Below are 256251 nucleotides of genomic sequence, written 5' to 3' on the forward strand. Positions count from 1 at the left end.
AGGCATGGCACAGACAACCTGGAAACAAGGATTTAGAAATTTAGAAACAAAATTAAAGATTGAGATTTTTCTCTTTTAACTTGTTTCGACTCACTTCCCAGCTATCACCATTGATGATGCAATATATAATTTAATTTGTGTGATAACAATCTATTTTCTTCACAAGGAAAATTTAGAATTTGGTTTAATATAGACAAAGATCTTCCCACATTCCCTTATTAAACGGTCGGTGGGGGCAGGGGAAGAGGTATTTTGTAATGACTTCTAGATTTTGGAGGTTAAGAAGTATATCTATTTGCTGGCGGGCTTGAATTCTGCTGGAGGTGCAAAATCCTAGCCACTTCTGGGGTAATGAAAGAAGCCAGCCTAGGTATTGTATACCATCTCGCATTAAGAAAAACGCCGAGGTTTAAGGCTATCTGTATTTAAATCCAAGGAGAGATAAGACATTTAAAATTTAGTAGCACTCAGTTATATACCTGACATAGAAAAATGGCTGCAATCCTTTTTATCAGGTTGGAAGATAGGCATTAAGTGACAAAATATTAGTCAGGCCATAGTTCCACGAAACCTATAAGTTCTGAAGTAGCTTCATTAAATCTATTTTTTTCTGGTGGGAGAGAAGCCAGTATTTGAGGCATAGGGCTTTTTTAGAGGACCATTGCCAGATACTTCATCTATCTGTCTATTTTCATATTTATTGTTTTACCAATCACTTTATTCATCCATCTGTTCATCTGTGTAAACCCATTTTTTTATTTTAATTTTTATTTATAGACTGACCTTAATAAACTCTCTTCAAGTAGTGTGTGTTTATCACTGTCATGGATGAAAACGTTATTAATGACAGAAGGGTTTAACACTAAAGATGACTGCCCTTTAAATTCCTTTTCAGCTGACTGGGCCGCAGCAACTCAGCTGGGTGGAGGTGGCTCCGATCAATAAGGTCAGAGTTCAGTCACTGTTCCCATCACTTCTATCATTCCCATCATTGCCAGCTAACGATGCCTGCAGGTGGAGTGTTGTAGTTTTCTACATTCATGAATTGCCTTGCTCCATATCAAAGGTTCTTCAGCCCTGTAGGAAAATCTGTGGACAGCTATGGATATTTATTTTGAAATGTATACAAGAGAAGCCATGGTGGTCAATAAAAGAAATCAAATGTGTTGTTGTAAATATTTTTCACTTGTAATGTAGCACTAACAATTTTGGACAAATATGTTAACTTAGTTTACAGCTGTTGCACTGAAATTCTCATTAAACATAAACAAAAGATACTCAAGTGCTTGACAAACTGAATACATTTTCATTCCATTTATGACAAAGAAAAAAGAACCAAAATAGCTTTCAGTACATGATCACTCATATTGTACTTTCAAGCCGATCATTTAAAGTAAAAGAGCTCTTTTTTAACTGCCAGGAACCCAGAATCTTAATGTCCAGAAGACTTGCTCATACACACAGTAGGCAACAACCAATTATTAGTCTCCTATGTCAGTTTTGGAGTACAATGGATTTTTCCCCCCACAGATGGGTAATTCATAATTCAAGTCTGAAAGTGACATTTATTACCTTTATTCCTGGTAATGATACTCCTGTTTAATCACCAACAAAAATATATATGATTGTTATGCTGAAAAAAATATCGGGGGAGGCAATGTGGTAAGAGTCATTTATATTAACCTCAAAATCATACATTTATAGATTAAATCTGTTTCAAATTTATGATACATAATAGTCACAAGGTGGCTATAAATGCTTTATGAGTTCACTCAGTTGACATAAGGTCTAACCTTCCTTGAAAAATACATTTTTATTCTGCTGACTTAAACCAGCTTTGACAAATACTTAGTGAGATAACTCAACCCTCACTTTTTATCTTTGGCTGGCCTAGATGCCTTTTGTGACAGAGTTTTGTCATTAAAGATGTAGCTGTGAGTATGGGAACATTCCATTCATGACTTCATTTAATCTCCTGGATCATTAGAGACCTTGGATTCCTGCCTTGGATTTTATCTGGCCATTGATGGCGTAAATCAAGTCATAAACATATGTAATCCAATGTTGTTGAAAATCTGTAATCCTGACAGTGAAATAAGCAACAAAAGTGCATATAATATTGTGTGACATGTAATTTTAACTTCATTCAGTCTTTTTGTTTTTGAGACATTGTTACCTGCAGGATAGGGCAATAAAATAAGGATGTACAAGAATGTGTCAAACGTAGGGCTTCCCTAAATTACACTCTGAGGCACAGATTAATACATTTAATACATTCCAGTCATGAGTGAAGTACTTACAGCAGAACAACTGCTCCTTCAGTGATATCACTCATTGGAATGAACTACAGCTAACAGTGACAAGCTGGAAAAATGCCCTCACTTTTCAAACTGTACAAATGGCATTTGGACACAGTAACTCAAAACTGGACACTTCATTTCAAGTTTAAAGCTAGTGGTCCAGTCAAAAGCTATTACTCCATCTTCTTTATTTGTAGTCCATGCTTTTGTGCTCTTTAAGAATCAAATAAATACTGGTGTAATGGTTAGCAACTGCCAGTTCAACGAAAAATACTGCTAAATTCACCAATAAGTCTTTTTTCTACACACACAAATTTATGGTATAAGAACTGAACCCATTCCTGTTAGCGATGTCTGGATAGTTTTTTAATGTAGAGGGAGACTCACTTTAGTGATAAGAATTTAAACCTGAACTACTTTTTCCTCATTGCTATATCATACATCTACTTTTTGGAAGAGTGTGAAGTAAATGATCAATTAATGTAAGTCCATGAAGGTGCACTGAGCTGGCCCATTCTCAACTTCACACTTCAGACAGGACCGTCTATGCTACAGCTGGTCAACCTCTTGTAGAAACTATTTATTTTCTTCTGTATTTGCACTAAGCTAAAATGACTCAATACTGAACACAAGATTTGATCCCTCCTCTTCTTTTCCAGGCTTAAGAATTTAATTCATGAAGAGGGAATGGGGCTTGAGTCTACCAAAACTGCATAGACACTTCCTTCTAACCCTTTCCCTACCCAGTCTGGATGAACTGATCTTTCCTGGAGAAATTCCTTGAACTTCCCCTCCCAGCCTATCACCTGCTATATAAATACTTGGTCTCACATTCTGGGTTCTAGGTGGTCAGACCTAGTGGCTCCAGCAGTGGTTGAAGCTAGATATAGGGTCAGGACCAGGCCAGGGCAACGCTGGACCCAGGCTGTGGGGACAGGGCATGTGTCAGAAGTGGGGTCAGAGTCCTTGGACATGCCAAATCAGGATCATAGTCAAAGTCAGGGAGCAGCCTGAAGATCAAAGCCAGGTTGGAGTCAGTACAAGGGTCTGAGGGTCAGAAGGCGGAGTCAGGGCTGGAGTGGGACAGAGCAGGGACAAGGCTAAAGCAGGCTGGAACACAGCTCAGACAAGGCTGGGGGCAGGAGCAAGAATCAGATCAAGAGCAGGCTGGTAGCCCAGGTAGTCTGTAACACTGCAAGGCAGCAGGAGGGTTCGTGGTCAGGTAGTGCTATTGCACAAACTGACAGCTCTGGCAGAGAGTCAGTCAAATACCTGTGCTGGGAGAGAAGGGTGGAGGAGGTTGTTTGATCAGGGTCCTGCTCAGGGATAGGCTGCTGAAGCAGGCCTGAGTCACTGCAGGCTCTGTTGGAAGAGTGAGTCATGGCACTATTGAATTGCCGGGGATGGGTGGGCACAAGCCTGCCCACATCTTAAGGTCCCCCCAGCCTAAGGGGAGAAGCCACTGGACCCAGGCATCAAAAGAGTTCAGGGGGGCAACAAATGACAAAACTGGGATGGGCGTGAAGTCACAGGGTCAAAATCAGGGAACCAGAGCGGGATACCATGCAGAGAACAATGAACAGTACCCACTGGGGAGCCAGAGGTGAGGGGCAGGCGGGTACCCTCCTGCAGGAGTTGCTCAAGGAAAGAGGCAGGTAGTAAGGCTGCCTTCACCTCCTGGACTATACGCTGGGGGATACGAGGTGTGGAGAGCCCCATGCAGTGGCCAAGCACCAGGAGGTCTACCCAGTCCCTCCAGTCATAGTCCAGGAGGTCTCTGATCCTGGTGCTACCTGCCAGCACTAACCTCTGGAACATTGAGGGGTACTCCGCCACCTACACACCAAGACGTGTAGCATGGTCTCTGCGAGGAGGTTCTCCCCCTCGGCAGCCACTATGGACCTGGTTGCCGAGACCAGCTTCCCGGTCCTGAAGAGATCCTGGTAGAGGACCGGCAGCTCAGAGTGGTCTCGCGGAAGACCCCTCAGATGGAGACGAAAGAGCTGCCAGTCATACTGGAGCCCTTGGAGGTGGCAGAGGAAGGCATGCGCCAGTGCACTCCAAGCTGGACTACCTGCACCATAAAGGAGTCTCTGCAGGGCCTGGAGGCAGAAGACATGGACCTGACTGCAGAGGCAGAACAGGACCTGTTCACCTGCCTCCAGAGGGAGACTCAGGACCCCTGCAGAGACCCAGTGCAGCCCCGGCCAAAAGAACGCAAGAATTTTCTTCTGGAGGTAGGCCAGGGTACCCAGGGGTGGGCTCAGGTTGTTGAGTGGTGCTAGATCATGGACAGGACCAACTGATTAAGGACCAGCACCTTTCCCTACAGGGAAAGGCACTGGAACAGTCCCATTCACTTCCCCAGCCGCTCAGACATCCTGCCCTCCAAATCATGACAGTTCTTGGGCAGGGAAGGACAGGTGGTGGAAAGGCAGACCTTCTCTCCAATCCACCTTCCTTCTGAGAGCTTTATTAAATGTTACAGGAGAAGAGAAATCTATTACTTGATAAATGGAACAACAAATTCATTTAAAAAAAGAAAAGGAACAAACCACCAGTTTTTCCCCTTTTTGTGAAAGAGTCCACATAGGTAGAACAAAAATGCACAAGAATCTCTCTACTGTAAATTCACAGGGTTGGTTTTTTTCATTTTGATGCTGGTTTTGGGGAAGATAGGAAACACCATACTGTAAACCAATTTATATCTACTAAGAATTCTGTTTGCTCCCAGCTTTTCTGCTGGTTGTTATAGCCCTTTTCCTTTTTGGCATTGAAAGTATTAGTCAAGCAACAGATACCACCAATTTGATCGACTTAATGAACCCCTCTACCCACATGCACATAATTTCTAGTTAACATCATTATTGTCATCTTGTTCACCATTATGATCTCAGTCAAGAGTGAGTCAGTTACCAGAGTCTTCACTGCTCTGGCATGAACACAGTTCTGTGCAGGTAACATCGTTCTGAATACAGACACAGTTGATTGTGCAGCAACCCATAAAGGCACAAATAAGATCTTGTAGAAGATCAGATGCCATTGGGCCCTTGTAGAATACAAGAAGGAGTTCATAGTCCACATTCTTCCATCCATGTTGCTATGAAGATCGAATATCTGGATTACCTATGTACAAAGACATCCAAATCTTTGTTTGCCAATATGCTCTTTTGACATGTTCTTCAAAACTGTACTCATATGGTGGGAGTTTAGCCAGTGACTTGTCTTTTCTGATGGCTAGATTGAGGCTCAAGCAGTTCAGGTCTCTGTAGGTCTCCTTTTTACTTCCTTGCTCTGGTCATACAGCACTGCTACCAACCTTCTAGCTGCAGAAATAGTGACTTGTCTGTCACCTCTCCCAGTTTGGCAAGATCTCTGAAGCGGTAAGCTCCCTTTGTTTTGACAACATTAAACACAGACTTTTCCCCAGTATCAAATAGAGATGACACACAGTCACATTCTGTCAGTGGGTGTACAGCAGGAAGTATGTTGCAGAAGTCAGGAGTGAATGTATCGCCAATTGCAAGCACAGGTATGAAATGATGCTTGTCAGATGTCCTGTTGTAATGGTGCCTGTTTAATCCACATTATCTATGTGTAATGAACGGCAAGGACCAAAACATCTGTATTAGGTGACCTACTTACTATACTCCCTTTGACACCAAAAGACCCAAATTCCATATTGACATATACAGCATGAAGAAACATCCTGGCATCCTCTTGAATACTGTACCTTGCTACTTCACCACTGGAAAAGCTTCCAGCAAGAAGGAGAGTTTGTGTTGGGTGTGCTCCTACACTCTCAGGTGCATTTTGAACCACATACTCACAGAGGAATTTTACAAGTGACTGCTTGTTGGATGCCATGTTTAGAAACATGGACGCACAGGGCAATCACCTGGTATTTCTTGCATCCAACCTTCGATCCTGTCCAGTGCAGTCTTTCTGCAGTTTTCACAGGATTACTGTTGTCATAGCTGTCAACAGCTCCGATTACAGAATTAGCGTTGTCAAATCCTTAGGATCTGCCTCAAGTGCTCAGCAGCCAATTCCTAGAATGGGTTGAATTTGTTTCCAACAATCATCTGTATGACAGCCATGGCACCTCTGACGTACACGGTGGTTCCTTTGTTTCATGCTCTTAACTCATGGATTCTTTCAGCTTGAGCTTCCAGCTGATGGCCTAATTCAGCGTTATCGTTCTTCTCATTGTTCCACATGCATAGAAGAGAGACATAGGGAAAGGTCCTATTGGGTGACTAAGAATCAGTTGCCACTGAAACATCAATTACACATTTTGTTAAGGACAGGGTTCTGCGGAAAACAATTTCGGACTGATAGCTGCTGTGATTGTCACTCCCTTGCCAGACTTAAATTTGGTCTTTTGGGCCATTTCAATTTGGGCCAAGTGTTTTGATGCCAGATTTCTGGGCTGAAGAAGCTACCTGCCCCATCAGTATCAAGTGCACCTCTCACAAATATCTCTAAGTATTCTTCAGTACATCTGCTGTTTTAAGTGCAGACTCTTATACATCTGATGTTATATGCAGTCCAGTGGATATGTTGATAAGCACTTCTGGATGTGATGTAATACATTCATGGTCAGATGCGTTTGTCATATAGTTGATGACATTGCTGGTAAGAGCTGTAACATGCTCTTCATTCCTCTTCAGTGCAGAGGCAAGGACTTGTTTGTGGACTTGGTCTTCACTACTTCTTGTTAGGCCACTTCTTTCTCTCATAGCTTTTCATATTTACTTAGGTCATGTCTTGTGAGGGTCCATCTGACAACAGCTGGCTTCTTTCTTGTCAGTCCTACAATCTTACTGCTGCCCTTTGAGTATTTGATGACAGTTTTCTCTATTCCCATGTCACTCCAAATTCCATTGAAAGAACACACATCAATTTTTTCAAATTCCAAGGTACGGTGTACTACTGAGAGATTTAACATGTCAAGAATGTAGATTGGTATCCACCTGGCCTAGTTGGGCCTGTCCACAGTAAAGAAGTACGGAAGCATGGCACACTGTGTGTGGGGGGTGACATTTAGATGTAGTATCTGCATAATCTGGAGAAAATTATCCCAGAATTGTAAGGTAGGAGACTGGGTATACCCCCATGTCTGAATTCCTCCAATAGTGGTAGAATGTGCTAAGTTGCAGAATCATCAAGATCTTTAATGACTCAATGTCTTCAGACTCAAACACCTTTTTAAGTGTCAGCCAACATTTGCTAGGCAAATGCTGGAACTACATGAGTACTTCCTCCCTGCTCACACCGTTTAAAAAAGTTTTAGAATACTTGGGGCCTCAAATGCTAGTGTCATGCTAAGAAGGGCATGGCTGAACTGCTTGCAAGCAAACATGTGATCTGCAGTAGAAGCTGAATATACATCAGAATCAACAAGGAGGTCTAGCAATCTTGCATATCCTCCAAATTTCTCAGTACATGCAAGCAAACAGCACAGGGTCTGAAAGCCACCCAGGTAACTCATATTGGTACCATGTTCATTTGGGAGAGTCTGTTTCATTTGCTAAGCAATAGTATACAGCTGCTGATCCATGGTCTGAAATGAAAGCTGCTGTCCTACAGATGCTGACATTTCCTCACTTCCAGCATTGTATTACAGACTGTGGCCACGTCAGCTGGTTAGGCATCCACAATAGGTGCATATGTAACTGCTGTATAGGTACTCTTCTTTGTTGCAAGCTTGCGTTGAAACCAGTCCAAAATGGAATCACCTGAGTATAAACAATATCAATATCATTTGGTATTGGTAGGACATGACGTAATAGTCTTAAAAGACACCAGGAGAGATCTTGGACAGCCTTCATTTATAGGTAACAAGAATTTTTTTTCTCAAGTATTTTTTCATGACCAGTGGTTTTTGGACATGTTCTAAGTTTTTCAAATGCTGCACGCTACATAAGAGACTCTGATTGCCTGGGGAGAGTAAGTGACTTTTCTTTCCCACGCTTCAGTGATATTTCTTGTGATGCTGGACTATCTGCAGACTGTTCTTGAAATACCACTCTAGCCACTGAATGGAAGGTATTCTATCAATGGCCTCTACGGTGATGTCTATATTATCATCTCCTTCACTGATGAGATTTCCACCAGCATGAAGTGGTACAATTCCATTTGGAATGGGCACATCTCCCTGGAATCTGCGCATAAGAGTTACTGAATTAAAAAACTAGTTTCTAGAAAATTTCAAAGGCTAGTACTGCATGCACAGAGAATTATGAATTAAAACCTTCTACCAGACTAGATCTACATTGTATGTACAAAAGCTTACAAGTGGAGAAGCATTACATTAGGAATTCATGCACATTTATATCTACCCACTGTGCAGTACAAACTCTGGGAGTACAATCTACTGCTACTGCTGTACAACCTTCAGTGTGAGACTGTTCTGGTCAGCAAATTTCAGCTGGAAATAAAGAAAGCTATTTTAACTTGTGAGATACTTTGACAATTAAGAATATGCAATGCAAAAACATTTCATTTTAGTATATGGCCAAATGTTGATATTCATCATTTTGGCCACATGCTAATCAGCTTCATCATTTCTGAAAACAAATACTTGTCCATGCAAAACCAATACAAATCTTTTAATAGGTTGTTGTTTGGTAGCTTTGACCAATAAACGCCACATTAAGGTGTTGAAATTAACGTAAACAATAAAAATTATAGTCGTAGTCATGTTGCAGTGTTTCTGGAACGGTGTAAAAAATGACACTCATTTTGGGTACCGTTATTTCACCTCGCCTACAGGCTTAGGGCATTACTTGCATTGGAGGTAACTCATGGCTCGTGGAACCAGTACAACTGGAATCTACAGACAAGGAAAATGCTGGATATTAAGAAAAAGAAAAAGAAAGAAGATTCGCTGCATCTCACTTGTCCCTCTCCAGCCTACCCAAAACTCTGTGTCTCCATTACCCCCTCTCATGTCACCTTATATGCTTAGAAGTTTTCTATTAGTATTTGTCACTCTCTATCTGTAAATCCAGCTATTCCATTAAATGTTCTGCTTCATAGGCTGCTCAGCAATTTGTGACTGCCTTTACAATTGTTAACCTGGAGCCAAACCTTAACCACATGAATTATCCAATTAACTGAAATACAGAAATACTCCTGAATAAGAAAGATGAGTAGGATTTGCCCTTTATTTGTGTTGTATGGACTCATGCCTTTAGCCTGCAAGCTCTTTGGCATGAAGATCCTGTTCTTTGTTTGGCACACGACACTATTGTAAATCACAGGATGCACCTGGAGCCTCCTCTGTAAGTGGTTCACAAATGGGACACTAGAATATTTTATGTTTTTCTAAAAGAGTATTCAGTTAGTTTGGTCCTTTCTACACTGGCCAGTCAAACCATTGTTTGATGTTTAGATGGCACAGTATTTAAACCCAATCCAAATTTGGGTTTCAAACATGGAGCCTAAACCTCAAGCCTGTATTCACACAAGTTGCTCCATTGACTATACTTAGCAGAGTAAGGGCTTGGAGGAACTAGTCCTTTGTAAAAAGCCTAGTGTAGATAGGGTCCAACAGTCTGTCTTAGGGTTTGAACACAAATGGCTTCTGGAGCTCTGGGAGACATGTCACTGATTAGATCAGCAAATACATGCTTAATCTGTGTTTCTACTCTTACTATCGTTCTTTCTGTTCAAATGCATACATAAATAAAACTAGGATAAAATATCCCTCTACTCATTCTCTCTCCAAACAAAGAAATAGACCATAATGGAGTTAAAATCTTCCTAAATGCAAGGAAGCCAGGATATATTTTATATTATGCGGTCCATGTTACCTGGGTTTCCAGTATACAGATGTGAATATTCTGGGCCAAATTCAAACCTGATGTTTTCCATTAATTTCCAGTACCTCAAACCTTAAGATATTAAATAACTTCTGAGTAGTGTAATTCAGAACAAGATGTTCTAAGGGATCTTGTTCCTACATCCAGTTTACTATATGGTGATTGATTTCAGCCCATCAGACTCTTTCGCAACAGGTAAAGGGCTGAAGAGAAAGTCGTGTTATAATGATTTTGAAGTATTTGTTGATCATAAAAATGAAGGTCCTTCAGTGGCTTTCTTGTACTCTGAATTAATTAAAGAGATGGTTGTGAAGAAGCAGGTCAATATTCAACTATAAAAAGCTTAAATTGAGGAGAATGGTTTGGAATAAGCTGGACAATTAGCTTGAAATCCATTGGTGTGATGGAATTGCTTATGTAAGCAGCAACAGAAAGGGCAGAGGAACATCACAAAACTTGTTGACTAGATAAACGCTATGTGGCTCATCATCTTTTTTTTTTTTCTTGCTTTGCTCATTTAGTTATCTGTCCTATCAAAAATAGTGCATCTCTGCACAGCAATTTCACACTACTAATATACTTACTCTCTCAGAATTCACTCTGCCAATTTACAGCACAGTGAAGCTGCTGGCTGTTCATTGCTCCCCTGCTCCCCCCAGATGACTCTGAGGGATATGACAAGGTTATTCAGAGAGGAGAGTCAGATCAGACATCTGGCCAATGTAAGGCCAGATGGGTGGATGCCCTGAGACTTTATTAAAGAGTTGGTTCCAGGAGACACTCTCTTTCTCTATTTCTCTTCCTCAAGGTGCCAAGTGAAAGAAAGACTGCATGGCTTTCTTATGGTTTACATCTGGAAGGAACCTATGAGATGGCCAAGGATAGATTAGGAGAGACTACGAACCTAGTTAAGTGGGGCAATCAGGGAGGGAGGAGAGAGTAAAGAGGATGAATAATGGAAACAGATAAAGGAGCTGAAGAAAACAATGGGAGACCTAAAGGAAGCTACTGTAAAGTACAGCTGAGAAGAAGCAAAATGGTGCAAGGGATTCTAGGGACCTGAAGTGACAGGAATCAGCAGCAGGATCCGCTAAAGGAAGTTGACCGGCAAACTGAATACCATAGGAGGAGCTGGAGGTTTGAAAGCACTGACTTGAAATTATGAGGGATACACATGAGACTTCCTGACAAAAGGTGCTTATGCAGGAGTGTTCTAGTGATCGGGAGCCATGTAAGGCACAGGTAGGTTAGAATGGTGGGCAACACAATAAACTCAGAGGAAAGGTCTCCTCCACCTCTTAAAGAAGCAGCAGAAAAAAAGAAAGATTACTTTGCTCTTAAAGAGTCAGAGCTTCACCTTAATACATTGACAATTTAATTGTTGCTCAAATCGCCCACCAAGCTTTGCCAATATTTACAATCTTCATGTAGTCACAATGCAATTTTAAAGCAGTAGTAAATTACAATGGTGCGAGCCACAGGTTGTAGTGTTTTTTGCCTGTCCACATTAGGGGTGTGCTCTCGGGCAACTATACCAGTGGCTGAAATCCCCAGAGTAGATAAGGCTTTAGAAGCCTACCTGCACATACACTGAACCTGATCCTGGAAGGTACTAAGTGCCCTGTAACTCCCAGTGACTTGAATAGGAGTTGAAAAGCTGAATACCTTGCGGGATCAGTCCCATAGAGGGAGAATAGCTGTGCATGTCCTTCATTTGGATGCATACAGAAAGTGCTGTAATGCAGATTGTGAAAAATAAAATTTTTGCTGCAGCCACCTACTGTTGTCATTGTAACTCTTGTGAAAAACCTAGATTTATGAATGGAAAATCTATTACTGTTCATTGTCTGTGATAAAGTTCAGAATCTTTTCTCTTGTTCTCCATCTTATACATAATATTTTGCTAATTTACATTGTATAACATGATCTTCTAGTGTAAGAGACCGATCAGATTTTTCTCAGGTACAGGGTTACAGATAAGCTAGACTAGGTATTACAGGACAGAGTATTGTTGACATACACCAACAGTGCACTAAAACATACTATAGATCAGAAGGGCAGGATACTTATGTGCAATGAGTGGAAACAGAGAAAAATTAATTTTTGTGGTGGTTTCTCTGCCGTGTCTTAGTGCATTAAAAAAACCTCCTGAATGTCATTATGTATAAAACAATCCCATAAAATTGCATTTTGCTATCTGAGGCCTCTGTATACTTTTTAAATGTCTTTAATATCTTTAAAAAAAGAAAAGGAGGACTTGTGGCACCTTAGAGACTAACAAATTTATTTGAGCATAAGCTTTCATGAGCTACAGCTCACTTCATGCATCCAGTGAAGTGAGCTGTAGCTCACGAAAGCTTATGCTCAAATAAATTTGTTAGTCTCTAATATACCACAAGTCCTCCTTTTCTTTTTGTGGATACAGACTAACACGGCTGCTACTCTGAAACCTTTAATATCTTTAATAACCTTATTATAAAGCACAGGTTTGACACTTCTTGTTCCAGTGCTGGGTGAGGCTCAGCTCCCGAACCACATAAGAGAAGCTCACAGCCTTGTTTTTTTTTTTTTTTTTTTTTATCCTTTAGCCTTGTAACAAATCTATGGCTTTTTGAGAACTTCACAGATGTTACGATGCTGTGTGCCGTGGCCACTTAGGACTGTATAGTGACAGCGGGGACATAATTCAAATTGTCATCTTCCAAAAGCACAAGCCTTTACCACTTGAACCAAACAAAAATCTCTTTCAGCTGCTAGCAGTAAGAGGGGGCCCCGTCAGCACACAGCTGAAGAGTTCTGATTCTATACCATAGAGGGCAGTGGTAAACATATACAGCCCATCAATCCACTGACTACAACATATGGGGCTGAGCTGGCAAACCAATTCTCAGAAGACTAGGTTTTACTCAGGTCAGTAGTCCTATTGACTGAGGGATCATCCCTGGGACTGTCCACAGGAGTAAGGATGCACAGGGTTGGGTTAGTTATGGAACTTGCTTCTTGACACTATGCAATGTCTGCCTAATGATTTTACCTGAAAAATACTGGAAAATAAGATCAGTCTATCTGTCTGTTGTCATATTCACATTGTAAGATCTTTTGGGGAAGGAACAGTCTTTTTGTTCTGTTTTTGTACAGCACCTAGTACAATAGGGTCATGGCCCATGACTGCCGGCAGGGCCGCCGACCGTGTGGATGGGGGGTGACAAAAGGGGCAGCTGACATGGGGCCCAGTGATTTAAAAGGGCCCGGGTCTCCCAGCCACTGCCACTACCGCAGCAGCAGCTGGAGCCCCAGGCACTTTTAAATCACCACCGGAGCCCCACGAGGTGCGGGCCAGGCAGCGCGGATGGGCTGGCTGGAGGAGGCTGACTCCCAGCCCCACCCCTTGTGCCCAAGGCCCTGCCCCTTCTGGGGGCCCGGAGCCAAGCCCCCATATCGGTAAGTCTTCTATGTTACTTTCACCCTGGTCCAGGAGTAGGGCTCCTAGGTGGCACAGTTATACAAATGTCATGTTTTAAAGCATGACATTTAATAGTTTAATGAAATAATTCAGTTAATACACTCAATATTCTATTGATGAATATATGCTGGTTCCAAAACTTGACTTTACTGGCTTTCAATGTCTGGTTCATGGAATAAATTCTGATTTTGACTGGTTAGTATCTATTAATGGAATTGTTTTTGTCTGAAATAGTTTAATTAATTAATTTTGGAAATGGTCTTCTTTAGAAAAAATAAGAGCATACTAGAAGTAGTCATGAAAACATATCAGTCCTGAGAAGTCAGAACAACGTTAGATTAGGAAGCATGATCATCATACTCAGATGTTTATGTGGAGAATATATATTTTAGAATAAACTGACAAAATAATTGAATTATGCATGCACAATTCAGACTTTCAGATAGCAAGGTGCTTTCTGGCTCCTGATTTCTACAGAAAAGTCAGATTTTTTTGTTCATTATTCCTTAAGAGCATGTACTACTTATTTACATATGAAAAGATAAGTTTATAAAAGAGCTTTCCTATTTTACTACATCTAATAGTTAATAATTTAAATCTGTAGCCATTATCATATAGATTGACACAAATGGCATATGGATCATTCAGGAGATGAGGGTTAGTGTCTTTTAAGAGAGAATTGTTTTAGTTTTTGCAGGAAATTAATCAGGGGAATGGGTTTTGTGGAGCATGTAGCAAATCTAATCTGTCCTTTGTTCAAATTTGCCTTGCTCCAATTCCTAGCAATTGTAGACAACATGCTCTTTTGTTCAGGAGCCACTTGTTACATGCATAATTAGAGACTGCAGTAGTGTGTTTAAAGAAAAACTGTTTTCCAATGTAATGTGTGATCTTGATAATAGTATTTTCATCAAAGGTAGCAATTACATTCATTAAGCTGAGACTGGCATGGCAGCAAGGAAATTAAGTGGAAGGTGAATAAAAAGCTCCCCATTTCTTTTAAAAATCTCTCTCTCTAAGTTGAAATGCACCATGTTGAGCTGTAACTGGAAAATACATACTGCATATAAAAAAATTAAGTCCTTCTTAACCTTTCTGAATAATGATCCAGAAGATGTCCTAGGGACAGCTACTATAGATGCACTTTTCAAATTAAAAGGCTTTATTCTACATTAATTTCTTATGCAAGTTTTAAACGAGCCTAACATATGATTCAGGGCTTTAAAGGCTCCAGGGCTCTCTAGGATTAATTCATTGTTCTTTTCACACATTAATTAAATTGTTTTGTATTCTCAAAAACGGCAAACAGCCATAAATCAACCTGTTTAGAAGAGAGACAAGACCAATACCTTCTTTAAAAAAGTTACTCCTTAAGTTATCTACTTATACTTTATTATAATGTAATTTATTGTAAGGAACAGGTATAAAAGTAGGCCACATAATTTATTAATTATAAACAGATTTCTTGAGTATATAAGTAGACATGAGAAATTTAGTTCTGTGAAAGGTAAATTCTGGAGCTCTGAAAAATCTCTCTCCCAGTACTCTGCATTAGATTATACCCAGTTAATAGTTAGATTAAATGACAAACATTTTCAAACAAGTTGGTTTGTAAACCATGAAAAATAGCTTTAAAAAAAAAAAAAAAAAAGAAATTATTGAAAGAATGTGAATGGCAGATGGAAAAATTACAAAAATATGTAGATTTTGTACACTGTTGAATGTGCAGTTAAGTATAGGTGGATTGTCATTAATGTCCATAATACTTCAGTATCTGGATCCAGAGTTTAGGAGCCTGATTCTTAGGTGTTACACTTTCAGTAATGCTCTTGAGGGTTTTCTGTTAGGTGGTAAATTGTGTAGGCTTATCATAATCTGACAAAATAATGCTGGAAATAGGATTGAAATTGAAAATTAACTTTTAAAAATTGTAAAAATGTAAAAATGCAGTTTTGGGAACATACTTAGCTGTCTACAGCAAATCCCTTCCTCTACCCCACCCATCACCTTACTCCCAAAGGGAAAAAAAAAAAAAAAAGGAAAAGATCTGTGACCGCAGATCCACAGTAAAGTAGAAAACACATGCTGAATGAACCTTGCAAGGTTGAAAAGTTACTCTAATCATCTAAACTAATCTAAGCCAAAGAAAAATTATTGTGAAACTTAAAATGCCAACTCAGACATGAAATTCATTTGTGTGTATATTGGTAAAAGAAAGGTTTCCTGAAATTTTTAAAATTAGTATTTGTGTGATTTCTTGTGAGCATGATTTACGTTGTAGGCTTGTATGAATGTGTACCTCTGCCCTCTACTGTACAGAATCAGATGTGCTCAGTTTGGGAATGGCTTGCCCTCTAGTGGCTGGCTTGAAATGGGAATAAAAATCTTATTGGAAAGTAGAACTGTGTGAACTGTAACTAATTAACTAACTAGATCTGAATTGCTTGACTTTTCAAATTAATTTGCTTTGGCCATGTTTATGCCTCTTTTGTATTTGCTTTCCACAAATATTCAAGCAAGTTTTACCAGCAAAAATGTTTAGCCACGCATGTCTTCCCATATTTGCAGAAAGTGAATTTCAAAAGGTGGAAAGTGAGTATTCATGCCAGAAGTGCTTAGGTTCATCACATTGAAGAGAGAGAGAAAAAAATAACATACCTGAGTAACATAGTTTGAATTCAGGATATTGAGGATTGAATATATGCAGCAAATTATTAAAGGTTCCAGAGGAGAAGGAGGAGAGAAGTATCACAAAAGTCGTCTAAATTCACCTGCAAATAAATTTAAGGAAATTGTGAAATTGCCATGGATATTCCATGAAAAGAAAGGATACATTCATCCAGTAAATTGTTCATTACAAATCATTCGCTCAACTCCGACAACTAACAGAGATTCTGTTAGTTTATTTAGTAGAGGCTTATGATTTTTAAATCAAAGATTGTGAATTGTTTTCTCAGGATGCATGAATTATATTTCCATCCCATATGTTTATCTGGGAAGAATGTCATCTGTATGCACGTGACTGTATAGTCTGATGGCATCCCAGTTACTGGGCTGAACTCCTTTAAGTCCAAGAGCTCAGCCTTAATTTCCGGATGAGGACAGAGAACATCTAAAGCTAGCCTGTTGTATGTGTATTACGGCACTTTGGTCTTCAGCTATGAAAGAAAGAGCAGTCTTCAACCCATATACAATGTATACTGTAATAATAATCTGATCTATGAGTGATGAAAGTAAGATCAAGGAATGGTCACCCACTCTAAACCTCTGGGTTACCTCAGAGAGAACAGAATGGAGCCAATCAAGAGAAATTCCTGCCCAAGTCCGCACATGTTCACATCTCTCCATCTCACATCTCTCTCGAAAGCAGTTGACACTTGTTTGGGCAGGTTTTATTTTTAATGGTTTTATAACAGAGAATGTTCCCTCCACTCCATTAATAAATAGGGATGGAAGGGCCTAGGATTCTGATTTGCAAGAGTGAAAAAAATACTGATATAAGATGCCACATTGACTTGGCATCAGTGGCCAGTATGACATTCCAAAGCAATTAATGTTAACAGACCCTCAATTTTGTTGGGTAGAGAAGCACGGCATTCACTTTTCTGCCCATAAATACCAATTTCCTGGGCAGATGGCCCCGCTTATTTGCCAACATGGATAAGGATTTTTTTTGTCATATTGCAGGTTTTCCTGTTGATGAGTTTTATCTTTATCTTGTCTCATAGCACTAAGGAAAACCAATAATTGTTCTTTCTTCAGTGTGATCCAAGCCCCTTTTAGATGTTCTTGGCCTGTTGTTCAAGTGCTCAGCAGGCAGCAACTCCCCTTCTTTCAATGGGAGAGTGAACCTTCATGGTTTTCACTGGAAGCTGCTGGTGCTAAGAACTTGATAATTGGATCCCTATTTAGTTACTGTAACAGGGTGGCTTTTCCTTCAGGGCTGAAGAGCCTAGAGCTAGCCAACACTGATTATAAAAAAGCCACACCTAGGTAGGATCAGGTGGTTCCACTCTAAGAAGAGGAAGCTGCAGCGAAGAGGGCTGGGCTGTGTTGGGTTGGGTCAGGTGAAGTGAAGTGTGGTGCTGAAACCATCAGAGGCAGGAGGCCTTGTAGTAGGCTGTGGAAGAGTTACCTTGAGGACAGAGCTCAGGACCACCATAATAATTGCTCTGTTTTCACTTTTGGCTTGCTGTACTGAGAAAATGAAAAAGGAATAAAAGCCTGTCCCGAAGAGCCTGTGAGACTGTTAGTTTGGTGTGCATGTAGTAAGGGAGCCCTGAAGAGGGAACGAATTGTCAGCAGGGCACTGAAGAGGCAACCCTTGCCATGAAGGGGCACAGATGATCCCACTGGGGGTACTTACACTTTTTGAAAAAAATGATTCATTGGCTATTGAGGGTTTATTTATTGGGCACACCTAGCTCAATATTTTCTGAAGTCACTTTGAGATTAGATACCTGTTTAGCTTGTAGAGCACTCACATGAGGGCCAGTTTCAGAGACCCAACAAGTCTACAACTAATCCATGTACAGATTTTAAATTCAAAACCTTTAAGAGTTTTATATTTATTTTTTTAAATCTTCATGTAATAATGGAATGTTAGACGTATGATGTTCTATTAAACTCTTATATTTTAACAAAAAAAGTTGAGTCATTAGATTGGTTGGACGTTCGTAATATTTTTTTTATATCATCTGCTATATATTAAGTAGAGTAGATCAAGTAACATGACAGGTTCCCCTACCCCTGAATCTTTTATTTGCCACTGGGTTGCACTGACTCAGTGGCAATTTGGCTGGTATTCGTGACATACTTGTTACTACAGAGTTAATGTATGTGGTCAGAATAGTGTTTAGCTTAGAGAATTGCTGCTTCTCATTGCTAAGGCTAATATAATGCCAAGATTTTAAAGCAGCCTAATATTACATCTATTATCAAATAGCGAAGTCCTGAGTCAGACATATAGTCACATTAAGCATTTTTATACTGGATAATTTTAGAATTGGCACATTTCTATTGAAATAGATATTCCAATTCCTTTTTGCTATCTATGTTAGAATGAGACTTCATGTTAGCTTGGCACTGAGCTTCAAAATGTTGTGTGCAGTGTTGTTTTAGCCACGTTGGTCCGTGGATATTAGTGAGACAGGGTGGATGAGGTAATGTCTTCTATTGAGCCAACTTCTGCTGGGGAAAGAGACAAGCTTTCAAGCTACACAGAGGTCTGCTTCAGGTCTGGGAAAGGTACTCAGGGTTTGTCTAGTGCCGCTGCGACGCTGTAGTGCTTAGGGCATGTCTACACATACAGCAGAGCAGCCCAGGCCAGCCTGAGGGAAAATGCTGCCCTGGGTGAACTTGTATCCCTCTGGGTGCCCCCTATTGTCCCTGGTCCACACAGGCTTCCCATCCCCACTTCGCCCGAACCCCTGCATTCCCCCCTTTCACACGTAACCGCTGCACCCCCATCCCGTGCCATGTGGGGAAACTGACCTGGATGCATGGAGCAGCTAGCACTGCTGCTCACTCCCTACAGAACGCTGCTCCTCCCTACACCGCTAGGGGGCTGAGAGAGGCAGGGCGAGGAGCAACGCCAGGGCTCCCTGCAATCAGGTCACTTTCCCCACTCGGGCTGTGTAAGGGGAGGATAGGAGAGCAGCAGCTCTTGATGTTCACCTGACAGCACATACATAGCACAACATAGCACTGCGCACATGAGCATAAAGCACTTATGTTGGTGTAACTTATGTCACTCAGGAGGGTGGCTTATTCACACCCCCAAGCGACAGAAGCTATGCCAACATCAGCTGTAGTGTAGACATAGCCTTAATGAACACACTACCTGCGCCGACAGGAGGACTTCTCCCATTAGCATAGGTATTCCACCTCCGCGAGAGGACGTTGTCAACGGAAGACACAGTGCTGTCAACACCAGAGATTAGGTCAGTATAACTAGTTGGGGATTTTCCACATTCCTGAGCAACTTAGTTATACCGACATAAGTTGGGTAGACCAAGCCTCAGTCTCACAACTACATACAAGATGCAACAGATTGTTTAGCATAAATAGTTAACACATATTCTAAGAGGCCATTCCAGGTAAAGTGGCCAATTAGTACCTCTGTAGTCCTCGGACAAAAAAAGGGGGCTAATGGGTTACAGATTGTTGTAATAAGCCATAAATCTAGTGTCTCTATTCAGTCCATGATTTTTAGAGTCTGGCAAAGTTATGAATTTAAGCTCCCAGGCTTGTCTTTTGAACTCATTGTGCAGGCTTCCTTTCAGGATGAGGACTGAAAAGTCAGATATGGAATGACAATTTTGTAAAAATGGTTCACCCAGGGGTGATATGGTGTTTATGTCCTATTTTTGTGTGTGAATTCATCTGAGAGTGTACTGATTGTCTGGTTTCCCTCACATAGTTGTTACTGGAGCATTTAGTGCACTGGATGAGGAATGACACATATTGGGATGTGTACGACCCGTGGATCTTGAAAGGCGTGTTGGGCGGGGGGAGAGGGGGAAGAGAAGAATGATTATCATAGCAGCGGAGATATCATAGCAGCGGAGCAGTTTTTGCATCTGCTGTTGTGGCAGGGTCTGGTGCTGCTTCAAGTTGGTGTCCTGGTCTGGGAGGAGCTTGCTTCTGATAAGCTTCGTGAGATTGCCGTGTTTTTGACAGGCAGAAGAGAGGGTTTGGGAAAGATTTCTTTCAGGATGTGGTCCCCATCAAATATGGGTTGTAATTGCTTAGTTATACCCCATATGGGTTCTAGTGTGGGGTGGTAGGTGACAAATAGGTGGGTGCGGTCAGAAGGGTGTGGTATTGAAACAGGTTCTCTCAGGGTATTTGGGTGGCCCTTTTCATGTGATCTACTTCTGTGCTGGAGTGTCTTTGTTTTAAGTATGTTAAGGTGTGTATCCCTGACACTCTCCTCAGAGCATATTCTATGGTATTTGAGGGCCTGGCTGTAGTTAGTGTGTTTGGAGTGATTACTGGATCTTGGAGGGTAACTGTGGTGATCGGGGGTTCTTGTATATAGTTGTCTATGGGTTTTCATTGTTGAAGCTGATCATGATGTCCCAGGAAGTTGATGCTGGTTTGGGAGTGTTCTAGAGAAAGTTTAATGGATGGGTAGTGGTTGTTGAAGTTTTGGTGGAAATCTGAGGGAGTTTAGGTAGTCTGTCCAAAGGATGAAAATATCATTGATGTATCTCAGGTATATCATTGGGGGTTTTGAAGTGCATTTGTCCAGAAATTCTTCCTCAAGGTGGCCCATCAAGAGGCTTGCATATTGGGGAGCCATCCTGAGGGATGCTGGTGTATAGGGAGGAGACATCCATTGAGGCAAACATGGTGTTCTGAGGGAGGCTGTTAATGCTGTGGAGTTTCTGGAGAAAGTCGACTTTGTCCTGGAAGAAGCTGGCCCCTTGTGCGGTGAGTGCTTTTAGGATGATTTCTGTGTCCAGATATTCCTTCAGTAAGAATGCCATGGCCAGATGTCTGACTGGTTTCCCTTGTTTGTGTATCTTGGGAAGCATACAAAAGTGTCCCTGGGGTGGGTTCATGGGAGATAAGGTTGTAGAGTTTCTCTTGGAATTGTTTGGGGAAGGATTTGATATTCTTAAATTCCTCAGCGTATTGTGGTGTGGGGTCATCTTTGAGTTCTTTATAAAAGGTGGTGTCAGAGAGTAGTCAGTTGGTCTCATTGACATAGTCGTCATGGTTGAGAACAATGATGGCACTCCCTTTGTATGCTGGTTTGATCACTATCTGGTGGTTGGATTACAGTGTCCTCTCGCAGTGGAGAGATTGTGATGTTTGTTTTGCTTTTTTTTCGAAAAGCAATCAATGTAATGATCAAGTGTGTGGTTTCGTCCACTGTGCGGTGGCCATTCAGATAATTCTTTTTTCTTATGACTGTTGATAGTGAGATGATAATTGTGTGTGGTTCAATGACAGAATTCTCCTAGTTCTCCACATTAATATATCAGGTTCTGTAATGAGGCAGAAGTTCAGGCCCCTGGAGGCACATGGAGCCTACACATGAATATCCCAACATGTGGTGTACATCATCTAGTGCAATAAATGCCCCAATAACAAATACGTAGGTGAAACCGGATAATCGCTACACTCTCATATAAACTTATACAGAAAAATAAGACAAAAACACCATATTATCCCTGGGTGAACGATTTTCACAAAACAATCACTCCATATATGACCTCTGAGGCCTCGTCCTCAAAGGAAACCTTCACAACACGTTCAAAAAATGAACCTGGGAGCTTTGCTAAAAATCATGGTCTAAATAAAGCCACCGTTGTAAATCTAATCTGTAACTCACTAACCACCCTTTGTAACTTGCCACTTCACTTTGAATGGTTTGTTCCTCTCTGCAACAAAAGTAAACAGGACTTAGTTATTTAAATAGGATTAAGGCATAAACTTGTGAAAAACTAACTAAAATGAACAAAACTAACATTCATGAATTTGTATATAATGTTTGAACCAACTAGTAGAGTTAGCACTATGTTTATCTCAATATAATCTGGATAGTTCATGAATAGGCTTTACAGTATTGAAAACAAGGTCTGTGGTTAGTCACTTACCTTTTGTAAATCCCTCACCCCGGCATGCAGACACTTGCAAACTAGTCACACAACATTAATATTTCATGAAATCTTAGACAAACTCAATGTAGTCATGGACCTCTGCCATGCCACATCACCTTACTAAATCCAATATAAGGAATTAATCCTACGAGGGAACTGCCTAACTCCATCTCTGTAAAATATTCTGCAGCTACTGTACTTAACCTGATACCTGGGGGAAATGTTACATAATATTTAAGTTATAGAACACTTGAGACTTCTCATAAGCATCTTAAAAAAATACACACTTGTCCCCTTCAATTCTTACTCTTACTGACACTTGATGTGCATCTACTTCAGTTATTCATATCTGACAATTGAAGAAAAGGGATCAAAGTGGAGAACTTTTAGGTATTTGTGCTGGTTGTTAAATTCAACTTTTTTTCGTGAAAAGAATACCAGATTAATATTGCAAATATGCCCTGGATTTGAGTAAATACGTACAAACTGAAGAAACATTTTAACAGATAAAGTCAAAAAGCTATAGTTAGCTGCTGTAAAACCAGATATTCCATATCTGGAACATTATCATGAGGTGACAGGTTTAATAGCTTTGATGTCAGTTGAAACAGGACTTTTACCAAAGGACTGTAATATGGAAATTTCATGTGTATTTTACCTTGTAACTATAAAAACTATAACAGTCAATATCCTACCACTGAACAATGAGCTCTTCTGTACGAACAATTTTCTAGAAAATACATACATCAGAAAATTAAACTTCAGCTTTGCACTTCCATTGTATCTTCCAACTGAGGATATCAATAAATCCACACCTTCTCAATGCACAGTTGATTACTACAGTACATTCTCAAGCCCTTTATTCATTTAAATGTAATATTATTCAAATAATGGGGCTTCTACTTTAACTAGGAGATTATTCCACAATCTAATAGAACTTACTGGTGAAAATTTCCATCATATCAAACCAATTTTTCCTTTTCTTAATTTCATTCCAATACTCTCTTGCTGCACCTCTTGGACAGAATTAAAAACTATCTAGGTATTTCAAACACATCCAAATCAGATAGCTGAATGCCAGTTCCTCTCTCTATTTGGTGATCAAACTCTACAAATACTTGTAAATTGTTCAGTAATTATTTGGTCAAGTTAAAGATTCCATCTATTTTCAAGAGCAAGTTTCTTTTCAAAATTAATTACTTTGTATTTCACACCAGATTCCTTTAAGACAGTGGATCAAATATTTATTTTTGTTCCTTTTTGTGAAGTTCAAGAGGTCATTTTGCAGAAGCAGTACAGAGTCTTGACATTTGAAGAAAAATATGATTGAGAACAAGAGCATAGATCACATCATATAAAATAGCATATTTTAATATTTTTCCATGCAGAAACCATGCCCTAAATTGATATCTGCCTCAGAGCTTTAACAAGAATGAGTAATTAGTGCACAAAAATCTGACCAAAATTTTTCTACTCGGTCTCAATAAATTACAAAATTCATAGTTCCGATGCCTTATTAAAAATGAGATTGTTAGAGACTCTACAACAGATACAAAATATAGGTGTTATATTTAAAGAAATACAGGCACTTTTTAAAAGACAACCCCAATATTTGTTTTTAATCTAGGAAAGCACAGGTGCAACATTCCTGTTACTGAAGATGTGATTTCAGTGCAGTTGTTCAGCTGGGTTGACTGAAGACACAAGGGGGCATTCATAGGAGCACTGAAGCCACTTTACAACAGCATAACAAAGCTAAAAAGCAGCTGTAAGTCCCATCCTCAGCATGGCAGACTTTCTTGAAGAGGTACAAAGGCAGCTCTGCAACCCATCAAAAGAGCCCTGTTGCGGGAGACAGGAGGGCCAATCCTATGCCCAGGTTATTTTGCAGTGCTAACAGCAGAGGTGCAACTTAGGGAAGTCCTGATGGGTTGCCCTAACCCTGCACCGGGAGCCAACTCAGTTCCCTGAAGACTCAGGCAAGAAGGCACAACCCACTCAGTTGCCAAACCAGAGTCTGCACTGGTGCAGCAATGGAATCTAACTCAAGGAGATTAAATAATTTGGCCCAACGTGACACTGTCCGTTTCTTGGGAGACTAGTGTTTAGGACAGTGGTAAGTAATTTTTTGCCGCAGCAAAGGCTGTAATGGCGTCTTGCCAGAAACTCAATAACTGCAATTAATTTGCACACAAATTTGTTTAGGTCTTTATAGATAAATACACATTTATTTAGTGTTTCTCTTGGAAAGTGCTCTGTACTTACTTATATAACTGCACACAGCACTTTAGACAAACATGTTCTGTATCTCAGTGTTAATGGAAAGACTGGCACTAATTCTCTAAAATCAACTATCTGATGGCTAGCTGAATTTTCAAGATGACCACATGGATAATAGAATGCAGATTTGAGGCTGTTAGGCACATTGCAATATTTTGATTTTTCCAAATCACTTGAAGCGGATCTTTACCAATATGACATACTTCCAGAGAGGTCATACAAAGAGTAGCCCTCTTACACAACCCTTGATATCTGTCCCACAGCAGGTCTTAATAGAAATTCAATATTTTTCCTCACAAAATTTGGATCAAGGCACTTAGGGGCTTGCCCTCACCGCAGTGTTAGCTTCAGGTACTCCTGTCAACATACAAATCTCTAGCTCAAGTTCAGTGGTGCTTTAAACTTCAACTAGCTGGCCCATCAGGGAATGCAGGTTGAAGCTCGAACACTGCTGATGCTCAAGCTAGTAATACAGTGGGGATGCAGCTATAGGCTACAGTTCACCATGTTAGCACAACTCATCAGTTGCTAAGCCAATCAATCTGTGTAGCTCAAGTGTTTCACAGTGTGGCTGCTCTCACTCAAGCTAGGCTAGCTGGAGTGGGGTAACTTGAGCTAACTGTTGCTGTGAAGACAAGCCCTAAAATAATCAATTCTAGTTGAACTGTACCCTCAGCTTCTTTTAGTTTAGCTGGAAGTATGTCTGCAAACAATTTGAAATTTTTTCTCTTGAAAGTCACCAAGGCATTGATCAAATGAATCTTGAAACTTGTTCTCTTCAGCAAAGGGACAACTGTCACCCTAATCTAAGCATTTGTTGGAAGAGTCACTCTACTAAAGCAGTCACATTAAAGCTGAAGCTTCAACCAAGGGAGGAATGGTGCAGGGTTGAAGCACAAGAGTTGCAATGATGAAGCCCCAAATTCTAATCCCTACAGTGATTCCCTTGGTAGCCTTGGGCAAGTCACAATAGTGACCTACAAATAACTTTTATAAAAATGGCACTATGCTTTTTGCTTCTTTCTGATCATGCAGGAGTCTGCTTGTTTTACCTCATAAATATCAAGAATGTTAAGTCTGGTCTTCTGTAGTACTGGTGAAGTATCTCTTAGGACTCTCAAAAAGAAAAGGAGTACTTGTGGCACCTTAGAGACTAACAAATTTATTTGAGAATAAGCTTTCGTGAGCTACAGCTCACTTCATCGGATGCATTCAGTGGAAAATACAGTGGGGAGATTTATATACATAGAGAACATGAAACAATGGGTGTTACCATACACACTGTAACGTGATCACTTAAGGTGAGCTATTAGCAGCAGGAGAGCGGGGGGAAGGAGGGGAACCTTTTGTAGTGGGAATCAAGGTGGGCCATTTCCAGCAGTTGACAAGAACGTCTGAGGAACAGTGGGAGGTGGGGGAGGGTAATAAACATGGGGAAATAGTTTTACTTTGTGTAATGACCCATACACTCCCAGTCTCTATTCAAGCCTCAGTTAATTGTATCCAGTTTGCAAATTAATTCCAATTCAGCAGTCTCTCGTTGGAGTCTGTTTTTGAAGTTTTTTTGTTGAAGAATTGCCACTTTTAGGTCTGTAATCGAGTGACCAAAGAGACTGAAATGTTCTCCAACTGGTTTTGAATGTTATCATTCTTGACATCTGATTTGTGTCCATTTATTCTTTTACATAGAGACTGTCCAGTTTGACCAATGCACCTTTCAAGATCCCCAATCCAGGGAATGCCAAGGGCCAAACTGCCAGATATAATTTAGAATAGGCTAAGACTGCTCTAAGTAACCTCAACTATAGCGGCCCCAAAGGAATCGCTCACCAGAGAAAGGTAGCAAGGATGGCTGAACTATCCAAGTCTATCCATTCTCACCACACCAGACGGCATATAGCTGGCTTTACACCAGCCAATGATACCTCTGCCCTGGGGGAAATCAGCTGCTTCTTCAGATGTCTTTGTGCCCTTTTGTGCCAGTAGAGCAGGTTGAGGATTTATCTCCTGTTTCTTTGTTTACTTCTGTCGAAGTGTAACCCTTGATTTCACCAATGAGGCATGCTGATTCTAAATTTCAGTGTGAACAGTCACAACGTCCTTGCGGTTTTCAGTATTCTTGAGCTATGCATTTTGCAATTGTACTCAGCTGGATATTTGAAGTTCCTTCATATATTGTACCTGAAACAAATCAAAGGAAATAAAACTAAACTAAGCATATTAACAGTAATTTAAATCCTTGTTCTAAAGATCCAATTAGAGCTCTAAGACAATAAAGCAAAGATTCATATTAACAACCAGAAGCAGAGCTGATATTCACATAAAATATTACAGTATTTTACTGTTGACTATAGTGAAGCAAACTTTCTTGTTGGTATATAATATCAATAGTTGACTTATTTTGGGGGGTAAGAAATTTCCATGAACAGCAATTCCCACATTTCAAGTCAAATTTTAAAGTATTTACAGCTGACATCAGCCATTAAAGCCAGAAGTCAGACTAAAACTGTCAAAACTATCAAAGTGACTTAGTACAGGACTTAGAAGCGTAAAGAGCCAAGTAACTTTTGAAAGTGAGACTTGTACTCCTAAGTCACTTTGACACTTTTTAACCCAAACTCTCTCCTCCCTCTTGTGGTTTCAATTTAATTTTTAAGTACCTTTGATAGTAATTTGAACTGAAATTTGGATTGAACAGTAACATTCACACTAAAGCAACACACACACACTTTTTTTTTAACACTGAATTAAATATGATAGACAGACTGACTCATATATCTAGATATTTATGACCCTTATCAGTTTCATATCGCAGTGTTTATTTGTTGAAAGGAAAATATCTCTGACAAATTGGTATCCAGGTAATTGAAACACAAGGGAGGATATGATAGAGATATATAAAATCAGGAGTGGTGTGGAGAAAGTAAATAAGGAAAAGTTATTTACTTGTTCCCATAATATAAGAACTAGGGGCCACCAAATGAAATTAATGGGTAGCAGGTTTAAAACAAATAAAAGGAAGTTCTTCTTCACTCAGCGCACAGTCACCCTGTGGAACTCCTTGCCTGAGGAGATTGTGAAGGCTACGACTATAACAGCGTTTAAAAGAGAACTGATAAATTCATGGAGGTTAAGTCCATTAATGGCTATTAGCCAGGATCGGTAAGGAATGGTGTCCCTAGCCTCTGTTTATCAGAGGGTGGAGATGGATGGCAGGAGAGAGATCACTTGATCATTACCTGTTAGGTTCACTCCCTCTGGGGCACCTGGCATTGGCCACTGTCAGTAGACAGGATACTGGGCTGGATGGACCTTTGGTCTGACCAAGTAAGGCCGTTCTTATGTTAACCTTGAAACAATACCAAACCCATGTCTATATTATATATTCGTAAGTAATTGCTGCTTACCAATTTTGCAGTCTCGATAGTATTTTTCAATTGGATAATCTTTTGTGAATCCAACTCCACCCATCCATTCAATACATTTACTAGTTGTCAGTGTTGCAACCTAAGGAAAATTAGATTCACAATTACCCATCCCAGGACACATCTTTGCCAAGAAGTCAGTCAATGTCATTTGTTCCATCTAATTTCAGAAAAGCAAAGCAATAATTAAAGCAGCAATTGGAGGGAAAGGGAAAGAACGGAGATTTGAGTCACCTATTCTATGCAAACTTTATAAGAATGTTGTTTGTGCACGAATTTAAGGTTCATTCCCACTTCACCCACCTGATGACATGAAGAAGTCAGAATAGTTATTTGCAATAGTCCCTTCCCTACCAAGAAAGAAACTTTAATTGCTGTTTTGGCTACCATTGCAAGTGAAAAGGAAGTGATTCTATGCCCACAGACATTTCTGGATTTTATATCCGGAATTATCATTATGACTGGGAGAGGTGTTCTTGACCACAGATTAATTCCCCCCTACCTTACCATAGCAGTGAATCCTGAGGTGATGGAATCTTTCAGAGCATCTCCTTGAGGGTGAATGCTAGTATTTGAGGTTTTATTGAGTGAATAAATAATACTACACTTCTTTTCTTTAATTCTGCTGTTTGAGGGTTTTTTGTCCTCTATTTAAGAGGGTTATTCTGTTTATCCCTCAGTTGTCCTACTTTCATCCTGTCTGAAAACTGCATGTTGGAAACAAGAGAAAACTATGCTCAATTTACAAAGAAAACAAGTTATTAAGAAACATATTTAGCAAAAATGAGGCTTTAAAACGAAAAGCAAGTGAACTAAGAGTACCAAATAAGGCAAATATTGGTTACCTCGGCAGCATAATACTTGGCCATGCTTGCTTCTTTTCTGAATGGTCTTCCTGCTTCTACGAGTCTGGCTGCATTATAGGTCAGCAACCGTGCAGCTTCCAGCTGGGTGGCCACTTGAGCTATCTGATGTTGCATTCCCTGTAATAAGCAGGCCTGATGTTAGACAGAACTTACAACACATCTAATATTCTTTAAAGTATTATCCAGCTGCCTAACTTCAATATGCAGCAAAATGTGTATTGTTTTTCAAAGATTTAAACCTGCATTCTGAAATAAAATATGATCGTGGATTAATAAAATGTTTTCCCCCCCTCCTTTCTGCACTTTCAGAGGTGGTAAGACTTTATCTGGGCCAGCAGGAGAAAGAAAATCTGAGCCACCTGAAAAATTGCACCTGTCTTTTTTCTTCCCTTCCTCCTGGATACTCAGCTTCATGTGATTGAGGAGGGAGAGCTCCCTGGCTGACTGGTTAGACAGAAGGTTGCACTATAAGGCTGTTGGCTTCTGAGTATTCAAGAGTGGGCTGATAAGCTTTTTTCCTCATTCTGCATCCTGATCAAAACTTCCCTCCCCTCACAATTGGAGTAGAACTGGATTTTGGGGCCCTGCTGTGGTATCACACTAACAGACTTCTGGGAGCAAGGAATGAATATTTCCCTCACTGCCTGATTGATCTGAACATTCGCTTCCTCCCCTCCCCGCCCCCAGCCAATCTTCCGCACAGCAACACAGGGACCCAATGGGCACATTAGGTTGTAAAATTTGTTACAACTTGGTAAGTTGAAGTCTAAATATTAAGATGAATGAACTTGAGTGCCTAGTATTAAATGAGGATATTGATACAATAAGCATCACAGAAACTTGGTGTACCAACGATAATCATTGTGACACAGTAATATCAGGATACAAACTAAAGAGGAATAAGAGTAGGTTACGCTGGCGGGAAAGTGGCACTATATATACAAGAAAGCATAAAGTCAAATATAATCAAACTGTACTACAGAATCTGTATGGATAAAAATTCCATGCTTGAATAGTGAGAGTATAGCAGTAAGAATATACTACTGACCATCTGATCCAGATAGTGATGGTGATTGTGAAATGCTCAGGGAGATTAGAGGGGTTACAAAAATAGAAAACCCAACAACAATAGGAGATTTCAACTATTGCCCTATTGACTGGGTACTTACCGCCTCAGGACAGGATGCAAACATAAAATTTCTAGGTACCATTAATGACTGCTTGTTGGAGCAGCTAGTCCTGGAACCCACAAGGGGAGGCAATTCTTGATTTACTCCTATGTAGAGCAAAGGATCTAGTCCAGGAGGTGAATATGGCTGAACCATTCAGTAATAGTGACTCCAACTCCATTCCCCACCTTAAGGAGATGACGTCTTCTAATGTACTTCCAATTCGGGAATAGCAGTGAATCATGCCCCCGCCGAATGAGTACTTGCACTAGGCACTTAAGAACAGAAGAATGACCACACTGGGTCAGACCAATGGTCCATCTAGTCCAGTGTCCTGTCAGGTTTTAATTAATGTATGAAATAGATGCACAAACAGATGCACAAACACCATTAGATCTGCAGATCATATATGCCAAATTCAGGTTTATCTGAATTTCTTTTCAATTTGCCATTCACAGACATTGAGAAGGGGAGACATTAAATAACACAACAGCACTATAGTTATTCAATCAAATGACTCATTCCTGACATTTTCTATTATGATTACGACTCTTTGAAGTAGACAGCTTTTAATATATACACTGATGAATACCTGAAAATCAAATATGCTTTTCCCAAACTGGACTCTCTCCTTTACATATGGAATTGTGTGGTCAAAACATCCCTGTGCCAATCCCAACATCTGTGAATGAACAGAGAAACAAAGATTACACTGAGTAAACAATTTGTACATTTAATGTACCCAACGGAGGTAATAATTACAGTAATTCTTTTTCTGGGCAGATGGTGTGCCTTTTTAATTTTTCAGCATTCAAGGAGATGAGCTTAGTTTTTCTCTGTAAAAAGAAATATGCTGTGTGTAGTATCAGGAATAATAAAACCAAAGATGATGTAAATACAAAATATAATAAAACAATTCTAACCAGAACCTTAGCTGAGGTTTTACTACTGTTAGAATTCTTGTCCAGGTGAGTCATGATAAAGAGTCTGCATGAAGAACAAGCCTATTCCATAACCATCTGGATACACAGTGAAGCCCTGTAAATCAAGGCAAGACATTAGCGAAAATGATGTGGTGAACTTTTCTGTAAAATTCAGAGGCATCAAAAGATGGCCCAAGTAGTCTTTTCTAATCTCAGTGTATGATCCTGTGAAAAGCCCTAATTGGTATACAGTGATTTTCCTGTCTAAAGCAAACAGTGAATAAATATAAATATATATAGTACCTATAGAAACTCAATTATAATCAAATTATTTTGCTGTTATGAAGGTGCCAGATTGACAGCATAAAAAATTAGAGTAATTTATCTACAGAACTGGTACAAAGGAGGTGGCACAGGAGGTAGCACAGTTCCCCCATAATGTTCTGGAGAGACCACCTTTAGAGGACAGTTTTAAGGGACTGATGCCTATTCAACCTTTAGCAGCTCTACTGAAGCTACCAAAAGGGCAGCCAGTTGTGATGTGGACACCTGCTTATTAACAACTGGAGTAATAGCAACAATTAACTTCATATAGGCCGCCAAAGAGACATCAGACAGCAAAACTTTGAATCATCACCAATCTAGCTGGGATGGATGAAAATTAGTGACCTAGAAACTGAAAGTATTGCAATACAAATCCCCTGAGCCTTTGATTCCCTGAACATGCTGTCTCAAATATCTAACATGTTAGATGAACCCATTTAAACTCTTACTCCTACCTAATGACTCAAAACTGACGTCATAGGAAACAAGTACAAGTTTTTCTTTAACACCAGCTCGGACCACAAATTGAATATAAGCTAACAATGTGACAAAGCTGCAAAAAAGGAGAAGGAAAAAAAAGCTAATATTCTGGGGTGTATTAACAGGAGTGTTTTCCATAAGATGTGGAAGGTAATTTTTCTGCTCTACTCAGCACTGGTGAGGCCTTAGCTGAAGTATTGTGTCCAGTTTTGGGCACCACATTTCAAGAAGGATGTGGATAAAGTCCAAAGGAGAGACATAAAAATGATAAAAGATTTAGAAAACCTGACCTATGAGGAAAGGTAAAAAAATTACCTTTAGTCTTGAGAAAAAAAGACAACTGGGGGGGGGAGGGACGGAGGGAGGGCGGGGTGACCTGAGAAGTCTTCAAATATGTCAATGGCTTTTACAAACATGATGGTGATCAATTGTTCTCCATGTCCACTGAAAGCCGGACAAGTAGTAATCAGCTTAATCTACAGCAAGGGAGATTTATGTTAGACATTAGGAAAAAAGATAGTTAAGTATTGGAATAGGTTACCAAGAGAGGTTGTGGAATCAGTCATTGGACGTTTTTAAGAACTGGTTAGACAAACACCTGTCAAGGATGGTCTAGGTATAGCTTTGTCATGCCTCAGCATGGAGGGAATTGATCTCTTGAGGTTCCTTCCAGCCCTACATTACTGTCATTCCACAGCCTTCTATTAATGCTAATGGGAGTTAAACAAGCATCAGAAATAGAATATACTTGTAATTGGCGAATGTGACGTATCGAGCTCTGGGGCCAGTTGTGTCTGACATACCACAAGGCTGCCACATATCATGACCCCTATTTACTATTTGGGGGGGAAATTAAAATCTCCTATAAAAACCACACTTTTAAAAACAGCATTTATGCCAGCTTCTGACAGACTGGTCTGAGCAAGGATGATCAAGCAAAGATTTTCAGGTCTGGATAGAAGATTAATACTCATGAAGAATATTTTATTGCAAAGAAAATCATGAAGAAAAGATCCCACAAGCTTTCATAACTCTTCTTACAAGAGAGGGACTATTAGAGAATCCATTAATAATAGTGAGACAATATGGGTGAAATAATATCTTTCACTGGACCAACTTCTGTTGGTGGGAGAAACAAGCTTTTGAGCTACACAGAGCTCTTCTTCTGCTTGTGAAAGGTACTCAGAGCATCACAGTTAAATACAAGGTCAAACAGTTAGTTTAGCATAAGTAGTTAGCACATATTCTAAGGGGACATTCAAGGTGAAGTGGCCCATTAACATCACTGTAGTCATAGGACAAAAATGGAAGTTAGTGAGTTACAGATTGTTGTAAAAGCCATAAATTCATTGTCTTTATTAAGGCCATGATTTTTAATGTCTAGCAAAGTTATGAATTTACTAGTAAGAGTCAGATGCACAATTAAACCAATTAGGATCCTAGCTGGTTTCATTCTGTATTCAGCTACACGTATAGAACTTTCCTAACAGGAGCAAAGAAAAAGACAGAAAATGAAACAAACAAGAGGCACGTGCAACAAAAAATAGAGATGGAAAGGGAGACAGACAAGGGACATGAACAGATGGTAAGAAAGCAGAATTAACAGTGATGATCCTGAAACTGGAATCTCACAAAAATAAAACAACGCCCCCCAAAAAACCAAACAAACAAAAAACAATACCTTTTCCACTGAGAATGATCTGGGCCACTAGAGTATAAAGGTGGGCTGCTAAAATTTGGTAACCAACTATTTGATCAGATGAACTACGTTACTTTATTTTTATACGGTGCCCCAACGGTGTTATTTTACAGAGCCTTAGGAAGACAGGTCTTTGACTGAAAGCCAAGTGTCCCAATCAGAGAAGACAAGCGCCTTTCCAGTAATTAAAGTGGGGGGGGGGGGGGCGCAGAGTTTTTATTTTTCAAACATGAATTCAAGGGGGCAGGGAAAGATTGTACACATAGGCCAGAGCTATATAGGAGAAATTACAAGGGTTATGTTATCCCAGATTCCATAGATGCTTCCTCCAGAGCCACTGGAACTCAAACAGTATTTATCCTCTACTCGCTCTTAAAATTCTGGAGGAACACAGTACAAAATAAAATAAAAATAGATAAAGGGAAGAAGAAAATATAGTTGTAGTACATTCTTAATTAGCTACACTATATGCTACCCTTTTCCACTGCACTGAAGACAAACAAATGAGCACATGTAACTTCACATATAACTCTTTTACATTAAAATTATTTGAAACTGTTTTCATAGAAACAATCACATTTATAAGAAATTCATTTCCTTCTAAACTATTACTACTGCAAAACTGAACTCAATTCTACAGGGTTTTTAGAATAGCTGTTCTTCATTCAGGCACATTTCTCTTCATTTGAAGGTGCCAAAAACAAGTATTAGCTAAGATATAACAAATACCTACCTTAACTTTTAATTAGGTTACAAGGGTAACTCGCAGTAATTAGATTAAGACCTTGACAGTGTACTTTACTGCCAGAAGAGCTATGTTATTTATATCTCTGAGAACAATCGGAGCCAGTGATCTAGATTTTTTTAAGGCCATACCTGACAAAGTCTAATCACAGATAATCTTCAGAAATGATGGAAAAGCCAACCCTATTTAGTGTCATGCTACATTACCATGTGGAAAGCATGCATTTAGGCACGACCTATTACTCCTGGTCTGTCTGCCAGCAGCTGGAAAAGGAATAAGGAAGAATAACAGCCTTCAAAATGATAGGGACAGACACATCACCTCTACTGCATAACAAAAATAATATTTTTGCATTAATTATATTTCCCTTTAAAAGCAAAGGTTGAATGATAAAAACAGCCACAAAACCAAATCAACTTTTATAGGGCTGGACTCTGTTCTCAGTTAAAACAATTAGAATTTCAGGATCTGAATCTGACTCATAACTAAATAGCACATATTTTAAATAATCCAGAAACTCAATTGATATTTTGGTCTAAGGTGCCCTAATGTACATTTTTTAAAGTACAACACCACAAACTTAGCAGACTTCCATTATAACATATCAATTTTGTTCTGGGACCTTTTCATGATTAAGATAAAAAGCTAATATCAAATGTCATTTGCTAAGTATGCAACCAATTTTGTAAGCACTAAATATTATATTTTATTCTTACACCATTAATATCATCTGCAGTATCAGTCAAATAGCTGAATTTGTTTTTTGAAAAATTAACACACATGATGGAAGATATGCACTGTTGTTGTAGCCATGTCGGTCCCAGGATATTAGAGAAACAAGGCAGGTGAGGTAATATCTTTTATTGGACCAACTTCTGTTGGTGAGAGAGAGGCCTGGTCTACACTAAGAGTTAGGTCAACGCCAGGCAGCTTATGTCAATCTATGTAAGTACTTACACTAAAAGGCCTAATCAACGCGGAGTGCAGCAAAAGAATTACCTCTTGTGTCTTGTTTACAACACTCCTGCTAATATACCCCAGAATGATGTCTGCTTTTTTTGCAACAGTGTTACATTGTTGACTCATATTTAGCTTGTGGTCCACAATAACCCCCAGATCCCTTTCCGCAGTACTCCTTCCTTCACAGTCATTTCACATTTTGTGTGTGTGCAACTGCTTGTTCCTTCCTAAATGGAGTACTTTGCATTTTTCCTTGTTGAATTTCATCCTATTTACTTCAGACCATTTCTCCAGATCATTTTGAATTATAATCCTATCCTCCAAAGCACTTGCAACCCCTCCCTGCTTGATATCGTCCTCAAACTTTATAAGTGTACTCTCTATGCCATTACCTAAACCAGACCCAGAACTGATCCCTGCAGTACCCCATTCATTATGCCCTTCCAGCATGACTGTGAACCACTGAAACTGCTCTCTGGGAAGGTTTTCCAACCAGTTTTGCACCCAGCTTATAGTAGCTCCATCTAGCTTGCATTTCTTTGTTTAAGAGAAGGTCATGCGAGACAGTATCAAAAGCTTTACTAAAGTCAAGATATACCAGGTCTACAGCTTCTCCCCTATCCACAAGTCTTGTTACCCTGTCAAAGAAAGCTATCAGGTTGGTTTGACACAATTTGTTCTTTAAAAATCCATGCTGTTACTTATCACCTTATTATCTTCTAGATGTTTGAAACTGATTGCTTAATTATTTGCTCCATTATCTTTCCAGGTACAGAAGTTAAGCTGACTGGTCTGTAATTCCCCAGGTTGTCCTTATTTCCCTTGTTAGAGATGGGCAAATATAGTGCCATTTTCCAGTCTTCTGGAATCTCTCCCGTCTTCCATGACTTTTCAAAGATAATTGCTAATGGCTCAGATATCTCCTCAGTCAGCTCCTGGAGTATTCTAGGATGCACTTCATCAGGCCCTGATGACTTGAAGACATCTAATTTGTCTAAGTAATTTTTAACTTGTTCTTTTCCTATTTTAGCCTCTGATCCTACCTCATTTTCACTGACAGTCACTGTGTTAGACGTCCAATCACCACCAACCTTCTTGATGAAAATGAAACAAAGAAGTCATTAATCACCTCTGCCATTTCTGTTATTATTTCCCCCCCTCATTGAGTAACGGGCCTACCCTGTCCTTGGCCTTCCACTTGCTTCTAATGTATTTGTAGAATGTTTTCTTTTTATCCTTTATGTCTCTAGCTAGTTTGATCTCGTTTTGTGCCTTGGCCTTTCAAATTTTGTACCTACCTACTTATTTGTTTAGATTCATCCTTTGCAATTTGACCTAATTTCCACTTTTTCTAGGACTCTTTTTTGATTTTTAGATCATTGAAGATCTCCTGGTTAAGCCTGGGTGGTCTCTTGTCATACTTCCTATCTTTCCTACGCAGTGGGGTAGTTTGCTCTTGTGCCCCTTAATAATGTCTCTCTGAAAAACGGCCAACTGTCTTCAGTTGTTTTTCACCTTAGATTTGCTTCCCATGGGATCTTACCTACCAACTCCCTAAGTTTGCTAAATTCTGCCTTCTTGAAATCTATTGTCTTTATTTTGCTGTTCTCCCTCCTACCATTCCTTAGAATCATGAACTCTACCATTTCATGATCACTTTCACCCAAGCTACCTTCCACTTTCAAATTCTCAACCAGTTCCTCCCTATTTGTGAAAATCAAATCTAGAGCAGCCTTTCCCTTAGTAGCTGTCTCCACCTTCTGAAACAAAAGATTGTCTCCAATACATTCCAAGAACTTGTTGGATAATCTGTGCCCTGCTGTATTATTTTCCCCAACAGATGTCTGAGTAGTTGAAGTCCCCGATCACCACCAAGTCCTGTACTTTGGATGATTTTGTTAGTTATTTAAAAAAAAAAAAAAGCCTTATCTACCTCTCCTTCCCGGTTAGGTGGTCTGTAGTAGACCCCCTACCATGACATCACCCTTGTTTTTTACCCCTTTTATCCTTATCCACAGACTTTCAACAAGTCAGTCTCCTATTTCCGTCTCAACCTCAGTCCAAGTGCATACATTTTTAATATACAAGGCAACACCTTGATTTTTTTTCCCTGCCTGTCTTTCCTAAGCAAGCTGTACCCTTCTATACAAATATTGCAGTCATGTGTATTATCCAACCAAGTCTCTGTGATGCCAACTATGTCATAGTTGTGTTTATTTACTAGCATTTTGAGTTCTTCCTGCTTATTCCCCATACTTCTCGTATTAGTATACAGACATCTAAGATACTGATCTGATTTCCCCCCCAGGTTCTGTCTTCTCTCTCCTTTACTCCTGCTGTAACAGACCATACTCTCCCCAAATTCTGACCCTTCTTCCAGGTGTCCATGTTTTTAACTTACCTGTGGGTTCCCCCTTCGAACTAGTTTAAAGCCCTCCTCACTAGATTAGCCAGTCTGTATCCAAATATGCTTTTCCCCTTCCTCGATAGGTGGGCCCCATCTCTGTTTAGCAGTCTTTCTTCCTGGAACAGCATCCCGTGGTCAAGGAAGCTGAGGCCCTCCTGGCGACACCATCTTCGCAGCCAGGTGTGCACCTCCAGGATGCATCTGTCTCTGCCCGGGCCCCTACCCTTGACCAGAAGGATCTAAGAGACCACCACATGTGCTCCCAACTCCTTCACCCTTACTCCCAGAGCCCTGTAGTCACTTCTGATCTGCTGAGGGTCATACCTCACAGTATCATTAGCGCCCACATGGATGAGTAGCATAGGGTAGCAGTCAGAGGGCCGGATGATCCTCGACAATCCCTCCATAACATCTCAGATATGGGCCCCTGGCACGTAGCATACCTCCCAGGATGCCATGTCAGAGCGACAGATGGGTGCCTCCATCCCCCTCAGAAGAGAGTCATCAACCACCACTACCTTACGTTTCCTCCTGGGAATGGTGACTGCAATCCTCCCAGCCTTGGGGGTACATGGTTTCTCCTCCTCCCCCTTTGGGGGTGATTCCTCATCACTTATTGCCCGGGGAGCATATCGGTTTTCCATCACCAAGGTGGATGGGTTCAGAGCAGGGTTGAAGCACTGCCTGCTGCCAGAAGCAACCAGCAGCCAGTGTCGTCCCTGTGACAGAACCATATCCTCCTCCCCTGGTGTGACAGCAGTCCTCTCTAGCTGGATAGCTTCCTCGGCCTTGCATGTCTCCATATGAATACTTTCGAGGAATTCCTCATGGGCATGGATGTGCCTCAGTCTAGCCACCTCCTCCTGTAGCTCTCCCACCTGCTTCCTGAGAGTTTCCACCAGCAGGCATCTTTCACACTGGATGTGCTAACTACTTATGCTAAACTATCTGTTTGATCTTGTATTTAGCTGTAACACTCTGAGTACCTTTCCCAGACCTGAAGAAGAGCTCCGTGTAGCTTGAAAGCTTGTCTCACTCAGCAACAGAAGTTGGTCCTATAAAAGATATTATCTCACCCACCTTGTCTCTCTAATGATGATGACATTTTAGATATATTTGAAAATTAATAAATTAAGCATTGGAGATTAACTGCTGTTTGTTCTCAAAATAGACTATTACAATGGAAACAGAATTTTGCATTATTAAAAGCAATACTATGTACAATAATCAGTATAATGTATAGTCCTATACCAAACATTATTTCATCTTACAAAAAAGAAGAGTGACATCTAGTGGCAACACGGATTCTTTTCATAAGGTATTTTCTTAATTTTCCCTTACCAACCTCTTTCTTATAATATTTTAAATGTTTCACTCCAAATTCAAACTACAGAATTATCACATTAAATATTAAACAATGTTACCCACCTGTGCAGCAATACCTATTCTGCCCACATTTAGCATTCCAATTGCATACTTATAACCTTGTCCAAGCTGTCCCAGGATATTGGTTTTAGGAACCTAAAGAATAAAACCACTCAATTATTCCTTCTTTTCTGTTCTGTAACTGCTAGTACGCTCACAGCTGAATCAGTGTGAATGTTTTATTTAACATGTCTCATAACTGAAGGCAGCAATATAAAATGGGCACCTGACTCCCATAATACTTTTGTTGAACCCTCCCCAACACACACAGGATTATAAGAAGGATGACAGAGAAAATTACTCAGAATTGGACCACTAATGAAAACCTGTATCACTGAGGTGCCAAGTGAGTAATCTAAGTCCCTTAAGTCCTGATTTTCAGGGATGCCGGGCAGCCACAGCTACCCCCAAAAATTTAGCATCTGTGAAAATCAAGTGCTTACCAAGTCTTCTTTCCTAATCCTGTATCATACTCAAAATGTATGCAAGTTACACTTAACAAGGTTACTAAATTTCCGCTTAAACCTCTAGAACACTTACTGTACCTTTACATTTTCAAACGTTACGGGGCATGTAGAACTTGCTCTGATTCCCAGTTTATCTTCCTTTTTCTCTACATGTAGGCCCTCTGTGCCACGATCTACTATGAAGCATGTAATTCCCTTGTATCCCTAAGCAATGAATAAAAAACAAAGAACTGACTTTTAAGATAAAACCAAATGGGATTTGAATATTTGATTTCTATATTGCAGTATAAACCTGTTAAATACTATATTAATGTACAAAATGTGGAACCATCATCTATTTTATTTTCCCCAGCTATATCTTTTGCAATTGCAATAATTTAACAAAGGTCAAGTCATCTCTTTCTGTAGAAAAAATAACAGAGAAAAAAGCACATTTAGAACAGTCTGAGTGGCTCTCTTGGCCATATAAACCATATGGTGAGAGGGAGAGCTTCAAATAAAGGGGGAAGGATAGGGTCTGTAATACCTATATAGAATGCAAAGCAGTTGGAAATTCTGGCCCAATCCTGCAGGCCTCATGCAACTGAAGTTCCTGCTCTGCGCTCCTTTGAGCTCACTTTACCCGACAGCAAATCCCGTTTTTGCGCTGTGCTCCCATTGACTCTCCTACTGAAACCGCCCACTTCTACTCGGAGGTGGAAGAATTAGCATTGCTCTCTGAAGCATCACACCATCTTATCAGAGAAATCCTGAGGCCTTTCCCATGAAATCAGGATTTTCAGAGTGGCTGTGTCCTGCGCTTCACCCCATTTCCAGCAATCAGAACCCAATTTCAGCAGAGCCCCAAAGGCCTGATCCTTTGAAGTACCATCAATTTCCATTGATATTAGAGGGACCAGGGGAGTTTAGCACCTTCACAAGCCTTAATAGGAGGCATTCATGTGGTGAGGCTGCAGACAGCTATTATGTATATGACAGCTGGGGATGTACATGGCGTTAGGCACCATTCTTTTGCCCATTTCCACGTACAATCTTCTCCTTCTATGCTGTAAAATAGAGTCTTACTCCTGGGAGAATTCTGTGCCACTGCGCACATGAAGAATTCATGTCCAGCGCAGAAATTTTTTTTCTGCCCAAGAAGTGCTGCAGTTCTGCTTTTTGCCCACCAGAGACTGCTGTGATGCCAGAACATACAGCAGCGGCTGGCCAGCAGTAACACCCTGCAGCCTGCTGCGTTAGAATCATATAGAATCATAGAATACCAGGGTTGGAAGGGACCTCAGGAGGTCATCTAGTCCAACCCCCTGCTCAAAGCAGGACCAACCCCCAATTTTCGCCCCAGATCCCAAATGGCCCCCTCAAGGATTGAACTCACAACCCTGGGTTTAGCAGGCCAATGCTCAAATCACTGAGCTATCCCTCCCCCCCGTTCATCACAGCATCCTGCCTGTAGAGCCAGGTTAGGAGGCATGGGATCTGGGCAGAGGACAGACAGAGTGGGGCACACAGGAAGCTTGCTGGGGGGTCATGGACTGGGGTTCAGAAGGGCTAGTTGAGGGGGGCAGACTAGGGCAGGACTCAGGAACTAGTGGGGTGACAGCATTGAGCCAGGCTCTGAATGGGAAGGGGTGCAGGGCCACACGGGCATGGGAGCAAATGTGCCTGACTGAATGGCTAGGGGTCAGTCAAGGCCTGCATGGTGGAGGCTCCCCAACTCCCTATCCCTCCTCCCAAAAACTGTTCCATACTTCTGCCACCCACATGCAACAATCCTCCAGGTTCACTCCCAGGCTCCTTCCCTCTCCCTCAGCTTCTCCATTAGCCCTGACTCCCCCAAGCCTTTGCATTGCTTCTGAGGGATGCGGGAAATACGTTTCTGTATTGTAGTTTAAATGAATTACTCAAAGTTCTGTATTAATTTGCCTAGTAAGGAATCAATTTGTCAAAAAAAAAAAAAAATTCTGAACTTTTGTCGTCTATATTATTACAGACATACTTGCTGACAGGTATTTTGAAATAAATTACCAAAATAATTGAAACTGATGTGATTATATTGTGTTATTTTGACATAAAATATGCAGAATTTTAAAATATTATGCACAGAATTTTTAATTTTTTTGTGCAGAATTCCCCTAAGACTAAATAGAGGGGAGCATCTAGTTGAATATTAACATGAAGTCTAAGTTAATAACTATATCCTTCCATAATGGTTTAATTTTTACTTCTGTATGTTAATTTTAAAATGTAAATAATTTAAAGGTTTCTTTCACAGAAACAGGATTAAAAAATAGATGTCTATTGTCATATAATGCTTATTTAATATTAATCACAATGATCAAAAATTAATATTCATCAAGACTGTAAAAGAGAAAAAAATATGTAACTAGGTTCTTGAGTCTTTTCAGTGTTCATTTGTAAATAGCGTTCCTGCAACATCATTGAAAGATATTTCCCAGTTTCTGTACTGTTATTTTCTATTTCATATTATGTAACACTGTTTAATTTATGTCATTCTCCAATCCCCGGGTCCACTGATTTGTTTACATCTTCTTCATACTGATAAAATCCACTACAAAAAGTCTGAAGTATTGAATTTGATAATTTATCAATTTATTATTACTGATAGCTCTTACTAGTATGTCTGGTATTTTATGCCATTTCTAAATCTGGTTAAACATGTATTTCATAACACAGAAGTTACCTTAAATACTTGAACCCAACATAATCAGAGCTTTCTAGAAAACAAAAAAAAGTTAGTATGCCTTTTTTAGTATTACATCTAAAGCATCTAGGTGAGTCACGAGACTTATTATATGTGGAGATGGTAGTGGTGCTAATAATTAAGGTTTTCGGACACATCCCTTTAGAAGACCCTCTTTTCAATTGTTTATAACAGCTTTGCCAAACTTTAACTGTTCAGGCTAAAATTTTCCATGCTGGCTGTTAACCTCATGGGGGTAGAGGGGAGCAGCGGAATTTCAGCAAACATGTTCCAGCCATTTTCAAGATTAGAGAAAATACATTTCCCCCCGGTAAAATACTTCTTAGCACCACTTCATTGAGACCCTCCAAAGCCTCCAGGCTTTGGTGCAGGGATTTCAAATTTGGCATGGCAGTAGCTTTTCTTGTTCCCATGAAAAACTGCCAAATTATAAGCCTTTGAAAGATCTCAGTTCACACATGTTCAGTACAGATTTGTTAGTTTGGCACCTAAATTCTCTAAAGATTCCACCCCCACTGAGGATGCTTCATTCCCAGATTGCACTTGCTCCTCCCATCTGCCAGGTGCTGCTGTGACAGTGGACACAGGGAAGGAGAGCAGGAAAAACATCTCTTTTGTGCTCTCAGTGCTTCTCCTGCTGCAGCCCAGGCAGTGTGGAGATGGAGGAATCAGCCTGGCTGGAATGCAGTAGAATGAGGAATCAGGCCCGAAGGGCAGGGCGGGAGTGACAGAGAGGAAGACTGGGACTGAAAAATAATGGGACTGTCCAGCAAAGAGAGTGGGATCGGTGGGATACAGACTGAGATTGCATTAAGAGCCTGGGGAGACTGGAGCAGAGAGGCATTGTGGGGACTGAGATGGTAAGGAGCCTGGGAGAGAGTGATGGGAGAGATTGGATGGTGAAGGAAAGACTTGGACTTAGACAAGGAGACCAGAGGGAAAGATTTAGATTTCTTTTCTCTTTATCCCTCACACATCCTCAGGTGCGTAGGGCATCCACCCAATTTCCACCATTTACTTAGGTCTTGTGCTCTGTTCAGGCTGCTGAGTCCTGTTGATGGATTTAGCTTCTTTCTTTATTGCTCTGCATCATGTTTCCTTAGGTCACCCTTTTTTTTCCTCTTCCCAGGTGGTGTCCATGTTATCTCTTGACGTGGAAGTCAAGTTGGTGGCATCATTAATAGTGTGTCCTAAATATGTCCATCATTGTCTTCTTATCATGTTTGATGCTTTAGGTTGGTTTGCTCTACACAGAATTTCTGATGTTGCAAGAAACTTTTTCCAATGGACTTTGAAGACCTTCCACAGGCATTTTACAATTACAATTTCTGTTGTAGATTTCCATGACTCTGCTCCATAAAGGAGGACAGACATGATGCTGGTGTTAAAAATCCATATTTTCATATGAGCGCCAATCATACTACTATTTCAAATCTTTTCAAGCTTATGAAAGCTGTTTGCTGTTTTTTATATTTATTGCTTGACATGTAGCATGGTGTCACTATCACTGCACGTCTGACTCCCCAAACAAGTAAAATTATTTCTTCCTAATGTTTCTGAGTATACGTTAATGGTTGCTTTTGGGACACCAATAGCCATATATTGTCCTCCCCTTGTTTATCAACAAACCAACGTGTTTTGCTGTGTCTGCCAAAAGCTGGATTTTTTTTCTATTAAATAATGTGTCAAACTAAGCAGCAAAAATGCCATCAGCAAAAACAAGGTCACCCAATTGTGCTTTATTCACTTAGACTTGCTAGGCAAAAAGACGAATTGGATTAGAAGCCTGGGTAAGGGAGTGGAGACTGTGATTGATTAGGCAAGGAAACAGACTGGGACAAGGAGCCAGAGAAAAGGCAGAGACTGGTATATGGAGTTGGAAGTGGGGAGAAGCAGGGCTATCACAGAGACAGTCTGTCTGAGGGGACAATGGCAGAATGGGTCAGGTCTTGTGGATGCAGAAAGAGGGACAGAAGAGTATGACCACTTAGAGCACACCCCCAGGAGAACCTAGAAACGAACCTAAGATTCCTCTGCTGTCAGCAACTATTTGTGAAACCCAATGACAAAGTGTTTCTCTCATCCACCTCTAATGGCTAGTCCCCATAAAGGATGACAAACTACGACCGCTATCAGTTACCAAGTTAGCTCAAGCAGGTCTATGAAGAGGATCTAAAGGTTCCAACACTGTGGATGATGCACACAGAGGTCAGTATAATTCCATATGAGGGAATTCCTATTTTTCAGTTTGCAACCTTGACATGTATAATTTCCTAGTTTTTTTTAAAAAAAGCAATCAAAAGTTAGGATAAACTCAAATTAGGATTGCCCGTTAATACTATTTTTTCAACAGCACACACCTAACTTTTTCAGTATTCAGAATGGACTTGGAATGGGATAAATCAGGACTGTACAGTGAAAGAGAGTGGTCTGTAGGATACCTGCTTCGTTTGTTGCAGAAGCTGGAAGGTGTGTACTGAATGCGGGGGTTGGAAGAAGAGAAAGTGTGGTCTCATGGTTAAGGCAGCTGAGCACTATCCTGGAGAATTGGTTTCTAACCCTGCCTCTATCACAGAGTTTCTATGTGATGCAAGGCAAATCACAAACTAAACTTTGCACAGATGTCCACTCAATTGTGTATTCCTCATTTTATGAATGTCAAAATAAGACCCCCGGAGCTGAGCACTCACATCTGCAACTGAAGTTACTAGAAACTGTGTTTTGAACATTTAAAGGGCTATATAAAATACCAAGTATTCTGAAAAAATCAGGTCCTAGGTGACTCAAATTGGGGCACCCAAAATTAGTGGACACTTTTGACCTTAGTCACTCTGTGCTTCAGTTCCCCATCTATAAAATGGGGGTAATACTACTACCTCACAGCACAGTGGAATTGGGAAAATAAATTAGTTAACATTAGTGAAGCACTCAATTGCTACAGTATCATAGAAAAGTCCAAGAGGAAATTAATTTTGTATTCAGATCACAGTTTTAATAGTGTGCAGTAAATAAGGCATGGGACAATATATATGGATTGCATAAGCAACCTTAATTCTGGAATTTGCTAATTTTTGGCTACTTCACTTTACAACCTTAATATTCTCTTAGCATAATTACTGGCTGCAATATTTATAAGCTTTGTGTAAAATACAGGTTACATGATATTTCGGTATATAATCCTATATTGATCTATTCTCACATAGCACATATGTAATTCCCATTTACACTAATGGCAGCTGCACACAAATGGCATTTAACTGAAATTATATTTTGTGTTCATGTGAGACTTATCCCATTCATTAACTACTGCACTTCAATTTATAGTTTGAAACTGTCTGTTTGTTGACACAGAAACACATTGCTTCCTTGAATTAATAACTTGCCTCTAAATTTCAGTGTTCATGGAAGAGATTAAAAATAGACTTAGTTGAATTTCAGTGTATCTAATATTATGGAACTTTTTCTTAATTTAAGTTGTCTACCTATTTATGAATGAAGAAATTAAATAAATAAATAAACAGAATCAAATCAATAAATAAATATAGACCTGGATTGGAAATGACATGATTTTCAACTAAAAAGTCAGCTCTTCACTGATGGAACTAAAAAACCCTTTTGATCAGTTGAAACATAAACTTAAATAACTACGTTTTATAAATATTTTCAAGTTAGGCTTTTTTTTTTTTTTTTTTTTAAATGGGTCACTCCAAAACAATGCTAATAAATAAACAAAACACCTTTTCTTATAATTTAGTTTTGCAGCTGCTCAGTTTTCACCTTTCAATTGCACCATCTTTTTCAGTTAACTGGTGGAAATGTTTTTACATTTTAAACTATACAGTTTAGGATTTTTTATCTTTACCTTACTTATACCTAAACTGATAAATGAAAAAACATGGCATGTCTCTTTTCAAATGTGCTTTGTCACATGGGCATGTTTTAATATTGTACTAACTTTTCCTTTCCATTGCATATAGGCCTAGTTCTATTGCACTTTTAATCACAGTATCCTGCCAATACCAAATCATTAAAAGATAAGACAATAGAAGTGCCATTAAGATTCAGAATGTCTTTGATGACACATGATATGTCAATATTTGCTGGGTCCCTCATTTGGGCAGTTACTGTTTTGACATTTTTATTTTCCCAGGTGTGTGAAGAAATTTGTTAAAATACTCACCAGGTTCTCCATTTTTGTCATATAGATGATTCAGGGAAAATATGACTAATTTTTAAAAATCAGTATTTAGTGGGAGCAAGATGCAAAGAATTTACACCACATTACATCAGTATCATATTATCAACAGCCACAGGAAATAGTCACAACTGTTCCTTAGCAACTTACCAAAGAAGCATTTGCATTTGCCAACACGAAAAACACTCCTGCCTGTTCTGCAAAGCTTATCCACATCTTTGAGCCATTGATAATATAGTAGTCTCCCTTCTTATCAGCATGAGTCTTCAAAGAAAATGCATCACTGCCAGATCCAACCTCGGAAAGGCAGAAACTGCCTGTCTATCAATTGAAGGGAAAACTACATTATAGGTTTTATTTAAAATATATGCATAGCATGCAACATTAATATAAGACTTGAAAGGAAAATAAGTATAAAGTTGTTAAATATTTCAACCATCTTAACCTACATATTGCGGGTTGTATCAGTTAGGTTTATAAGTGTGAACACAGGGTTGTCTAGAGGTTAGAGCTAGGGAGAACGAAGTCATGACTTTTGCAACATCTTCCCTGCTCTCCCAAACTTACTTACTACCTTATAAGGTTTTTTGAGGATTAATATTGGTATAGTACTGATCCTTGGATAAAAGCATGTCCTCTGGAATGGTGGCTGAAGCATGAAGGGGCATATGAATGTCTAGCATATCTGGCATGTAAATACCTTGCAACACTGTCTACAAAAGTGCCATGCGAACGCCCGTTCTCACTTTCAGGTGACATTGTAAATAAGAAGCAGTCAGCAGTATCTCCCATAAATGTAAACAAACTTGTCTGTCTTAGCAATTGGCTGAACAAGGAATAGGACTGAGTAGACTTGTAGGCTCTAAAGTTTTACACGGTTGTGTTTTTGAGCGCAGTTATATAACAAAAAAAAAAGTTTACACTTTCACGATAAAGAGAGATTGCTCTACAGCACTTGTATGAGGTGAATTGAAAAATACTATTTTTAAAATCATTCTTACAGTGCAAATATTTGTAATAAAAATAATAATATAAAGTGAGCACTGTTTAATAAATTTCAATTGGTATTCTACTGTTTACCAAAGCTATTAATCACAATTAATTTTTTTTAATCGCAGTTAATTTTTTTGAGCTAATCACGTGAGTTAACTGCAATTAATCAACAGCCCTAGTACTAACTAGCTAACTGTATTTCAGGGTTTGACCTACCAAGTAAGCTGTCTTAGTGGTTCTGCCGGAATGCTGTGTTCTGCCAAAAAGAAAAAAAACCCAGAGTATGGCAACTGTTCTGGGACCTCAATTAAGGAGACAGGGCAGATTACAGACTGATATCAGTTTCTGTAACTCATGCTGAGTAGTTCCTTACAATTTATCCCATTGAAATCTATGGGTAACAGAGTAAGATACTAAATACAAGTACAGGTTATAGAATCTAGGTCTTAAGCACTAGAACATTTATGAAATACTGTAAATAACATGATTTACATACTTGAAAAAGTCTAATATTCTAAATACCTTTTTCTAACAAACAAGTGGAAAAATCTCACATTTCTGCCTGACGTCTTGATGTTAGAATACTGTCAAACTGACCTCGATGTGTTGTCACAACCCAATCTTACATGAGCTGCATTCAGATTTAATTTTGGTACTCCCGAGTTGCAAGAACAGCATGAGTATGCACCACAACTCACTACATTCACAGAGACACTTATCTGGGCTCCTACTATTCTACAGGACCACAGTATTGCTTTCTGCATATTACAGTGTATTACTGAGTGATTACGTGGATACATATCCCTCAAGTCCACTGCTTTTAAGTTCTTCTCCACAGCAAGTCAAGATTCTTATCAAACTCTATTTAGGATTCCTAATAAAAAATATATATATTTAGGAGTATTCATGATGATTCCATAGAACAACCTTTTTTGCTCTGCTGATGTTAATGTATACATAATAATCATTCCTTTCCCCCAGCCAATTCACCAGTGATAAACACTGTGCCTCTTTTTTTTAAAAAAAAATCTTGTTTATTGTTAAATTCACATCAAGGAACAGTACAAATTGCTGTAAGACAGACAGACTATGGTAAAAAGCTCCTGGAAAAGTTTGTTTCAGGAGAAACTACTAAACATGCAATCCTCTATTTTTTACATATATGTAACTCCAATTGAAGCCCATGGGAGTTGTGTGCAAAAGGACTGCAGAATCAGCCCCAAATTTCTGAAAAACGTGCAACAGACTTTTCGTTTTTCCCCTTCACCCCCCAGATGGAGGGGATATATCTGTGTACATGAAATGACAGATTTCAGGTCTCAAACAGAATTCCAGTGTTTGCATATGACGATATTGCCTTAGAATGTAATGCATCATTCAATTCCCTAAATGGACACTAACATTATGAAATCATATAAAATTTTATGTTATTTCATAAAGGACATACTTAACTCACCAAATCTTTAGCCAATCTGGGCAAATAAGTTCTCTTTTGTTCTTCTGTTCCATATTCAATAAACAATTTATTCGTAACTGTGTTCTGGAGTTCACACAGAAGAGCTACAGCTGGGTCAACCTTGGCCAATTCCTCTACCACCAGTATGGTAGAAAAAAATGAAGATCCAGTTCCTCCATACTCTGGTCCAAGCTCAATACTCATTAGCTAAAAGGGAGAGAATGTAAATACAACTGTTCTGGGGAGATCATCACAGACAGTAATTTAGGCTGACAAGATTTTTAAATATTTTCACTACTGGAAAAAAATTACTTTAGAGGTAATAAGCAATTAAAATACTTTTGTGCAAGTCAGAGAATGTAAAGTCTCTTCAGATCCCTCTACAATGCCTGCAATAAATTAACCAGCTGATAGCCACTGCAGAGGGGTCAAGATAGGGTTATTTACTCATACAAAAAACAAAATACAGAGCTATCAACACATATGCGATTCATCACCGTGACTACTCTGATATAGTTTTGTCAGAATTTAAATGTCAGAATGAAACACAACATTTTAACTTTTCTAACTGTAATTTCTCACTAAACATCGATTTAGGGTTGAAAACAGAAAAGGTAACATTCATTCAAACTACTTAATCTAAAACAAAAAAAAGTTGCACAACTGGCAGTAACATTTAATAACAATGTAACCCTTGAATTAAAATAATAAAATATGCAGACCCCTTGTTCAAATAGTCCTTGCAGTACAGATTCATCCATTTCTGCATTTGCATCCATTGCTTTTACCAAAGGTGCAATTTGGTCTTGAGCAAATTTTTTCACTATAATGAAGAAAAAGAAAGGATGTAAGTATTCTAGCCAATTCTTTAAATAATATCTGAGTCAGCGATTTAGTATTTGTAGCAAGGCATATGTACCATTCAGTGCCTAATGCAGGGAGATCCCACAGATATGCAACACCCTAACCCAGTGGTGTCCCAGGAAGGAAGATCAAGTGCTCCAGAGAGCAATATGGGTGTTCTGGGTTAATTCCCACAAGAGGTTTAACAGTTTCAGCTAGATGCAAGTCCCTGTGCTGACATAAGTGGGCACTACCTATTTACAGCTCAGACCCTTTTTAAATTTCTGAGAGTTCTCATACGAGAGCACTTTGCTGACCAAAAGTCAGGTCAGAAACCCTGGAGACATAAGAGCTCTCCTGTTTAGTGTGTTTGATATTTATATTAGGGGTTTTTTTTGTTTTTTTGTTTTTTAAGAGGTTACAGATTTAAAAATGCTTTCAGCGAATGTGGCCAGACACCTTGCTGGTGTGTATTATTTTGGTCGAACAAGAACCCTGTAAATGATAAACTGGAAAAAGGTTTTTTGCTTAATCTAGTTCTTCTATTTACTCTCTCTAGCTGATCAGGCCATGGCCCAGTTACAACTATTTTGATCCAATTCCTAGTGGATAGGTATCCATATCACAACTTGGGGGAGGCTTTCGCTCTGCCCTCAAGCCCCCATCAACCATTGCCCCCATTTCTGTCCCTCTTTGAAAACAAGCCCCAATGACTCCATAGTGATCCCTGCACTCTTCCTGCACGCTCTGCCTAGTCCTCAATGTGTGGCGCCACTGCTTAGCCCTGCCATTCCACAGGAAGGAGGGCTGTCAAGGTAGAATCAGGCTGTTCTGGACAGAGAGATGGGGGATGAGCTTATCACGGACAGTTAAGGGACTAACATGCATCCAGTGGCTCCATGTTAAGAGTTTGAACAGCAAGTTACCCATTTCTTTCATCATTATCTCTTCTTCTGTAAGTGTGTCAAGGGGAGCACACACTACCCGCTCATTGGCTAGGTTTGCCATAGCTTCTGATTTGGATGATTTACAGACACTAGGAGGAGCCTTCCAAGAAGCCAAGTAGATTGGCATGTTTCTTCTTAGCTGTTGACAGATAATAATAAAGAAAGTTATAAAAACTAATTTTGATGCACAGAAAACATTGTTCAAGTATTTATAAACAGGAATATAAATTTTCACCCAATGTTTTTATTCTCTATTCAGTAACTGAAAAGGAAATACAATTACACATAATTAATTATTTTCAATGCTACTAATTTCAAGTTTTTGAGCACTTGCAACAAAGGGGCTCGACCAATTTAATTTCCTTTCAACCTGTGTCTATCAATCCTACAAACCACTTTCTTCCTGTCAGTTTTCTATACCTTGGTAAACATATTGTTATTTTGACAAGGATTCAAAAATATTAGTGTTTTTAAAATGTGAATAGTTTTGAGAATTGCAGCTACCAGCTAGAATCTGTTTTCAGTACTGCTAATATTAGAAGCTTTCTGGAATGTTCACGTTAATAGCTGTACATTTTAATAAATTTTATCTCCAATCAAAACATAATTGTATTAAATTCTAAAAGTTTCTTTATAATAATAGTCCTATTCACTGTTTTCAGTGTGTCTGCCTTGAGACCAATCAACTAGTAATGCTAACAACTACATGGACTGTTGTACAAATACTCTATTTATATTAAAGCTTGAATGCGTTTTTATTTTTGTTCTTGTTCCTAAGTGTTATGCAGCCCCAGCATCCAAATCATTCAGCTACAATGCATATTATTAAACATGTGGCTAAAATAATTTTACAACTTACGGCACAACTGTGATATCATAGAGGAACTTGTCAAAATAAACTGTAATCTAACATTTTATAACTTTAAGAGTGAGTACGCACTTCAGAAAAGATGCAATTATATAAAAACGTGTTTCTATTTACTGACTTTAAATCCCAGAGTTGGTGTAATGAAAATGACGATAAGCAGCAGACTGCCAACTGGTAATAAGCCTTAACGGACTGATTATTTTTAAATGTCAAAAAGCGATACAGCACAAAGAGTTGAAATTAGGAAATTCACAGTAAAGGTTCTGCAAATATTCTTATCTCTGACTCCACACTCACTTGCCAACCACCTACACTGCACTCAAGTCACATCAGGGGCCAGTGGTGATCTAGCTGAAGCAAAGAATGGGTCGTGCATACAGCCTATATCATGGTTGTGAGGTAGTTTGTAGGCTTACATTTACAGTATGGTAGTTAAAGGATTGTAGTCCATATAGAAAGTGTGCATAAGATATGGTATTCTGACAGCATCGTAGATGGATGCAAAATTGTTGGCGGGTAAGTAGAGGATGGGAGATAATTACAGCATAAATTAGTTAAGGCTATATGGAGAAATATGAATTCTTTAGCATTCAAAGATTTTTTTTTTAAATAGCTGCAACATTCTAACAACATTTCTTTTGGATAACAACAGATTTCAGTTTCAAATTTTGATGGAGTTATTAAAATCTGAAGAATGTTTGAGGATGCCCATAACATATAAATATTTATTTACTTATTAATATTGCTATGGAACACTAGATTAATGATAGCATGCTACGTGTGTTTCAGGCTCACTTTATTAGGAGGACTGAAAGTTAAACGCTTTAACCATTAATAAAGCTGCATGAAAAAATGAAGCAAAAAAAATAATTTAAATGTCTTCGTCAAAATATTTGTTCCAAATTGAGAAACTTAAGTTCAACACATATCAAAAAGTCCAATAATTTTATTTTATAACATTAACTAGAGAAGGGGCAGACACTAGAAGGACGGAAAGAATGGGGCGCAAGATAAGAAAATGATCTTTGCAGTAACGTTCTGAATGGATATGAGCGAGGCAAGACTGCAATTGTCAAAGCCAGTGAGAAGATTATTGAAGTAATTGAGATACAAGATGATAATAGCTTGGATGAGAGTTTTAGGTCTGTGGATGGGTAGAAAAAGCCAAATTATAGTAATATTATGCAGAAAGAATCAGCAAGATTTAGATGCAGCCTGGAGGTGAGGACCCACAGAGGTCTGAGTGGAAGATATTTGGTTTAACAAGTTCACAGAACAATCGGTGCTCCAAAGGTTTGCTTTTGCCTTCGAAAATGGCAATTTTTGAAATCTTTATCTTTTGAAAATGGCCTGGGTCTGGAGGAGGGAGGCAGACAGGCTCAGAACCGGGGGGAGGGGCGGGGGGGGGTGTCCGGGTGTGACAGGCTCGGGGCAGGGGATGGGTAAGGGGGGCCGGGAGCAGACGTGTTTGGGCAGGGGGGCATGAGGGGCTCCAGGCTAGGGTGACCAGTTGTCTGATTTTTGACTGGAACACCCGGTGGAAAAGTGACCCTGGTGGCTCCGGTCAGCACCGCCAACCGGCCGCTAAAAGTCTAGTCGGCAGTGCTGCGGAGCCAAGGCAGGCTAGTCCCTACCTGTCCTGGGGCATCGCGCTGTGCCCCGGAAGTGGTCAGCAGGTCCGGCTCCTAGGCGGAAGGGCCACTAGGCTCCACGCACTGCCCCCGCCCCAAGCACCGGCTCTGCACTCCTAGGACTAGGAGCTGGACCTTCTGGCCACTTCTGGGGCACAGCATGGTGCCCCAGGATAGGCAGGCAACCTGCCTTAGCCCCACTGATTGGGAGCCTCCCAAAGTAAGCCCACGCCCCAACCCCGCCTCAACCCTGAGGCCCCCGCAAAACCTGGAGGCCCCTCTTACAGCCCAAACACCTCATCCCCAGCCCCACCCCAGAGCCTGCACCTCCTCCTGCATCCCAATCTCCAACCCTGAGCACCCCCAAACCCAGACCCCCCTCCTGCACCCCCAGCCCAGAGTCCTCACCTCCTGCCCCAGCCCAGAGCCACCTCCCGCACCCTGAACCCCTCATCCCCAGCCCCACCCCAGAGCCCTGACCCCCTCCTGCACCCCAACCCCCTCTTGCACTCTGAATCCCTTGGTCCCATCCCCCAGCCTGGAGCCCCCTCTGACATCCCAAACCCCTCATCCCTGGCCCCACCCCAGAGCCCACACCCCACCCCAGAGACAATACCACCTCCCACACCCCAACCCCCTCCCTCAACCCGCAGGCCCCTCCCGCACTCCAAATCCCTCGGCCCCACCCCCCAGTTTAGAGCCCCCTCCCACGCCTCAACCCCTCACCCCCTCCCACGCCTCAACCCCCCGTGCCTCAAGCCACAGCCCCCTCCCGCACTGCGAATCCCTCAGCCCCACCCCCCCAGTTTGGAGTCCCCTCCAGCGCCCCAAACCCCTCATCCCCAGTCCCAGCCCAGTGCCCGCACCCCCAGCCGGAGCCCTCACTCCCCTCCCCCCCTCGCCCCAGCCCAGAGTCCCCTCTCACCCCCCGAATCCCTCATTTCTGGCCCCACCCCAGAGCCCGCACCCCCACTTAGAGCCCTCGGCCTCTCCTGCACCCCAGCCCCCGACCCAGTGAAAGTGAGGGGGGGCCCCCCACAGGAAGGGGCGTGGTCTCAGGGAAGGGGCGGGGCTAGAGCGTTCGGGTTTTGTGCCTGTAGAAAGTTGACAACCCGGCTCCGGCCGCGGCCAGGCTCTGGGCAGAGCCTCCGCTCTCCAGGCGGACCCGCCACCCCGCAGCGCCTCCTTGGAGAAGGGGGCTCCCGGCCCGCGAGTAGAGCGGGGCAGAGGCAGCCCGACCCCTTCAGGTTCACGAGTCACCTTCGCGCAGCTCCGCCACAGCGCCGCTGCCGCCATGTTCGCTGCTGCTGCTGCTGCTGCTGCCGCCGCCCCGGCTGCCGACTCCCCTTCGCCGGCGGCGAACCCAGCGAGCCCCTCCGCCGCTCGGGCTCGCAGCAGCGACCGCCCAGCGCCACGGCTACCGCGCGCGCGGACTGCGCCTGCGCGGGGCTCGCCAGTCTCGCGAGGTGGGAGGAACGGGGCGGGCGGGGCGACTACTACGGGAGACACTCACAACAAACATGGCGGCTGCGGTGGGTGTTGGGAGCGGTGGGGTGCAGGGGAGGTGAGTGATGCTCTCGCCCCGTAGCTCAGGAGCCGGGCTATGGGGGCGGGTGAGAGCCGCCCAGTGCCCTCATCCCCCAGGGGCCGCCGCCGTCGCCGCCTGTGACTAGCCCCCTTGTCTTCTCCACCCGGGGCCGCGGCCCTGTCCTCGGGGAGCAGGAGGCTGCAGTGGGGCTGGGGCCGAGGGCGGAAGCGGTGACAGCTCCCCGCCCTGCAGAGGCGGACCCCTGGGGGGCAGTGGGTCTTCTCTTCTCCCTCCAGGTGAGTGGGGGGGGGGGCTTTCCTTGCTCTCTGTCTGGCTCCCAGGTGAGTGGGTGGGATGTGTGCGTGGCCCCCGGCGGGATAGGGTGCCCCTGCTCTTTGCCACTCGCTCCCGGAGTTAAGGGAGGATGCCCACGAGGGTTTTTCCCTTCTCCAGAAATGGGGTGGCCGTTTCTTTCTCTTGCACCGCTCCGCCGGGGAGACAGATGGCGAGGGCGGATGGCCGACAGATGCACCTGGCGCGGTTCCAAAGGTGGTCTAATTTTTAACAAAACTTAAACCGACACAAACGAGGGGTATTGAATGTGGGATGGGTGTGAGAGAACCGTCTTCGGGAAGTGTTTTCTCTGGCATGGAGTTCATAGGACCCCCTTGGGAATGGATATGAATCAGCTATAAACCCTCTTTTCTTTAAATCGAGTTTGCTTAACAGAATTCTGCAGTGGTAGTGTTGTTTTCTTCCCATGTTTGGCTCCTACCAGGCAACTGGTGTGGGAAGCAGTGCTCTGAATGGGGTGTGGAGAATCTGGTTCTTGGCCTTTGTATGAAGACTCATTTGTGTCATAGACTTTGAAGAGTGCCAGGTGGGAGCTCTTTGAAAAGTTGTTAGTAACTCTTTGTGAGGAATTAATTCTCAGGTCATGAAACTGTGTTTAAAACCTTGAGCATTATGTGGGACTGCTTTAGATCCTGATTTTCCCCTCCTCCTCCCGGTACTTCTTGGGAAGAAAGTAATAGAATAAGTCACATGACAGTTACTGGGGTTCAGAGGTGTTTTGATTCTTTGCTTTATGAAAGAATCCCTTCATTCTGAGATACCCAGCTAGTGGTTTCACAGCAGGCTGAGATGGTATCAGAGAGACTTCCTTGAAGGAGAATGTGACACTTCATATGTATGTTTGCTTGCTGTCAAAGGTTTTCAGACTGCTTGTTTGTGTCACAGCTATTTCAGAGCCATGGTATCTGAAGTGTAGGAGCAAACCAGAAGGCTCCACAGTGCATGTGTGTGAATTTTTACTTTAAGAGAACTGTAGAAGACTTCAGTAATATTTTACGTAAGGCTTTCATATTAAAGCATTCTATAGCATTTTCTAGAATATATGCATACAGCACTGCTGAAATACAGCTAGCTTTAGGGTGAATGGGGGTATCCAGGCAGAGAACCAGTGCCCACCCAGTACTCTATACAACAGTGAAGTATAGGATGGAAAATGTTGCTCAAGAACAATTAATTAAACAAACCCCCTATTCTTAAAGAATGTGCTATAGAAAACTCTGTGACGCTTGTAGTAGGTAGAATCTCGGATTACTATATACGGCCTGTCAAAATTATCATGAAAACTTACCAGTTAAGGTACAAAATCTATTACCCTTCCATTTTCCACGATGCTTGGTGGTGCATTAAAAAAAATTATATTCTCCACATGAGTAGAATTTCATAAGAGTAGTTTGAGATGTCATCTAAAAATTACACACTAAAATATATAGCTTAATTTATTCTGTTCAGGTACCCATAGCCATGTCATGAGCAACTTTAGTATGTAATATGACTAGTATCTGTCAGTTGTGGTTTTTTTCTCTCTCTCCTCTCTCTCGGGGAAAAATTGTGTGCATTTTTTTTTAAAATGCATGATATGCTATTTGTTCATTTAAGCAAGGTCACAGAAGTGTTCCTTGCATGTGAAACAGAAAATGGTGAGGTTTGAGTTAGTTCTTAAATCCTGTTGGGAATTTACGAACATCAGAAGGATGAGGGGCGTCTGAGGTTCAGTGGAGATGAATGGAGGGAATGGAGTTAATTTAACCATGATGGTCAGACCACTAAATCATGTCTTCTGTCTTTCCTCAGTTGCACTTTTCAGTATTCATTCATCTGTTAGAGTTTTTCAGACTGAAATTTTACTGTGTAAATTACCACATGAATCAATTTTCCCCTTGAAGCAAAGAGTATCACAATAGACTCTTTGGTGAAAATACAGTTCTTTTAAATGTTGATTCCTGTTGAGCCATCCCAAAACTCAATTTTCTAATATTCATTGTTGAATGGTTTAGTCCAGTGGTGCGCAAACTTTTCCAGTCGCAGCCCCCCCCCTTACCATTAATAGAATTTGTCATACCCCTCCTCCATTACTTGTGAGCTGAAACTATTTTTCATGCCAGAAGGTGGAGGGGGAAAAACAGAGATGACTGTTCATTCATTTGGTTTAGTGTTATAGTGTCTAACTCGCTTGAAAGGTCCCAGGCTCTCAACTATTATTTTATATGTTTCCAGTTTGTCTTTTAATATCAATTATTAATCATTAAATGAGTTTTAAAATTAGAGAATCAAAATTAATTTTAAAGGCATAGTAGGCCTACTGTAGTTATGAAACTTAAATTGTTGAAAATAAGCCAGCCTGTGCTTTTATTAGTATGTTGTTGTTGTTTTTTTTTTTAAAGGGTGAAATGCTAAAGTTTCTTCACACCCCCACCCCGGCCCCCAACTCTTCCCCTCCCGAACCTCTGGCACCCCCCTGTTTGTGCACCGCTGGTTTAATCCCTATATTTGACATGCCTTAAAGTTATAACTTGGTGAGACATGGCCTCTGGAATCTAAACTGCTTTCTCCCATCCCCCTCCCCCGCCCCCTTTTTAATGCATGAGCTGGTATCTTTGTTCTACTATAGGAGCCACCAACAAATGAAACACAAGTTAACTTAAACCTAGAGGAAGCTGATATCTGAAAGAGGGTAGGCAAAATTGATGTGTAAAGGTGTGCCCAGAGTTAACTTACAGTGATCAGAAGAGAGAATAGTGGACCATATTCAGTCCTGCCATAAAAGGGCACCACTCCTTGGAAGCCAATAGAGTGGCATGCTTGTATTAATTTAGATGGAATAAATGAGCTAAAGGTGGTGACAAAACCCAGTCAGTGTCTAATGTTAAACAGAGTTATACAAGGCCTGTAGCTTGGTATACAGAGATCTCAGCCTGCTTAGCATCATGGCAAACACACCATTAAAAATCTTTTTAACCTTGTATTAAAGGTACAGAAAAGAATGAAATTATTAAAACCTTTGAAATGCAAGGTATTAAATAAGGCTTTCATTGTAACAGTATTTGTTGTTCCCTTTCCCTTTAGGAGAGTGTTTTTAAAAGGAGAAACCCCCTGTTGTTAGTGTCTTAGATGGAGTCAAAAGATGGTAATAACTGTCCTTTTGGGGAAAAGAGAAGAAGTTAGTTGAGATGGGCTGGAGATGCTGCTGCTGCTGTTGTTTTTCAGTTCATCTTAGAAGGAAAAGCCCCCTTGTTTGACAGTCTCTTACATGGCATTAAAGATGGTAATAACTATCATCCTAGGTGATGTTTGGGATTCAGCTGGAGATGGTAGGGGGGGCAATGTCATCTGGGCTCCTCTCTCTGGCCTGTTCTGGTTAGGACACCTCTCAGGATCAGGATGATGAAGACCTAGGGACCAAGGAAGCTGGGGGTTGGCAACTGTGATACTGACACTCACTCCAGTAGCCTCTCTCTGTTCTCTCCATATGTCCTTTTTGTTTTCATACTTTCCCCACAAAATTTTCTTTTAAGAACCCCCAAAAGGGAGTGAGGGTGGAATAGCCTATCCCCTCATTATTTTGTCCACCAGTTGGGCCTAATATTTGACATACCAATCTTAGCTTATTAACTTCTGGCTCCACATCTCCTGTTTTTAGCAAGTGTAATTTTAACAGTCCTTGAGTCATATCAACTAGGCCTTTTTATTTAGACTAATTCAGTTATTCTGTCTTCCATTTGGACTTCTATCCATCAACCTTTGTTGTTACAGAGTACTGTAACATTTTATGAATTTATACATACTTATTACCATTGAGCTCACATTTTGGGTAAATTTGTAGGCCCAGTTGTCACAACAGCACCCACTTACTCCAGGGCTGAATTTCAGCCGCTGTATCAGATTCCAAAAATAGCAGATAAAGCCTATCTTAGGAAACCTCCACTGGTTAACCCCATTCCAATAATTTTTTAGACACAATTGATACCAGTAATCAATGTTGATAAACAAGGACATAAATAAACCATTGGAATGTTGGCTAGTGTTGAACAAGAAAGAAAGGAAAATGGAAAAATCATGTTTAACAAATGAAAAAAGATGTCAAGTAGGGAAACCCCTTTGACTTATTTTCAAACCAAGGGTACCTGGGGATCTTTCTCGCCTATCAATTTAGTTTTGTTGTGGTTTTACCTTCAGGTGGTTTTAGTGTGACAGTTGTTAGAAAGTATAATTGTTATACAGTTTTGAGTACTAGGAATATCTTGATTTTGTTTCTCACTGTAGACTTGTGGGACTTTACATATTTTATTAAAATTATCTCTGTATGTATGGGATATATACTTCCAGAGTGGTTTTCTGCCTCTGTATTTCATCAATATTGGAGTGAAAAGGACAAAGTGGAACTGATTTGAATCGATAAGGTAGAACTCCTATTTCACTCCTTTGATATTTCCAAGGTCCTCTCCTTTATTCTCTCAAACCACCAAAAGTACATCTTGTTGACTATCCTTCCAAATAAGAACCGAATACAGCTGCTTCTGAAGCTCATTAGTGCTGTTCCTGAATCAGGCAATTGGAACAGCAGTGGTATCCAACACTTTTAGCCTGAACATGTTATTTCAAAAAAGTCAAGACATCACACTCACTTTTTTGAGACAGATTTTCTCAGGAGGGCACCATCCACATATACCTAGCTAGCTTTTATGCTTCCATCCTGATGCCCCCTGCTGGGGTCAAGTTGTGTAGGGGAAGCAGCTGAAGCATGTTGCATTCTGGCAATCCTCAGCTGGTTTATGGTTTAGTGGTCCCTTAGGGACCACTCACAACTGGTGCAAGGTAGAACAACCCCAAGGCTCTAAACTGACCTCTGGCAAAGAATCAGGGAGCCATAACTGGTGGTTCGTTTTCAGCTTCTCTTTTTTCTCCTCTGGCTGACTGCCCTGTGTGAGGGTGAGGAGACATCCTTCACTAGGCATTTCTGTAGGTTAAGGCAGAGCTGATTGAGCTCCCATCCTGCTCTCCCAGAGACTCCAGCAACTTGGCAGGTAAGCAGAGAATAGTGTAACCTGATCTGCTTCTCTTATGTCATTCCTGAAATGCAGCAGATGAGTAGTGGGGAAGCTGTGAACAGCTGCAGCAGGAAAAGGACAGCAACTTATCAGTGCTCTCACCTCACATCAGAAGTTTCAGGAGAAGCAGTTGGGGGTTGAGCCTAATACTGTATTCCTGAAGTGGTGGGTTTTGTTCAAACACTTATGTTCTCTAGGAAACACTTCCAGAACAGATTTTCAATTTGTATTTTAATAGAAATTTTCTTAGTACAGTTGCCCTCAAGGACTACAGGTTGCATACCACTGTAGTAAATTGGTATAGGAGACACTCCCTAGTCTAGCGGCTTAGCATGTTGACACTGAAAAGTTTCCAGCTATTACTAGACAAGTAACTTAACTGGTGTATCAAACTGGGATCAACAGTACAGTAGAATGTTGCACTAATACTATATTGTTTAATACAAAGCATTATTGTGAAAGAAAGGTTCATATAGACATCTCTCTAAAGAGTCTGCAGAAAACCAGTATTCTAGTGGTATGTGCTGAATTAGGCCTCATAAGTGACTTTTACAAGTTATTTAACTCGGTGTTAGTGAAGAACTTTGAAAATGCAAAGCACTGTGTAAGTGACTAGTAGTGATCTGGAGTTTGGTACTGGACATTTGCAGATCATCTAATGAAACTCTGGTCATTACTGTAAAATGAAAGGATTTGCCAATTGAAATGTAGATAATGTTTTCTGTGATGATTTGCAGCGATTGAAACTGTCCCTTTTCAGACTGAAACTTATCTTCCATCTTAAACTCATTGCAAGTCAAAGTCCTACGAAAGTCTGGTCATTTACAATGGTGATATTGGAAAAGAGTGACAAATGGTGAATTTTTTTTTATTATTGAAAGATAATGCAGTCTAACGAAACCCCACGTCCTATACAAAATATTAAACTCAAATTCTTTGGCTGGGAACACAGAATTATGCAGCACTGCCACTGTAAGCCCTCTTCCATCACTAAAATCAACACTATTACAGAGTGTGTTTTCCAGTTGCCTGTCCTACAGAAAAGTGGTTCCCCCAAAATTTGTTTTGTGGATCACTACTAGTTGTCTGCAGAATGAAGTATTTGAGAGCTCCATACAGCTTGATGGTTTCAAGATGGCAGGCAGTTTAGAGGCAGAGGTGATAGGCACGACTGGCAAGGTGGTAATAGCTCTAATCAGTGGCCAGGAAGAAGCTGGGGTAACAGCTACCAATAGCACAGACAAGGACAGTCTTACTACCCCCAGTATGAATATGGCTACAACTCCTACAATCCTAGGCCTCATTACGGCCGCTGTTAATATGGTATTTTGCTGTTAAGTATCCACTAAAACCAATTAACTTGAATGCCAGATTTTGGGGTTTGTTTTGCTCAATTTTCTCGTATTTTCTATGTATGAGGAGTGGCTGGGGTCCATGAAAGGATCTCCTTCTGGAAATGTAGTTCATGTAATGAAATAATTGAACTACTGCTATGAATTTTATTTGTTGCAGGGGAATTCTCTTTTGAAAATTAAGCAAGAAGCTAAAAAAGATTTGATTAAGAAATCAGAAAACATAAGTTTGACAGACTAATTTTTTTATTTATTTTTTGTTCTAGGGAAAGTGGGGCAGCTGTGCTCCCTTGCTTTCTGTCTGACCTACTGGGAGTACAGGTTGGAGTATGTTTGCTACCTAGGAGGAAACTGAAATTCAGGTACAATTCATGTAGACCTTTAAAAAACAAACACAGGGAAAAACTAAAGAACTTAGCTAAAAATAGCTGGAGAAATCTCCTGCTGTGTTCTTGTCTCTGGCTGCAGCTCTGATTTTCCTGTCATGATATGCGTCATTCAGCTCTGTTTCCTACTGGAATAATCAATAAAATGGTAGCCTCAGGCATTGCCGAGCTGCTCAGTTCATGTCAGTGAAGATTTTTCAAGTCTCCAAGTATTTTTACGTATAGACTTTTAATTTCTTTAATATACATTAAATGAATTTTTTTAGTCATCTAATGCAGTAAAATAATCAGTTCTCTTTAGTCTCACAAAACCACTAATGTAGGTAGGGTTTTTATGTCCAATTTACAGATGAGTAGAGTGGTAGACTCACTACTTCAATTCATATTGTTGGTAAGAGGCGTAAGCTTTACTATTGGATGTGAAATGGGTTTCTTTACAAAAAAAAGTAAAATGTATCCAAGTTACTTGAAACTTTGAAAAAGTGATGGTACTGTAATAATATCAGTACTACTTTGAAATCTCAGTGACTTTAAGATTAAACGTTGTTTTGTAATTTAGCTCTTCTTAATGAATGAGTTCCCTCTAATTTATACGATTTTTATAACACTAACAGAAAATATGCGTTGAACACCAAATTTGACGCTTGAAAACTTGGAATTTCTCATCCTCTGAAATCTGTTCCCCTCAGTTGCTGATTTGAAACTTGAATAAATCAAAATATAATTTTCATTGCCAGATGATGATTAACATTCTTGACAGTCTTGAATGTACTGTGATGCATAGTTATGGTTCATTATTTCATGAACCATAACTGTGCATGTGCCTAACGTTAAGTCCGTGAGAAATATTATTTCTGAACATAAAATTCTAAGTTATAGAACAATTACAGTATAAAATTGTCAATGCAAGAAGTTTCTTCTTTACAGTAAATTTCCTTCCATGCTAAGATGTCAAATCTCGGCATTTAAGAAAAAAATCGTCTGGAATGTCAAAAAATGTTCTCTTTGAATCTAAACCTTTGTAAAGATTATTTAATATTTCCGAACTGAATGGTAAGGTTAGATTGAAATTTGTTCTCGTGTCCACATAGTCAACTAAACTTTGACTTTTATTACATCATTTTATTAAATTTAAAGTATTTATAATACTGTTGCTGAGAACCAGATGAGAACCATCCCAACTGTGACTATCTGAGATCTTTAAATAGCATTGAGCTGCTGTAAAGATTTCAACAATACTCTTATGATTGTCTGTTCATGTGTATTTTACTTTTGACCATATGCATTTTATTTAACAAGACTATAGAGATGTCATCCTTGATTTACAGTGGTTTCGGTAAATGTGAATTCTTTTGTTTCAAATTCAGTAAAATGTTCTCTGATTCTGATTGATTTTTTTCTAGGCACAAGTTATTGTAAACTCAAAGTGTGAATATGGGTGAAAAGAAACCGGAGCCTCTGGACTTTGTAAAAGATTTTCAGGAATATCTTACTCAACAGACACACCATGTAAATATGATTTCTGGATCTGTTAGTGGGGACAATGAAGCAGATGCCCTTCAGGGAGGTAGGCTCTCTTCAGTGCTGTCAAGTATTCTAGTTTTTTGGGGGGCTGATTGTGCTGATGTTTGCATTTGAACATGCTTATTATGAAGGCTACTATACTAGTCTGTAAAGCTGTAGAACCTTTGGGGGAAGTCTTTTGTAAAAAAAACATTTTTCATCAAAACTTATTTCTCATTAGTTTATTTTTGTGTGGGGGTTAGGGGAATAAGGAGCTAAGAAGTTTGGACTAGTGTCACTGTAACAAAAAGCAACAACCCAGTGATTCTCAGTCAGAATTTCTGCTGCATTTACTGTTTATAGCTGGGGCAGATGGTGATCAGAATGGACTAGATCATCCTTCTGTTGAAGTTTCACTGGATGAAAACTCAGGAATGTTAGTGGATGGGTTTGAAAGGACATTTGATGGAAAACTGAAGTGTCGATATTGCAACTATGCCAGCAAAGGAACAGCACGACTTATAGAGCATATCAGAATTCACACAGGTATGAAGGATTCTACAGTACTTTGCTGTGGGGCAGTGTTTCAGTGCCTCTGTATTCTATGCTCAGTGTATATGGAACTAACTCACTCATAGGCTTTGCAGATGTGTGTATGTATCTTCAAACAGTGTCATAGTGATGACAACTTTCCTCAATTGTAAGCAAAGTCTGTGGGATTTTTTAAAGATTTTTCCTTTTTAAAAGATTAGGTGCTGTATTTTCATAATGCTTGTTTAGGCCCCAATCCTGTAAGCATTTATGTGTGTGGCTAGCTTTACTATCATGAATTGTTGCATTGATTTCAATGGGACTAGTGGTAAAGTTTTAGCACATGCGTAAATGTTGGCAGGATTTTGGGTCTTAGAGAATAGCTCTTGTTGTTGTGATGGTTTATAATTAGTTTTTGATTGAGACCAAGAAACTGAGTAACTTGCTTACACTAGTACATGAAATTATATTTTATTACTAGAAGATAATGTTGAAATATCTGCCTGTAGGCCAATTTTACAAGAAAAGCACGGTGTCTAAAATTGATGAAGGCATTTTTTAGTACTAAAGATCAGTTAGTAAACTGAAAATTTCCATTCTCCAGAAAGTATAAGTTACAATAGAGCCCTACTCCCTTCCACCATGCTTCCATTTCATAGTGGAACCTCCCATAACTCTTATTTTAAAGCTGTTAAATTACCTTTCAGGGGTGGCATTCCAGTGCTCAGTGTCCCCTCCTGTCTTTATGTGATTGTTTGCTTAATCTTGGTATAAATTGTATGTTTATTACAGAGATATCCGGTCCCAGTTGGCGAACACGTGCCAACCTCTGAAAAGATAGTACAAAAGTACCTTACACCAAGGGCTGCCACTGCTTTTTCTTGCACTTCTCTTATGAAGCTGGTGGTAAAGCAGGTCTGGCTAGAAGAAAGAATCACAGTTGAGTGTCCCAAGCTGTGATAATAAGCAATAAGATGCCTGTCACTGGAAAGTTTCCCAATTTTTCTATATCAGGATTACCAGTCCTGCTTGAGAAAATACTGGTTTGAATTCTGGCAGAAAACCAACTAAATATCCCCTGGGAGAAATATGAACATAAAAATTCTCATCTCGGAGCAGCAGATGCACGCATCCTACAATCTTGTATGAATGCGAGATCAACGGTAGATGCCTGCAGACACATAACTCCTTTTTGGAAGTCAGTTTGGGAACCTGCTGTGTGATGGTGGAAACTTCTTTAGAGAGAAAGTTAAGGCTATTCTCCCTAGTGCCAAGGAGAGACAGCAGGTCACACCTGTTATACCCTGGAGTCTGTTATACCCCTTTGTAGAAGAATTAATGGAACAGCACCTTCCTGGAAGTTGGTCTATAATTCTAGTTATGAAGTTAACGATATCAGTACCATCAGCAGGGCATTAAGCCTCTTTACTAGCATAAATCTGGAGTTTTAATTCCTAGAACACAAAGCACTAAAACCTTTGGGCTTTTGAAACATTCTGGATCAAATGAATAGGTTTCATCTAAACAACTCTGAAGGATCTCTCTATCTTAAAGGAAGATCATAGGCGCCGACTGTACTGTTACAAATGTGTTTCCTGTAATCATGTTTGAAAATGGTTTTTCAAACACTTTAAATGCATTAGTGAGGATAGAGCCTACATGATATCTGGTATTCTACCAGAGCTCAGCTGGCATCATTAAAAAGCCAAAATCTAGCTCCAGCCTCCTGAATACAGAACCTCCCCAGACAGTGTAACCAGTGCAGTTCTACTCCATGATGGTGGGGGCTGGATGTTAGGGGTGTCTCGAGAATTGCATCTCCGTGACACAGCACTTAGCTCTACAGGGGCATAGTTTACTTTTTTTTTATTTAACCACAGGGTCCTAAAAACTTGTCCTTATATTTTTCTTAAATTTGAAAGCCATGTGGGTGTTTGTAAAAAGGCAGACTGGTAACACCGCAAACCTCAATTTGAAGTGTAGTTATTCATAAAACAAATAAAGCTATGGCAGGTAACTGAACAAGCTTTGCCATGCTGTCTTGCCTACATGCCTCAAACCCATTTTGGACGAAGCACTTCTAGAGGTGTGAGAGTATTATTCAGACTACATACCATTCATATTTTCTCACCATTCCAACAAGGGTCTCAATTAGTGTCAATTGTAGTAATAGTGGTGGCTTTTCTAAAGTTTAAACTTGCCTACTGAAAACAGGAGGAGACCTCCAAATTCATTTCACTTATGACGCCCTGCAACGTTCCATTAGCAGTGAGTTGGACTGGATTTGAACTGTTGATTAAAAAATGAAATGCTCTATTCAATTAGTAGCCCCCACATACATTCACTCTCTTCCATGTTCTGTTAGGCTGCTTTGTACAAGTATACATAAATTGTTACACTGTAATTTTCTCTCTTTCAGGTGAAAAGCCACACAGATGCCATCTATGTCCATTTGCATCAGCCTATGAACGTCATCTGGAAGCGCACATGCGATCACATACTGGTGAAAAACCATATAAATGTGAATTGTGTTCCTTCCGCTGCAGTGACAGAAGTAACCTGTCTCATCATCGTAGACGCAAGCATAAAATGGTACCTATAAAAGGTACTAGGTCTTCCCTGAGCAGCAAGAAAATGTGGGGGGTTTTGCAGAAGAAGACCAGCAATCTGGGATACAGCAGAAGATCATTAATTAATTTGAGCCCACCTTCCATGGTGGTTCAGAAGCCAGACTACCTTAATGATTTCACCCATGAAATCCCAAATATTCAGACTGAAGCATATGAAAGCATGACAAAAACAACACAGACTGGTGGCGTGGCGAGAGATCCACAAGACCTTAAGATAGACAATCCATTAAATCAGCTATCAACATTAGCAGGACAGTTGTCTAGCTTGCCACCTGAAAACCAAAACCCAGCGTCTCCTGATGTTGTACCATGCCAAGATGAAAAGCCTTTTATAATACAGCAACCTACTGCACCAGCAGTAGTTTCATCTGTGTCAACAAATATTCCTCAAAGTTCATCTCCTACTAGCCCAGATCCTCGGCCCCCACACAGTCAAAGAAACTACAGTCCAGTGGCAGGTCCAAGTAGTGATCGCAGCGTCCATACTAGTACTCCTAGCATAAGTAACAGTCAGCCAAGTACTCCAGCTCCAACCCTTCCAGTTCAGGATCCTCAGCTTCTGCATCACTGCCAGCACTGTGACATGTATTTTGCAGACAATATCCTTTATACTATTCACATGGGATGTCATGGGTTTGAAAATCCTTTTCAGTGCAACATATGTGGGTGCAAATGTAAAAATAAATATGACTTTGCTTGCCATTTTGCAAGAGGTCAACATAACCAACATTGACTGAAAACATGCTTTCATTTAGTTTTTTTTAACATATGTTTCATACTTGCTGAAGGAGACCTTGCTCATCCCCAACAAGAAATCTAATAAACAACTTGACAATGGAGGCAAAATTCTTTTCATGTTGTCATAAAATATGCCAGGGATATTTGAGTCATGGAGGTGGTAGTTTTATGTCATTGTTTAAAATAAAGTTATGAGGATTGGCGTGCAGTAACATGTTTTATGTTTGTTACATTTAAGTTATGTGCACTTAAGATCCAGAAAAACATTCTACAAATGCCAATTCAGATTGCATCCTTAAACATAAATTGCAACCTATCAGACTAGATATTAAACAAGATAAGAAGTCTTGGTACCTAAAATATAGTAAAAGTTGTTAATGCAGTGAAATGTATGGTTAATATGAAAACCATATTTCTGCTTATAAACTAACTGTTTACCAAACTGGATAAAATCTTTAACTCACAGCAAAGAATACACTTTCATGGACACATACAATTTAAAATTTGTCAGTTTCATCTGTCAAGATACCAAATTTTTAGTGAATTCTAAAGTTTTTTTTATGCTAGGCCTTTTACCTTTTTCTTAAAAAAAAAAAAGAGCAGTTTTATAGATATGAAGAAAACTTGAAGGTACCTTTAAAATATACACACACTATGAATGAGGCTTTGGTAGAAGAGGTTAAATGAGAAATAGACAATAGACAGCTTTGCATGAGGACAGTTTTCATTTTAAAAACTGTCAAGACGTTCCCACTTAAAGGTTATTAAATACATAAATAGAGGCCATATTTTAATTTTTTTTAAAAGAAAAACAATGTATTTTAACTGTCTTGCTAGGTTGCCTATATGTTTGAAAGCTACACACTCTAGTCTATATAAACTGCAGCTAACATGGAATTTGTCTGCGGTCTACCAGAGCCCCTACCAGAGGTTTTTTAACCTTCTGGACCTGCTCAAATGGCCATCTTTTTTTCCTCCACTGTTTGTGGGGGAAGGTAGGCAGAGGAATATTGGTGGCTACAGTGTGGAGCTGTGATTAATACTGTGACTGGCAAATACTGTCTGAAGATGTACATGCCGTCCACTGTATGGGGTAACTATTTTTTATATTGTAAATCTTGATCATTGTAAAAGCACTAGGTATTACAACACCTGAATTTGTCATGTTTCAGAAAAGTGAATAACATAACTTTCTCTGTATTTTGCAATTCACTTTGACTTTATTTCATTTTGTACTACTTGTTGCAAGACACGTGTGGGTTTTTTTGGTTTGTTTTTTACTACACAAGTGAACATAGACATACAAGGTAAGAGTAAATGTTTTGTGGGCAGTAGGTACAAGATTTACTTCCTTAACATTTTGGGGGATTTTTTCCCCACGGGACAGCTGAATGTCAGATGTAGGGGGTCTATCCAAAAACTTCTGTTGTCCTGGAGCAAGATCCAAAATCTAATGAAGTCAACTGAAAGACTCTTGTTTACTTCAGTGGGCTTTGGATCAGGCCCTTGGAGAAAGAAGAGTTGTGGTATTGGGAGCTTTTCTTTCACTTCATTATTTAATTATAAATTTGGGTCTTGAGTGCACGGCTCTACAGATTTGTCTAGCATGAGACTATTTTTCATCCTTACAATAGCCAGTGAGTTGTGTAGGTATGTAACTTGTGGTGGCTGATTGAGTGTAGAAAATGTCTATTAGGCCATATAATTCACCCCATGCCACTAGTTAATATCAGAGATGAAACTTCCTGGCTATGGGCTTGATCCAAATCCATTGACTTCAGTGGGATTTTAATAAATGGAAGGCTCTTAATAAATTTCTGCATAAATAAACTCAAGAATATTTGGAGAATGCATTTGTTTAGCGACTATAAATTTTAATGTAATAAAAATTAACTAACCTTTTATTAGAATTGCTTTTTTTAAACTTTGCAAACAGAACAATTCTACAGTTACACCATACTTGTGAATAAACTGAGACCTAGACATCTGAAATCATACACTTGAATATCTATTGTCATTTTTGAGGGTTGCACTACAATTCATTCAACATTTAATCTAGTTGACTGTTGCTCTTGTACAGGTTCTGTAAACTGAGCTTTTTATACAAACAATAGTGTGTGGGGAAAAAATACATTCTGAATAGATCATTTTATTGGTCAGCTATCTGCATACTTCATGGTTCGATCTAACATCAGCTGAAGCATGGGTATTGTATTTAAACCAAAATGCAACTGTTACTGTTAAAGACGTTTAGAAAAGCTAGTAGTTGTTTGACTAGCCACAAAGGAAAACATTTGATACTATGCTATACCAAATAACCTAAACTACTTGTTTTTCTTGAGGCTTTTGGAACTTTGGGGAAGCCATTAAATCTGTTTAGTTTTTAACCAGATATTCTCAGTTGGAATTGTAGTAGCACTTGTCATACATTAGTCTGAATATTGGGTAGTAGAAGTTGCACATCACAACCGCTTGCTGATTGAAAATATACAAACAATTGAGCCCACGCCCTTTGAAGACAGTGGCAAAACTATCACTCCATATCCTACAGAATTTTTAGAGGCTATTATCCTTCCCTTCATTATTCTTGTTCTGATGCTTAGGCCTAGAGTTTTCATTGGTAGTCCCTGTAACCATTCAGTACTTGAATCAACACATATCTAGAAAACATGCCTTGGAACTCTAACAAAATGGTTCCCAACCTGGTCCATGGGCCACAATGAAGAGCCAGGACACCCACAGAAGTAGCGAGAAATAAGAGGAAGCCTGCCTAGCCCAATTCCAAAGGGGGCCTTCACTGGAAGATGGCCCACATGACAATAAATAGTATGGGCTAACAAAAAGTAGTATGAAATTTTGAAAAATTGTGGACCCTGCATAGCATATTTTGATGCTATTGGATAATGGTAAATTGTTTACTCTTCAGCAAAGTACCCAAGGCAACTAAAAAAAGAGAATTCAAGCTTTAACTCTTAAAAATGTATAACAGTTATAGCCAGATACTGCTGGTCTCATGCAAGTACCCCATTGACTGCAATGGAAATACTCAGCAGGATTTGGCATTCAAGCCCTGCTCCTACAACAGGGTCTGTGGGGTGGACTTCATTAACTTCACTGGTGCTCCAGGCAGACTCAATTTCAGGATTGGGACCTTAGGTTGCTTAAAAATAAAAAGCATATTACTGTGTTTTCTGTTGTGCCAAACAGTGATTTGATTATACTTATTTCCTTCTGACTACTAAGTATGTTTGGAAGGTGCATTTTCAGTTTTATTATTAAAATTGTAGTTTTTCATAATTTTGTACTAAAATTGTATATATTCTAATATTTACTAGAATTTAAAATAAAGAGCACAATTAGTATTGCAAAGCTGTTTATGGTTGTGACTCTGCAAACCTTTATTCTCACAAGTAGGCCTTATTCTTACAAAGTCAATAGGAAATACTTGTCGGTAAGGATTTGTGGGATCAGGTCCTAGATTAGTAAAATTGTTTCATAGTGAGTTCTAAATGTGTTAATCTGCACTAACTTTAGAAACAAATCCTTATAACATTTTATAAGGAGCTGTTTAGCTTTTAACTTGTATGAACAAGGACAGTTCAGGATATGAGTTGAAACTTTTCCACAGTTTAAGTTCTATATTTGGAAAACATTAGCTTTGTGTTACTTTGTTTTTATTGTTATGGAATATTTTATAGATCTGTTGGACAATTTTTAACATGCACTATTTATCGTACTCTTAATACAGACGTCTGATTCTGAGGATTTTCTGTTCAGCGATCAGTCAAATATTGGATTGAAGATGTTGGCAGGAGATTAATGATCTCAGTTAATATTTAAAATAAACTGTGAAGCAACTAACGGAATAATTTGATTTTTGCAAATGCAGTGTTTTGCTTCAGATGACTTTTGCATAAAATTTTATTTGTATTTTAACATACAGCCCTCCGTTCTGGAAAAGACATGTTCTGACATCGTTTCATAGCAGAATTTGAGCTACGTTGGACATGCTTTTGTTATGGATTTTTTTTCCTTGACAAAGGGAATGTCACTGGCAAGTTTCCCATCAGTTTAAGTTTCTGTGAAAATACATAGCCAACAGATGTTCTGTTGCAGAAAAAACAAGTCCCTGCTGAGGCATTTTTCACTGAGCAATCTTAGCGTATGTGCTTCTAGTTCCTGCTTTGTTAATAATGTGTATTTCAATGTAAAGAGCATATTTTGTACGCAAAAGATGAGACTTGAGTTAGTTGTAAAACAAGTTTTATTGTGTAGTGATGCTGGTTTTAGAAAACAAAGGTTAATTCTGAAATAACTTGACTATATCTAGTGTAGTTCATGTTGTGGAACTTTGTTTTGTAAGATATGAATAAAACACTTTCTAATGATGTTCAATTTATTAATCCTTTTTGAAAACTATGTAGGTCTTAACTGCTACTCATATGAGCAGTCTTTACTCATGCAAGCAATTCCATCAACTGCAGCCAGGGCTAGTTGCCTGAGTGTGCAGGATTAGGCCCTACAAAGCTCATTGAACTTAATAGAAAGACTCCAATGGGCTTTGGATCCCATCCAAACTGGAAGCTTTGTGTTCACCATAGCTATTATCAAATAACTACTAAATTCATTAATGTAATACCAAAATCTGCCCTAAGAACATACATTAATACACCTAACTAAACATTGTTTTAGGAGTGGAAATGATTAATGAAGCTGAGTGATTCTTGCAACTGGAGTTGCAAGAGAGTGTAAGGCAGAGCAGGACTATCATAGCCAATCTCTGTTTCCAGCTGCAGTATTCAGCAGAACTAATTCAAGGCACCTCAATACCAGAAAAATGTTTGCAAACTAGTGTAAATCGAAGTAAAACACAAATGATTAAAGGGATGGAAGAAGTGACAGACTGACAAAAAATATAAAAGAAGAGAGGTATAGCTTAGCTATATTACTAAATGGAACGAGGGGAGAAACATACCTATATACAAGTATCTGAAGATGGCAAAGACATACTTTGGCATAATAAGGAACAGTACTGGGTGAACACACATGGCGCAGCCCCAGCAAAGGAAGTGGAGGAGTCCTTGTTGCTTAGAGCATTAAAAAAAACTGCATAAAACAGAGAAAAATGTAATCTATCATCAGGGTCAAGGTAGTTCTTTCCATTTGTGTAACTCATTAACATTAGAGATGGATTCATTTCTTGAACAAAAACTATTATAGCATGACGAGTGAATTAGACCAGGATGGACAACAGGAAAGGAGGGAACCTTTCTTTCCGACTCCCATAATATTAAGTTCCAGAGGGAGCAGTGTTCAGTCTCTAAGTCGGAAGTCCTGAGGTGCTCTGGGAGTAAAGAACAAAAAGAGGAAGCTTCAAGGTGGGGCACAATTTGATTTCCTAACCACCCATCCACTCTAAAAGTGCATTGCCTTTCTGACCTGCATGGTAAATGACTTTTCAAGGAGTTCACACACACTGAACTTGTTTCTGTTATTCTTTAAATCAAAAGATCACCTGCTCCAGTATCAGAAGGGTAGCCGTGTTAGTCTGGATCTGTAAAAGCGGCAAAGAATCCTGTGGCATCTTATAGACTAACAGACGTATTGGAGCATAAGTATGTGGCAACTGGGTGGGGAAAAATTAGTTTGATAGGATAGGCCAGTGTTTGGATGACTTGTGTACAGTGAGATGATGCTATCCAATTTAAGGGTCCAAATATTTGAGTCCTGACCAGTTCACTTAAATTTTTAATTATAAAGCTTATTAAAAGCATAATAAATGCAATGTTAATGTCAATATAAACATGTCAGGAAATGCAAAAGTTAATGCCACTGAGAATATTAACTCAGGCCAGGTCTACGCTATAAATTTACATTGATATAACTACATCACTCCGGGGTGTGAAAAATCCATATCCCTGAGAGATGCAGTTATACCGATCTAACCCCCGGTGTAGACAACACTATATGGGCCCCCACTGGCCAAGGTGGATTAACCACACCGTCAGGAGAAGCTTTTAGTAAAGCACTGCAGTGGTCCAGGTTTTTAAGTGTAGACCTTCTCCTCAGAGAGAGGTCTCAACAGACTTGCTGGTTTTATGACTCATTCCAACAACTTGTAACCTACTAACCCTCCTTTGTCCTATGATGCAGAGATGTTAATTGCCCCTTCATTTTAAGTGGTTTCTATGCTTAATCTGTCCCACCTTGACACACTAGTTACCTTTTCCAGACCTGAAGAAGAGCTCTGAAAAGCGCAAATGCTTGTCTCTTCTACCAACAGAAGTTGGTCCAATAAAAAATATTAACTCCCCCACCTTCTCTCTATCATATCCTGGGCCCAATACAGCTAAACCAACACTGTAAACAATCAACTCTCTCACACAGCATATTCAGGTTAATGTTTAACAGTCTGATTAGTAAGCAAAAATGTTACTACACATTGCCTTAACATTTGCATTACATGGCTTCCTTAAAATTGTATGCCATAGTTTAATTTGTTGTGCATTTTGCTTTTTATTTTAGAGAACTTAGTTTTTGATAGATGTGGGCAATCGTTTGCCCAAATCTATTTTAAATGCAGTCACTCACTAGTTACACATTTATTTGGCAGTAACTGTGGCTCTGTAGAGTTGTGTAACTTTAATAGGAAATTTATGGTGTCTTCACTTAAACTGTTGCTGCAGCTATATCGCTGTAGTGCTTCAGTGTAGACATTACCTATGCTGACAGGCAGGGTTTCCCCCATGGGCATAGGTGATCTACCTCCCCGAAAGATGGTAGCTAGTTTGGCGGAGGGTTCTTCCATTGACCTAGCACTGACTTCACTGGGGGTTAGGCTGGCATAGCTATGTCTTGTGGAGATGTGAATTTCTCATACCTCTGGGAGACATAGCTACGCCGATGTGAGTTCTCAGTGTAGACCAGCGATTATCTGTCCAAATCCCTTTTATAATGGCTCATAAGTAGGGCTACAATTTTGTCACGGACATTTTTAATAGCCATTTTCCCTGTTGTGAAATCTTTGTCAGGGAAAGCGGAGGAGTGGGGGGTGGGGCATAGAATCATAGGACTGGAAGGGACCTTGAGAGGTCATCTAGTCCAGTCCCCTGCACTCAAGGCAGGACTAAGTATTATCTAAACCATCCCTGACAGGTGTTTGTCCAACCTGCTCTTAAAAATTTCCAGTGATGGAGATGGCACAACGTCCCTAGGCAATTTATTCCTGTGTTTAACCACCCTACAGTTAGGAAGTTTTTCTTAATGTCCAACCTAAACCTCCTTTGCTGCAATTTAAGCCCATTGCTTCTTGTCCTATCCTCAGAGGTTAAGAAGAACAATTTTTCTCCCTCCTCCTTGTAACAACCTTTTATGTACTTGAAAACTTATCATATCCCCTCTGTCTTCTCTTCTCCAGACTAAACAAACCCAATTTTTTCAATCTTCCCTCATAGGTCATGTTTTCTACACCTTTAATCATTTTTGTTGCTCTTCTCTGGACTTTCTCCAATTTGTCCACATCTTTCCTGAAATGTGGTGCCCAGAACTGAACACAATACTCCAGTTGAGGCCTAATCAGCACGGAGTAGAGTAGAAGAATTACTTCTCATATCTTGCTTATAACACTCCTGCTAATACATCCCAGAATGATGTTAGCTTTTTTTGCAACAGTGTTAAACTGTTGAATCATATTTAGCTTGTGGTCCCACTATGACCCTCAGATCCTTTTCTTCAGTACTCCTTCTTAGGCAATGATTTCCCATTTTGTATGTGTGCAACTGATTGTTCCTTCCTAAGTGGGGTACTTTGCATTTGTCCTTATTGAATTTCATTCTATTTACATCAGACCATTTCTCCAGTTTGTCCAGATCATTTTGAATTTTAATTCTATCCTCCAAAACACTTGCAACCCCTTCCAGCTTGGTATTGTCTGCAAACTTTATAAGTGTACTCTATGCCATTATCTACATCTTTGATGAAGATATTGAACAGAACCAGACCAAGAACTGATCCCTATGGGACCCCACTCGTTATGCCCTTTCAGCATGACTATGAACCACTGATAATCATAGGGATGTACAGTGTTAGAGAATGAGCTCACCCTGCAGTACTGGCTCCTGTCCCCTGGGGTTGGACCTGGCTCCCTGCTCTGGGCATTATGACCCAGCACATGGGGTCACAGCACCACTCAGGTTGGCCTGTACGCTCTTCCGGTGATGGAAATGGAGGGGGCTGAGGACCAAATTGGATTTGCATTGCAACATAGCACACGGGGCTGCAACACTGCACAAATTTGTCTCCTGCTCCTCCATCTCCATCTCCGGAGGGGTGGACGTAGCAAACCTGAATGGTGGTATGGCATTAGGTCATAATGCTACTGGGTCTGTGGGTATTTTACTGTCTATTAAAATTCACAATTTTTGTGACCACCTTGATGTCTGTGACAAAATTGTAGCCTTACTCATATCTTCATATTTAAGAGATTTACTTGATTATTCCTATTATCTAGATTATTCCTAAAACCTAGCCATAGTTAATGATTTAGCATTTGGGCATTGGACTAATGCATGTGCAAAAACCTCAATTTTTTAAAAAAGCATAAGTAGTATATAATTACTCACTTAGGTAACTAAAAAGCTGCTGAATGAATTTACTTCATCCTTTCTGAGGAGCTTTTGCACTCAAACAAAGCATAGAATGTTTCAACTCCAAAGCAAACTAAATGAGAACATTGCAGGCAAATGGAAGCAGGGCATTATAATGGAAGTCTGTATAAAGCCTTAATTATGGCATTTACAACGGTGCCTATCTTAGACAATACCTGCCTAGAACCCTGCCCTAGTTCTGTTTGAGTGATTTTTATATAGGAAAATGGTTGCCCAGAAATGAATCCTTTCAAAGCTTTTAAGCTCTTAATATTCAACCAATTTATATACTCTCGTTAGAATTGGCAATGTACTTTTACTGGAGAAAAAGCCACTTCTTTCGTATCACTTAACACCAGCAATGTTATATGTTCAAGTCTATGATGGCAATCCAATTGATTGCTTCAGGACTTGCAGAATGGATGGCAGAGATATGACCAGGACATGATTACCTGGAACACTGTATGGTTGACAAGATGTTCCATAGTTTCAAATCTGTTTCCGCAGTCACAAATTGGATTGTGTCTCAGTACCCTTTAACAACAAGGAGTCCGGTGGCACCTTAAAGACTAACAGATATATGTGGGCATAATCTTTCATGGGTAAAAAACCCATTTCTTCAGATGCAAACTGAAAACCCCCTGACACTCAGTACCCTTTATGGGGGAGGTATGTTCATCTACCCCTGTGATGTGCAGCTGTGGTTCAAAGTGGACCATAGTTTCCATGGAAGGGAAAAGCCACTAGGTTCTTTGGTTGGGTCCTTGAGGAGTTGTTTGTTCAGGATGTTGCCTCCCCTCCACCTTGTTCACCACTGAAAACCCCAAGTCTTCAAGCTCTTGCACTGCAAGCCAAAAAGGTTTAATAGGGTTGACTGGCAATTTAGGTCTTCATGTCTTGGGTGATCCTTGTTCCTTTGAATATGATGGGACTCTTGAAAAATTCTCATGCTGCAATGAATTTAGGGTGGCTGGATGTGCACCTGTATGGGAAGCCACAGTCACGTATTGATTTTACTGTGCCCATAACTAGCCACATAGAAGTGTTAAGTTGAGAATCAGTGAGTGATGTGTGGGAGAGGTGTGTCCAGACAGGTGAGCAGTATTTTGTGGTAGAGTAAACAAGGGCCAGTGAAGAGGTCCATAAAGTTTTTGCATCTGCTGTCCAGGTCATTCCTGCCAGGTTCTGGATGAGGTTTACACACATCTTTATTTTGTTGTGGATATTTTTCACGTGCCAGTGGTATGTGAGGCTTCAGTCTAATGTTACCCCAAGATATTTCAGGGTGGGATTGTGTCTTACAGAAGTCCACATACAGTTCCAGCCTAGCTTCTTGATTGTTTAAATTAAATGCTGACAACTGTCTTGGTGGGGTTTGGTTTTAGCTGCTAGTGTAAGAAATATGGTTTTAAAGTCCTTGTTAGGATTTGTTCTATGGTAAGTAAATCCTGTGCTAGGCAAATTTCCATTAAGATGGTCAAGGAAAGTCATTGGTATAGATATTAAACAGGATCAGTGCTAGGTCACTTTGTAATTATATGGAACTCATACTTAAATACTGGCACCGTGCTTTTATTGTGGGCTGAAAAGAATTTAGGATACAGCACATGCCTCAGCACATGTGTTTTCCTCAGCACATGCCAGTAAGAATCAACATTGCATACTGTACATGCTAACCACTATTAAAGGATCCAGAAAAGCACTTGTAGCATGACCTTGAGAAAAAGCTGAGAGCTTCTGAGTAGAGTGCTGGCTGGAAAGTGGCTTGGCACTGTAAGCAAAAAAATGTCTCCGGTTGTTTGATTCCTACTGTGTTCAGGGAAACAGGATTTTATGTATATTTGTAAATAAACGGGATTGCATCAAACAAACAGCTGACCCCATTGTCAATTTCTCCTCCTAACAGAAACAACCCACAAGACCCCAAATACTGGCTAACTACTCAGATCATTAGGGGTACACGGGTGTCCCGTGGGATATGTTTATCATGTACCAATGGAAGGTGATTCAGAAAGTAAGTAATAATATGGCAGAGTGTGTGTAAAACTAGTGGCAAACTACCTTGAGCAGGATGAGAGTTAAATATTCAAAAGCACCTATATCTCCTAGGATCCTAAGTCCCATTGACTTTCATTGGTATTTAGGCTTCTAAATAATTTAGGTGCTTTTGAAATTTTTACCCAATATCAAAGCTAGTGCTTCCCACGCTCAAACACAAATCAATTGTTGCCTTCATTGAATGTTTCTAAGAAGAAAAGCTAATGAAGTATCTTCCTGAATAAGAAAATAGAATTATACACTATTAGGGACATCTAGTCACGGCTACTGAAAGATTGTAGAATATTCTACAAATAACAATGTTTTCTAATGTCTAGTTCAGTTCTGAATGTCTCAAGAGATGGTATTTCCAGCATTTCCATGATCAATCAATTTCACCATTAGTGAATGTTCTCTGTTGTTCTAAGTTTTTCTTTCTTTAATTTCATCCCCCTTCTCCTAAACATTGTTTTTCTTCCCTGATGTTTACACTTTTTCAATAGACTAGCTGTTGATGAGCAAGTCATACCTGCCCACTGGTTAGCCTTTCCTCTAGCTCCCTCTTCTGTACCTCTAGCTCTCTCTTTGTGCCTTCTTCCATGCTGCGCCTTCTGCATAGACCAGCCACCCGGCTACTGTGCAACAAACCAGACCTTTCCTTAAAGCTCACTACTTCCAAAGTTTATCAACACTCATCCTCCACCAAAAGATATTTCATTCATTTATAAAGATGTTTAGGGAAATTTAACACCAAAATAATCTTTTAGCTATTGCTTCCTATAGGGAAACTGCCCCAATCACTTTTTTTAAGGCTTTCTAACTCAATGAACCTTCAAGCATTCATTACAAGTCACTAAGAGCATCTACATTGTTTTTTAACCCTACATGAAGACTTTTCTGACCTGTGCTTGAACCTGGGGTTCTGTCGTCCACACAGCAGCACACAGACTCAAGTCAGACTAACCATATACCAGAATCCTTAGCCACCCCCCAAAATGTGGCCATTCTAGCCCTAGGACCATGGTGCACTGTGGGAAAACTTTACTGCCCACCTTGCATTTGACAGGAAGTTTAAACAGCCCACCAAAGCAGCCTGCCGAGCAGTCATTTTGGTTTGTGCGCTCCCAGCTACTGGGAAGAAGCATCTTTTGATGAACTACTCTTGCTTGTGCTTCCACTCCTGTGACAGGAAACTGGCAAAGCATCCACGAGGCGCTGGTGGACATTTTGGCAGCGATTTCTGTCCCACGAAAAGTACCTGCTGGATTTCCTAATGGAGCTGCAGGAGGAGGAGGAAGCAGAAGAGGAGGAGTACCCTGCTATTGCAGACTCGCAATGGCAGATGCTGCTCAATATAATTGGTAAAGCCACTGATGCCCCCTACGTACACTGCCACTTCTGGCTCAGGGCCACAAGCCGACTGGTGGGACCACAGTGTCATGCAGACCCGGGATGTCCAGCAGTGGGTCCAGAACTTTTGCATAAAGCAAGCCACATTTCTGGAGCTTTGTGAGCAGCTTGCCCCACCCTCTAGCATAAAGCAACACCCTTGCAGGTCCAGAAGAGGGGCTCAAACTGTCTGGAAGCTGGTTTCCCCCAGGCTGCTACAGGACTGTTGCCAACCACTTTGGGATTAGACAGTTGACTGTGCGTAAATTGGTGGTGGAAATCAGGCATGTGGTTAACCCCAAGGTGGCAGACATTAGCGATATTCCGGAGGTAAATGCTGGCTTTGAGAGAATCGGGTTTCCTAACTGTGCCGGGCCCACTGATGGGACTCATGTAGTTTGCCCTCCTCAAGAGCACGAGTACATAAACCATCAAGGTACTACTTCACTGTTATGCAGGAGCTTGTGGACCACAATATGTATGTCTATGTGGGCTGTACAGGAAAAGTTCATGATGCCTGAGTTTTTTGCTGCTCCGGAATCTACATTCAGCATCGATGAATGTGTTTTTTCTTGAAAACACAGCATGCCTTATTTGTAAACGTCTTAAAATAGTACAACACTCACACCCTGGTGCCCAGGCCAGCTGCCATTACAAAACAGTGAATACCAGATACAATCCCCTGACCGCTACATATCCCCTGGCTCCACATTCTCTTTTCCCTTCTTTCCACGTTTCCCCCTCACTTGGGGGCAGAGGAGGTTTTACCAGAGAGGAGTTGAAGAAGGAAGGCTGAATGGGCTTTAGTTGCCCTGCCCAGCTGCTTATGAGTCCTGAATGCATGGGCAACCCTGACATGGAGTTGTCAAAACTACTGTTGGACTGAGGGTACATGGCAAGTGATCATGATATGGTGTTGGGGAGGTGGCAGGAGATGGTACTCCTGCAACCATTATGGACAGGAGTTGCTGAAACACTTCTCTCTACTGAGCGCTGTCCTCTTCCCTTAACCATCATTCCTGTTCCAGGAACTGCTTTGCAAGTGCCTGCTCCCTCGCTGACACCTTGTCCTCTACCTGCAGGAGGCCGTCATTCCAGTCTTTTGTCCCTCTTCTTTTCGTAAAGGACCTTCCGGTCTGCCCGCTCAAGAACATCGACCATAACTTCACCATGGAAACGCTTCATTTTGGAACAGTCCTTGGAGGTACGTTGGGCCAGGGATTAAGTTCCTGCAGAACAGCAGGCAGTACAGGTTGAGGAGGTTGAAATAGGAGGAGCAGTGGGGGTTATTGTCTAAACTAGCTCAGTGGAGGAGCACAGAATTAATTATTGTGGAATCTCAAGGACAAAAAAGTAACATTTCTAAAGTGAACCAACACATAGTGTGAAGGAAATGCTTCAGGCCTCTGGACACAACCTTGTTAATCGCAGGTACAGAAGTGCAGAGACAATGGTAAGTTTAAAATTATAACCCTTTTTCTGTTTCATAATAATCTCATAAGTAATTGCCATTCGGGGGGGAGGTGGGGAACTGGTGTGTTTAGTGCCCTTGCTGCAAAAGGCTTTTTCTGTCATTTCAGGCCTTTCACATTTTGGAGGACATCACTGTTCTTGTGGTGCCCTATTGGCGGAGGAAGATTTTATTCCAGGCTGCTGGAGGGAAGTCTGCGGTGTATACATCTGAAGTATTCAAATGTATAGTAACCGAACAGCACATTTGTGAGTGGAATGGACTAGTCAGATACACAGAGGGGCTTGGAAAGTATGCCCTTCCCTGCAAGGTGACTATCTGGAGTTCCTGCTTCAGGAAAAGTTTGCAGCTGTCAGCTAGCAGGATTGGGTCAGAATCCGAGGGAATTAACGTGGTGCTGCATTGGCTTACCTTGCTGCATGCAAACACACTAACGTCTATGGCTTTCCTCCACCCCATAGTCAGCATAGTTCCGGGGAAAAACTGACACCCCACTCGTATGTGGGAGACATAATTTTGTGACATGCAGACTGCATGGAGTACCTCTAACTGAAATGGACTAGATTTGGAGATAGAATACTGTTTCCCAAACACACACACACACACACTCAGCTCATTGTTTACAAGCAGCTCCATAGACCCAGGAGGAGTGATTACAGAGTGGCAAATTTCTTATTATTGAAAGGAAAACAAGAATGACCCAAGCAAACATCTGTGACTTTACAGTTAAAATAATCTTTACAGCTGTTTATGAATGTCTGAAATTCCAAATCACCATTTTGAACTCAGTGTTGTGGGGGACAGGGGGAAGGGGGAATGCCAAGGCACTGTGATACAATCTGCCATTAGAGGTCACATGCTGGTAGCTGGGGCTCATAATTTTTGCACTGCTACTCAGAGCAGAAATCCCTCGCATTACTTTAATAATAAACTGTAAATTTGAGTCAGACACATGCTGGGCTTTGGGACAGCTTCTGCCTACACGGGGTTTGCTAAAGATTCGGCAGCAGGCTGTTCCACAGGGCGGAGAAATCAAACAGCTCTTCTGAATAGGGACCAAGAATTTGCTAATCATTGTGATCCACAGCCTGCTCTGATTGGTTTCAATAGAAGTCACTTCATGCTTTTCACTGGGATCCTGCTGCTGGTTCCCATCAGTCCCCATGTCAACAGGGCACCATGCCAGCTGACCAAGCGGTCATGAAGCACAATTGGCTCCGTGCTGGGCGCAGTGCCCAGAATCCAGTCAAAGTCGTCATAAAACGAGCATGCCATTGGGCCACTGGCGAGTTGCCCAAGGTGCGGTTCTTATCGCTGGTCTTCCGGTACTTTCTCTTCAGCCTCTTAATATGTTCCCTGCACTGATCACCTGTCTGGAAAATCTGTAAAGCTGCCAGCTTTTTAGCTATTTGCCAGTATGGGGGTCATTCCTGGTGCTTTTGCTGAAGTCTAGTTTTACTGACCTCGCACCAGAGATTCACCCTGTCACAGGATAGGCGTGCAGAACACCGTCTGTCCTGATAATGCCCCAGAGCTAACAAACTGCTCAGAGCCCTTGCTCATGCCTAAACCCAGCAGGATTCTCAAAACTAGGCATTGCCCCACCCATCTCCCCAGAGCACGTCTACCAAGTTGGACAAAAAAACAGCTGAGGATGAGCACGCTTGTCTTCCCCAGCATACCTCCGAACAACGCACTGCCCGTTGATTAATGCACTAACCTGGGATGTAAGAGACCTAGAGTCAACTCCCTGCTCTGCTACACTTGGAGCAGAGACTTGAATCCACATGTTGCACCTCCCAGGAGAGTTGCTCTAACCACAAGATCATATTCTGGGGTGGGTCAATCTCCCCTGTTGAAGCTCTTCCACTTCGTATAAATAATAATTTGGGGAGCCAGGAAAAGACACTGAGTCTGTAGCCTGGTAGTTCGGGCATTCACCTGGGATGTGGGAAAGTCAGGTTCAAGTCCTTGCTCCAAATCAGCAGAGCATAAGGATTAGAACCAAAAGTCTCCCTGCTGCCAGCTGCGTGCACTAACTGCGGCATAAGGTTTTTTTCTATTACTGTTCCGATTCAAGGGGATAAGCAGCATAGTGCTAGAGAAAGCTATACTAGCATAAGCAGCAGGAAAACTTTTAGTTACAGGGCCTGAATCTTGCCTGGCTTAATATTAAACACTTTATTACCTCTACTATTAATTACCTAAAGTAGCCAGACACTGTCTGTTTTTCAGGGAGCGACAGAATACCATTTTTCTCTCCACACAGTGCAAGTGTCAAGTCTAGAAGATGCATTGCTGCAGGTTTGATTTGATCTCTGTTGCCAAATATTGCAGAGTAGAGAGCATGCAAATGTGATACACATTGACCGTGTGTTACTTAGACAGAAAGGCCCAGCAGGTGCAATCAGTTATCCACATTACTATAACAAACAACAGCCGTGGAAGACAAAAGTCAAAGGGTACAACAAAGATATCCTAATACAATCTCTTTATTAATATTACCTAGCATCATGCAAACATTAACCAGTTAATGTAATACTGTGTGTACTGACTATTAAATAAGACAATTTATAATTTCCTATAATTTCTTACAGATGCTATGATTCACGCTATTGTTATGCAGGATGATGACTGTCCCAATAGGAATGATGACTTTAATAATATAGGACGATGTTAATTACTGAGCCCAAACAACATTTGAGACCAGATCTTTTCTACCTATGTACATCATTGTTGCCTAGCTATAAACACTTTGGAAGAACAAAGGATTGGGAGGAAGATTTGAGCTTCTATTATTTGTTCTATGGAAAAAGGGTAAGTGACATTGAAAAAAAGAAAAACTGGGCTAATATGAGATGGGAAAGGAACAGAGAGATGGATACATGGAAAATCTAGGAAATACAGAAGCAAGGACGAAGAACATTAAGGATGGAGGAGCAGGGAAGGAGTTCAAAGATTTGCACCAAAGATGTTTTAAGAGACACAGATTAGAATTCAGGGGACTACAGCTCCAAAATCTCTTTCATCTTCAAAACGCATTTCTTCCTATTGTTGGCCTGGTCTTAAAAATGAAACACCTGAGTTGTTAATGTTTTTTTGGTTTCATAACATTGTGACAGAAATGAATTTATAAATTAACATCAACCTCCACACATGGCAGCAGTGGCTTCCTCAGATAACTTATTCAGCAGACGGCGAACACTATCACGTTTCCGGCATTCCTTACATTGAAAACACAGTGTGCTCATTTAAAAAAAACCTTCATCGCTACATTGTCAGTCGCTTGTTGGAATGAAGTAATGACATTTGTTACAAATTCACCGCTTGGCAGACAAAATTGATTTTTTTGATGATTCCCTTGTCGTAAATCTTCCAAAAACTCTGCTTTAAGCTTATTAAGTTCTTCTGCCAGAATCTTCATCTCACTTGGAAGTATATTTTTATCTAAAAGAAAAATAAAACTATAGTTTTATCTTCACATGCCTGCTAAGTTTCAAAGAACTAGGCCCGGGTCCTGTAAACCCTTAACTTTAGTGGGACTTCTCATGAGAATAAAGTTTCACACGAGTTTTACTTGCAGGACCCTAGGGTCTAATCTTATACTATTTCATTGTATGGGTATTTCACAGTTTCAGCCTTATGTTAGTTACCAGTTGAGCTATATACCCGTGGAGAATGACAGTTAGAATATGCCATGCATACCTTTCACATCCTTCATTGTTTGAGAGACAATTCGTCTGAAAGCCTGATCAGCTTGGTGGAGAATACTAGCTGCACAAATGGCTCTGTCTGTTTCCTATCCAAGATCAAGAGAAAGAGTAGAAATGCATCCAAAAATGTTCAGTTTCTTTAGAATTTCACCCGCTTCTGTGTGTCCCTCTCCTACTGTATGTAAGTAAGTATTCATGATTCAGGGGCAGATTATAGCATTTAGCCACAGCTTTGTGTTGGGAGTAGCATGGAAAATGCACCATGGCATTACCTCATGGAATGTGTCTGCTTTTCCCCAGTACAACTATCTGTATCACCCCTTTAAGGGGGGCAGCATACGATTTCCCTCCCAATGCGGTCAGTCAGTTGTGGGAGGCATTATCTTAACTACTGTAGAACATATTCAAAGCTTGTTAAAATGCAGTCCAGATGACTTAATTAAGAATTTGTGGCACAGTCACTATTTTTCATAGTGAAAACTCATTCTGTACACAGTCTTTTTCCTCTGTGCTTTTGCAAGCAAGAACTGTGGAAGGAATTTCTCATTTTTAGACACCAAGGTGAACAGCACAACTAAAAATGCACAATTAAGTCTTTCAATATAATCTGCAGGAGGGTATTTGTTTAAAGACAATTAGTACTACCTTTTGCTCAGTATTTTCCTCAATTTGTTTCACTGGATTTTCCAAAGCAGTAATCAACAAATTAATCACCTGCAAACTAAAAAACAATGTTATTGACACCTTTTCTCTCATTTTGTAAAATCAACATACAATGGCACAAAAAACCCCAAACAGCTGATTCTCAGTAAAGGTTGCAAAGTAAATAACGTAAATCTTAGACAAGACAAGGGGACAAGAAGAACATCACAACAACAAAAAATACACATTACAAATTATGGAAACTATCACAACTATCACTTAAAGTAAATTACATAAATATGTTATTACTATTACAGTTCCAAAATTCAGTTAATGACAGTACTGACATTTGAAAACTCACCATACTTATTCCTAATAACAGTCTTAACTCTAGCCCAAAATACTGACTTACAAACTTTTTCAAAATACACACAATGAATTGTATAATTTGCCAGGGTAAAGAGATTTTGACATATTAAATTGTATAAATCAGGTTTTGATACTTAAAGTAGTACGTCAGTTTTTGACATTTTATTTTATAAATTTTATGGAATAAATAATTTATGATTAGTTGAGATAATATCTTTGTTCTTTATATCTATGTAAATGATCTTATACAAGAGATATTGTTTAAACCTATATCTATCTAAAGTTTCAAGTGTTTAACTTTATTTGACTTCAGTGAAACTTCTCACATGGATACATTTATTCACATGCATAAGTGTTGGCAAGGTCAGCCACAAATCTGTACCATAATTAGGGCCCTACCAAATTCACGGCCATGAAAAACGTGTCATGGACCATGAAATCTGGTCTCCCGCCGTGAAATCTGGTCTTTTTTGTGCTTTTATCCTACACTACACAGATTTCACAGGGGAGACCAGCGTTTTTCAAATTGGGGGTCCTGACCCAACAGGGAGTTGCAGGGAGGCCACAGGGTCATTTTAGGAGAGTCGTGGTACTGCCACCCTTCCGTCTGCGCTGCCTTCAGAGCTGGGGAGCTGGAGAGCAGCGGCTGTTGGCCAGGTGCCCAGCTCTGAAGGCAGCGCCCCGCCAGCAGCAGCACAGAAGTAAGGGAGGCCATGGGCAGCAGACGACCCAGCCACTGGGGCAGGCTAGCCCTCGGCCCCTCGCCTTGTGCCTGAGCCCCCTCTTCTCCTCCTCCCTGTCTGCCCCCTCCCCCGCAGGAGCCCAGAGCACCTCCACCATGGACCCGGGCCCCCGTGTTGCAGCCACAGTGCCCTCAGCCCTGGTGCCCCAGGTGGCCGCTCCCAGCCCCAAGTGGCCACCCCCAGTCCTGAGTGGCCAGGCAGCGCAGCCAAAGCGCCCCCAGCCCTGGGCCAGGTAGGTAGTGTGGCCCCAGCGCCAGCTGCCCTGAGTCCCTGCGGGAAATAGGCCGGCCAGCCCCAGCCAGCCAGGGTCAGGGCAGAGTGTGGGGAGGGGATCTGGGGGCGGAGCATGGGCTGTTTTGGGAGGCACAGCCTCCCCCTGCGTACGATACCCGACGCCCACATGGGTGGCAATACCATACCATGCCACCCTTACTTCTGTGCTGGCAGTGGCTCTGCCTTCAGAGCTGGGCTGCCAGCCAGCAGCTGTCGCTCTCCAGCTGCCCTTCTCTGAAGGCAGCACCTCCAGCAGCAGCAGTGCAGAAGTAAGGGTAGCAGTACCGCAATCCCCTCCTACTTAACATTGCAACCTCATCAAAACTCCCTTTTGGGTCAGGATCCCTACAAGTACAACACTGTGAAATTTCAGATTTAAATAGCTGCAATCGTGAAATTTACGATTTTTAAAATCCCATGACGATGAAATTGACCAAAATGGACTGTGAAGTTGGTAGGGCCCTAACCGTAATAAGAAGTTATGTAATTTTGGTTATGATGATCATTGCTTTTCATCCCCAAAAAGGAAATTGAAACTCTGTTTCAACTGAAAATCTCAACATGACCTCAACTATGGCGCCATCAGTGTCTGTCCAGATCTTTGTGGAGAAAAAATATCTTAAAGGATTGTGATTTGGGAAAATTAATAAGAATCAATTAACATGAATAATTTTGTAAGGAAAAGGACACCATCTTATTCCTTTCACTTTTGTTTGTTTTCACTATCCCCACTGTAGAAATCTGCAGAGAATTACAATTGTTTTAAAAATATTAAAATCTAGCTGTGCTCTTAATAAAGGCATTTTAGCATCTTCATTAGAAAGCTGTTTTCCCAAGAATATAAACAAAAACAAAGCTTAAGAAGACTGTGCAGAAGCATTTTTTGCATGCATGTGTAGAACCTTGTTAAAAATAGGCACAAGCATCCTTTTAAGCCTGCTGTAGAACCACTATCGGCTCAGGCTCTCAAGTTTTAAAATATTTTCTATGTGCAATATGCATTTATATCAATTCCCTGGCTTCCAGAAATAGCTCTACAGAGTGTGTACAACATACTGCACATACGTAGTGCATGAAAATTGCTATTTGCCTCTCTATGAAAGCAAAGTATATAAAGGAGAACTTTAATATCACAACATACTTATCTTCTGAAGTGCATTCGACACTTTTCAGAATTAGGCTATTTTGTTCCCACGTGTTTTTCTCAGGATTTGGTACTTCTATTTTTCTTGCCATTAGACATATGGTCTCATCAGGTAACGGCTGACTTCTCAGACAATTCCTCTGTAAACAGGTCTCAAGTGGACAGTCTAAAAATAACTGGCAGAAGCCCAGTGAATCTAAAAGAATTTCACAAAATGTTTGCTTTGAAGAAAATAGTAATTTTAAACTGCTAAACTAATGCTTTCTGAAAACTATGTGTGTGAGAAATAGAAAAATTTTACATAAACTAGAAGTTGCCTATAAGGCAGAGAAACTAGTCTGAGCTTGTACTTTATTTTTAAATATTTTAGCCATTTAAAATGTATTTTACCATTAAATAACTTCCAAAATGGACTAAATAGTTAAAGTTCACTGAATCTGCAGAATAATTATTTTGCTATAAAACCTGGAACTAATGCATGTAAAGGACAAAAAAAATTACATTTGCGAGCTAGCTGGTATACTTCATATCTCATGCTTTGATAATAAAAGTTGTCATCCAAAACAAAATACAATGGTCTGGAAGTGGTCGTATTTATTAAGTAATGACAAGATTTGGCATCATGTATTTCTGAAGATATTAATCCTTGTTCTTTGAAACAGGAAACAAAACTTTTCCATGTTGCTTCAGTTCTGTTTGTTGGAGCACACAAATGATCTCCATTAATAAGAGCATGTAAGAAGTGTTCAAGGTACTTTAACAGTTCATGTCGGTACAATTTCCAGCAAGACAGCTATGAAAAAAACAAAATATTTCACATTTAATATTAACGTTTAATTTAACAAATACTAACTCCCGCCCCCTACGCTTCTCATGTTCCTTCCAGTTCTCCCTTATGACCGTTCTTGTGACTCCTTTCTTCTTCAGCCTTCCACTTTCTTTCATGCTGCCTACTACTCACACCATAGCCTTCCAATTCCATATAAGTCTATCACTTTTCCTCCCCCATGGCCACCTTTGTGGCAAAAGCCCTTATTTAGCACATGTTTAACATCAGGCACATTCAACATGTTAAGCACATGTTTAACATCAGGCATATGCTAACATGCGTTTGCTTAATAATGATTTAAGCATGTGCTTAACTGCGTTGCTGAATCAATGCCCAAAGGTTGATCGCCTCACACATTTTTATGTCTTTGTGCTTGAACGGTGTGCAGTTGTCAGGTGTTATATCTATTTCAGTTTGGATACAAGCTCTTCAGCCACAGAACTTGGGACCATATCTACATGGCAACATTTTCATGTACTTCAAAGGAAGGAGGCCTCTTGTTGCTGTCTTTAATTCACTCATACTTAACATATGGCAGCAGATTTAACACTGGCTCATACCTCAATATTTAGACTCCGGAGTGAGGTTTGGGTAGAATTTTGACATTACCGCTGAATTTCTTTGCTCTTGTGTTTAGGAAATAAACACTTAGCTAAAATGAGAGCTGCTGGGCAGGGACAATTGTGGTCCCTCTGTGTCTAAAGTAATTGATTATCGTCCCCTCCCATAGCAGTTGGGCTCTGGGTGTACTCTGTAGGGAAAGGCAGAAAGAGAGGCAAAACAGTGGAAATGCAAGAAATGGGTCAGAAGTGAAGAGCTGAAGGAAGAGATGGTAATGGGCTGCAGGGCCTGTGCCAAGTGCTCACAATGTCCTTTGAGTTCAATATAAATTGCATATGCTCAGCCTCTCTCAGGATTTGGCCTTGGCTGGGGGAGGGTAGGACCACTTTTAAAGCTCTGCCCTTGGGTCACCTTCCCCACTAGCTTTCCCCCAGAAGAAACGCCCCCCCCCCCCAGTCGGGGCAGAAATTCCCAGGCTCAGCTGTGAGCCTGCTCTGCGGTCAGCACACGATGGGGACACAATAGCCTGGTGCGTGTGTCACCCCGTTGAGCTCAGAGGTATCAGGAAGAGCAAGCGGCCCTCTGAGGAAGAAGAGGGGGAGTGCCCACACAGTGGCACTCGTGGGTTGAAAATAACCCTGCCTTAGACAGTACAGAAGGAGCAGTGCCTGGGATACAGTCTGCATCTGGGGGAAGACGAGGAGGGACGATACAGCGGAGGGGCAGTGCCCGGGACACAGCCCGCCCTGAGTGGAGCAAGGCCAGCGCACATGCCGCCAGTCGCTCAGGCCCGAGGAGGGGCGTGGCGGACACCCACCCGCTGCCAGCGCAGCTAGCAATGGAAAGGTTCCACGGCTGCGCAGAGCAGCGCTGGCGAATAAAGGGGAGGTCAATCTACGTTAACCAATAGGAAGGGCAAAATCTGTACTGACCAATGGGTGTTGTTCTACGAGCCCCACTTCTGTCTCTGGTTGGCTGAAGGCCTCCTGCGGAATGAGGTCATCGTAGGTCAGGAGGGCGCAGGCGCAGTCTGGGGTCCCGCGCCGCCGCAGGCTGTGTTTCAGCGCCCGCGCCAGAGTGGACTTGCCCGCTGCCGGCAGCCCGCACAAGACGCACACGCCCAGCCGCCGGGCCCCGGCAGCCTGCATCGGGGCGGGGCAACTGACAGCGAGCGGCTCCGTGTCGGGAGGCGAAGACTCGGAGGAGCGCGCGGCCCCTTGCGCGTGCAGTTGTCAGCGCCTGGCACGCCGCCCTTTCAAAAACACGCATGCGCGCTTGCAAGTGTGTTGCCTAGATGCGCACGCGCAGTGTCGCTAGTTTCCCATCCCATGGAGCGGGGCTGGGCCCATGGTCATGCCCGTGCAGACACTCGGGAGGCCGCTGCGCCTGTGCGGGGTTCGCGTCCCTCTGCTCCCCGTTCAAGGCCGTGGGGAAGAACGGCGGTGAAACGCCCCCGCCTAGGGCGGCGCTTGGGGGGAGCCTCGGGGCTGCAGGGGCCCAGCGGGGGAGCGGCCCCCCTGCCGGCAGGTGGCCCAGCCTCGCCTCGCGGGCTGCCCCATCTCCCGGCCCCGGCCAGTGTTGGATTTTTCGGCTGTATGAAGTTCTCCTTTCCATCGATCGGTCTCCTTGGTTTGTGCAGCTGGAGGCGAAAATAGCCCTTGCCGTGCAATGGGAGCTTCCTGGCAAATCTTTCAGTGCTTCCCCAGCACTGTACATCTCACACTGCTTTAGAAATACTAATTCTCACAACACCCTGGTGAAACCGCTATGGTAAGCCAGAGGGGGTGGAAACCAAGTACAGAGAGATCCACATTGTAGTCTTTGTAGTCTTCCTGAAGTGAATGAGGCTACTTATCAGATTGAGAGCAGGTTTTGCCTTACCTGACATGGATCCCGAGCCCGCAAACTTAGCTGTATTGATGGAGCCCTGCACAGACATGGTGCTCCACTCGTGTGGATGAAACTGTGGGGATAGGGGACTGCGTTAGGTCAGCTTGCAGGATCTGGGCCCTTGGTTAAGATCCCAAAATGTCTGCAGAGCCAAAATTAGAACTGACCAGACCTAACTGCCCTCCTCTGCTTAGTAGGATTGACTCGCTATGTGGCCTCTACAATGAATAGATGCATATAATGTTACTATGTCTACAAAATACCAAGTACAGTATTTTCATGGATGGTATTTTTGTAAGTGGTGAAATTATTGTCCACATGTTTTTAAAACCTGAGATCTAGTCAGTCTCCAAAAAAATGAGTTAAATGTTCTTAGGTGTATTCTAGTTTACATTAGAACTTGACTGAAGTTAACAAAAGAATGGCCGTATTGGGTCATCCCAAAGGTCCATCTAGCCCAGTATCCTGTCTTCTGACAGTGGCCAGTGCCAGGTGCCCCAGAGGGAATGAACAGAACAGGTAATCATAAAGTGATCCATCCTCTGTTGCTGATTCCAAGCTTCTGACAAAGAGAGCGTAGGAGCGCCATCCCTGGCCATCCTGGGTAATAGCCATTGATGGACCTATCCTCCATGAATTTATCTAGTTCTTTTTTTAGCCCTGTCATAGTCTTGGCCTTCACAAGATCCTCTCACAAAGAGTTCCACAGGTTGACTGTGTGTTGTGTGAAAAAATACTTCCTTTTGTTTGTTTTAAACCTGCTGCCTATTAATTTCATTTGGTGACCTTTAGTTCTTGTGTTATGAGAAGGAGTAAATAACACTTCCTTATTTACTTTCTCAGCACCAGTCATGATTTTATAGACCTCAATCATATCCCACCTTAGTTGCCTCTTTTCCAAGCTGAAAAGTCCCAGTATTATTCAGCTTTCCTCACATGGAAGCCATTCCATACCCCTAATCATTTTTGACAGGTTTCAGAGTAGCAGCCGTGTTAGTCTGTATCCACAAAAAGAAAATGAGGACTTGTGGCACCTTAGAGACTAGCAAATTTATTTGAGCATAAGGTTTCGTGAGCTACATCCGATGAAGTGAGCTGTAGCTCACGAAAGCTTATGCTCAGATAAATTTGTTAGTCTCTAAGGTGCCACAGGTTTTCCTTTTCTTTTTGCTAATAATTTTTGTTGCCCTTTTCTAAACCTTTTCCAATTCCAATACATCTTTTTCAAAATGGGGCTACCACATCTGCACGCAGTATTCAAGATTTGGGCATAGCATGGATTTATATAGAAGCAATATATTTTCTATCTTATTGCCTATCCCTTTCTTAACGATTCCCAACATTCTGTTTGCCTTTTTGACCGCTGCAGCACATTGAGTGGATGGTTTCAGAGAACTATCCAAAATGACTCCAAGATCTCTTTCTTGAGTGGTAACAGCTAATTTAGACACCATAATTTTATGTTTTCCAATGTGCATTACTTTGCATTTATCAGCACTGAATTTCATCTGCCATTTTGTTGCTCAGTCACCCAGTTTTGAGAGATCCTTTTGTAGCTCTTCGCAGTCTGCTTGGGATTTAACTATTTTGAGTAGTTTCCATCCTCTCCTTATTAGGACATAGAAAATCTCCTAAATTAAGTGGGTTAATACCAAAGTCATTTATTTCATTTGTGAATTACCACAGGTAGATGGCAGTAGTGGTCCCCCTACTGTACCTTTTTCTTAACCACTTCAGTTAAAAAAAAAAAATTCTGTGAAACATTATTATATATCTTGGAGACATATTTTCAAACAAATGCTGTTAAATAAATTATCTTACCATTAATTCATTTTCCAGAAGTTGTTGCAATTAGAATATATTTGCCCATTGTAAAAAAAAATGTACCTACATTATACTCAGAAAATGATAGATATGTAAATATTTTTATTTTTTAATGTTACATGTTTCACAAGTATTGATTTACAATACTCAAGCACTTAAAATAAGATGCTGTAGAGAAAAATTCTTCTGTCAGTACGACAGAGTATCTTGAACAATACATTTGTAGTCTTTGGGTGAAGGATTTTGGTTGGAGCCCATATATAGTGATTTTATCCATGCAAAATGTGCATCCCTAGGTATTTTGACAGAAAAAACACACTTTCACAGAACTTTAATACTTTTAAAACAAAACCAAGAACAAACATTTCCTTCTGTGATTTTAAAAGTATACTTCTATTTAACTTCATACACTATTTTATTAATGTACATGGATAATAGGATACATTTTTATTTATGTTTAATATGGAGGTTACTGAAATTCTAAGAGATACACTCTGACTCTATTGCTTGAGTCAATTCACTTAACAAGGTGGGAATAACAAAATGCTCCTTGAAACACTGGATAGTATTTCCATAATAAATTAGATGTGTGAATGCTATTATAACCAATATAGGTATAAACCATCAATTTTTATCCAGACTTAGTTTGAAATAAATTACAATGCTAGTTTTCAGTAAACATTTTTTTCCGTATCAGAAGTACCAGTACAAATGATTTACTGATTCCTGATGTATATACACTACTAGAGTACAAAATTGACAACTTTTATATTTCTTATATTCAGAAAATAAAGGTACTATTAAATATGCTAACATTAACAACTTGTACTAAGATACTGCCAGCATGTCATACTATTATTATTAAAACAATAAGCAATAGGTTAACAATCGGCACACATTTAATATAACTAAGAATAATGGTTGCCTTCCACAGACTGAGAAATTACAAATGGAAGAGACTTAGGTCATCTAATCCATCTCCTTGTCAGTGCTGAGTTTTGTTTTTCTACAGTATATTTTCTGTTTCATTGTCTGGTTCAATTGTAAAATGACAATAAAGGGGTTTCCACTGTTCCTTTGGGAGATAAATCCATAAGTTAATAGATTTTAGGATGTTAGTTTATGCCCCCAAGATTCACACATGAAGCTGGCCCAACAATCATAGATCTCACCATTCTATGTGAAAGAGTGTCTTTGCTATAGTGCTCCCTTCCCTAGGGAGGGGTGAGTGAGCACAGAAAGCAGCTCAGGTAACAGTGAGACCCATGTTGGGAGGGGAAAGGGATCAGAGAAATGTACATTGTTTCCCCATCAGCCTTATTGGAAATTCCTCTGAGAAGAACAGAACAAACTCAGTTCTTACGGAGCTTTCCTTCACCTTAGGTGTCTCACACAGACTCAGGCGGGAGGGATATGGCCCACAACTGGGAAATCTTCCTGATATTCAGCCTGAAGTGTCCTTTGGTTAATTTTATTTTATCATTCCTGTCACTTTGAATCACCTTTAACATTTTCTCTTTTTCCACTGTATTTTCACCCTGGATATATGTAATAGATTCGCCATGCCCTCATTCCATTAGTTGTCCATTTTGCCAAACTCTGTGCAATTTTAGTTATTTTCTTTTAAAACTCCTTGCTGATAGTGTCACATTTAGAACTACAAGACTATAATGTGTTCATTTCAGAGCTGATGTATTCCTAGAAATCTCAGATTGTAATTACCAGTAAACATTTAATATGTAGTTAAGCAGCTAGTCTTTTTCCTGACATGTATTGTAAATAAGGTAGTACACAAGGATATGTATAATAAAGTAAAAATTATTGCTGAGGCTACATTCATTATTTATACCCATATTCTCTTCACCAGAATTCTTTTGTTTATTTGTAATAGTTGAGTTTAAATGTAATATTGCTAATAAGTATCACCACTGCTCCAGCCCCAAGACATTGTGTAAAAGGGCTGAAGTGGCATAAAAGAGCCCTAAAAGTCTTGGTTCTGAGGCACTCAGAAGACAGCCGTAATGCTGCCTCCCAAGGATCTCTTCACAGACCCTAGCGTAAGAGAGCGGTGAGGTAGGGCTCCAGCACAGTGGTCCTGCAGAGATGCCAGGCAGTGCCGCTTCCCACCAGACAGCCCAATGAGGTTGTCATAACTTAGGCCTCCAGAGCTGTCTGAGTTACACAAGAGCCTCAGAGAGGCCTAGGATTAGGAAGGTGAGTTAAATCCATCTTAAACTCCCCCTCTCCCTGGCTGCTAGTTTTGTGCTGTGCCTCAAAGTCTAGGTTGTGGAAGAGATGATTATTTGTACATATTGTAGGTAAGAGTTGGGCTCTTATGCCTTCTGATAAAAAAGGCCTGGGAGGAGCTGGGCACCTGTAACTTCCACTGAAGTTGAATGGTAGGTGTTCATCTCCCCTCAGCATCATGCCTTTTCTGATGAAACAGTCTATTTTGTTTCAAAGGTAGTTCTGACTCCTAGGACTGCAAGATTGAGACTTTCATATAACAAAGAAAAAAAGAACAATTCTAAAATACTTCATTAATTTACCTTTGCAACATTTTTTTTCAGTTTACTCAAGGCATTTGTCTGAATTTGTGAGGACTCCTAAAAATGGCTTTCAGACAACAGGTCTGGGCGGGACAGGTGGTCGCTGATGAGATCTTGAAGGAGCTGCAGGAAACTGATTTTGTATTGGCTGCCTAAAGAGTGAAAAATACTTTTAGTGCATGTTTGATACCATATTTCAGGAGCTGAGAAAGATCATTAGTATCAGGAAATCTACCTATCCACGTTATTTCTCAAGGTCCTGTTACAAAGGTGTTGAATCTCCCATTTTAAAATATTTTTAATGTTAGTAATTATTTACTATTAATATTATGGTAGCACTTAACAGGCTTTGTGAGATTGCAGCCCCATTGTGCTAGACACTGCACATACACATAATAAGAGACAGTCTCTTCCCTGAAAAGCTTACCATCTAAATAGAAAAGACAAACAAAAGATAAGAGTTGTAACATAGGCACAGAGAAATACTTCAGACCTAAGGTCTTTGATTGCATCTTGGCTTCTGAAGTACTAAGTACACTTTGTCTGCTATAAGTGATAATAATCCAAAAAGCTGGAGTATCTTGAGCTTAGATATGGAACCAATTCTTTTATTAACTTCAGTGGAAGCAGGCCCCACATTGTAGTTATTAACGTTTTCTTTTCTGGAATTGTGTGTTATTTCAGGACCAACTTTCTACTGGAAATTTCAGAAAATTTGATGGTACATTTTTCTCTACAATGATGCAGCCATGTACATTCTCATTCCGAAGAGGTTGTCAATGGCAACATTTGTGACTGATATAAGGCTGAAAATACAACAATATTTCATAATTCTCTACTGTAGAAACCAGTAAAAAGCATTTAGCACCAATGAAGATATTAATATACTGATACGTAAAGATGGAAGAGGAACTGTTTTGAGAGGTTTTTAAACAGTACTGCTTCAGCATTCCCGCCCCCTACAATATTACCTCAAATGCTTTTTAAAAACAGTTGCTCATTTTTTTTTTTCCTCAAGAACTCTGTTTATTTTTGCACTTCTTTTGAATGCTGAGGTGGCTGTATATGATTTCATCTTTCATAAGGCTAATATCAGACACCTACCACAATAATCAGTCTACAGCCTCTAGTTTGGTTTGTAAGACATTTAAACAAATTACAACTTGCAAGGGAATTTGTACATCCACACGCATTTAGTGTTGAGCAAACCATTCCCACAATTACAGAAAACTCTGGATGACAGTTCTTTGATGACGTATCCTCGAGGATGGCTATAACACAGTAAGGTATTAAGGAATAAGAGTCAGTAACACAAGTGTTTTGTAGCTACCCAAACTGCGAAAGCATGCATTGATGTGATGAGTCAGTCATTTAAGACCACTCAGAGAATTAGGCTGATGGAAATACGAGTAGGATGGCCTAGGTAGCTGGGCTGGGCACATACCAGATGCACAGTGGGCAGGAATCCTTCCCACTTTCCCTCCAGGCCACAGAAAAGTTCAGCAGCCACTCCAATGGCCTGAGTAACCTCTCCAGCGTGTTCTCTTTCCCCTGTGAGGATCCTTGGGTCAGGTTATCTTTTGAACATTCCAGTCTCTATTTTGCTATGCAGAAAGTGTCATGTTCCTGTACTAGATATGGACTGACTACAGAGCTTGCTAATACATACCAGATACGTTCATCACAAGATCCTTTAATGCTCTGACAATGCTCTGAGGTTTATTTAAATAAGATATTTTACAAACAATGCCACCTAGCATTGGAACACTATAATACAGTTTAGTGTTCTATTACAGGAAGTTCACAGGGAGCTACACATGGCACAGTCCAGGAGATGCACATTCCCTACATGGGCCCATGTCATCAGCTCCCCACCTTGCATAACAGAAACATTGGTGCTGTTATCTATGCATCCTTGGTAGCCGGCTGGATTTGCTTCTTAATGAAGAAAAATATGTCTCTAGTATAAGACCATCTTGATAGCATTGTGTGACTTCAGAATGACGACAAGAAAAGATTTTTGAAAACTTCTCTGCAAATATATAAACACTAAATATTGCCTATTTTACAATGTACAAAACACTGTACAAAAGCCACTAGAGAAGAGAGCTAGGAGTGTGCCGGATTTACTAGCCGCTTTACGCCCTTTGTTTGCGATGATAATGCAATGAACACATTTTTAAAAAATACAGTAAAAAAATTTAAAATTACAAACCTTGGAGCAGGAAAATGCGATATTGTAAAAATCCCAGAATTGGTTGTTGCAGGCTGAAAAAGAGAGCAACAAGTATGAAATAAAAAGAAGTTACAAAAAACCCATTAACACTAGACATATCTTTGAAAAAACACATGTGGCTAATTATTAATTATTAATAAATAAAATTATAAATATACTATTGTAAATCTTTAACTGAGAACACTATATACATTTGTCAAAAATAGCAGAATACTTAATACCATTTTTTGACAAAATACCTCAAAAATTATGACAAATCCTTTTCAGTTTTAAGAGTTTAGCATTTAATAATACTTTGAATTTCTATAGAAGTATCTAAGGATCGCAAAGCACTTTGCAAATAATTTATCAAACCTCTCAATTTCCTGTGAGGTAGGAAAGCATTATCATCGCTATTATACAGATGAGAAAACTGAGGCCCAGGGTCTCACACAAAGATTGTGGCACTGCTGGGAATAGGAGCCAGATCTACTGTGCTTCAGCTCCAGAACTTTCTTTCTCCTCTACAAACTATTACTTTATGACTGAGTGTGTAGCAATTGCCATTAGAAAGTGGCAGTCTGCCATTTTCATGCTGATCTACAGGGAAAATAGGTATGTATGTCGGGGTCAGATTATCTGCTCATCCCCAAGGCACTTTGAAAAAATTATAATATCAAAAGGGGCAGCGGAAGGATGTCTGGGAAATGAAAAGCATGGTATGGAAGAGATTAAAAGCCTTTGTGTGAGAAGTATGAAGAGTAGGGGCCTGTGGCGTGACCACAGGATTGGGAGCCAGGAAATCTGGGTTCTATTCTGACATCTACCCCAGATTTCCTGAATGATGCTGGGCAACTTACTTAACCTTCTCCATGGCTCAGTTTCTCTATTTGTAAAATGGGATTACACTCACTTAAATAAAAAGGAGGACTTGTGGCACCTTAGAAAATAACCAATTTATTTGAGCATGAGCTTTCGTGAGCTACAGCTCACTTCATCGGATGCATACTGTGAGCTGTAGCTCATGAAAGCTCATGCTCAAATAAATTGGTTAGTCTCTAAGGTGCCACAAGTCCTCCTTTTCATTTTGCGAATACAGACTAACACGGCTGTTACTCTGAAACCACTCGCTTAAATACTGCACTGGAGTGTTATGAGAAGTAAAAAGTTAATATTTGCAAAGCTCTATAAACAATTTACTATTAAATGACGAGAGAACTGAACACAGAAAAAGGAAAGAGAAATTAGAATGAGAGAAAAGACAAAAAACAGGAATAAAGAAAAGAACAGAGAGGGATTTGGGGAAAACACTGAAGACAGCAGACACAAAACTTAAAGGCATTGGGGCAAGTCCTCAACATCATGACTATAAAACAAACACAAACATTTCAAAATGACACCAGCTTTTTTTTTTTTTTAATGGATAGTGTGCCAGGGAGATGGGAAGGAGAAAACAAAACTGTGTGTTCCAAACATACTTTCCTATTAATTTAGTTTATTTTTAAAGAGGTTTCTTTAGCAAGGTCACACTTCTACTATTTTGCTTTATTCCCTAATTTTAAAATCCATGAAAGTTTCAGAGCTTTTTTTCATTTTCTCTGCAAATTCTTCATATTTGCTTAGCATTTCTTATTTATTTTTGCCAGAAATGGACCTATGGGCTGGCTTGGCAATTGCTCTACGTGGATCACGGTTTAGGTCCAGCATTATTTGGGCTAGCAAAGAGCTCTGCAGACTGATGTTCAGTTCCTGTGGGAAGGAAGCACCTCTGGTCAGTACTAAGAGCACTACTGAGTGCTGCCCAGCTTCCCTTTGCTGAATGAAGGATCATGAGGCCAGTGGGTGGCAGAATCTCTCATCCTAACCCAAGCAATAATAAAATAGGCCTAAATCCTGAGTAAAATGGTGTAAATCCCTTCAAATGCCCTGTGATGTTCGTATGGCTCTAATCTATTGTATCACAAAGTCAGACCACACAGAAGTCCAAAAATGCACCATGATTTCTAAAGTATTGTAACTTAGTCGTCAGTGAAATTTATTCAACAGGAGAGAGTACGATCATACATTGTCTTACCGGATTATTTATAGCGTTATTCTGGTTAGGTCCATTATTTTGCTTTGGTTGCTGTGTATTGTTATCCCTAGAATAAAATTCACATAATCAGAAAAATTAATATAAATCTAGATTAATTACATTTAAGGAACAGTATGGCCCAGTAGCTAGGGCACTGATCAGGGGTTTGGAGATCAGGGTTCTTTGTCTGGTTCTGTCACTGTATGACCTTGGACAAGTCATTTACTTCTCTGTGTCTCTATTTCCCTTACCACCCTTTATCTGAATTGTCTATTTTGACTGTAAGATCTTCAGGGCAGGGACTATCTCCTACTGTATGTTTATATAAAGCTTAGTACCACGGGTGCCTCCAGGTGCTACTTAATACAAATATGACAATAAATGAATACAACATATATTAGAAAAGAATACTTGAGAAGTGAGTAGAGGAGAGGAACTGAACAGTTTAATTAAAACAAAAAGGTTCCTAAATAGCCACAAACTTTGCTGCCTGAGAAAAACACAAATGCATCGGGAGGCCAAATGTGTAGAACTACATGAACATAATTTAGGGCAACTTCTGGCCCAGTGTTTCTTTTCTTTTTAATCTTTATTTGGAGATACAGAATTTACAAGTGTGGATTTCATATATATATATATATATATATATTTCACAGTTTTAGGGTTTTCTGCATAATTTGTTTCTCACAGAAAAGGATTAATTAAAAAAAAAGAAAGTTCCAATACTGCACCTGATAATGTGTCTGCCTGCACACTGATTTAAATGGTGCCTTGCACATGCACAGTCCACTCACACACTATCAATTACAGGATCAGAGCTTAAATTTCTAGCTTTTTCCATTGTACAGATCATCTTCCGAAACTAACATTGGCTTTCTGAACCACTGCACTGTAACCCAGCCTTACAGAAAATTGCCTCCAGCCAAACAGCAGTTTCAGAGGATGTAAATATGGCAAATCTGAAGCAATGCCTATGATCTAATCAATAACACAATGGAATACAGTATTAACTTTTAAGTTCCCCTAAAGACCAGAGGATGAAATGTCACCTTACAATAACACTGAATCCACTCCCCCTTTTTCAAACTTTAACAGACCCTCAAATTAGACCTTCAAATGTTGATATAATCTCCCTTTACTTCTTCACTGCAACTAATTTAGTGCATCCTACCACCAGTCCTATACTTACTTTTTTCAAAATGTAGTAATTTTTCCAACCTATTCCAGAAAAGAAATGGACTGTATCTGTACTTTTTATCTGTCAAAACCCAGAATTAGTTTATTAATATTCTAAAGAAGTAAGAAGCAATGGGGGATCGAGTTTCCCCAGCTGGAAGATTTTATAACACAGACAGCTATAGTGAGGTACATTTGTGACTAGCTGCACTTAAAGAAAGACATGATACCATCCTTACATGACAAAACATAGAAGCTACAGATCTCTCTTTCTAATTTAATTTACGGAGATGACATTTCATTACCCTATGAATCTTGCATCGTCCAATCATGAGCATCAAATCTAGAGAAAATCAATAAATACTTAGGCAGATTCTCCCTTTAGGCTGTGGTTAGACTGGGTATTTTGACAACTACTTCCTACTGTTGATAACACCAGGACAATTCCACTGGTGGCAGAAGTGGTGGGAGCCCTAGTACAGACAAAGTCATCACAGGGGTCTGGCTTTATAATACTTGGTGACATTAAGACCTGCTCTGAGTAGCATTAGAACATGATATATCAAGTGATGAAATACTCTATTGTGACAAGAATGACATTGGTTGTGATGAAAATAAATTTTTGACACCTGTATCGTCTTCTACTTTTCCGGCAAAACCTTCTCTTTATTGCATCTCTCTTGATAAATGCTATTACGACTGCAATCAACACTGGAAGCACAAGCAGGAAAAATACAAGCAAGCCATCTCTAAGTGATGTATCTAGAAAAAAGCAATGCAAACAGCATGAGCTAATCATCTTGTTTAACTTCATTATGCAAACATTTTGCTGCTATATGAACCTTCTTGTTGAGAATGCTAAAACCTTTAAGTAATCATAGATAAAATTCTGACCAGCATACACACGTTAGTAGCTCCAATTAAGTCAATGTAACTAATAGTATAAATCAGACAAGCAGGATCTGGCCCCAAGATCAGAGGTTGCTTGCTTTTTTTTTTTTTTTTTTTTTTTAAGAGATGAAAGTAATGTGCTAACTTTTCTATCTTTTTCCACAATATTTATTTTTTCAAGATCCCTGAAACGGAAAAACACAATTTCACCTTTAAAAAAAATTATTTGCCTGCACATCCCAATTTTCAGTATTTCTGTGATTCAACATATTTTCTTCAGCACACTGACAAATCAAAAGTAGATTGTTTTTCTTTTCAAAATAAGAATTCAGTAACAGATAAAAGGTTTTTTATAAAGTTATGGATCAATTAGATTTTTATATAAAAAATAAAAAAGTGTGTAACATGCTCTATGGTATATATAAAAAGCAAGCAGGATTTGGCCCATTCTGCTTATCAGGATTTCCTAAATTTACTTAGATGGGTGGATCAAATCCTGAACACTTTATTCACATGCATGATCCTACCAATTCTTTAAGTGAATAAGGAGCACAGGGTTTAGCCCACAGCTGTAATCAACTTGAACTTTTGTGATGTAAACAGACTTGTATCTGTTTTTGTAATAATATATTTATTTTTGTGTTTTTATAAAAATAATGATTTCTAAACAATTAGAATATTTTTTTAAGAAAAAAATATCAGATTTGTTTTGTAGTACAACCTTACACAATATAAATATTGGGGCCAGATTGTGAGCAGGACTAAATCCCACCTTATCTCTCTAATATCCTGGCACTGGCACAGCTATAAGTACACTGCAGATAACTCCCTTTAAGTCAGTGGTGTTAAGCCAGCAGAGGATTTTGTCCATCCTCTGGGGTCCTGGTCCATGGCTGGGGCTCCTATGTGCTACCATAATATAAATAAAAAGGAGACGAAAGTAAGTAGTAGTTTATTTTATCAGACATTACAGTCAAACTGAAAGAACTTCAGCATCCTACCTATATGAGTTGGACCACTGTCAATACTGCCACCATAACCTGATTTATCACAGAAAGGAGGAGCCCATCCAGGATTGCAGTGACAATTCCCATTGTTGTTACACACCTGTGACCACACAAGATACCACAATTAAATAAATGTTTCGTAGCACTGAAATGTCATTTTTGCATTTATATTATTTAATTCTCCATATTCCATCTGAGAGATGGGAAAAAAGAAGGGTTCCATTCAGGATTGTTAACCAAGAGCCTGACCCAAAGTGCACTGCAGTCAGTAAAAGGACTCTCATTGACTTCAACTGGTTTTGGAACAGGGCCCAAATTCCATGCTTGAAGGGGCATTAGGTTCCAAGTCAAAATGAATTTCTTTACAATTGTCACTCATAACACCATAGATTATTTAGATGAAAGATTTATAAAATTGAATAACATCTTATGTCTATGGTAGCTGTACTCTTTTCTAAAGACTCCTTTTTTATCAGCCATATGAAGTGTTTTATTTGGAAGCCACCTCAGGCTACAGCCTTCAGACCTTTCTGAGCTAGTGGTATGTAAGTAGTACTAGCATGTACCTAGAAAAGTTTGGAACATTACAACATTTATGGTCAACCCCAGAGTGAGGGTTGGTTGTAGTATAAGAAGCTGAACCTCCTCAGGGTTACTCCCCTGAGAGTACAGTGACTCTCACAGATAATCCAGTTGAAGTTAATGAGACTCCATGTGGTCGCAAAGGGCTGCGCTAATGGATCCCTTTGTAGAATTGCAGCCTAAACGTGTACATTCATTTAGAACAAATCAGAACTGCCAAATGAACAAATCATATTTAGAGTTGTACATGAAGAACTGTGTGTGAAAACAGAGAGTGGTGGATAGCTGAAGGAGGGATCTTGGCACAACCATTTTTTCTCCTCCATTGGCATTCCCATACATTGTGAGTGATATTGCTGGCTCCTGTGACAGCAAAGCCTCTACAGCAATTAGCCCCTTTTCTCATTTGTCTTGCATAGAACATTGTTTCAAAGGAAAGCTTCTGGGTTTTACTATATCTGGATCCTGTTCTGATTTTTCACACAGGAATATTACATAATTCATTATATTTTCTCTGCAGAGAATTACATTGCTTTCAAAATTGGACAGCTCATCTAGTAATGTAATTGGATCTACTTTGCCTATTTCATATTAAATGTGCTATCCACTTTAGTGATGAATGTTTACAGTGCATTGGTAACAGGAACTATAGATACAAATAATGAATTTGACTTTTAGTACAGATTAGAAAAAACTAAGCATATGTTTCATTATTTATTTTATTTATTTAGATCTATTGCACCTATCAATAATCTCTAGAAGCCTAATGTAACAAAAACAATATACTTACAGCACGATTATTACACTTCTGCATTACATCGCAGTTGTAACCAAGCTCACTTGCATTAACACATTTAAAGTCTACACAGGCCTGAAAAATATTAAATATCTATTTTAAAAGAGCACTTCAACTACCCTAATATTTTTATACACATAAAATAATATATATAAAAACAGTAATACTGCAAAATGTAAGTGGTGAGAAACAAGGCTGTCTAAAAACACTTGATTCTTTAGAACTCTGGTTTAATTTATCACACATTTTCATGCACTAGGACATACTTTGATGGAAGTGAAATCAGAATATGAATCACTATTTATTTTAAAGCTTTGTTAAACCAAACAGCAGGCTTTATGGTACAGAGCTAATAAATACTACTTCTCTGTGTGTATGTATATATAAATGAACATTAAGTATGATTTATTATACCAATATATAGACACGCCCATGCACATACATACATATAAAACACAAAAAATCTATGAAGAACATTACTTCAGCTGCAAAGTTAAGCACTCAAAAATTAGGAAATGCCAGATTTACAGTTGCTCACACAGCCCTATTTCTGCTCCTTGTGTCCCTCCAGTGCACTGACTGAGGCCATGGTGCTGTGAAAAAATAGTATATGATCACATCATTAAAGCTTGTATCATAATGCATATATGCACAAGGGGACTGAATTAAGGTCGTGTGGAGAACCATAGATCTGGAGTCTCCTAACTTTTGAGTGTTTGACTTGGCAATCTTACCAATGTTCTTTTAATGCAGATTTTGTATATAATTTTGTATGTAATTTTCATTTTTTTTAGAACAAGATCAAATAAATTCTACATTGTTCAACGGTAACAAACTCCCATCAGCACAGTGAATCTTGAATGTTCAGCATTGCAGCAGAGTGCTACAACTTGTACCAACAACATATGCTGGCCATAGCAGACAGCTGTTTGACTGGGGAGGACATGGGTTGCTGCATCTAGGGGTGATGGGGAAGTGAGCTGGCTCTCTAATAGGAAGTGGAAAAAGCTGCTCTAACTGTAACCCTGTGTTCCCAATGCAATGTGTGCTGCCGGTGCTGCTGCTTCGGTGGTGGCCTGAGCCCTGCCTCTTTATTGATTTTGTCATGCTGCCAAAATTTTCCTGTGGAGTGCAAGGCAGAGAAGGGAAACAGCAATTTTTAACAATTCATATGTCAATTAAATCTGAATGGAATTTCATGGGACAAATAAAAGCCATTCCTGTAAGTCTGAGGGGATTCTCCCTGCTGAACATCAAAGGTTATAGTACACACAGACACTCTTTATGAGACAAGTATTTTGAGAGTCATGAGCCAATGTGGTTATGAGGAAAATTAAAATGTGGCTTAATGCTTTTGAAAGCTAAGGGTCTTATAGTAAGATGTATTAAAAAGAGAACTTTTCAGTAAGTGTCATGCATTCTGCAATAACTGCTGTGATCTTCCTTACCTTTCCTTTTCCACAAGCAGTTCCCTTTTGAACTTGAGCAGGATCAGGGATATCTGACCCTAGGTCAAAGTCAGAAGTCACACATGAAACACCATCTTGATTGCTGACAACACTAGAAGCAGGAAGATTTTCAAGACTGACAGATGTACACTGAAGTTTGCCACATAGACTATGTCTGTAATAAATGAATAAAATACAAATAGAAGGTAACAGGGAGAAAACAGACTCAATACAAAAATATTATTTATTAATAAATTCACACAATTTACACTATGAGCCAATAATTTTCTCTTGCTGGAAATCTCATATTCTAAGAAAGTTTTCCCTTCTCTTTTTCTCTGTATGTGTGTGTGTGTGTATCATATTTTATATATATTGAAGACTGCCTATTCTGAGCCTTTGGCACAATGTAATTTTGTGTGCCTGTGTGTATACAAGGTATTTCCACATTTGAGGGAAAAGAGGAAACATTTCTCTTGCAGGTTATTTAAAAAGAAATGGCATCTGACAGAAGCTGCTCAAATGCCTGGGATACGAGAAGTAATCCCTGTGGAGATGCATTAGTGGAGAGAGTCCTGTTGATGAAGAGGATTAATGGTGCCTGATAAATGTATTTTAGCATATGGCTCTGCAAATTATCAGATGGATATCACCATAATATATGTGTTTGTCTATGGGTATATAAACACACACATGCCCCTGCTATAGGCAAGGCCGGTAGCACGGCCTATTAAGGTTGCCCGACACTTCTCATTATAAGAACCTGTTTTCAGGTGCTTATAACTTTGCCAGACTTTAACATTTGGGCTGAAATTTTGCATGCTGGGTGTTGCCTCAGGTTGACATTTTTGGAAAAATTCTTACAAAAGGATTAAGCCATTTCCAAGAATGAGGCTAGGGGAAAATATATTGTTTTGTCCGCGTTAAAAAATTTCTGCAAGCTTTTATTTGAACAGTTTTAGCAGCCCCATGCTTTGTAGCAGGAACTTGAAATTTGGCAGGGGAGTGGCTTTTCTGACAGGGTTGTGCCTTTTGCCTTCCCTGTGAAAATTTGCCCAAATTTAGCCAAGTTATAAGCCTTGAAAAACAAATTACAATTCCATATGCTCAGTTCTATAGTGATGAGAACCACAGAAAAGTCCTTGGGGTCACACCCCAGGTTATAAAATTATATAATGCAGTGTAGTGCATAACTCTGGCCTTCCTATGTGGTTTTTTATTTTTTACAAGGAAAGGTCTGATGTAGGTCATCTATTTTAAAAATACATGTGATGATGGGCCAGACTCTCTCCTGTGCCAAGATCGGCTGTTTATGGCTACCTGATTCTATGCCTGATCTGCCCCATCTTCCATCTAAGTTAGGGGACCACAGGCTGATCTAGGGACTATATGCCATCTGAGAATTAGTGAAGCACAGCCTGATACATCCCCTCCCTCCCTCTGTGCTGTGCTGGGAGCGTGGTTGATGCAGGAATTAGGTGGGTCAGCTTTCTGAGAGTTCCTATCCATCAAGGGACCTGTCAGCTGGCCAAGTACTGACAGATTATAGCTCCTTTCCACGGCCTAAGCAGCACAAAAGGGCTGCTTCAGAGGCGAGAATCTGGTTCAATTCCTTCAAAAGAACATTTAAGTAAAGTTGAGTTTTATACATATTGTTTAAATTGGTTTAAGAAATTATTTTCATCAATTTAAAACAGACTAATAAAAAATTAAGATGAATGTAGGTAAATTTGATAACTCAGGTAGGCCAAAGTATTGGAGCATGTAAGCATTATCTGTATAAATATATACTCTATATTATGGTACTGTTTATATGAATAAATGACAGGAGGAAAGATTAGATTCAATTTATACCTGCTAGTCACTTACTCAATGGGACATTTATTGTACGTTCCACTTGACATTCCACAGTTTCCAAATCTATCTCCCTTCAAGTTGGCTACTTCAAAACAAATATCGGGTGCTTTTCTTGCCCCTAAAAGAACAATATCAAATTTTTAACAACTAATATATTCAATAAAAACAAATAATCCACAATGGCTATTTAAATCCTAAGTACAAGACAGAGCATATGAGTGAATTTTTCCTATTAATATGAATTCTGTTACACAGACAAATAGTTTAAAAATACCTTGTCCGTAGATAGATTCACACTGTGAATCAAAATTCTGGCAAACCCCACTATAGCAATATTCTTTCATGTTGTTACATGGGTAGCCATTCATGATATATACATCATCTGGGCAGTATGGGTATGTCCCATTGCAGTATTCAGGTAGATCACAGAAATTCATTTTTGGTCTACATTCCACTCCTGCCACTTTAAACTATAAATGGAACAGAAAGTTACTCTGATTTATTTTGCAATAGGAGAAATTCTAACACACAGGTATACAATGATTATGTGGTAGGTTCGGAAAGAAAATATGCTTGTAAATTTGAGAAAGATGAACATAGTTCTTCATATCAATATACAGAGCACATATGCCACTCCTGTGAGTTTTTTGTGGCATGTTGATACAGCTGATGAGCTTGATCCTGCATAGCACTGGTTCAGAGTGTGGCATTTACAAACACCAGATAAAAAGTGATGAGTAGACAGGGGATGCATGGAAACTTGGTCCTGCAGTAACGAGGGCACTGCTACATGACATCTAATTACTTCTGCCTAATAGCAGAAGTCAGGCCAGAGACAACACTTCATTTGTAAGCTGAAGATCACACATAAAGCCATGAATCCTCAGACCAAGATTCTCTGTTCACTCACTGTCCCTACTTTTATCTACATTCCTGAATACGGTTTTGATAATGTATATACAGGTGTCTAAAGACACTGTGATAGACCCATTTCTAAAAATTAAAAAAAATATTCACTACTAATAAGTACCAATTATTTAAGTTAAGAACATAAATTAACAAAAAAGGGTTCCTCCAGCCTACCTTGCAATTTTCACAGCACAGCCCTTCAGCACACTGTGATCCAGACTTAAATTTGCAGGTTACAGCATCACAGCAAGGATTAGTACACTCCTATAGCAAAGGCATGAATCAGGCACACAGTGTTTTTACTTTTCTCTGTAGTCAGGGGTTTCTGAAGTACACAGTCGGACTAAGTTCTGACCAGAAGCCAAATGTACTGAGTCTCTTTCAGTGTCTGAAGTTTAGAGTTCTCTGTCCTATTGGAAGGCAACATGCAGTTTGGCTATATATCAGAAACTAGAGAGAAACTTTCTTTTTGATTGGCTATTTGCATAGGGATAAGAGCAACAACAGGTAAAGCAATAACTGCTTTTCTAAATAGAACAGGGTCCTAGAGAAGCAGAACTCCATAGGTTTCTATTAACAGTTTGTAGCACTCAATATATTTTATTTTCCAAGTTAAGAGTACAATATAGAAATTATTTGTTTTTAGGGGGTTTTTTTTGGTGCCAGAAAAAACCTTCAGCTGAACATGGGTTTTTCCTCACCACTGGTATTTGCTAGCATATATTCTAAGTAGTACCAATCACAGGCGCCGGCCTCCTCATTTCCCTGGGGGTGCTCGACCCCTGCTCCGCCTTGGGCCCTGCCCCCACTACACCCCTTCCCCCAAAGAACGTCTTGTACAAAACAGGTTGAGATTGAAGCCTGGGTGCCCAAATGAACTGAAGTACTGTACCTGGGGTTTGCCACAATCGCATTCTTCATTCTTATCCACCATGTTATTGCCACAGAAAGGTTCTGTGAAAATATCACTTGGTTTTGGAGCATTTTTAAGACAGTTTCCTCCACCATTCAGAATGAGTTTCTCAAAATCATTGGCACTACAAGTGCTGAAATTCTTGGATCCACTAGAAAGCATAATATTGCATTTGTTTGGCATACACATTTTTCGAGTAAAGATCTATTTATTTCAAGCCATTTAATAACAAGGTTCTATACATTGCTTGTGTAATAGTAGATCATTGGGATCACTCATTTTTTAGATCTACATATTGCAATTAAGGAAAGATATTTCTAGGAGTTAAAAGATACTGCCAGAATTTTAGTCTTTCATATATTCATGGATTTTAAGACCAGAAGGGACTATTAGATCATGTAATCTGACCTTCTGTATAACACAGGCCATTGAATTTCACCCAGTTACCCCTGTATTTAACCCAAAGTGTTTGACTACAGCAGGGGTGAGCAAACCTTTAGGCCTGAGGTATGGAAATGGTATGGTGGGCCATGAACGCTCATGAAATTGGGGTTGGGGTGCAGGAGGGAGTGAGGGCTCTGGCTGGGGGTGCGGGCATTGAGATGGGGCCAGAAATGAGTTCAGGGTGTGGGAGGGGGCTTTGGGGTGCGGGGGGGTAGGGGGCTCCAGCTGGGGATGCAGGCTCTGGTCTGGGGCTGGGGATGAGGGATTTGGGGTGCAAGAAGGTGCTCCGGGCTGGGATTGAGGGGTTCAGAGGGCAGGAGGGGAATCAGTGCTGGGGCAGGGGGTTGGGGCATGGTAGGGGCTCAGGGGTGCAGGCTCTGGGCGGCACTTACCCCAAGCAGCTCCCGGAGGCAATGGCATGTCCCTCCTACGGCTCCTATGCAGAGGCGCGGCCAGGTGGCTGTGTTTGACACCCCATCCGCAGGCGCTGCCCCTGCAGCTCTCATTGGCCACAGTTCCTGGCCAAAGGGAGCAGGAGTGGGGCGGGGGCAGAGCGCGGAGCCCCCTGGCTACCCCTAAACGTAGGAGCTAGAGGGAGGACATGACACTGCTTCTGGGAGCTGCGCAGAGCGGCCCCGGACCCCACTCCTCAGCTGGAGCGTGGCAGTGGGGTAAGCCCCAGACCCCGCTCCCCAGCGGAAGCTCAAGGGCCGGATCAAATTGGCTGATGGGCCAGATGTGGCCCGCAGGCTATAGTCTGTCCACCCCTGGACTACAGCATGTCTTCCAGAAAGGCATACAGTCTTAATTTGAAGCCATCAAGGATGGAGAATCCACCACTTCCCTTTGTAGTTTGTTTCAGTGGTTAATCATCCTCACTGTTAATTTTCTTTGCTTTATTTCTAACCTGAATGTTTAAGCTTTAACTTTCAACTACTGGTTCCCATTATGCCTCTCTTTGCTAGATTAAGGATTGTGATCTTCTTTTTGATAAGCTAAACAAATGAGTTCTTTAAGTCTCTCACTTTAAGACATTTTTTCCAGCTCTTGAATAATTTTTGTGGATTTTGCACAACACCCCTTATGAGAGAAGGCAACTGTGCCACGGTAAAAATTATTACTTACCTAAAAAATTTAACCAAAGTCTTGAATTTACAAAGTATAGTGACATCTACTAGCCATACTATAGTTTGAAGTCTTATTTGTTTAAACCCGATATTTTTGAGGATGGATAACCGAAATTAGACTATAAATAGGGCTGTCGATTAATCATAGTTAACTCACAAAAGTAACTCAAAATAATTAATCGTGATTAATCGCACGGTTAAACAAGAGAATACCGGTTGAAATTTATTAAATATTTTTGGAGGTTTTCTACATTTTCAAATATATCCATTTCAATTACAACATAGAATATGAAGTGTACATTGCCACTTTATATTATTTTTGATTACAAATATTTTCACTGTAAAAATGGTAAAGAAAAGAAAGTATTTTTCAATTTACCTCATACAAGTACTGTACTGCAATCCCTTGACCATGAAAGTGCAACTTACAAATGTAGATTTTTTTTGTTACATAACTGCACTCAAAAACAAAAGAATGTAAAACTTTGGAGCCTACAAGTCCACTCAGTCCTATTTCTTGTTCAGCCAATGGCTAAGAGAAACAAGTTTGTTTACATTTAAGGGACATAATGCTGCCCACTTCTTGATTACAATGTCACTTGAAAGTGAGAACAGGCATTCACATGGCACTATTGCAGCTGGTGTCGCAAGATATTTACATGCCAGATGTGCCAAAGATTCATATGCCTCTTCATGCTTTGGCCATCGTTCCAGAGGACATGCTTCCATGTTGATGACACTCGTTTAAAAAAAATGTGTTAATTACATTTGTGACTGAACTCCTTGGGGGGAGAATTTTATGTCTCATGCTCTGTTTTACCTGCATTCTGCCATATATTCCATATTATAGCAGTCTTGGATGATGACCCAGTACATCGTTCATTTTAAGAACACTTTCACTGCAAATTTGACAAAATGCAAAGAAGGTACCAATGTGAGATATCTAAAGATAGCTACAGCACTCGACCCAAGATTCAAGAATCTGAAGTGCGTTCCAAAATCTGAGAGGGATGAGGTGTGCAGCATGCTTTCAGAAGTCTTAAAAGAGCAAAACTCTGATACGGAAACTACAGAACCCAAACCACCAAAAAAGAAAATCAACCTTCTGCTGGTGGCAGATGATGAAAATGAACATTAGTCTGCAGTGCTTTAGATAGTTATCGAGCAGAACCCATCATCAGCATAGATGCCTGTCCTCTAGAATCGTGGTTGAAGCATCAAGGGACATATGAATGTTTAGTGCATCTGGCATGTAAATATCTTGCAACGCGGGCTACAACAGTGCTATGCAAACGCCCGTTCTCATTTTCAGGTGACATTATAAACAAGAAACAGGCAGCATTATCTTCTGCAAATGTAGACAAACTTGTTTGTCTGAGCGATTGGTTGAACAAGAAGTAGGACTGATAGGACTTGTAGGCTCTAAAGTTTTACATTGTTTTATTTTTGAATGCAGGGTTTTTTTGCACATAATTCTACATTTGTAAGTTCAACTTCCATGATAAAGAGATTGCACTACAGTACTTGTATTAGGTGAATTGAAAAATACTATTTATTTTGTTTTTTTACAGTGCAAACATTTGTAATAAAAAATAAATATAAAGTAAGCACTGTATACTTTGTATTCTGTGTTGTAACTGAAATCAATATATTTGAAAATGTAGAAAACATCCAAAAATATTTAAATAAATGCTATTCTATTATTGTTTAACAGTGCGATTAATTGCATGATTTAATCGTGATTAATTTTTGTAACTGCGCAATTAATTGCGATTAATTTTTGAATCGCGTGACAGTCCTAAATATAAATGATGTTTAGTTTAGAGGAAGTTCTTTTCCACGTAAAGTCTATTATTTCCATCTTTAATTTCTAATTCTGGTGGGGGGTTTTTGAGGGTTTATTGCTGAGCCACAACATTTATTCCAGGCTGAAACTCTGCATTCAAAGTTTAACTGTGGAACTATATATAAATAATGTCTACTATAACAGTGATGGGTTCCTTGATCCTACATAGAGGTTTTCTGCAGAGATGCTATGATGTCACAGATTGAACCCTCATAAACATGCACTTATTTTTGCTGAGTCACTCTGATGTCAGGTCAGGTGAGTCCTATTAGCCCCAAACCTAATCCTCAGAACTGCCAACTTGATAATACAATGTAGGTAGAGATGTACATTTTATTTAAATAACTGTAAATGTAAGCCTTAGGAAAGGGAAGTTTGGACCAGATCCAGTGTGTGAATACTATGTTAGGAGCTGGGTGGAAACAGCACACTAACCTCAATCAACTAAGTCCCATTAACTTTTTAACCCTCTAGGCTTAAGTTCTCCATACAAAGCCCATTTACTAAGGTTCTCTGAGTTTAATAGGAATTTTACACAGCTGAATAAATCTAATACAAATATGTAACATTAAAAATAAGGTAATAATATTTGGAGCTCTTACTTATCCGTACTGTACATAATGTAGGATGTGGAGCACCTTCCATCATCATGTTTCATACCAAGATTATGCCCCAGCTCATGTGCAACTACTGTGGCATGACGTTGCACATTGTTACCTTTAAGCTAGTAAAGAGAAGCAATTGTTGAAATGAATATGAAAATAAAACATGAAAATAAAGAAATCATGAGAAAACAAGGCAATGATCCTACCGACTGATTTATTTAAGCTATGTCTCTCTAAATGTGTGATGCTATCATAAGGAGAGAGCACTAATAGCAAATCAGTGTAATTCTTTATCTATGTATCGGTTTAGGATCACATTTTGCCATTCTTCCTCATGCTTTTACTCCATCAGTAGTTCCACTGATTTCAATGGGGTTCCTCACAGATTAAAGTACTATTAAATATAAGTACGGTAGGCAGAATTTGGCCCTTATACTGTGTCTGCTGCTGTGGTATCTAATATTATAAGGACAAACCTCCACATCCTAAGTAAGGTGATATTAGCCCTCTCATAGGATTAAGGGGAGGCACAGGCAGCTTAAAGCGAATTTTACCCCACTCTCCCCAAAGTGCACTGAGTGGAATTCTCGTGCACCTAAGAATCTATGGACTTTATGGACTTACAGTTATGGGGATATGCTTTTCTAGCCAACTTTGAGCTAAATAAATTTAAAAATATGGCCAAAATATAGCTTGAGACTTATCCGAATGAGGTGGACTGGTGCATGAAGGAGAGGGATGTGGCAAAAGGAATTATATCATCATCCTCAAAAACTTTTTGTTTTTCCATAGGAAACCTAACAGAACAACCCACACCAAACCAAACCTCTTTGCCTTTGATGACTTGGCGGAATAGGTCAGGGAGGTGTGTAGATTTTTTTATTGACTAGATCTGTACATTAATCATTGAGATGAAGTACTGTACTTACAGTGCTGATGGACCCTCCATGGACTTGAGAACAGACTGTACTTACAAAAGCCATTCCAACTGCCCCACTATAGGCACTTCTCCCTCTGCAACACAATGACAGAACATGTGCACTGTTTTGAGAATGGGGCTGAAAGTTCATTGCTTTCTAGTGAAAAAATATTGATGGGTCTGACCCAAATATTATGATGAGTCAAATCTTGGTCTCACTGATGTCAGTGGGAAATTTCACACTTTCCCAAAGGATCAGGATATGGCTCTCTGATCAGTGTGCCTACACCAACTATATGACATAATTCTTGAAAAATATACATATGCTGTGTTATTGTTTTTGAGTGAAGAATCAGATTAAGAATAAAGATTTAATTACACAAATAATTTCTTGGTGGGCTACAATTAAAGACAAAGCTTTAAATTAGCAGTAGTCCAGTTTCTATTATTTATTCTCGTTTGCAAACATAAGCAATATTACAATTCTGATTTATAGTATGAGGCAAGTTTTTCTAATGAACCAAAACTTACATTATGAGGTGGCTAACATCATTTCTTGAACGCTTAAGAAGATTTTTTTCTCTCCAAGAAACAAATCTATTTAGTACATCTCCAGCTGAACCATCCATTACATTTATGTGATTTTTATCTGACCAGATTTCTAGCCCAATCAAAACAATCTGGATGTTCAATGCATCATACATCTGAAAATACACAATGGTGATTACTTTACATATATGTGAACCAAATTCAACTGAATTCTGAAAAAATTACATCATTATTACCAGTTCAATATTATGTTGACTGGAACAATGGAAGTGTAGGAAAGTTTAGTTCATTTAAATAATTAGTTCACAGTACAAACTGGGCCAGATCCTCCTGTGTGGATCCTCACCTCTGTTTTGTCCCCTTTATGCCAGGGGAAAGGTCCAGAGCAGCATAATGTGGCTATAAAAGCCTTATATCGAGTTGAGGAAAAATTTCCCTAAGGCTGCCGGCATACATCCTGGCACAGGAGGTTTGTGAGAGGTGGGGAGAGATCTGTCAGAGTTGCCAGAGATTCCAGGTATCCCTGCAGCCCATCGGGCGGCACTGGGAGGGCTGTCCAAGTTATGCCCCTGGAGCAGCCTAAGGTTGAGTGTGTGCAAAGGTGGCTCAAAACCACCTTATCCTCTCTCCCCTGGGCTGAGAGTTCTGTGGTGTACTTCTAACAGTCTTGTCTAGATATTATATGTCTGTATATTAATTATATTTTTCAGTTAGAATACAAACACAAAATACACTAGTTGTACATTGCTATTTGTGTGAAATAAGATAAAGAAGAGACTATTGAATATCCATATGACTGAAATGACCTACCATATCAACATAATTAATCAGCTCAATTGTTTCCTTTTGCACAGCTACAGGATCAGAATTCTTCTGCAAATACTGTAAAATTCAATATTAGGATGTCAGAGAAAAAATAAATAATTTGATAAAATGTGTTTAATACTAGAGAAACACATTACCCTGTTGTTATCCACAACCATAAATAGTTCCACGTAGCGTCTCTGTGGCAGCACAGCTCGTTTTTTCTGCAAGTTAGAAAACGCAATAAGTTAATATTTTAATTACCAATAAGTGAAGATTTGTATTACTATTTGTTACCATGTTATTGCATATATTTACAAGGCATGCTATCTTGGTTTGGCCTCAAGTTTGTTCGCTTTTTGAGCTTAATTGACAGCTTACAGATCTACAGCTCAATACTTCAATGGCAGACAGGCTCTCAGAGGTGGGGGACTTATGGCATCTTTATATCCACTACCCCTCCAATCCTGTTGCTTTGCCCTCTCATACAGCTTAGAACAGCTTCTGTGCTGCTTTAAGTTGCACTTGACTGCAACAGTCTCCATGTTGCCATTCCGCTATGTGAGGATTTCCGAAGCCCAGCAGCGTTCCAGCCATGCTCAGGGCCCTGAAATGGTGTAAACAAAGAGCTAGCTAGATACACAACCCGGAATGCTCCTACACCAGGGTAAACCCCAGGAAGTCACTTAAGATGGTTTTATAGCCCCTTCTGGTCTCTGAAGCAGCCCCAAAAGAGTTGTATTGGATCCAAGGATCTAAACATTTCTCATGAGAAAAACACAAATACATTTACCCTAAAAAGCTTTTCCCTGCTGAAAGAACTGTGTGAAACATTTGTATATCTGAGAGAATTCTTCACACTCTTCTCTTGGTGAAGGTTATCATTCAGCACACCACACAGAAAAGGATCTTGTTGAACATGTTCTAATGGATAAAATAGGTGCTCAAATGTAGCTGATGTGTCAACTGGCTCCATACCATACTGTTTGTCACCAATGTGAAGGATTCCCCTACAATAATAAAGGTATGAGAAATTATCAAGTAGAATTTCCCAGCACTTGTAAAGGTACAACTTAGATGAATAAACTACAGCTGAATATTTCACTACTAAGAAATTTACACTGTTACCTTATTTTTTTAATATAAACAACTTTCATAACAGGCAAAGGGGAAGTTGCCCCTAAAATTAAGTGTCAGGAATGGCTGAGAATTATTCGATTAATAAACTTGCAGGATGGCTATGGAGTTGCTCTAAAGAAACTATTCTGGATCTCTGCTAGAAAGTCCTTCATTCCTCTTCTACCCACCTTTGCCCTAATTCCTGAAAGTTGCCATGCTGGGGTCATGCACAGAGTAAGGGTTTTGTGCAGCACATACTCAGTGCACAATGCATCATGCCCAACCTCTTCCCTCCCCACCCCTACGGAGCTGAACTACTCTAGCTCTGCTGTGATGTTGTGTGAGTTCCATCACTTATTTCCCACCACAAAAGAAGCCAAGCCCAAGAGCCTATAGGCATATTCAAGCCACACCAACAGGGAGCTAAGCTCAAGGAAGTTGTGGAACCCAGGGGACACTCATGACCATACTTTGAATATCTGCACACATGCGGCAAGTGGTGTCTCATTTTGTCAATTCACCACCTTTTATTCCCCAAGCTGACCTGTCTGTCTAACAAAAACATTATTGTAATTTAATGTAACAGAGTTACTGTGTGGGTTTTGGAAGCCTGCTTCTAAATGCAAACTTATCAACATCACTGCTATTATTTGTAGAATGATTATAGTGTGCTACACTCTTATGCTATACGGAAACATTACATAGTGATGCAGAGCAGTTATTTAATTTATTGTTTACACTGTGGTAGCGCACAGGACTCCAACCAGGGCATCTCTGTGCTTGGCCCCATGCCCTATATAATGAAAAACAGTCCCCACCCCCCAAAAAATTTACAATCTAAGTAAACTATGCTTTTGTTTTGCGAAAATTTTATCTTTAGTAACAGATTAACTTCAGGTTACTCAAACTTTGCCCTGGTGAGGGCTGCACTAGGAATTTGTATATCTTTTGTTTGCATGATGGAGCAGGTTGCAGTCAATAGGGAGATGCGACCCTATGGGGGGTTACATGTTCCAACATCACATGCTGTGCTCCATCTACATCCACCACGCTGCTTAACACAAGATGTAGTATTGCATATTGGGACATCTAGGTGGAATTTTCAAAAGCACTCAGTGTTAACTGAACTCTACCACCATTCACCACTGAATTCAACGGGAAGGAAATTACATTAATGCTCAGCATTTTGAAAATCCATACCCTTGTCCCTGAAAAGCAGCATTACAAAATTCTATAGGTTGAACTTTGGCCACTCCCGGATTCATTCGTTCTTATGTAATAAAAAATGGAGATTCTGAACAACAATACATTTTCTTGATATATCAGTCAATGATACATTGAAAAGTGAAAAGCAAAAAGTAATACCTAAGACCATCACATGTACTAAGAGCAAGCATAGAATCAGCAACTCCTTCAACAACTCCACCATAGTAACAGTGTGTCTGAAACACAATGAAACCACATAATTAATTACATAACAGTATTTTTTTCATTCAAGTGAAAGACCCAGACTACTCATTTGCACAATAGTTTATTTATTAGGGACAGATTTTGCCAGGTTAACTCAGAGCGCTACAAGTTGTCTCAATTTTCTTCCATTGGATTACTCTTGGAGTAAAACACTACTCACGGTGAGTAAGCACAGCAGATTTTGGCCCTTCATTGGTAAAAAAAATTGGTAAAATAATTGGTAAAAAAAATTTCCCCTCCTTGACAAGGGAGGGAAAATGCCCAATTTAACCCATTCCCAATGTCTGACAAACCACATGGGTCTATTTTGTCCATCCTGTTCTTTGGCAGGTAAATCCTGCTTTTAAAGCCTGAATTGTTCAGGAAGCACGTTTAAGCACATACTTAAGTTCTACTGAAGTCTCATGATTAAAGTTGAGTACATATTTAGATGCCTTCCCGAACAGGAATAAACATTGGCATGTGCTTAAGCATTTTCCTGAATCAGGGCCTCAAAACTGGGCAACTTTGCATCTTGATCCAAAAATGTATGTTACACAATGGCTATATAATCAACTAACTTAATTTCAGTCTTTATGTAAGCTTCCAGAGCATCCTTTTTATACATTCACATATTTCTGAAAACAGGAGTTATTGCAGACACCATGTCATCATAAATAGTAACAGGTTAAACATACTTAGAGTTAAGATTATAGCATGGCAGCCTTATATGTTATGCCCATTGGTAACAATGACATAAAAATACCACACGTTAAAGCAGGAGTGCTCAAGAAGGCCTAAAACGTGATCCAACGCAACCTTCTATTATTCTCTAGTTGATCTTTGAGTGCCTTATTCATTGTTGTGAACTCAAGCAATTGTCACTCCTGTATCAGGGAAGATATAAACACAACCAGAATTAATGGTTGTGTATAAGTATTTTTGTTTAAAAATGTATTTAAATGTATATGCAACCTTGTGGACAGCCTTTGGTGTCACAAAGCTTAGCTCCCCTGTGCTAAAGACACAGTCTGACACAAAAATTGAACTTTAATAAGCGCAGTACCTTGATATTTGAATGGGTAGCCTCCAATTTCCCATTTTTTCTGTATGTATATAGTACAAAATCTTCACTAACAAGATTTCTGAAAACAAAAATAAACTGCTGCTGTTTTAAGCGTCTATGACAAAATATACATCAAGTATCGTATTCAGCAACACATTTTGAGGGTAGCACTTCGATGATAAATTTACTATTAAATACGGTAGAAGGACATAGAGTGTAAAATAGGATGGTATTTTTAAAAAATCAGCTGCATCATTTTGAGAATAATTTACTTTTAAAATTTTTGTTACCAAAAAAATCCATAACTGTATTGTTTTTTTAACTTGATTCATTCTTTCAGTTATTGGAAAAGTGGCTGGCCTATAAACTTTTGGGGATCGATAACAACAAAATTAGACAAATTCCTCCACAATAATTAACAAAAATAGGTAGCAGAAATCTAATTTTGCACTGATTTATTTTTCAGTGAGAACTTTTTCTTCTGTAATAAATCTCTATTAACAGTATGCTTTTTGACACATTGTTTCTTATATACAGTGGAGCTAAGTGAAAATTTCATCAGAATTTTAAAAAAAATGTACTACAATAACATTTTCACATTTTATTTTATCTGTTTTCAAGCCAGCTCCTTTATACACTATTTATTACCACCTCACTTTCATAACATACTACCATTTTAGACTGCTTATTCCAAACAATCTTCAATACAAAAATAGTGGTCTCTATTAAATAAAATCCAAAATTTTTTAGAATACTGTATAACCTACGTATTTTTCTCTAGTTTTAGGATGTATGTTCCATTTGCAGTTTGAATCGAATAAGAGCGATCATCTGAATGGTCCTGAAAACAAAACAAAAAATATCCCTTGGTTACGCAGTTTCCTACCTAATCATAAATTCATATTTTCTCTAACCAAAAAAGGCACTACTACTACTTCTGTTCAATATTTTAGGTATATAACAAATTTACAAAGAGAGATATTCTTAAAACCTCATGCTTTGTATATTCCACAGTGAGGGCGGCATTCCCTGCAATATTTTTTATTATATGCAGAAGCGTTGTAGTCATGTCGGTTCCAAGATATTACAGAGAAAAGGTGGACGAAGTAATATCTTTTATTGGATCATCTTCCGTTGGTGAGAGAGATGAGCTTGCAAAGAGCTGTTCTTCGGGTATGGGAAAGGTAAAAGGACACTCTAAATTGGTTCAATAAAAGATATTACACTCTATCTTTTTATTGACATTTTACATTCCATGCAGCTAGGAGAACGTCATGGAAAAGACACAACAGAAAACAAACAACCAGTAGAAGGATTAAAATACTCTGCTAATAGAAATGAGGAGTACTTGTAGCATCTTAGAGACTAACAATTTATTTAGGCATAAGCTTTTGTGAGTTAAAACCCACTTCATCAGATGCATGGAGTGGAAAAAAACAGTAGGCAGGTATATATATACACAGTATATGAAAAGATGGGAGTTGCCTTACTAAGTGGTGGATCAGTGCTAACGAGACAATTCAGTTAAAATGGAAGTGGGTTATTTTCAACAGTAGAATACCAAGGGAGGAAAAATCACTTTTGTAGTGGTAATAAGGCCAATGTAAACAGGGTGCCCATTTCAAACAATTGACAAGAAGGTGTGAGTAACAGTAGGGGGAAATTAGTATGGGGAAACCTAGCCCTGTAAAAAACCCCCGTTGCCAACTCTGTCCGCATATCTATTCAAAGGACACCATCATAGGACCTAACCACATCAGCCACACCATCAGGGGCTTGTTCACCTGCACATCTACCAGTGTGATATATGCCATCATGAGCCAGCAATGCCCCTCTGCCATGTACATTGGCCAAACTGGACAGCCTCTACGCAAAAGAATAAATGGACACAAATCAGACGTCAAGAATTATAACATTCAAAAACCAGTCGGAGAACACTTCAATCTCCCTAGACACTCAATAACAGACTTAAAAGTGGCAATTCTTCAACAAAAAAACTTCAAAAACAGACTCCAACGAGAAACTGCAGAACTGGAATTATTTTGCAAATTGAACACCATTAATTAGGCCTGAACGAAGACTGGGAGTGGATGGGTCACTATAAAAACTAATTTCCCCCTACTGTTACTCACACCTTCTTGTCAATTGTTTGAAATAGGCCACCCTGTTTACATTGTCCTCATTACCACTACAAAAGTGATTTTTCTTCCCTTGGTATTCTACTGTTAACAATAGCCCACTTCCACTTTAATTGAATTGTCTCATTAGCACTGACCCCCCCCACTTGGTAACACATCTCCCATCTTTTCATGTACTGTGTATATATACCTGCCTACTGTTTTTTTCCACTCCATGCATCTGATGAAGTGGGTTTTAGCCCACGAAAGCTTATGCCCAAATAAATTTGTTAGCCTCTAAGGTGCCACAAGGACTCCTCGTTGTTTTTGCTGAAACAGATTAACATGGCTACCATGCTGAAATCTGCTAATAGAGACTTTTATGGAAATGTGACAATATAAACGTATGTTAATAGGAGAGCAGAAAATAACCATGAGCAGTGGTAAATCCAGACTAGCAGTCTAGGGTTCTATACTCTCAAGAACAGATGCCCCTTACTAATTTATCAGGGTGAAATAATGGAAAAATTAAAGCTGAGCCAAAAACCAGCCAAATTCTGTTTTCTGAACAGTGAAGAGCCAGCATAACTGGTGTCTGCCACCTCCTGTGGGATGTACATTAGTGCAACTATGGAGCTGCACTCCAGCTATTCTTGGGCAACCAAGCATATTTACAGCTGCCAGAGGCTGCTCTAACCTGTATCAAAACCGAAACTAACTCCTGACTGATCCCAGAATCCAAGGAGTGCAAAGATAGCTTAAAGCCTACACTTTATGCTGAGCAGAGCTTGTCTGGACCCATGAATCAGGGCCTCCGTAATGAAATTATGATGCCAGGCTGGTGATGGGGATGCACTGTTGCATCTTTCATTATAACATCTCCTCCCAACACTTAGAAAGAGAGTGACTTTCATCTTATTTCAAGTTTAAAACATGGGACACTAAGCATTACTACTAAAGCTTTTGGCATAAAACTGACAATAAGATTTTTGAAAATGATTTTTATGGGATAATAAATGGAGAATGAGCAGTGCTTAAAAGAATGGAATAGCTTATCATAATGAGCTGAATACAGAGTGATTATTTTTGTGATTACCAAATAGAAATTCCAATTCTTAGTCATTAATGGTGGGCTTTTAAAAGCACTCAGCATTGGCCCAACTCTACTGTCACAGAAGACAACTGGAGTGTTACTGCTGACTTCAATGGGAGCAAATTTAGGCTATCACCCAGCACTTTTGAAAATCCCCATCCAAAAGAGCTGTATTTTAATAGTTATACTGCAAAAAGTGTAGGAAAGCACCAAGGAGAGGCAAATGTGGAAAAGTATCTCTTCTTTTGTAAAATCAGCATCTGTATTCTTCTCAGATGACTATCTATCCTTCTTAAATTAAAAAAAATCTTTAAAAATAATTCATTATTGTTTAACACTGGGTTATTGCTTGTAGTGTCAATACAGTCCACGTGTATCGATGTTGTAATTTGTCTTCCTACCTTAAATGTTTCATTTAAAACTTTTATTACAAAAGAAGGGAGAAAATGATTCATTGTGTAGAGTAAAAACAAAGAATTTGAGGCCCAAACATAATATAATGCCATGTGGCACTCCTTATGCAAATCATCATCGCCCAATGAACAATATTCAAATTCCACAGGTCAGTTCACTGAAAGATAACTAAATCTGACCCATTATACAGTATTTCCCTGGCAACCATACTCTAACTTGGAGGCAAAAATTATCTCAAACATCCATTAATATTTTTTCTCTCCTAGGGAATTTATCACTCCTTACTCACTCAATTAGCCCCACGGAATTAAATTGGACAATTTGTGCAATGCAAGTATGACTGGGCCCTTATTTATGGTGAAAGGTACTAGGATGACCGAAGTCCTCTGTTTAGCCAAAGCACAAGCACAGCATGGACAATGTCAGTTCAAATTTTCCTACACTGTCTAACTGGACCTAGAGGAAACATCTGGCAGTTTTCCATGTTCACTCAGATTTTTGTCTCTGCTAAGATTGCCAACAAATGTAGCAATCAGTATGAACTGAACTAGAGGTTTGTGTGATGTGGACTGAGAAGACCATCTCTTGCCTGTTTTGAAGCCAATTCTGAGAGCACAATAATTCACTCACAAACGTGCAACCTGCTGAAAGGTATAGAAGAGATTACTGACTATTCTACACAGTAGGGTGTATTATTTTATATATATTGTAGTGCAATATTAACAAATAATTCAGAAAAAAAGTTTGGATAGAGAAACAAACCTCATGTAAATATGTGTGGCGTCTCTCCCTGCCTGTTAAACTTCGCGGGGTAATTATTTCAAATGTTGAAAGTCTAGATGTCTGATGAGAGGATGCACCTAAAAATAAAATTTAAAATCTCTAAAGAAATAGAAAGAGTAAATAATACATAAATTCTGTATGTTCACAATGCTCATCACTGAAAACCAGTTTAATCAGCGGCAACTAAGTGCAGGAAGAGAAAGGATGGTCTCATAGTTAAGGCAGTTGAATGACATAGTAAACTGGATTCTATCCCTGTCTTGGCCAGAATTGCTATGTTATGCTGGGCAAGTCACGTAAATCAAAATTTTCGCAGGTGGCCAATGTGTTCCTCATTTTCTGGGTATCCACCTTGAGGCTCTTAGGATCTGATTTGCAGAAGCGCTGAGTGCCCACAACTGCATCTGGAGTCAATAAGGGTATGTCTACAGCACAATTAAAACCACCCAGCTGGCCCATGTCAGCAGACTTGGGCTTGTGGGGCTCGGGCTAAGGGGCTGTTTAACTGTGGTTTAGACATTCAGGCTCAGGTCCCAGAGCCCAAGCTCCAGCCCAAGCCCGAACGTCTACATTGTAATTAAAAAGCCCCTTAGCCAGACCCCTGCAAGCCCGAGTCAGCTGACACAGGCCACCCATGGTTTTTTAACTGCAGTGCAGACATAAGAGCTCTGCTCTGAACATAATAAAGTGCTATAACATGCTAAATACTCTGAAAAATTAAGTCCTCAAATTAGTCAAATTTGTTGATATTTTAGACCATTTTGGCTTTAATCTCTCTGCAACAGTTCCCCCATGTGTAAAATACCACCTCATTTCATAGGGGTGATACAAAAATAAATTCATTAATGTTTGAAAAGATTTAAAATATTACAATGATAACACCAGAGAAGAGCCCATGAGGAAATTCATAATTCTGTGCTCAGTACAGGGTTTGGATGGTGTGCAGTAAATAATATATGGTGCCACACATTAAATGACCAGGATCAAAAAAAAAAACCTAGATAACCACCCATTCACTGAATAAGGCTGGAATCTTGTGGAAAAAATAATATGTGATCATGTAATTAAAAACTGGATCATAACGCCTACAAAAAAGGGAACAAATTAAGGTTGTACAGGTGACATTAATTTTGGCATTTTCTAACTTTTGAGTGCTTGATTTTGCAACCTTAATAATGTTCTTTTAATGTAGGGTGGTGTGATTTTTTTGTTTTCTCTTCTGTAACTTCCTATGTTTGCAGGAAACTTAAAAACTAAATAAAAATAGAAATTTCATCATGTAGAACTGCACTCACCCCAACAGGGACATCTGCAGGGTTGGTGTCTTTAGATCCACAGCAAAGTTATCTACAACTTAAGCTAACAGAGTAATCGGTAGAAGTAGAAGGCAGTTATCGTCTATGTGGACCAACCACTAGGGTGGCTGGAGACACACACTTTGCCAGTCTGTTTCACAGTGATTTGCTAGACAGCAAAGAAATGCTGAGACTCAGCAATAATGGATTCAATTTGAAGTTCTACAGGGAAGTGTGTTGGGTAGTTACAGATCCCTCTGCCCCATCTCCTCAGCTCACCACTCCTCCCTGCCACTTTTTTCTCCTATCCCCAACTCCCCAGCTCCTGCCCTGTCCTCTCCCTTGCTGATATCCCCTTAGCTTCTGTCCATCCCTCGGGTCTGACTCCTGCCCGTCTCTATCCATAGTTCCTTCCCATCCTCCCCCATACTTTGTGTCTGCCCCTCTTTCTATATCCCTTCCTGGTTTTTGGCTCCCCTTTGCTCCTGCTTCTATTCTCCCTCCCTACCCAAAGTCCTGCCGGATTCCCACTAATATACATCTCTTCCCCCACCCTGTTCCTTACCTATCTGCATCACACACATGGCTCTTCCTTCACCTTGCTGCCTGGGCATGGCAATAAGGCGACATTGAGGGTACACAAGACAGGCCCCTGCTCAGTTCCTGGGCATGGTGCCACAGCAGCCACTGTAGCCAGGAGGGACAATTTCAGGGTATGGTGCATGGGTAGTCCAGTCAACACACAGGAGCTGTGAAGGGATGGAACGTGCTGAGAGCAGACTGAATCTTCACAGAATTTATCTGCCCAACTCTAGCATGTGAAATCAGATTTTTCAGAGACTTATAATTTGGCCAAAGTTGGGAAGAGTTTCACAAGAATGGCAAGGGCACATCCCTGATACGAACAAAACCCTCTGCCAAATTTCAAGTCCTGCTCCAATGCATGGAGGCTCTAGAGCTTCTCAGAGAAATGGAAGAATTTTTTAACCTTGGAAACACAATCCATTTTACCCTAGCCTCCTTCGCAGAAATGGCATGGAAAATGTCAGTCCAAACGGTTTAAGTTTGGCAAAGTTATATGCAAGTGAAAACAGAGTCTTACAATAGAAACAAACAACTATAGAAATCACTACTTGTGCCACCTATAATAAATGACTTGCCTTTTTCTTTTCATTTGGTACAGTATCAAAACACAAGACAGTTTATGAAATAGCTCAGTCAGTGGTTCTCAAACTTTTGTATTGGTGATCCCTTCCTCAAAGCAAGCCCCCGAGTGTGACCACACTTAGAAATTAAAAACACTTTTTTTACATATTTAACAATATTATAAATGCTGGAGGCAAAGCAGGATTTGGGGGTGGAGTCTGACAGCTCACGACTCGCATGTAATAACCTCATGACCCCGTTTGAGAATTCCAATAACAGGACATGAATGCCAGATGTATCTTTACTTTTTGCAACTCTGTTGACTTTTTCCAGTTTCTAAGCTGAATTTGTGTATTGCTTTTTTAGCTATTAACAAGTCCCTGTGGTTACTCAATTGGCTAGCAACTCTGGTCACGCAGCCAATCCTTATGACACTTCTTGGTTGAGTATGCCTTAACACTCACATTTGAGGTTTCAACATCTCAATCATATATCAGGTTGCACCATCTGAATATGAATGCTGGTGATATGCTTTTTCTTAACAGACTGACCATTTTATTAATCATTTTTCTTATTTCATCTAAAAGTACATTTGGTTTTCACTCACTTAAAACCTTTTTTTAAACTTTATTATTTCAAAGAGTATTTAAAATATACACAGCATTAAAGTGACTTCCTTTTTTCACTATCTGGTATCAGTGGCTAACGAGCTAGTGGTTTTTAACTTGAGAATCATTTTAGCGCATCTATCATGAACTTTTGCTTACATATAAACAAACAATCTGTGTTAACTCTACCAGAGATTATTTTATTTCTCAGACCTAGGCAGAAAATTATGCCTGGACATAGGCATACATAAAATTAAATCCATAGATAAAATCCATTTTTATAGTACTCTCCTTATGCCTCTGGGGTACAAATCATGCTACCACGCATGGCTGCCACACTCCACCCAAGAAGTAGTAGCAATGCAGTGTTACTGAGTACATATAATTTCTAAAGTTGTTTGGTAAAATCTGGCAAGAATGGCATCACACAGGTATAAAATATTACTACTGAAAATAATTTGATAGTGGAAAGATAGGAGAAAAAAGTGGGAAAGTAGTAAACAATTATTTTTAAATAATGGTTCCCTCTGACCCCCACCATTTTAGTATCCGGAGTCTAATTGTAACATGGAAGTAGAATAGAAACTCACTCAACTCCAACTTGAAGAACCATTGTGAATTAACAAATTTGGAGAATTAGTACACAAAACACAGTAAAAGGTTAACATATCACAAAATATACATTGTTTATTTGACATGTGTAGTTCAGTTTTAATATTTTAGTATATTTCATAGAACCATGTGGAAATATGCAGATGAAGAGCATTATATAAATGCTAAGAAGAATTATTATTTTATTATTCTATAGTGTATTTCATAAACATTATGATGATATGAGACTACAGCTCTTTGCTACTAAACCTTCACTAAGAAAATTTGGTTTGCAAATTATGGGTATGAATTAGCAAAGTGTAAATTAATAAGGTTGTCCTTTATTTCAGTGGCTTCCTAGCTATTAAACATCCATTGGGAAAAAAAGCAAAATAAGGAGCAACAGGTAGCTTTCAATTTAGGCCACAATCTGGAAAACTTCAGGTATTTTATTATGCATGTAAATTGCCTTGAATTTAAAGGGACTACTCACATGCATAAAGCTAAGCACATAAGCAAATCTTTGCAGGATTGGGGATTTATCTGTTTTCACAGACAGTTAAATTTAAGAGATCTCAGACCATCCAGAGAGCAAGAAGAATACAGTAACTGGAGAAAATAAGAACTTTGCATGTGCACCCTTTTATTTTTTCAAACACTCATTAACTGCAGACTTCAACATGCCATATGCTCAGAAAAGCCTATATCATAATCTCTTTAATATAATAAATATGGGGTGACAATTTTAGAAATAAAATTGAAAAAAATTGTATCATCTCAGTGTTTTTATTTTGGACTTAAAAAACATCAATCTAAAATGACTGCAGCTAAAATTATCTTTCTACCCAACTAATCTAACCACATCAACCCTGCTTTCCCTTTGAAATCTCTCCACAGGTTTCTCTTTCTGCACTGAATTAAATTTTGACTTCTTGTCTTTGTCTTCAAGGTCGTGCATAACTCTCCCTCTCACTACTTTTACAACCTTGTTTCCTCATGTTGTCCCCCACACCCCAAACCCAGCTAATCCAGCAATGACAGCTTTCATGTCCCATTTTGTTTGTTTCTGTTAGTCATCACTACATCCTATTCCAACACACCTTCTGGCTTATTTCAGAATTAGAGTACTTCAGTGGTACAGCTGTTAACCAGGAAGCTGGAGATCAAAAGTTTGATTAGAATCTGATCTCAGCAATGCAGCTTTACATTGATGTAAACACCAGGTTCAAATGGTGAACTTTACCTGATGATCTTTCCTTCCCTTTTGTTGTCTACTCATTGTGTTTGGTTTAATCCCTGTGAAGTCAACAGAAAATCTCCTGTTGACTTCAGTGGGGCTAATGGAGAGTAAATTATAAATTAATTTTAATAAAAGCAAACTGTTTTTCCACACTTGAACTGTGCTCTCAGATAACAACCCAAAAGGATTTCATCTCAAATATAAGGCAAAATCACTCATAGGGCAGAAAATTCCATGGAAGCAATCCAAAGTGGCACAAAAAAATCCACAATGTTCTCTTCACAGAGTAGGAGGAGGGTTCTTCAGCACAATTTCTGTAGATGGTTTCTTCCCTACTAAAATCTCGAAGGCTTTCTAAGGGTTGAGCGCACTACAACATTATTAAGGAGGACTCTCCAATTAAAATAATATGGTTTCCTTCCACAAAGAAACATGTTTTGGGTCTGTAACACCGGTAGGATTTATAGTTTCAGTAGTCAGATTTTGTAACTCACTTATAAAAATAGCCTTCTAAAATATTAGTACTTAGCACGTACTGTGTATGTTGCTTTTCATCTTCAAAATACTGACAAATATTAACTAATCTACACAACCCCCTTTTTCCCCATGTGAGATAGGTATGTATTTTTATCCACTTTTAACAGATGAGAGAACTGAGGCACAGATGAACTAAGTATCTTTCCAGAACCCACAGAGGACATTGAGTCAGGGTCAGAAAAGGGTTTAGAACTCCAGAGATCCAGGGTCATAACTTTATGCTAATACCACACCTGTAAAAATACTGAATACTGAAATGTCCAGTAACAAAGCTAATTTTCTACATATTGAATACAATCCTGCCCTCACCTAACCCACGAGCATCACCATTAAGTGTCAACAGAATTGAATTTTCTCACAGTCTGTTTTATGTGAAAGTATGGCATTGGAATGGAAGCATATCTCATTTATCCTATTATCTTCATAATGCTGTATGATCAGAGATATAATACATCACCAAATTAATTTTTAAAACAAGTTCTATTAATTTATATCTTGATACTAGAAGGGGAGGGAAGTACAAAAAAATTACTGTAATCGAGTCACAAATATACATCTGTACAAGTAATGGTCTACACACACTATTATTTTGTTGAATCCTAAATGAAAATGAATAAGAAATTAAAAAATGAGAAGTCCAACAAAAATACACAATTATTTTAAGGGAGAATTCCCTCACATCACAGAAGACCTGAAATGTTTTATCCATTGTTAATCACAGAAGAGGGCTAGTTATTCTAACTGTCACAACCAATACTTTCTACAGAGCCTAACACAATGGGGCCTGGCTTCTAAGCACTACCATAATACACTACCATACTACTACTAAGTGAAATCAAGGAACATAAACCTGTCTATTGGTATAAATGTGCATTATTAAACTGACTAGGATCATTACACTCAGAATTCCAGTCTGTTCAGGTGGTAAAATAAGCAAGACTGCTTGTTATACAAGCTGGCCAATGAAGCAGAAAAAGAACATACCGTACTTACACACTTGTCACACAGAAAAAAAGATGTATCTACAGACCTCATCCTGCAGTCAATACATTTCTCTGGGACTCGTACAAGAATTTTGCTTGAATAAAGAGTTCTAGATCATGACTTATGTGCACGAGCATAATTTGCAGCAACTTTCTCACTGAATATTAAAACTGAAGCTCACCTGCTGTATGAATTGGCTTTCCAATAAATATTAGTCCAAAACCAAACAAAAGTAAGCTGCATTTTAACATGGTTATTTTTCTCTGCGCAAACACTTCATCTACTAAGCTGTTCAGAAACACTGTTTTACTGAGGATGGTGCTCTTACCAGCAGTTTCCCTGAATGAAATAACTGGAAAAACTAGAATCTTTTGTTGTCAAGGCAAACAATAGATAGCACTGAAAAAGTATTTCAGGCACGTTAGCAAACACTCCCAAGGAAGAAGGAAATAAAATTTCTCACATTGTGCTTTTCAAAAACTGGTTAGACAACTTACAACAAACCCAATATAACATGATTGTAAATGCTGACTGGAGAAGCCAGCTGACTGACCCCATCCTAAGGATTACAAGACAAAACTGATTTATTCTAAAACCCTTTGAGATCAAAGACCAGAATTCTGAGACCAGCAACAATATACTTTCAAATGCTAGACAGGAAAACAAAGCATCATATAAGCTAGGTTACTGAATTCATATGAACCAGCTCAACAAAAATGCATCTTAAAATGCACCAGAATTACTCAGGTTCAATTTGTAATTGTTCTCTGTTTTGCACTTTAGGAGTTTTTATTTCACAAAAATGTTTGAAAATATTGTCCCTATGAACACACAGAAATCACACATTAACCATATAATCCAGAAATCACCGGAAACAAATGCATAACTTTATAGATATTTTCCATCTCTAATTTCTGTGGTGTCTCACCAGCGTTCAACAAATTCATTTTGGACTACCATACATGCAATGTTTGCAGATTTGGGTTCTATGACTGTATGCCTTAACCCAACAGCACAGTTATGCCTGTGTAATAAGTACAAAAAAAGGTCCTTGTTGCTATCACATGTTCAGTGGTCTTTTTCATCTCACTGAAACAGTTTTTACAATAACATTGGTAGTGAAAAAAGAGCTGCTATTGGGTATTTTTTCAAATATTATATACTGGTTTAAATACATACATAGTGATAGAGCTGGTCAATGACTGATTATTAGTCTTCTCCATGATCAGGCGGAAGACTCAAGTTGGATGTCTAGATCTGGACTTTTGTTTTCCTGGTCAGCTGGAGGGATGGGAGATTGAGAGCTCTTTAACTTGCTGTGTAATAAAATTCCTGACAACAAAGGTAAAGACAGCACTGATTCCACTCTGAAAAGTGTATAATTTCTGTAAGCTTTGTTTGATGGGAAGAAAAAAGTTAGGTCCCAATCCTGTAAAGACTTATACATGTAGTTAACATTACACAGAACAGTCCCACTGATCTCAAAGCATGAGCCACAGTGGATAAAGTTAAGCATGTGCATCAGTCTTTTCAGGATCAGAGCCTCAGAAAGCAAAGATTTGATGCTACACTACTGAAGTAGAGGGAGGTTTTAATACTGACTTCAGATGAAGCTGGATCAGACCCTATATGAGGAAGGATCCTCAGGATAAAGATAAAACATAAGAACACAAGAAAGGCCATACTGGGTCAGACTAATGGTGCATCTAGCCCAGTATCCTCTCTTCCAACAGTGACAACTGCCAGATGCTTCAGAGGGAATGAACAGAACAGGGCAATTATTGAGTGATCTAGGCCATTGTTGACTCCCAGCTTCTGGCAGCTAGAGGCTTAGGACACCTAGAGCATGGGGTTGTGTCCCTGGCCATCTTGGCTAATAGCCATTAATGGACCTATCCTCCATGAACTTATCTAATTCTTTTTTAACCTATTTATAGTTTTGGCCTGTATCCTGTAGCAATGAGTTCCACAGGTTGACTGTGTGTTGTGTAAAGTAGTACTTCCTTTTGTTTTAAACCTGCTGCCTATTAATTTCACTAGGTGACCCCTGGTTCTTACACCCTCTAACAGCAATATCAAAATTTCACCAAATGCAGTGCCTTTCATGTCTTAGTGTTTAAACTGAAGACTGAAATCTTTGTTTTTACTATCAAGATTTGATAATCTTCTGGGTTTTTTTATACTTTCCTTTTTGTCCTTCACTCTCACACAAAAGTTTGCCTCAGACACAATAATTTTCAGTTAGGTGAAACAGATCATAATCAATCACAATAAATATCCACTGAAATAATCTGTTCAGTAACAAATTCTAAAATAAATTTGAAGACTGTGTGCATGATGAAAGCCAGCCAGCAATCAACTCTTTCTTTTAGCAGAAAAAGTGTACTATATCACATTATGTATTTAGGCTCTGATGCTGCTCCAAAGTTAAATCAACATCAAAATTCCCTTCCAACTTCAACAGTGCAGGATCAAGCCAATAGCTTTTCCACATCTTTACTTATCTACCTCACATGGCTGTTATGATAAAATAACCACTGATTTTTCTAGGGGGAAGGCAGGAAAAGGGAGGAATGCCTTATTATAAACACCCATTCATTTGCTCTTGACCTCACAAGCTCATTGCAACCTAACCAATCTGTCACAGAGTTCACCACAAGCACAGATATCTCACACTCATTTATCTACACCTAGTCTGATTTCTCAGGATGATTCATATGCCCTAGGCCCTCATTCCCTCCCCCGCACCACCTCTCACAGCATGTTACAGACAGGGCCCCCACAATCCAGCCACCAGTGGTGAAACCATAGAGAAAACCTTGCAGGGACTAGGAGAAAAGTACATAAGACTGGCCAAACTGGGTCAGGTCAAAGGTCCATCTTACCCACTATCCTATCTTCCAATAGCGGCAAATGGCAGGTGCTTCAATGGGAATGAACAGAACAGGTAATCATCAGTCCTGTCAGCCATTCCCAGGTTCTGTCAAATAGGCTAGAGACACCATTCCTGCCCATCCTGGTTAATAGTCATTGATGGACCTATCCTCAATGAACTTATCTACTTCTTTTTTTAACCCTATCATCTTGGCCGTCACAACATCCTCTGGCAAAGAGTTCCACAGCTTGACTGTTCATTGTGTGGAATACTTCCTTCTGTTTCCCTCTGCCGCCTATTAATTTTATTGGGTGTCCCCTAGTTCTTGTGTTATATGAAGAGGTTAAATAATGCTTCGTCGCTTTTTCCACACCAGGCATGATTTATAGACCTCTATCACCCCCCCCCCCACCCCTTTGCAATCTCTTTCCCAATCTTTTTAATCTCTCCTCCTATGAAAGCTGTTCCATAGCCCTAATTATTGGTTGCCCCTCTCTGTACCTTTTCCAATGCTAATATATCTTTTTCTGAGCTAAGGCGACCAGAACGGCACAAGGTATTCGCGGTGTGTGCAGGAGGCCTTCAGGGTGCAAGGCAGGAGCACCACGCATGGCCACGTCCCCCCTGGGCCGGGTCTATTCCCCGGGAGGGAGCGCAGCCCCCTTGAAAGGGAACGTGGGGCTGAGGCCGCCGCTATTCGCACTAAGGGGCCTTTCACACGGAATAGGGCTCGGGCTGTACAGTTTCCACCCAACAGCTCTTCTGACCGATAACGGGCCCAGGGCAGGACGCAGCTGCAAGCCACGCGCTATCTGGGCCGGCAGCTACCTTCCCTCAGGCCGCGTCACACGCAACCACCGCCGCCCTGGCCCTAGCGCGCGCTTGCTCAGAAGCTAAGCACGGAAGCGGAAGCGAGCTCCACTGCCACTCTGCGCACGCGCGCCACCCAGCAGACGAGACGCCTGAGACGCTCTGGGGATGGGGCAGAACGGGAAGGTTGCGAGCCAATCAGCAGCTCGGCCGGAATGCCCCGTGACCGTTGAAAGGCGGATGTTCCAGCGGGAACGGTGTCCGGTGGGGAGCATGTTCTGGTTATTTCTGGCCGGCGCGGAAGGGGACTGTTGGCCTCGAGCGGGACGGTTGCGATGGCGAGCGGCAGCCTGGCGGGCGTTGCGGCAACCGAGGATGGACCCCGCAGCGCCAATGGCCCCCTCCGCCACCCCCGCATCGCTGCCGGCTGCTCCTGGGACTGCGCTTCCCCCTCGTCTCCCGGGGGCCTGGCGGACACCCTGCGTCTCCTTCCCGAGGGAGCCAGTGACGGCGAGGCGCTGGCGCCGCCTGAGCACGGGTAAAGAACGCCCGGGAACACAGGCACCTACACGCCTGCGGGGAAGTGGAGGCTTGATCCGGATCCCGGGCGGGGTGTGGATCTGAACCTCTTCTCCCTCATGGAGTCCTGAGGACCCCCCCCCCCATACCCTCGCCTTGGGGTGTGTCAAGGTTCCTTCCCCACGCTGAACTCTAGGGTACAGATGTGGGGACCTGCATGAAAACCTCCTAAGCTTACTTTTAACCGCTTAGGTTAAAACTTCCCCAAGGTACAAACTATTTTACCTTTTGTCCCTGGACCTTATTGCTGCAACCACCAAGCGTCTAACAAATATAACCGGGAAAGAGCCCACTTGGAAACGTCTTTCCCCCCGAAGCCCTACACCCCCTTTCCTGGAGAAGGCTTGATAAATATCCTCACCACTTTGCACAGGTGAACACAGACCCCCAAACCCTTTGATTTTAAGAACAATGAAAAAGCAATCAGGTTCTTAAAAGAAGAATTTTAATTGAAGAAAAAGTAGAAGAATCACCTCTGTAAAATCAGGATGGTAAATACCTTACAGGGTAATCAGATTTAAAACATAGAAAATCCCTCTAGGCTAAACCTAAAGTTACAAAAAGACACAAAAACAGGAATATACATTCCATTCAGCACAACTTATTTTATCAGCCATTTAAACAAAACAGAATCTACTGCATATCTAACTAGATTGCTTACTAACTCTTTACAGGAGTTCTGACCTGCATTCCTGCTCTGGTCCTGGCAAAAGCAACACATAGACAGAGAGAACCCTTTGTTTCTTCCACCCCTCTCCAGCTTTGAAAGTATTTTGTCTCCTCATTGGTCATTTTGGTCAGGTGCCAGTGACGTTGTCTTAGCTTCTTAACCCTTTACGGGTGAAAGGGTTTTTCCTCTGACCAGGAGGGATTTAAAGGTATTTACCCTTCCCTTTATATTTATGATACGCCCCCCAAATCACAGATAGGGTGAAACACTGGCTGTGATTTCTTTCTGGAGCTCTAGGAGAAAACAGAGTGAATAAGACACATGCACCTTTAAATATACTACCAAGTATATAAAGACTAACAATATTTTTCACATCTCAAGGACAATGTTAACCAGTTGATGCTGAGAAATTTTCACGGGAGAGTGCATCAGCCACTTCGTTAGAAGCTCCTGAGATGTGTTGGATATCGAAATTAAAATCTTGGAGAGCTGAACTCCACCGAATATGTTTTTTGTTATTTCCCGTGGCGGTATGAAGCCACTGTAGTGTAGCATGGTCGGTTTGCAGGTGGAAACGCTGTCCCCAAACGTATGGGCGTAGCTTTTCCAGAACGTAGACAATGGCATAACATTCTTTTTCACTGACTGACCAGTTGCTTTCCCTTTCAGACAGCTTCTTGCTGAGAAACACTACAGGGTGGAATTCTTGATCCAGTCCTTTCTGCATTAAAACTGCTCCCACACCATGCTCTGATGCATCTGTAGTTACTAGGAACGGTTTGTCAAAGTCTGGGGCCCTTAGCACAGAGTCAGACATGAGTTTCGCTTTAAGCTGGTTAAAGGCCTTCTGGCACTCTTCGGTCCACTGAACGGTATTTAGCTGTTTCTTTTTGGTTAGGTCTGTCAGTGGGGCGGCGATTTGGCTGTATTGCGGTACAAATCACCTGTAATATCCGGCCAAGCCTAAGAAGGATTGGACCTGTTTTTTTGACTTTGGGACAGGCCACTTTTGGATAGCATCCACTTTGGCCTGTAGGGGGTTGATAGTGCCTTGACCCACCTGGTGTCCAAGGTAAGTCACTCTGTTTAGGCCTGTTTGACACTTCTTAGACTTAACATTTAGTCCTGCCTCCCTTATGCGCTCGAAGACTTTTTGTAGATGTTCCAGGTGTTCTGCCCAGGAATCCGAAAATATGGCCACATCGTCAAGGTAGGTGACTGTATAGTCTCCTAATTCCACTAGGAGACCATCTATAAGTCTTTGGAAGGCGGCGGGTGCATTCCACAGCCAGAAAGGGAGAACATTTAAATTCATACAGTCCGACATATGTGGTGAAGGCTGACCTTTCCTTGGTGGATTCATCTAGCGGTACCTGCCAGTACCCTTTGGTTAAGTCCAAGGTAGAGATGAACTGGACCCGTCCCAGTTTCTCTAATATTCATCTGTGCATGGCATTGGATAGTTGTCTGGGCAAGTTACAGCATTTAGCTTACGGTAGTCCACGCAAAAACGTATCTCCCCATCTGGTTTGGGAACTAGAACCACTGGAGATGGCCATGCACTGCCAGAGGGGCGGATTACACCCATCTGTAACATATCCTGGATCTCCCGTTCTATAGCAGTTTTAGCTTGAGGAGACACCCGGTAAGGCTGGACTTTAATTGGGTGAGCATTCCCTGTGTCAATGGAGTGGTATGCCTGTTCAGTCAGTCCTGGGGTGGCTGGGAACGTCGGCGCGTAGCTAGTGCACAGCTCCTTGATCTGCTGTCGCTGCATACGCCTAAGGGTCATGGAGAGGTTTACCTCTTCCACGCCACCAGCACTTTTCCCTTCGTAGTAGACACCTTTAGGCCACTCAGCGTCATCTCCTCCCTGGGCTGTAAACTGACAAACCTTTAATTTTTTGGATCGATTAGAAGAGCAGAGAGGCGGTGGGTTGCTCCGTGCCGCTGTCCAAGCTCTCTGGAGGCGTTCATCTGCTTCCTTTTCGATCTGGAACTGTTCCCTTGATGCTGGAGACATCAGTTCCTCATTGGATTGTGGACCTAGGCTTGGTCCCTCTGGAAGCGATGTAGGGGATGGGACTGTTTCCATTGACTGTGAACCGCTCTACGCTGGTGCGCTATGTTGGGGTTCAGGCTCCAGCTGAGCCGCTTGGGTAGGGTTATCGGCTGCTGCCGGTTCAGGTTCGGTGGGGCCCTCTGGTGTTGGGGTTGCAAGTACTGGATTCAGTGCTGGCAATGGGTCTGGTGCTGGTTGTTCCACTGGTTCCGGTTCTGGGGCTGGCTCTGTCTGGGTCTCTGGGACTGGATCCACTACTGCTGTTGCAGACGTTGGCATGGGGTCCGGGTCCATCACCTCTGACCGGGTCCTGGTAGAAGTTTCTGGAACAGAGCTAGGCGTGACGGCTTGCTTAGCCCGGCTGCGGGTGACCATTCCCACCCCCTTGGCTAGCTTCACATGATTGGCCAAGTCTTCCCCCAACAGCATGGGGATGGGATAATCATCATATACTGTAAAAGTCCATGTTCCTGACCAGGCCTTATGCTGGACAGGCAACTTGTCTGTAGGCAAATTGAAAGAGTTGGACTTGAAGAGTTGAATTGGCACTTGGATCTCTGGGTCGATTAAATTGGGGTCCACTAAGAAAGCATGGATAGCCGACACTTGTGCTCCCGTGTCCCTCCAAGCGGTGACCTTCTTCCCGCCCACACTCACAGTTTCCCTCCACTTCGAGGGTATCTGGGAGGTATCTGGGCCTGAGGACCTCTGGTGTGATTCCGGTGCAATGAACTGTACTCGGTTGGGGTTCTTGGGGCAGTTGGCCTTTACATGCCCCAGCTCGTTACATTTAAAACGTCGTCCAGCTGAAGGGTCACTGGGGCGAGGTGGGTTGCTGGATAACGGTGTGGAGACGATAAGGTCTCTGGAGTATTGGTGGGGCCTTGAGCTGCCCCTGGTAGTAAGGTGTGGTCTGAGGGTGTTCCTTCTGGTATCCGCTCCAACTGCGACCAGGGTTGTTCCTCTCTCCTCCCTTCACCTGTTTTGTTCCAGCTTGCCCCACCTCTCTGGCAGTCTGGGACTGCTCGTATCGATCAGCATAAGAAGCAAGACTTTCTGCTGAGTCCATTTCCTTATCGCATAAACACTGTTTATTTCCTCCTTGGACATATTCAGGAATTGCTCCTGAGCTATCAAATCACACATTCTGTCAAAGCTAGTGACACCCCTTCCTTGGACCCATTTATCTAACAGATCCTTCATCTGGTTTAGATAAGCCAGGTTACTTAGTCCAGGCCCTCTCTTAAGGGTTCGAAATTTTACTCTGTACTTTTCAGATGTAATTTGAAAATTGCTTTAAAACCAAATCCTTGAACTTAGTATAGTCAGAAGCCTCATCAATAGGCATCTTATTGAATATGTCCAGAGCTCTTCCAGTTAATTTTGTGACCAATATGGTCATCTTGTGAGCTTCAGGAATTTTATGGAGAGTGCACAGTCTCTCAAAGGTGAGAAAATATTCAGCAATATCTCTGGATTCATCATTGTGGACTAGTCGCTCCCATTTGTGGATTGTTGGGGAAGGATCGTTAGGGTTATCCAGTAGATTCCGCTCAGCCTGTGCCTTCTCCATCTCATGCTTCCTCTCTTTTTCCTTTTCCGCCTCAGCATGCTTCCTCTCTTTTTCCTTTGCCTCCATAGCTCTCCTGTGAGCAGCCTCTTGGGCTTTTTCCTTGGTTTCTGTCATGTTTGCCTCTGTTTTTAACTAACTTTACACCCGAGAGTTAGAAATAAAACAAACAAACAAAAAACTTGGCTCGTCAAAAAAAAAAATAGGTTGTGTTGTAACTGGATACCTATGTTCTCTGATAGTGATTGTCAGCCTACAGATTTCAGAGTAACAGCCGTGTTAGTCTGTATTCGCAAAAAGAAAAGGAGTACTTGTGGCACCTTAGAGATTAACCAATTTATTTGAGCATGAGCTTTCGTGAGCTACAGCTCACTTCATCGGATGCATCCGATGAAGTGAGCTGTAGCTCACGAAAGCTCATGCTCAAATAAATTGGTTAATCTCTAAGGTGCCACAAGTACTCCTTTTCTTTCAGCCTACAGAAAAATCCTTTTTAAAAAAAAACAAAAACAAAAAACCCCAACACCTTTGTCTCCAGGCAAATAGACAGAAAAAGCCTCCAGTTGCTCTTTGCTAAAAAAAAAAAAAAAAAAAACCCACCTTTTCAGGTCTGTGAAGACTTGTGAATTTCCCTGCAGGAGGTTAACTACCCTGCATTTAGGTAGAGAAAACTCCAGCTCACAAAAGACAATTCCCTTTTGTTTCTGCTCTGGCCCCCAAGGAGAGACAAAAAACTCTTAACTGCTTTCAGCTTAAAACCTGCTTTCCAGCAGCCCAAAGGAAAAAAAAAAATTCCTTTTAAAATCTGTGCTTCTGGTTCAAAAAATCTCAGAATGATTTCAAGTTAATCCCACCACTCTGCCACCATGTCAACGTTCCTAGGGTTAAGAAGCTAAGACAGCGTCACTGGCACCTGACCAAAATGACCAATGAGGAGACAAGATGCTTTCAAAGCTGGAGTTGGGGGGGAGAAACAAAGGGTTCTCTCTGTCTGTGTGTTGCTTTTGCCGGGACCAGAGCAGGAATGCAGGTAAGAACTCCTGTAAAAAGTCAGTAAGCAATCTAGTTAGATATGCAGTAGATTCTGTTTTGTTTAAATGGCTGATAAAATAAGTTGTGCTGAATGGAATGTATATTCCTGTTTTTGTGTCTTTTTGTAACTTTAGGTTTAGCCTAGAGGGATTTAAAGGTGTTTACCCTTCCCTTTATATTTATGACAGGGTGCGATGGGCTCAGGCTGGGGCCCTGAAGGCGGTTTCTGATGCCTGCCCCCTGGCTGTGGGGCCCTGGCTACAGGGCTGTTCTCCCTAGTGCAAGGCTCTGTACTGAGGCCGGAATAGATGCCTATGCTCGCAGTGAGTCTTCACACAGGTTCACCGTGTCTGGGCAGGTGTATTTCTCCTCTGCCTCTCCCCCTCCCCCCCCCCACGGGGAGATTACAACTCTGCCCTCGGTGCAATAGGTACACTGCTCTGCTGCTGTCTCTTTTAATGGAAAGAGAAGTGACTAGACCTGATTAGTTTCAGAGTAGCAGCAGTGTTAGTCTGTATCCTCAAAAAGAACAGGAATACTTGTGGCACCTTAGAGACTAACAAATTTATTTGAGCAGAAGCTTTTGTGGGCTACAGCCACTTCATCGGATGCATGCAGTGGAAAATACAGTAGGCTGATTTTCTATACACAGAGAACATGAAACAATGGGTGTTACCATACACACTATAAGGAGAGTGATCAGTTAAGGTGAGCTATTACCAGGAGGAGAGAGAAACCTTTTGTAGTGATAATCAAGATGGGCCATTTCCAGCAGTTGACAAGAACGTGTGAGGAACAGTAGCGGGGAAAAATAAACATGGGGAAATAGTTTTACTTTGTGTAATGACACATCCATTCCCAGTCTTTATTCAAGCCTAATTTAATGGTTTGCAAATTAATTCCAATTCAGCAGTCTCTCGTTGGAGTCTGTTTTTTTTTGAAGTTTTTTTTGTTGTAATATTGCTACTTTTAGGTCTCTAATCGAGTGATCAGAGAGATTGAAGTGTTCTCCGACTTTTTGACTCTGGTTCTTGAATGTTAGAATTCTTGACATCTGATCTGTGTCCATGCTTATCAGAACATGCCCTGTCAGAACTAGCACATCATTGGGACTGATCAGTGTATTTCAGGGTAGGGATCTCCCTGTGTGTGTAGCTAAAAATATTGATAGCACACATGTTCCCTGCCCCCTCCTCCTCCCCCCCCCCCCCCCCCCCCCCCCCACATTTAAAACAGTATTTGGGAACAAAACTTCCTTCAGATGTGGCACAGCCATTAATTTTCATTGCAGACTGAATCCACACAAGTTTTGAAATTTGTAAAACGTGATATAAATATACCCTCCCTCCCCCCCACCACACACACACAACCTGTAATTGTAGTGTTTGTTCTTCCTAAAGGATATTGCTTTGAAAGTAATGTGGTAAATACTTCTGTTACAAAAGTATAGATTATGTAACCGTTCTCTTAAAAAAGGAATCACTTTAAATGGGGAATTCTTGTTTGTTTTATAAACTATAGTGTTACCTGGAAAGCATAGGTTAAATAAAATGGAGTTAAGTTTCTTAAACAGAATGTTTCTTATATTTCTAGGGAGAACTCTGTGGTTTTGGAGAGACGTTTAAATGATGAAAAGGAAACTCCCTGCTTACTGTACCTGCAGTGTGATCCTCATGGATCTGAGCAAATAGTCTGTGTTGGAATTTTAAGTGAGGCAAGAAACATGGAAGTCTATGTAGGAGAAGAGTATTGTGGAACTGGTAGGGGACAGAATGTCTGCACCATCCAGAATGATAGGTAAGTGTCTTCATTATGTAGGCTTTGTTTAATATTTGCTTATTAAATCCATTTGAAAAGGAAACTGGCTGTTTTGGGGGAGCTGGGGATGGATTATATTGCTTTTAGACTGTTGGCTTAAATGTAGCCCAGCTGTCTTAGTGAACAAAATGCGTTGCTATCCATTGGGTGTTTCGTCTCAATTGAGTTTTTAGTGGTAAGATATCCACATCACAAAAACCACCAACACAATTTGTGCAGCCTTGACAGTCTCAGCAGAGACCAAGGAATGAATGGGCATAGAAACTGCACTTCTCACCCTTCAAGGTGGGCCCTCCATGTCATTGTTGAGGCACATTAGTGGTTTACATTGCCATTGTGTTGTCTGTGTCAAACAGATGGTTAAGGCTGTCAGCTACTGTTTTCAGTGAGATAAAGTATTTAACTCAGTAGTAATCCCTAAAAGCCATTTAGGATCACTTTAAATTCTCTTTATATATGTCTCCAAAGAGAGGAATGAAAATAAATAAGTCAGTATTGATTCTTCTCGTATACTCGGCAAGATTTTGCCTGTGGAGTGGGCCGGGGGGAATTAAAAGGAGCTAGATTTTAATTACAGTACATCAACATTTGGCCAGATATGTTGTTTGACTGGCTGGTTCTTAAATTAGCAAATCAGTCAAGCCAAAACTAGGAAAAAAATCGTATGGATATCATGCATGAAAAAACTAGGAACTTGTGTGTGCGCGCCAGCCATATGATTAAATCCAAAATGAATTTCAGTGTTCAAACCAAAATATTCTGTTAAAAGATGACCCACTCAGCTCTTTTCTCATTATCTGAATATAATAGCTGATATTTTTGTGCTCCTGTAGAATGCATTTATGTAGCATTTGCCATATAGAGACTTCTCAGTTCTCATTTATTTTTTTTCTAACAGAAATGACAAGGTTACCTTATACAAAAAGTATCTTAAATTGGAGTACTCCACAACCTCTTGTAGAATTAAGGTAGGAAGTTCCACAAAATGTTTTTAAATTCTTTTTTTTTCTGTTACTTATTTGATTTTTTTTTTTTTTTTTTTTTTTTGCATTATCATCTGATAGGTGATAATAGTTAGGTTTACATCAACCTAAGATGTGGTTTGAGTATTCCCTTTAAAAATGTAGGTGGATTTTTATACCAGGGTTCTCATGTCAAATCCACATAAAAAATGTCATTATTAAAGTGTGTGTGTGTGGGGGGGGGGGGGGGGGAAATGCTCTTAAAGAAACACCTAATTTTGTAAAATAGACATATTCTAGATGTTTGTGGGATCAATGCCTAAAATTCTCATTGTACACAAACATGCACATTTGTAACTTTACATATGTGAGTAGTCTCATTGTACTGAATGGGACTATTCACATGCATGAAGTTTAAATGTGCTTAAGTGTCGGCAAGATAAGAGCCTAACGGATCTGCACTCATTCTATTTCAATGTGAGTACTACTCAGAATAATAGCAGTCTGAAGTCTATTAAACAGGTCTCACTTTTCCATTAAATGACCTTTTAATTTCCAAAGTAGTACTTTGTTCTAAAATCTTATTTATTTTTCTTTGTTTTTCAATAGCTGCTCTCTATTGGTGAAAGACAAAGAGTACTCCTAACTAAAATTGTAGTACAAGTAAGATCAGTTTCTGCAAAGTCTGCCTCAGATCTTTCTTCATTAGGATCAAACGTAGATCTAGACAGAGTTCAAACTATGGTGGAATCCATTGGGTCAAAGTTATCTCCAGGTGCTCAGCAGCTCATGAATATGGTTCGACTTCAGCAGAAGGCAAGTTACCACACTTTTTTTTCATTTATTTAAATTTATAAAAACGCATAATCCAGAACTATGCATTTTGTGTCCATGTTACACACACACACACACACACATTCCAAACTCATTCAATCAAAAAGACCTCTCCAAACAAACTTCTTACTATTTCAAATCTCGTTCAGCCACCACCACTGTAACAAGACCGGGAACATAGATGAGCCTTGCAACATGCTCTGAAGGCCACTCAAGCCAAGCTGACTGACTGAATTCTAGAGTTGAAGACTCCCCACTAAAAACATTATGCCACCAAACCTTCCTCCCTCTCCATTTAAAACAGGGGGGCTGTTAGGTTGAGATCTGCAGCTACGGGCAGTTCCTTTTAAAACTGTAGTATTATAGTAACAGTCTGCCCATTTCAGGTTTTGTAGGACAAAACTTACACCATTCAACTAAAAATTAGGTACTAGTCAATGCAGATCACTGAGTATGTGAGGTGTTAATGTGTTTCCTGCAGGAAATAACATTTAGTATCTGCGCAGCCCCATTCTGTGCCAACTGAAATATCAAGGATTTTTAAGGATCAGCCACTTGTAGCAGAAATCCAGCCTTAAACTAACCAAACTTTGATAACTCCTGAGATTTGCATCCAAACGGAAAACGTCACAACTTTCTTGCTAAAATAAAATGATAAAAAGTGATCTTGGAACTTGAGATGGCAGACTGTTATAAGTTTGTTACAACTGAGCTGTCACTACTTTGTATTGAGAATTGTGTGGTGTGTATAGTGGGTTTTTTTTTTTTTGTTTTTAAAAAACCCTTGTATCTTCATTACAAGAAAATGTGTTTCCTCCAAATAAAAGTGGAAGTACTTATAGTAATAACTATTGGATTTAGGCCTCAATCCTGCGAAGAGAAGCATATGTACGGACCCCAGCACTCACCCACATGGAGTAACCTTTGGTATTGGAGCCCTAATTTAGTCAACTCCTGCTTCAATAATTGAAGTTCAAGCTAACAAAATTTGTAGCTACTCTAAACCTTCATCCTGCAAATGTTAGTCACGTTCACATGATTTCTTTATTCTGTAGAATTATCAGTACATAACTTTCATTCTAATAAAACTTTCATATCACATTCATTCTGAGTAAACTTTACACTGGTGAGAATGGAATGCAATTCTATAGTTATCTAAAATGCTACAGAATGCTTACACATTTTGGGGGGAGGGGAAGAGGCACATCTATTACTTCCATAGATTTATATTAAAAATATAACACATTAAATATGTACATTTTCTTATTTCCATTAGAACAGTTTTCCTCTTAGAGACAAACTTCAATGTATCTTTGGAAAAAGAGAATCTGTCTTTGGAGACAAGCATACAGTCGATGGATTGCACAATGCAGCTGCTTTTAAAGGATTAGACCAATCATCCAATGCACCCTTTCCTTTTAAAAGTTGTTTGACAACTGAAACAGTTTTTGGAGATTTAAAAACACATACTGGCATGAACACATGGATACCTGGTAGAGAGAATATTCCTGATCTTGAAACCCTTAAAACTATGCAACAAAGCACTCCTCTTCCTGGAAATGATTTTAAAGTTATGTTGTCATCGTTAATGCAAGAGCAAGCAAGTGCAAACCCAAATATGCCCAGTTCTGGGCTGCTGCTTCCTTTTCTTCAAAACTTATGTGGTCAAGTAAATCATCTTCAGCTAGATGATGGGAATAAGCATTTTGAGAAGAGTACAATGGATGAAGAGGAAGGCATTCAAACTATTGGGTAAGTTAGGCTTGATACACGTATCCAACTTGTCCTAGCCTGTGGACCGTGCCTTGTTGGCAATAGTGGTTTTAAAAAAAAAAAAAATCTGCCATGATGACACTCACCACAAAGCCCCACCATTGCAATTTAAAGGAATATAACAGCTGTGAATTCCTATTTAACTAACAATGTCAATCAGCATTTTGAAATGTATTGAATAGAATATTTTTCATTATTACCTTCATACTATTCCTGGTTTCTTTCCAGTGGCAGATCATGGTATACCTTTTTCTGTGGTGTTCTAGGTGTCTTTCTTTTCTTCCCCTTTATCACATTCTTGCTTTACCTACATTATGTACTCTACCTCCTCCCCTATATCTTTCTCCTTCCACTTCTATTGCCAAAGTCTCTATAGTATACTTATCTTTAACTTTTTCTCTCCCATGTTACCAGATGCATAATAGTCTAAAGCTATGAAAGATGGTGGAAAGGAAAAGGAGTGCTTTATAGGTGGCAGCACTCTGGTGAGAATTCAGACCTCTCCAGCTGCCAGGAAAGGGGAAAGCGCTGGTATTCCTTACCTGGGCATTCTACTTGAACTGTGCTTGGTGGCTCCATTTCTGATTTATGAGCCTCTGCCTAGTAGATGTGATAAATGTGAAGCCTTTACTCCAAAACCTTCTATGGCTGCTAAGTGGCAAAAGGTGCATTCTCATCCTGTTTCTCCAAGAACTTGTATGAGTGGGGTGTCTCCATTTTTCGGGTCCTCCCACCTAGTGAAAAGCTCAAGTGTCTGCCTGCGCTAAAGCTCATATCTTTCCCAAGTATCAGCAGACTGAAGCTGATCAGTTTATTGATACTACTACCCACTAGGTTCTGAATAGCAGTAATGAAAAATGACAGAACTCTAGCTAACTTTCCCTCTGTTGCAGCTTGGCAAACACCACATTGCATTGGTTACATGTGGGAAGTGATTTAGCAAGGTGTTGTTTTTTTTTTCCCCCCCTCCCTCCAATCCCCTGGTTTGGGTATGGTGAATATTTTGGAAAGTTTTAGTACAAATTTGTTAATTTTTGAGACTTTTAAAAGGGGGGGGGAAATATAGCTCTTGCATTTAAATACGTACAAAAAGATTGTGTTTAAGGGGGGGAAAAAAACAAAAAAACCACAACCCCTAAATGGCAAAAAATTGAAACTTGTGACTAGCTGGTCCAAATCGATAAATACTCTTGTCACTTTGTCACAAGTGGAAGCCAAGTTTATTTTTTTTGCAAACATTTTTTTCACTATTTCGTACTCCCATAAATACTATGATAAATAATGTAAATCCATCATATGGATATGATGTGTGGCTTTTGTGCTGCTATTCTTCTGAGAATTCCCTAACTTTGTTTCTCGCTATGCAGGTATGGAAGCATAAAGTAAAATTTGTACAGATTAGTGTGCTAATCTTTTCTTAAACAAAAAATACAAAAAAATTACCATTTTAAATATTGGGGTGAGATTACATTAAACACAGATTAGCATAGTACCTTAACTCTTACACACTTCAGAAAGTATTTTGTTTGGTTAAATGTACAAATTCTAATGTAAAGTAGGGCAAATCTTGCACTTACATTAGTCAGATGTATATCATATATGTTGCACAGTGTGTGTGTGTGTGTTTGGACAAAATTAGGCCTTCTGTGTAGTAAAGGTGTAAGTATTTATTATTTAGACTTTAACATCAAGAGTACCTCCTCTACTGAGTACGTATTCTAAGAAACCCAATAATACTTCAAAACTTCAGTGCCCTTCCTTGAGGCACTGGGATCTCTATTTATGCCAGTTAGCCAGCATGATCACTGACTCCATATTAAAAATAGGAATGACTTATTTATTTATATTTACATTCTTGCAGAATGGAACAGCAGCCTATTTGCTCCTACTTGGAAAAGGTCATATCCAAAAATATGGAACTGATGGAGAAAAAACTAATGGACTATATTGATCTAAGTATGCAGAAACTTCAGGAACATATAGATACTAAAGTTGTTCTGTTAATGGACATGGTTCAAAACTCCAAAACGAACAAAATGTCACAAGAACACTATGACTCTGGAGAAGGACTCTCAAATGGAGAGAGATAGACAATATTTGAAAGAGAGGACCCCAATATAAATACTTTCCAGGGGCAAGTATTTATTTTGATGTCTTTACAAAGCTTAATATTTATTAAACTAATTATAAAACCCCCAAGTTGTTTATTACATTTGTTACTGTAATTCTGCCCAGTATTGTACACTAAATGTTAATGTTATAAAACATCTGTAGTAATATCATTTTTCACAAGTGTAAGAATTTTGTATGTATTTTTGTGGCTTATTTAGTTAAAAATATTTCTAAAAAGCCACTTGGAATACATTTTGTCAACCTCCACTTGAACTATGACATATGTGCTATAAATAAAGTGAGTTGTAACTTTTCTATTTATTAGCTTAATTGTTTTGTTTTATTTGCAACCCATTACTAGAAGATGTAAAAAACAGAATTCAGTTTCTGTTTAGTTTTTAGTTTATTTTAGTTCTTTGGTTAAAGGATAATAAGAGGGCACCTTTTACTTCTAACACACCAGTTCAGAATCATTATCTGATGCATCTTAAGCTGAACTGAAGCACAGTACAGAAAGTGGATTGACTATTATCGATGGGCTAAATGACAGAACTTCTCTATTGATGCTCATTTCAAAACAAGCACACAACTGCTTGGATGGATTTAGTGTAGAGTATTGGTCAGAACCTCAGTAGTAGCAGAAACTGCCCTAAAGAAGCATGTAAGGGGGTCCCCTTTTATATAGGGAGTCTGATGGGACAGGATCTGCTGCATTATGGCAATCCTGAACCAGAGGAATGACCCTACAGTATTATGGTTGCTCCAGGATCAGGGAGGTAGAAAGGTGGCTTAGAATCCTCCTTCACCCAGTGTTTACTGCATTGGCAGAGACTACAGATGTTCTACACGCATCTGGCTTCACAGAGATAAAGGCAGTATCTTCCTTTTGAGAAGCAGACAGTCCTCCTTTCTGTGAAGAAATAGAGATATGTATTTTTTAATTATGGGCATTTTTACTTATAGAATAGAATTCGACTCATGAACTATGAGAAGCTATATTTCAAAAGGACAGAGATAGCTACACATCTGAAGTTTCTGCTTATACTTTATATTAAATTTTAGTCTAACTTGTTAATCTTCATTCCCATCCATCTGAGAGCATGTAGAACAGAACTGATTTCCAAATAGCTTAATTTAATGTATTCTATTCAAATATCTAAAATGTTTGAAACCAAAATGTACAAATTCTAAAATAAATACAAAAAAAAATTAGGTGTCGGCGTGGGCAGTGGCTATTAAGTAGCTGCCCCCATTGACTGTTCTGTATCCACCCTATCCTATATTCTCTTCTTCCCACCACCTCTTTTTCCTCCTCCTCCCCTGCTCCCTCATGCAAAGAAAAACTGATGAGCCTTGCAGTATGCCTTTAAGGTCATCACATCCAGGTACTGTAGAGATCAGTTCCAGAGTTGAGGTTGCTTCACTGAGAAGACCCTGCCAGCAGCCCCTCTTCCTACTTAAACCAGGGAACCACCAGCTCAAGTGCCTGAGGATACTGCAGTTTCTAGAGCAGGGATCAGCAGCCTTTGGCCCATGGCCCATCAGGGAAATCCACTGGTGGGCCAGGACAGTTTGTTTACCTGTAGCATCAGCAGGTTTGGCGGATGGCAGCTCCCACTGGCTGCGGTTTGCTGTTCCAGGCCAATGGGGGCTGCGGGAAGTGGCGGCCAGCACAGCCCTGGGCTCATGCCGGCAAACCATAAACAAACCGTCCCAGTCCGTCAGCCAATTTCTCTGACTGGCTGCGTGCCACAGTTTGCCGATCCCTGTCCTAGAGTATCACAAGGACAGAGAAGGCCTTTGCGGCAGAAAGGACCCAAATGATTTTGGGCTATGTAGGTCAGATCTAAGTACACCAGACCCTTGCTAGAACGCGGGATTTGGGATCCATGCATGGTACCGTGTTAAAATGAATTTCAATTAAAGTAATTATATTTGGGATCCATGGCCGCGACTGTGTTATATGTGAATTTGTGCTATATAAATACGCGTTCTAGCAAAGGGTCCGGTGTACTTCACTATATGTAGAAGGCGGCAGATGCAAAGCACAGGTTTAATAATTTTTTTTTTGTGAAACCTCTTTAAGTGAGCAGCTGTATTCAATTAAATTTGAATTTCTAAGTGCTCTTAATAGACAGCCCCATGCACAATTTATTTAAATATTACGATTGAAATATTCTTTCAAGCCAACAGCATTGCATTGTTTCAGGACAGCAAGTTTTACTTCCTTTAAAATAAGTAACAGATCTGAACAAATCTCTTACATTAGAGGCAGTCTTAGAACTATGTTCTCCATAAAGTGATATGCTATATAATGTCTCTCTCTCTTTAAGCAATTTTAATGTGTCCGTCTCCATAATTTTCAAGCATCATAATGCATTTATTCTATCTTTAATAAGTATAAACACAGATGCTTCTATTTTCATCTTTTCAAGTATGAAGCTCAAGACAAAAAGTTGCAAGAAAAAGCTTTATTGCATCACATGGTATTGCACATAATTTGAAGGTGAGATCATTTTCGCATGTTAAACATGGTGACTAAATATAATCTATTCAGATTTAAATCAAATACAGAGTTGTAAATACCATTCTCATTCCAAAGAAAATAATAACTAATTTGATTAATTAGAATATAGTTAAATTAGAAATTTGACCATTGAAAGGCACTCCAAACTTATGTAAATCATCATAATTTTAGCCAGTCTCCCTTCTCGTATAACCATTTTACTGTTTAGGCAGCTCTGCAACTGACTATCAAGATACTGTGTTTATACAAAATATTTCTCCTTTATAATCAGGCTTTTCCTGTCTGATGCACTAAGTCTTTCGAAAGAAGACAATTCTGTATGCTTAGGTTCAAAATCACCTCTATAGTACAGAATGGTGAGACTATAAATACTGGATTCTAACATCATGGAAGTTACTAGAGCAGAAAAAGGATAAAGCAGCTGGTTATAACAGAGAATTTATATTTAAAAATAGCTGTCTTTCTAATCAGCAGCAACAAGGGAAACTGACTAAGAAACCTATCATAATACATTTGTGGCATTATTTTCCTCCAACTTAAGTTATTTATTTATTTAAATTTAGATGCTTGAATCATATTGCACGTTGGTGCCATATATAGATGCCTTGTGGTCCTCTGCGTCTGATCTCATTCGGTATGTATCTCTGCTCACTTTCGTTTTCAAAATAAGTCCAGCAGGGACCAAAATGATTACTATTGAGAGCAAAGTGATAATAGACTGGTCCTGTATCTCAACCCTTTCCCCAACTGCATTGTGAACGAGTGTGAGTTGAGATAAATATACAGTTATATAATTGTTCTTAAACTATAAACACTCATGCTATTCAGTGGTAGTATGATGTATAAAAAAAAAAAAAAGGGCGGGGGGGATTTGAATAGCCACAAGAAGATTCTGTTGTCACTAAGTCTAGATCAGAAAATCAATCAATCTGGTTCACCTATATTTTTATAACCAAAATTATTTATTGAAGAGAATTATAGGCTTTTATTTGTCTAGGAAGTAAATGCAACAGATTTGAAATTAGGGAATGGTAAAGACAGATAAGGAACATATTCAGATGTATACCATCACTAAGCAAGTACTCTGATGTTTATTAGAAATTTGCTACACTGGTAAAAATGCTTCTAGAGCTCATCAGCAGGAAATCATGCAATGAACCAATCCTTTTGACGGTAAAAGCGATTGAAATAACATCATGTTAAATTGATAATACACCCATCTGAGTTACTGGGATTCTTTTACTTCAGCTTAAGTGGCCCAACAACGGTCACATTTTCCTGGCCAGAACTTGTCTCTCTCTTGTTCCTAGTTACACAGCCCTGGTAGCATCGGGAAGAATAATCGTACACCTTGCACACCACCACTTTGCACTGGAGGTAAACTGTAGAGTATCCATTAAAAAACTGAAAGGCTTTAAATTGGAACTGAACAATTTTTTTGTTTGATGAAGTGTAAGTAGTGTAGGTATCGTCTTTTACACACCTGAGAAAAAGAAAAAAATACATAAAATTAGTCTGTTCTCACACCATAATAAAATATGAAGATTGTATTATGCCATGTGACTTTGTGCTACATAAAAATAAACACTTTTGTTGCATCATAAGTTGACTTGATTGGAACTTTCCTTCATGCATTTGAAACAACAAGGTTAATAAACATTTACAATATGAAATTCCTAATACACAGAGATGGAGTGTAAATAATGAAATAAATGCAAAAACATTTTGAAAACACACAATGGAATTTTAAAAGAATACTTTTGGAAAGCATCTTTCAAAAATATAGATAAAGAGCCTTGCTATCTTTCTAATGTTATTTTTTATTTCCCATTTGGATTTTCTAAAAATAAAAAACAAAAGAAGAGAAACCCAAACCTTTGTTTCACAATTCCTGCAGTTTATTTTACTGAGATGGGAAATTTCTATAGAGATTTTAAACTAGTTTCTCTTTCCAAATCCTTCCATATGCAGAATACATACATGGGATTATATGTAATCCACACTATGAAAAGTGTGATTCTTTGTTCCTTTTAATGGCTGGTTCATACAAAAGGCTACTGCAGCTAGCTAATATATACATTCCTTTACCTCAAAGTGGTAGAGGCTTTTAGGTCGGTGAGGCCGAGGTTCAAACCCTGCTGTTGTCCCCTATGAGGTCAGTTACGTATAAAAAATCATTTTAAACTGTGAGTTCAATATTTTCCTTACCCTCTCTTGATTAAATCGTATTTCACAGTTGTAAAGTCATAGGAATCAGGAGATGCTACACGTGTCTATAAACAACATCAGATTTGGATCAGGGCTGTAGAGAGTGGCTTGAATGTGTAAGTCCTGGTTTAGGCCAACAAAATATGGGAAATCATTCACGGGGCTTGAAAAAGATGGTGATTCATAAAAGGAAAGTTTCACATTGAATCATCCATACTGAGTTTCATCAGTTTCTAAAGAGTCAGACTCGTTAACTATGTGCATGATGTCTGCTATCTGCTCTGGTCCATTCTGCAGGTGAAATGTAACTGAGGACTCTTTGCCCTGGTGATGAAATTACCAGAAGTGGATGTTCTGACTGTGTTGGAATAGTTGATAGTCCCATTACTTACCTGTTAAAACATTAAATAAAATACACAGTACAGTGCTTCAAAGGTCTTGTTGAAATATTACAACCTAGATAGCTGTAATGCACTACAAGTTATCCGAAAGTCAGATGAGCCAGCAGTGAATTGTTTGAGTACAGGTCAAAAAGTGGTTTCAGCTTGAATATTTTTAGATGGCCTTTTATGCTAGATCAGCAGTTCTCAAACTGTGGGTCGGGACCCCAAAGTGGGTCATGACCCCATTTTAATGGGGTTGCCACGGTTGGTGTTAGACTTGCTGGGTGGTAGGGCTCAGGTTACAGGCCCTGCTGCCTGGGAGTGAAGCCCTTGGGCTTTGGCCGCCCCCAGCCCAGGGCAGTGGGGCTTGGACTCCCCCACAAGATGGTGGGGCTCAGGCGAGCTCAGGCTTTGGTTCCCCTATGCTGGGGTCTTGTAGTAATTTTTGTTGTCAGAAGGGGGTCACGGTGCAATGAAGTTTGAGAACTCCTGTGCTAGATCATTGGTCTTGCATTGAATTAACAGAGGGAAAATTAAGTCTGAATATCAAGAAAAAATGTCTTAATGGTAAAATGTATTAGGGTATGCCTCTTGAGGCTTGTGAAGGAAGACCTGTTGTGTGGAATATTTAAACTAGACTGGGCAAAACACTGGAAAAAGTACTGTAGGAGACAAGTGTGTCCAGGACGAGAGATGGACTGAATGATCTAATATGCATTTCTCATCTGTAACTTCTGTTGGTCTTGTTTCCTTTCTAGGTCAAAGAAGGGTGGGAGGTTTTAATCTGTTGGTGTGTTTTGGCCATAATTTAGTTTCCATTTTCTTCAACATTGTGTGAAGCCACTATTGTGTTGATTAGACATAAAGATGGAGGTGGGATGCCTAATGCAACAGATCTTACACGTACAGGACTCCAGATGATCTCAATGGGAATCTTGCATGATTAATGTCTGCAGGTTTGAACCTGTTGTCAGCATAGGGAGGTAGATAGGGAAGTAGCTATATGGGTCCTCAGTGGTGTGAGCTCACAGACAACCTAACAAAAGATAGGCCAGCCATGGTATCTATATGTATGTTGTAATGGGATCACAATTTTCTTGATGAACTGTGGCAGCCATTGTGCCTAGAATTCTTATATGCCCTATTGTACTCTTCCAGCAGTTGTATGGTGCTGCACATAAGATGATACTCTGTGTACTGGACCTTTGGGATCTTTGGTGAACCTCATGATTTTCTTTGCTAGGTGCTGCAGTGGGAGAAATCCAGCACAAGGCTAGGCACCTCTTTCTCTTTTAACTCAAGAAAACAGGATTTCTAAAGTCTCCAGGCCGAAGTGCATGATTGAACACGACACATACTGCTTCCACAGAACAAAGGAAAAGACATTGTCAAAAATATGCAACGTAGTTATAGTCATGTTGGTCCCAAGAATATTAGAGAGACAAGGTGGGTGAGGTAATATCTTTTATTGGACCAAGTTCAGTGAAGAGCTCTGTGTGGCTCGAAAGCTTTTCTCTCTCACCAACAGAAGTTGGTCCGATAAAAGATATTATCTCACCCACCTTCTCTCTTTAATTGTCCAAAATAAGCAGCCAGCACCCTACCCAATCCTTAAACCATCCAGAACCCAACAAATCCTAAAGCAAAAATGTGGGGAAAGGAAGTCTGAGTGTGTTTCCCCTAAAGTCAGTAGTTTAGCCACAAATTTCATCTGGATCAGGACTGGACCCTTGAATGTTTCCTTTGAGTTATGTTTACAATAAACTTATTTCTGTGTAGGTGTGTTAGAGGTGCTTCTATGCCTAATTTATAGAGGATATGTCTATCACAAAGCTGGCTAAGGAACTTTGGCTCTTTAGCTCCAGTTGTAGCTGCTCGTTTTTTCAGCTCCAGAGATCCCCAGATCAATCCCCCAAGTGTTGGCTCTCACAAAACTACATGGTGATATAAATATTACAGTGTTTTCTTCCCATTGAGAATCTTTTAGGAATCTTAAAAGCACTCTCCTTACAGTGTGTATGATAACACCCATTTTTCATGTTCTGTGTGTATATAAATCTCCTCACTGTATTTTCCACTGAATGCATCCGATGAAATGAGCTGTAGCTCACGAAAGCTTATGCTCAGATAAATTGGTTAGTCTCTAAGGTGCCACTAGTACTCCTTTTCTTTTTGCGACTACAGACTAACACAGCTGCTACTCTGAAACTTAAAAGCACAGAGTTATTCTGACAACTTTTCATTAATAAGTAATTTTAACAAGTTATTTTGATATACAGTATTTTCAGATGTAAACTCTTACCTTACTTTTTGTACCACAGCCATCATAAGGTATATGGAATATAACATGGGATTTTGTAACCATAGGTCTACAAGTTGGGTCATTCAAGTGAACATTCCATGAAAAATAGCCTTTTGACCTGATATAGGCTCTTCTAATTACTGCACGCATGTAATCTGGCAGACATGTAAGTACCACTAGATGAGAAATTTTGAATATCAGTAAACAACATTGAAGCATGTATAAAAATCCAGTAGTTATTAAAATGCTGCTGTATATTATGTTCACATCACTGGCAAGCAATTAGCCTCACAGAATATTAACTAGCCTGGAAATAACAGCTGGGTGGAGAGAAAATGAATTCGCCCTTTCTTTATTGCTAAGATTGACACTTCACTTTCTTTATTGCTAAGATTAACAAAGTTCACTTCCCCAGCCTATCTCCCTTATGGAATTAATACTGAGGTTACATAAATTAGTTTGATTCCACAGTTATTTATGCTGCCTAACAGGGAGAGCTCAGAGTTAGGCCACAGCAATAACCCAGTGATCTGCATTTTGTGATTCTTGGCTCAGACACCCGCTCCAGCGAGGTGCAGTGAACGGGTTCAATTAACTGGCCTACTAATGCATATGAAGGCCACTCTATAAATGCAAACTTAGCTTAATGATAAAATATACAAGTGCAGACTGGCTCCTTCTCTCCATGCACGCTGCCAAAACAGAGCTCTTCTACTAGAGCAACATGCTGTTACCAAAATCTGTAGAGCTTGAGCCATTGCTTTAAACATGTAGCGGCTCAGTTTAATGGGACAATCTGCATCCCTCTTTGGCTTCACCATTGTCTTCAGATGTCTATCACATTTTCTTCTCTGATGGATCTCAAAACTTTTTCCTCTTTTCTCCTACTTTCCTCCCTTTCTTGATTGGTTCCTGGAGGGTTTGTGACCCCCTTTCCACTCCTTGGCCATCCTCCATGACAACGCTTCTCTGAAGTTCCCTAACAATGAAGATTCTTTTCTGTTGGAGCTCAGCATATCTGCCACCTTACTGATGGTCTCTGACACTGCAGCATTTAAAGTCTGCATTGTCTGGGGCTGTGTACCACAGTGAGTACTGAGACCACAGAATATTTGGAATTTTAAAACTGTATTACTGGGTCACACTGGAAAGTCACCCATCGCTTATGGGCTCCAACAGCCTCCAAGGCAGCGAGTGACCATCAGGAAAAGCCACGATGGTCCAAATATGCCTAACAGGTGCAATAGACACCAAATAAAATGGCCTAATCAGGCTTTCCCAACTAGTTTCTCTTATCCAAGCTTGCAGTACAGTAGTAAAAGAAGGATAAGAAAATATTGTTAGGATATAGATATTCAGGCCTGTCTGCAAAGGCCTGTACTTTAAGAATTTAGGTGTATTCTTATCACTTGGCTAGTTCTAGAGGTATAAAAGAGAGAATCAAAATCACTGTCTGCTCGTGTAAGGACCTTCTCTTATTGTGACAGTCTGAGGCCCTGTGCTTAGGCTAAAGCCTTTGGCTAAGCAGCAGAGGCAGCCATAAGCTAGGAAGCGACCGGTCACATCCTCACATTCCAAACTAGTCACATTGAAAGAAGGTGCTATTGGGCTCTTAGGAATACAGTCCTGTCCTGATAATGCCTATCACCTCCAGAGAAAGGGAAGTGCCTAGAAAATGTAAAAGGAAACAGCATCCTGTCTAGCAAGAACTCACTTATCAATACTGGGATGTGAAATCCTCACTTCTGTATTGTTTTGTCATTATAGTTCCCACTTTGCTATTGTTTGTCTGTATAATCTCTGTCTGGTTCTGTGATTGTTCCTGTCTGCTGTATAATTAATTTTGCTGGGTGTAAACTAATTAAGGTGGTGGGATATAATTGGTTACATAATCATGTTACAATATGTTAGGATTGGTTAGTTAAATTTCAGGAAAATGATTGGTTAAGGTATAGCTAAGCAGAACTCAAGTTTTACTATATAATCTGTAGTCAATGAGGAAGTGAGTGGGCGTGGGTGGGAGGGGGGAGATGGCAACAGGGAATGGGGGTAAGGAAATTGGAATCATGTTTTGCTAAAGGGGGAGATGGGAACAGGGAATGGGAGTGGGGAAACTGGAATCCTGTTTGGCTAAAGGGGGAAATGGGAACAGGGACACAGGTGTAAGGCTCTGTGGTGTCCAAGCTGGGAAGGAGGACACTAAGGAAGGAAACAGGAATCATGCTTGCTGGAAGTTCACCCCAATAAACATCGAATTGTTTGCACCTTTGGACTTCGGGTATTGTTGCTCTCTGTTCATGCGAGAAGGACCAGGGAAGTAAGTGGGTGAAGGAATAAGCCCCCTAACAAATATTACCAGGTGTCTTGGGTGCTTCAGTATTATCAGGAGGAGCTATGCAAGAAGATAACAAAAGGCAAAAATTAAGGATAGTTCATGAAGCTTCATGCATTATTTATTATTATGATTATAGCATAATCAATTAACATACAGAGTAAGCAATTAAATTAAAAAGGATTTTGAAAATATTAATAGAAAATGTTCTGATGAATAGAGCTGCTATTTACCATCAGTTTTCAAAGACTAATCTAATGAAAAAAAATCCCTGCTTGAAATTGAAAAGGGGAATTACTATTAGTTTAAATGGGAAGAAGATTAAGCTCTTTGTGTATATCTGCATGGACAGGTAATTGCATGCTCAAATACTTATTTTGCATCTGGAGAAGAGTTTCCGTGTTCCATTAACTGTTTGCACACAAGTGCTCATACTTTGTAGTTACAACCAAGATGCCTTTTTAAAACGTGTGGCCCACTGGGCAAGGAGACCCCAGCACATTATCTAAGTATTTGGTGGGTTGTATAATCTGAATGGTGCACTGAACTTGGAAATACATATTAGTTCAAAAAATGAGCAAACACTGCAGTGATATACCTCTTAGGGAAACCTAACCCAGAGTCTGAGACAAAGCCCGCTGAAGTACCGGAACATATTACACTGTTATTTTCTTGATTGCCACAGTTATGTCTATGCACGACCAAAGATTCATCTCCCTTGCATTGCACGTCATCCAGGAGGATACTTCCTGAGCCTTCACCATAATGGGCACTAACTGGGGCTGAAATAACCAGTCCACACCCAAGCTGCCTGCACACAATATCTGTGTCTTTTGTATCCCAGCCATCATCACAGATTGTTCTCCAGCTTTCATTGTAAGGGACTTCAATGCAACCTGAACACCCGCCCTCTTTGCTCACCAGTGTCAGCGACGTGGTTTGGAAAAGCAGGGAAATTAATTTTCAAAACTAGAGGAAACCATCACTGTGTTTCTGATTTAGGCTTCTATCTTGTCATTGATCCACACATAGTACATCCACCGAGGTCTCTGGCTCTCTTGGGGGCAGATACAGGATATATGAGACTTTTATTATGCAATACTAAAAGAAAACATGACCAGTACCATAGTATGGAATACATTGAAGTTTACAGATTTACAGTGAAATCCTGGCTCCATGGATGTCTGTGGCAAATCTTCCATTGACATCAGCAGGGTCAGAAACCCCTTGTTTCTAATATGTATCGTGTGGCACAGAAAATGGACAAAAGTTTGGGGGTAGAGTTTTTATTTTATTCCATCTGGCTCTAGGATGACATATGGCTCCAAATATGTAATGGTTTATTTTCTTCTCAGGTTGTTGTGATTAATATAATTTGGCCAAAACACATATCACCTTCTCCAAAACTGTACTCCAAGTTAAAGCTTAGCAGATTTCTGGGAATGTCAGACAAAAGCCTTTTTCCTTTAATATCTATTTTTGTCAGCTGGGACATTCAAACAGTAAGTCAGTGGAGCCAGCTTTGAGGACACTAGTAGTATTTAAAAGGAAATACATCGGAGCAAACAAATAACTACAATAAAATGAATTAATAAATACCTGTTGCTCCTGATGCCATGTAATGGTCAGAGACTGACAAAGATGAGAGAAAATGAAGGCACAGTTTAGTAATAGTCAAGGAATCTGTAAACTAGATACACTTTTCTTAGCTGAAGCAAGGAAGCACAGTGGGCTACAGTGCTAGTCCAAATAATGTCTTAGATTAATTAATTAATTACAATGGCTTAGGTGGTCTCATTATATTTATACAATATGATTATGGTTCCCTAATAACATTTGGGGTCATAGTTATTCCCTGGTGACGGTAAACTGATCACCAGTATGTGTGTCATGTTGCAAACTCCCCACAACACTGATCCACCAGGAGCCTGCTCAGGGGGACAGGACACCAACAGATCAACGGGGAGATGCACTAATTCTGAAGATATCCCCTCTCTGTGCCAATCACCCCTCCTCCCTCCACTCAAATGGGTATAAACTGAAAGGCCCTTGTTGGTGGCAGTGAATCTGGCACTCATTAGGCATAGCAGTTCACTGCTAAATTAAAAAAAGATAGGTACAGAAATTCAGTTTAAGATAAAATGATTAAATTTGATTGGGAAGGTACTATGGATACCATATACAGGGACATACACAGGTGTGTTCACACCATTATTTGTAGTGGGACTAGAAAATGAGCTGACCCCATAGTAATTTTCTGCTGAACAAACAGAAAAGAAAGCCAGATAAAAATATTTTATTTGCTTCTGCAGATATCTGCCATATCCATTGAATATAGGTGTATATGTATTCAAGTGGAAATGAAAATTCAGCAAATCCACTGTGAATTTAAGGGCTACCCTTCAAATAGGCATGTAAACATGGATCACACGTTGAAAAAAACATTCTGTAAGGCAAGAATGACAAAAGACTTACTAGTTGTACTCATCTGCTGTGTGGTAGGGAGTACAGATGGCAATTCAAAAAGAAGATGACAACATGAAAGTAGCATGTTTATTAAAGAGACATTGAAATGAACTTCATGAGTTACTGGAGAAAGGAAAGACATAATCTAGAACATCATCCCTGAAAGAGAGATAGAGGGAAAATATATAACAAACTACAAATTTAACTGAGACTCAGTTAGTGCTAACACCAAGGCTGTCCTAAAATAAGCAAGACATTTGAAAGGCAAAGTCTGGATATATCTATGTGAGTAAGGCATTCCAGAGTCTTCAGTGGTACTTTAACTTTTGCAGCACATCCGGAGTAGGGATTTGTACCAGTGCTGCTAAATGAATAGCTAAAAAGAAATCTCTCCAGTATAGATTAGGGTTGAGAGGAATTTGAAAAGGAGACAAAACCAGAATAATTTCCCACTGTCAGATTAGTAAGGAAACCAGAGTAGAGCACTATTGATTTACTATGGAGTGTAGGCAAGTTTACGTAAACCACTGGAGATAGGAATCAAGTACACACACTGTGAAATTAGAAGTCTGTCTTCAAATAGGCAAGGAAACAGAAATACTATTCTCTCACTTACTTGTGGTACTGGGCTCTTGTGTGATAGGTGGAGGAGTTAGTACTACAGAAAGAAAATGAAAGACAACATTAAATAGTTTATGCAACACACACACAAATGTTATCAGTTGCTGGACAAGATAAAGTACAATTATATGTGGGATGAGCTATTACAATGAAACAGCTCATTGCTGTTGTGGGGAAACCAGTGGGATGGGGAGCTGGAGGGAGGAAATTACCACCTTCCTCTTATACAGTTCAATTCACATTTTTCCATTAGGAGCAGAATTTGCCCATTCCTCCGTGCAGAAAAATTGAAGGCTTAGTTCCAAACCTTGCAGTTTGCATCCAGTCTTATGGAACCAGACATCACTGGAGCTCACAAATGTCTGTATGGATGTAGTGGGGCAGATCCCTACCTCCCATCTGGAAAGAATTATGTCTTCTGGGCACAATCACCCTCAATGCAACACACCTATAAGGCTTGTCAGGCCTCAAGATGGGTGGACCCTTAAAAAGGAGGATTCTTGCTCCGGCCAGCAGGACTACAAGTCAGAGCTCCCTGTCCCCTGGAAGAAGGGACTCCTGACTGAAAAACTGCTTGAGAGCCTTGGCCTCCCACGCCCCCTCAGAAAATAGAAGGACCTGGGAGTGAGACCGTTTGGTACAAAGCACAGCTTGCACTGGTGCAGCTCATCTAAACTAAGAATTTTCACTTGTAGTTGCTTACGGCAGTGACTTACCCCCTCCAGTATAGACAAGGGCTCAGAAGGATGGGAAAAGGAGCCAACTATGAAATAATTGTCTACTGTAAAAATAGTAAGGAAGTCAGAGAAGAGGAAAATGGCTTTACTTCTGCAGACTTCTCTTTCTATGGTAGATTTCTGTAAAGCAGTGGAGACAGGAATCAAGGACAGCCTGTGCAATAATAGGCCACTCTTTAAATTGGAATACAAACTTACGTGTAGTAATGGGCACTTGTGTTGTAGGGGAAGAAGCTGGTAAATAAATAAAGAAAAGAAAAGCCAAAATTCAATACTTTACAAAAGAGATGTTTGAATAAACTTTGAGTTACTGGCAAAATAAAGTAAAATTACATCTGACGTGCTATTGCAATAAGCTAGATCACTTGCTGCTGTGGGGAAACAATGTGATGAGGGCCTGGAAGGGGAAAAGTACCTCTTCATTTCTTGCCATTTAATTTCCCCTCACAGAAGAACCAAAGGTTCAGCTGCAAACCCTGCAGAACAAATAGGATTTTATGGAAGCAGAGATTAGTGGAGCTCGCAGGCCTCTGTATGGATTATTTGGTAACATGGTACCCAGGGCACATTGGAGTCATGTTGCCATGAGTTTTCTTGCCTGTTGTTATCCCTGGGATCCCCTATAACAATGAGTTTCCCACTTGGAAAGTTTGAATTTAATGCTCCTAAAATACAATTCATGTTAAAAAAATAATAGAAATCGAGTACCTGAGCAGATGACACTGGCGTCCTCACGGTGGGCACAGTTATGTGTGCCCCACGCCCGGTGTGAGCACTGCCACAGAGAGGATTCATTCCCTCTGCACTGCACGTCATCCAGGAGAATACTTCCGGAGCCTTCACCAAACTGGGCATTCATGGGGGCCTCAATGGCCTGGCCACACCCAAGCTGTCTGCACACAACCTCTGCATCATTTATGTCCCAGGCATCATCACAGACTGTTCCCCAGCTTCCACTGTAATGGACTTCAACACGACCGGAACACCCGTCCTGTCCATTTACCAGTCTCAGGGATGTATCTTGAAAAAGCACAGGAAACAATATTTTTAATGTTAACACAATTACCTTGTTTTCAATTTCATACATTCCAGGGGACCCTCCAGTGTCCAGATGGGACTGTGCGCCCTGCTACATTCCCTCAGGGTGGGTGCAGCATTTTCTCCTCTGTACGGCCAGCCCCTTCTGCTGTCCAATGTGTGTGGATGCAGAGCCATGGTCCTAACTTTCCCTGTGCCACCCCTTTGGGGTGTCATGTACCCACTAAGTGCATTAAGTCGGCAGAGTGCATCCTCACTACCATGGCTAGCATCAACTTACAGAGCGGTGCACTGTGGATAGCTATCCCACAGTTCCCACAGTCTCTGCTGCCCATTGGAATTCTGGGTTAAGCTCCCAATGCCTGATTGGGCAAAAACATTGTCACGGGTGTGTTTTGGGTACATGTCATCAGTCACCCCTCCTTCTGTGAAAGCAATGGCAGACAATCATTTCACGCCTTTTTTCCTGGGTTACCCATGCAGACGCCATACCACAGAAGCATGGAGCCTGCTCAGCTCACCATCACCGCTGCTGTTGTGGGCAAGTCTACTGTGGGGGCTGCTGTGATCCAAGTAGCCAATGCAATCATTGACGTTCTGTTATCAAGGGTAGTGACTCTGGGAAATGTGTGGGCCTTTTTAGATTTTAGATGAATCATATTCCTGTCCTTTGTTGCTGGTGAAGAGGTCTTGCAGCCGTACATTCCAGTCCGGTCGGCGCTGTAACATCCCATAGCACTTCTGTGGTTGACACATGTAGCAGCTCCAGGGCTTCTTGCTCTTTTGCCTTGGCCGAGGTACCTTGCCCTACCAGGACCTCCAAGCGTTCGACACAGAAGCACCTGCAGCAGCTGGCATTGCTATACAGCAGCAGCTCCTTGCCTTCGCAGCAGACAGTGCACTAGGACTGGTACCCGTCCTCGTCGTAAATGTAGAAAAGCTCCAGGAATCAATCTCTGCAAGTCTGACAAAGGCCCCCCTCAAACAGCGGGTGGAATGTGGCTGGGTTTTTTCTCCCGCACAATAAACAACTGTCTTCAAGGCTCCTCTTGTTGTTTGTGACTTTGGAAACCATTTGCTCTCTGCTTTGGTCCTCCTCCACCGGCTCCTTGCTGTTGTTGCAGAAGTTAGTTTTTAGCCGCTTGGCCGGGGGTTCTGGGAACGTCTTCCCTGCCCGGCTCCTAGCAACCTCCAGGGCATGGTGTACGGCTCGTCAATAGGAGACCAGCTTATTAAACGTGGAGTGGTTGAAATGCTGCCTAAAAGCCATCAGACCCACCAGCTTGTCTGCTGAAACCTCGGAGAACTTCCCATCCCTAAACCATTGCACCCAGCTCATTCCGGAGATTGCCTGACATTTGGACATGACTCTGTAGGAGACAATGATTGCAGGCCACCAGGAGAAGCCCTTGATCTTCCCCCACATGAGCTTTCCCATCCTGGTATTCCACCACTTCCCCTGCAACTCTCCTTTCCTGCCCACCAGCGACGAGCTCGGGGGATCCGTTCTGGTCCTCCTGGGTGCTGCTGGAAGACATGGTACTGCTGCTCTGGGAGGACTCCTTGGAATCCTCCTCAGTGAGGTTGATCAGGGGCGCCTGGACAGACATGGCCATCCTCCTCTTAGCGCACCGAATGGGAGCCAGAGACTCCAGGTAATTCTCTTCTTTAAGTTTCGTCTCATGAAGAGTCAGTCCTGCCTGGAATATCATGAGAGCTAGAGGCTTCTGCCTCGGGCTGCTCTCCCAGCCGGCAGCACCATGCGGTTGCACCTACCCCAGCCTACCCCTTGCTCCCATGGCTCATGAAGCCTGGACAGTAGTAAGGAGCAGTTCAACTACAGGCTGAGCAAGTGCAGAATGGTTTCAGAGTAACAGCTGTGTTAGTCTGTATTCGCAAAAAGAAAAGGAGTACTTGTGGCACCTTAGAGACTAACCAATTTATTTGAGCATAAGCTTTCATGAGCTACAGCTCACTTCATCAGATGCAATGGTAGAATGTGCCTTTGGATATTTAAACGCTCGCTGGTGCAGTTTGCTGACTAGGTCAGACCTCAGCGCAATCAACATTCCCATTGTTATTGCTGCTTGCTGTGTGCTCCATAATATCTGTGAGAGTAAGGGGGAAGATGTTAATGGTAGGGTGGGAGGTTGAGGCAAATCTCCTGGCATCCAATTTTGACCAACCAGACACCAGGGCGATCAGAAGAGCACAGCAAGGCACGCTGCGCATCAGAGAGGCTTTGAAAACCAGTTTCATGACTGGCCAGGCTTCAGTGTGACAGTTGTGTGTATTTCTCCTTGATGCAAACCCGCCCCCTTTGCTGATTTTAATTCCCTGTAAACCAACCACCCTCCCCCCTTAAAAATAAAGTAACTATTGTTTAGAAACCATGCATTCTTTCTTTATTAATTAAAAAAAAAAAGAGATAACGGACAAGGTAGCCCTGGTGGGGTGGGGGAGGAGGGAAGGACAAGGCCACATTGCTTATTGTAGCCACACTACAAATCAAACTGTTTGAATGACAGCCTTCTGTTGCTTGGGCCATCCTCTGGCGTGGAGTGCCTGGGTGCTTGGAGCCTCCCTCTGCCCCGCGTTCTTGGACATCTGGGTGAGGAGGCTATGGAGCATGGGGAGGAGGGTAGGCGGTTATACAGTGGATGCAGCTGGGGTCTGTGCTCTTGTTGGCTTTCCTGCAGCTCCAACAGATGCTTCATAATGTCCGTTTGCTCCCCCAACAGACTCTTCATCATGTTCGTTTGCTCCCCCATTAGCCTCAGCATCGCGTCCTGCCTCCACTCTTCGCGCTCACTTAATTCTTTCCTGGCCTCTGCCACTGGATGCCTCCATGCATTAAGCTGTGCCCTATCAGTGCGGGAGGACTGCATGAGCTCAGAAAACATGTCATCGTGAGTGCGTTTTTTTCGCCTTCTAATCTGCGATAACCTCAGGAACTGAGATGATAGGGGGAGCGTAGAAACATTCTACGCTCTATGATTCTGTGGGGACTGCATGTTCACCTGTGCTGCTGAGTGCTGCTGAGTTCGCCATGCTGACCAAAGAGGAAATGAAATTCAAAAGCTCCCGGGGCTTTTCCTGTGTAGCTGGCTAGTGCATCAGAGTTCAAAGTGCTGTCCAGAGCGGTCACAATGGTGCACTCTGAGATAGCTCCCAGAGGCCAATATCATCGATTTGTGTCTACACTACCCCAAATTCAACCCAGTAAGGTCGATTTTAGCGCTGCTCTCCTCGTCGGGGAGGAGTACAGAAGTCAATTTTAAGAGCCCTTTAGGTCGACAGAACGGGGTTGGTTGTGTGGACGCAGTCATTTTTAAATCAACCTAATGCGGCTAACTTCGACCAAACCCCGTAGTGTAGATCAGGGCTGAGACACAGTCAGTGCTAACACCAAGGCTATCCTAAGGTATGTCAGACATTTGAAAAGCAAAGTCTGGATATATCTATGTGAGTGTAAGCAGTGTCAGGATGAGCTCCACCCTGACATCTGGTGGTGAGGTGTGGCAAGTTGTGGAAAAGAACTTCAGGGGCCGATCTCATTTGCATAGGCACACCCACCCTGCCTAGAATGAGGCCATAGTTGCACAAATGGTCACTTTGGCTGCTGTGGGATCCCCAGTGTCTCTGTTATTGGGGCAGGAAGAATAAATTGTTATTACCCTGATTATGGGAACTGTGCTTGGAACTGTACTTGGCCTTTTGTTATGATGGAGGGACTCACCATCAACTAAGTAGCACTCGCTAGGCAAGGGTCATGGGTTCCAAAACTGTGAATTGAGAGAGGCTGAGGATAAGTATTAATACTTGGTGGTATGGGTCCCTTGGTGAGGGCCTTACATGCTAACTGCACTTTCTCCTCTCTCCACTGTGGAATATCAGAGCTAATTTTGATTCCATTAGGAGTCTAGTTACAGGCTGCTGAGCTCACTTTGGGCTAATGGTGTACCAGCACTGAGGCTCTCCTACTACAAGCTGAATTCACCTAAGAGCTGAAATCACTGAGCGTTGTGTTAAGTAGTGGGGGAGCCTGAAGATATATTGTGGAGCAGTTTGCGGGACGGCTGGAGTGCCTTGTGAACAGGCTGGTGGAGCAGTTCATAGGACAGCGGGAGCTACTTGTGGGACGCGGAGCAGAGCAGTTCGTGGGACGGGGGGAGTTGCTTGTGGGCCGCGGAGCCGAGCGAAGCAGTTTGTGGGGCGGCTGGCGGAGCGGAGCGAAGGCCTATGGAGCTGTGGGGTGGTCAGCTTCAGATCATGTAAGGTGCCCCTTACCTCTCTCCCCCCCACCCCCATCTCCACCCAGGTTGGGAGGTAAAGCTCTGCAGATAAACTTTTGAACTCTGGGGCTGCCCTGACCAGGGACAGACACTTTTGGGTCATTGGACTTTTGGGACTTTGGGTGATTTGGGGTTGCTGGACTCAAGAACCAAAGGGAAAGTGCATGCCTCAATTTGCTTGGGGTGGGTCTTTTGCTCATGGGTTGTGTTATGAATCCTGTTGGTGGTGTTTCCCCAACATAATGCCACATTGTTTCTCTCTGTTATTGAAAGGCTTTTTGCTACACTCAGACTATGTGCTTGCGAGAGGGGAAATATTGCCTCTTGGAGGCGCCCAGCGGGGGTGGTATATATTTGTCCCAGGTCACTGGGTGGGGGCTTGAGCCGGTTTGCATTGTGTTATTGGAATGGATCCCCTAGATATTGAATCCGGCCCTTGTTGCTGCCAACTCTGACGGGCAGAAGGGTTACATGAGTAAGGCATTCCAGAGTCTTCAGTGGTTCTTGAACTCGTGCAGCACATCCAGAGTAGGGATTTGTACCAGTGCTGCTAAATGAATAGCTACAAAACCTCTCCAGTGTAGATTAGGGTTTAGAGGAATTTGAAAAGAAGACAATACCAGAATAATTTCCCACTGTCAGATTAGTAAGGAAACCAGAGCAGAGCACTATGGGTTTTCTATGAAGCAAGAAAGCATGTTTATGTAAACCACTGGAGATAGGAATCAAGTAAACACACTGTTTTCACACCATTATTTGCACTGGGACTAGAAAATGAGTTAGAAAAAAGGGAGCTGACCCCAGAGTAATTTTCTACTGAAAAAAACAGAAAAGAAAGCTTGATTAAAATATTTTATTTGCTTCTGCAGATATCTGCTGTATCCATTAAATACATTTGTGTATGTATACAAGCGGAAATGAAAATTCAGGAAATCCACTGTGAATTGAAGGGCTACCCTTCAAACAGGCATGTAAACATGGATCACACATTGAAAAAAACATTCTGTAAGGCAAGAATGACAAAAGACTTACTAGTTGTACTGGTCTGCTGTGTGGTAGGGAGTACAGTTAGCAATACAAAAAGAAGACGACAAAATTAAAGTAGCATGTTTATTAAAGAGACATTGAAATGAACTTCATGAGTTACTGGAGAAAGGAAAGACATAATCTAGAACATCATCCCTGAAAGAGAGAGAGACAGAGAAAATACGTACCAAACTACAAATTTAACTGAGACTCAGTTAGGACAGCCTTGGTGTTAGCACTAAGATAAGCAAGACATTCGAAAGGCAAAATCTGGATATATCTATGTGAGAAAGGCACCTCAAAGTCTTCAGTGGTACTTGAACTTTTGCAGCACATCCAGAGTTGGGATTTGTACCAGGGCTGCTGAATGAATAGCTAAAAAAAAAAATCTCTCCAGTGTAGTTTAGGATTTAGAGGAATTTGAAAAGGAGACAACACCAGAATAATTTCCCACTGTCAGATTAGTAAGGAAACCAGAGTAGAGCACTATGGATTTAGTATGGAATGTAGGCATGTTTATGTAAACCACTGGAGACAGGAATCAAGTAAACACACTTTGAATTTACAGGTCTGTCTTCAAATAGGCAAGGAAACAGAAATACTATTCTCTCACTCACTTGTGGTACTGGGCTCTTGTGTGATAGGTGGAGGAGTTAATACTACAGAAAGAAAATGAAAGACAACATTAAATAGTTTATGCAACACACACACAAATGTTATGAGTTGCTGGAAAAAAATAAAGTACAATTATATTTGGGATGAGCTATTACAATGAGACAGCTCATTGCTGCTGTGGGGAAACCAAAGGGATGGGGAGCTGGAGGCAGGAAATTACCACCTGTATCCCCGTCCTCTTATGCAGTTCAATTCACATTTTTCCATTAGTAGCAGGATTTGCCCATTCCTCCGTGCAGAAAAAATTGAAGGTTTAGTTCCAAACCTTGCAGTTTGCATCCGGTCTTTTGGAACCAGACATCACTGGAGCTCACAAATGTCTGTATGGATGTATGGGGCAGATCCCTACCTCCCATCGTGAAAGAATTAAAGAACTCTTCTGGGCACAATCACCCTCAGTGCAACACACCTGTAAGCCTTGTGAGGCCTCGAGATGGGTAGACCCTTAAAAAGGAGGATTCTTGCTCAGGCCAGCAGGATTGCAAATCAGAGCTCCCTGTCCCTTGGAAGAAGGGGTTCCTGACTGGAAAACTCCTTGAGAGCTTTGGCCACCCAGGCCCTCTCAGAAAAGAGAAGAACCTGTCTTCTTTGGCTTCCTGAGGGCCTAGGACTTTGTTTTTGTGGTCTTCAGAAGCCTATTGATTTTTTGTATGGATTACTTTAATGCCCCCTCAAAAGGGGGCCCTGATCCACAGAGATGGAGGGCTGCACCCCAGACTCTGAGACAGGAGCAGCACCCACCTTCTCCCGAGAGGGTCACTAGAGAGATATAGCCTACTACAGTGGACTAATTGAAGCATTGGCTATGTGGCACCATGGATACATTGTATTTATGCTGCCATTCACTTCCTTGATTGTAGGTGGATATTGTGATATTATTAAGACTGCAAGGTTGATTATTTCTGATTTAATTATTAAATTATTTTCTACTAAAATATACTAACACAGTCCTTCAACATTACTACTAACCCACACACAGCTATTGAAAGTGATGGGAATGTGCAACTGATTTGATAAACACAAGCAGTGTTCTGCCAATTCATCAGTTATCCGCATTAGTACATGCTCACTCAAAACCCGCCTCTGAAACCCTTACTCATGTTGAGCAGCACTCACTTAGGTGAGTAGACTTGAGTGGGATTCTCTCAGGATGGAGTATTTGTATGAGGAAGACATCTACTTGTCTTCAGTGGCACCACGAAAGGATGAATCCTTTTCAGCATGGTTAAGGGCTAGAGAAGCAGCCCCTCACTGTCAAATGTGAGTGGAAAGATTCTGATAATTGTACTGAATGCAACTAATAAATAGCCGTTGTTTTGGATGCGGTGTGCTCTTCAGGAACTGGCCAGGTACATGAAAGAAAATAAAAGCCCCGCGTTAGTATTTGTCACAATATTGTGCAAACCGGATAAAGGTTTTCACATCTGAAGAAAGGCAGCACATGAGGTTGGAGTGCTAGCCAGTCAGAACTTTGCGTCCACATCCAAATGATTACAATCCATTACATTATTATTAATTAATCAATCATAATAGCTTGGGAAATCTTATTATTTGACATTTTGTACAACATGAATTATGCTCTTTTCACTCTCTGGGATCGTGGTCAATCTGTCTGGAATGTGGGGAAAAAAATACAAACCTCTGTGTGCGAGGAACCCGGAGCCAGCTAATGTAGCCTCAAATTTAGGAAGTGGCAGCTGAAGTGACAGCCCAATGAGGACTGAACCAGGCTAACTGTGTTATGTGCTGATTTACCCTCTGTGGCGGTCTCCCCTCCATGTGCCCAGAAAGGTGCATACAGATGCTACTGTGCCCATAGGAGTGTATCTGGTCCAGCAGTTCAGTCTAGCTCAGACTGATTTCAGTCTGGCAGGGAAGGAACAGGAAAGCTGTTTATTAACTCACAATTTGCTTGTTAGGAGTTAATAAAACACAACCCTAGCCTGTATCTGATGGGTTCCATGCAAGGTCTGTGCTTTGTGTCTCTGCCCTGTCCTCACTGGTGCTGCCTCAGCCATTACCTAACATGACAATTCCTGGCGACATGCACATGCGTGTTCACATTATGGTGGGAATAGGACACTTGAAAATGATTTAGGCCTACTTTCAAACCTGGGGTGAGACCGTTTGGTATACAGCACATGTTGCATTGGTGCAGCTCATCTAAACTAGGAATTTTCGCCAGCAGTTGCTTACGTAGTGGCACATCAGTGCAAACCCCACTCTTGTGTAGACAAGGGCTTCGGAGGACTGAAAAAGGAGCCACCTATGGAATCATTCTCTACTGTCAAAATAGTATGGAAGCCAGAGAAGAAGAAAATGGCTTTACTTCTGCAGATATCTGCTCTTTCCATTGGAATGCAGGTATGTTTCTATAAAGCAGTGGAGACAGGAATCCAGTACGTGCCCTGTGAAATCACAGGCCACTCTTTAAATTGGAATACAAACTTACATGTAGTAATGGGCATCTGTGTGGTAGGCGAAGAAGCTGGTAAATAAATAAAGAAAATAAAAGCCAAAATTCAATACTTACAAAACAGATGTTTGAATAAACTTTCAGTTACTGGCGAAAATAAAGTGAAATTACATCCGACATGTGCTCTTGCAGTAAGCTAGATCACTTGCTGCTGTGGGGAAAACAATGTGATGAGAGCCTGGAAGGGGGAAAGTGCCTCTTCATTTTTTGCCATTTAATTTCCCCTTGCAGAAGAACCAATGGTTCAACTCCAAACCCTTCAGAGCACACAGGATTTTAGGGAAGCAGAGATTACTGGAGCTCACAGGCCTCTGTATGGACTATTGGGCAACATGGTACCCAGGGCACATTGCAGTCACGTTGCCATGTGCTTCCTTCCCTGTAGTTGCCCCTGGAATCGCCTATAAGCATGAGTATCCCACCTGGAGGATTGAATGTAATTCAGCTAAAATACAATTCATATGAAAATAATAGAAATCTGAGTACCTGAGCAGATGACACTGGCATCCTCATGGTGGCTGCAGTTATGTGTGCCCCACCCTCAATGCAAGCACTGCAACAGAGAGGATTCATTCCCTCTGCACTGCACGTCATCCAGGAGAACACTTCCGGAGCCTCGACCAAACTGGGCATTCCTGGGGGCCTCAATGGCCTGCCCATATCCAAGCTGTCTGCACACAATCTCTGCATCATTTATGTCCCAGGCATCATCACAGACTGTTCCCAGCTTCCATTGTAACGGACTTCAACATGACCGGAACACCCGTTCTGTCCATTCACCAGTCTCAGTGATAAGGAAATACCCCATGTGGCTGAGGTTGTGTAATCTGAAAAGGGTGACAAGAGACATAAAAGAAAATAAGGTTCTGTAGTAGCCACTAGAATCTGTTAGCTGGGTCAAGGTTTTATTTTTTATCATCAGAGAAAGGAAATTGATGGCCAGATTTTGTATTATGAACAGATTCTGCTGAGTGTAGTTGAAAGAAGAGTCACTAGTAAGTCAGTAATGGTTCCTGGATTCTTTCCCTGGCCCCAAAGCCACTGGGCTGGGCCTGCCCTGTCAGTGATCCTCAAGGTACTAGCCCCTAGTTGGGGATTACTGGAGTGCAATGCACTCTGACTACATTCCTTCCTCTTCCCACCAGACACACTATCAGCACTCGGTTCTCTGGGGAGAGTGGCAAATAGGAGTTATCTCTAAGTACTTGATACCTGTTGGTGTCTTCCCTTGACCACAAAAATACCCAGACGGTTTGTGAGCAATCAGACACGTTCTCCTGTACATATCTGGTGATCTGCATTTACTCTAAGACTTTGAATTATTAATCACAGCTGAAAATAATCAGTCTCTTTGATATTTATATAGTGCTATAGATGTGCACAGCACTTTATAAACAAGTTAAAAAAGATAAGTGAGGAATTTCCTCTGGACTCAAAAGAATTATTTAAAACACCATTTGACTGCTGTGAAACTAATGATACAAAACAAAAGATTGTATATTTGGTGTTGTGGGTGTCTTATAATAAATTAAGACTATTTGCTCTTTTCCTGTTTGTTCTGCATTTAACTAATATAACAATTCCGAGTGATTTAGATACTCCAGTACAGATCATCTATGGTGAAAGGATACCAGAAAATAAGATGGAAGAATTTGAAATGGAGCCAACTATAGGATAATATCCTACTGAAAATATCTAAAAGATGGCTGGACTGGGACAGAGTTTGTACTAATGTCTGCAGATTTCTGATCTTTTGGGTTATATGTATGTAAAGAACTGGAGACAAGGGGAGACATTTTCAAAAGCACCTAAGTGACTGAGGAGCTTAAGTTCCATTTGCAAAAGGGACTTAGGCACCTAGGAATCCATGGGTACATCTACAGGGCAAGCAGGATCCTGGGGCAGTGAGTTGGCCTTGTCTACACTACAGGGGAAATTCGATCTAAGCTACACAATTTGAGTTACGTGAATAGCGTAACTCAAATCGACGTAGCTTAGATCTGCTTACCACGGGTCCACACTACATGATGTCAACGGGAGACACTCTCCTGTCAACTGCCCCAACTCTTCGCGATCTGGTGGGGTACAGGAGTTGACAGGAGAGCAATCTGCGGTCGATTTAGCGGGTCTTCACTAGACCCGCTAAATCGATCGCCCATGCATCAATCGTCACTCATGGATCCCCCGGTAAGCGTAGACAAGCCCTCAGAGCCCAGTGTATAGACTCAGGCTTGTGGGGCTCGCGCCAGAACACTAAAAATACCTGTGCAGACATTCGGGCTCAAGCTGGAGCTTGAACTGTGAAGCCGAGGGTATTGAAAATTGGAATTATTCTTCCAAGTCACTTAGATACTTTTGAAACTTTTACCCCAGTCTATGAAGTTCATTATGAAATTATAGGATACTCTTTAAACTAACATTTAAAATGGATCAGGTGTAAAAGTTTAGCAACGCAAAGCTTCAAGTTGTAATGGACTTCTCTGTGGTAAATGGAGGAGCTGGTAACACAAAAAGAGAACAGAAAAAAATGAATAGGTGATGGGAGAAGGGCAGGAGCCAGGGGGAAGATAAGAGTGGGCAGGGAGCCAGGCACGATAGACGCAGGAAAAGGGACGTGGACAGTAGTCGAGGGGATAAATATTGAAGGAACAGGGAGAGACTGGGGCAGGGAAAGGGGCAGAAGGGTCTGAAAGCACTACAGCAAGTTCCCCTCTAGAATTTGGAATGGAACCCATTATTCCTGAGCATTCTCAGCATTCTTCTGTTGTCTAGCAAATAGCTGTGAAACACGCTGACAAAGTGTGTGTCCTCATTTCCTCTAGTGGCAGTTCCACACAGAAGATTAAAGCTACCACTTACTGCACTAGAGAAGTGATTAAAAGAAAAGTAAAAATTATCCATCTACATGGAAAGAATCATTTCTAAAATTTTGCATTTTTGGTTATGGCTGAGCTACTTTAGGAAGCATGAATGAATGGCATGTGGTCCTCCCTTTTTATTTAACAGTATAACGTATTACAGCATTTTTTAACATTATGTTCACGCTCTGATTGTTCCCTACCTTCATTAGGTGTAGTCAGTGATTCTGGGGTAGATATTGCTCCAGTGTTCTCTGGCATGAAAGTGGATGAAAAGGAGTGATCTCTTTCCAGTGTTGTGTAATCCACAGCTACTGTCAGAAAGATGAGGAAAGAAATTAAGAGAAAGAACTAGTCATGGCTCTGAGAACTGGGGGTATTGGTTAAAAGATTTAAATTTAATGTTTTGTGGAAAAATGAGTTAACGCAGTAGCCTTCTGCTTGTGCAGATGTGGGTCAAAATTGTATTGTAAAGTTAATAATGAAGTCCTATAGAATTGAAATTAGGGAGCTTTTGTCATTGACATTGTTGGTTCAGGACTGGGTTCTTAAGGAGCAAAAGTGGAAGTGAGTTAAAAGAAAGCAATTAAAGCAAGTAAAAATTCTGCATGGAAGGAAGCACGGACAATCATACCTCCACCAGCAGAGAAACCCATGTAGGCAATACACAGCATGGCTAGCCATGTCAATATTCAACTTTGCCTAAGCATTTGTGATAGTGAGAGCAACAATAGTCAATTTTCTGTAAGTTTCAGAGACAAATGGTGTCTGGCTCAAAAGTGGATGAAGAGGAACTATCTGTTTCTGGTGTCGTGTAATCTGCAGCGGCTGTCAGAAAGTTGAGGAAAAGAGACAAGATGCCCATTTCCACATCCAGCGGAAAACTTCCCTTTCTGAATTGTGATGTCATAATGCCAAATTATTTCCTTTCTTCTACATATTAAAGTAGTCATGCCCGAGATCTCTATGTGGCACATATGTACTTACCAAATGCCTGAAACAATTCGATAATCTGGTTTGTAGGGATATATTAATAAACTCTTCGAAGTATAATTGTTGCATGTAATTTTTGTGGGCAGTAATGTCCTAATTCTATGTCTTTTATTTTCATGCAAATATTATTACTAATATCATTTCTTAAATTTTATATTTTTGGTCATGGCTGAGCCTGTTTAGAAAGCATGACTGAATGGCATCTGGTCCTACTTATTTATTTAACTGTATAACTTATTCCAGCATTTTTCTTACATTATGTTCACACTCTGATTGTCCCTTACCTTCATTAGCTGTAGTCAGTGATTCTGGGGTAGATATTGCCCCAGTGCTGTCTGGTGCGGAGGTGTATGAAAAGGAGTTAACTGTTTCCAGTGTTGTGTAATCCACAGCAGCTGTCAGAAAGATGAGCAAAGAAATTAATAGATAGAACTAGCATCTAGTAATAGCACCTAGAATTGGGGTGTTGTTTAAAAGATTTAGATTTCATGTTTTGTGGGGAAAAAAACCTTTTGCTTGTGGAGATGTGGGTCAAAGTTATATTTCAGTGTTAATTACAAATTATTATTTGATTTGCAATTGGGGGTCTTTTGTCATTGACAGCATTAGTTCAGGACTGGATTTTTAAGGGGCAAACCTAGAAGTTAATATTGTAAGTTTATGCTCATCTTCTTTACCACCTAACATTTCAAAACACTGCAAAACACTGCAAACATTTTATTCTCTTTTCAAAAGGGCCCTGTAACTTAAACAACAGGAAGTGATGTGGCTCCATTAGAAAATGTAAAAACATAAACAATAACTATCTGCATTTTATTTGGCTGACTCTCTTACTGCTAGAGATATTGGGAAAACTCCCATTTATGTTTAATATTTCTGTCCTGCTCATGCATTGTCCCCTTGGTGGATGACTGTCTCATGTTTAATTTACCAAAAAATAAAAAAATAAAAAAAAATGCACCTTATACCGAGGTTAGAATGTTGTTTCTCACATTATATCTATAGATCTTTTGAAGATCAGTTGTGTATCTTCCTTTGTTTAGTCCTCTGGTAATATCACTTGATTTAGTGAATTCAAAGAGGAACATTCAAAATTTAGGTAGGGAGTGATAGAAAAGAGATAGAATGAGAAGACACTTGGCTCCATTTCTGGAGGACTGGTGACACAGTAGTCATTTGGGAAGTGGCAGAAACCCAAAAGACTGCAGAAGTTACGAAAGAAGGCTGCAAAAAAAAAAAAAAAATCTAGCAGAAAGACATTTCTAGATATTTTAAAATACATACCAGAAATTATTTAAATGTTTTACCAGATTGTCCTGGGGTTCTGTAGCCAGTATGTATTAATGCGGAACAATAAAAAAAAAATGAATTCTCAGTACTATAAACAGTCACTAATTAAAAAGCAATTAAAGAAAAGTAAAAATTATACTTGGAGAGAATAATTTCTAAAGTTTTGCATTTTTGGTCACAGCTGAGCTACTTTAGAAAGCTTGACTGAATGGCATCTGGTCCTGCCTATTTATTTAACAGTATAACTTATTCTAGCATTTTTCTTAGATTATGTTCACACTCCAATTTCCCTTACCTTCATTAGCTGTAGTCAGTGGTTGTGGGGTAGATATTGCCCCAGTGCTCTCTGGCGCGAAAGTGGATGAAGAGGAGCTATCTGTTTCTGGTGTCGTGTAATCTGCAGCGGCTGTCAGAAAGTTGAGGAAAAGAATGAATAGACTGGGGTGTTGGTTAAAAGATTTAGATTTCATGTTTCTATTCTGAGTAGAGTTTACTCTGTTTTTGTTTTCCCCCAAGGCTTCACTCTTCACTAAGTTATATTCATTCCACTACCAGTTCTCCACCTCCAACTAAGAACCCCTTGTAACAGGGTGGTGCTCTTGCGCTGTGGACCGGCACACTTAACATGTGTTTGTCCTAAAATAGTAGGAGGTGCTGAGTGAGCCCTGCTATCTCACTGTTGCATGTGTAGCTGGTTAAACTCCATCTTGGATATGAGGGTGGGAGGACTAGAATGAGAGGGAGTGTCTCATGTTCAAAATGAAATGTAATGAAATATTTCAGTGAATAACTTCTGAAAATAAATGTTGATCACTAGGTTTTTCAGAAATAGTTTTGTTGTGAGGATTCAAAATTCATTAGTTTTGATACATCGGACCCAAGGAATCTTTCTTCTTTCATTGATTTGAATTATAGTATTCTAGAGTATGTAGGTTTAGAGACTTCTTTTACTTCCTTGTTCTTCTCACTAAAGGAGGACAAACTAAGCTTGCATCTGAAAACATCTGAAGCCCGTAGCTCGATAAAAATATGGAACTACTTTATGTGCGGTCTAATTTGTGTACTCACTTCTGTACCAGGAAAAATGACCACACTTACACATCACATCCAGCCAGAAGTCCACGAGGAGGACAACTGTAATCAAAACAACACAGTATGCACATACAATTTTGGTAACAGGATGCCAAATTAGGTGCAAAATTACCTGCACACTTTTAAAAAAGGCCCTGGATGATTTGAAATACCAGGAAAATGTAGGCGAGTGACTCCTTTTTCCTGGAGAATTGATGCCTGAAGTGATTTGCAAGCTGGTATGAATAGACTCCTCAAAATATAACTGTTGCATGCAATTTGTGTGGGCAGTAATGTTCTATTTCACTAATCTTATAAATAATATTATTTCTTAAATTTTGCATTATTGGTCATGGTTGAGCCTCTTTAAAAGCATGACTTCATTGATTGTAGGTGGATATTGTGATTGCAAGGCTAATTTTTTTTTATTTAATTGAATTATTTTCTACTAAACTATACTAACACAGAGCTTCAACATTACTACTAACCCACACACAGATATTGAAAGCAATGGGGATTTGCCACTGATTTGATAAACACAAGCAGTGTTATGCCAATTTAACAGTTGTCTGCCTCTGAAACCCTTACTCATGTTGAGCAGCACTCACTTAGGTGAGTAGACTAAAGTCGATTCTCTCAAGCTGGAGTATTTGTATGAGGAAGGGATTGTCTTTAATGGGACCAATGAAGGACAAATCCTTTTCAGCTTGGTTAAGGGCTGAAGAAGCAGCCCCTCACTGTCAAATGAGAGTTGAAAGATTCTGATAATTATACTGAACCCAACAAAGAAATACCTGTTGATGCAGGAACTGGCCAGATACATGAAAGAAAATAAAAGCTCCACTTTAGTAGCTGTCACACTGTTGTGCAAACTGGGTAAAGGTTTTTCACATCTGAAGAAAGGCATCACATTAGGTTGGAGTGCTAGTGTAAGACCAAGAGACCCTCGTTGTCGGCGGGTGGGATCGAACCTGGGACCTCTAGAGCTAAGTGCATGAGCTAAAAGCCACATGGAACTTAGCTAAGGCTGTAGAACAGACTCATAAATCTCCCCTCTAGTGGTCTCAGTGCCACTAGAGGGGACAGAGAACCACACCCAGGTGGTGTGTGGGTTACATACTTTCCCTAGCTGAGGAAGTGCGTCCTGAGCTTCGGAGTCTTTCCAGATGAAATCCTGGACGAGCCCCTACTTGCAACACCGACAGACCCCAGTCATCGGTGGGCGGGATTGAACCTGGGACCTCTAGAGCATGAACCTCCACTGCATGAGCTAAAAGCCACACAGCCCTTAGCTAAGGCTGTAGAGCAAACTCAATCATCTCCAAGTGGTCTTGGTGCTACTAGAGAGAACAGAGAACCACACCAAGGAGGTCTGTGGGTTACACTAGCTTATCAGAACTTTGCATCTGCATCCAAATCATGCCTTTATTAACATTATTATTAATTATTAAATCACAATAGTTTGGGAAATCCCATTATTTTACATTTTGTGCAACATGAATTATGCTCTTTTCACTCTCTGGGGTCATGGTCAATCTGTCTGGTGTGTGGGCAAAGTCATGCAAACCCCTCTCTGCGAGGAACCTGGAGCCAGCTGATGCAGCCTCAAAATTAGAAGTGACAGCCCAAGTGAGGGCTGAACCAAGCTAGACGTGTGATGCGCTGATTTACTCTCTGTGGCAGCCTCCCCTCCGTGTGCCCAGAAAGGTGCATACAGATGCTACTGTGGCCATAGGAGTGTATCTGGCCTTAGGTGCACATAACAGTCACAGATAAATAAAAAAGACAGGTACAGCATTTCAGTCTTGTCACCAATATACACACCCAAATGACTGATTTCAGTCTGGCAGGGAAGGAACAGGGAAGATCTTTTCCTAACCCACAATTTGCTTGTCAGGAGTTAATAAAACACAACCCTAGCCTGTGTCTGATGGGTTCCATGCAAGGTCTGTGCTCTGTTTCTCTGCCCTTTCCTCACTGGTTCTGCCTCAGCCATTACTTAACATGACAATTCCCAGCGACATGCATGTGCCTGTTGACAGGGGTGGATTTACCGCAAAACATACCATGCCCTGGCATTCTCCCCACCCCCCCAACGACGGCGGGGGTGGGGGGGGGCATGGCCGGGGAATGGGGCTGGCCGCAGGAGCTGGTGCAGCGCCCGCAGGCAGGGGGCCGGCCGGGGAAGGTGAGCAGAGATGAGCGCGTGGAGGCAGCAGGGCGCTCAGGTGTCCCCCGATGGAACTGTGCCCACCCCCCCACACAGACACACCTTCAGGTGGGTGTTCAGTGCACGCGGGTCTCTGCCTGCTTCTCTGGGCCAGCCAGCATGGCGCCACATCAAATTCTGAAAAACCATCTGCGAAAACTGAAGCAAAATCCTTTGCAGAAAAGTTTGAAAAGTACGATATTGCTGTTTTCACTCTTTTGTGGAACTGTTTACTTCAAAGAATTAATGACATCAGTAAATCACTGCAAAAGGTTGATACAAATTTATTGAATGCTTCACAATTGTTAGCCTCAGTTACAAGTTTTGTCATAGAAGTTCGAAATGACTATAGCTCGGTGGAAGCAGAGGCACTACCGTTAACAGAAAATATAGGTTCCTCTGATATATCTGATGAGAAACATAAAAAATCCAGGAAGTTATTTTTTGATGAACTTAGAGACAATGAAATCCATTTAAAAGGGAAAGAGAAGATAATCATTGAGACAGTCAGTGTTATTTGTGACACAATAATAGTGCAATTGCAGAGTAGAAGTGACTCTCTAAAGAAAACTGTTGATTTATTTTGCGTGTTTTTTAACAGAAGTATGGACAAAAATGCTAAAAGCCACTACAGTAAGAAATTAAGTGAATTCTACCGGGAGGACATAGACATAAATCTTCTTGAAGATGAAGTGAAACATTTCATTCATTTTATGATGAGGTCTATGCTTCAAGATCACCAGTTGATTTGTACAGACTTGTACGTGACGGTTTGCAGGCAACCTTTCCAAATGTAGAATCCATTCTGAAAATATTTAAAACAATAACTATCACAAATGCTTCTGGTGAACGTTCTTTTTCTGTATTAAACTGAGTTAAAAATTATTTGCGAAATACGATGAGTCGGGAACATTTGACAAGTTCAGCAATATTGACAACTGAAAGTGCCTCTTTACAAAATATTACTTATCATGACTTAGTTGATGATTTTGTAAAGAAAAAGTGTGGAAAAAAAGCTATCTGAATAAATATTTTTTTTCAAATTGAATAAGTTTCTTCAGAGGAAGTTAACTTTTATTTTTCCATTCATGCATCTTCTATACTTTTTATCTTTACACATTTTTCACATTAGGATAATGCAAATTTCATCTAGACCAGAAGTTCTCAAACTATGGTCCGAGAGCTCCATTCAGGTGGACTGAGGAAAGGTTATGATGTTTTTTTTTATAAAGCGCTCTTCTCCAAAACACTTTACAATAGTAAATAACGGTACAAACAATATTTGGAAAGATCATTAAGTGGTTCGCTGAGACCCTCAACACTTTTCAAGTGGTCTGCGAAAAAGAAGTTAGGAAGAAAATGAAAATAAAGTAAGGTACCTTGATTGTTTTTGTTGTCTATTACTTATAATAGAGAAGGAGGAGGAAGAAAAAAAGAATGAAAAACAGAGGGGCAGAGGAGATAAGAGAGAATGTTCTTTTTCTTGGCTCGGTTGCGTTGCAGGGGCCCCAAAAATAAAGCTGAGCACAGGGCCCCACTACCTCTAAATCCACCACTGCCTGTTCACATAATGCTGGGAAAAGAACACTGGAATATGATTTAGGCCTAGTTTCAAACCTGGAGTGAGACCATTTCGTACAAAGCACATGTTGCATTGGTGCAGCTCATCTAAACTAGGAATTTTCGCCAGTAGTTATTTATGTAGTGGCACATCAGTGCAAAACACCCTATAGATGTAGAAAAGGGATAAGGAGGACAAAAAAAGGAGCCAACTATGGAATAATTCTCTACTGTCAAAATAGTATGGAAGCCAGAGAAGAAGAAAATGGCTTTACTTCTGCAGATATCTGCTCTTTCCATTGGAATGCAGGTATGTTTCTAAAGCAGTGGAGACAGGAATCCAGTACGTGCCCTCTGAAATAATAGCTAACTCTTTAAATTGGAATACAAACTTACATGTAGTAATGGGCTCCTGTGTGGTAGGTGAAGAAGCTGGTAAACAAAGAAAGAAAACAAAAGGCAAAATTAAATATTTTACAAAAGAGACATTTCAATAAACATTGAGCTACTAGAAAAAATAAAGTAAAATTACATCTCAGATATTCTATTACAATGAGCTAAATCACTTGCTGCTGTGGGGAGAACAATGTGATGGGGGCCTAGAAGAAGAAAAGAACCAAAAGGTTCTTCTTTGTTTCTTGCAGTTTAATTCCCCCTTGCAGAAGAACCAAGGGTTCAACTCCAAACCCTTCAGAGCACACAGGATTTTAGGGAAGCAGAGATTACTGGAGCTCACAGGCCTCTGTATGGACTATTGGGCAACATGGTACCCAGGGCACATTGCAGTCACGTTGCAATGTACTTCCTTCCCTGTAGTTGTCCCTGGAATCGCCTATAAGCATGAGTATCCCACCTGGAGGATTGAATGTAATTCCGCAAAAATACAATTCATATGAAAATAATAAAAATCTGAGTACCTGAGCAGATGACACTGGCATCCTCATGATGGCCACAGTTATGTGTGCCCCACACGCGGTACGAGCACTGCAACAGAGAAGATTCGTTCCCTCTGCACTGCACGTCATCCAGGAGAATACTTCCGGAGCCTGGACCAAACCGGGCATTCCTGGGGGCCTCAATGGCCTGCCCACATCCAAGCTGTCTGCACACAACCTCTGCATCATTTATGCCCCACGCATCATCACAGACTGTTCCCCATCTTCCATTGTAACGGACTTCAACGCGACCGGAACACCCGTTCTGTCCATTCACCAGTCTCACTAATGGTCCTTGGAAAAACAGAGGGAAATTAATTTTCACCCAGCTCTTGAAATCTGGGGTTCTTTTCTAGTTATGAAGTTGGCTCCTGTGGTTTTATGAAAGTTACAAAGCGGATATTTTCCTTTTCCTAAACCTGTATATTATTTGCACATAAGTATTATAGTTTTGGCAACAACATTTACCTCTGCGGGTATCTGCCATTTCACGGCAATTCGGGTGTGTATATTGGAGAGAGGAGCCCAGTAACTGCACTGAGAAATTATGGGCGCCTCTTTAACTCAGCAGGGAGAACATAAGAAGAAGATCATTATTGAAAGCACGGCTGAGAAAAGACTCACCACTTGGAGGGGGCCCGTTTGTTGGAGGTGGTGGAGCTGGCAATGCAAAAAGATAAGGACAGTCTTAAAAATGATTCAAGATGATTAAAAGCCATCTTTATTAGGTGGACATTTGAATACTTTTTATGATGTACAATTCCAAGAATGAAAGACAAGAGACATTCACAAACTAGAAGATAATCACTGAAGGAGCGTGAATGAAGGACAAAATATATTCAAAACTACAAACCCAAATGGAGAATGTGTGAGTGCTAATGTAGCCGATAGATTCATATCCTCAGTGGATTGGGCACAGAGGGAGACCTGTAACACACCCTCACCAGTGGGTTACATACTTCTTCTTGTTAAAGCAAGCTCATTCCAAGCATCTGAAGCTACAGCAATTCAAATGTTGGACAAGACTGGACAAGACTGCTCTTATGTGACAGCATCCTCCTGGCCAATATACCACGGATTGAAACACGACCTCCAAAGCTAAAAGCATGAGTTCTGCCGCTTGATTTTAAGACTCAGGACTCTCTTTTTGCAACAAGATTTGCGACACGCAATAACATGGAAATCCCAAGTGACAGGCATATGCAATTAACTTCTTAATCACAAGTTATGTGGTATCAGTACTTCAGCATATGAGCATTCCTGGCCTGACTCTCCAACTGTACTCATGCTGAGGCGCACATAGTGATGAGTGTAACGTCATACTGATAAGCCTGGCCTAAATTGGTTGATCTCAGTGTGACTATGGTGTCCCAACGTCCTCATTGGGCTATTCCTCCATGGAACTTCCACTCTGCATGGTTAATGGTTCTAGAATCAGCCCCCATTCTCAGATATGATTTGAAACATTTCAACCACCGCATTATTATAATAAATATGTGCGACTAAATCCCAGTGTCTCCGGATGCTTTGGAATGTACAGGGGCTGAGAAAAGTCATGAGAGAAAATAAAGCGTCAGCTGAGTAGCAGTACTAGATTGGCTCTAACTTTGATATCTGAAGCAGTGTCAGGCACATGTCTCTTAACACCATCAACGATGCTAGGACAGGAGAAAGTGAATTTAAAAAATGTGATGGGGACCACCACCAGCAGGCTAATTATCTACCAATGTCAGACAAAGAAGTGAAATCACTTGAGGACAGTTTACATTTCCCTCTGCAGGTTTCTGCCATTTCACAGCTATTGGGGTGTGTATACCGGAGAGAGGAGCCCAGTTACTGCACTGAGAAATTATGGGCGCCTCTTTAACTCAGCAGGGAGAACATAAGAAGAAGACCATTATTGAAAGCACGGCTGAGAAAAGACTCACCACTTGGAGGGGGTCCGTTTGTTGGAGGTGGTGGAGCTGGCAATGCAAAAAGATAAGGACAGTCTTAAAAATGATTCAAGATGATTAAAAGCCATCTTTATTAGGTGGACATTTGAATACTTTTATGACGTACAATTCCAAGAATGAAAGACAAGAGACATTCACAAACTAGCAGATAATCACTGAAGGAGCGTGAATGAAGAACAAAATATATTCAAAAGTACAACCCCAAATGGAGAACGTGTGAGTGCTAATGTAGCGGATAGATTCATACCCTCAGTGGATTGGGTACAAAGGGAGACCAGTAACACACTCTCAGCAGTGGGTTACCTACTTCTTCTGGTCAAAAAAGCTGATCCCAAGCATCGTCGGGCACAGCAATTGAAATTCAGGACAAGCCTGGTCTCACATGACAGCGTCCACCTCCTCAATACACCAGAGGTTGAAGCACGACCTCCAGAGCTAAGAGTACGAGGTGCTGAAGGTTGATTTTGAGACTCCAGACACTCTGGCAGGGGTTGTAACACACTCATATCCTCTGTGGATTGGCAGAGAGGAGGACACTTAAGGAGACAGTGACCCAAGTGTTATGTTAATGCCAAAATTAGGTAAGTCCGGTCCAGGCAATTGGGGAAAGGAATTTGGATATATGTGAGATGAGCTTGTACCATGTGTCTTATTGCTCATTGCTCTGGGAAAACCCATTAAATCAGTTTCCGGCTTGGAGGAAACCTTTCCATGCTTCTCTTTACACCATAGAGTTCAAGTTCTTGATGAGGGACTAGGATTTCTGCACTCCCACTTGAGGAAAGTAAAGGAGAAATCCCAAAGACTGTTGAACTCATGCGATCTTATCGGAGTACACACCATCCTCCCAGGTCTTTGTATGGATCACTGGGCAACTGAGCTCCATCTGCCTACTTGGCAACATGACTTCAGTGAAGCCACAAACACACACACACACACACACACACACACACACACACACACACACACACACACACTCTTGCCCTCAGATGGCTCAGGACCAATTTCTGATGGTGAGTTTCCCACTTGGAGGTTTGGATGTTATTCCTCTAAAATACATTTCATGTAAAAATAATACAAATGCGAGTACCTGAGCAGATGACACTGGCATCCTCATGGTGAGCACAGTTATGTGTGCCCCACCCCTGGTGCGAGCACTGGCACAGAGAGGATTCGTTCCCTCTGCACTGCACGTCATCCAAGAGAACACTTCCGGAGCCTTCACCAAACCGGGCATTCGTGGGGGCCTCAATGGCCTGGCCACACCCAAGCTGTCTGCACACAACCTCTGCATCATATATGTCCCAGGCATCATCACAGACTGTTCCCCATCTTCCATTGTAATGGACTTCAACGCGACCGGAACACCCATTCTGTCCATTCACCAGTCTCACTAATGGCCCTTGGAAAAACAGAGGGAAATTAATTTTCACCCAGCTCTTGAAATCTGGGGCTCTTTTCTAGTTATGAAGTTGGCTCCTGTGGTTTTATGAAAGTTGGAAAGCGGATATTTTCCTTTTCCTAAAATTGTATATTATTTGCCCATAAGTATGATAGTTTTGGCAACAACATTTACCTCTGCGGGTTCCTGCCAGTTTACGGCAATTGGGGCGTGTGTACTGGAGGGAGGAGCCCAGTAACCGCACTGAGAAATTATGGGCGCCTCTTTAACTCAGCAGGGAGAACATAAGAAGAAGACCATTATTGAAAGCACGGCTGAGAAAAGACTCACCACTTGGAGGGGGCCCGTTTGTTGGAGGTGGTGGAGCTGGCAATGCAAAAAGATAAGGACAGTCTTAAAAATGATTCAAGATGATTAAAAGCCATCTTTATTAGGTGGACATTTGAATACTTTTTATGACGTACAATTCCAAGAATGAAAGACCAGAGACATTCACAAACTAGAAGATAATCACTGAAGGAGCGTGAATGAAGGACAAAATATATTCAAAACTACAACCCCAAATGGAGAACGTGTGAGTGCTAATGTAGCCGATAGATTCATATCCTCAGTGGATTGGGCACAGAGGGAGACCTGTAACACACCCTCACCAGTGGGTTACATACTTCTTGTCAAAGCAAGCTCATTCCAAGCATTTGAAGCTACAGCAATTCAAATGCTGGACAAGACTGGACAAGACTGCTCTTATGTGACAGCATCCTCCTGGCCAATATACCACGGATTGAAACACGACCTCCAGAGCTAAAAGCATGAGTCCTGCCGCTTGATTTTAAGACTCAGGACTCTCTTTTTGCAACAAGATTTGCGACACGCAATAACATGGAAATCCCAAGTGACAGGCATATGCAATTAACTTCTTAATCACAAGTTATGTGGTATCAGTACTTCAGCATATGAGCATTCCTGGCCTGACTCTCCAACTGTACTCATGCTGAGGCGCACATAGTGATGAGTGTAACGTCATACTGATAAGCCTGGCCTAAATTGGTTGATCTCAGTGTGACTATGGTGTCCCAACGTCCTCATTGGGCTATTCCTCCATGGAACTTCCACTCTGCATGGTTAATGGTTCTAGAATCAGCCCCCATTCTCAGATATGATTTGAAACATTTCAACCACCGCATTATTATAATAAATATGTGCGACTAAATCCCAGTGTCTCCGGATGCTTTGGAATGTACAGGGGCTGAGAAAAGTCATGAGAGAAAATAAAGCGTCAGCTGAGTAGCAGTACTAGATTGGCTCTAACTTTGATATCTGAAGCAGTGTCAGGCACATGTCTCTTAACACCATCAACGATGCTAGGACAGGAGAAAGTGAATTTAAAAAATGTGATGGGGACCACCACCAGCAGGCTAATTATCTACCAATGTCAGACAAAGAAGTGAAATCACTTGAGGACAGTTTACATTTCCCTCTGCAGGTTTCTGCCATTTCACAGCTATTGGGGTGTGTATACCGGAGAGAGGAGCCCAGTTACTGCACTGAGAAATTATGGGCGCCTCTTTAACTCAGCAGGGAGAACATAAGAAGAAGACCATTATTGAAAGCACGGCTGAGAAAAGACTCACCACTTGGAGGGGGCCCGTTTGTTGGAGGTGGTGGAGCTGGCAATGCAAAAAGATAAGGACAGTCTTAAAAATGATTCAAGATGATTAAAAGCCATCTTTATTAGGTGGACATTTGAATACTTTTATGACGTACAATTCCAAGAATGAAAGACAAGAGACATTCACAAACTAGCAGATAATCACTGAAGGAGCGTGAATGAAGAACAAAATATATTCAAAAGTACAACCCCAAATGGAGAACGTGTGAGTGCTAATGTAGCGGATAGATTCATACCCTCAGTGGATTGGGTACAAAGGGAGACCAGTAACACACTCTCAGCAGTGGGTTACCTACTTCTTCTGGTCAAAAAAGCTGATCCCAAGCATCGTCGGGCACAGCAATTGAAATTCAGGACAAGCCTGGTCTCACATGACAGCGTCCACCTCCTCAATACACCAGAGGTTGAAGCACGACCTCCAGAGCTAAGAGTACGAGGTGCTGAAGGTTGATTTTGAGACTCCAGACACTCTTGCAGGGGTTGTAACACACTCATATCCTCTGTGGATTGGCAGAGAGGAGGACACTTAAGGAGACAGTGACCCAAGTGTTATGTTAATGCCAAAATTAGGTAAGTCCGGTCCAGGCAATTGGGGAAAGGAATTTGGATATATGTGAGATGAGCTTGTACCATGTGTCTTATTGCTCATTGCTCTGGGAAAACCCATTAAATCAGTTTCCGGCTTGGAGGAAACCTTTCCATGCTTCTCTTTACACCATAGAGTTCAAGTTCTTGATGAGGGACTAGGATTTCTGCACTCCCACTTGAGGAAAGTAAAGGAGAAATCCCAAAGACTGTTGAACTCATGCGATCTTATCGGAGTACACACCATCCTCCCAGGTCTTTGTATGGATCACTGGGCAACTGAGCTCCATCTGCCTACTTGGCAACATGACTTCAGTGAAGGCACAAACACACACACACACACACACACACACACACACACACACACACACTCTTGCCCTCAGATGGCTCAGGACCAATTTCTGATGGTGAGTTTCCCACTTGGAGGTTTGGATGTTATTCCTCTAAAATACATTTCATGTAAAAATAATACAAATGCGAGTACCTGAGCAGATGACACTGGCATCCTCATGGTGAGCACAGTTATGTGTGCCCCACCCCTGGTGCGAGCACTGGCACAGAGAGGATTCGTTCCCTCTGCACTGCACGTCATCCAAGAGAACACTTCCGGAGCCTTCACCAAACCGGGCATTCGTGGGGGCCTCAATGGCCTGGCCACACCCAAGCTGTCTGCACACAACCTCTGCATCATATATGTCCCAGGCATCATCACAGACTGTTCCCCATCTTCCATTGTAATGGACTTCAACGCGACCGGAACACCCATTCTGTCCATTCACCAGTCTCACTAATGGCCCTTGGAAAAACAGAGGGAAATTAATTTTCACCCAGCTCTTGAAATCTGGGGCTCTTTTCTAGTTATGAAGTTGGCTCCTGTGGTTTTATGAAAGTTGGAAAGCAGATATTTTCCTTTTCCTAAAATTGTATATTATTTGCCCATAAGTATGATAGTTTTGGCAACAACATTTACCTCTGCGGGTTCCTGCCAGTTTACGGCAATTGGGGCGTGTGTACTGGAGGGAGGAGCCCAGTAACCGCACTGAGAAATTATGGGCGCCTCTTTAACTCAGCAGGGAGAACATAAGAAGAAGACCATTATTGAAAGCACGGCTGAGAAAAGACTCACCACTTGGAGGGGGCCCGTTTGTTGGAGGTGGTGGAGCTGGCAATGCAAAAAGATAAGGACAGTCTTAAAAATGATTGAAGATGATTAAAAGCCATCTTTATTAGGTGGACATTTGAATACTTTTTATGACGTACAATTCCAAGAATGAAAGACCAGAGACATTCACAAACTAGAAGATAATCACTGAAGGAGCGTGAATGAAGGACAAAATATATTCAAAACTACAACCCCAAATGGAGAACGTGTGAGTGCTAATGTAGCGGAGAGATTCATATCCTCAGTGGATTGGGCACAGAGGGAGACCTGTAACACACCCTCACCAGTGGGTTACATACTTCTTCTTGTCAAAGCAAGCTCATTCCAAGCATCTGAAGCCACAGCAATTGAAATTTTGGACAAGGCTGCTCTTACGTGACAGCATCCATCTCCTCAATACACCAGAGATTGAAACACGACCTCCAGAGCTAAAAGCATGAGCTGCTGAAGGTTGATTTTAAGACTCAAGTCACTCTTTCAGGGGTTGTGACACACTCATATCCTCTGTGGATCGGCAGGGAGGGGGACACTTAAGGAGACAGTGACCCAAGTGTTATGTTAATGCCAAAATTAGGTAAGTCTGGTCCAGGCAATTGGGGAAAGGAATTTGGATATATGTGAGATGAGCTTGTACCATGTTTCTTGTTGCTCTTTGCTCGGGGAAAACCCATTGGATCAGATTCCGGGTAGGAGGAAACCTTTCCGTGGTTCTCTCTACGTCCTAGAGTTCAAGTTGTTGATGAGGGAGTAGGATTTCACCACTCCCACTTGCGGAAAGTAAAGGAGAAATCCCAATCACTCTTGATTTCCTGGGATCTTATTGGAGTATACCCCATCCTCCCAGGTCTTTGTATGGATCACTGGCAACTGAGCTCCATCTGCCTCCTTGGCAACATGACTTCAGTGAAGCCACACACACACACGCACACACTCTTGCCCTCAGATGGCTCAGGACCAATTTTTGCTGGTGAGTTTCCCACTTGGAGGTTTGGATGTTATTCCTCTAAAATACATTTCAGGTAAAAATAAAACCAATGTGAGTACCTGAGCAGATGACACTGGCATCCTCACGGTGAGCACAGTTATGTGTGCCCCACCCCTGGTGCGAGCACTGCCACAGAGAGGATTCGTTTCCTCTGCACTGCACGTCATCCAAGAGAACACTTCCGGAGCCTTCACCAAACCGGGCATTCCTGGGGGCCTCAATGGCCTGGCCACACCCAAGCTGTCTGCACACAACCTCTGCATCATTTATGTCCCAGGCATCATCACAGACTGTTCCCCATCTTCCATTGTAAAGGACTTCAACGCGACCGGAACACCTGTTCTGTCCATTCACCAGTCTCACTAATGGTCCTTGGAAAAACAGAGGGAAATTAATTTTCACCCAGCTCTTGAAATCGGGGGCTCTTTTCTAGTTATGAAGTTGGCCAGTGTGGTTTTATGAAAGTTGCAAAGCGGATATTTTCCTTTTCCTAAAATTGCATATTATTTGCACAATAGTAATACAGTTTTTGCAACAACATTTACTACTCGCAGTAAATGGAAATCCCAATTGACTGGCATATGCAATTAACTTATTGATCACAAGCTATGTGGTATCAATTCATCAGCATTTGATCATAGCTCTCCAACCTTACTCCTCTTCAGTAGGACTTACTCATGAGGGTAACATCATAGTGATGAGCCAGGCCTAAATTGGTTGCTCTCAATGGGGCTACATGTGTAACTATGGTGTGCCCACGTCCTCACTGGGGCACCCTGTATGGAAGTTTCACTCTGGAAGGTTAATGGTTCTAGAATCAGCTCCCATCCTCAGATATGATTTGAAACATTTCAACAACCACATTATTATAATGCAAATGTGCGACTAAATCCCTGTTTCTCCTGATGCTTTGGCATGTACAGGAGCTGAGAAAAGTCATGAGAGAAAATAAAAGCCACAGTTGAGTAAGTAGTCCTAGACTGGCTATAACTTTGATATCTGAAGCAGTGTCAGGCACATGTCTCTTAACACCATCAACGATGCTAGGAGACTAGACAGAGAATTAGAAAAATGTGATAGGGGACCACCACCAGCAGGCTAATTATCTACCAATGTCAGACAAAGAAGTGAAATCACTTTAGGACAGTTTACATTTCCCACTGCAGGTTTCTGCCATTTCACGGCAATTGGGGTGTGTATACTGGAGAGAGGAGCCCAGTAACTGCACTGAGAAATTATGGGCGCCTCTTTAACTCAGCAGGGAGAACATAAGAAGAAGACCATTATTGAAAGCACGGCTGAGAAAAGACTCACCATTTGGAGGGGGTCCGTTTGTTGGAGGTGGTGGAGCTGGCAATGCAAAAAGATAAGGATAGTCTTAAAAATGATTGAAGATGATTAAAAGCCATCTTTATTAGGTGGACATTTGAATACTTTTTATGATGTACAATTCCAAGAATGAGAGACCAGAGACATTCACAAACTAGAAGATAATCACTGAAGGAGCGTGAATGAAGGACAAAATATATTCAAAACTACAAACCCAAATGGAGAACGTGTGAGTGCTAATCTAGCGGATTGATTCATACCCTGAGTGGATTGGGCACAAAGGGAGACCTGTAACACACCCTCACCAGTGGGTTACATACTTCTTCTTGTCAAAGCAAGCTCATTCCAAGCATCTGAAGCCACAGCAATTGAAATTTTGGACAAGGCTGCTCTTACGTGACAGCATCCATCTCCTCAATACACCAGAGATTGAAACACGACCTCCAGAGCTAAAAGCACGAGCTGCTGAAGGTTGATTTTAAGACTCAAGACACTCTTTCCGGGCTTGTAACACACTCATATCCTCTGTGGATCGGCAGGGAGGGGGACACTTAAGGAGACAGTGACCCAAGTGTTATGTTAATGCCAAAATTAGGTAAGTCTGGTCCAGGCAATTGGGGAAAGGAATTTGGATATATGTGAGATGAGCTTGTACCATGTTTCTTGTTGCTCTCTGCTCGGGGAAAACCCATTGGATCAGATTCCGGGTAGGAGGAAACCTTTCCGTGGTTCTCTCTACGTCCTAGAGTTCAAGTTGTTGATGAGGGAGTAGGATTTCACCACTCCCACTTGCGGAAAGTAAAGGAGAAATCCCAAACACTCTTGATTTCCTGGGATCTTATTGGAGTACACCCCATCCTCCCAGGTCTTTGTATGGATCACTGGCAACTGAGCTCCATCTGCCTCCTTGGCAACATGACTTCAGTGAAGCCACAAACACACACACGCACACACGCACACACTCTTGCCCTCAGATGGCTCAGGACCAATTTTTGCTGGTGAGTTTCCCACTTGGAGGTTTGGATGTTATTCCTCTAAAATACATTTCAGGTAAAAATTAAACCAATGTGAGTACCTGAGCAGATGACGCTGGCATCCTCACGGTGAGCACAGTTATGTGTGCCCCACCCCTGGTGCGAGCACTGCCACAGAGAGGATTCGTTCCCTCTGCACTGCACGTCATCCAAGAGAACTCTTCCGGAGCCTTCACCAAACCGGGCATTCCTGGGGGCCTCAATGGCCTGGCCACACCCAAGCTGTCTGCACACAACCTCTGCATCATTTATGTCCCAGGCATCATCACAGACTGTTCCCCATCTTCCATTGTAAAGGACTTCAACGCGACCGGAACACCCGTTCTGTCCATTCACCAGTCTCACTAATGGTCCTTGGAAAAACAGAGGGAAATTAATTTTCACCCAGCTCTTGAAATTTGGGGTTCTTTTCTAGTTACGAAGTTGGCCAGTGTGGTTTTATGAAAGTTGCAAAGCGGATATTTTCCTTTTCCTAAAATTGCATATTATTTGCACAATAGTAATACAGTTTTTGCAACAACATTTACTACTCGCAGTAAATGGAAATCCCAATTGACTGGCATATGCAATTAACTTATTGATCACAAGCTATGTGGTATCAATTCATCAGCATTTGATCATAGCTCTCCAACCTTACTCCTCTTCAGTAGGACTTACTCATGAGGGTAACATCATAGTGATGAGCCAGGCCTAAATTGGTTGCTCTCAATGGGGCTACATGTGTAACTATGGTGTGCCCACGTCCTCACTGGGGCACCCTGTATGGAAGTTTCACTCTGGAAGGTTAATGGTTCTAGAATCAGCTCCCATCCTCAGATATGATTTGAAACATTTCAACAACCACATTATTATAATGCAAATGTGCGACTAAATCCCTGTTTCTCCTGATGCTTTGGCATGTACAGGAGCTGAGAAAAGTCATGAGAGAAAATAAAAGCCACAGTTGAGTAAGTAGTCCTAGATTGGCTATAACTTTGATATCTGAAGCAGTGTCAGGCACATGTCTCTTAACACCATCAACGATGCTAGGAGACTAGACAGAGAATTAGAAAAATGTGATAGGGGACCACCACCAGCAGGCTAATTATCTACCAATGTCAGACAAAGAAGTGAAATCACTTTAGGACAGTTTACATTTCCCTCTGCAGGTTTCTGCCATTTCACGGCAATTGGGGTGTGTATACTGGAGAGAGGAGCCCAGTAACTGCACTGAGAAATTATGGGCGCCTCTTTAACTCAGCAGGGAGAACATAAGAAGAAGACCATTATTGAAAGCACGGCTGAGAAAAGACTCACCACTTGGAGGGGGTCCGTTTGTTGGAGGTGGTGGAGCTGGCAATGCAAAAAGATAAGGACAGTCTTAAAAATGATTGAAGATGATTAAAAGCCATCTTTATTAGGTGGACATTTGAATACTTTTTATGATGTACAATTCCAAGAATGAAAGACCAGAGACATTCACAAACTAGAAGATAATCACTGAAGGAGCGTGAATGAAGGACAAAATATATTCAAAACTACAAACCCAAATGGAGAACGTGTGAGTGCTAATCTAGCGGATTGATTCATACCCTGAGTGGATTGGGCACAAAGGGAGACCTGTAACACACCCTCACCAGTGGGTTACATACTTCTTCTTGTCGAAGCAAGCTCATTCCAAGCATCTGAAGCCACAGCAATTGAAATTTTGGACAAGGCTGCTCTTACGTGACAGCATCCATCTCCTCAATACACCAGAGATTGAAACACGACCTCCAGAGCTAAAAGCACGAGCTGCTGAAGGTTGATTTTAAGACTCAAGACACTCTTTCCGGGCTTGTAACACACTCATATCCTCTGTGGATCGGCAGGGAGGGGGACACTTAAGGAGACAGTGACCCAAGTGTTATGTTAATGCCAAAATTAGGTAAGTCTGGTCCAGGCAATTGGGGAAAGGAATTTGGATATATGTGAGATGAGCTTGTACCATGTTTCTTGTTGCTCTTTGCTCGGGGAAAACCCATTGGATCAGATTCCGGGTAGGAGGAAACCTTTCCGTGGTTCTCTCTACGTCCTAGAGTTCAAGTTGTTGATGAGGGAGTAGGATTTCACCACTCCAACTTGCGGAAAGTAAAGGAGAAATCCCAAACACTCTTGATTTCCTGGGATCTTATTGGAGTACACCCCATCCTCCCAGGTCTTTGTATGGATCACTGGCAACTGAGCTCCATCTGCCTCCTTGGCAACATGACTTCAGTGAAGCCACACACACACACGCACACACTCTTGCCCTCAGATGGCTCAGGACCAATTTTTGCTGGTGAGTTTCCCACTTGGAGGTTTGGATGTTATTCCTCTAAAATACATTTCAGGTAAAAATTAAACCAATGTGAGTACCTGAGCAGATGACACTGGCATCCTCATGGTGAGCACAGTTATGTGTGCCCCACCCCTGGTGCGAGCACTGCCACAGAGAGGATTCGTTCCCTCTGCACTGCACGTCATCCAAGAGAACACTTCCGGAGCCTTCACCAAACCGGGCATTCCTGGGGGCCTCAATGGCCTGGCCACACCCAAGCTGTCTGCACACAACCTCTGCATCATTTATGTCCCAGGCATCATCACAGACTGTTCCCCATCTTCCATTGTAAAGGACTTCAACGCGACCGGAACACCTGTTCTGTCCATTCACCAGTCTCACTAATGGTCCTTGGAAAAACAGAGGGAAATTAATTTTCACCCAGCTCTTGAAATTTGGGGTTCTTTTCTAGTTACGAAGTTGGCCAGTGTGGTTTTATGAAAGTTGCAAAGCGGATATTTTCCTTTTCCTAAAATTGCATATTATTTGCACAATAGTAATACAGTTTTTGCAACAACATTTACTACTCGCAGTAAATGGAAATCCCAATTGACTGGCATATGCAATTAACTTATTGATCACAAGCTATGTGGTATCAATTCATCAGCATTTGATCATAGCTCTCCAACCTTACTCCTCTTCAGTAGGACTTACTCATGAGGGTAACATCATAGTGATGAGCCAGGCCTAAATTGGTTGCTCTCAATGGGGCTACATGTGTAACTATGGTGTGCCCACGTCCTCACTGGGGCACCCTGTATGGAAGTTTCACTCTGGAAGGTTAATGGTTCTAGAATCAGCTCCCATCCTCAGATATGATTTGAAACATTTCAACAACCACATTATTATAATGCAAATGTGCGACTAAATCCCTGTTTCTCCTGATGCTTTGGCATGTACAGGAGCTGAGAAAAGTCATGAGAGAAAATAAAAGCCACAGTTGAGTAAGTAGTCCTAGATTGGCTATAACTTTGATATCTGAAGCAGTGTCAGGCACATGTCTCTTAACACCATCAACGATGCTAGGAGACTAGACAGAGAATTAGAAAAATGTGATAGGGGACCACCACCAGCAGGCTAATTATCTACCAATGTCAGACAAAGAAGTGAAATCACTTTAGGACAGTTTACATTTCCCTCTGCAGGTTTCTGCCATTTCACGGCAATTGGGGTGTGTATACTGGAGAGAGGAGCCCAGTAACTGCACTGAGAAATTATGGGCGCCTCTTTAACTCAGCAGGGAGAACATAAGAAGAAGACCATTGTTGAAAGCACGGCTGAGAAAAGACTCACCACATGGAGGGGGTCCGTTTGTTGGAGGTGGTGGAGCTGGCAATGCAAAAAGATAAGGACAGTCTTAAAAATGATTCAAGATGATGAAAAGCCATCTTTATTAGGTGGACATTTGAATACTTTTTATGATGTACAATTCCAAGAATGAAAGACCAGAGACATTCACAGACTAGAAGATAATCACTGAAGGAGCGTGAATGAAGGACAAAATATATTCAAAACTACAAACCCAAATGGAGAACGTGTGAGTGCTAATCTAGCGGATTGATTCATACCCTGAGTGGATTGGGCACAAAGGGAGACCTGTAACACACCCTCACCAGTGGGTTACATACTTCTTCTTGTCAAAGCAAGCTCATTCCAAGCATCTGAAGCCACAGCAATTGAAATTTTGGACAAGGCTGCTCTTACGTGACAGCATCCATCTCCTCAATACACCAGAGATTGAAACACGACCTCCAGAGCTAAAAGCACGAGCTGCTGAAGGTTGATTTTAAGACTCAAGACACTCTTTCCGGGCTTGTAACACACTCATATCCTCTGTGGATCGGCAGGGAGGGGGACACTTAAGGAGACAGTGACCCAAGTGTTATGTTAATGCCAAAATTAGGTAAGTCTGGTCCAGGCAATTGGGGAAAGGAATTTGGATATATGTGAGATGAGCTTGTACCATGTTTCTTGTTGCTCTCTGCTCGGGGAAAACCCATTGGATCAGATTCCGGGTAGGAGGAAACCTTTCCGTGGTTCTCTCTACGTCCTAGAGTTCAAGTTGTTGATGGGGGAGTAGGATTTCACCACTCCCACTTGCGGAAAGTAAAGGAGAAATCCCAAACACTCTTGATTTCCTGGGATCTTATTGGAGTACACCCCATCCTCCCAGGTCTTTGTATGGATCACTGGCAACTGAGCTCCATCTGCCTCCTTGGCAACATGACTTCAGTGAAGCCACAAACACACACACGCACACACGCACACACTCTTGCCCTCAGATGGCTCAGGACCAATTTTTGCTGGTGAGTTTCCCACTTGGAGGTTTGGATGTTATTCCTCTAAAATACATTTCAGGTAAAAATTAAACCAATGTGAGTACCTGAGCAGATGACGCTGGCATCCTCACGGTGAGCACAGTTATGTGTGCCCCACCCCTGGTGCGAGCACTGCCACAGAGAGGATTCGTTCCCTCTGCACTGCACGTCATCCAAGAGAACTCTTCCGGAGCCTTCACCAAACCGGGCATTCCTGGGGGCCTCAATGGCCTGGCCACACCCAAGCTGTCTGCACACAACCTCTGCATCATTTATGTCCCAGGCATCATCACAGACTGTTCCCCATCTTCCATTGTAAAGGACTTCAACGCGACCGGAACACCCGTTCTGTCCATTCACCAGTCTCACTAATGGTCCTTGGAAAAACAGAGGGAAATTAATTTTCACCCAGCTCTTGAAATTTGGGGTTCTTTTCTAGTTACGAAGTTGGCCAGTGTGGTTTTATGAAAGTTGCAAAGCGGATATTTTCCTTTTCCTAAAATTGCATATTATTTGCACAATAGTAATACAGTTTTTGCAACAACATTTACTACTCGCAGTAAATGGAAATCCCAATTGACTGGCATATGCAATTAACTTATTGATCACAAGCTATGTGGTATCAATTCATCAGCATTTGATCATAGCTCTCCAACCTTACTCCTCTTCAGTAGGACTTACTCATGAGGGTAACATCATAGTGATGAGCCAGGCCTAAATTGGTTGCTCTCAATGGGGCTACATGTGTAACTATGGTGTGCCCACGTCCTCACTGGGGCACCCTGTATGGAAGTTTCACTCTGGAAGGTTAATGGTTCTAGAATCAGCTCCCATCCTCAGATATGATTTGAAACATTTCAACAACCACATTATTATAATGCAAATGTGCGACTAAATCCCTGTTTCTCCTGATGCTTTGGCATGTACAGGAGCTGAGAAAAGTCATGAGAGAAAATAAAAGCCACAGTTGAGTAAGTAGTCCTAGATTGGCTATAACTTTGATATCTGAAGCAGTGTCAGGCACATGTCTCTTAACACCATCAACGATGCTAGGAGACTAGACAGAGAATTAGAAAAATGTGATAGGGGACCACCACCAGCAGGCTAATTATCTACCAATGTCAGACAAAGAAGTGAAATCACTTTAGGACAGTTTACATTTCCCTCTGCAGGTTTCTGCCATTTCACGGCAATTGGGGTGTGTATACTGGAGAGAGGAGCCCAGTAACTGCACTGAGAAATTATGGGCGCCTCTTTAACTCAGCAGGGAGAACATAAGAAGAAGACCATTATTGAAAGCACGGCTGAGAAAAGACTCACCACTTGGAGGGGGTCCGTTTGTTGGAGGTGGTGGAGCTGGCAATGCAAAAAGATAAGGACAGTCTTAAAAATGATTCAAGATGATTAAAAGCCATCTTTATTAGGTGGACATTTGAATACTTTTTATGATGTACAATTCCAAGAATGAAAGACCAGAGACATTCACAAACTAGAAGATAATCACTGAAGGAGCGTGAATGAAGGACAAAATATATTCAAAACTACAAACCCAAATGGAGAACGTGTGAGTGCTAATCTAGCGGATTGATTCATACCCTGAGTGGATTGGGCACAAAGGGAGACCTGTAACACACCCTCACCAGTGGGTTACATACTTCTTCTTGTCGAAGCAAGCTCATTCCAAGCATCTGAAGCCACAGCAATTGAAATTTTGGACAAGGCTGCTCTTACGTGACAGCATCCATCTCCTCAATACACCAGAGATTGAAACACGACCTCCAGAGCTAAAAGCACGAGCTGCTGAAGGTTGATTTTAAGACTCAAGACACTCTTTCCGGGCTTGTAACACACTCATATCCTCTGTGGATCGGCAGGGAGGGGGACACTTAAGGAGACAGTGACCCAAGTGTTATGTTAATGCCAAAATTAGGTAAGTCTGGTCCAGGCAATTGGGGAAAGGAATTTGGATATATGTGAGATGAGCTTGTACCATGTTTCTTGTTGCTCTTTGCTCGGGGAAAACCCATTGGATCAGATTCCGGGTAGGAGGAAACCTTTCCGTGGTTCTCTCTACGTCCTAGAGTTCAAGTTGTTGATGAGGGAGTAGGATTTCACCACTCCAACTTGCGGAAAGTAAAGGAGAAATCCCAAACACTCTTGATTTCCTGGGATCTTATTGGAGTACACCCCATCCTCCCAGGTCTTTGTATGGATCACTGGCAACTGAGCTCCATCTGCCTCCTTGGCAACATGACTTCAGTGAAGCCACACACACACACGCACACACTCTTGCCCTCAGATGGCTCAGGACCAATTTTTGCTGGTGAGTTTCCCACTTGGAGGTTTGGATGTTATTCCTCTAAAATACATTTCAGGTAAAAATTAAACCAATGTGAGTACCTGAGCAGATGACACTGGCATCCTCATGGTGAGCACAGTTATGTGTGCCCCACCCCTGGTGCGAGCACTGCCACAGAGAGGATTCGTTCCCTCTGCACTGCACGTCATCCAAGAGAACACTTCCGGAGCCTTCACCAAACCGGGCATTCCTGGGGGCCTCAATGGCCTGGCCACACCCAAGCTGTCTGCACACAACCTCTGCATCATTTATGTCCCAGGCATCATCACAGACTGTTCCCCATCTTCCATTGTAAAGGACTTCAACGCGACCGGAACACCTGTTCTGTCCATTCACCAGTCTCACTAATGGTCCTTGGAAAAACAGAGGGAAATTAATTTTCACCCAGCTCTTGAAATTTGGGGTTCTTTTCTAGTTATGAAGTTGGCCAGTGTGGTTTTATGAAAGTTGCAAAGCGGATATTTTCCTTTTCCTAAAATTGCATATTATTTGCACAATAGTAATACAGTTTTTGCAACAACATTTACTACTCGCAGTAAATGGAAATCCCAATTGACTGGCATATGCAATTAACTTATTGATCACAAGCTATGTGGTATCAATTCATCAGCATTTGATCATAGCTCTCCAACCTTACTCCTCTTCAGTAGGACTTACTCATGAGGGTAACATCATAGTGATGAGCCAGGCCTAAATTGGTTGCTCTCAATGGGGCTACATGTGTAACTATGGTGTGCCCACGTCCTCACTGGGGCACCCTGTATGGAAGTTTCACTCTGGAAGGTTAATGGTTCTAGAATCAGCTCCCATCCTCAGATATGATTTGAAACATTTCAACAACCACATTATTATAATGCAAATGTGCGACTAAATCCCTGTTTCTCCTGATGCTTTGGCATGTACAGGAGCTGAGAAAAGTCATGAGAGAAAATAAAAGCCACAGTTGAGTAAGTAGTCCTAGATTGGCTATAACTTTGATATCTGAAGCAGTGTCAGGCACATGTCTCTTAACACCATCAACGATGCTAGGAGACTAGACAGAGAATTAGAAAAATGTGATAGGGGACCACCACCAGCAGGCTAATTATCTACCAATGTCAGACAAAGAAGTGAAATCACTTTAGGACAGTTTACATTTCCCTCTGCAGGTTTCTGCCATTTCACGGCAATTGGGGTGTGTATACTGGAGAGAGGAGCCCAGTAACTGCACTGAGAAATTATGGGCGCCTCTTTAACTCAGCAGGGAGAACATAAGAAGAAGACCATTGTTGAAAGCACGGCTGAGAAAAGACTCACCACATGGAGGGGGTCCGTTTGTTGGAGGTGGTGGAGCTGGCAATGCAAAAAGATAAGGACAGTCTTAAAAATGATTCAAGATGATTAAAAGCCATCTTTATTAGGTGGACATTTGAATACTTTTTATGATGTACAATTCCAAGAATGAAAGACCAGAGACATTCACAAACTAGAAGATAATCACTGAAGGAGCGTGAATGAAGGACAAAATATATTCAAAACTACAAACCCAAATGGAGAACGTGTGAGTGCTAATCTAGCGGATTGATTCATACCCTGAGTGGATTGGGCACAAAGGGAGACCTGTAACACACCCTCACCAGTGGGTTACATACTTCTTCTTGTCAAAGCAAGCTCATTCCAAGCATCTGAAGCCACAGCAATTGAAATTTTGGACAAGGCTGCTCTTACGTGACAGCATCCATCTCCTCAATACACCAGAGATTGAAACACGACCTCCAGAACTAAAAGCACGAGCTGCTGAAGGTTGATTTTAAGACTCAAGACACTCTTTCCGGGCTTGTAACACACTCATATCCTCTGTGGATCGGCAGGGAGGGGGACACTTAAGGAGACAGTGACCCAAGTGTTATGTTAATGCCAAAATTAGGTAAGTCTGGTCCAGGCAATTGGGGAAAGGAATTTGGATATATGTGAGATGAGCTTGTACCATGTTTCTTGTTGCTCTTTGCTCGGGGAAAACCCATTGGATCAGATTCCGGGTAGGAGGAAACCTTTCCGTGGTTCTCTCTACGTCCAAGAGTTCAAGTTGTTGATGAGGGAGTAGGATTTCACCACTCCCACTTGCGGAAAGTAAAGGAGAAATCCCAAACACTCTTGATTTCCTGGGATCTTATTGGAGTATACCCCATCCTCCCAGGTCTTTGTATGGATCACTGGCAACTGAGCTCCATCTGCCTCCTTGGCAACATGACTTCAGTGAAGCCACACACACACACGCACACACTCTTGCCCTCAGATGGCTCAGGACCAATTTTTGCTGGTGAGTTTCCCACTTGGAGGTTTGGATGTTATTCCTCTAAAATACATTTCAGGTAAAAATAAAACCAATGTGAGTACCTGAGCAGATGACACTGGCATCCTCACGGTGAGCACAGTTATGTGTGCCCCACCCCTGGTGCGAGCACTGCCACAGAGAAGATTCATTTCCTCTGCACTGCACGTCATCCAAGAGAACACTTCCGGAGCCTTCACCAAACCGGGCATTCGTGGGGGCCTCAATGGCCTGGCCACACCCAAGCTGTCTGCACACAACCTCTGCATCATTTATGTCCCAGGCATCATCACAGACTGTTCCCCATCTTCCATTGTAAAGGACTTCAACGCGACCGGAACACCTGTTCTGTCCATTCACCAGTCTCACTAATGGTCCTTGGAAAAACAGAGGGAAATTAATTTTCACCCAGCTCTTGAAATCGGGGGCTCTTTTCTAGTTATGAAGTTGGCCAGTGTGGTTTTATGAAAGTTGCAAAGCGGATATTTTCCTTTTCCTAAAATTGCATATTATTTGCACAATAGTAATACAGTTTTTGCAACAACATTTACTACTCGCAGTAAATGGAAATCCCAAGTGACTGGCATATGCAATTAACTTATTGATCACAAGCTATGTGGTATCAATTCATCAGCATTTGATCATAGCTCTCCAACCTTACTCCTCTTCAGTAGGACTTACTCATGAGGGTAACATCATAGTGATGAGCCAGGCCTAAATTGGTTGCTCTCAATGGGGCTACATGTGTAACTATGGTGTGCCCACGTCCTCACTGGGGCACCCTGTATGGAAGTTTCACTCTGGAAGGTTAATGGTTCTAGAATCAGCTCCCATCCTCAGATATGATTTGAAACATTTCAACAACCACATTATTATAATGCAAATGTGCGACTAAATCCCTGTTTCTCCTGATGCTTTGGCATGTACAGGAGCTGAGAAAAGTCATGAGAGAAAATAAAAGCCACAGTTGAGTAAGTAGTCCTAGATTGGCTATAACTTTGATATCTGAAGCAGTGTCAGGCACATGTCTCTTAACACCATCAACGATGCTAGGAGACTAGACAGAGAATTAGAAAAATGTGATAGGGGACCACCACCAGCAGGCTAATTATCTACCAATGTCAGACAAGGAAGTGAAATCACTTTAGGACAGTTTACATTTCCCTCTGCAGGTTTCTGCCATTTCATGGCAATTGGGGTGTGTATACTGGAGAGAGGAGCCCAGTAACTGCACTGAGAAATTATGGGCGCCTCTTTAACTCAGCAGGGAGAACATAAGAAGAAGACCATTATTGAAAGCACGGCTGAGAAAAGACTCACCACTTGGAGGGGGTCCGTTTGTTGGAGGTGGTGGAGCTGGCAATGCAAAAAGATAAGGACAGTCTTAAAAATGATTCAAGATGATGAAAAGCCATCTTTATTAGGTGGACATTTGAATACTTTTTATGATGTACAATTCCAAGAATGAAAGACCAGAGACATTCACAAACTAGAAGATAATCACTGAAGGAGCGTGAATGAAGGACAAAATATATTCAAAACTACAAACCCAAATGGAGAACGTGTGAGTGCTAATCTAGCGGATTGATTCATACCCTGAGTGGATTGGGCACAAAGGGAGACCTGTAACACACCCTCACCAGTGGGTTACATACTTCTTCTTGTCAAAGCAAGCTCATTCCAAGCATCTGAAGCCACAGCAATTGAAATTTTGGACAAGGCTGCTCTTACGTGACAGCATCCATCTCCTCAATACACCAGAGATTGAAACACGACCTCCAGAGCTAAAAGCACGAGCTGCTGAAGGTTGATTTTAAGACTCAAGACACTCTTTCCGGGCTTGTAACACACTCATATTCTCTGTGGATCGGCAGGGATGGGGACACTTAAGGAGACAGTGACCCAAGTGTTATGTTAATGCCAAAATTAGGTAAGTCTGGTCCAGGCAATTGGGGAAAGGAATTTGGATATATGTGAGATGAGCTTGTACCATGTTTCTTGTTGCTCTTTGCTCGGGGAAAACCCATTGGATCAGATTCCGGGTAGGAGGAAACCTTTCCGTGGTTCTCTCTATGTCCTAGAGTTCAAGTTTTTGATGAGGGAGTAGGATTTCACCACTCCCACTTGCGGAAAGTAAAGGAGAAATCCCAAACACTCTTGATTTCCTGGGATCTTATTGGAGTATACCCCATCCTCCCAGGTCTTTGTATGGATCACTGGCAACTGAGCTCCATCTGCCTCCTTGGCAACATGACTTCAGTGAAGCCACACACACACACGCACACACTCTTGCCCTCAGATGGCTCAGGACCAATTTTTGCTGGTGAGTTTCCCACTTGGAGGTTTGGATGTTATTCCTCTAAAATACATTTCAGGTAAAAATAAAACCAATGTGAGTACCTGAGCAGATGACACTGGCATCCTCACGGTGAGCACAGTTATGTGTGCCCCACCCCTGGTGCGAGCACTGCCACAGAGAAGATTCGTTTCCTCTGCACTGCACGTCATCCAAGAGAACACTTCCGGAGCCTTCACCAAACCGGGCATTCGTGGGGGCCTCAATGGCCTGGCCACACCCAAGCTGTCTGCACACAACCTCTGCATCATTTATGTCCCAGGCATCATCACAGACTGTTCCCCATCTTCCATTGTAAAGGACTTCAACGCGACCGGAACACCCGTTCTGTCCATTCACCAGTCTCACTAATGGTCCTTGGAAAAACAGAGGGAAATTAATTTTCACCCAGCTCTTGAAATCGGGGGCTCTTTTCTAGTTATGAAGTTGGCCAGTGTGGTTTTATGAAAGTTGCAAAGCGGATATTTTCCTTTTCCTAAAATTGCATATTATTTGCACAATAGTAATACAGTTTTTGCAACAACATTTACTACTCGCAGTAAATGGAAATCCCAAGTGACTGGCATATGCAATTAACTTATTGATCACAAGCTATGTGGTATCAATTCATCAGCATTTGATCATAGCTCTCCAACCTTACTCCTCTTCAGTAGGACTTACTCATGAGGGTAACGTCATAGTGATGAGCCAGGCCTAAATTGGTTGCTCTCAATGGGGCTACATGTGTAACTATGGTGTGCCCACGTCCTCACTGGGGCACCCTGTATGGAAGTTTCACTCTGGAAGGTTAATGGTTCTAGAATCAGCTCCCATCCTCAGATATGATTTGAAACATTTCAACAACCACATTATTATAATGCAAATGTGCGACTAAATCCCTGTTTCTCCTGATGCTTTGGCATGTACAGGAGCTGAGAAAAGTCATGAGAGAAAATAAAAGCCACAGTTGAGTAAGTAGTCCTAGATTGGCTATAACTTTGATATCTGAAGCAGTGTCAGGCACATGTCTCTTAACACCATCAACGATGCTAGGAGACTAGACAGAGAATTAGAAAAATGTGATAGGGGACCACCACCAGCAGGCTAATTATCTACCAATGTCAGACAAGGAAGTGAAATCACTTTAGGACAGTTTACATTTCCCTCTGCAGGTTTCTGCCATTTCATGGCAATTGGGGTGTGTATACTGGAGAGAGGAGCCCAGTAACTGCACTGAGAAATTATGGGCGCCTCTTTAACTCAGCAGGGAGAACATAAGAAGAAGACCATTATTGAAAGCACGGCTGAGAAAAGACTCACCACTTGGAGGGGGTCCGTTTGTTGGAGGTGGTGGAGCTGGCAATGCAAAAAGATAAGGACAGTCTTAAAAATGATTCAAGATGATGAAAAGCCATCTTTATTAGGTGGACATTTGAATACTTTTTATGATGTACAATTCCAAGAATGAAAGACCAGAGACATTCACAAACTAGAAGATAATCACTGAAGGAGCGTGAATGAAGGACAAAATATATTCAAAACTACAAACCCAAATGGAGAACGTGTGAGTGCTAATCTAGCGGATTGATTCATACCCTGAGTGGATTGGGCACAAAGGGAGACCTGTAACACACCCTCACCAGTGGGTTACATACTTCTTCTTGTCAAAGCAAGCTCATTCCAAGCATCTGAAGCCACAGCAATTGAAATTTTGGACAAGGCTGCTCTTACGTGACAGCATCCATCTCCTCAATACACCAGAGATTGAAACACGACCTCCAGAGCTAAAAGCACGAGCTGCTGAAGGTTGATTTTAAGACTCAAGACACTCTTTCCGGGCTTGTAACACACTCATATTCTCTGTGGATCGGCAGGGATGGGGACACTTAAGGAGACAGTGACCCAAGTGTTATGTTAATGCCAAAATTAGGTAAGTCTGGTCCAGGCAATTGGGGAAAGGAATTTGGATATATGTGAGATGAGCTTGTACCATGTTTCTTGTTGCTCTTTGCTCGGGGAAAACCCATTGGATCAGATTCCGGGTAGGAGGAAACCTTTCCGTGGTTCTCTCTATGTCCTAGAGTTCAAGTTTTTGATGAGGGAGTAGGATTTCACCACTCCCACTTGCGGAAAGTAAAGGAGAAATCCCAAACACTCTTGATTTCCTGGGATCTTATTGGAGTATACCCCATCCTCCCAGGTCTTTGTATGGATCACTGGCAACTGAGCTCCATCTGCCTCCTTGGCAACATGACTTCAGTGAAGCCACACACACACACGCACACACTCTTGCCCTCAGATGGCTCAGGACCAATTTTTGCTGGTGAGTTTCCCACTTGGAGGTTTGGATGTTATTCCTCTAAAATACATTTCAGGTAAAAATAAAACCAATGTGAGTACCTGAGCAGATGACACTGGCATCCTCACGGTGAGCACAGTTATGTGTGCCCCACCCCTGGTGCGAGCACTGCCACAGAGAAGATTCGTTTCCTCTGCACTGCACGTCATCCAAGAGAACACTTCCGGAGCCTTCACCAAACCGGGCATTCGTGGGGGCCTCAATGGCCTGGCCACACCCAAGCTGTCTGCACACAACCTCTGCATCATTTATGTCCCAGGCATCATCACAGACTGTTCCCCATCTTCCATTGTAAAGGACTTCAACGCGACCGGAACACCCGTTCTGTCCATTCACCAGTCTCACTAATGGTCCTTGGAAAAACAGAGGGAAATTAATTTTCACCCAGCTCTTGAAATCGGGGGCTCTTTTCTAGTTATGAAGTTGGCCAGTGTGGTTTTATGAAAGTTGCAAAGCGGATATTTTCCTTTTCCTAAAATTGCATATTATTTGCACAATAGTAATACAGTTTTTGCAACAACATTTACTACTCGCAGTAAATGGAAATCCCAAGTGACTGGCATATGCAATTAACTTATTGATCACAAGCTATGTGGTATCAATTCATCAGCATTTGATCATAGCTCTCCAACCTTACTCCTCTTCAGTAGGACTTACTCATGAGGGTAACGTCATAGTGATGAGCCAGGCCTAAATTGGTTGCTCTCAATGGGGCTACATGTGTAACTATGGTGTGCCCACGTCCTCACTGGGGCACCCTGTATGGAAGTTTCACTCTGGAAGGTTAATGGTTCTAGAATCAGCTCCCATCCTCAGATATGATTTGAAACATTTCAACAACCACATTATTATAATGCAAATGTGCGACTAAATCCCTGTTTCTCCTGATGCTTTGGCATGTACAGGAGCTGAGAAAAGTCATGAGAGAAAATAAAAGCCACAGTTGAGTAAGTAGTCCTAGATTGGCTATAACTTTGATATCTGAAGCAGTGTCAGGCACATGTCTCTTAACACCATCAACGATGCTAGGAGACTAGACAGAGAATTAGAAAAATGTGATAGGGGACCACCACCAGCAGGCTAATTATCTACCAATGTCAGACAAGGAAGTGAAATCACTTTAGGACAGTTTACATTTCCCTCTGCAGGTTTCTGCCATTTCATGGCAATTGGGGTGTGTATACTGGAGAGAGGAGCCCAGTAACTGCACTGAGAAATTATGGGCGCCTCTTTAACTCAGCAGGGAGAACATAAGAAGAAGACCATTATTGAAAGCACGGCTGAGAAAAGACTCACCACTTGGAGGGGGTCCGTTTGTTGGAGGTGGTGGAGCTGGCAATGCAAAAAGATAAGGACAGTCTTAAAAATGATTCAAGATGATGAAAAGCCATCTTTATTAGGTGGACATTTGAATACTTTTTATGATGTACAATTCCAAGAATGAAAGACCAGAGACATTCACAGACTAGAAGATAATCACTGAAGGAGCGTGAATGAAGGACAAAATATATTCAAAACTACAAACCCAAATGGAGAACGTGTGAGTGCTAATCTAGCGGATTGATTCATACCCTGAGTGGATTGGGCACAAAGGGAGACCTGTAACACACCCTCACCAGTGGGTTACATACTTCTTCTTGTCAAAGCAAGCTCATTCCAAGCATCTGAAGCCACAGCAATTGAAATTTTGGACAAGGCTGCTCTTACGTGACAGCATCCATCTCCTCAATACACCAGAGATTGAAACACGACCTCCAGAGCTAAAAGCACGAGCTGCTGAAGGTTGATTTTAAGACTCAAGACACTCTTTCCGGGCTTGTAACACACTCATATTCTCTGTGGATCGGCAGGGAGGGGGACACTTAAGGAGACAGTGACCCAAGTGTTATGTTAATGCCAAAATTAGGTAAGTCTGGTCCAGGCAATTGGGGAAAGGAATTTGGATATATGTGAGATGAGCTTGTACCATGTTTCTTGTTGCTCTTTGCTCGGGGAAAACCCATTGGATCAGATTCCGGGTAGGAGGAAACCTTTCCGTGGTTCTCTCTACGTCCTAGAGTTCAAGTTGTTGATGAGGGAGTAGGATTTCACCACTCCCACTTGCGGAAAGTAAAGGAGAAATCCCAAACACTCTTGATTTCCTGGGATCTTATTGGAGTATACCCCATCCTCCCAGGTCTTTGTATGGATCACTGGCAACTGAGCTCCATCTGCCTCCTTGGCAACATGACTTCAGTGAAGCCACACACACACACGCACACACTCTTGCCCTCAGATGGCTCAGGACCAATTTTTGCTGGTGAGTTTCCCACTTGGAGGTTTGGATGTTATTCCTCTAAAATACATTTCAGGTAAAAATAAAACCAATGTGAGTACCTGAGCAGATGACACTGGCATCCTCACGGTGAGCACAGTTATGTGTGCCCCACCCCTGGTGCGAGCACTGCCACAGAGAAGATTCGTTTCCTCTGCACTGCACGTCATCCAAGAGAACACTTCCGGAGCCTTCACCAAACCGGGCATTCGTGGGGGCCTCAATGGCCTGGCCACACCCAAGCTGTCTGCACACAACCTCTGCATCATTTATGTCCCAGGCATCATCACAGACTGTTCCCCATCTTCCATTGTAAAGGACTTCAACGCGACCGGAACACCCGTTCTGTCCATTCACCAGTCTCACTAATGGTCCTTGGAAAAACAGAGGGAAATTAATTTTCACCCAGCTCTTGAAATCGGGGGCTCTTTTCTAGTTATGAAGTTGGCCAGTGTGGTTTTATGAAAGTTGCAAAGCGGATATTTTCCTTTTCCTAAAATTGCATATTATTTGCACAATAGTAATACAGTTTTTGCAACAACATTTACTACTCGCAGTAAATGGAAATCCCAAGTGACTGGCATATGCAATTAACTTATTGATCACAAGCTATGTGGTATCAATTCATCAGCATTTGATCATAGCTCTCCAACCTTACTCCTCTTCAGTAGGACTTACTCATGAGGGTAACATCATAGTGATGAGCCAGGCCTAAATTGGTTGCTCTCAATGGGGCTACATGTGTAACTATGGTGTGCCCACGTCCTCACTGGGGCACCCTGTATGGAAGTTTCACTCTGGAAGGTTAATGGTTCTAGAATCAGCTCCCATCCTCAGATATGATTTGAAACATTTCAACAACCACATTATTATAATGCAAATGTGCGACTAAATCCCTGTTTCTCCTGATGCTTTGGCATGTACAGGAGCTGAGGAAAGTCATGAGAGAAAATAAAAGCCACAGTTGAGTAAGTAGTCCTAGATTGGCTATAACTTTGATATCTGAAGCAGTGTCAGGCACATGTCTCTTAACACCATCAACGATGCTAGGAGACTAGACAGAGAATTAGAAAAATGTGATAGGGGACCACCACCAGCAGGCGAATTATCTACCAATGTCAGACAAAGAAGTGAAATCACTTTAGGACAGTTTACATTTCCCTCTGCAGGTTTCTGCCATTTCACGGCAATTGGGGTGTGTGTACTGGAGAGAGGAGCCCAGTAACTGCACTGAGAAATTATGGGCGCCTCTTTAACTCAGCAGGGAGAACATAAGAAGAAGACCATTATTGAAAGCACGGCTGAGAAAAGACTCACCACTTGGAGGGGGTCCGTTTGTTGGAGGTGGTGGAGCTGGCAATGCAAAAAGATAAGGACAGTCTTAAAAATGATTCAAGATGATTAAAAGCCATCTTTATTAGGTGGATATTTGAATACTTTTTATGATGTACAATTCCAAGAATGAAAGACCAGAGACATTCACAAACTAGAAGATAATCACTGAAGGAGCGTGAATGAAGGACAAAATATATTCAAAACTACAAACCCAAATGGAGAACGTGTGAGTGCTAATCTAGCGGATTGATTCATACCCTCAGTGGATTGGGCACAAAGGGAGACCTGTAACACACCCTCACCAGTGGGTTACATACTTCTTCTTGTCAAAGCAAGCTCATTCCAAGCATCTGAAGCCACAGCAATTGAAATTTTGGACAAGGCTGCTCTTACGTGACAGCATCCATCTCCTCAATACACCAGAGATTGAAACACGACCTCCAGAGCTAAAAGCACGAGCTGCTGAAGGTTGATTTTAAGACTCAAGACACTCTTTCCGGGCTTGTAACACACTCATATTCTCTGTGGATCGGCAGGGAGGGGGACACTTAAGGAGACAGTGACCCAAGTGTTATGTTAATGCCAAAATTAGGTAAGTCTGGTCCAGGCAATTGGGGAAAGGAATTTGGATATATGTGAGATGAGCTTGTACCATGTTTCTTGTTGCTCTTTGCTCGGGGAAAACCCATTGGATCAGATTCCGGGTAGGAGGAAACCTTTCCGTGGTTCTCTCTACGTCCTAGAGTTCAAGTTGTTGATGAGGGAGTAGGATTTCACCACTCCCACTTGCGGAAAGTAAAGGAGAAATCCCAAACACTCTTGATTTCCTGGGATCTTATTGGAGTATACCCCATCCTCCCAGGTCTTTGTATGGATCACTGGCAACTGAGCTCCATCTGCCTCCTTGGCAACATGACTTCAGTGAAGCCACACACACACACGCACACACTCTTGCCCTCAGATGGCTCAGGACCAATTTTTGCTGGTGAGTTTCCCACTTGGAGGTTTGGATGTTATTCCTCTAAAATACATTTCAGGTAAAAATAAAACCAATGTGAGTACCTGAGCAGATGACACTGGCATCCTCACGGTGAGCACAGTTATGTGTGCCCCACCCCTGGTGCGAGCACTGCCACAGAGAAGATTCGTTTCCTCTGCACTGCACGTCATCCAAGAGAACACTTCCGGAGCCTTCACCAAACCGGGCATTCGTGGGGGCCTCAATGGCCTGGCCACACCCAAGCTGTCTGCACACAACCTCTGCATCATTTATGTCCCAGGCATCATCACAGACTGTTCCCCATCTTCCATTGTAAAGGACTTCAACGCGACCGGAACACCCGTTCTGTCCATTCACCAGTCTCACTAATGGTCCTTGGAAAAACAGAGGGAAATTAATTTTCACCCAGCTCTTGAAATCGGGGGCTCTTTTCTAGTTATGAAGTTGGCCAGTGTGGTTTTATGAAAGTTGCAAAGCGGATATTTTCCTTTTCCTAAAATTGCATATTATTTGCACAATAGTAATACAGTTTTTGCAACAACATTTACTACTCGCAGTAAATGGAAATCCCAAGTGACTGGCATATGCAATTAACTTATTGATCACAAGCTATGTGGTATCAATTCATCAGCATTTGATCATAGCTCTCCAACCTTACTCCTCTTCAGTAGGACTTACTCATGAGGGTAACATCATAGTGATGAGCCAGGCCTAAATTGGTTGCTCTCAATGGGGCTACATGTGTAACTATGGTGTGCCCACGTCCTCACTGGGGCACCCTGTATGGAAGTTTCACTCTGGAAGGTTAATGGTTCTAGAATCAGCTCCCATCCTCAGATATGATTTGAAACATTTCAACAACCACATTATTATAATGCAAATGTGCGACTAAATCCCTGTTTCTCCTGATGCTTTGGCATGTACAGGAGCTGAGGAAAGTCATGAGAGAAAATAAAAGCCACAGTTGAGTAAGTAGTCCTAGATTGGCTATAACTTTGATATCTGAAGCAGTGTCAGGCACATGTCTCTTAACACCATCAACGATGCTAGGAGACTAGACAGAGAATTAGAAAAATGTGATAGGGGACCACCACCAGCAGGCGAATTATCTACCAATGTCAGACAAAGAAGTGAAATCACTTTAGGACAGTTTACATTTCCCTCTGCAGGTTTCTGCCATTTCACGGCAATTGGGGTGTGTGTACTGGAGAGAGGAGCCCAGTAACTGCACTGAGAAATTATGGGCGCCTCTTTAACTCAGCAGGGAGAACATAAGAAGAAGACCATTATTGAAAGCACGGCTGAGAAAAGACTCACCACTTGGAGGGGGTCCGTTTGTTGGAGGTGGTGGAGCTGGCAATGCAAAAAGATAAGGACAGTCTTAAAAATGATTCAAGATGATTAAAAGCCATCTTTATTAGGTGGATATTTGAATACTTTTTATGATGTACAATTCCAAGAATGAAAGACCAGAGACATTCACAAACTAGAAGATAATCACTGAAGGAGCGTGAATGAAGGACAAAATATATTCAAAACTACAAACCCAAATGGAGAACGTGTGAGTGCTAATCTAGCGGATTGATTCATACCCTCAGTGGATTGGGCACAAAGGGAGACCTGTAACACACCCTCACCAGTGGGTTACATACTTCTTCTTGTCAAAGCAAGCTCATTCCAAGCATCTGAAGCCACAGCAATTGAAATTTTGGACAAGGCTGCTCTTACGTGACAGCATCCATCTCCTCAATACACCAGAGATTGAAACACGACCTCCAGAGCTAAAAGCACGAGCTGCTGAAGGTTGATTTTAAGACTCAAGACACTCTTTCAGGGCGTGTAACACACTCATATTCTCTGTGGATCGGCAGGGAGGGGGACACTTAAGGAGACAGTGACCCAAGTGTTATGTTAATGCCAAAATTAGGTAAGTCTGGTCCAGGCAATTGGGGAAAGGAATTTGGATATATGTGAGATGAGCTTGTACCATGTTTCTTGTTGCTCTTTGCTCGGGGAAAACCCATTGGATCAGATTCCGGGTAGGAGGAAACCTTTCCGTGGTTCTCTCTATGTCCTAGAGTTCAAGTTGTTGATGAGGGAGTAGGATTTCACCACTCCCACTTGCGGAAAGTAAAGGAGAAATCCCAAACACTCTTGATTTCCTGGGATCTTATTGGAGTATACCCCATCCTCCCAGGTCTTTGTATGGATCACTGGCAACTGAGCTCCATCTGCCTCCTTGGCAACATGACTTCAGTGAAGCCACACACACACACGCACACACTCTTGCCCTCAGATGGCTCAGGACCAATTTTTGCTGGTGAGTTTCCCACTTGGAGGTTTGGATGTTATTCCTCTAAAATACATTTCAGGTAAAAATAAAACCAATGTGAGTACCTGAGCAGATGACACTGGCATCCTCACGGTGAGCACAGTTATGTGTGCCCCACCCCTGGTGCGAGCACTGCCACAGAGAGGATTCGTTCCCTCTGCACTGCACGTCATCCAAGAGAACACTTCCGGAGCCTTCACCAAACCGGGCATTCCTGGGGGCCTCAATGGCCTGGCCACACCCAAGCTGTCTGCACACAACCTCTGCATCATTTATGTCCCAGGCATCATCACAGACTGTTCCCCATCTTCCATTGTAAAGGACTTCAACGCGACCGGAACACCCGTTCTGTCCATTCACCAGTCTCACTAATGGTCCTTGGAAAAACAGAGGGAAATTAATTTTCACCCAGCTCTTGAAATCGGGGGCTCTTTTCTAGTTATGAAGTTGGCCAGTGTGGTTTTATGAAAGTTGCAAAGCGGATATTTTCCTTTTCCTAAAATTGCATATTATTTGCACAATAGTAATACAGTTTTTGCAACAACATTTACTACTCGCAGTAAATGGAAATCCCAATTGACTGGCATATGCAATTAACTTATTGATCACAAGCTATGTGGTATCAATTCATCAGCATTTGATCATAGCTCTCCAACCTTACTCCTCTTCAGTAGGACTTACTCATGAGGGTAACATCATAGTGATGAGCCAGGCCTAAATTGGTTGCTCTCAATGGGGCTACATGTGTAACTATGGTGTGCCCACGTCCTCACTGGGGCACCCTGTATGGAAGTTTCACTCTGGAAGGTTAATGGTTCTAGAATCAGCTCCCATCCTCAGATATGATTTGAAACATTTCAACAACCACATTATTATAATGCAAATGTGCGACTAAATCCCTGTTTCTCCTGATGCTTTGGCATGTACAGGAGCTGAGGAAAGTCATGAGAGAAAATAAAAGCCACAGTTGAGTAAGTAGTCCTAGATTGGCTATAACTTTGATATCTGAAGCAGTGTCAGGCACATGTCTCTTAACACCATCAACGATGCTAGGAGACTAGACAGAGAATTAGAAAAATGTGATAGGGGACCACCACCAGCAGGCTAATTATCTACCAATGTCAGACAAAGAAGTGAAATCACTTTAGGACAGTTTACATTTCCCTCTGCAGGTTTCTGCCATTTCACGGCAATTGGGGTGTGTATACTGGAGAGAGGAGCCCAGTAACTGCACTGAGAAATTATGGGCGCCTCTTTAACTCAGCAGGGAGAACATAAGAAGAAGACCATTATTGAAAGCACGGCTGAGAAAAGACTCACCACTTGGAGGGGGTCCGTTTGTTGGAGGTGGTGGAGCTGGCAATGCAAAAAGATAAGGACAGTCTTAAAAATGATTCAAGATGATTAAAAGCCATCTTTATTAGGTGGACATTTGAATACTTTTTATGATGTACAATTCCAAGAATGAAAGACCAGAGACATTCACAGACTAGAAGATAATCACTGAAGGAGCATGAATGAAGGACAAAATATATTCAAAACTACAAACCCAAATGGAGAACGTGTGAGTGCTAATCTAGCGGATTGATTCATACCCTGAGTGGATTGGGCACAAAGGGAGACCTGTAACACACCCTCACCAGTGGGTTACATATTTCTTCTTGTCAAAGCAAGCTCATTCCAAGCATCTGAAGCCACAGCAATTGAAATTTTGGACAAGGCTGCTCTTACGTGACAGCATCCATCTCCTCAATACACCAGAGATTGAAACACGACCTCCAGAGCTAAAAGCACGAGCTGCTGAAGGTTGATTTTAAGACTCAAGACACTCTTTCAGGGCGTGTAACACACTCATATCCTCTGTGGATCGGCAGGGAGGGGGACACTTAAGGAGACAGTGACCCAAGTGTTATGTTAATGCCAAAATTAGGTAAGTCTGGTCCAGGCAATTGGGGAAAGGAATTTGGATATATGTGAGATGAGCTTGTACCATGTTTCTTGTTGCTCTTTGCTCGGGGAAAACCCATTGGATCAGATTCCGGGTAGGAGGAAACCTTTCCGTGGTTCTCTCTACGTCCTAGAGTTCAAGTTGTTGATGAGGGAGTAGGATTTCACCACTCCCACTTGCGGAAAGTAAAGGAGAAATCCCAAACACTCTTGATTTCCTGGGATCTTATTGGAGTATACCCCATCCTCCCAGGTCTTTGTATGGATCACTGGCAACTGAGCTCCATCTGCCTCCTTGGCAACATGACTTCAGTGAAGCCACACACACACACGCACACACTCTTGCCCTCAGATGGCTCAGGACCAATTTTTGCTGGTGAGTTTCCCACTTGGAGGTTTGGATGTTATTCCTCTAAAATACATTTCAGGTAAAAATAAAACCAATGTGAGTACCTGAGCAGATGACGCTGGCATCCTCACGGTGAGCACAGTTATGTGTGCCCCACCCCTGGTGCGAGCACTGCCACAGAGAAGATTCGTTCCCTCTGCACTGCACGTCATCCAAGAGAACACTTCCGGAGCCTTCACCAAACCGGGCATTCCTGGGGGCCTCAATGGCCTGGCCACACCCAAGCTGTCTGCACACAACCTCTGCATCATTTATGTCCCAGGCATCATCACAGACTGTTCCCCATCTTCCATTGTAAAGGACTTCAACGCGACCGGAACACCCGTTCTGTCCATTCACCAGTCTCACTAATGGTCCTTGGAAAAACAGAGGGAAATTAATTTTCACCCAGCTCTTGAAATCGGGGGCTCTTTTCTAGTTATGAAGTTGGCCAGTGTGGTTTTATGAAAGTTGCAAAGCGGATATTTTCCTTTTCCTAAAATTGCATATTATTTGCACAATAGTAATACAGTTTTTGCAACAACATTTACTACTCGCAGTAAATGGAAATCCCAATTGACTGGCATATGCAATTAACTTATTGATCACAAGCTATGTGGTATCAATTCATCAGCATTTGATCATAGCTCTCCAACCTTACTCCTCTTGAGTAGGATTTACTCGTGAGGGTAACGTCATAGTGATGAGCCGGGCCTAAACTGGTTGCTCTCAGTTGGGTACATGTGTGCCTATGGTGTCCCCACGTCCTCACTGGGGCACCCTGTATGGAAGTTTCACTCTGGAAGATTAATGGTTCTAGAATCAGCCCCCATCCTCAGGTATGATTTGAAACATTTCAACAACCACATTATTATAATGCAAATGTGCGACTAAATCCCTGTTTTCGTGATGCTTTGGCATGTACAGGAGCTGAGAAAAGTCATGAGAGAAAATAAAAGCCGCAGTTGGGTAAGTAGTCCTAGATTGGCTATAATTTTGATATCTGAAGCAGTGTCAGGCACATGTCTCTTAACACCATCAACGATGCTAGGACACTAGACAGTGAATTAGAAAAATGTGATAGCGGACCACCACCAGCAGGCGAATTATCTACCAATGTCAGACAAAGAAGTGAAATCACTTTAGGACAGTTTACATTTCCCTCTGCAGGTTTCTGCCATTTCACGGCAATTGGGGTGTGTGTACTGGAGAGAGGAGCCCAGTAACTGCACTGAGAAATTATGGGCGCCTCTTTAACTCAGCAGGGAGAACATAAGAAGAAGACCATTATTGAAAGCACGGCTGAGAAAAGACTCACCACTTGGAGGGGGCCCGTTTGTTGGAGGTGGTGGAGCTGGCAATGCAAAAAGATAAGGACAGTCTTAAAAATGATTCAAGATGATTAAAAGCCATCTTTATTAGGTGGACATTTGAATACTTTTTATGACGTACAATTCCAAGAATGAGAGACCAGAGACATTCAGAAACTAGAAGATAATCACTGAAGGAGCGTGAATGAAGAACAAAATATATTGAAAACTACAAACCCAAATGGAGAACATGTTAGTGCTAATGTAGTGGATAGGTTCATATCCTCAGTGGATTGGGCACAGAGGGAGACCTGTAACACACCCTCACCAGTGGGTTACATACTTCTTCTTGTTAAGGCAAGCTGATTCCAAGCATCTGAAGCCACAGCAATTCAAATGCTGGACAGGACTGGACTAGACTGCTCTTATGTGACAGCATCCTCCTGGCCAATATACCACGGATTGAAACACGACCTCCAGAGCTAAAAGCATGAGTTCTGCAGCTTGATTTTAAGACTCAGGACTCTCTTTTTGCAACAACATTTACGACACGCAAAAACATGGAAATCCCAAGTGACAGGCATATGCAATTAACGTCTTAATCACAAGCTATGTGGTGTCAGTACTACAGCATATGATCATTCCTGGCCTGACTCTCCAACTGTACTCATGCTGAGGTGCACACAGTCATGAGTGCAACGTCATACTGATAAGCCTGGCCTAAATTGGTTGATCTCAGTGTGACTATGGTGTCCCAATGTCCTCATTGGGGTTCTCCTCCATGGAACTTCCACTCTGCATGGTTAATAGTTCTAGAATCAGCCCCCATTTTCAGATATGATTTGAATCATTTCAACCACCGCATTATTATAATGAATATGTGGAATGAAATCCCAGTGTCTCCTGATGCTTTGGCATGTACAGGGGCTGAGAAAAGTCATGAGAGAAAATAAAAGCCACAGTTGAGTAGTCCTAGATTGGCTATAACTTTGATATCTGAAGCAGTGTCAGGCACGTCTCTTAACACCATCAATGATGCTTGGACACTAGACAGTGAATTAGAAAAATGTGATAGGGGACCACCACCAGCAGGCTAAATTATCTACCAATGTCAGACAAAGAAGTGGAATCACTTTAGGACAGTTTACATTTCCCTCTGCAGGTTTCTGCCATTTCACGGCAATTGGGGTGCGTATACTGGAGAGAGGAGCCCAGTAACTGCACTGAGAAATTATGGGCGCCTCTTTAACTCAGCAGGGAGGAACATAATAAGAAGACCATTATTGAGAAAAGACTCACCACTTGGAGGGGGCCCATTTGTTGGAGGTGGTGGAGCTGGCAATGCAAAAAGAAAAGGACAGTCTTAAAAATGATTCAAGATGATTAAAAGCCATCTTTATTAGGTGGACATTTGAATACTTTTCCCGAGCTAAAAGCGTGAGCTGCTGAAGGTTGATTTTGAGACTCAAGGCACTCTAGCAAGGGTTGTAACACACTCATATCCTCTGTGGATCGGCAGAGAGGGGGGACACTTAAGGAGACAGTGACCCAAGTGTTAGGTTCATGCGAATATTAAGTAAGTCTGGTCCAGGCAATTGGGGAAAGGAGTTTAGATATATGTGAGATGAGCTTGTACCATGTGTCTTATTGCTCATTGGTCTGGGAAAACCCATTGGATCAGTTTCCGGCTTGGAGGAAACCTTTCCATTCTTCTCTTTACACCATAGAGTTCAAGTTCTTGATGAGTGACTAGGATTTCACCACTCCCACTTGCGGGAAGTAAAGGAGAAATCCCAAACACTCTTGATTTCATGGGATCTTATCAGAGTACACACCAACCTCCCAGGTCTTTGTATGGATCACTGGGGAAACTGAGCTCCATCTGCCTATTTGGCAACATGACTTCAGTGAAGCACAAACACATACACACACACACACACACACACACACTCTTGCCCTCAGCTGCCTCAGGACTAGTTTTTGATGGTGAGTTTCCCACTTGGAGGTTTGGATGTTATTCCTTTAAAATACATTTCAGGTAAAAATAAAACAAATGTGAGTACCTGAGCAGATGACACTGGCATCCTCACGGTGGGCACAGTTATGTGTACCCCACGTCCGGTGCGAGCACTGCCACAGAGAGGATTCGTTCCCTCTGCACTGAACGTCATCCAGGAGAACACTTCCGGAGCCTTCACCAAAATGGGCATTCCTGGGGGCCTGAACGGCCTGCCCACACCCAAGTTGCCTGCACACAACCTCTGCATCATTTATGTCCCAGGCATCATCACAGACTGTTCCCCAGCTTCCATGGTAATAGACTTCAACACGACCGGAACACCCATCCTGTCCATTCACCAGTCTCAGTGATGTGGAAATACCCAGTTGAGCTGAGGTTGTGTAAACCGAATAGGCTGACAGGAGACATAAGAGAAAATAAGGTCCTAGTTCTGTAATAGCTACTAGGATCTGTTAACTGGATGAAGGTTTTTTGTGTGTGTTTGTTTATTTGTTTTTTAATCACAGAAAGCCCGTTGATGGCTAGATCTTGTATTATGAACAGATTCCACTGAATGTAGTTGAGTGAAGAGTCATCAGTAAGTCAGTAATGGTTCCTGGATTCTTTGCCCTCCCCCAAACCTATTGGTCTGGGCCTGCCCTGTTAATGGTCTCCAAGGTACTAGCCACTAGCTGGGGATTACTGGAGTGCAATGCAATCTGGCTACGGTCCTTCCACTTTCCACCAGACACACCATCAGCACTCGGTTCTCTGGGGAGAGTGGCATATAGGAGTTGAGTCCAAGTACTTGATTCCTGTTGGTGTCTCTCCTAGACCACAAAAATACCCAGACAGGGTTTGTGAGGAATCAAATACATCCACCTGTATGTATCTGGTGATCTGCATTGACTCTAAGACTTTGAATTATTAATCACAGCTGAAAATAATTAGTTTCTTTGTTTGATATTTATCTCGTGCTCTATATGTGCATAGCACTTTATAAACAAGTTAAAAAAAACCAAATGAGTAATTTCCTCCGCACTCAAAAAATTATTTAAACCATCATTTGGCTGCTAGCTATATAAATGCTAAGCAATTTTTAGAAACATATTGAAGTTTAAGGGGGAAATAGGGAGTGCAGATATAAATATCTGGTGAGAGAAAACTAGTAACTTAACAATATGCATATCTTTATGTGTGATCATAAAGAGAGTGTCTGTAAAATTTATCTTGATTCCTAATATATAATCTTTGTTCTTATCTTTAAAATGATGATCATAACATAATGATAATTAATGTGATAATTTTTTCACCCATAGGCTAGTATGTCAGCTATAGTGAATTATATCTCATAGTGGCATTCTGAAGTAATAAATGATGAAGAAACTGAAAAGATGGGGTAAAAGCTTCTGAGACAGTATAATGGATGAAGAAAGAAAGGATGCTACTGATAACTAAGATCGAAGACTATCTGGTGCTCTACCGCCTCTTGAGGTCTTCATTGCAGAATTTGCCCAGGATCTTAACTGAGTGTTGCCTCTCTGATCCAAGTTTAATGGTTCTTTCAACTTGGGCTAGTATGCATGGCTGGAGGTATGGGCTAGAGACTGGTTCTACTTTCAGTTGGGTTGGTAACCTGCTTCCTTGGCAGTGAGGACACAGGCTAAATCATTTGAGTGCTGATAATCCTCCAATGCCTTTTCCTGTGCCCAGAAGGACAGACAAGTTCTCTTACAATTCACTGGGAAAGAACGATAGAGTGGCTCAGCTTACTGCGGCACAAAGGACTATGGGTTATGTCCCCAGAAATCCTAGTGACATACATGGTGGAGTGCAGAACCATACAGACCAACACGGATGCTACTCTGAAAACAGTAACTCGGGTATGGCTTTACAGCCTGGCTGCTCACACTTGGGCTAGGCTAACCCACGTGCTCAGACCCTGGTGCCGATCATCCCAGGCTAACTTCAGTGATGACATACCCTTCGGGTCCTATCACCTTTATCTCTAAAGTACTGAGTTACAGCACTTGCATTGTACACTGCTACAACCTCCATGCCTGAGGGGGTTTTAACTCCGAGATTCTATTGTACTGTTTATAAAAGCTACATTGCTTATCAAAGACTCAGTCCTGCAAGCCTTTGCTCAGGTGAGTAGTCTCAATGATATTGAAGTCTTGGGTTTGCAGGATTTTAGGTCCCACATGAATTTTTCACAATTTTCCCACTCCGAGATCACTTGAAATACAAATAGAGGCTTTAAAGACCTAATCTGATTAAATCACATCAGATCCTAGTGAAGTCAGGTCAAGTCACAATGGGAATCCATTGAATAAAAACAAAGATTATTAGATTTCTGCTGTGCTTGGATTTGACCACCTCCTTGTAGTCCATTTTAATCCTCTTTGATGATGAACACAGCTAAGGGTGGCTTCTCTCTTGTTTTAGACATAATTAAATGTAACCATCTTTTTCATCCTAAACTAAGTGCATTCATCTATTTCTTCTTCTAATTGATAGACAAGCCCTTATCAGTAATATCCATGCTTGTCCTTTGAGATCAGAATCTCTTATTCAAGCTAACAAGATTACCTGAAGTTTTTGATGTAAAGTTTGAAGAAACAAAGGCTCAGTATTTTTAACCTATATGCTGCTGTTTTGTCTCCTCGTCTCTGACACTTTGCTCCTTGTCATCTCTATATACATTTTAGAACCTCAAATCTACTGGGCGACCTAACTGATGTTCCTGAAATGCGGCACTCCCCCGCAATGGTTGTAATACAGAAAAAAAAATCACCAACATTACTGCTTTCCATTTCCAATTTAGAATATGCTCTCTGGGAAATTGACCTCAGTCATGGCACCAAGAGATAAACTGAAATAGAAGTTTCATTGTATTAAGCCATTTAGCAATTTTCAGTAATATTTTTACTTCTATTAGGTTCAGTTGCCATCAGTTCCCAACAAGTCACGTCTATCTACGCCTGTAATAAAATCCAGCCTTTAATATTTTTATACAAGAATGAGAAAAACATCTGATAAATTTTAGACATAATACCTGGGTCATGCAAGATAGTGGCACTTATTAGCAGCATCCAGGTGAAAATCATTTGAGGTCCCATTTTTCACGGGGTTTTCTGCTTACCTGAACAGATGTAGTCTCAGAATTTATATGAATTCTAGTCTATATAGGAGAGGGCGTGCCATGTAATTTGATCTTGCTTCTTGCACTTCGAAGTCAACACAAAGGAAGTTTTCCCAGGAGGTTATTTTCATTTCACAATGTAACAATGTACATCTATAGATCTAGATATCCACAGATGGCTATCGTTCCAGAGAAGACATTGGACTGATTCCAAACAGCCACCAAATACCTTTGTGGTCACTCTGATGTGATTGTTCCAGGAAGTGGTGACTTTCAGATGTAATGACACCAAGTAAGGATGGCATAACATCAACTAATAAGCTTTCCAAATGCCAAAGTGTCACACTGGAGGAAGTGAGTCTATTATTGCAGGAATTACATCAAAAGATTGTGGAAAGGTCTCAATTAACAAATTCCCACCTTGTCTCAGAACACTCCAGTGAAACAAAATACTCCGCTGCTCATTGGTACCTGAATTTTCTCCAGGTGGCTTTGGCTCCTGTTTAGCCTGGAGCGAATATCTCTGTTTATTCATGAACATTGTCCTGCCTTTCAATTAATTCTTTTTGATCTGAGGCCTAGTGTAGCAATGAAACAGTTTCTCATAAATGATGATGGCCCACACAGGAGGAAGTGGCTGTTCCCTGATCCTGTGGCACTGGAGCTGTTTCTATGCCATGTCCAGGGTAGATCAGAGCAGTTTTGGGGCTCTTCCAATCTATGCTTATTTGTCATAATCTTCAACCTGCCATGTGTGTCATCATTTATTGCTGGAAAACAGCAGTGGAGATCCTGTTGCTTTCTGCTCCCTTTTAACCCTGGAACTATTAAAAGGAATTAAGAAAAGGAGTACTTGTGGCACCTTAGAGACTAACAGATTTATTTGAGCATAAGCTTTCGTGAGCTACAGCCCACTGCATCCGATGAAGTGAGCTGTAGCTCACGAAAGCTTATGCTCAAATAAATTTGTTAGTCTCTAAGGTGCCACAAGTACTCCTTTTCTTTTTGCAAATACAGACTAACACGGCTGCTACTCTAAAAGGAATTAGTTACACATTAGGCGTTCACTCAAAAGTATGATCATCATACTGTGGATGTATCACAAGCTCAAGACACCACTTAAAGGTCACCCATATTGTCTACCTCATAGTCCTATAGTACAACTTCATGAACTTTGTTTCTTACCATTTGGATCAAACTCTGAGGTGCAGGCTGAACAAAATGTCTTGGGTATTTTTAATAAAAGCAGAAGAAATGAAGGGTTAGGTTCACAAAAACCAAGGAGGAGGATATGGTGATGGCGGTACTCCCTCCCACCTTAGAATCTTTAGCCCAGTGGTTAGAGCACTCACTGGGATATGGTAGACCCAGATTTAAAACTCCACTCAGGAGCGAGACTGCAACACAGGCCTCTCACATGTGAGGTGAGGTCTCTAATCACCAGGATATTAGGTATTCTGGAGTGGATGTCTCTCAATCTCTCCTGTTGAAGGTGTTCCAACTTTGTATAAGTGAAATAAGTGAAAAACTAAAGAGTCATCAGTCCCAGTCCCATTGAAAAAGAGACATTAATTCTATGGGCCTGATTCTCCATTGACTTCACAGGAGTTATTCCTGATATACACTAATATCAATGAATGGGGAATGAGGCCCTATTAGTCAACCTAGAAAAACAAACACTGCTCTCACTATAGTAAAATAAAAGGAGTACTTGTGGCACCTTAGAGACTAACCAGTTTCAAAGGTGCAGAGCATATGGAAGCTCCCACTGATTGCCACTTAGGTGCCTAGTGCCTACTATGAATATATGTTCCTCATTGCAGGTACCTATGTTCGAAATTTTTGGCTTAATTGTAGAACTGTGGCTATTGCAAATTAATTTCAGTTTGGAAATCATTGCATAGGATAAAATACTAAATAAATCATGCTCATTTTTTTTGTTCAGGGTTAGATTTTTTACTTCATTTGTTTTCATTTTAGCCTTTAATTCATCATTTTTCAGCATAAATGGGCAACGTTTGATTTTCCAAGTTGAATAAATGCAGAATGTATGTCTCATTCTAACATGGTTTAAGCACAATTCTTAAATGCTTTTTAGGTTTTCTGAGTGGTTCCTATGCTGTTTACTGAATTGATCTGTCACATATCTGATTTTTTTTCTATGCTATATTGATTGCTTATTACCAAATTGTAGTTCCTGTCTGGCCTAATGTGTACATTTTGCTGTTTGGAAAACTGAATGAAATACAAATAAAAAACTGTACATTTCCTGTACATTTTTGGACACAGATTTGCTCTGCTTGCAGCTCCTTGTATGGTAAAGTACTAGTCAACATGATTAAGCATGATAGATCTGGGCTCTCAGGCCCTAATCTAGCAACCTGATCCACACGATCAGGCTCAGCAATCTGTCCAATTGCAAGATCATAGCCAAAAAAAAAAATTGTTTTCTTTTTAAATGAATAAAAAACTTGGACCGTGCAGCAGAAAGTCTTTTAGTGTGCATCATTGTATGTGTTAACCAAAGCACTTGATCAGTGCCCTCCATATGTCAAGCTTCAAACAGGATTTCTTTGTTTCATAAGTGTTTGGTGTATTTGTCTAAGAGGTCTGAGTTATTATAGGAGACAAGGAAGTTGTTACATGCTAATGCTGCAAAGATCAGTAGAAACGTCTTTCTCTGCGGTTTTCCCCTGCAGGAAATCAAAACTTATCTGTTAAACTGAAACTTAACCTTTCAAAACTTTTAGCTTATTATTATATTAAACTGTAGATACATTTTTGGCAATAAACTAGCTCCTTAAAAATATTATCTGCCAGAAAATAAAGATTGATTGATCTTCCCCTAATCCTTTTCCTTTACAACTGATATGGAAAGTACTTGCTCTCCAAGAGCCTGACTGTGTGAAGTCTTGAGTGCCCCCGCAAGGTGCCGATAGTCCTCAGGTTCCCCCATTGAAATCAGTGGGACTTGAAGATGCTGCAGCAGCTCATCTGGCACCACCCATTTCAGGACTCTAAATGCTACTTCCAGAAATGTACACGCTGAATAAGAAATATAAAAGGGTGGTCTTTAACATCATCGCTGGAACCATCTCCTAGAAGACACGACCGGCAGGCATCATCCCATAGCTGTTCAACTCAGAGGGCTGGAGTCTTAGCCACTGTAAACCAGTGTCACTTCATTGAAGTCAGTAGAGTTACATTGACTTATACCAGCTGAGGGTCTGACCAGTGGGGTCATTTCAGAAAAATCTGGAGGGTGGGTGGAATGGGTGTTGCTTTCCGAATGACCACAACCAAAGTTAGCAGGATAGTGGAAGACATAATGGAGCATATAGACCTATGAAAAGTCAGGGGGCACAAACCAAAGTCAGGGTTGGCAACAGCCCCTAGGCCCCATAACAAATGATGCCCCCCAGCCTTGTAATCCATTGGTATGCGCTTGGCTTTTTGTACTTGCCAATAGTGGATTTCTAGATTCTGGTCCATTTCTGCTCTGTAGAAATAGAACTATAGGAAAATGGAAAGATTTCCACCCTTCCCCCCCACCCCCCCGCACACACATACAAACTCACTCTCCTGCTGGTAATAGCCCATCCCTCTTTGAAACCTCTCTTTATAATGCGCATGATAATCAAGGTGGGTCATTTCCAGCATTTTACATTTAACTTAATGGATTCTTACAAAACAAATGTGTTATGGGATACATTTAAAACATGTTTTTTTGCAAAGTTTTGTTTATAATAACTCTGTTTTTAGTTCATCTTAATTTTTTAAAAATAATTTCTTCTTCCACAGACATAATTAGATTCTCTCCTCAGTGTTCCCAGAGAACAGCCACTTACATCAAAGGGAGATTGATGTGTGCACTCAGAGAGAAAAGGGATATTTTAAAGCTAGGAAATTTTCCACCTTTCCATTTTCCTATAGTTCTATTTCTACAGAGCAGAAATGGACCAGAATCTAGAAATCCACTATTGGCAAGTACAAAAAGCCAAGCGCATACCAATGGATTACAAGGCTGGGGGGCATCATTTGTTATGGGGCCTAGGGGCTGTTGCCAACCCTGACTTTGGTTTGTGCCCCCTGACTTTTCATAGGTCTATATGCTCCATTATGTCTTCCACTATCCTGCTAACTTTGATTGTGGTCATTCGGAAAGCAACACCCATTCCACCCACCCTCCAGATTTTTCTGAAATGACCCCACTGGTCAGACCCTCAGCTGGTATAAGTCAATGTAACTCTACTGACTTCAATGAAGTGACACTGGTTTACAGTGGCTAAGACTCCAGCCCTCTGAGTTGAACAGCTATGGGATGATGCCTGCCGGTCGTGTCTTCTAGGAGATGGTTCCAGCGATGATGTTAAAGACCACCCTTTTATATTTCTTATTCAGCGTGTACATTTCTGGAAGTAGCATTTAGAGTCCTGAAATGGGTGGTGCCAGATGAGCTGCTGCAGCATCTTCAAGTCCCACTGATTTCAATGGGGGAACCTGAGGACTATCGGCACCTTGCAGGGCGCACTCAAGACTTCACACAGTCAGGCTCTTGGAGAGCAAGTACTTTCCATATCAGTTGTAAAGGAAAAGGATTAGGGGAAGATCAATCAATCTTTATTTTCTGGCAGATAATATTTTTAAGGAGCTAGTTTATTGCCAAAAATGTATCTACAGTTTAATATAATAATAAGCTAAAAGTTTTGAAAGGTTAAGTTTCAGTTTAACAGATAAGTTTTGATTTCCTGCAGGGGAAAACCGCAGAGAAAGACATTTCTACTGATCTTTGCAGCATTAGCATGTAACAACTTCCTTGTCTCCTATAATAACTCAGACCTCTTAGACAAATACACCAAACACTTATGAAACAAAGAAATCCTGTTTGAAGCTTGACATATGGAGGGCACTGATCAAGTGCTTTGGTTAACACATACAATGATGCACACTAAAAAACTTTCTGCTGCACGGTCCAAGTTTTTTATTCATTTAAAAAGAAAACAATTTTTTTTTTTGGCTATGATCTTGCAATTGGACAGATTGCTGAGCCTGATCGTGTGGATCAGGTTGCTAGATTAGGGCCTGAGAGCCCAGATCTATCATGCTTAATCATGTTGACTAGTACTTTACCATACAAGGAGCTGCAAGCAGAGCAAATCTGTGTCCAAAAATGTACAGGAAATGTACAGTTTTTTATTTGTATTTCATTCAGTTTTCCAAACAGCAAAATGTACACATTAGGCCAGACAGGAACTACAATTTGGTAATAAGCAATCAATATAGCATAGAAAAAAAATCAGATATGTGACAGATCAATTCAGTAAACAGCATAGGAACCACTCAGAAAACCTAAAAAGCATTTAAGAATTGTGCTTAAACCATGTTAGAATGAGACATACATTCTGCATTTATTCAACTTGGAAAATCAAACGTTGCCCATTTATGCTGAAAAATGATGAATTAAAGGCTAAAATGAAAACAAATGAAGTAAAAAATCTAACCCTGAACAAAAAAAATGAGCATGATTTATTTAGTATTTTATCCTATGCAATGATTTCCAAACTGAAATTAATTTGCAATAGCCACAGTTCTACAATTAAGCCAAAAATTTCGAACATAGGTACCTGCAATGAGGAACATATATTCATAGTAGGCACTAGGCACCTAAGTGGCAATCAGTGGGAGCTTCCATATGCTCTGCACCTTTGAAAGTCAAGTCACTTATTTTGACATCAAGCCGTAAGGCAAACTGTGACCATCAGGAGGATGCCAGTGTCACCTGTTCTGGAATTTAATAAGTCAAAGTTATACAAGAACCACCCTCTGTGATAACAATCCACACAAAGGGTCTATCTCCTCTACACTGCAAATCATCCAGGAAAACTCAGCCTGAGCCCTGGCCAAAATGGGCACTTAGAGGTGCCAAAATGGCCTTTCCACAACTTAGCTGTCTGGACATCTCCTGTGCTTCTCTCCTGTCCCAGCCATCATCACATACTGTTCCCCAGCATCTGCTGTAATAAATTTCAGCACAGCCTGCACACCTGTTCTCTCCATTCACCAGCCTCAAGAACGTATCTTCAACACACTGGAAAAAATGAATGCCAGTAAGCAGAGAGACATGTTTTCTATTAGCAGTTGCAGATTGGTTACATGCCATTGTGGGCAGTCTTGTCATACCATCCCCTCCATACACTTATCAATCTCAGTCTTGAAGCCAATTAGGTTTTTTGCCCCCCACTGCTACCTTGGAAGGCTGTTCCAGAACTTCACTCCTCTGACAGTTAGAAACCTTCATCTAATTTCAAGCCAAAACTTGTTGATGGCCAGTTTATAGCCATTTGTTCTTGCATCCACATTGGCACTTAACTCCTCTCCCTCCCTGGTATTTATCCCTCTGATGTATTTGTAGGGAGCAGTCATATCTCCTGGAGGCTCCACCCCAATTGCTCATTTTCCTGGACTGGGAGTAGGGCTGGGGTCAGGCTGTTCGCTCTTGGTGCTGGCTGCTGCTTGGCTTGGCCTGGAAGGATGATCAGGTTGATTCCTGCCATCTGCTGGGTGAGCTGCTGGCCCCTTATTGGGTGGCTAGCTCTGCACACTCTTGCCATTTGCTCCATGACTGGGCAAGGGGCTTTGATCCTGGCTCTTGCTCTTGTTCCCTGGTTACTGCTGACAGGCCCTTGCAATCAGATGCATACAGCACTGCCCACAGTCACTTCAGATAGGGGTAGGGGATTATGCTCCAGGCTACATCTCTTGTGGTTAGAGTACTCTGGGCTGGGTCTACCATGTAGGTCATCCTTTACCATACAGATGCAGACTTCAGTGTTTCCTCAGCTCTTCCACTCAGGAGATATAAGCTCTTAAGCCCAAGTGGTTGAGAGAGCAATTAGAACCAGGAGCTTCCTGGCTACAACAGATGACTGAGCAGGCCTGGAGCGAGAGATTGGATAGGAATGAATGCAAGAGAGACAGGCAGGGTCAGTTAAGGATGGACAATACCAGGACATGTTTGTAAAGAGAGGGAAGTGAGCCAGAGGAGTGGGAAAGGCTTGGTATGAGGGAGTGAAAGCGGTAGCGTGGAAGGAAAGGCAGTAGGCTGGAGGTTAAAGGATGGAAGTAATGTGCTGAGGGGTTAGAAACGGAGGATAGACTGGAGACAGGGAAGAGAAGGGAGGGTGATGGGAGAGGGAAATCCAAGAAGGTCACACTGGAGCTTGACACACTTCACTTTGCTGAGATTCCCCTACGCAGAGAGGGAATGCGGAAGAAGGGTTTGAGAGAGGAAGGCAGCAAACAGCTGGTGGATTTTGTGAGCATTGAACTCAGGGAGGAAGGAGAAGAAGTTGTTTTATGAAGAATATGGCAGAGTTGAAAGATAAGGCTATGAATTTGCAACTGTAGAAACTTGCTGTCCCAGGATTTCCTATCCCCAGGCATTCAGCAGTGTGGGAGCAGCCGCTGAGGCAGTAAATGAGGAGTGAGCCAGGCCTGGGACTGGTGGGAAGCACAGTGTGGTAAAAGCATGGGACAAAAGTCCAGTGTGGAGTAGAGAATTAAATTGAGGGAGTTGACCATGGAGGCAGCCGTGATGAGAGAGCATAAGAGTGGATAAAAGTCATCAGGGAACTCAGATAAACTGGAGGTCCAACATGAGTAGCCTGCACAAGTCCAAACACAGGAATTAAGGATGCTATTAACAAAGATTCTGATGATTCAGAAATGCATCTCAATTTCCAGAGCTCAAAGAAGATTACTTAAACTAGCTTCTTGCAGCTAATATGTTTGCCCATAACATGTTAACGTATCACTCAACAATAATTGATTTGCAACAGTAAATACTTAACATGCATAAAAGAAATCAGAAGGTACCTGAACAGATGACACCAGCATCTTTGTGGTGACCACAGTTATGTCTGTACCACCCCCCATTGAGAGCACTCCCTTTGCACTGCACTTTATCCAGGAGACTACTTCTGGTATCTTGACCAAAATAAGCATTTCCTGGTGCTGAAATGGCCTGTTGACATCCTAGCTGTCTGCACACAACTTCAGCATTGTTCATGTCATAGGAATTATGACAAACTGATCCCCAGGTATCTTTGGAATAAACACGAACACGCAGCCCTTAATTTGTGATGAAAGAGGTGCTGGGGCTCAAGCAATTTTTTTACCTTCATCACTGGACCCAGCCAGCCACGAGGTGCCGGGGCTATGAACTGCTAAGCCTAGAGGTGCTGGGGTCAGCTCTGGCAAGCCCCAGCACAAATTAAGCCCTGCTAACACGACATTCCCATCGGTTCATTCCTTTAATCAGTGACAGTTTCATTTCTTTGAAAAAACGAAGGAAAAATATTACGGGTTGGCACCTTTGTTAATTTTTTAATGTTAACCTAGTTTATAACTAGCTGATGAAAAAATTCTTAGACCCAAGAATAAATGTAAAAGGAGTACAGTAGCCTAGTGTAAACACTACCATACCTGAAAGCACTAGGCCATAACCACACATTGAATGAAGCCAGTGGGGTTGTATGTAATTACCTCCACCTCTGCTATATATAGTCAATCTCCAGAATACATTAGTGAAGCCCTTATACAAGACAGGAATTAAGCTATCAAAAATATAAATAAAAACTCTAAAAAATGAACAATGTCTCTGGGATGTTATAATTATTCCCTCGCACCAGAATCTAAAACTTAAAATTAATAGTTACTGTAGCTTGACACAATATTGTCAATTCAGTCCATGTGAATGTTGACATTTAAACTCAAACCCATATGCAAGTTATTTCTACTGTTCACAACATACGAATAAACAGAAACAGAAGGAAAGATATCTAAAACTCAGAAAATCTATTTCTTGGATTGTAAACATAGCACCAGTATGACAAACTAGTTTCATTGTATGAAAGAGTTTAATAATTGAAGGACTTGCTCTTGCTATCCTAACCAGCAAAACTTCCAATGACGTTAAGGACTGAAGGATCAGATCCGAAATTAGTACCAAGATCAGCTTGGTACCCAATTTGACTGGCTGTCTAGTCAACCTGAGTAAATGTTCTGCAGAGTTTACAGGTTTATAATTACTTAGGGGTGTGCTATGGAATTTGATCTTTCATTGCCTGCAAGAAATCAGTAAGGAGGAACTGTTTCAGTAGACCTATTATTATTTTTTACGGTGAGAAACCTCCTTGACAAAAGGTATGTTCTACAGTAACTTCATTTTTTTAGTTATCTTAACATGTGTATTGTACCATGTAATTTCCTGATCCGCCTACACTTAGAGGGGCATTCTTTCTTCAGTGTGCACACACAGCTCAAATTAACATCCGCAGGAGATTGGCACATGTATCAGAAGTTAGATTTGTGAACTTGCTTCACTTGTGTCAAATCTAGAGTAGACTTTAACATGGATTTTAATCACAATGAGCAGATATCCTGAAGTGCTTTCTTTGCTATGTCACAGTTCTTTCTTTCTTAAATTGGAGAGGTTGCCTACCTTATACAGTAACTGGAATTCAAGATGTTTTGTCCCTAGGGATGCTCATGCTGCCTACCCACTATATTCGGCCCATCTGAAAGTTCATAGTGTGGGAAGTTGGAGCGTAGGATTTTTCATAATAAGCATCAATTAACTCTTTATTTAAACTGTTGGGCCATATTCTGCATGAAAAACTGATCTGAAGAGCCTTCAAGTAAAGGCTGCAGGAATTAGTCATTTGTTATTGTGGATTGTGCTTTACAGGCATATAAGCTGACAAGGCCCCAGATCAGAGGACCCTACAATTTTAGGCTCCTTTTGCAAATGTTTACATACAAGAGTAACCCTATAGAAATCAGGGCCTAAATTAGACCATGAGCAATAAAAATGTCAGACCATAGCTGGATGTAGAGGCAAGAGAGAATAGTGCCCTTGTAGGAGTGGTTTTCCTCTACTCAAAGCAGATCTATAACTTGAATGTTTTACCTGTTTTTTTTTTTGACATTTATTAGATTCTAGATTATTGCACCTAGATGGGGATTAGTGGTAGAAAAGTAGCTATAAATTCACATTAATAAAATGTATATACATGTCTACACATGTCTAAGCCAGAGCTTGAGCATCCATACTGTAACATAAACCTAGGTTTACAGTTGATGGACTCAGGTCTCACAGCAGTGCCAATGCATCCATACTGGACTACGCAGACCTTTTGACATGAGTCCACTCTGCAAAATGACAGGGCTTGGACCAGAGTCAAAATGGGACTCGGGCCCTCTCCCATCCCCCTAGCAGCGTTCTAGGATCCAGGGCTTGATTGCTCACGGACCTGAGTCAGACTGATTTGTGTGTGGATGGCTTAGGTGTGGAGTGCCGATTTAGCCTAAAAAGAAATAAGATGCAATCATATCTAATGCCTTGCTTTCCCTATCTAGGGTAAAAAATAAACACGCAGTTCATTGACAGAGTTTTAGCATTTTATTTGATGTCGGTTTTGCATCTTAATCAGAAACAAAATACACTCATATCAACCTTCATTTGTAATTACTTCCTAAGTACATTTATTATATTTTAAACTGTTTATACTGATTGATTATTTCGGTATAATAAATTTAATTAGGTATAATAAAAACTTAATATACTCCCTATGCTAAACAAGTGTTGGATTTCAAGATGCATCACTTTAATAATTAACTATTTACTAAATTAACAAGAGCAGGAATTTTCATGTTACTTCCAGAGAAATACACTTATTTGTGCTAGTTAAATGCAAAGGTGGCCCCAACCTGAATCCACAGAACTCAGCACCCCCAATGTCCAGATTGGAGTTTCACAGCTGTCTTTTCTCTACAACCGACCTAGTCAAAACCTTCCCAAACATATCCCGACTGATGACTGTAGCCAAAATACAATGCAGTAAACATGGTAGGAAATCACCAAATCTACGAGAATCAAATAATTGTGCACCCATCTACTGCCTGCACAGTTACCCACTTTGAACATATCAATGTCCATTTGTGTGTACGAAGGCAAGATATTGCAGGTAAAATTGGTGCATGTGCACTTTTGTCTGCACACACAAAACTAAAGATTTATTTTCCTCAAGCCCTATTTGAGACTTTTCATTTAAAGTGCATCCAAATCAGGTTTAGTGGAACACATCTCTGCATATTAGAGTATGTTCTGTACATTTATTGTTGACCTTTGAAAGCCAAGTACTTTCCTTTTTTAATTTATTATGTTACCTATTAAATCATTGTGCAAATGTTCGACATTGAATACATTCATGAAAGAATGAGGCTGAGCCACCTCAAGTGATGCTTTGTGGTATTCTCTCACAGTACCTGATACTCAGTTCTCCTTCTCAGTTTACTTCTCAAAAGGGCCCCGGTGAGAACCAAAACAACTCCTGCCAAGAGCAAAATGGCAACAACAGATGGGCTGTGTATGTCATCTTTTTCCAGAAACTCCCTCTTGTGTGGGTCTGTAAATAACAGAGAGAGTTTATCTGACTTAATCTTTTGCCAGTACATAAATACATAGGCGTTGCCAGAGTGATAGAGCATAAAGGACACCATTGAGATTTAAAGGTAAAGAGTTCATTGCCATTTAGAATCATAATAGTCTGACGAAAAGTGCCATACTGATAAATTTAATTTTGAAAACAAGAGCAAATTGTTTAATGTCTGTTAAAGTAAAATAGCACAAGCAAATGCAGCCTATGTTAAAAATGATTAATAGAGAAGTCTGGAGTTTAACATCTTTTGCTCAGGTGCAACACAAAACAGCAGCAATGCCAATATCTCACACTGCTTTGTCAGTGTGTCTCAACCATGACCTGGAAGACCATCAACCAGCTGCAGGGATAGGAGGATAGCTAAGTCTGTGCGCATTAGCATCATGAGGTCTCTGAGACTATAACAAAAGTTCCAATTGTTGATGGTGTTTGTAATGTAATTATCCAGACCTGAGGCCACCAATTTATTTTACACAGCCCGTTGACCAGCAATCAAATGGTAACAGCTTTCAGGAGCTAGAGGTTCAGAGTAAATTTGAACTAGCATCTGTGAAAGTGAAATGAAATGCCTTGTTACCAATTCTGAGACATTTGTTTCCCCGTAAGTCAATATTTTGATCAAGCATTCGCTCTTATCCTACAGTAAAAGACCAGTACACCATTATTTTCTGTAATCATGATTATGTCTGTAAACAAGTCCGTTAACGTTTATAATGATGATGATATCCATTATTAGTTGCATTACAGCTCCATTTAGGACTGGGTTCTCATTATGCTATGCACTCTGCAAACACTAGGAAGATAAGGCCTCTGACCCAAAAGCTAATAATCTAATGTGAAACAAAATGTAATAAGTGAGTAACAAACAGAAGAAAAGGAGAGAGTGAGAGACCAGGGTGAAAGCAATACAAACTGCAGTTAATTAGGTGAGCTAAGATGATGTTTCTAAATAATTTGAATGTAAGTTTATCAATAAATATTAGCAAGGCCAACGAACACTAGTTGGCTGGGGTTTTTTAACCATCAAAGCAGAAGTGGGTCTTGAAGAGGGATTTGAAGAAGGAAAAAGTAAAGATTACAGATTTGTTTAGAGATTTGAAGAAGGAAAAAGTAAAAATTACAGATTTGTTTAGAGAAGGCGTTATAAAGGAAAGCAGATTATCAGTGTGTAATCATTTTATGACATAAATTGACAATAGGGTGGAGATTTTTTTGTGGGAATAACTGATGCTTGACAAATTTCTGGATACTTTTATAATTAACTCCTTGTTGCCATTAAATTGCGTTCACAAGGAAAAAAGGTTTGTCCCTTAGTACACTCCTGTTTAGAATTCATGATTTCATAGAATATCAGGGTTGGAAGGGACCTCAAGAGGTCATCTAGTCCAACCCCCTGCTCTAAGCAGGACCAAATGCCCAATTTTTGCCCCCGATCCCTAAATGGCCCCCTCAGGGATTGAACTCACAACCCTGGATTTAGCAGGCCAATGCTTAAACCACTGAGCTAACCCTCCCCCAAAAGTAAGCAAAGAATATGACATACAATATCCTTTAAGTATCACATTTATGTAAAATTATACTTAGATACAGCAAGAGAAAAGGCCATAAAATAAATTACCAGATTTTCTGTCCTCATTGGTTTCTTTTTTACGCTGGACTGGACCCACAACAACATCTATTTTTTCCTGGTAAGGACTTGTATCCCTCTTGCGCCTCCCTAAACATCCCTGATAGCACCGAGAATAATAATCATATGAACTGCATACAACTATCTTGCACTGCAAGTAAATGGCAGCATGTCTGTTGAGAAACTTGAAGGCATTGAATTTGAAACGAACAATGTATCCCATTGGTGAATAGTACGAGCTGTAGGTGGAATCTCTTATACATCTGTAATGAAAAAACAAAAACAAAATAAATCAGAATTGCTCTACTAACAAACACTGAGGAATCAGAGTAAATGTGTCTGCTTTACTGCTGCAATGCAAGCAGTAAAAGCAGAAAGAAAGATACATGTATAACTTTAGGTATAACTTCTTTATAACTAAAAGTCCTTACCCATTCCTGATTAAAACGTAAGTCAGGTTTGTGAAGTCATCAGAATATGGAGATGCCATGCACGTGTCTGTAAACATCACCAGGTTTGAATCGGAACTGTAGAGAGTGGCTTGAAGGAATAAATCCTGGTTTAGGTCAACATAGTATGGGGAATTGTAAACTGGATTTGAGAAATTTGATGATTCATAAAATGAAATATTCACGTCATATCTGCCATGCTGGGTTTCACTTATGTCAATATCACCTTTGGCAACATACATTATTTCTACCATTGTGTCCTGGTTCATTTTGCAGGTAACGTGAAACTGAAAGTTGTTTTTCCTTGTGATAATATAATCAGAAGGAGATGTTCTGATTACATTGGAATACATGATAGTGTTATTTTTCACCTGTGAAAATATGAGAGAATAAAATGTGGTTCACGAATGTATTTTATCAAAATATTGCAGTTGGAATAGTTGATTATGTAAAAAGACACTGTCAACTTGAGACTTTAAAAAACTAGCTAATTTTTAAAAAAATATCTAATTTTCCAAAGAACACTGTTTAAATAGTATGTTGGGGCGGCGGCGAGGGGGTTGGTTTTTGCGTTTGGTTCTAACTACTTAAAAATATTAGAAGAGTTTTTCTGCTTTTCTGTTGATGTTTATGGTCTTTTCAGAAAAGGTGAAACTGACCAACTATGTCACGGAACATTGATTATTCACAAAATTCTGCCCAATGCAGAAAGCAAAGAAGCTGAAAAAATAGATGTATTCCCCCCCACCCCGTTTGCATAATCTCAGGTATCACTTGTAACATATTAGGTATAAAATTTTCCAACAGGATTTTCAAATTGATGTTGCACCTTTAATTTAGTTCTGACATAAACAGCCCACTGCAAAAATTAGTCCCTAGTAAAATGCACACCTTAGTCCACTGATTGGAATCTCTTGTCAAAACAGCACTGCTTCTCTCTTGCCCAATTCCTCCTATATTCCAGGAGAATGGGGAGTTTGCACATTTTTGATTAATATGTATTTTGTGGTTTGGCATAACACTGTTGGTGATCACCCCAACCCTCACCAGCAGGGTTTAACAAGTGACTGCCTTTCAAGGCTATACAAGTGCTCTGGAACACATCTAGTTTGTCACTAACCTGAAGAGCAACAGCCATAAATTCACTTTTAAGACAAGATGTAGCAGGGCTCCTAGAGCTAGCATAAAACCTGTTCTCTGAAGGCACTTTTATAAATTCATTGGACTTTGTTTTTTTATCTATTTATTTTATTAGAGATCAGTTCATGCTGTGAAAGTCAGTTCTGGATCAGGATTTCAGACATCCCAAAGTCTATGGTAGTTCAGATATAGGGGTTTTGTTCAGTCCATTATAAAGACAGGGCCTATTGACAAAGTTTGGATTTATCTTCAGCACCCAAATTACAGGGATTTTGTTCAGGCCACTATCGGTTTTTATATAATAGTATTCTAGCTACACAGTGTACACTTCCGATGGTTAATTAATGTAGGTGCTTTATCAAAATGACATAAGAAAAGAAACATTGTACTATTCGTTTTGCTCAATTTCTGTATTAGCACCTGCTGCTCAATTAATGCCCCTTCTGCAATAGTTTGTAAACTACGTACATGATGAATTACATTTGCACACCTTAGTGGTCCATGGCCAGGATGTACATATTTAATCAAAGTGTTCTTTACATTTTTTGATTTTAGAATGAATTTGTTGCTCATGAAAGATACCAACTGAAAGTCCTTGAGTTTAAGCTACTCTGTTTATCCACAGAATGATAGCTGATTTCCCCCAGTCTCTACAGTGAGTCTCAACCCTGGCACAGAAGGGCCACTTTTAGGGATAAGAGGTAGATTTCTTCCCTTTTGGCTGCTCTTGACAGATTTTGGCCACGTCTGAAACAGAACCAAAGAATCAGTCCCTTCTGGTTGTACATCTTCCCCAGGACTTGTAAAAGAAAGAGGTAGGGTTTAGGGATTCAAATATTACCCTCTCCCCTAAAATTCAAGGGGATTTTGTCCACCGTCTACCTGTGACAGAGTGCTAGGCTTTGTCTACACTGCACTTTCTTTGGTAAAACTTTTGTCATTCAGGGATATGAGAATCCACCCCCACCCCCGCGAATGACAAAAGTTTTACAGACAAAAAGCGTCAGTGTGGACAGTGCTTTGTCGGCAGGAGAGCTCTCCTGCCAACAAAGTTACTGCCTCTTGTTGGGGGTGGATTTATTTTGTTGGCAGGAGAGCTCTCTTTCCTGCCGATAAAGGGCAGCTACACTGAGCACCTTTTAGTGGCATGGCAGTAGCGGCACAGATGTGTCGCTAAAAGGAGCGTAGTATAGACATAGCCCTAGCTGTAGCACGAAGGTCTTGTAGCGAATTGCCTAACAAAGAAGATTATAGGCTTAATTGGAGGCAATTTACGTATTATGGTGGAGATTGACACTTGGGGGCAATGATTGGGCTATCTGGGTAATTAGCTCAGTAAGGGATGATACATAATTGGCAGGAACAGGAAGTGGGGAGCTCAGAGAGTGAGCTGGTGAGGTAGAGAAAGTTGGATGGAAGACTTTTCCTGACACATGCTTATACTATGTTCTGCAGTGGGGTGAATCTAAAGATACACATTGTATGTATAGCATGAATAAGAGACCATGCAAACGGACCGGGCAATGCACCGGGTAGCTGAGGGCACACCCTATGGCACTACCACATGGAGTTTTTCCAGATACCACTGACCTGGGCAACATTCACAAATGTGACCAAGAGGTCAAAGGCTCTTCAGCCATTCGTACTACCAACACCTTGAGTCATCCTGATAAATATGAAGTGACAGGGTTCTGTATTTATTGTAATTTCCCCTCAGGATTTTCTTTTTTAAAGTCAGGGCTCCTAATTGTCAGTAAGGTGGTTAGACAAACTCATGCACAACAAACAAACTAATCACTTCGAACATAGGATGGGCACTTTTAAACAAATATTTCTGTATCTTTTAAAGCAAATGGTTTGACTTATCATTTTTTCCCAAAAATAATTTAAATTGCTTTGTTCAACTAAAGGTGTGTTCACATGCAAAAGTGACACATGAATAAAAAGTAAATTTCTCACCTGTCTTATTGTACCACATCCAGTAAAAGGTATGTTGAATATAACATAGTTTTCCGTGATCTGTTGTGGCCCACAGGACGAGTTGTTCAGATAAACATCCCAAGCATTGTAGCCCAATGACTGCAGATAGGTTCTGTTAATGACTGCACGCATATACTGTCCAGAACATGACAGTGCTAAATGATGAGACAGAAGGAAAGGTTAATATTAATTTTATATATGTATCCAAACATTACTATAATTAAAAATTGACTGGTTCCTGACTTAAAACCTTTGGGTAAGCTCAAAAGCTTGTCTTTCACCAGCAGAAATTGGTCCAATAAAAGATATTACTTTACCCACCTTGTCTCTCTAATATCCTGGAACCAACATAGCTACAACACTGCAAGATATCAAATTTAGCCTGATCTAATGTCCACTAAATGAATGGGAGTCTTTCCATTGACTTCCCTGGCTTGATTAGGCCCTTATTGTTACCTTACTAATGGGCACATTGCTATATTTAAGGCAAGCTTACCTGTATCATTGTTCTTTTCTGGAAACGAATCATAGTAAGCACTGAATCCACTTCTTGTATAACTAAAGTCACTTGAAAACAGAACAGTCATTGTATTTGAAGATGATGTAAATGTGTAATTTGAACCATCGCAAATCCTCCCAAGTAGAGAAGATGTATTCAGAGGACCATCATAGACTTCAACAAAGTCATAAGCACAATTATATGAAACTTCTAGCCTGTGGAGATAAAGTTATGTGTTACTCTAAAGTAATATCAGAGTTAGAAAATAACAGTTTTCAAAATGAGTGAAATGCAGTTGGAACGAACTGACTCCCATTGACTTCAGAACCTAGCACTAAACTAATTATATAATAGCGTGAACACTATTGGGCTAGCAAATGATTTGGTGAACTAATGCAAATCTATGGAAAAATTCTCCTCTCAGAACTGCCATTTAGATCTCTGTTGCATATTCCGCACAGGTTCTGCACAGAGTGATATGCAATGGAGACAAACAGTGAGATCTGGAGAGGAACATTTGACATAAGTCAAAGGTGTGTGTATATATTCTTTTTCCTTTTAAAAATGTGTTTTTAAATGAGATTGCATTGTTTGTGGAAGGTGTTGGACTGACAGCTACAGAGTCTGAAGACTCACTTACAGAACAGGGGCTATAAAGATCAAGCAGTAGACAATCAAGCTTATTCACAAACTATTGCCTTGTTTTATAGGGCTGGCGTTTTCTGAACGAAAACTCTTTCTCTCACATAGATCAAGTTTGGATTCAACCACAAAACCATGTCACATCAATGCTACAGTAGCTAACATTTATTTATTCTTCCAAAAATACCCGTACAACTTGTAGGACTGTACAATGAACACAGCATATGAGCTGAGTTAAAGATAGTAAAAACATTGAATCTGTGCTTGGCTAACATTAAAACAGATTTTTCTTGTTCTGTTTTTAAAGAAAAACAAAACTATGTTTCCCCCTGCCTTTTGAGCTATTCCAACCCTTTGATGACTCTAAAAATCTCCTCACTTGCTTTAGCCTGACTCCCTTCACCATCAAGTGTTCATGCCAAACAAAGGTTCTTCCAGTCAAGGAAAGTTGGCTAACAGTTCCAGTTCAGTGCTGCTCCAGAAATGAGACATATGGCTTGCCTACAGAGGCCCAGAACTGTCAAGGTACTTAAGCATGTGTTTAATTTTAAGCACCAGAGTAGTCCCATAGAATACGATGTGCTTAAATGCTTTGCTTGATAGGATCCAGAGAGAGGTAGGCTGCCTCAGGAGCATTTCCAGTGCCAGCTATCGAAGAAGCAAAAGGACCAAATGAGACTCTTGCGTGGTAGTAAATTGGTCAGCTACTAGCTTGCCAGATCAGACCTTCTACTGTATTTGGTTGATCGGAGACTTTAATAATGAAATAAAATAAAATTCATAAGAAACATAAGCAATGGAACATCTTTCAAAACTCAAAATCAAATAGTTTAAAGAGGTCAATAAGATTATGAGGCTCTTCTATGCAAGATCAAAATCTTAAAAAAAAAAAGGCCAAACTAATATGGAAAGCGGAAGTCATCACTTTATATCAAATCCTCTGAAGGTTAAACTGCAGTTCAATACCTAATATTTTACTTACTCAAGATGCTTAAAGATGAGTCTGATATAATAATTGTTCTTGACTTCTATTCTCCAGATACATTGTACATTCACTGGATAGTTTCCAGGGAAGAATGGACTGGAGAATGATCCAGAAGCTGTGGAAAGGTAGCCACCACACGAGCCATTTATTGCTAAGAGGAACAAAAACCAGTATATTTTAGAATTCCTTTTGGTTTTATTTCTGGTGAAGATATTTAATCTGTTTATCCAGAAGATGCCTCAATGCAACTGCTGGGGGAAGAGAAGAGGTAGCCATACATGCCTTGGCATAAGTTGCAGAAGCCTAAGGGCCGCTTAAACTTCCACTGGCTTGTAATAACCCCTAGGAGCCATTATGTGGGTGAGGATTGCCAGAGCACAGTGCTCTCTGGCCTTGCCTCTTCTAGTCTCTCCCATCACATCCTCCACACCAGAGCCATGAGTGAGTGGAGTAGAGCATTATGGTGGTTTTGTGCTAGCCAGGTGTTACTGGGCCAGGGAAATCCCTAGCTGTCCCCTTCAGGGCAGTTTGCTTGCAGCTTGGCCCTGCGCAAGATGCACCACATCCCCCAAATGAGGGTTAAGGTTCTAGACCATACATTAATTCTGCACTCCTCAACATCAGTTTCCGCATGATCACGGGAATACATAAAATAAATCTGATTATGCACAGCACCTCCACATAAATGAAAATGCACTTTGTACAAGCAAGTTTCCCCATCAATAGTTTAAATCTCTCAGAGCACATTTCAACTAAGGGATGCATGCTTATACTGCAAAAAGGTATATACACAAGGTCAATAAGAGGTAAATGCACAAGAAGGTTCAGGAAAGTTTGGTTTAAGAGAATCTATCTAATCAGGCTATGCTTCTCTTTACTAAGATGACACCAAATGTGTTCATGGCTCCTTCCTCACGGACCTCTAGCTCCCTCCTTAAACCTTCACATACAGAAATCCACTCTACACTGCTGTCATTTCCTCTACTGGTTTCCCTTACACCTTTATACACCTCTCGTAGAGTCCCTTTGTCTCTCAGCTGGGCCCCAGATGATTCCATTTTGCATTTAATGCGCTTGGGCTCACAGCTCAGTCTGAGGCACATCAGCCTCCAGAGCTTGTGATAATTAACACAGTGTAGGCAACCTGGAGCCTAATACAGAGGGATTGGAAGTAGATGTAAAAATGTAGATGTAGAGTAGTCATGTAAAGAAAAGGAAGATCTCATGTAGGAGTCTCCCTAGCAGAGCTCAGTGTGTTGGAGTGATGCGGTATACAACCTGTGGCTGCTCAAAAGATTCTGAGACACGGTTAAAGTTTGGATGCTTAATACAGACTTCAGGAAAAAAACAGTAAAACCAATATAACACCTGACTTACAATTTATAGTGGTTGGTGAAGTACTTGGAAGAGCTGTATCTACAAAACAAAAAGAAGCAAAATTAGCAACCATCTTTGTTAAATAAAACTGTAAACTACTCTCTTAGCATAGTTCATGAGCACGATCACCAAACCAAAGGTAATTGGAATCCAGATACAAAACACCCCCCGCCCCTTCCTTGGCCTCTCTCTTTAGTTAATACACACTAATATTTTGCTGTAATATAGGCTCTTTCCTTGAGTCTGAGTGAAAATGTGAGAATTTCCATCTGTGATTTCAAAAATGAAATAAAATCTCACCAAAACAAATCATGAACAAACATGCTTTCAGAAGACAACCCTTGCGGGTCTTACTATGATTGCAAACCAAATACAGATGTGGTTCCAAGCCAGATTCCAATCACGTATAAAGGAATCTCACTCTCAGAATGCGAGATCCATGGAAGTACAATAACATAGCATTTCCTCTCCACCTCTTTCTCATCCAAAAATTTCATCTTTGTTCCCAAGACTGCTTCTGAGGCCAAGTGAAAGGGTGGGTGGACAATCATTTCCTTTATAGAGACAGTGCTTGATGATCCAAGAGAAATGGCAGGAAGTTCGAAACAATTAATTGATTTAAGATTCTCTCTTGCGCTCATAGGGGAAGGGAAATATGGTATGGATTTACAGGGCTATAGCCTCCTTTTTATGCACACAAATTCAAAGGGAAATAATGATAGGGAGGAGATAAATCCCTTGGGAAAAATTAAATGCTGCCCTAAATTTAAAAAAGAAAAAGAGTCTGAACAAAGATATAACCATGAAATCCCAGAAGTACCAACAGCATTGCATAGTTACAATAATACATAGTTTTACATTGTGAAAGGAAAAATGTTTCACCTGGTGTCATCAGTGCAGCTGTAGAAGACTCTTAAATGTAAAAAGTAAACAGTAAAATTTGATACAAACTTCAGCATTAGCAATAATCTATACAGTCCTTAAGAACATTTTATGAAATTTCTGCACTACAGCATTATACAAACAAGTATGGCTTTGAAGTCAAGCCAGTGAGGAAAAAAATCAATCCTTTCTGAGAAAAATGGACAGCAGTCCTAACTTTATGGAAATCAAACTAACAAGATCACACTGGAGGAAGATAAGTTCTGACACAGCTAGAAAGTGGAGCTAGAATTGAATAGGAAAGTAATGGTGTCCCTGTTTAGTGGATTTACTCCTCAACTTTGGGCCTACATATAAGTCACCACAGCCTTTGATAGGCATGAACACCCCTTATTTATCTATAGAAATGTAACTGGGTCTTCAGAAATGATTCTGAAAACATGCAGAATTTAGTAGAGAATGCAATTCTTCCTATAGGTTTTTCTCACCCTCTTATATTCGTGCTGTTGAATTCAATATTTTTCTATCAAATTCACCAGGATAGATTTGTTTAGCCTTTTTAAAAAAGGATGTGCGTATAAAATACAAACAATTAATATAAAATGCATATATTGCAATTTAATTCTATCCAAGGTTTTCTAAGTGTCCTTAATCTTAACAGACTTGCCTAGTAGCAAAGAGAACTGATGCAATAGTGTCAGGATGGGGAGAGGATTCTTTCCCTGACTCATTTTTCTATGGGTTGTTTCCAGCCAATCCTAGCTCCTGAGAAACACTTGGCAGATGACCAATAGCAGCTGTCTTAACAAGGATTTTTACCAAAATGTATCCTTTTTATTAGACAAATCCAAGGACTGTGGTCTCAAATTAACACAAAATGTTAACCACCAATAAAATGCAGATCAAAGATAATGGTTATTAAATAAAAATAATCAAGCTTTAATCACAGACATCCAAAAATATGTAAAAATCTGGACTTTGGGTATATTCAAATTAATAGATTAATAGTAAACATGTAAATCTTAGTCTTACCTGGGAACATAGAGTAATAATAAGCAGAAAACCCATATCCTGAGTTATAGGAGTCTCTGTGTAATAGAACTGTCAGTGTGTTTGAAGATGATACATAGCTGAGATTTGACCCATTACATATTTTCCCAAGTAAGGGTGATGCATACATGGGTCCATTGTAGATTTCAATAAATTCCTGAAAGCAGTTCAAACTGTGGAAGTAAGTTAACAACATATGTTTTATAAACTGGGTAATATAGTCACATTATTTTATACCTCTGTGTCGTTCATTAGTCCTTTCAATGATGCCAGGTGAGGGATTGCACAGATCCTTGTATTCCAAAAATCTAGGAATTCTGTCCCCAATCTCTCACATACCACCGTACAAAGAGATTTATTTGATCTAGAAATTAATTCTTCCACCTTAATCCCACAAAAGGCAGCCTCATGAAAAGTGACTTATTTGCTAAAATGTAGGCACTGGAGCCTCTCTTCCCTTCAATGGATCTACCGCTCTTCCTGTCCTCTTTGAGGAGGAGGAGAAGCAGCCTATCTGCTCCAACTACTACACATTGCATTCGGACTCTAATTCTTCTTTGTTCTCCACTGAATCCAATGTTCAGTAACTGAGGACCTTTGGGAGCCTTTGAATGCATGAAGAGTCTCGCTCACCCCTCGACATTTGACCACACAACTAGAGCTGGATGAATAACTAATGTTTAAGTTTGTGACAGTTCTGGTCAAACAGAAATATCGGGAAAAAATTGGTTCAACTCTAACTGAAACCATAAATTCTGAATAATTGCAGCAAATCAGAAAAGTCAACAAAAAGTTTGTTTCAGGGCAAACAAAATGTTTAGTTTCTGAGCATTTTAAACTTTCTTTTAAAATGCAAGCAGAGGAAATGAAGGGATACATTCACAAAAGAGGAACAGGTGATGCCCCCCGCCCCTTTTTTACTCAAAGGTTAGCTACATGGTTTTAAAACTCTTCTTGAAGGTGGAAGACCTAAGTTCAAATTCCTGCGGCACATCAGGCAGAGGAGGGAACTGAACCTGAGTCTCCCAGGTGAGTGCCCTAATTACTGGGGTAAAAGTTACCTTGGGCCCACCACCACCTCCAACTGTTTTGTGAATGGCACCTAAATCCACGTGTGAACCTAGGCCCAAAAAGGTTTTTTTTCCCCCTGAAAATATTTCTTGAATGTGCGTCAAATTCACAAATAGTTTCAGGTAAAAATAAATTAAATTGCATTTCTCAGCCAATAAACTAGTTTTCCAAAATAGCTCACCCAGCGCTACACACAGCCTGCCACCGGACTCCAGGCTCCTCGAGGATGACTACAGTAAGAGACCAGGTCCAAAGAAGGGGCAGAGGGCAGCACTCTAATGTTGCTATCCATCACTGCCCATGTCATTGTGAAAGGACTTTTTAGCATGGGACTAAGCTTTTCCAACCCAAAAAACTTTCTGCCTCTAGGAGTGTGAGAATATTTCTCTCTTCACCACCCGCAGCACAGCACCCCACACAAGCCTACCAGCCCATACCATCTCCTCTGAGTGCAACAAAAATGGACTGAAGGCAGTTGCTGTCCTAGAAATTTTCAGCAATGCCAAGATCCTAGGTACATGAATAAAATAAGTGTTCTCAGAAGGCTAGGATGCTGGTAATTCCTCATACTTACCTAACATAAGAGAAGACTAGTACTATGCGATTATATTCTATTTGTATTTCCCAGACACACTGTGTGATGAGACCATTTCCAGGGTAATACGGGCTAGAAAGTGACCCAGATGGATTTGAGAGGAAGCCACCACACCGATCTCCTATTGGAGAACATAAAATGAGAGAATGTAAAACAAAGCTGACTTCAATTTTGTTTTAAAATTCTGAATCTATTTTCCATAGGTGAACCCAAAAGAAAATCACAGACCCGAACACCCTACCATCTGTTGAATTCAATGAGCCAATTTCATTTAACTATTTGCCCAGATTACAATTTGGATCTATGTATTTCTGAACATTGGGACAAAAATCCAGTTTTTCCTGGTTTGTTTGGGGTGGAAATACTGCAAATAAATAACATCTTTCTCATTTGGTACTTTGGTATTTCATCTTTGACACTCACCCAAACCAAAAAAGTACAGAGACATAATCTTTTTGTATTCCTGTTCTTACATTAACTGAACTTTTTTGTACCTCAGAGTTCCATTTGCAGTTTGAAAGACAAAAGAGAGTCAGTTCCCTTTTGTTTTGAGCTGGCTTGACCATTTTTCAAAGCATTGAAGAAAGATACTGCAGGCCAAATCCTGAGCATTTCCTGCTCCTTTTCAGTGTTTATGGTGGGTAGTAGCTGCCCGGGGTGCTCAAGATTTATCCCTCTATTAAAAAGCAAGGATATGCAATTTACCATATGTAATACATTCTACCCGTGTTGTATTTTCTGGTAGAGCTGTTCATGTAAAAAGGTTAATATTAATAGTCAAGCAAAACTGTTCCCTTCTATAATAATTCCTGATTGATTTTAACAAAATGGGGGCTTCAGCTGCAGTGTGACGGGCACAAAATTATTTCACTTACTAAAAAAGGAAGCAAGATAAAGTGGTTTGATCTATGATCTGTAGTGATCTGTGATCTGATTCTTTTCAGGATTTGCACAAATTCCACTGGAACAAAAGCGCAAAGATATCAGCAGTACCATGCCTATCTGTGAGGAAACATATACACAACCAGGCCTTTGGGGATCATCTTGGAGAGCAGTAAACACCACACATGGTTGTGCTGTATGTGGCACAGGAGTGACTGAAGTGCCAATAGAATGCTCTGGATTCAGCACATCACTTTGGCAATCTTGACAAATGGCACTTCAACAGAGGAGTTTTTGGAGCTGTCCTCCACTGGGCAATGGTGGTACCACCCACAACCCTTCTATAAGGATGAATGCTTCCTACAGTACAATGGAGCCAGACTGGCACTGAAATTAGCCATTAGTACAACTAAATCTGACCCGAGTTGTAATACCTGGAGAAACTATGTGAATAGGTAGGAAAGGTAAATGTAGCAGGTTTTATTGAATAAAAATACCATTCGATTTTATTCATTTCTTTAAAAATTTCTGCTTTTGAAAACAGGAACTCATGAACCTTTATGAAGTTCTAGAATGCTGATTGGCCAAAGCCTTATATTTGCTGTCCTTCTAATTGAGAGGCGGGATTTCAGATCTGAATCCTGTTTCAGCCTCAAACTCAAACTCTAGTTTAAACCTAACGATTAGTTGTAGTGTTAGAATTACTGTAGCATACAGAATCCCCCAGATCAGGATGAGGGCCCTGTAGGGCTAACCACTATACATACACACAGTACAATGCCGCAACTTGCTGAGAGTCTAATTTAAGATAAGCAGCAACAAGCGGATGTAAAAAAAAGCAGAGATAATTAGAGGAGGGCAAGGGCGGTAACAAATAAGAATAACTATGTCCACAATTACCAAGTTTTGGGGACTTTTTTGGTGGGAATGTATATTTTGTATAAGGACTTTATTAAACACACATCGTGGTACTTAAGGACCACAAGTAGCTGACATAAATGCTTAAAAAGCAAGGAAATGCCAATGTAAGGAATACCTTTTAGCCCTGCCTTAATCACACCTTTTACTCTAAGTGACTGTAGCTAATGCAATGTGTGTGAAGTCTATGGCTACACTGTAATTCAACACCCACAGCTGGCCTTCGTCAACCGAGTCAGGCTGCAGAGATGTAAAATTGTGTTATAGCTCAGATTTGGGCTAGAGCCAGGGCTCCAGGATAGGGGTAGGGTGTCAGAGCTCAGGCTCTAACCTGAGCCCGAACATCTACACAGCAATTTTGGACTTTTTGTTGCTAACATTTTTGACATTTTGACTTTTCATCATGTCAGCCAGGATAAGAACTTTTTTTGATATCTCAAACATTTTTCCATGATGGGGAACCTGTTTCCCACACTGCTGCAGTCAGAACCACCCAGAATTAGTCCCTCTGTTATGAAGTAAAGTAGACATGACTTACGACTTATAGCGTACTCCATAGTGGTTTCTCCAGAGGCTGATACATGCAAAAAGACAACAATAGTGGTGTTAAAATTAAATAGAATCCCCACTAAATCAAGACACTATTGAGCTTTGAGTCTGTATCCTCCACAGTCTGACATACACACTGTAGAATTACATAAGTAGCACGAAGAACACAAACAACAATAGCAAGTAAAGGAAGGATGTTAATACAAAAAATAAAAGCAAACTTAGAACTCCTTTGTTAAACAGAAGTGCAATTTGAGTGTGTTGATTCCTATGAAATGTAGCATTACCAAAATCTGGGAGCAATGTAAGTTCACAAGGGTTATACTAGAAAGAGACCAAACCCAGTATCTCAAAATGAATTGGAGGTGGGAGGGAGTTGACTTCAAATCTCTTCACTTTGATTCTTTCCCACTGAGTTCATTGATGAGGACACAAAGAGGCAAAATGAGAACAGACACATGCATGGAATTAAGCAGCAGACCACACCTTTTATAAACTTTGATGCAGAGCTACCCGCCCATCACTCTATTCCTCTACCAGGCATTTATTTGGTTCTAATGTGGAGGTTACAGAGCTCCTTACAATAGAATCCGTAACTAGCAGCAGGGCAATGGGGATCCTTACCATATAACCCATAACATGGGGTGGCTGTCTTCAGCCTACTCTGCAGGATTCAGGTCTCTGAGAGTCCTAGGACTCCCCATCATGAAGGGGAGAGAGGATGCAGCAGGGTGATGACCTCAGCCCACGAAGGCTACAAGGTCTGATCCTATTGCATGAGCCCAATGCCCACCACCAAAATCCCAGGTCTTTTACCTCTGGGAACTGTTCATTTTATTATCTATTGTCCCTTGGCCAGTGTCTCCCTCCCTTGCTACCGGGATTGTCCCCCTTTTACCCTGAACTCTAGGGTACAGATGTGGGGATCTGCAAGAAAGACTCCCTAAGCTTATTCTTACCAGCTTAGGCTAAAAACTTCCTCAAGGTACAAACTTTGCCTTGTCCTTGAACAGTATGCTGCCAACACCAATCATGTTAAACAAAGAACAGGGAAAGAGCCCACTTGGAGATGTCTTCCCCTCAAAATATCCCCCCAAGCCCTACACCCCCTTTCCTGGGGAAAGCTTGATAATAATCCTCACAAATTTGCATAGGTGAACACAGACCCAAAAGCTTGGATCTTAAGAACAATGAAAAAACAATCAGGATCTTAAAAGAAGAATTTTAATTAAAGAAAAAGTAAAAGAATCACTTCTGTAAAATCAGGATGGTAAATACCTTACAGGGTAATCAGATTCAAAACATAGAGAATCCCTCTAGGCAAAACCTTAAGTTACAAAAAGACACAAAAACAGGAATATACATTCCATTCAGCACAACCTATTTTACCAGCCATTTAACAAAAGGAAATCTAACGCATTTCTAGCTAGATTACTTACTAATTTAACAGAAGTTCTGAAGAGCATTCTTGACCTGGTCCTGGCAAAAGCATCACACAGACAGACAGACCCTTTGTGCCCCCCACCCCACCCCAGCTTTGAAAGTATCTTGTCTCCTCATTCGTCATTTTGGTCAGGTGCTAGCGAGGTTATCTTAGCTTCTTAACCCTTTACAGGTGAAAGGGTTTTGCCTCTGGCCAGGAGGGATTTTATAGCACTGTTTTCAGAAAGGTGGTTACCCTTCCCTTTATATTTATGACAGCCAGTGTCTCCCTCCCTTGCTACTGGGATTGTCCCCCTTTTACCATCAGCCCCATCAATTTCCCCCATCCATTGATGCCAGAGGGTGGCATATGGCAGTTACATGTATTTTGTGGTAGGAGAGTTAGCTGCCCATACAGTTTTGCTTCCATGTCAGATCCAAAACTAGAAAGGACCTCACTCTTTTTGACAATTGCCATATTAAATAAAATTTATCAAAGATATTTTAAACAAATAAAAACTCTAAAATGTAGAATAGATCAGTTGCTTTGATAAACACAGAGAGAGACAGACAGAAGAGTGCATTAGAATATGCTGCACATAAAGAGGGCCATATTACAACTGTTACATACATACATATAAACCTAAGTTTCAGTTCATACGCAGTCAATACACAAAAGACCATAAGTGTTGCTATGTCCCAGCTGCCTTAAGCCATTCTGGTGATTCAAAGCTTGCTGGTGAATCTGGCCCACAGTATTTTAAATAAAGTAACATTAAACTTTATTCATTAGAATAATATAGCATTATGGAAACATAAAGCCAAATAACATCTTACAAGTTTATTATAGATAGTGTGGGGAGAAAGTAGTAGAACAGTAATATAAAAATCTAAGGAGATTATGTGTACATAGACATAAATGATTAATACACTTGTTAAAGAAAAACGTTAGTGAGGTATGTACATTTACATGAAAATTTAAGTACTGTTAAAAACATTACTCATTTTCTAAAAGTTTACAGCATATGTCCATGTGCCACAGCCACATAAATACATTATCGTTCTGCAGGAAACCAAACAGAAGTAAAGTCAGTAGAGAAAATTAACATCTTCTAATAAGAAAAAGTAAATGAAAAATCAAATAATGGGAACTTCTCATCGGGAAGGAGGTACCTCGGTTTGGAAGGTATTAGATTAAAAGGTTGAATACCATTTTCTATGCAAGATAGAAGCAAAATGGAATTTTGTAAATCCTCATAGATATAATGGATAGATGAATAGGTTAACTAGATTGGAAGGGTATCTCAGATAGATTTAATACTGTAAATTAGATCAAACAAGAGACCAAATCTTAATGTTTTACTTGATTTTTACTCAGACCTTACTCTGGAATTGATGTCAAAACTTCCACTGAATATATAAATGAGTAAGGAAGGACATAATGATTTGGCCTAATCAGAATAAATAGATAAGCAAGTAAAAGTACAATTTCATGACGTGATAACTCTAATCACTTCTGAATAGATGTGCGCAAAAAGCTTAAATCAATCAGCCTTTTGACTTGTATCAGTGTTACACCGCTCTCATTTGACTCCAAGATTTGGAGTATGGTTTCATTTAGCAATTCAAATGGACAATGTAGCCATTAGGGCCCTTAGCTGAAGCTGGGCAAATTTAAGCAACCCGTTATTTGATAAAGCCCTCAGTGTAGTAAGTGGGTTACACCCTTTCTTCCTCAAGCTGCCATTCACTTCAGAAAATTGGTTAGATCATTTTGTTGGGAAATTCACAGCACCTACAGTATATGTGTAGTGTATTCATGTAGCAACATGCAGCACATTAGATACTGTCAATCTGTGACCAAAGAAAGCAATACAGTATAAAATGGAAATTGATACAAGTTGTATGGTAGTCAGTGTCAAAAACAAGCAGTTGTGATGTTAAAGATCAGACACAGAAGACTATAAAATGCAGGACAGTAAGCAACATCTGTTGTTCATATTTAGTTTGTAGCATGATTTATGTCAAATTCTCTATCATATTTTGGAGGAGAGAGAGAGAGGGAGGTTCTAGGTTAAGGTAGACAGTAGTAAAGTAAGGTATCTTTCATTACCACTGCATGACTGCAATGGCCAGAAGGGGTGGAAACATCTCCTTTATTCTGCATTCACCTCTCCCCTTTCCCTGCCTGCTCTACCCTCAACTTTGACTAAGGGGATTTACACAACAGTTACACTAGCAATGAATACCACCATTGTACAAATTACACTTCCGTTTCACCAAAATCATTAACCACCCTTTACACAACAAATGTAAAAACATTCCAAAACATTTACGTAACATCTGAGACACGAGGCGGGTGAGCTAATATCTTTTATTGGACCAACTTCTGTTGGCAAGGGAGAAGTTTTCAAGCCACACAGAGCTCTTCTTAGCTTAGTCCAATAAAAGATATTAGCTCACCCACCTTGTCTCTCTAATATCCTGGGGCTGACACAATTACCACTACACATAATGTAACATCTGTTCATAAAGCACATTGAAAAAGAAAAGCATTATACAAGCACTAAACAACCATGTCATTAGTTGCAAAGACCAAAACCACAAGACCTGATTCTCCTCACAAGGACACCAATGTTAATCAGAAATAATTGCTCTGAAGTTAATGTAGTGACAATGGTGTAAAGTTAGAATCAGGCCCATAGTTTTACTGAACTAAAGAGTTCCAGGAATTTAGGTAATAGTTTTTCTCAGCAGTATAGGTTGCCAACTTTTCTACCTGAATAGCTCTCTGAAAACTTGTCTTCATCCTTTTATAGGTAAGGGGAAAAAATGGGAGAAATCAGAACATTTTAGACACAATACCTGAATATAAAAGCAACAGCCAAATGAAAGTCACAGAGTCATACATTTTGACTGGGTTTAGCGGTGCAAGAAAAGCAATGAAGTTCAAGATACACACTGCTTGAAAATATATAGAGGCAGCCCCTGAAATCTGATCTTTCCTCTATCAAATTAGTTAAAAGGAAGTGTTACATGGGTCACCTTTAAAAAAAGCTTTTGCTGCCAAGCTGTTCCGGTAAACCATGATAACAATATAGGTGTCCTTAATGCTGCTTTGATTTCTTATCATTTATTTCAGTTTACTTCCTCCAGAAAAAGCTAGCTTTAAGAAATTCCACATCATTTTTATGCTACTCTCTTTTTTAAAAAAAATTTAGGGGCAGGTAGATTCTGGAGAAGAAGTGTAAGTTGCAGGACTCAGTCACCAGCCTGAAGAAAAATAATCAGCTACTCTCAGATCAGTTCATAACCTTTGCCTCAGGGCTTTGGTGGTTGTCCAACACCCACCCACACAAAAGGAAACAAAGTAATAGTCCTATTCCCAACACAAATTGTGGCGGCTCTGCCCTAGCAGCTCAGCAGTCAGGGCCTCTTGCAGTCTTCTGCTGCTGTTATAGAAAAGTATTTTTGCGGTCCAGACTTGATGACCACAATGGTTCCTTATGGCCTTGGAATCTGTATCTCCCAAGCTAGTAATATCACTCCACCACCGGACACTGCTCAGCTGGGTTGGATGATTCCCAGCACATGCCTGTGAGGCTTCTCTTCCGAACATGATTGGCTGCTCCCCAGCCCCTTAAAGAGGCAGACCACCCTGTCACAAGAACCCCCCTTTCACAGAGTCCAGACAGCACCTGCATACCAACACGTATCATGAACCACCAGGCTGCACTGGCTGTTCAGAGTACCTGTTAGTATACAGATACTGCAGCATGCTCAAGTGAAGCTGTGCTTTGAAAATATAAAATTGATACATACTCTGGAAAGATCAAGCTCTAGGTACATCAAGGAGAGCACTGGAAATTAGAGGAAACTTGACAATTTTGGACTTAATCTCTCTGTGCCTCAGTTGCCCAGCTATAATGTGGGATTAATTATGCCATTTAATCATACAACTTCATTTTTATTTCTGAAATACTCACCTGCTAGAGAGCACACAATAGAAACACCCAAGTAAATGAATAGCTTTGTATGGCATGTATTAAAAAGGGCCTGAGGCCACATGTTGAATGAGAATGATTCAAAAAATATTGAATAACTGTTCATTAACGGAATGAGGGGAAATAGCATATGGTCATCTAATTAAAGACTGCATCATAATGCACATGCACAAAAAAGGCTGAATTTGTGTTCTCCAGGCAACCTCACTTATGGTATTTCCTAATTTTTGAGTGCTTGACTTTACAACCTTAATAAGGTTCTTTTAATGCAAGCTTATTTAATTTTAAAATATCAGATTTTATCTTTCTGTCTCAAAACTATTCCCACAACTTTATTTTGATTATTAAATATACATTTATAATATCCATCACTGTAGTGTCCTGACCATATTTTAGTTCTTCTGCTCACCAAACCCAAGCACTTGATGTACACTTGAATATTCTACTTCTTAAAGATTTAAGTAGCTACCATTTGCAGAACTCTGCTGATGAGTTTGTTTGTAATTAACAGTGCATTCTCTTAACTGAATCTGACACATACAGTCCTGTTATGCTGTAACATAACTGGGGAGGGGGAATTACATAAGTACTGTAGGTTTAGTTGCCAGATTAGACATACAGCAGAGATTGCTGAAAATTGTAAACAAAATGCTTGTGGAAAGAAATCCATGGTAAAACTGTTTTCACTGTGCCTCACATTACCAACAAAGGTTGCTCAAGGAATTTGGCTGTGGTGGGCAACACTTCAGTGTGATACCACCCCACCTCACTCAAATTTGGCCTCGTCACCCTTCCATCATGACAGCGGCCAGGCCAAATCTGAGTATGTGTTGTTGCAACCTGACATGTGGGTTCACAATGCTGCTCGGGTTTGGTCCAGCCCCATCCTCCCCCCCACCAAGTTAAAATCCACTACTCTAGTTAGCTGCCTGGAAAGCTGCCACCAAGTCAGCTGCCTCGCTTGCCTATAGCTAAAGCAGCCTTGGATTTCCAAACTCTGTCCTGCTTTCCATACTCACCACTCCTATTGCCTCAAATGTGAGTTGCCCATGTGGACAACTGCCAGCCTAGACATTTGCTAGATTATCCAGAGGGTGCTGGAGAGAGATGGATAAGTTTTTGTTCCCTGTGAACAAATTACTCCAGAGCATGACAAACAATCTTTAAAAATGACCTTCCCTACATTCTTTACTTCTTTCTGTTGCATAAGTGTTCATTACTAAATAATTTAGGTTTGGGGAAGATTAGAGTAAAACACTGAAATTGGTACAGGAGTGACGGACCATTCTTTGACCATTGTTTTGACTGTAATTATTGATTGAGAGCTCAGACTAAACATTTTGGGACAGGAAATGTCTTTTTTGTTCTGTTTCAGAGTAGCAGCCGTGTTACTCTGTATTCGCAAAAAGAAAAGGAGTACTTGTGGCACCTTAGAGACTAACCAATTTATTTGAGCATAAGCTTTCGTGAGCTATAGCTCCCTTCATCGGATGCATTGTTCTGTGTTTCTACAGCATCTAGAACAATTAGGCCCTAGTCCAGGACTAGGGCTCCTAGGCACTATGGTAGTACAAATAATTTTTGGTTGTCATTCTCATATGTTTTGATTGCATTGCTGGGCTGTTTTCTGATGTAGTTATCTTGACAATGCTTTGGCCTTTGTAAATAAACAGATGATTTTAGTGGGACCTATTTTTCTGAACAACTCATCAGTGCAAGTGAAAGGCTCACAATCTGGCCCCATATGGTAGAGTGGAGGGGGATACATTCACTTTCCCCTGGTAGTATCTTTCCTCTTAGGCATGGAATCCATTTGACCAACCAACTTACCATAAATTTATTGGGCACTGTGCTCTATAGCTCTGCAAATGTATGTGTTTTGATATCTTTGAAATGGAACTTACTGTAATTGAACAAAATGTTAAACTACAAATCAAACAAACTGGAAATCAGTGGGCATGAAAACCTGCCTGTTAATTGCTGGGATAATGTTTTGCTTATTTGTTATCAGCAGTGCCAAGTATATGTTTAGCTTAGGAAACAAAGAAGGTGTTTGTTTTCTCCTCCTTTTCCAGCTCTCAAATGGCAAATACTTCAGATCACCTCTCGGCTCTTGATGTACCCTCTGAATCACCTTGACATGCATTTTAACAGTTTTAATGAGAAGAGTCATCATTATGAACCTGGCACAGATCTAACATGAACCCAGATTTGATTTGAAGAGGGGGAAGAAGTGATCTACACACACTGCTTGAATTCCACTCTCTGTGAACATTATGACAGAAACCCCTGACAGCACTGCCTATCACAATCCATTTCTTCATCAGTTCTCAGCAGGAATAGTTTGCTCCATTATACCAGCGTACAGCTGTATTTCCTCCTTCATCACTGCATTCCGAGTCAGATTCATAAATACTCATTGGCCCCAATGTGCAGAGCTGGTGCTAGGCATAAGCAGACTAAGCAATTGCTCTAGGCCCTGAGCAGCTCAGGGGTCCACCCCATTTGCTTTTTATTATAAGAACTTGCCTACTTTAGTTTTGGGAGGCCAAACATCTTCCTGCTTAGGGTCCCCAATGACTAGCACTGGCTCTGCCAATGTGCCAACTCAGCGGTTCAGGGGGCCTCTGCACCACTTTCATAGGAGTCCTCTGTGACACTGCAAAGGGGTCACTCCACCGTGTCAGCAACTTTTGTCAGGCCTGGCGTACTCACTCCGCCTCCACACTGGTGTGATGATATTTATTTAAAAGGTGACATGCACTATATGGTTTGAAATCTAACAACGCACTTCTCATTAATATTACCGTGAAATGTTTGTAACAACACTGTAGGTGCAATTATAGATACTCTCTGATATTATGTCTTGGAGACTGAGAAAGGAGCCAAAACAGGGTTTTTCCATTGTGAAAGTCTATACTCTCATGTTCACCCTTTTACAAGACTATGATACATTTTGTACGAAGTGTGTCTTGTGAGGTATCTTTTGAAAACTCAGTCTGCTGAACATTACTGTCCTGGTACAGCAGAACCTCAGAATTATGAACACAGAGTTACGAACTGACCAGTCAACCACATACCTTATTTGGAACTGGAAGTATGCAAACAGGCAGTAGCAGAGACAAAAGAAAAAAGAAGCAAATACAGTATAGTAGTATGTTAAACTACTAAAAAAAGGGCAAGCAGCATTTTTCTTCTGCATAGTAAAGTTTCAAAGCTGTATTAAGTCAATGTTCAGTTGTAAACTTCTGCAAGAACAACAATATAGTTTTGTACAGAGTTACAAACATTTCAGAGTTATGAACAACCTCCATTCCCAAGGTGTTCATAACTCTGAGGTTCTACTGTAAAATAAGTGTGATAACACTGTATGTAAAGTTATAAGATTCTACTGTATAGCATTACCTAGTTTAGAAAAGCAGGCACAGACCAGCTCCTCAGAAACAATAGGCAAATTGATGCCTCAGTCAGAACATAATCAGATGAGCCATCACCTAGTTAAGTGTCCATTCTTTGGCAGGAAGAATTCTTTGGCAGGTGTGAGCAAGACATTTACATATTGGCTAAGACACAGAGAGGGTTTCCAGTCCTACAAACCTGCAGTCACTTGAACCCCAGCTGAAAATAATTCTCAAGGAAGGGAGAGAGGTATAGCAATAGAAAACAACTACCACACATACCTCTCCTCTTCTTCTTCCTTCTGCTCAAGCCAACAAAAACATCTGTTCTTTCAGGTGGCCCACCTTGATTATCATACACATTGTAAGGAGAGTGATCACTTTAGATAAGCTATTACCAACAGGAGAGTGGGTTTGTTTTGTGGGGGGTGGGGAGGAGGGAGAAAACCTGGATTTGTGCTGGAAATGGCCCACCTTGATTATCATACACA

The 256251-nt window shown here is 40.9% G+C and overlaps 8 protein-coding genes and 2 pseudogenes across 27 annotated transcripts; 2 read left to right on the plus strand and 8 right to left on the minus strand.

Annotated features, from left to right (window-relative positions):
* Positions 1–23426: 23426 nt before the first annotated feature.
* On the minus strand, positions 23427–54434 carry ACADSB (acyl-CoA dehydrogenase short/branched chain). 3 transcript variants are annotated; one of them, XM_037905740.2, is made up of 11 exons: positions 54290–54434; positions 50510–50669; positions 49463–49563; positions 48741–48947; positions 46442–46612; positions 39453–39578; positions 38911–39003; positions 30537–30626; positions 28755–28892; positions 27892–27991; positions 23427–26665 (listed from the first exon to the last, which is right to left on the minus strand). In XM_037905740.2, the coding sequence occupies exons 1-11, from the start codon at positions 54323–54325 to the stop codon at positions 26595–26597; spliced, it is 1293 nt and encodes a 430-aa protein (XP_037761668.1). In that variant the 5' UTR covers positions 54326–54434; the 3' UTR covers positions 23427–26594. The 3 variants fall into 3 exon arrangements, with proteins under 3 accessions (XP_037761668.1, XP_037761670.1, XP_037761669.1); XM_037905742.2 differs by lacking the exons at positions 50510–50669; positions 54290–54434 and adding an exon at positions 50466–50489; XM_037905741.2 differs by lacking the exons at positions 23427–26665; positions 27892–27991 and adding an exon at positions 28302–28616.
* On the plus strand, positions 54098–71491 carry IKZF5 (IKAROS family zinc finger 5). 5 transcript variants are annotated; one of them, XM_043550280.1, is made up of 6 exons: positions 54098–59932; positions 60694–60812; positions 61575–61670; positions 63098–63261; positions 63561–63743; positions 66148–71491. In XM_043550280.1, exons 4-6 carry the CDS (start codon positions 63129–63131, stop codon positions 67089–67091), a joined length of 1260 nt encoding a protein of 419 aa, XP_043406215.1. In that variant the 5' UTR covers positions 54098–59932; positions 60694–60812; positions 61575–61670; positions 63098–63128; the 3' UTR covers positions 67092–71491. The 5 variants fall into 5 exon arrangements, with proteins under 5 accessions (XP_043406215.1, XP_037761672.1, XP_007053125.1 ...); XM_043550281.1 differs by lacking the exon at positions 60694–60812 and having other exon boundaries at positions 54525–54853; positions 66148–66957; positions 67138–71491; XM_037905744.2 differs by lacking the exon at positions 60694–60812 and having other exon boundaries at positions 54361–54495.
* Positions 71492–83114: 11623 nt separating this feature from the next.
* Positions 83115–90265, minus strand: PSTK (phosphoseryl-tRNA kinase). Its single transcript, XM_007053064.4, has 6 exons — positions 89845–90265; positions 88024–88315; positions 87520–87718; positions 84997–85072; positions 84344–84437; positions 83115–84085 (listed from the first exon to the last, which is right to left on the minus strand). The coding sequence occupies exons 1-6, from the start codon at positions 90058–90060 to the stop codon at positions 83886–83888; spliced, it is 1077 nt and encodes a 358-aa protein (XP_007053126.3). The 5' UTR covers positions 90061–90265; the 3' UTR covers positions 83115–83885.
* Positions 90266–92942: 2677 nt separating this feature from the next.
* Positions 92943–134783, minus strand: LOC102938157 (disintegrin and metalloproteinase domain-containing protein 9). Of its 9 annotated transcripts, none has more exons than XM_043550500.1 (23): positions 133156–133519; positions 130959–131060; positions 123358–123455; positions 119739–119812; positions 118972–119050; positions 117822–117898; positions 116131–116347; positions 115496–115561; positions 115344–115415; positions 114516–114688; positions 113995–114079; positions 113063–113184; positions 109023–109194; positions 108305–108394; positions 107496–107691; positions 107234–107339; positions 105365–105539; positions 103911–103991; positions 102533–102638; positions 101270–101402; positions 99465–99531; positions 97391–97443; positions 92943–95327 (listed from the first exon to the last, which is right to left on the minus strand). In XM_043550500.1, the coding sequence occupies exons 6-23, from the start codon at positions 117851–117853 to the stop codon at positions 95246–95248; spliced, it is 2028 nt and encodes a 675-aa protein (XP_043406435.1). In that variant the 5' UTR covers positions 117854–117898; positions 118972–119050; positions 119739–119812; positions 123358–123455; positions 130959–131060; positions 133156–133519; the 3' UTR covers positions 92943–95245. The 9 variants fall into 9 exon arrangements, with proteins under 9 accessions (XP_043406435.1, XP_037761746.1, XP_037761743.1 ...); XM_037905818.2 differs by having other exon boundaries at positions 130959–131111; XM_037905815.2 differs by lacking the exons at positions 130959–131060; positions 133156–133519 and adding an exon at positions 134728–134783.
* Positions 133619–154497, plus strand: C7H10orf88 (chromosome 7 C10orf88 homolog). Of its 6 annotated transcripts, none has more exons than XM_037905834.2 (7): positions 133714–134002; positions 140971–141174; positions 142094–142163; positions 142767–142973; positions 144268–144743; positions 149967–150037; positions 154362–154497. In XM_037905834.2, exons 1-6 carry the CDS (start codon positions 133800–133802, stop codon positions 150001–150003), a joined length of 1197 nt encoding a protein of 398 aa, XP_037761762.1. In that variant the 5' UTR covers positions 133714–133799; the 3' UTR covers positions 150004–150037; positions 154362–154497. The 6 variants fall into 6 exon arrangements, with proteins under 6 accessions (XP_043406437.1, XP_037761762.1, XP_037761763.1 ...); XM_037905835.2 differs by lacking the exon at positions 154362–154497 and adding an exon at positions 153238–153256; XM_037905832.2 differs by lacking the exon at positions 154362–154497 and adding an exon at positions 150714–150822 and having other exon boundaries at positions 133715–134002.
* LOC114018203 lies at positions 150178–154481 on the minus strand (annotated as a pseudogene).
* A 7552-nt stretch (positions 154498–162049) lies between the features above and the next one.
* Positions 162050–175573, minus strand: LOC122466674 (annotated as a pseudogene).
* A 3512-nt stretch (positions 175574–179085) lies between these two features.
* On the minus strand, positions 179086–195337 carry LOC122466675 (deleted in malignant brain tumors 1 protein-like). The gene is made up of 11 exons (XM_043551956.1): positions 195301–195337; positions 193376–193687; positions 187616–187651; positions 186974–187285; positions 185867–185902; positions 184566–184601; positions 183924–184235; positions 182807–182842; positions 180861–181172; positions 180340–180375; positions 179086–179188 (listed from the first exon to the last, which is right to left on the minus strand). Coding segments are annotated over exons 1-11 (1467 nt in total). The 3' UTR covers positions 179086–179186.
* Positions 195338–195691: 354 nt separating this feature from the next.
* On the minus strand, positions 195692–220789 carry DMBT1 (deleted in malignant brain tumors 1). The gene is made up of 17 exons (XM_043551957.1): positions 220703–220789; positions 217709–218059; positions 214386–214712; positions 213321–213356; positions 212066–212377; positions 209731–210042; positions 208651–208686; positions 207396–207707; positions 206316–206351; positions 205061–205372; positions 203981–204016; positions 202726–203037; positions 201646–201681; positions 200391–200702; positions 198056–198367; positions 196976–197011; positions 195692–196032 (listed from the first exon to the last, which is right to left on the minus strand). The coding sequence occupies exons 1-17, from the start codon at positions 220764–220766 to the stop codon at positions 195692–195694; spliced, it is 3483 nt and encodes a 1160-aa protein (XP_043407892.1). The 5' UTR covers positions 220767–220789.
* A 12950-nt stretch (positions 220790–233739) lies between these two features.
* LOC122466677 (deleted in malignant brain tumors 1 protein-like) lies at positions 233740–246944 on the minus strand. Its single transcript, XM_043551958.1, has 10 exons — positions 246926–246944; positions 244567–244708; positions 242904–243094; positions 241872–241901; positions 240990–241028; positions 239610–239763; positions 237983–238200; positions 237466–237641; positions 234349–234737; positions 233740–234180 (listed from the first exon to the last, which is right to left on the minus strand). The coding sequence occupies exons 1-10, from the start codon at positions 246942–246944 to the stop codon at positions 233871–233873; spliced, it is 1668 nt and encodes a 555-aa protein (XP_043407893.1). The 3' UTR covers positions 233740–233870.
* Between the last annotated feature and the right edge of the window lie 9307 nt (positions 246945–256251).

The sequence above is a fragment of the Chelonia mydas genome, chromosome 7 (assembly GCF_015237465.2).
Source record: "Chelonia mydas isolate rCheMyd1 chromosome 7, rCheMyd1.pri.v2, whole genome shotgun sequence".
Classification (NCBI taxonomy): Eukaryota; Metazoa; Chordata; order Testudines; family Cheloniidae; genus Chelonia; species Chelonia mydas.

Coding starts and splice junctions, on each gene's coding strand:
- ACADSB (XM_037905740.2), bottom strand. CDS start 54,325: ATGGCGGCAGCGGCGCTGTGGCGGAGCTGCGCGAAG. Junction 46,613..48,740: donor CCAGATTGGCTAAAGATTTG/GTGAGTTAAGTA, acceptor TTCAATTGATAG/ACAGGCAGTTTCTGCCTTTC. Junction 39,579..46,441: donor CAAATGCAAATGCTTCTTTG/GTAAGTTGCTAA, acceptor TTCATTGCTTAG/GGATACAAGGGAATTACATG.
- IKZF5 (XM_043550280.1), top strand. CDS start 63,129: ATGGGTGAAAAGAAACCGGAGCCTCTGGACTTTGTAAAAGATTTTCAG. Junction 63,262..63,560: donor AGCAGATGCCCTTCAGGGAG/GTAGGCTCTCTT, acceptor TACTGTTTATAG/CTGGGGCAGATGGTGATCAG. Junction 63,744..66,147: donor GCATATCAGAATTCACACAG/GTATGAAGGATT, acceptor TCTCTCTTTCAG/GTGAAAAGCCACACAGATGC.
- PSTK (XM_007053064.4), bottom strand. CDS start 90,060: ATGCAGGCTGCCGGGGCCCGGCGGCTGGGCGTGTGCGTCTTGTGCGGG. Junction 88,316..89,844: donor TCGTAGAACAACACCCATTG/GTCAGTACAGAT, acceptor TTTTTTTCATAG/CTGTCTTGCTGGAAATTGTA. Junction 87,719..88,023: donor ATACCAGCTAGCTCGCAAAT/GTAATTTTTTTT, acceptor AAATTCTTTTAG/ATTCACTGGGCTTCTGCCAG.
- LOC102938157 (XM_043550496.1), bottom strand. CDS start 130,030: ATGTTAAAATGCAGCTTACTTTTGTTTGGTTTTGGACTAATATTTATT. Junction 119,813..123,357: donor GCCACACATATTTACATGAG/GTTTGTTTCTCT, acceptor TTTTGTTTTCAG/GACCATTCAGATGATCGCTC. Junction 114,080..114,515: donor GATGTTAGCCACCTCATAAT/GTAAGTTTTGGT, acceptor ATTGTGTTGCAG/AGGGAGAAGTGCCTATAGTG.
- C7H10orf88 (XM_043550502.1), top strand. CDS start 133,800: ATGGCGAGCGGCAGCCTGGCGGGCGTTGCGGCAACCGAGGATGGACCC. Junction 142,164..142,766: donor CAACCTCTTGTAGAATTAAG/GTAGGAAGTTCC, acceptor GTTTTTCAATAG/CTGCTCTCTATTGGTGAAAG. Junction 142,974..144,267: donor TGGTTCGACTTCAGCAGAAG/GCAAGTTACCAC, acceptor TATTTCCATTAG/AACAGTTTTCCTCTTAGAGA.
- LOC122466675 (XM_043551956.1), bottom strand. CDS start 195,337: ATGGGTTTTCCCCGAGCAGAGAGCAACAAGAAACATG. Junction 193,688..195,300: donor AGAGAGCAACAAGAAACATG/GTACAAGCTCAT, acceptor TGTTTTTCCAAG/GACCATTAGTGAGACTGGTG. Junction 187,286..187,615: donor AAACGGGCCCCCTCCAAGTG/GTGAGTCTTTTC, acceptor TGTTTTTCCAAG/GGCCATTAGTGAGACTGGTG.
- DMBT1 (XM_043551957.1), bottom strand. CDS start 220,766: ATGGGACCTCAAATGATTTTCACCTGGATGCTGCTAATAAGTGCCACT. Junction 206,352..207,395: donor TGCCAGTGTCATCTGCTCAG/GTACTCACATTG, acceptor TTGCATTGCCAG/CTCCACCACCTCCAACAAAC. Junction 196,033..196,975: donor AAACGGACCCCCTCCAAGTG/GTGAGTCTTTTC, acceptor TGTTTTTCCAAG/GACCATTAGTGAGACTGGTG.
- LOC122466677 (XM_043551958.1), bottom strand. Junction 238,201..239,609: donor CTCATCTTTAAGCATCTTGA/GTAAGTAAAATA, acceptor TTATCTCCACAG/GCTAGAAGTTTCATATAATT. Junction 234,181..234,348: donor TACGTTTTAATCAGGAATGG/GTAAGGACTTTT, acceptor TTTTCATTACAG/ATGTATAAGAGATTCCACCT.